Source organism: Bufo gargarizans, chromosome 6, assembly GCF_014858855.1.
Source record: "Bufo gargarizans isolate SCDJY-AF-19 chromosome 6, ASM1485885v1, whole genome shotgun sequence".
NCBI classification, from domain to species: Eukaryota; Metazoa; Chordata; class Amphibia; order Anura; family Bufonidae; genus Bufo; species Bufo gargarizans.
The window spans coordinates 132131421-132419778 of NC_058085.1; the positions used below are offsets into that span (position 1 = coordinate 132131421).

Below are 288358 nucleotides of genomic sequence, written 5' to 3' on the forward strand. Positions count from 1 at the left end.
TTTTGACGCGCATTTTTATGCGCGTTTTTGTAATAGTAAACGCGCGTTTGACGCGCGTTTGTGTGATTCACTACAGTGTCCTATGGCCACAAACGCCCCAAAAGTCGCTCATGTACTTTTTGGAGCGTCGGGCGTTTTACAGCGCGATCGTACGCGCTGTAAAACGCCCAAGTGTGAACCATTCCCATAGGGAATCATTGGTTTCTCCTTGTTGAGCGTTTTACAGCGCGTAGGAACGCGCTGTAAAACGCTCAGGTGTGAACCCAGCCTTAGAGTCCTGACTAGTGTGCCAGAAAAATAGGATGGAGCTGCCCTCCCCCGGTTTAGGGCTCATGTGCACGATGCGTTTGTGCCCCGTGCCCGTATTGACTGCAGATCGGCAATATATAGGCATCGGCCGTGTGCACTCCATATCACAGATGCGGACCATTGACTTGAATGGGTCCGAAATTCTCAAGATGCGCAGTGGTGTGGAGTAGAGGCACGGGTCGGAAGCCCACAGAAACACTACGAATCGCTTCTGTGGAATTCCGGTCCGTGCCTCCGCACCGCAAACAAATAGATCAAGTCCTATTTTAATGTGGTGCTAACCGTCTCTTGCAGATTGCGGACCCATTCAAGTCAACGGGTCTGAATTCGCTAACGGCGTGCACATGGACAGTGCCCGTGCATTGCGGACCCTTATTTGCGGTCTATAGCAGGGGGCTCACATGCTTGTGTGCATGAGTCCTTACACAGGAGCAGCTCATCCTGGCACAGATAGAGGGCAGTATAGGACATGTAGTACCACGCTGTACTGTGAAGAAGATCTACTAGACAGCGAATACAGGGGGTTTACCAGACAAATGGCTGTGTTGATTGGTTGGCTCCGAGTCTGAGACACTGTATGTTGAGTCTAGTTTCAATTTACGATGGCCCACGAAAGACCCTTGTAGGTTAAAAATATTGTATCCTAAGGTCATTGTATCCTGAGGGACCACTGAGGGACTGATCCTAGCCATTTACTGTATCTCCTATAATGCACAGTGGTAAGCTTCTAACTTTAAAGGGTTATTCCAACCATAGACATTTATGGGATCTTCATATAGCACTCCTTTAAAGGAGTTATCCCATGATTAACCCCTTCCACCTGTATGCATTTGGGGCCTTAACCACCTCCCGACCGCTGTACGCACCGATGCGTCCGGGAGGTGGTTGATTAGTTCCTCCTGGACGCATCGGCGCGTCCTCTCGCGAGACGCGAGATTACGTCACAGCCGGCCCGCGCATGCGCATCGCGGGCCGGCATTTCACTGCAGAGTATTTCGTCAGCAGCCTGCCGGCCACGATCATTGGCTGGCAGGCTGCTGATTTTCAAAAAAACCAATCAGCAGCCATATAACCCCACATATTAGTAAATATGATGGGGTTATATGGCTGCTGTGCTCCTCTGCTCCTTCTTTTGGTCGGTTGGTTCCAGCAGAGGAGCACATCATTACTGTGAGTACCCACCACACCACACTTAGCCCCCAGATCACCCCAATTAACCCTTTGATCACCCCTTTTATCCCCCCCTGTCAATCACTAGTGAAAGGAAAAAAGTGATCAGTGCAAACTGTCACTTTTTTTTTTCACTGGTATTGACCGTTAGGTTTCAGTATAGTTTAGGCCCCTTGGTTAGGTAGTTTAGGGATCGGTTAGCGCCCAGCCCACCGCACCGCAGTCCGTTATTCGCTGATTAGCGTATCGCTAATCAGCATTTGTACTTTTATAGTATCTGGAAGTGATCAAAACTGATCACGGTCAGATCTATAATTGTACTAGTGTCACTTTAGTTCGCCCTCCACCCAAAACGCAGTGTTTGCCCGATCAGGCCTGATCGGTCGCCCACACGTGCGTACACCCACGCCCGCCCCACCGCAGTGACAAAAAAAAATTATTTTTTTTGATCGCTGCACATTCACTTTACACGCACTGCGGCGATAAAAAAATCAGTTTTGATATTTTTTATCAACCGCAGCAGCCTCCGGTACTTCGCTAGCCTCCCATTTGTAAGACAGGCTTGCTTTTTTTTTCTTGGGTAGTCTCAGGGAATACCCCGAAATTTAGTTGCCCACATGTCTAACAGGGGGTATTCTTCTGAAGAGGCCTACAGGCTTCTGACCCAGTCGGATGAGGAGTGGGAACCCTCATCTGATGAATCCAGCGGGTCAGAATACGAACCTGTAGAAAGCAGTGGCTCTCTGACCCAAAGTTCGGACGAGGAGGCTGAGGTCCCTGATAGCACCAGGCGTACCCGGCCCCGTGTCGCTAGACCGCAGGTTGCGCAGGATCCGCTTCAAGAGCAGCAGAGTGGGGCTGGTGCTGTCGGATTACGTGGTGAGGCATACACCAGCAGCCCAGCCCTTCCTGGACCTAGTACCAGCACTGCCGTACAACCTGGTGAAGTAGCGAGCACCAGAAGGGCAGTTGAAGCTGGTACGGTGGCACGTGCAGTAGTGACCCCGTCGCAGCCACCGCAAAGACGTGCCCGTAGAGCCCCTAGAATCCCAGAGGTGCTGGCAAACCCTGATTGGCAGTCCCCAACTTCAGCCGCACCCGTAGTTTTCCCTTTCACCGCCCAGTCTGGAGTTCGGGTTGAGACAGCTCAGATCGATTCGGCCCTGGGATTTTTTGAGCTGTTCTTGACTGCGGAGCTTTTAGACTTAGTCGTGGCAGAGACAAACAGGTATGCCACACAATTTATCACCGCTAACCCGGAAAGCTTTTATGCCCAGCCTTTCCGGTGGAAACCAGTCCAAGTTTCCGAATTTAAAACTTTTCTGGGCCTCCTCCTCAACATGGGCCTGACAAAAAAGCATGAATTGCGGTCATATTGGTCCACGAACCCAATTCATCACATGCCCATGTTCTCTGCTGCTATGTCCAGGACACGATTTGAGGTCATCCTGCGTTTCCTGCACTTTAGCGACAACACCGCCTCCCGTCCCAGGGGCCACCCTGCTTTTGACCGGCTCCACAAAATTCGGCCCCTCATAGACCATTTCAACCAGAAATTTGCAGATTTGTATACCCCAGAGCAAAACATCTGCATAGACGAGTCCCTGATACATTTTACCGGGCGCCTTGGCTTCAAACAATACATCCCAAGCAAGCGCGCCCGGTATGGGGTCAAATTGTATAAGCTCTGTGAAAGGGCCACAGGCTATACCCACAAATTTCGGGTCTATGAGGGAAAAGATCAGACCCTGGAGCCGGTCGGTTGCCCTGACTACCTGGGGAGCAGTGGGAAGACAGTTTGGGACTTGGTGTCACCCTTATTCGGCAAGGGGTACCATCTTTATGTGGACAATTTCTACACAAGTGTGGCCCTCTTTAGGCATTTGTTTCTAGAACGGATTGGCGCCTGTGGTACCGCGCGAACTAGTCGCGCGGGCTTCCCCCAACGGCTCGTTAGCACCGTCTTGCAAGGGGGCAAAGGGCCGCACTGTGTAACGAAGAACTGCTCGCGGTGAAATGGAGAGACAAGCGTGACGTTTACATGCTCTCCTCCATTCACGCAGACACGACAATACAAATTGAGCGAGCAACCCGTGTCATTGAAAAGCCCCTCTCAGTCCACGACTATAACCTCCACATGGGAGGGGTCGACTTCAATGACCAGATGTTGGCTCCGTATTTAGTTTCCCGACGCACCAGACGCTGGTATAAGAAGGTGTCTGTATATTTAATTCAATTGGCTCTGTACAATAGTTTTGTTCTCTACAGTAAGGCTGGGAGAACTGGATCCTTCCTCAAATTTCAGGAAGAGATCATCGCGAACCTCCTGTATCCAGGAGGTTCCGTGGCCCCATCCACCAGTGTAGTTAGCCGTCTACACGAGCGACACTTCCCCAGTGTCGTTGCTGGTACCTCAAACCGACCGCCACCCCGAAAAAAATGTCGTGTCTGTAGCAGGAGTGGAATAAGGCGTGACACCCGCTATTTCTGTCCTGACTGTCCCGACCACCCTGCCCTATGCTTAGGGGAGTGTTTCCGAAAGTACCACACACAGGTACACCTAGCATAGGGATCACATCTCACCAGGATAGGCACACAGGGCTATTAGGGCCCTTTCACTCACAGCTGCTGCAAACGTCTCCTTTCACATGGGACAAAGTGCATAACGCACTTCGCCACATCTTTGGGCGATTTGCGCTTTGCACATTGACCCATGGGGAAGGAGAGGTTTGTTCTATAAAGGTAAAAAAACAAAAAAAAAAAACAGGTAAGCAAACAGGTTAATGTTTAGTTCCAAAAGTTAAAGTTACATGTTCTGTTCCAAAGTTAATAAAATTATTGCGTTGTGGCCTGGTTTTTTCTTTTTTTTTTTTTTTTTTTGTCTTTTTACCTTCCAGGTGGACCAACCGATCGACTAGCTGCAGCACCGATGTGCATTCTGACAGAAGCATTGCGCTGCTGTCAGATTACACGCAAGTCGGTGTATGCGGCGCTGCAAGACGGGATTTTCTCCTCTGCAGTGACAGATACGTTTGAGGAGGAGGCGGCGTTCCTATGCTTTGGCAAGCACTTTGTATATATATATATATATTTGTGTGAGGCACTTACGGTAGTACAGTGAAGAACCTAGGAAATCAGGGAATAAGCGTAGTCGGTTGTGGTGTGCCGAAACCGAGGATGAGGTAGGCCTGAGAAAGAAGAGGGCCCACCCAAGGAAAGAGATGTGGAAGAAATGAGTTTGTTAAATGAGTGGAGTGGTGGGAGGGTCAAAGTTCAGACCTCGGACGGTGCAGGAGTCAGGTAGAGGGGTGCCCTAAATAGGCTGGAGGCGGACCTCAGCCCCTCCCACAAATCCAGGCCAAAGCCTTCACACTTGTGTGAGGCACTTACGGTAGTACAGTGAAGAACCTAGGAAATCAGGGAATAAGCGTAGTCGGTTGTGGTGTGCCGAAACCGAGGATGAGGTAGGCCTGAGAAAGAAGAGGGCAAAAATGAGATAAACCGTTTATTGTATTCGATATACAGGAAAACTCAACCCGACATGTTTTGGAAAGCATTCCTTAACTCCCGTGTTGGATTGGGGATGTAACGTGCGAAAGCGGACGACTTCCAGCGCCCCAATCTCTTAATGACATGAGCCGGGATGTTGGCACTGGAGGCCGTGGACGCGGCCCCGATCCGAAAGGAGTGCCCAGAGTAGTTGGATGCGTTGAGGCCTAGTTGAGTGAGGGATGACCTGACATAGGTCATGAAGGTGGTGGTGGTGAGTACAGACCCACGCAGTTGAAGTAGTGGCTGACAGGGTAGGAACTTGTGATGCTGTTTGTATGCGTCCAGAACCCCGACTGGGCACCATCTGTTCTGCGTAGGGTAGTATGGAATGTTCACGGGTGAGAGCTGACTGCTTTTGGAGTGAGGTAAGGTTAGGATATAATGATCCCCGTGTTTCGTCAAGTGGGAGGCTAGCAGACAATGTGTAGTTTGGGTCGCCGAGGTCGTGGTGAATTCCCCGGGCCTCAGGAATCCGTAGAAGGCCAGGTACATCGCTGTTTTGATGATGGAGTTGGTATCAGCTTCAAAAGGACTGGAGTCTAATAAGTCGGATAGTGCTTTGAAAATGTGACTGTTAATGGGCAGTCTCTGTGTCGGCCGTGCGGGTTCTGTCTTCTGAATGCCCTTGAGTATGGTTTTGATCTGGTGTGAGGCCATGAAACTGATGTTGTTGGGGTGTATGATTAGCATGTGATGTTGGATACCGGTGAGATAGAGCTTGATGGTGTTGTATGACAGTTTGAGCTTGAGGTGGCAAAAAGAAGCAAATCCTAGCAGGGAAGTCATGACAAATGGGTGCGTGATGCTGTGTTCCAACAGGAATTTGTTAAACAGTGCGAATGCTCTGTTGTATGACCTGCGTGTGTTGTCTGATAGTGCAGAGTGGGATAATGACTGGCTATGGCGCATGATGACATCTAATCCAGAATGAGCTGGTGAAATGACGGGGTGATGGAGGCCGTGGGTGACGCTGACGGGAGAGCCTGATGAAACGCCTGAAATTGGAAACGAGACAGATTGTCAGCTGCCGTATTGCACCTTCCCGGGACGTGGAAGCAGTGTATGAAGAAATTGTTGCAAGCTGCCAACCAAGTAAGCTTGCGCAGGAACCTCATGATTGTGAGGGATTTGGACCGACCCTTGTTAATGATCTGGCAGGTCGCCTGGTTGTCTGAGTAGCATCGGACCGACCTGTTTGCCCATGAATGACCCCACGCCACGGCGGCCGCCACGATAGGGTAGATCTCGAACAGAGCCGAGGTAGTGGAGAATCCTTCCAAACCCTGGACCGCAGGAGGCCAGCTACCCCACAGCCAATCGTTCCCACAAATGGCCGCGAAGCCTGTGGTGGATGCCGCATCCGACCAGACAGATGGGGAAGAGTCCGATAGCTGAGGGAGGAACATGCTCCTGCCGTTCCAGGCGGACAGAAATCTCCTCCACATACCCAGATCTGCAGTGGCGTGGGCATCCAGGGGCAGCCTGTGAGAGTCGTGAAGAAAAAGGGGGAAAAGGTGCAGAAGCCGTGAAATGAACGAGCGACCCTGGGGAATGATGCGCATGGCAAAGTTCAGGGACCCCAATAGGGACTGTAACTCCTTGCGGTTGCAGTTGCCGAGTTGAAGGTAATTGTCTATGTGGTTGAGAATAACCTGGATCTTCCCGAGTGGCAAACTGGCTTGCATGGAGGCCGAATCCAACTGAATGCCCAAGAAGGTGATGAATGTGTCCGGCCCTTCTGTTTTCTTGGAGGAGATGGGTACCCCAAGTTCCCCGAACAGCTTGATGGTGGCCCTGAGGCTGGCGGGAGGGGAGCTGTTTTCCTCCACGAGTAGAAAGTCATCAAGGTAATGCAAGACCATCGGGCATCTTGCTACGTTCAAGAGCAACCAGCATAGTGCCTCCGCGAATGTGTCAAAAATGGCCGGGCTACTCTTGGATCCGAAGGTCAACCGGGAGAAAAAATAATAGTTTCCGGACCACTTGATGCCATGAAGGTGCCACAGTGACGGGTGGATTGGTAGCAATTTGAACGCATTGGCGATGTCGGTTTTGCTGAGCCATGCTCCGACCCCTGCTTGCTTGATGGCGGTGATGGCGTGATCTATGGTGGTGTATTGGAGTGAGAATTCTTCCGATGGAATGAGGGAGTTTAGACTGGGGTCGGCTGAACCGTGTGGTGCCGATAAATCGATGATTAGCCTCTGCTTCTGGGAAGACTTCCCGTCCCGGTGACGATGCCAATGGGATTGGTGCGCCATGTGGTGAATGGGGGTGTCTTGAATGGTCCTAGCACGAAGCCCTCTGCGACTTCCAGGGCTATGAGGGCGTCAATTGCGGTGGGGTTGCCTTGGGCGGATAGGAGATTTGGACATTCCAGGGTACCTGTCGGCATGTGCAGGATGCCCGTGTGGAAGCCTTCGGTCAGACCTGACACCAGGAAATCCGTGAGATGTCTGGATGGGTGCTGAGACATGAATGCTGTAAAAACCGGCATATTTATGGTCGATAGATACTGTTTGGAAAACATTTTATTTGGACACATTGATTTAGCATGTGCCCGGAAACAATTGGTACAAATGTGCAACAACTTACACCCGCTGTAATTGCAGGATCCCATATTGAAATTGTTGCAGATCTGGGACTTGCCCAGAAACTTGATTGGCCGCCCCAGCTTGTCCCGGGTTGATTTCTCCGTGACCCCGGAGGGGCCGGCCGTTTGAGAGGGGGCTTGTCTGTCCGCCGCATTCGGACAGAAATTGGTGGTGTGGGCCGTGGAGGAGCAGTGCACGCAAGCTGGCGTCCTCAGGCCTGCGAAGTGTCGGCAAAAAATGACGGTGTCGATTCTGGCCCAGTTGGAGCGGACTCCGTACTGGGAGAAAGCCCCCGCCACTTTTGCCGAAAAAGATCTATGGTAGTCATAGAATGCCGACCCTCCATATTTGTTGCCCAGGTCCACCAGCTTGTGCATGTAGAGGTCGAGCTCCTCCCTTCTGTTGGGGTAGACCGTGCAGATGACCTCCCTGTAGATGCCGAAAGCCAACACAAATTCTGGAATAGACAATTTCCTATTGAGGCGGGCATCCCTAGCTTTGACCACAACCGAGACATCGTCGTAGGCATACGTTTTGTTCTCGACAATGTCTTGAGAGGCAATTAGGAGGGAGGCCAGGTTCACATCCTTACCTTCCAGAATGTCCCTTTTCAAGTGCTCCGGTATCATGTGCGCCGGGCTGACTTCTTGGTCATCTGGGTTGATGGATGGCACGGCCACTGGCAACCCGGCTGGTGCCGGTGGCGCCGCCGGTGGTGGCACTGCCAAGGAGAGGGATGTGGTGACCGACTCCAGCTTCTCTAACCTGTCGTTGACCCTGGACATGGACGTCATCAAAGAGGCCAGCATGGCGTGTATGTCCCCCGTGCTGGACTGGCTGGGTCCTTCCCCTGCCTCCGCGTTACTGGCTGACGTGCGCAGTAGACGGAAAAGCTCCGCTTTCCTTGCCGTGGCGGGGAAGGGAATCTGCCGTCTCCTCAATTCTGTCGTGATACGCGGAACTGTCCAGGATCTGATGGCTGCTGGGCTGGAAAGATCGTCTCCCTGGGCTAAGGTGATGGATCTGGCCGGAGTGCCAGGAAGGGAAAAGTTCTCACTTCCTTCCAGAGACATGCTAAAACAGAATAGTTTGTTAGTGTGGGGAAACACAGGATCGTGCTGGCAAGCTAGCTATGCCGGATGGCGAAATAATTAAGCCTAAGATGGTGACAGATGAGGCCCTGCTACTTGCCGAGCGGCTTGAGAGGCACTATCTATGAGTTGGCGCGAGGGGTTGATGAGGCCACTGACGTGGTGGCAGGAGTGTGAGGCCTCTCGGTGACTTGTAAGACAGGACTAGGGAAAGGGAGTGACAGGTGAGGCCCTCTCTATGCAACAGCGAGGCGGCTTACTAACGAGTGGCGCGATGGGTGGCTGCCTCCGAGCGTGTGAGGCGGGGTGTTGGCCTCGCGGACCACTGACTGATGGCGGAGCCAAGAGGGGGATACTCTAGTGGGATTCCGATACCCCTAATGCCAGCACGCTGACCCTAACGGGATGGAGTGAAATGTAGGAAAAATAGACGATTGAGCAGGTGTACGTACCTGGTAGCCAGAAAAAAATCACAGGATACGTGCAGCGTAAATAAGAATGAGCTTGACCGCCTAAAAGAGGGGTAGACAGAAGTGTTATGACGAGAGTTTGACAGCGGTCTGGACGTTTAGCATGACCTGAGAGGATTGCGCCGTGAGTTGCCATGGTGACCCGGTATGGTGGATGTGGTGTGAAATGTAGAAAAGAAGCCGGGGGTAGTTTGACTGTGATGATTCCTTTTATTTATTTTCCATATGGCGGGTTTTTTTTTTTTTTTATGGCGGGTTTAAAAATTGTGATGATTCCTTTTATTTGTTTTCCATATTGGTTTTTTTTTTTTTTTTTTTTTTCCCTGTGGCGGGGTTTTGTTTTCCCATATGGCGTTTTTTTTTTTTTTTTTTTCAAGTGGCGGGTTTTTTTTTTTTTTTCCCATGTGGCGTTTTTTTTTTTTTTTTTTTATGTGGCGGGTTTTCTGTTTTCCATATGGGTTTTTTTTTTTTTTTTTGTTATGTGGCGGGTTTCTGTTTTCCCATATGGCGAGTTTATATATTGGTTTTGTTTTTGTTTTCCTCTATTTTCCCATGCGGGTGTTCTGGTGCTTTGTGTGAACGTTTGAGGTTTGAGGATGTGGCGCCCCCCTCCTGAAGGTGCTGGCTGATGGAGGGGAGCGGTAGCCGAATCTTGAGGTGCCTGGTGCAGGGGTGTATGTGCGGCACCCCTCGGCTCCCCCTCCCCCCCGCACAGCGCACGTGCGCGGCATCCGGCCGGCCGCCGGTCACTGCGCATGCGCCGCGGCCGCGCACGCGCCGCGCCCCCGCCGCGCATGCGCAAACCGGGCGTCGGGACGCGGCGGACGCCATTGGCAGCGCGGCAGGAGGACGGAGATGCGGGGAAGAGAGGAACCGCGGCGCTGGTGTGGTGTGTGGAGGGGGAGCATGGAGCGGTCGGGTTGCGGTGAGCCACTGGTGACTGTGGGAGGGCGGGCGTGCCGCTGAGCTGGGCGAGGGGAGCGACTTATCCAGCAAAAGTAACAGAATGGTCCCCGCAAGTGACAGCATGATACATGTACATATTTGTGTGTGAGGGGAAGGAAAGTGTGGGATGATGGTGAGGAGGGGAACGGCGTTGGAGGCTGCCATGGGAGCCCGGTACAACGTGTTTTGGCAGCGCTGGGAGTGGGGATGTGGTGTGGTGACCGTGTGCATGCATGATCGGAAAACGTAGCAAACATGAAACCGTGACTGGAGTGAAACTGTGACATGGTTTGACAATGAAAAGGTGAAATGAACGAGCTGGTACAGGGGCAGCCGTGAGGCCCTGTGCTGTACCGTATGACAAGACTCACAGTTTAACGGGCAAAACGGGACCCGCAAGGAACCAGGTGAAGTCGGACGGATGGAACCGGAAAGCTCCAAATCCTGGACCCGCAAGCAATGAACCTCAGAAGAAAAACAGCAACTCGTAAGCAACTTCTCAGTTAACTCCACAAGTAACTCTCTCTCTCTCTCTCTCAAAGTTCAGACCTCGGACGGTGCAGGAGTCAGGTAGAGGGGTGCCCTAAATAGGCTGGAGGCGGACCTCAGCCCCTCCCACAAATCCAGGCCAAAGCCTTCACACATATATATATATATATAAAAAAAAAAATCCCGGCAATGATTTATTCATCCACATCGATTGATGCGAATGGAGAAATCTGGTTTGCCAGGGCATACGAGCTAAGTGGGTATGGATGTAGGGCGGAGCTCCTATGTCCTGGCAGACGCCTTTCCCCTCCATTTTTTTTTTTTGGCAGAGATTTTTTCATCCACATTGATCGATGCGAATGAAGAAATCTGTGCCGTTCATTTTTTTCTTTCAGCCCAGAGGCTGAACGGAAAAAAAAATCTCATTACCTGTATGCTCAATATAAGGAGAATAGCAGAAACTCCTAATGCTGGCCATACATGTAATGATTGCGGAGACCCTCAAATGCCAGGGCAGTACAAACACCCCACAACTGACCCCATTTTGAAAAGAAGACACCCCAAGGTATTTGCTGAGGGGCATATTGAGTCCATGAAAGATTGAAATTTTTGTCCTAAGTTAGCGGAAAGTGAGACTTTGTGAGAAAAAACAAAAAAAAATCAATTTCCGCTAACTTATGCGAAAAAAAAAAAATTTCTATGAACTTTCCAGGCCCCTCATTGGATACCTTGGGATGTCTTCTTTCCAAAGTGGGGTCACATGTGGGGTATTTATACTGCCCTGGCTTTTTAGGGGCCCTAAAGCGTGAGAAGAAGTCTGGGATCCAAATGTCTAAAAATGCCCTCCTAAAAGGAATTTGGGCACCTTTGCGCATCTAGGCTGCAAAAAAGTGTGACACATCTGGTATCGCCGTACTCAGAAGAAGTTGGGGAATGTGTTTTGGGGTGTCATTTTACATATACCCATGCTGGGTGAGATAAATATCTTGGTCAAATGCCAACTTTGTATAAAAAAATGGGAAAAGTTGTCTTTTGCCAACATATTTCTCTCACCCAGCATGGGTATATGTAAAATGGCACCCCAAAACACATTCCCCAACTTCTCCTGAGTACGGCGATACCAGATGTGTGACACTTTTTTGATGCCAAGGTGGGCAAAGGGGCGCATATTCCAAAGTGCACCTTTCGGATTTCACCGGTCATTTTTTACAGATTTTGATTGCAAAGTACTTCTCACACATATGGGCCCCTAAATTGCCAGGGCAGTATAACTACGCCACAAGTGACCCCATTTTGGAAAGAAGACACCCCAAGGTATTCCGTGAGGGGCATGGCGAGTTCCTAGAATTTTTTATTTTTTGTCGCAAGTTAGTGGAATATGAGACTTTGTAAGGAAAAAAGAGAAAAAAAAAAATCATCATTTTCCGCTAACTTGTGACAAAAAATAAAAAATTCTAGGAACTCGCAGTGCCCCTCACGGAATACCTTGGGATGTCTTCTTTCCAAAATGGGGTCACTTGTGGCGTAGTTATACTGCCCTGGCAATTTAGGGGCCCATATGTGTGAGAAGTACTTTGCAATCAAAATCTGTAAAAAATGACCGGTGAAATCCGAAATGTGCACTTTGGAATATGCGCCCCTTTGCCCACCTTGGCATCAAAAAAGTGTCACACATGTGGTATCGCCGTACTCAGGAGAAGTTGGGGAATGTGTTTTGGGGTGTCATTTTACATATACCCATGCTGGGTGAGAAAAATATCTTGGTCAAATGCCAACTTTGTATAAAAAAATGGGAAAAGTTGTCTTTTGCCAAGATATTTCTCTCACCCAGCATGGGTATATGTAAAATGACACCCCAAAACAAATTCCCCAACTTCTCCTGAGTACGGCGATACCACATGTGTGACACTTTTTTGCTGCCAAGGTGGGCAAAGGGGCGCATATTCCAAAGTGCACCTTTCGGATTTCACCGGTCATTTCTTACACATTTTGATTGCAAAGTTCTTCTCACACATTTGGGCCCCTAAATTGCCAGGGCAGTATAACTACCCCACAAGTGACCCCATTTTGGAAAGAAGACACCCCAAGGTATTCTGTGAGGGGCATGGTGAGTTCCTAGAATTTTTTATTTTTTGTCGCAAGTTAGTGCAATATGAGACTTTGTAAGAAAAAAATAAATAAAATCATCATCATTTTCCGCTAACTTGTGACAAAAAATAAAAAGTTCTATGAACTCACTATGCCCATCAGCGAATACCTTAGGGTGTCTACTTTCCGAAATGGGGTCATTTGTGGGGTAGTTATACTGTTTGGGCATTGTAGAACCTCAGGAAACATGACAGGTGCTCAGAAAATCAGAGCCGTTTCAAAAAGCGGAAATTCAAATTTTTGTACCATAGTTTGTAAATGCTATAACTTTTACCCAAACCATTTTTTTTTTGCCCAAACATTTTTTTTTTATCAAAGACATGTAGAACTATAAATTTAGCGAAAAATTTATATATGGATGTCGTTTTTTTTGCAAAATTTCACAGCTGAAAGTGAAAAATGTCATTTTTTTGCAAAAAAATCGTTACATTTTGATTAATAACAAAAAAAGTAAAAATGTCAGCAGCAATAAAATACCACCAAATGAAAGCTCCATTAGTGAGAAGAAAAGGAGGTAAAATTCATTTGGGTGGTAAGTTGCATGACCGAGCGATAAACGGTGAAAGGAGTGTAGTGCCGAAGTGTAAAAAGTGGCCTGGTCATGAAGGGGGTTTCACCTAGCGGCGCTGAAGTGGTTAAAGGGGTTTTCCAGGAGTTTTATACTGATGACTTATCCTCTGGATAGGTCATCAGTATCTGATTGGTGGTGGTCCAACACCTGGGACCCTCGCCGATCATCTGTTCTCTTGCAGTAGTGCTACGGCCTTCTCTCAGCTTCTCCTAGGCTTATTTGGCGACACATTCATCGGTCATGTGGCCTAGATGCAGCTCAGCCCCATAGAAGTGAATCATGCTGAGTAGCAATACCAAGCACGGCCACCCTACAATGTATGGCACTGTGCTTGGTGAGCTAAGAGAAGGCCGTTACAGGAGTGTCGGTGCCTTCTCAAACAGCTGATCGGCGGGGGGTCCCGGGTGTCGGAACACCACCGATCAGATACTGATGACCTATCCGGAGGATAGGTCATCATTAGTAAAAATGTCGGAAAACCCTTTTAAACTACTTTCACACTAGCGCTAAAATAATCCAGCAGAGTTTATTGTTTTCTCTCTCTATGATGTGATCTGGCCTGTTCCTGGCATTAGCGCCAGGATTCGGTCGGAAAAAAAAAATCGCTGCTTTCAGAAACAGGCCAGGTCCCATTATATTCAGCAGGGTCTGGTGGTGCTCCGGTCCCTTCCAGCTACGCCGGATGGGAACAGCAAGCTGTTCCTCTACTGGATTATTTTGGCGCTAGTCGAAACTTCCCCTAGTGACTAAACGATTTTTTTTTATCATCTTATTCTAAGAGCTATAACCTTTATTTATTTTTATGTTGATGTGGCCATATGACGACATATGGGGTACATATAACTCATTAACTTTTATTAACTCTTTCTGGGGGATGGTAAAAAATATCAATACCGCCATTTTGTTTTTACGTTGTAAATTTTGAGATGCTCACTTTGCAGTTTGTTTTCGAGTCTCCGCATCCCAAGACCTATAACTTTTCTATTTTTCCTTCCACAGAGCTGTATTGGGGCTTGCTGCGAGATGACTTGTAGTTTTCATTGGTATCATTTTGGGGTACATAAAACTTTTTGATAGCGTTTTATTCCATTTTGTATGGTGGTGAATAAGCAAGAAGAATTCAGCGTGCAGGATAAACTACGTGATAATTGTATAGTAAAGGTCGTTACAGATGCGGCGATACCAATTATGTGCTGGGTATTTTATTTTTGCTACTTTTTTCATTGCAAAGCAAATTTTCCATAGAAAAAGGTGCATTTTTTAACCTGGAGTTTTATTTTAACGTTTATTTTACCATTTATTAGTCCCACAATGGGACTTTTACCAGCGAACTTCTGATCGCTACTATAATACACTGTACTGCTTATGCAGTACAGTGTATTATACTTTCAGTGCTATACTGACAGGCACCAGCAGGCTGTGCCAGAGAGGCACACTCTGATACAGATTTACTGCAGGCAGGCCTAGGTTCTTCATTAGGTCCCCAGCTGCCACGCCAAGACACCGGCACCCCATGATCCTATTTGTGGGAGTTTAGAACGGAGACCCCTCCTTGTAAACCACTTAGATGCTGCAGTAGCTATTGAGCTTCTGCTCTCTGCTGCAAAAACACAAAAAACAAACAGCATGTGGAGCGATATAGATACATTTTATTGAACAACCCGGTGGATGTACTTCTTTTTAAATTAAATTCAGTAGCAAAAGTTTTCAGATCCAGGTGCTGTTTTGAAGAATGTAGAATATTTCTCATGGGACAACCCCTTGAAGTAACCGTGCCTTGATTTTCCTAGGATGATCTAGTTATTTTCCCATCACTGCAAATCTGGAATGCCTTTTTTTCCCTCGAATTCGAAGTGCAGGCTCTATGGATTAGTAGGATTAGCGGTAGCATTAACCTGCCTGTATGGTTACAGTGTGTGAGGATAATCTCTTTGTGGGACAGTTATAATACGATTTATGAACAGATGTAAAGTACATAGGAAACAATTGCTGCACTTCTAGAATATCTCAGCTTCTCTCTCATACCTGAAGTTTGATGACTTCTGTCATACTACCCTTGTTAGTGGATAGTCAGCACAATTTGGCCACTATCAGCCATAATATAGTCCATGATATGCCAGGAGGTATTACAGCCATGACATTCTGTCAGACTGCATATAGACCCATAGAAGTACCGTAAATGGTACTATTCAAACCTCCTTCCAAAAGTCAGGCTTTGTGTCTCATGAGCCTGGAAATAATTGGAAAATGTTGTCTCCGTTGTGCAGGCAGTATAAAGTGATGACTTATTTCCATCACCTCCAACGATGAGCTTCATTGGAAAGCGTTGTCTCCGGCTGTCATTAAAGGGGTTGTGCAGGCAGTATAAAGCGATGACTTATCTCCATCACCTCCAACGATGAGCTTCATTGGAAAGCGTTGTCTCCGGCTGTCATTAAAGGGGTTGTGCAGGCAGTATAAAGCGATGACTTATCTCCATCACCTCCAACGATGAGCTTCATTGGAAAGCGTTGTCTCCGGCTGTCATTAAAGGGGTTGTGCAGGCAGTATAAAGCGATGACTTATCTCCATCACCTCCAACGATGAGCTTCATTGGAAAGCGTTGTCTCCGGCTGTCATTAAAGGGGTTGTGCAGGCAGTATAAAGCGATGACTTATCTCCATCACCTCCAACGATGAGCTTCATTGGAAAGCGTTGTCTCCGGCTTTCATTAAAGGGGTTGTGCAGGCAGTATAAAGGGATGTGTGGACGGATCACGGACCTATTCAAGTTGAATGGGTCTCGCTCAGTCCCGGCCGCCGCATGGATGTTGCCCGTGCAAATTGTGGTCCCTAATGCACAGAACGGCTACACAACGACCATGTGCATGAGCCCTAAGAGAGGACTTTATAATGAAATGTAGGTTTCTGTTTGGCATGCTTCTGGCACAAGTGTCCACTGGCCAACATATGGCGGATCCTTTTTTAATGTGACCCATACTGTCACTTGTGACAGGTCTTCGGTGTGTCCGAACAGAGTGTGTAGCTAATCTTCTGAGACATTGAAGACTATGACGACTTGTGCCCCTGAAGACAGGCTGCGGATATTTTGCAATAGTGAGCACATGCCAACATTCCTGATTACTGAAGCACTATATGCAGGACAGGGTTAAGCATTCCTAAAAGGGTTCAAGAGCACAAATTTCTTAAAACGCGCATCCACTTTTAAGAACGCATTTTAAATGGTTTGTTTCATGATGACAATCTCTGTCCACATGCCCTATTAGGAAATAAGAACATCACAGAGGGGATCCTGAGCTCATGATCCCCTCCATTTAGCCATGTAATTATATGTAATTAAAGGGGTTTTCCGGGGGTAGAATATTAAGATCAGATCAGTGCGGGTTCAACTTCCGTCACCGTCGCCAATCAGCTTTTTGAAGAGGCTGCGGCACCCCGGTGAATCCTAAGTCAGTGACATCACGTTCTTTGGTTACCTTGCCTATGTGCAGCTCAGTCCCATTCAATTGAATGGGCCTGTGTTTGCAATACCAAGCACAGCCACTATACAATGTATGGCGCTGTGCTTTGCATAATGCCTGCGAGGAGGCCGCGGCCCGATCAAATAGCTGATCAGTGAGGGTGCTCAGAGTTGGACCCTCACCGGTCTGATATTGATGACCTATCCTGAAGACAGGTCATCAATATTGTACTCCCAGAAAGGCCCTTTAATTTGGATCATGAAAAGGTGGCCAAGTTTATGGAAGTTACGGAAACATTGGTAGAAAGGGTTACCTACTGAAAAGTCTGCGTAAACAGATATCATGTTGTCATCCAAACCATCATGATTTTTGCATAATCCAGAAGGCAATCTTATGTACAGCCCTGTCTCCTGGCAGTGGACTCTGCAGGTTGTATGGCATTTAATAGTCTGACATCAGTTGCAATCATTTGTAAATTCTCAAGCCTGGCTAAGCCCGCTCTTCAGATGCAGTGTATGCCAGTGTGAGAGCCTGTGCCTGTGCTGTGAGTCAGGCTCTGCAATGAGTCACCACCAAAGTGCCGAGCGTCAAGACCTCTGCTCAGGACATGAGGAGAATGTGTAATGTAGGCACTGTCATTACACACGGCATCACCATGTACACACATCTCTCAAATAAGTGCTAATGATCCCTATGAGACCTGGCTAGGCAATGCATGTACTGAAGTATTGAACTAGTCCGCTATTGGGCCCATCAGTGTGCTCAGGTTCTGACATAATGATGGGGCCATGACAAAGCTGCTGGGTCCAAGCCTAGACAACCTCTAACCTGATGCAAACAAAAGTAAATGAATAGTCTTTAGGTTCTGTCACACTTGTATGGGGGTCAGATCTTTCCCAGACTTTGCCACTCAAGGACGTAACTTGGGAAAAGCATACAGAACGTATGTGGGCCAACAAGCTTGGTGGTCTTAAAGTCTCAACTGGTGGCAAGTGGCTAACTTTCTCCTCTGGCGACAAGCTGAGCTCTGGTCCTGGCATTGCACCCAATGGCAACTCTGCCCTAGTTTCTCTCTCAGTGCCAGTGATGAAGATGGCTTCATGCTGGTTTAGGCCACAGCTCCTTTCCACATGACGCACACTTTATGCAGGTGTGACAACAGGCCACAGCTCCTCTCCCCTCAGCACACCCCCATGCTTACAGTCCTCAGGTAGGACTCACAATGAATCACAGATCTGCACTTGCTAAATGCCCCCGCACAGCCCAGTATGCCGTTCTCTGAACAATCGTTTCTCTTTGCGGCCAGTCGGCTGGTCTGTTCCTCCTGGCCTATAAAAGGTCCTCTGAACATTTGCAGATGTGAGGTTTGGGAAGCATTGACCACTCACAACCCTCACCTCTGTTGCAGAAGTTGCTGCTCCAACCTTTATCTAAGTACCTAGGCCAATGTGTCAATTTGAGTCACTTACCTCAACCTGGTAACTAACTAACCACGTAGTGTGCCTGGTCCTCTTTCTACACCAGCAGCTGCAGCGGTCTCTCCACAAGGTCCTCCTGTTCACCCCTATCACATTCAGAAACGTGGTACAGAGCATGCGGCCATACTAGGTGTGACCGCCATGATGACTCCTGATTTAGCCCAGCATTGGCAATTAACCCCAGGAACATGCTATTCATATACAGTGCTGTCTACGTCAATTAAGCTAACCTCACACCTGCAGCAAAACTATCAGGCAGGCTGTTCCAGCCGAGAACAGCCTTCCAGTGTTCTATGGACCTGGCATAGCTGTATAGTGTCGTAAGCCTGCTGGACCACATTTACTATAATTGGATCTGGCCACACCCTGGCATAAATGCCGAGATTCGGCTGGACACGCAACGTTTTTTGTCCAGCCTAATACCACCATTTATGCCGGGAAGTGTCTAGATCCCGACCAGATCCTTTGATAATCAATGGGGTCGTTCAGGAATGCGCCACTATCCAGAAATGCCGAATCCAGCGAACACCGGCAGGCTTTTCTCTGCCGGATACTTTTATCGCAAGTGTGAAGTAAGCATTATAGTACAATTTCACACATACAGTATATATTTGTAGCAGCATCCATCATCATACTGTCTGTGGGTGCATGGCTCACACAGGCATTATCCCTGTAGCATTACTCAAAATATCCATCTTAAACATAAAATGAATATGCACGGTTTAGCCTACAGTAGTTCAAAGATTACTTAAAGGGGTTGTAATTTGAAAAATATTCTACAGTATTCAAACCAGCACCTGGATACGAATACTTTTGTAACTGCATGTAATTAAACATTTTGTATAGCCACTAAGTTATTCAATGAAATCTATCTGTATAGTTTTTATTTCTTTGACCTGCTCACTGAGATGGCCGCACATGCTCAGTTTCATCCCTCAACTGCCTCCTGAGCTGTGATAGGGAGAGCATGGACACGCCTCCTGAGCTGTGATAGGGAGAGCATAGACACGCCTCCTGAGCTGTGATAGGGAGAGCATGGACACACCCCCTTAGCTGCAGCAGAAAAGACACTCCCCTTGAATTTTTAGCTTGATATAAATCTGGCAGATCAATGAATAGGGAGATCTCTGGACCCATGTGAGGTACAGGGCTGGTTCTAGCTTCGTTAGGAAGAGGTTGTCATGTACTATATGATGTCTGATTTTTATTTTTTACATTAATCATGGGATAACTCCTTTAAGTATCACACTGGCATCTCATAGCAACACAAGGCATATTCAACATATGATACAAAGCATACTAAAGCGCATCACATATACATGAGGTAATGTCAAATAATAAACATAGTACTGGTGTTTTCCACAGTAAATAGGCACAGTTCACCATGGGTGGTATTACTACCACAACAGGGTCAACGGCAACTCACCGAGCATACATCCAAAAGCATATCTATCTGTAAGAGGGGGTATGAGCATTTTCAACCCTCTTGCTAACTTCTGTCATGTAAAATGTCTCCCATTGGGCAGGATGAAAACCCAATCTAATGGGAAGGGCCTAAGAATTTGAGTAACTCTGACAGTTATGAGTTATGAAGGTCTCAAAAGTAAGAACTAGTTGTGTTTGTCTCATCTTGCTAGGGTATGCTATCAATGTCCTGCCTACAAATCGCTAGTCAGACCACACATGGAGTACTGTGTACAGTTCTGGGCTCCTGTGAACAAGGCAGACATAGCAGTGCTGGAGAGGGTCCAGATGAGGGCAACTAAAGTAATAACTGGAATGGGGCAACTACAGTACCCTGAAAGATTATCAAAATTAGGGTTTTTCACTTTAGAAAAAAGACGACTGAGGGGAGATCAAATAACTATGTATAAATATATCCGGGGTCAGTACAGAGATCTATCCCATCATCTATTTATCCCCAGGACTGTGACGAGGGGACATCCTCTGCGTCTGGAGGAAAGAAGGTTTGTACACAAACATAGAAGAGAATTCTTTACGGTAAGAGCAGTGAGACTATGGAACTCTCTGCCGGAGGAGGTGGTGATGGTGAGTACAATAAAGGAATTCAAGAGGGGCCTGGATGTATTTCTGGAGTGTAATAATATTACAGGCTATAGCTACTAGAGAGGGGTCGTTGATCCAGGGAGTTATTCTGATTGCCTGATTGGAGTCGGGAAGGAATTTTTTCCCCTAAAGTGAGGAAAATTGGCTTCTACCTCACAGTATTTTTTTGCCTTCCTCTGGATCAACTTGTAGGATGACAGGCTGAACTGGTTGGACAGATGTCTTTTTTCAGTCCTACAAACTATGTTAAATAGGTGCGGGTCCCACCTCCGTTCACTGCTATGGGGGTTCCGAAAATAGCCAGCTACCATATTTTCCGTCCCATAAGATGCACTTTTTCCCCCTAAACGCTAGTGCGTCTTATGGGCTGAATACAGGGCAAAGAAATATAAAATGTGCGGAGCATGGATTATGCTCGGTACATCGCAGGCTGCGCTGCATAGGAACAGCAGCCTGCGATGTACCAAACATCCGAGTTACCTGAAGAGGGAGAGCCCGGCAGCCGCAGCGCGTGCTTGCCCTTGGGGACTGGTCGGTCGTAGCGTGCGCTGGGTGGTAGGGAAAGGTCTGCTGCGGTGGGCACTGGGTGGTAGAGACTGGCCGGCCCTGTCTGGTGCTGGTTGATAGGGACCGGCTGGCAGATTTGCAGTGAGAACGTTGGTGGGAGCGCGGGAGCAGGCAGATGAGGGGCGGAGCCGGCTTTCCTGCCACACATGCCTGCTCCGCCTCTAAGTATTCACACTGCCTGCTCCTGTGTACAAGGTATGAGGGCTGATGAGAGGATAGGGGTCTTAGAAGAGGCTGGGGGCTGATGAGAGACATGGGGGATGATGAGAGGCTAGGGGGCTGATGAGAGGCATGCTGGCTGATAGGCTAGGGGGCTGATGATGAGGCTCTTATCTGATGTCTGATTAGGGGTCGTTCACTTTGGGGTCTGAGCTGAGATCTGCTTGGGGGTCTGATCTGAAGTCTTATGATCTGCTTGGGGGTCTGATTGGGGCTGTCAGCTGAGGTCTGATTAATATTGGGGGTCTGATTGCTGGTCTGACCTTAGCTCTAATGAAAAATATTTTTTTCTTATTGCCCTCCTCTAAAACGTAGGTGCATCTTATAGGGCAAAAAATACGGTATTTCCGGCAGTTCCATAGCAGTGAATAGAGTGGTGGCTGTGCTTGCGTGGTGCACTCTCCATTCACTGATATGGGACTTCCAAAAACAGCTGCTCGCTTGGCTATTTTCAGAACTACCATGGTGATGAATGGAGAACATGCCGCAGATGTGTGGTGTGCTCTCCTTCACTTTGGAGGCCCTATTCTGGAGACATGGGGGCAAATGACACACTCTGACACTAAATAAATAAATGACACCAACAACATAGTGGAGGAAATGGCCGCTGTGCTTTATTAAGGGTCACTTAAAAATATTTTACAACCATAAATTAAATAAATTAATTAATTTAAAAATACCATCATAACCGATACCAAAAGACCAATAATAAATTAACCATATAAAGACCAAGATCCACTCAGCATGAGCTGAGCGACACTACCCCTCTAATAAAGCCCAGCGACAGGTGACACAGTGAAAAAATAAGGGGAAGGGGGAGGGTGGGACGCTGGTCAGCTCTCCAGGCACTTCTGAGCCAGCTCCGCCGAACCTGGAAATATAAAGGGGAACAGATTCCCGCTGCTAGACCAACAACAAATCAGGGAGCTGGAAATCTCCCCCAGCAACAGGCAGCAACCAATCAGCTGCACTCTTGACTCATAGAAGCTGGAATCTTCTAGGATGCTGGTAAGACGCTTTCTGAGGTGATTTTACCTGGAATAGAAAAAAGGCGGGAAAAGAGAGACAGGGAAGAGAAACAAGGACCCTAGACATCCCCTAACTTTAATACTACCTAAGGTGTCATTGCCCCCATGCTTCCCCCCAAGCTAAACGCTCTGGTGGGGTTAATTCAGGAGTGGGTCCCAGAAGTGGGACCTGCACTTTTATGACATTGATGACATATCCTAGCGAAACGCCATCAATATCCCAGATGGGCTAACCCCCTTTTAGCTGCAGACTTGAGTCTCAGCAGGTTGGTTGGCAAAGGGCATCAAGAGTAAACTGCTTTACCAGCTCTAGAGGAGCAACAGTATCCGCTGATTGCACCTATCCGTGACGGTATTGGACACCAATGGATGCAACTGTATTCACTCGGTGACACTATCTGCCAACATCACAACCCATGGCATAGGCGGCAGCTTTCTCTGATGACGCAGAAGAGAAAATAAATCTCCTATCATCCTGTACTGCGCTGCTTGCTGTGACCCGCAGCCTCACGGATTATGTTGTAGAGAAAAATATGATTTCAAGTTGGCAGCAACTCTATTAAACAAAATCTCCCCCTTGGAGGCTCAGCCCTCCGCTCTCTTCTTTTCTCACATTCCCTCCTTTTCCAGAAGGACTGGGCGTTTCATGAGAGAGAAAAATACTGTTCTGGTTGCCATGGAAACCAGCTCTCGGACTCAGCAAGTTCCCAGAACCTTCTGCGGTGGGATAGACGAGAGTGTGAAAATAGTATAAAAGGAAAGGGGAAAAAAAAAAAAATCTTTATTAAACGGAAAAAAAAAAAATCTGCAGCACAGGCTTCTGGGAGAAAAAAAACATCTGCAAAAAGCATCAGCTCTTCTGTCCAGAAGTAGGTTTTCTCTCTCTCTATATATTTGGTTCTGGTGGTATTGCTGGTGAATTGCTGACCATTTTGTAGCTTGTACTATTGCACCCTCCCGGGCGGGATGCTACCGAACAGAACATTGGGGGTCATTTACTAATGCAAAACTGGCGTAAAAAAAAGCTGCAAGACCCCGTTTAGCGACTTTTTAACACCCATGCGACAATACTTTAGTGGCAGGCAGTGATTTTATATGGGAGTGACGGGACGTGTCGGGCGCCGGGCCAGGCATATTCACTTTCATTTACGCCAGTTTTAGTCGTAAAAGATGCCGGAAATCTACTCCACTCAGGCAGTGGAGTAGATTTTCACTCCAGGTGCATGGACTGCCGTACAGGCGCCTAATTTATGACGAGTTCGCACACCTTTTTATAAATTATACGCATCCTCTGGCGGTGCAGGGGGGAATTAAGCCAGTCTATGTAAATGACCCCCATTATTTTTATGCTGGATGTAATCATGAGCAGTGAGAGAAAGGATGGGAGGGAACCGGAGCTCGGGAGGAAACGCACGCAAACACGGAGAGAAGATACAAGCCACTGATTCACCTTTTACGCTGCAAACAGCACCTTACCATTGACCTCAATGTAAAAAACTCGACCAGGCACACATTTTGTGCTCGACGTGTTACATGTGCACTTGGCAGCTGAAGGCATCTGTGTTGGTCTCATGTTCATGTGTGCCCACAATGCTGAGAACAGGGGAAGCCTGGCCATTGACCTTACAGGGACATTTCCCAGTGGGCCAAGCCTCAAGGGGGCTGCCTGAGACCTCCTCATGGATGGTGGCCAGGAACAATCTGATGCTGTCATCATTAATTAATGCTAGCAGCATCAGGTAGTTACACACCTGATTTCAACTGTATGGCCAACCTCAGGACGGTGACATAGCTGAAAACTGCAATGGGAGCAGCAGTATCTTGTGCTGCATTGTGGTATCTGGTGCTGCTGGGGCAGTATTTTGTGTTGCACTGTAATACTTGGTTCTGCTGGGGCAGTATTTTGTGCTGCATTGTGGTATCTGGTGCTGCTGGGGCAGTATTTTGTGCTGCATTGTGGTATCTGGTGCTGCTGGGGCAGTATTTTGTGCTGCATTGTAGTATGTGGTTCTGCTGGGGCAGTATTTTGTGCTGCATTGTGGTATCTGGTGCTGCTGGGGCAGTATTTTGTGCTGCATTGTAGTATGTGGTTCTGCTGGGGCAGTATTTTGTGCTGCATTGTGGTATCTGGTGCTGCTGGGGCAGTATTTTGTGCTGCATTGTAGTATGTGGTTCTGCTGGGGCAGTATTTTGTGCTGCATTGTGGTATCTGGTGCTGCTGGGGCAGTATTTTGTGCTGCATTGTGGTATCTGGTGCTGCTGGGGCAGTATTTTGTGTTGCACTGTAATACTTGGTTCTGCTGGAGCAGTATTTTGTGCTGCATTGTAGTATGTGGTTCTGCTGGGGCAGTATTTTGTGCTGCATTGTGGTATCTGGTGCTGCTGGGGCAGTATTTTGTGTTGTACTGTGGTATCTGGTGCTGCTGGGGCAGTATTTTGTGTTGCACTGTAATACTTGGTTCTGCTGGAGCAGTATTTTGTGTTGTACTGTGGTATGTGTTTTTTTTCTCAGCAATGTGGGCACATATGAACAGAGGACCAACACAGATGCCATCAGATGCTACTGTAAAGACATACATCCCATGGCCTATGTATGGAATAGCGTATATGAATATTATACAAAATTAGTATTTTCACCCCATCCTTTTGTTTAGTTGCCACTTTTCCCAAGATAAACTACTGGTCACATTAAGCCACACCCCAAAGGGAGTGTGTTTGTGGGGGCGTGGCTTAACACAGGATGTTAAAGAGGACCTGTCACCACTCCTCACAATCCTGTTTTAATAGCTTCATGCGTTCCCCATGTAATGTAATGTTGTGCCATTCCTTTATTATTTCTACTAGAAGTTATGAATGAATTGCTATTAGCCTTAAGTAAGGGTACAGAGGGGAGGTAACCAGTTGGGGGGGGGGGGGGGGGTCCCTGTACAGTCTGAAAATGGCAGCACTGATTGGATAGAGTCAGTCTGTGCAGGGACCCCCCCCCCTTCCCAACTGGTTACCTCCCCTCTGTACCCTTACTTAAGGCTAATAGCAATTCATTCATAACTTCTAGTAGAAATAATAAAGGAATGGCAGAACATTACATTACATGGGGAACGCATGAAGCTATTAAAACAGGAATGTGAGGAGTGGTGACACATTTTGCTACGCTTAGCAAAATGCTGGGTCACTTTCTTTAATTGACCCAGTCAATCTGCCAACATCTTGTATTGAAAAGCTCATAATGATGAGTCCTGAATATTCATGAGCTCCTGACTCTCCCCGCCCACCTGCTGCTGATTAACAGTTTTTTTCCATAGGAATCAGCAGCAGGTGGGCAGGGGAGTGGCTATAGCTCTGAATTAAAAAAATGCTGGACTCAATGACATCATGCTGGACTCGAATCAGCTCATTAGCATGTGGCATCTTTGTGTGTATATTATGAGGTAACCATCTGTCACACCAGTAAGTGAATACATCTAAGGCACTTTTTAGTAGTTAATGATTGTATATAATTAGATTATAATCAAATATCCACATCACAGGTTCCTTTTAAGGCTGGCTCTCAGTATTAATAATGCCCCCATTAGTGCCCCCCAGTAATATTAATGCTCCCAATCGTGCCCCCCAGGATTAATAATGCCCCAATTAGTGCCTCTCAGTAATAATAATGCCCCAATTAGTGCCTCTCAGTAATAATAATGCCCCCATTAGTGCCCCCACAATTAATAATGCCCCCATTAGTGCCCCCACAATTAATAATGCCCCCATTAGTGCCCCCACAATTAATAATGCCCCCATTAGTGCCTCACACAATTAATAATGCCCCCATTAGTGCCCCCCACAATTAATAATGCCCCCATTAGTGCCCCACACAATTAATAATGCTCCCATTAGTGCCCCTCAGAATTAATAATGCCATCATTAGTGCCCCTCAATAATAATAATGCCCTATTTGTTCCCCCCACAATTAATATTGCCCCCATTAGTGCCCCCAAGAATTAGTAATGTCCCCATTAGCGCCCCTCAGTAATATTAATGCCCCCATTAGTGCCCCCCATAATTAATAATGCCCCCATTAGTGCCCCCCAAATAATATGGCCCCCATTAGTGCCCCTCAGTAATATTAATACCCCCATTAGTGCCACCCGAATTATTAATGCCCACATTAGCGCCCCTCAGTAATATTAATGCCCCCATTAGTGCCCCCCACAATTAATAATGCTCCCATTAGTGCCCCTCAGAATTAATAATGCCCTCATTAGTGCCCCTCAGTAATATTTATGCCCCCATTAGTGCCCCCCACAATTAATAATGCCTTTATTAGTGCCCCCCACAATTTATAATAATCCCATTAGTTCCCTTCAGTAATATAATGCCCCAATTAGTGCCCCTCAGAATTAATAGTGCCCGATTAGTGCCCCCAGTAATAGTAATTCCCCAATTTAGTGCACCCCAGAATTAACAGTGCCCCCATTAGAGCAACCCAATGATATTAGTGGCCGCTGTAATAGTAATGCCCCCATTAGTGCCCCCCAGAATTACTATGCCCCCCAGAATGAATGCCCCCTTTTCTGCTTGTGCAAAGAAAAAAAAGAAAAAAAGCACTCACCTCCTCCATTTGTTCACACCGCAGTGAACACTCGCTGCTGACTAGATGTGTAGGACAGGACCTGCGAGACATCCTCACGCTGGTGCGCAGGTCCTGTCCAGTAGGGGCACTAAATTATCGGCTTGGCCAGTGAGTTACCGGCCGGGTGGCAACCCTACCCGGGAGATAAACCAAGTATCTGACATCAGCTTTCTCTTCCCTCCCCATTGAACACACATAAAAACGTGTATGAGCATGAGGGAGTCGGGAGACATACAGTTGTGTTCAAAATAATAGCAGTGTTTTTAAAAAAGTGAATAAAGCTCAAAAATCCTTCTAATAGCTTTTATTTCCATACACACAAATACATTGCGAACACTACACATTCTATTCCAAATCAAAACATGAAGAAAAATATATCAAATTTGTGTTGTTCCTCTAAAAAAATTGAAGAAAAGTGAATATTAGACTGTTCAAAAAAATAGCAGTGTTTTTATTCTTCTTTACAAACTCATTCATTATATATACAGAAAAATGTTTGAAAATTTTGCTTTCCTTTGAATCACTTAAGGGCTCATTCAGACGGCCGTATGCTGTCCGGAAAAAAACGGATTGCATTCCATTTTTTTGCTGATCCATAGACTTCAATAGTGCCATGTCCTGATTTTCACGGACAAGTATAGGACATGTTAAAATTTTTTGCTGAGCCGTGCAATGGAAGATAAGGGCTCGATAGAAGTGAATGGGACAGCATCTAATCCACAAAACAACGGATCCGCATTTTTGCAGACAGCATACGGCCGTCTGAATGAGCCCTAATATTTAGTTGTATAACCACTGTTTCTGAGAACTGCTGTACATCAGTGTTGCATGGAGTCAACCACTCTCTGGCACCTGTGAACAGGTATTCCAGCCCAGGATGATTGGACTACATTCCATAGTTCTTCTCTATTTCTTGGTTTTGCCTCAGAAACTGCATTTTTGATGTCACCCCAGAAGTTTTCTATTGGATTAAGATCCGGGGATTGGGCTGGCCACTCTATAACGTCAATCTTGTTGGTCTGGAACCAAGATGTTGCACGTTTACTGGTGTGTTTGGGGTCGGTGTCTTGTTGGAACACCCATTTCAGAGGCATTTCCTCTTCAGCATAAGGCAGCATGACCTCTTCAAGTATTCTTATGTATTCAAACTGATCCATGATCCCTGGTATGCGATAAATAGGCCCAACACCATAGTATGAGAAACATCCCATATCATGATGCTTGCGCCATCATGCTTCACTGTCTTCGCAGTGTACTGTGGTTTTAATTCACTGTTTGGGGGTCGTCTGACAAACTGTCTCCGGCCACTAGACCCAAAAAGAACAATCTTACTTTCATCAGTCCACAAAGTGTCTCTTTAGGCCAGTCAATGTGCTCTTTGGCAAATTGTAACCTCTTCAGCACATGTCCTTTTTTCAACAGTGGGACTTTGCGGGGGCTTCTTGCAGATAGCTGTTTTTCAAAGAATGAATCGCCTCACTCATTGAACTCCACACTGCTATTATTTTGAACATGCCCCTTTCAATTAGTGATTGAATTACAGAAAATCAGCAGCATGAATGTCATGACTGTTGGGTCTGTTGGATTTATATTACTCTACTACACCTGCTGGTAAATTATTTGCCATGTAGAAATATAATTTCTATCAAAAACAGTGATTGATCAGGTTAGTGATGTCTGACTGCTATTATTTTGAACACAACTGTAGTTGTCGGGTGAACAATCATTTGGCTGACAGCTGACAGATACCACAGTGCAGCACAATATACTGCCCCAGCAGAACCAGATACCACAGTGCAGCACAAAATACTGCCCCAGCAGAACCAGATACCACAGTGCAGCACAAAATACTGCCCCAGAAGAACCAGATACCACAGTGCGGCACAATATACTGCCCCAGCAGAACCAGATACCACAGTGCAGCACAAAATACTGCCCCAGAAGAACCAGATACCACAGTGCAGCACAAAATACTGCCCCAGAAGAACCAGATACCACAGTGCGGCACAATATACTGCCCCAGCAGAACCAGATACCACAGTGCAGCACAAAATACTGCCCCAGAAGAACCAGATACCACAGTGCAGCACAAAATACTGCCCCAGAAGAACCAGATACCACAGTGCGGCACAATATACTGCCCCAGCAGAACCAGATACCACAGTGCAGCACAAAATACTGCCCCAGAAGAACCAGATACCACAGTGCGGCACAATATACTGCCCCAGCAGAACCAGATACCACAGTGCAGCACAAAATACTGCCCCAGCAGAACCAGATACCACAGTGCAGCACAATATACTGCCCCAGCAGAACCAGATACCACAGTGCAGCACAAAATACTGCCCCAGCAGAAACAGATACCACAGTGCAGCACAAAATACTGCCCCAGCAGAACCAGATACCACAGTGCAGCACAAAATACTGCCCCAGAAGAACCAAATACCACAGTGCAGCACAATATACTGCCCCAGCAGAACCAGATACCACAGTGCAGCACAATATACTGCCCCAGCAGAACCAGATACCACAGTGCAGCACAAAATACTGCCCCAGCAGAACCAGATACCACAGTACAGCACAATATACTGCCCCAACAGAACCAAGTATTACAGTGCAGCACAAAATACTGCCCCAGCAGAACCAGATACCACAGTGCAGAACATAATACTGCCCCAGCAGAACCAGATACCACAGTGCAGCACAATATACTGCCCCGGCAGAACCAAGTATTACAGTGCAGCACAAAATACTGCCCCAGCAGAACCAGATACCACAGTGCAGAACATAATACTGCCAAAATTAAATGGGTTATCCAACTTTTATGCCCCCTCTAATGCCCCTCATACCGGTTGTACTTACCCCACTCCCCGGCACCCGCGTCGCTCTTGATGCCCGCAAGGCCGCCGCTGCATCTCCCGCGACTCTAGGAAGGCTCGTCCCCGTCTTCATTTATTTCTATGGTTGTTCCGGAGATAGATTGAATTGGGCGTCACTCAATATCAAGCAACCATAGACTAGTTGGATTGTATCAGATAAATTTATATATCACTCTTGAATTATTTTACAACATGTTGCATAAAATATATACATTAAAAACAATTATAATAAAAGCACAATAATAAAACCTAGACTAAAGCTCTGTGGCACTGGGATTCCTTGAAAGGGGCTCTTTAGCCAAATTTATCAGTAGGTGGCCCCAAAAACACTGCAGTCCAGAGACACTTGAACTTGTAAATTTATAAATTACACCGCTCATAAGAAAGTCATTTACATCCACAAATACTGTACTTTGTACAAGGTCCTTTACCGCTCCTATATTCGGTCCGCTTGTACACCAGATATCAAGTGCAGTGCTCTGGGACTTTCAAGGAATCCCAGTGCCACAGAGCTTTAGTCTAGGTTTTATTATTGTGCTTTTATTATAATTGTTTTTAATGTATATATTTTATGCAACATGTAAAATGATTCAAGAGTGATATATAAATTTATCTGATACAATCCAACTAGTCTATGGTTGGTTGATATTGAGTGAATCCCAATTCAATCTAACTTTTTCTTTCACTCTATCAGCAACAGGGAGTGCTGTGGGGCAGTGCACCTATTCATGAGTGGAACAGGGACTGGGCCACCAATTTCTGCAATTACAGAGATAGCGGAGTAACAGCACTATGTTCGGAACTCCCATAGAAATGAATGGAACATGTGCGACCAGCACCTCTGGTCATTTCAGGGGAGCAGCAAGGGGCCTGCAGGGGGTATGAGGTTCCCATTCTTGTGATTGGTGGGGGTCCCAGCGATAGGACCCCCACCGATTTGATAGTTATCCCCTATTCTATCCGCCCCTTGGATGCGGCCAAAGCCGCTATGTAACATTAAAGGGGTATTCTGGTTGTGACGTTATAGGATAGGAGAAAGCGATTAGATCGGTGGGGGTCCCACTCATGTAATAGTTATCCTCTATCTATCCTATGGATAGTGGACAGTTTGTGAGTACCCCTTTAACCTATGCTGCGGTTAGTCCAGTCTGCTGAGCTGAGAGCTGTGTAAAACAATTCCCATAGCTCTGCTGATTAATATCCGCGAGGGACTGCCATACTATTAATGGTTAGGGAGTTGACATTTATGCAATTTCCTCAGTGTCCTAATAAAGGCAGCAAGCACAATAAAAACACCTAATACCTCTCCTACTGCAATAATATTAATCACTGAATCGTACAGAAAGGACAGAGAAGACACAACTGAGGCCAGGATTACGACGCGGGTAGCAAGTTTTTTTTTTAGGTAGCGGCCCCTTTAAAGGGATGCAGGCTCTTTATTCGTCTGACCACGCCCCTTCATTTGCAAGTCACGCCCGTTCCCTGACAGATTCTATTTTTAGGCCCGTCGAGTCACGTGACTCCGGTGACGTCACTGAATGTTGTTGTTGGTAGAGAGACTGCAAAGAAGGGAAGGGAGAGACAGCCGGAGAGAGACGGCAAGTGAGTGAGGGGCAATGAGGATGAGGACGGACAGAGAGGCAGCCTGAGAGTGACGGGCTGATGCCGAGCTACGTGAGAGCCTGATGTAGGTGACTATGGACACTCCCTCTAAGAAGACAGCAGAGGAGACGGGAGAGACAGAGTGACTGAGGAGACAGCAAGAGCAGCCATCCAGCCTAGAGACACCCCATTCATAGAACATAGTGAATGAGAGCTACACCGAGCCCCAGACATCCCATCACCTCGGTGAGTGACACCTGTTAGGAGAGGACGCATTCCCATCATCAGGAGCTGCTGCTGTGATGAGCCATAACTTGTATCCGGGAAATGGTCAGGACCAGATGTGTACTACTGGTTTAGGGGCAGCTCCGGCCTCAGTACCTGCTTTAAAGCTGATTTTGGGGTCCTATTTCTTTGACCCTGTTATCGGGGGGTATGTAAGTGCTCTGGTTCCCTGTAAGTGCCAGTAAAAGTAGGCATTACCAATTCATATCAATGGACGCCTGTGGTCCTTACAGAGGAGAGAGCTACTAATGAGACCGCTTTCATCTCTGGCTATCAGAGGGTAGTCCTGATCAGGGACTAGGCATTGCCTCGACATCATGGGCACTTTTACAGGTGATGAGCAGATTACCCCTGGGGAATTTTGCACGTATTGATGCCAGGCTGCCTTGCCATAGGAGTGTTGTATCTACCAGTGCTGGGGGGAGGCAGCACCCCATTACCATGCTGGCTATATGGCTGCACTGACAAGGGCTGTACACCAGCACTGCTGGATTCATAGTCCCATTAGCATAACTCCGCCACAAATGGTAACTAATGGTAAACCTACATTTTTGGGGATTTATGGTGGAATCGATTCATTCACGGCTAATCAGTGGATGGCTAGATGGGTGATTGCAGAGGATGAGATGTGGCGCAGAACTGGGAAGGACAGGGTTAAGTAAAGAGGTTAGGCATGGGGTACTGTGGGCAGTGCCGATCAGTGCTCTGTTCTTTCACTAATCCTAATATAAAAGGGACTTTATAGGGTCCAGCAGCTCGCAGGCTATTTAGGAGAGAAGGGATGATGGGGATTATGCTTATAGATTGTAAGCTTTGATAGTTTTGTTTGTGTTAATGCAGATGGTTTTCATCACCTTTGATGCTGTTGGTAGATGGAAACAGCAGGCTACTGTTGATGCGTCTATTCTTATCTGTCTGTTTTTCTCTTAAAGCAGTTGTCTCACTTCAGCAAGTAACGTTTATTATGTAGAGACACAGTTAAAGGGGTTATCCCATCTTAGACAATGGGGGCATATCGCTAGGATATGCCCCCATTGTCTGATAGGTGCGGGTCCCACCTCTGGGACCTGCACCTACAACGAGAACGGAGACGGGGAGAGTTGTGGCTGGAGGACCCCGGGTTTCCCAGGGTCCGACCACCACCAGGCGCAGCTCCCCGCCTCTCCCATTGAAGTGAATGGGAGCGCACTGCACATGCGCGGCCAATGCTCCCATTCATTTCTATGGGGCCGACGGAAATAGCCGAGCCAGCGCTCGGCTATTTTCGGCGGCTCCATAGAAATGAACGGAGGGCGGCTGCGCATGCGCAGTGCGCCCTCCTCCACTTTCTCTGCTCCATTCTCCTTATAGGTGCGGGTCCCAGCGGTGGGACCCGCACCTATCAGACAATGGGGGCATATCCTTGCGATATGCCCCCATTGTCTAAGATGGGATAACCCCTTTAATACAAGGCACTTACTAATGTATTGTGATTGTCCATATTGCCTCCTTTGCAGGCTGGATTCACTTTTCCATCACATTATACACTGCTCGTTTCCATGGTTACAACCACATGGCAATGCAGCAGTGGTGGTCGTGCTTACACACTATAGGAAAAAGCGTCAGTCTCTCTGGTGGTCAGGACTGTGGGACTGCACATAGACTAGTGTTTTTTCCTATAGTAAGCAAGCACAACCACCGCTGATGGATTGCAGGGTGGTCGTAACCAGTGTTCCCTCTGAGCCTTGGCAGCTGCTGAGCGGGGTCGGCTCAGAGCTAGGCACAGTACCATCAAAGGTGGGAGATAGGAAAACCTAAGATAATTGTCACATCAAAGAGCATACAGTGTAACCCATGCACCATCCTGTACAATGCAGTATAATCTCTGCACCGTGCTGTGTAATATACAGTATAATCCCTGCACCGTGCTGTGTAATATACAGTATAATCCCTGCACCGTGCTGTGTAATATACAGTATAATCTCTGCACCGTGCTGTGTAATATACAGTATAATCCCTGCACCGTGCTGTGTAATATACAGTATAATCCCTGCACCGTGCTGTGTAATATACAGTATAATCCCTGCACCGTGCTGTGTAATATACAGTATAATCCCTGCACCGTGCTGTGTAATATACAGTATAATCCCTGCACCGTGCTGTGTAATATACAGTATAATCCCTGCACCGTGCTGTGTAATATACAGTATAATCCCTGCACCGTGCTGTGTAATATACAGTATAATCCCTGCACCGTGCTGTGTAATATACAGTATAATCCCTGCACCGTGCTGTGTAATATACAGTATAATCCCTGCACCATGCTGTGTAATATACAGTATAATCCCTGCACCATGCTGTGTGATATATATATTTTATGCACTTGTATAGCGCTACTATATTCCGCAGCGCTTTACAGACATTAGCATCCAACTGTCCCCAATAGGGCTCACAATCTAAGCATACAGTATAATCCCTGCACCATGCTGTGTGATATATACAGTATAATCCCTGCACCATGCTGTGTAATATACAGTATAATCCCTGCACCATGCTGTGTGATATATACAGTATAATCCCTGCACCATGCTGTGTAATATACAGTATAATCCCTGCACCATGCTGTGTAATATACAGTATAATCCCTGCACCATGCTGTGTAATATACAGTATAATCCCTCCACCATGCCGTACAATATACAGTATAGTTCATACACCATGCTGAACAATATACACAATAACCCCACAGTGTAGGTGTTATACTGTATATCGAACGGCATGGTGTATGAACTATACTGTATATTGTACGGCATGGTGGAGGGATTATACTGTATACTGTACAGCATGGTGCAAGGATTATAATGTATACTGTACAGCATGGTGTATGGAGGTTACACCATGCCAGGCAATATAACCCCTGTGCCATGCTGTACAATAAACAGTATAACCCCTACACAGTGTAGAGGTATACTTTATATTGTGGGGCACAGTGTAGAGGTATACTGTATATTGTGGGGCACAGTGTAGCGGCATACTTTATATTGTGTGGCACAGTGTAGAGGTATACTGTATATTGTGTGGCACAGTGTAGAGGTATACTGTATATTGTGTGGCACAGTGTAGAGGTATACTGTATATTGTGTGGCACAGTGTAGCGGTGTACTGTATATTGTGGGGCACAGTGTAGAGGTATACTGTATATTGTGTGGCACAGTGTAGAGGTATGCTGTATATTGTGCGGCACAGTGTAGAGGTATACTGTATATTGTGTGGCACAGTGTAGTGGTATACTGTATATTGTGGGGCACAGTGTAGCGGTGTACTGTACATTGTGGGGCACAGTGTAGAGGTATACTGTACATTGTGGGGCACAGTGTAGAGGTATACTGTATATTGTGTGGCACAGTGTAGCGGTATACTGTATATTGTGTGGCACAGTGTAGCGGTATACTGTACATTGTGTGGCACAGTGTAGCGGTATATTGTGTGGCACAGTGTAGCGGTATACTGTATATTGTGTGGCACAGTGTAGAGGTATACTGTACATTATGTGGCACAGTGTAGAGGTATACTGTATATTATGTGGCACAGTGTAGCGGTGTACTGTATATTGTGGGGCACAGTGTAGAGGTATACTGTATATTGTGGGGCACAGTGTAGAGGTATACTGTATATTGTGTGGCACAGTGTAGCGGTATACTGTATATTGTGTGGCACAGTGTAGCGGTATACTGTATATTGTGTGGCACAGTGTAGCGGTGTACTGTACATTGTGGGGCACAGTGTAGAGGTATACTGTATATTGTGTGGCACAGTGTAGCGGTATACTGTATATTGTGTGGCACAGTGTAGGCTATATGTGTATAACATAAACATAGTCCACATGAAAACTTACAATTACTTGGCTTGGCCCTTGGGGTTCTCGGACGCCACTTCAACACTTTGGCTGGGGGGTGCTAGGTCTAAGAAGATGCTGTCCCCTCCTCTTTTCCCCTCTTTTGCCGCGCTGCACACGTTCTCCTCTTCCAGTAGCAGCAGCGCATGAGGAAGGAGGCGGGGCCAGTTTGGAGCACCGCACAGGAACTTCCTGACACTGGATAACGTCAGGACGTTAAGGGAACTGTGGGCAGTATGGTTGGTGCCTGTTCCGAGTTCTAGGGCCACCCACTACAGCAATGAACAAAGTAAAAATTGTGTGCATTGCCAGTTTGGGCTTCCGCAGAGTATAGAACAGGCATACACCATTACATGAAGTCCGGGCTGTGGCGGTGAGCAGGCCTGCAGATGTCCTGAGCGGAGGCATAAAGGAAGCTGCAACAATCAGTGCATAATGTGATGGAATAATGAATCCAGCCAGCAAAAGAAGCAATATAGATCGTAACAATACATTAGTAAGTACCTTGTATTAACTTCTATATAATAAATGCTATTTGCTGAAGTGAGACAACCCCTTTTAGTGTGCAGTAGCGTAAATCTAAACAGGTCCAACTGTAAGGCCGAGCGTGAATTCCCATAGAGAACTCTGATCCCATGACTGGACCACAGGGCATTATAATGATTTATAATGCTGTGTGTCTCTACTTGACATCAACTCCAATGGTTTCTACTCACATAATGCCGTCAGTACAAACCTTTACAAATGATGTTGGGTAGAGACACACAGCATTATAAATCATTATAATGCCCTGCGGTCCAGTCAAAGGCCAGAGTCCACTACGGGAAATCACACTCCCATGTTTCACACAGTAAACACCCTCATCTGAAACTGGCCTAAGACTCGGACTATTTAAAACCAATGCAAACCTGATGGAAGGGAAACTATCTGTGAAAAAAGTCATAAAACAAGGAAAAAAAAAAACCTCCAGAGTGAACACAGCCTTAACACTCTGCACAAATTTCCACGACCGAAAATCAGTTCCGTTCACCCTAAGTATCCATTCACACATCCGTGTGTGTTTTGCGGATTCACGGATCCGCAGGGCCAACACAGGCCACAAGTAGACAGGAACAACAGAAGTACAGTACATAGTGCAGCACAAAATGCCACCCCAGCAAATCCAAATACCACTGTGCAGCATAAAATACTGCCCTATCACCATACTGAGGACAGTGATACAGTTGAATTCATAAGTACCTGATGCTCGTAGCATTAAATGTACCTGTGAGGAGGGCTTGGGCGTGCCCCATGGGTATCTGCCCGCCAGGAAATTTCCCTGTAGGGTATATGACCAGTCCACCCCTGATCGCGGTCTCGATGCTCCGGTCCCTGCTTGTCAACGTCCAGAGTGGTTGTGGGATCATGTATGCCTCTGCAGCTAGTGACTGGCTTCAGCCAGGGGCGGATTGGTCATAGACCCTACAGGGATATTTCCCAGTGTGCCGATGGCCCGGGGGCCGCCCAAGGCCTCCTCACGGCTTCAAGTTGGGTACATAGTTATCTGATGCTAGAATCATCAGGTACTTATGCACCTTGACAAGAGCCGCAAGTGCCCACCTGAACTCAACTGTATTACCATCCTCAGGCCGACGATACAGTTGAATACTGTGGTGAGGGCAGCTGTATTTTATACAGCACTGTGGTATTTGGTTCTGTTGAGGCAATATATTGTGCTGTGGTATTGGGTTCTCCTGGGGTGGCCCTGCTTACTTCTGTTGTCTCTGCCTACTTGTGTTGTCCCACCTTCTGTCAATTTCGACCCACCTACAACATGGGGCCACTTTTTTTCTTTTTTTTCAGGGCCACTTTAAGTTCCCAGTCCACCCATGGTTTCAGCAGTGGGTCAAGTGCTGCTTGTGCGACATGTCACTTCAGCGGCCAGTGATTGGCTGCAGCGTCACACTTAACTCCCATCCACTTCAAGTGGTTGACAAGTGGAGACCAGAGTGGCAGGGAGTAGATAAGTATGCTTCCCTACACAGGCCTGGCGAGGTGGGGGAGGGCAGCCAGAAAGGCTGCCAAAGCTGGAGTACCCCTTGAAAGGGGTTTTCCACTCCTGCACTATTGATGACCTGTCCTCAAGATCACCGAAAATACATTGAAATGAATGGGTCCGCATCCGATCCACTTTTTTTTCTGATCGGATGCAGACCCATTAATTTCAATGGATTTTCAGTAATCCGTGCGTTGTGGTCGCAGAAAATGTGCAAACATTAAGGCCTCTTTCAGACGGGCGTTGCGGGAAAAGGTGCGGGTGCGTTGCGGGAACATGCGTGATTTTTCCGCGCGAGTGCAAAACATTGTAATGCGTTTTGCACTCGCGTGAGAAAAATCGTCATGTTTGGTACCCAAACCTGAACTTCTTCACAGAAGTTCGGGCTTGGTATCGGTGTCCTGTAGATTGTATTATTTTCCCTTATAACATGGTTATAAGGGAAAATAATAGCATTCTGAATACATAATGCATAGTAAAATAGCGCTGGAGGGGTTAAAAAAACAAGAAAAAATAATTTAACTCACCTTAATCCACTTGCTCGCGCAGCCCGACTTCTCTTCTGTGCTGTGTACAGGAAAAGGACCTGTGGTTACATCACTCCGGTCATCACATGATCTTTTACCATGGTGATGGATCAGGTGATGACCGGAGTGACGTCTCCACAGGTCCTGTTCCTGCACACAGCAAAGAAGAAGACAGAAGAGATGTCGGGCTGCTTGAGCAAGTGGATTAAGGTGAGTTAAATTATTTTTTACTGTTTTTTAACCCCTCCAGCACTATTTTACTATGCATTCTGTATTCAGAATGCTATTATTTTCTCTTATAACCATGTTATAAGGGAAAATAATAATGATCGGGTCCCCATCTCGATTGTCTCCTAGCAACCGTGCACTTTCTTGCGGATGCTTGCGATTTTCACGCAACCTCATTCATTTCTATGGGGCCTGCGTTGCGTGAAAAACGCACAAAATAGAGCATGCTGCGATTTTCACGCAACGCATAAGTGATGCGTGAAAATCACAGGTCGTGTGCACAGCCCCATAGAAATGAATGGGTCGGGATTCAGTGCGGGTGCAATGCGTTCACCTCACGCATCGCATCCGCGCGGAATACTCGCCCGTGTGAAAGGGGCCTAAATGTTTTCTTTTTTTTTTAATCAAGTGAAGATCATAGTTCCTTGGATTATTATTTATTCAATCTTATTTCGCAAACTTTCTGCGAATATTTTTTATTAATAACAATTAATTATTGATTGACGAAGATAGTTTATTGCTTTTAATATATTTAATTAAAGGGGTTGCTTCCTTTGCTGGCTGGATTAATTTTTGCATCAAATCATACACTGCTCGTTTCTGCCACCGCTGCTGGTTTGCAGGGTGGTCGTAACCATGGAAACGAGCAGTGTATAATGTGATGGAAAATGAATTCAGCCAGCAAAGGAGGCAATATGGACAATTGCAACACATTAGTATTAACTTTCTCTACATGATAAATTCTATTTGCTGAAGTGAGACTGCCTCTTTAAGAAAGTTAGTGTAATAAATTAAAATAAATATTCCAGGGGGGCATAGGGGGAGATTTATCAGAACATGCGCAAACAAAAACGGACTTAGTTGTCCCTAGCAACCAATTAGAGTGATCCTTTCATTTTCCAAAGGAGCTCTGAACAATGAAAGGTGGAATCTGATCTGACCAGTTTTCCTTCACACCAGTTTTGATAAATCTACCCCAAACCAATTCATGACCAGGCCACTTACCCCACCTCCTGACCAGCTACATTTTCCTTTATTTTACTACATGCGTCTTTGAAAGCCAGAACTTTTTTTTTGTTTGTTTATGTAGATAATTTATGCACCATTTTTTTGTGATACATGAGACTTTATTTTTACATCATTTTTGATTTTAGTATTTTGTTGAAAATTTTTTAATAAAAAAATAGGGGAAAAATTGTCTTTTTCACATTTTAAATTTTTCTGTTTTACATTTTAAATTTTTCTGTTTTCTGTTATGTCCCTTAACAGTTGTTTTAAGATATGGGTTATGGTGGCTGGGTTGGGGCTAGAAGCTGCAGAGCCGCATGTGGTGGTATTTTTTTTATGTTGTCTTTATTTTTTTAATTTGGTATTCTACACTTTGTGCCCCTGTGAGGTCATACAAGACCTTTAGCGGACATTTAGCATTACAGTTTTTAAATATGTATTTATAGTAGCCACACTTACAGGGGGAATACAGCTTCCAGAGAGGTTGCACAGGGCTGTACAACCTAAGGGTTCATGTACATGAACGTGTGAGGCCCGTATTTCGGCCTGTAAACAGTGGGTCTGCAATATATGGGCACTGGTCGCGTGCGCTCCGTATCACACATGCGGACCCATTCACTTGAATGGGTCCACAATTTACAAGATGCAGAGCGGAGGCACGAAGCGGAAGCCCTACGGAGCGCTTCTGTGGGATATCGTTCTGTGCTTCTGCACCACAAAAAAATAGAACATGTTCTATTTTTTTGCAGTGCGGATTGTATCTTCAAGTGAATGCGTCTGCATCTGCAAACGGCGGGCACACGCCCACTGCCCGTGCATTGCAGATCACTATTTGCGGTCTGCAGCACGGGGCGCACACAATCAAGTGCATGAGCCCTAACTGCAGAGCTGATCTGGGACTGCTGAAACCCAGAAGCTTGTGCAGGCTCCCAACCCTAGTGGTCACATAACTACTGGGATCAGAGCAGCAAGTGGCATTGCTGCTTCCTGATCTCTATACGTATTTGTTCAGCAGTAGGGAAGGCATGGAGAGTGAAAACCGTCCCTTCCTTGTTTATGGGGGGCACCGTTCCAGCAGCTGTGGTTTAAAAACATCAGTGCAGAGATATTTGCTGTATATAGTCAATGGGCAGTTGCCTCCCCACACACTGCCCGCGTTACACAATATGCTCTACAAGGTATCCAGCAGCTCCCCCCTCCTCTTTCCACCATCAAGAATGTCTGGGACTGGATGGAGCGAGGGATCTCACATGCAAAGCAGCCAACAACCACCTTGGCTGAACTATGGGTCCAAAGTGAAAGTTACCATGCCAGAGTGGCAGCCTGTATCGCAGCAAGGGCAGATGCCACCCAGTATTAATGTGACCAGGCCTATACATATATAAAGCTGCAGAACCCAAAATAATGGATGCACCATCTTGGTTGTGAGATCATTGACCAAGCACCACTAGCAGTTTTCTCCGCTCAGTCACATCAAGTTTTTCTGGTGTTCCTTTTAGATTTCCGGGTAGTATATATTGAGAAAATCATCCAACTGATTTTTTATGGCAAAAAATATGTATAAAGAATATTCACATATGGTAAGTTGCTGATATGTGATAAAAACACTTGACGGAAGCGTCCTTTTAGGATGTAATTTAGGTCTGAAGATGTATGTTTGGTTGTCAGATATTCTGGAGCTTTATGTATGATATCAGATATATTTCGAGCTGTTTGTATAGTGTCAGATATTATGGAGCTATATGATGTTGGCAGATATTCTAGAGCTGCATTGTTTTGTCAGGTGTTCTGGAGTTGTATGTATGGTATTCTGGAGCATACTGTATTAAGTTGCCATGTATTCTAGAGTGTATGGGGTTGCCAGGTATTCTGGAGCAGCATGCATGGTGTTGTGAGGTATTCTGGAGCTGTATGGTGTTGTCAGTTATTCTTGACCTGTATGTATGAGTGATGTTGTCAGGCAATTTGGAGCATACTGTATGATGATGTAAGGTATTCCAGAGCTGTATTTATGGTGCTGACAGGTATTCTAGAGCTGCATGCATTGTGTTACCAGGTATTCTGGAGCTGCATGTATGATGACACTAAGCATTCTGGAGCTGCATGCATTGTGTTATCAGGTATCCTGAAGCTGCATGCATGGTGTTTGATATTCTGGAGCTGCATTGTTTTGTTGGGTATTCTGGAGCTGTATTGTGTTGTCAGATATTCTCAAGCTATATGGTGTTGGCAGGTATTCCAGAGCTGTGTATATGGTGTTAGATATTCTGGAGATTCATGTTTCTTTCCAGGTATTCTGGAGCTGTTTGAATGGTGTCAGGTGTGTTGGAGTTGTATGCAGGGGTCAAGTCCTGGGAAAAAAAGTGTGGGAAGAGAACTCACCCAAGATCCACTGCAAACCCCCCCAAAATAAATAAATATATATTTCGCAGAAAATTCAGTGCAACATTTATTGTAAAGTGCCAGTTTACACAAACAACTGCAAAATTAACATGAAATAAACAAATATATATAGGGACCCGCATCTATCAGACAATGGGGGCATATCCTAGCGAAAACCCCTTTAAAATACAATACATGTGAATGGGCTTTTGAAAGCTACGTGTAGCGGGAAAAAAAAAAAAGCACAGAAAATCTAGCATGCTGTAATTTGTGTCGCTGCGGACTGAGCCAAATGTACACATTGTGATCAAAACAAAACAAAAACTCCCCTTATATATAATTTACTTACAGTTCTGAAGACTCAGGGGTGCTGACCGGCTTGGCCGGGCAGAAGGAGTGTGGGACTGTGAGGCCTTTTTTCTCCAAGCTGCTCCGGATCAGCGCTCTGGGCAGCTGGGCTCCGGGCTGGAAGTGGGCACAATAAGAAACAAATATTTTTCATTACACCTCAGGTCAGACCACCAATCAGACCCCCAATGTTAATCAGACCTCAGCTAACAGCCCCAATAAGATCCCCAATGTTAATAAGACCTCAGATCACACCTCAGCTCAGACCCCAATATGAATGAGCCCCAATCAGACCTCAGATAAGAGCCCCAGTGCCTCTCACTAGCCAGTAATAACAGCCCCCCCAATCATGTGCCAGTAATACCAGGCCCCCCAATCATGTGCCAGTAATACCAGGCCCCCCAATCATGTGCCAGTAATACCAGGCCCCCCAATCATGTGCCAGTAATACCAGGCCCCCCAATCATGTGCCAGTAATACCAGACCCCCCCAATCATGTGCCAGTAATGCCAGACGCCCCCCCCCCAATCATGTGCCAGTAATACCAGACAGACCCCCCAATCTTGTGGCAGATCTGTGCCAGTAATTCTAGGGCCCCCCCAAATTCCCCAATCATGTGCCAGCCCAGTATAATACCAGGGCCCCCCCAAATGCTCCAATCATGTGCCAGTATAATATAGTTAAAAAAAAGAACACTTATACTTACCTCTTTGGAGTGATGCGATGCAGGCCTCTTCCAGCCTGTGTCCTGACTCTAGCGCTGTACGGCTCAGGCCACCGGCGCGATTACGTCATCGCGCCGCCTACGCCGGCCTCTGATAGGCTGCCGGCCTAGTAGTGCCGGCAGCCTATTAGAGGAACAGGAAAGGGACACACCTCTCTGCCCTGCTCCTCCGCAGCCTTCTGTTTGTATCGCTGTCCTGGGACAGCGATATAAACAGAAACAGATCACCATGGAGATGAGCGCTTCGCTTTCACAATGGAAGCGCTCATCTCAGTGCCTGCCCCGCCGCCGCCGCTCACACCCTGCCTGCCCCGCCGCACACAGACCATGATGAAAGGGAACGGCGTTCCTGCCATGAAAAAAGTGCAGGAACGCCGTTCCCACGCGTTCCCCCTCGACTCGACCCCTGGTTGTATGCATGAAGTTGTGTGGTATTCTGGAGCTGTATGGTGTTGTCAGGTATTCTGGCTACAAGGTTGCACTGTATAGATGATGATATTTCAAATAATCCAACATTTTCCCTCTGCACCATCACACAATGGCTGTGCATGCAGAGCTCCTGGCTGCACCATTGCCAGGCATATGTAGTAGTCCAAGAAGAAAGCTCCACTGCACCAAGCTACACAGTAAGATCCAAAGTTCACCGTATTCCATATATAGTAGATACAAATACAGTGAAAGTGACGTTTCACCTATACTATATGTGTATCAGCTATTTATGGAATAAAGTGAACTTTGGATCTTTATCTGGAGCTCGGTGCAGTGGCGCTCTCTTCTTGGACTACTACAGATAATGCTATTGGTGGATTATTATGGTGGAACAGTAGCAGTAAAATTGCCTTCAGGAGAATTTTTTCAGTCTGGGAATGTGCATTCTCATAGGCCTAGATTTACTAAGCCTATAAATGACATAAATTTAGACCGTCTGTCTAGACCTGCACCAGATTTATCACAGGGGCTCAGGCTGGATGACAAATGTGGTTCAGGGACAGACACTTTTGTCTAGCTCTATACCAGTTTTTGGTTTGCACGCTTTGGGACAGAATTTGACACCAAAATTGTTGTGCAGTTATGGTGCAAAATGGCACATCTTAGTCCATGTTCCTTTCCACAAAGCTCTGCCCCTTTCCGATAACCTCGGAGCATTTTCAAGCAAGTCGGGAAAAAAGTGTAGAAACTCTAGTTGCAGAATTGTGTCAATTTGTGCCAGTTTTTGGACAGATTTTAGGCACAGACACTTTAGTAAATATTGGCTGTAGTGGGTAAAATGTGGATGGGGTCTTTAGGATCATTTGGTGGTTAAATACTATGTTGAGTTTTTAGAATCAAATATGGTTTTAAATTTTGCTTTGGGGTCGGCAATCTGCGGCACGCTTGCCAGAGATAGGAAGCAGAGACCGCATTTTGCTGGCACACCAGCTGTCACCAAATGACGGCAAGACTTTTCAGTCTTGTTGCCATTTCTTACTTGCCCCGCCGCCGCGCTGTATCTTAAATGAAAATAAAAAACCTTCAGACACGTTTCACACGAGGCATCTGATAGGCTTGCCCCTCACACTTCCTGCCCTGGCCTACACAACGAACGATAGAAGAGTGTCGGACTACCTTGATGCTCCAACTGCGATGCTTCTCAGGACTGCCACAGAAAGGTATCTGAATGGACTGGGGATAGGGAGAGCATGGTGAGCTTGGGGACATAGAGAAACAAGCTGTTTGACTAGATTGTCGGGGGGAAGGTGAAATGGAGGAATGAGCACTGTGACTAGCCAGGGGTGGGGGAGGATGGTGAGATGAGGGAATGAGTACTGGTTATTTTGGGGTAGGAAGGATGGTTAGATGGGGAACGAGAACTGTGACTAGTTTTTGGCGGGGGGAGGATCCCTAAATTAGTTCAAACCCCAGAGCAGTTCCCATAATAAATTATAACCCCTGACACAAATCCAAATTGAATTAACGCCCTAGACAGATCCAAAAATTAGTTTGGACCCCTGACCAGACCCTGGTGACTAGTGACTAGTTCAGGGGTGGGAGAGGATGGTGAACTTGGAAAATGGGAGAACGAGCACGGTGACTAGTTTCGGGGAGGAGGAGGATGAAATGGAACGAGCACTGTGACTGGCTTGCAGGTGGGGGGGAAGGATGGTGAACTTGGGAAAATGGGGGAACGAGCACGGTGACTAGTTTCGGGGAGGAGGATGATGAAATGGAACGAGCACTGTGACTGGCTTGCAGGTGGGGGGAGGGGGGAGGATGGTGAACTTGGGAAAATGGGGGGAATGAGCACTGTGACTAGTTTCGGGGGGGAGGATGATGAAATGGAACGAGCACTGTGACTGGCTTGCAGGTGGTGGGGGGAAGGATGGTGAACTTGGGAAAATGGGGGAACGAGCACTGTGACTAGTTTCGGGGGGGGGGGGGATGATGAAATGGAATGAGCACTGTGACTGGCTTTCAGGTGGTGGGGGGAAGGATGGTGAACTTGGGAAAATGAGGGAACGAGCACTGTGACTAGTTTGGGGGTGAATGGTGAGTCTGCATGTAATTGCTGGGGGGATGATAAGGAACCAACTTTCTGACTACATTAGGGTGTGTGGGGGGATATTGAGTGCATTTGATTGCTGGGGGATGAAGGGGAGCAAGCTTTCTGACCACTTGGAAGGTGGAGGGGATAGCGTGCCTGAATGTAATTATTTTTGGGGGGGGGGGGGGGGGGGAATCTTGAGCCTGAACGTGATTGCTGGGGGGATTAGGGGCTGGTGATGATGGGAAACCAGCTTTCTGACAACATTGGGTGAGCATGAAAATGATTGCTGGGTGAATGGGGAACAAACTTTTTGACTACTTTGGGGATTGTGGTGGGGATAGTATGAATGTGATTACTGTGTGTGTGTGGGGGGGGGGGGGGATCTGGATGTGATTGGTGCGTCGGGTTGAGCTCTGATTGTTATTATTGTAGGGGTGACCAGTATATGGGGCAGCAGTGTATGGCAGACAGTGGTGTGGGATGGCAGCCCTCAGTCAGTTAAAATGAATGAGAGCTGCTCTCCCCCACTTTCAGGCAGATTCAGATGAGCAGTGACATGCTTTATTATCCATATATTTGTTGGGAGACAATTTTTCTAAAAAGCTGGAAACTTCTTTAAAGGGATATTTTTTTTATTTGCTAGTTTATTAGAGGTAGGCGTGTATGCCTGAGTTAGTCTGTCAATGATTGTCAAAAGATCTGTAATTATCTAATAATAACAGCTTTCATTAATATCCTGTCCCTTTCCACTGCTCCCTTAAAAGACTATGGCTTGTCTGTCTCCAGCTAAGACAGATAGACAGAGGGGCGGTCCTCCACACTGCATGCCTGCATTAGGCTTCAGAGTGAGGAGGCGTGTCTCTCAGTAATCCAATCTGATAGGCTTGCAGGGAGCTGCTGGCTACAGCAAGTGTGTATGGGAAGTGAGGGAAAGCAGTTTTGGCCTCAGAGAACTGGCAGAGGAGCCATCTTCAGAAGGTCTTCATATTGTAAATGTTTAAACAGCCGTAACTAAGAAAAAAAAACTCCAGGAAAACAGTGGTATGTGAAGAAACTAAAGATTGCTTTATGCATAATTCTGCTGCAGTAGTAACATGCTAAAATAGATTTTTTGATGAAAACATGACAGTCACCCTTTAAACTGTGCAAGTCAGGCAGAGTTGTTGAGAATTTTTAAATACCTGGTTTATGTCAAATGTTTGTGTAGCATGGAATACTGAGCGCTTCAGCTTAGATTCCCCCCCCGACACCCCCCCCCCCCCCCCCGACACCCAGTACAAAAAAGGGTGCCGACTCCTGGTATAGATTCTGCACCAAATCTAAATAATAAAAATGCTAAAACATTAAGGGAGGAGGAGATTAAAGAGGACCTTTCATGGGTCCAGACATTATAAAATAAGTAGCACGTTATGTAAGGCATAAAGCAGGGATCTAATAGCGATTACTATTTTTCCTGGGCGCCGCTCCATTCGCCTGCTGTGCCCATGTTAAGTTCTCCCGCCTGGTATGCTAAATAAAAGCATCGGAACAGGGAGGAGCAGATGCCAGGGTTTCTCAATGGGTGTCTCCTTCTCCCTGGCTGTTGCGCGGTCTAATCACAAAGGAGACCGTCACGGCCAGGGAAGAAAAAAAAATCCCCTTCTCCCTGGCTGTGACACTCTCCTTTGTGATTGGAGCGTCATTGGAGCGGCGCCCAGGAAAAATAGTAAGCTCTATTAGATCCTTGCTTTATGCCTTACATAACGTGCTACTTATTTTATAATGCCTGGACCCATGAGAGGTCCTTTTTAAAAAGAGAAGTAGAATCTATACTTAGATGGTTGTCCAGGATTTTGATATTGATGGCCTGTCGTTGGGACAGGCTGGTCTGTTTCAGGATAGGACAGGGCCAGGCAAGATAACTGTTGTTATATTAGCGGCGTATGCCTGCTGCTCACTTCCGCCGGTGCCACGTCACTTACTCTGCTCAGCCCATTGCTTTGCCGGCAGCTGCTGCTTTTCCCACTGCAGGTCACAGCCCGCACTTTCCCACTTTCCTCCTGCACTTCCTTTAGGATTTGCGCACCCTCCCTGCATGTTAATGGGCCAGTGAGTGCATTCTTCATTGCCCCAGCCAATGGCTGAACACCAGCTTATTTAAAGCAATACAAAGAAGAAAACACAGCCGGCACTACTGAACGCGGTACGGTGCAGATGGCTTGCTCTCAGCTTATTTAAAGCACCTTCCCCTATGGGTGGTTGCCTGAGCTTTAGGTTTTCTAGCATGCTAATACAGAGTTAAGGTGTGCTGTTCTGATTGTCTGCCCATGTACTGACCTCTGCCTGTCTACCTATTCTGACACTCTACTGCCTGAGCTGACCTTAGCTCATTTACTGTATTAACCGGTTGTCGCCTGCTCTGAGCTCAGACTAGTTTCATGGATTCACACGTACTCTGCTGCACTACCCGTCCCAGTGAGGTTCTCTCCTGGGCGAATTCACTATGGGAAAGAGGAGATCTTGTGACCAATAAACTGCAAGAGTTTCTATCTACCTTCTGCAGAGTCTTTTAAGAAGTTCTATTCAGTTCTGTATTCTGACTTCTGATTGAGTTGGCCTTAAAAAATGAGGCTTTAGTAGCAGCATCATTCTGGGATGGTCTGTCAAGTTGAATTAAGGATGAATTGGCGGGTCCTGATGCGCCAGTTACTTTAGAAGCTTTGATCTCCCTTGCCATCCATATTGATGTTCGGTCCTGAGAACGTAGTAAGGAAGCAGTCCGTGAGAGAACACCTCCTCGGTTGGCATGTGGACAGGATCAGGTTGTCTGAAGAGGAACGTCCGTGCCGGCGCTCCAACGATCTGTGTCTATATTGCAGAGCCAAATGACACTATGTCCGCACTTGTCCTCACCGAGCCTAGGGTCCGTAGGAGAGACAGCCCTAGGTGAAGACCAGCTCTGTACAACATTGACTTTACCCATATTATTTTATTACGGTGGTACGCAGTTTACCTTTCAGGCCTTATTAGTGTCAACGCCGGCCCTGGGAGAGATCTTAGAAGTTCAAATAGACGGAGGACTCAGGAGTCTCTCTTGTCTCTTGATCTCTTTTGTTTTCATTGTTGCTGACAGGTTTCCACCCCTTCGCAGCTGCTGCTCATTATCAGTCAGGGGGCTCTTTATATGTTCCGCCTCTCACTTGTTTCCCTGCAGCTGATATCTCTTCTGTGGAGTGCTCTGCTTGTGTGGTGGTTCTCCTGTTCCAGTTACATCTCAAGCTAAGTCCTTTCTCTTTTCTTGGTGTGTCTGTCATGACTAGGCCTCAGGGAGACACTAGCTCCTTCAGTTTGTAAGGAGCCGGTTGCCTCTTTCCCTTTTCCCTAAGCTGAGGGTTTGGTGCAGTGTTTCAGCTGTCTCAGGTTCCTGTGCATGTGCATTTCTACCATTGAGATTTGCACATGTTGTTAGCAGCTTAGGGAGAGTATCAATGAATGCTAGGAGGTGACCTCTTTATTCCCTAGGTTTGGAGCCTAGTCTGTTGTTGTTTAGTTGTGGTTCCCTTTGGTTGTCTTTCCTTCCCCGTACTTCTTGTGACATTATCAGCCACCAAATGCCGTTACTGTTTCCCCTGCTCTGTGCTGTCATGAATCCTGTCCCTGCACTGGTGGGTCGTATGCAGCGGTTGTCGCTGGAGGTAGCAGACCTCCGTGAATCTGTTGCAAGGTTTCAGGCGTCTGTCTCCGCCAGTGGGGTCCAGACCTGCTCTGAACCTAAGATCGCCCTCCCGGACCGATTTGCCAGAGGAAGTGACAACTTTGTTTGGTTCTGGGGGTCTTGCAAACTTTATTTTCGCTTACTCCCTCACTCCTCTGGTGACGAGAGTCAAAAGGTCGGGATCGTTATTTATTTATTGAAAGGTGACCTCAATCCTGGGCCTTTTCTTTGCCGCCTGGATCCCAATCCCCCCGGTCGGATGATTTTTTCAGAACCTTGGCGCTTATTTATGACGACCAAGACCGAGTTTCTCTGGCTGAATCTATGTTGCACGGCTTGCAACAGGGAAATCGGTCTGCTGAGTCCTATTGCTCTGAATTCAGGAGGTGAGCAAATGATTCTGAGTGGAATGACCCTGCCCTCCAGAGTCAGTTCTATCAGGGGCTTTTTGAGAGACTAAAAGATGCCCTAGCACTCCATGAAAATCCTGTTTCATTAGAAGCTGCCATGTCTCTTGCAGTGCGAATTGATAGACGTCTGAGGGAAAGGTGCAAGACTCCGTCCTCTCGGGACGTATTACCTGAAGGGAGGTCGGTCCCCTCTGACACGCTGGGTACTGAGACACCTGAGCCTATGTTCGGAGATGAACCTATGCAATTGGGACGGGTCTCTCCAGACCCTGGTGATAAGAACTTCAGGGCTAAAAAAAGACTGTTTTTTTTTGTGTGGTAAAGAGGGCCATTTTGTTAATGTTTGTCCCTATTTAAAATATCAAGGCGAGAATTTTTTAAAAAAGGAGTTACCAATAAGTTTTGTTCTCTAACTCTTGGCAGATTAGTTGGGGAATCTGAGAACATGCTCTTGTCTTTTACTGGTAGTACCCGTTTTCTCCTGCCTGCCAAGGTGGCGCTAGATTTGAAAAATATTGATGTGGAGGTATTTTTGTACAGTGGGGCAGGGGTTAACCTTGTGGATTATCAGTTTGTCCTGATGCATGGTTTTAAATCTAATGCACTGGACAAAGAGATCTCAGTGTTTGCTATTGATTCTGCCCCCCTTTCTCAAAAATCTTTCACTTACATGGTGCAGGATATCCATTTAAGGGTGGGGGATTCTCATGTTGAGGGTATTTCTTGTTTTATAATGAAGGGTCTGCTGGCTCCTCTGGTGCTAGGGTTGCCATGGTTCACCAAACATAACCCTACCATTGATTGGCAAGCGAGACAGATCAAGGGCTGGAGTGATTTACTGTATGGACAACTGTCTCATCTCTTGCTGGGATATCCACTAAGATGTTACCCCCGTTTCTTTCAGATTTTTCTGATGTGTTCACTGAGAGTGTGGATCAGGAGTTGCCCCCTCATAGAGAATATGATTGCCCTGTCAATCTGATTCCCGTAGCTAAGTTGCCAAAGTCTAGGTTGTATAACCTGTCTGAACCCGAAAGAGTTGCTATGCGAAAGTATATTACTGAGTGTTTGGCAAAGGGACACATCAGACCATCTAAGTCACCTATGGCGGCAGGGTTATTTTTTGTAAAGAAAAAAGATGGGACATTGAGACCGTGTCTAGATTTCCAAGACTTGAATCGCATCACTATCCGTGATCCTTATCCCCTTCCCCTGATCCCAGATTTGTTCAACCAGATTGTTGGAGCTAAGGTGTTTTCTAAATTAGACCTAAGAGGGGCATGTAACGGATCTCCTGGCACCCCGACCAGGTACCTCCGTCGATAGATGCTCCTAGTGCTTTCCGAGGACTCCAAGCACTCCACTTGACACCGTATGCACTGCAGACCCCACGAACCGCCGAAGCTTGGTTGAGGTCTCACTGTCTCCTACCCACCCTGGACCTACGACAAGGCTCCAGGCTCCAGTGGGTGAACCTCTCCTAAATCCAGAGAGCAGGAACAGCTCTTACAAGAGCTAGTAGTTATGCCAGGGGAGTATAGCAAATCTTCAGCGTATAGCAATCCCCCAGTGTCGATCAGTTACCCAAACACCAGCCTCAACATGGTAAAGGGTAAAACAGGAACTCTTTATTTGAACACACAAGCATTGATTTATACACATCTTCCAACAAGGTTACCACCCACAGGGTTTTGTAAAAACAGCCAATAACCACGTACAATACACTCAGACACTCCCACACAAAATCCTCCCCTCTGCCCGTGATACAATTACCTCACACTGGGTTGATGTAATCATCACAGGCAGGCGCATACACAATATCCTCTGTCCTGGCGACAACCGAGAAGCAATTGAATTATCTCTCAGGACAAAGGACATCGCCAATACACACAGAGAGACAATGGAACAGACCTCACTACTCAACGTATACAATGTCCCACCCTTTTCAATACACATAGACATTTAACATCCCAAAATGGCACGAATTAGACCAGGGGTTCAAGTTAGTCCAAGTCCTGGCTGATTAGAGGGCCCATAATCCTGGGGCAAAAGGCTGGTAGGCAGGCCCCTCCAAAACCCAGTGGCGAGGTTGGTTTCGCCACAGGGCATATAATCTGGTAAGAATCAGAGAGGGGGATGAATGGAAGACTGCGTTTAATACCCCAGAGGGTGATTTTGAGAACTTGGTCATGCCTTTTGGTTTGACCAATGCCCCGACTGTATTTCAACATTTCATCAATTACATTTTTCATCATTTGGTGGGAAGGTTTGTTGTCGTATACCTGAATAACATATTGATTTGCCAGCCCGACATGAAGAGTCATCAGGATCATTTGAGACAAGTCTTGCTGATCCTCCGGGAGAATAAGTTATATGCCAAGTTAGAAAAATGTGTGTTTTCTGTTCAAGAGATTCCTTTTCTGGGTTACCTGCTTTCCACTTCAGGCTTTCGCATGGATCCCGAAAAAGTTAGTGCGGTCTTGAAATGGGATCTGCCCAAGAATCAGAAAGCGCTTATGAGGTTTTTGGGGTTTACCAATTGCTACAGAAAATGTATCTTGAATTATTCCACTGTTGGCAAACCTCTGACTGACATGACTAAGAAAGGGGTGTATTTCTCTGTCTGGTCGGAAGAGGCGTTACATGCTTTTTTCCACTATAAAGAAATGTTTTTCTTCTGCTCCCATTTTGGTGCAGCCTGATGTGTCTCAGCCATTTATTGTCGAGGTGGACGCATCAGAAGTGGGAGTTGGTGCAGTTCTGTTGCAGGGTCCTTCTCCTGGCAAATGGCACCCTTGTGCTTTTTTTTTTTTTTTTTTTTTTTAGAAAAAGCTCTCTTTTTGAAATTATGATGTTGGCATCATTGGTTACAAGGAGCGATTCATCCCATTACTGTATTTACCGATCATAATGTTTGAACCCAAGGCAGGCCAGGTGGTCTTTTTTTTTTACCAGATTTAATTTCATTGTCACTTTTCGCCCTGGGGTCAAGAATGTCAAGGCTGATGCCTTGTCGCGTAGCTTCCCTGAGATTCTGGTGGTCGGGTTTACTTAAGAGTGTTGAGGGCTATATGGCAGCTTGTGAGACCTGTGCACGTGCCAAGGTGACTCATACTCGGCCCTCAGGATCTCTTCTTCCTTTGTTCATCCCACCTTGTCCCTGGACGCACTTGTCCATGGACTCTATCACCGATTTGCCCAGTTCTTTGGGGATGACAGTGATTTTGGTGGTGGTCGACCTCTTCAGTAAGATGGCCCACTTCATTCCATTTTCTGGTTTACCCAATGCCAGAACTCTGGCTCGGACATTTGTTGATAACATTGTGAAATTACACGGCATTCCCTCTGATGTGGTGTCTGATAGAGGGACTCAATTTGTGTCCACATTCTGGAAGGCTTTCTGTACTTGCTTGGGGATTCGTTTGTCCTTCTCTTTGGCTTTTGACCCTCAGTTAAACGGACAAACTGAATGCACTAACCAGAATCTGGAGACATATTTGAAGTGTTTTGTTGCTGAGAATCAGGAGGAGTGGTCCTCATTTTTGTCTTTGCCTAAATTTTCTTTGAATAACCGTCATCAGGATTCCACGGATAAGTCACAATTTTTTGGTGCATAGGGGTTTCACCCTCAGTTTGGTACGTTCTCTGGGAATAGTTCCTCTGGTATACCTAATGAGGAGAGATTTGCTTCTTCCTTATTATCTATCTGGCGGAAAATTCTAGTCAATTTAAAAAAGATGGACGATAGGTATAAACGTATGGCTGACAAGAAACGTGTGTCTGGTCCGGACCTGAATGTGTGTGATTTGGTGTGGTTGTCCACTAAGAACATTAAGTTGAAGGTGCCATCCTGGAAGTTAGGTCCAAGATTTATTGGTCCATACAATATCTCTGCCGGTTTCTTTTCACCTTGAACTTCTGCAAGCTTGGAAGATCCATAATGTCTTCCATAAATCTTTGTAAAAGAGTTATGTGGAACCTGCTGTACCATCTTCCTTGCCACCTCCATCTGTCTTGGTTGACAGGAATCTGGAGTTTCAAATTTCCAGAGTTGTTGACTCTCGTGTCCTTCTGGGTTCCCTTCAATACCTTGTTCATTGGAAGGGTTACGGTCCGGAGGAGAGAATGTGGGTCCCAGCGACTAATGTGAATGCCATTCGGCTTCTGAAGGCCTTTCACAGCCCACCATGATAAAGTTGGTCTTGGGTGCCCGGAGGTCACCCGTAGAAGGGGGGAGCGGTACTGTCAACGCCGGCCCTGGGAGAAATCTTAGAAGTTCAAATAGACGAAAGACTCAGGAGTCTATCTGACAGATCTCTCTTGTTTTCATTGTTGCTGACAGGTTTCCACCCCTTCGCCGATGCTGCTCATTATCAGTCAGGGGGCTCTTTATATGTTCCGTCTCTCACTTGTTACACTGTGGCTGATAGCTCTTCTGTGGACTGCTCTGCTTGTGTGGTGATTCTCCTGTTCCAGTTACATCTAAAGCTAAGTCCTTTCCCTTTTCTTGGTGTGTCTGTCCTGACTAGGCCTCAGGGAGACACTAGCTCCTTCAGTTTGGAAGGAGCCGGTTGCCTCTTTCCCTGTTCCCTAAGCTGATGGTTTGGTGCAGTGTTTCAGCTGTCTCGGGTTCCTGTGCATGTGCATTTCTACCATTGAGATTTGCACATGTTGTTAGCAGCTATGGGAGAGTATCAGGGAATGCTAGGAGGTGACCTCTTTATTCCCTAGGTTTGGAGCCTAGTCTTTCGTTGTTTAGATGTGGTTCCCTTTGGTTGTCTTTCCTTCCCCGTACTTCCCATGACAATGAGACTCTGTCTCGGAAGGAAATCAGGCCTTGGTGAACCAGTACTGACTTTCGGTGCAGCATCATGTGAAGCCCTTGTTAGTGACCTGTGCAGCCAAAGAGAGTAAAACTGTTTTTAAAACCGGCAATGGCAAGAGTATTTAGTCTTTCCCCCAAAACACAATATTTTTTTGGGGGCTTGTTAAAATCCTTATTTAATGACTATTCCCTATATAGGGCTCTTACCTTTGTGTGTGGCTTCGTTTCCTTAAAAATCGATCTTTTAAAATATGCAAATCACTTCACTACTAGCAAGTAGGGCGTCTACTTGCTGGTAGTCGCTGCAAAAAAACGCCCCCTCCTCCTGTTGATTGACAGGGCCAGCAAACGGTTTTCTCCTCTGGCTGGCCCTGTCAGCATTTCAAATCCCACGCCTGTCTTCATTCGGCGCAGGCGCTCTGAGAAGACAGGCGCGGGATTTGAAATGCTGACAGGGCCAGCCGGAGGAGGAGACCGTTCGCTGGCCCTGTCAATCAACAGGAGGAGGGGGCGTTTTTTTTGCGGTGGCTACCAGCGAGTAGACGCCCTACTTGCTGGTAGTGAAGTGATTTGCATATTTTAAAAGATCGATTTTTAAGGAAATGAAGCCACAGACAAAGGTAAGAGCCCTATATAAGGATTTTAACAAGCCCCCCCCCCCCCCCCCAAAAAAAATGTGTTTTGGGGGTGACAGAAGCCCTTTAACAATGCTCCAACAGTCTTCCAAGACTACACGATTTTTGGTGGACACATCCTCCCTGGGAGCTGGAGCTGTTCTAACTCAGAAGAGTACTGGCAAGACAGTCACATGTGGCTACTTTTCCAAAGCATTCTCTGCAGTAGAGCAGAATTACTCAGTCGGAGACAGAGAGCTAAGGCCTCTTTACACGAGTAGATAATTGATTTGATCGAGCGACGAATGAGTCGTTATCCGAGTCATTAACGTTCGAATGATAACCCTTTACATGTGCAGAGTATCATGTAAGTGCGATCTTGTAATAGATCATTTGTCAAGCAAACTCTACCTGAATGATAAACAATGATTTAGGTATCTACATCTTTGAGCGCAAGAACAGCAAACTAAACGATTATCGTTTGTTGTTCGATTGTTAAATGCTTTTACACTACTCGATAATTGATCAGTTTGGATATTATGATTTTTCAGAAAACAATGCATGCAGGACTTTTTGTCCAGCCAAACCCAACCCTTATGCTGGAAAGCGGCTGGATCACCACTGGATCCCATTATAGTCAATTGGGTCCGGAGATGCACGGCTGTGTCCAGATATGCAGGATCACATGAACTCTGTCAGGCTGATCCTCTGCCAGAACAGCCTGCTGGATCAGTTAAGCGCAGGTGTGAATGAGCCCTAAAGTTTTCATTGAGCAAACCTTCTGTCTTTATGTATTCCCTCTGCACATCATGTCCGATTGGGAAGTTCAGTCTGCTTCTTAGCTTTGGGGAGCACTCTGCAAGATTCTGGATGTCAAATTGGAATTTTCTTCTGTCTACCATTCACAGACAGTTGCATTAATCAAATTTTAACCAGCTACTTGCACCACTTTACCAATGTACATCAGGATGACTGGGCTGCTTTGCTTCCATGGGAGGAGTTTTCTAATATATATATATATATATATATATATATATATATACACACAGTACAGACCAAAAGTTTGGACACACCTTCTCATTCAAAGAGTTTTCTTTATTTTCATGACTATGAAAATTGTAGATTCACACTGAAGGCATCAAAACTATGAATTAACATGTGGAATTATATACATAACAAAAAAGTGTCAAACAACTGAAAATATGTAATATTCTAGGTTCTTCAAAGTAGCCACCTTTTGCTTTGATTACTGCTTTGCACACTCTTGGCATTCTCTTGTTGAGCTTCAAGAGGTAGTCACCTGAAATGGTTTTCACTTCACAGGTGTGCCCTGTCAGGTTTAATAAGTGGGATTTCTTGCCTTATAAATGGGGTTGGGACCATCAGTTGCGTTGTGGAGAAGTCAGGTGGATACACAGCTGATAGTCCTACTGAATAAACTGTTAGAATTTGTATTATGGCAAGAAAAAAGCAGCTAAGAAAAACGAGTGGCCATCATTACTTTAAGAAATGAAGGTCAGTCAGTCCGAAAAATTGGGAAAACTTTGAAAGTGACAATCACAAAAACCATTAATATCTACAAAGAAACTGGCTCATATGTGGACCACCCCAGGAAAGGGAGACCAAGAGTCACCTCTGCTGCGGAGGATAAGTTCATCCGAGTCACCAGCCTCAGAAATCGCAGGTTAAAGGGGTTGTCCGAGTTATGAAAAAAAAATATATAGCACTGAAAATCTGATATATAACTGAGCTAAGCATGTTTTATGCAAAAAAATATATATATTCCCTCATTTCCCTGGTTCTTTTCTGTTCTGGCACTTTGTTTACATGCAATAAAAACAATCTCTGCCCCTCCCCCTGCTCTGCTAAGGGAGTGGCTACAAGAGCTGCCCTGAGTGACATGTCTGCCAGCTGGGAGACTCTGCAGCATGTTGTATGTGTAGGACTACAAATCCCAGCTGTATAATGACACTGCTAAAGGAGTGAATACAAGTGCTGCCCTGAATGACATGTCTGACTGCTGGGAGACCCAGCAGCATGTTGTATGTGTAGGACCACATGTCCCATCTGTATAATGACACTGCTAATACACACACGATCTTCCCCCTACCTTCTTGTGCAATGCTCTCTCTAGTATGTATTGTCTCTTCACTGCCTGCAGAGCTGTGCAGCTGAAGGGGTTAAGAATCCCAGCAGAGAGTAGACGGCAGTGAAGGGGGGCGTGGCCAGCACAGTGACTGTTTACAGGCTTGTAAATGACCTTTATCAGAGCAGGTCATGTGACCCTCAGTGAAATCTGAGAAACCAGCCCCTGGAGATAAAGTGAGTGAATTGGAAAGCTGTTACATTTGCTTAGTTAGGAACATAGAAAGAACAAAAGAATAACTCGGATAACCCCTTTAACAGCAGCTCAGATTAGAGACCAGGTCAATGCCACACAGAGTTCTAGAAGCAGACACATCTCTAGAACAACTGTTAAGAGGAGACTGTGTGAATCAGGCCTTCATGGTAGAATATCTGCTAGGAAACCACTGCTAAGGACAGGCAACAAGCAGAAGAGACTTGTTTGGGCTAAAGAACACAAGGAATGGACATTAGACCAGTGGAAATCTGTGCTTTGGTCTGATGAGTCCAAATTTGAGATCTTTGGTTCCAACCAGCGTGTCTTTGTGCGACGCAGAAAAGGTGAACAGATGGACTCTACGTGCCTGGTTCCCACCGTGAAGCATGGAGGAGGAGGTGTGATGGTGTGGGGGTGCTTTGCTGGTGACACTGTTGGGGATTTATTCAAAATTGAAGGCATACTGAACCAGCATGGCTACCACAGCATCTTGCAGCGGCATGCTATTCCATCCGGTTTGCGTTTAGTTGGACCATCATTTATTTTTCAACAGGACAATGACCCCAAACACACCTCCAGGCTGTGTAAGGGCTATTTGACCATGAAGGAGAGTGATAGGGTGCTGCGCCAGATGACCTGGCCTCCACAGTCACCGGACCTGAACCCAATCGAGATGGTTTGGGGTGAGCTGGACCGCAGAGTGAAGGCAAAAGGGCCAACAAGTGCTAAGCATCTCTGGGAACTCCTTCAAGACTGTTGGAAGACCATTTCAGGTGACTACCTCTTGAAGCTCATCAAGAGAATGCCAAGAGTGTGCAAAGCAATAATCAAAGCAAAAGGTGGCTACTTAGAAGAACCTAGAATATGACATATTTTCAGTTGTTTCACACTTTTTTGTCATGTATATAATTCCACATGTGTTAATTCATAGTTTTGATGCCTTCAGTGTGAATCTACAGTTTTCATAGTCATGAACATAAAGACAACTCTTTGAATGAGAAGGTGTGTCCAAACTTTTGGTCTGTACTGTGTGTATATATATATATATATATATATATATATATCGTATGTTATAATAACCATGCTGCTGAATCTATGGGGAAGTTTCTCATTGTGTATGGTTGCCAACTTAGAGTCCCTCTTCTGTTTCTTCTGGAGTGTTGGCAGCTGATTCCAGATTTGGCAGGAGAACAAAGTTGCTCTTGTGAAGACCACTGTTCAATTCTCTCCTGGTGACAAATTCTGGCTATTCTCTAAGAACATCAGACTCAGAGTAACCTCATACAAACTGGCCCCTTGTTTCCTTGGTCCCTTTGAAGTGATTAAAAAATTGAACCCAGTCAGTTACAAATTACGTCTTTCTGCCTCTCTACAGATACCTAATTTAATTCATGTCTCTCTACTCAAACCTGTAATCTTCAATCGCTATTCTGGAGGTTCATCTTCTCTTGTCTCCCCAGTCAGTTGAAGAAATTTGTATGAAGTAAAGGACATCTTGGACAACAAAAGGATCAGAGGCAACACTTTTTTTTCCTGGTGGACTGGAAGGGCTTTGGTCCTGAGGAGAGTTCCTGGGAGCCTTTGGAGAACATTGATGCCCGAGGTTCATCTAAAGAAGTTTTAAAAAAAAAAGTCTAGTCCAAAGAAGAGAAGGCATGGTGGGGGTACTGTTATGCTAGTGACCTGTGCCTTCTTCTGCTCCCTCAGGCCAACACAGGTGCCGCGTTACTCTACCTCCTGCACTGCGCTTAGGCTCTTAAAGGGCCAGGGTGCGTGTTTCCTAGTTTGCACCATCCAAAGGCTAGACACTTTAGGGTGCCTGGGCGTTAGGTTTTCTAGCGTGGTAGTACCAAGAGTTGTTCTGTTTGTCTGTTTGTGTATTGCCCTCTGCGTCTCTACTGATTCCTACGTTCTGCTGCCTGATCTGACATTAGCCTGTTTACCGTATTGACCCTATGCTGCCTCCTTTGGCCTCATACTAGTTTCACAGATTTCCATGTACTCTGCACTCCCTAATTTTCGTCCTGTTTCCCCAGTGGGTCAGCTGCCAACCAGACCGGGACTATTCGAAGAGGTAGCAGGCTGGTGGCTTCCCTGCAGTGAAGACCAGATCCCTGTATAATGGTTAAAGGGTGAAAACCAGAGGACGACCAGGATAACGTCCTTAGGTCTATTGCAAATTCAAACAGGGTGGTTGATGCAGTGGTTCCACACCCACTGCCCAAAACAACTGTGCAGGAACCTGGCCCTGTCAATCAAGAAAGAGGTGGGGGCCCTGCTCAGCAGGAGCTTCAGTACTGGAAGAAGACAGCTTTGTCTACTTTGTAGTGTGCTGGGCTTGACATTGCAGGGCTGCTCCAATTGAAGTCAACCTCTGGAAATACGGATGTGTCATTGTGACTGAACTCTTCAAATTAGGAAAGGATCTCATGGCTTGCTCCAGAAAATCAAATGCCATCCACATGACCCTTTCATCTGACCTAGTAATTGAGGCATAGGGAGGACCTCCTACTAGCTTAGATTTATTAAATTAGTTTTATTCCTAACCAATTGCTTAAAGGGAACCTTTAAAGTCAAACTTCAGGGGAGAAGAGTCCAGTACATGAGGCACCTGAACACTGCGCTGATGAAGCCGAGAATGACGCATCTCGTTTCACTGCCCACGCGTTGCTCAGCGAGGGCATGTGCAGTGGGGCAAGGTGTACCATTGCCACTGGAAAAGAGTGTGATTTTCATTTACTATTCTTTGCAGGGACACATGGGATTGCAATGGTCGGGTTTGGGACCCCAAAACCAGCTGTGTAACAGCATGCTGGTGGTTTAGTGACCCCAAATCAGGTGACAGGTTTCCTTTAAAAGCCATATCTGCCTTTTTCGACCAATTTAGTTTATTTGCTTCAGTAAATCTCACGAAAAAAGAAGCCACTTTGATAAAAATAAATAAATCCTGGACATATTTGTCTCCATAGTTACAGACAACAAATAAACCTTGTGTAGTCTGAACCAGTCACGCTCCCTTTCCCCTGTGCCCTATTCTTTTCTAACTTACATTTGGTATGACATGTCAAAGGTTTGCTTTTATGGAGGTCAGCTGCACACCCCTCTCTCAACTTCAAAAGGACCGCCAGGGGCTCTTCTGAGTTACTGTTTAGCTATTAGCACATGTATGCATTATATTCCTTTCAGCTCTGTAGGAGTGGCATTATCAGATAGGTCTTTCGGAGACGAAGAGTTTAGTAATGGCGGATTGAAACCAAGGTCCTTGCTTCTAGCAGTCAAACGTTTTACAAACATCAGAGATACACTTTAAAAATCAAGTGCCTGCCATACCACAGATAGCCAGCAGGTGGTAGTGGAAAGCCAAACACCTTTTCCAGTGGTTTTTTCGTTATAGACACTGTGCAGACCCCATGATGTTGAAATGTTAGACCATTTTGTTTCTTCAGCTGTAATCAGGAAGAAAGATATTCTGAGACATGAATTCACAGTTGAGAAATGATGGTGATCATGACTTGTTCACGTTGTCGCACTGCCACTTAAATAATGTGCACTGCTTTAGCAGAAAGAAACTGCAGGACGGAATAATTTTTTGCATCCGCTGTACAATCCCCCATCAATGTCCCATTAGGCCTGCCATCAACGACTCCAGCTTAGCTGCAGTGTCTTAAGCAATAAGCAGCCATAGACACACTTGGCTCTGCTGTTCCTCTGCACTCCTCCATTCAGGAAGCTGAGAGTGCAGCAACAGTCAGTGGCTTATATCCTGCAGAAATAAAGGAATGGACATGTCAAAATCCAACATGCTCCATCTTTCTTTCCCATGACATCTGCAGTTGAGGGGGAGCCATGAGGCCCCCTTATGCATTAAATAGATGGCTGAACCTGCCAGGGTTCTACCACTGTGTACTAATATGTATGGCCAGCCTCACGGAGTCTGGGGTAGACCGGAATCCACTTAATTTCTTATTACAGGCTTGTCTTTGTCACGATCAGTGTGTGTGTGTGTGGGGTGGGGGGGGGGGGGGGGACTCCACACTGAACACTGAACACAGGAGTGAAGGGGAACAGTAACTGGGCCTGGAAACTAGGGAAGAAACAGATCACCTCCTAAGCAACCCTAATCAGGGCCCTGACTACCTATCAATATGAATAGACCTACAAGGTAGGAATATTCATATGCAGTATACCTAGGCCCTGATTTCCCTATAAGGCCCTGGAATAAGTATAGGACCAGAGACAACCCATTTCTCCCCAGATGGATAAATGGAAGTCTCTGTCTCAGGACCAGATACAACAACAGGGAATATAACGAATACAAACAAATGTGACACTCAACTTCTGTAGAGATGGAAGAACAGGAACGCCAGAGAGGATCTCACACCAGCTCAGCCAAACGCAAATGAAGTTATCAACTGCATAGTCAGAAGGGTAGAAGTGATGACCACCGAGCAACAGCTGAGAAAAGGGAAGTGGTCATTAACCCTATCAACACTGAATCAAGAGAAATCAAGGAGGCTGTTAGATTCCTCCACGCTCAGTAAATCTCCTTGATTTCCTGACATCAGTCACCTGAGGGACCGTGACAGTCTTTTGCTGATCTGGTTAGCCAAGTTAACTGTGGCATCGAAGTGGTTAAAAAGAAGGGTGCTAAGTCTCTGACCCCATCAGCCCCAATTCCCCTACCTCTGTGATGCAACTGCATGGTGCCAAGGGGTTGCTATGGCAGCCAGGAGCCTAACAATGGCCTGCAGGCCTGCTATGTACTGATGCCTTTGGCAGGACCTAATGGGGGATTATGTCATTTGGTGTAGCTGAGATAATACACTGAAATACAGAAGCGTAAGAGGATCGTAGGTTGAAGTCCTCCTTCAGATACCTTTTTTTTCTTAAAAAAAAAAAAAAAGCTTTGTCTGTAATAAACCATACAATAAAATGAACACATAATTTGTCCTATACAGTGAACATTGTAAAAAAAAAAATATATATTGGGGCCGCCTGCCGGTTGAGCATCCCTCCTCTACAGTATTGCAGGTCCGCCTATTTCTGTTGTCTCTGCCTACTTGTGTTGCCCCACCTTCTGTAAATTTGGATACTCCTACAGCATGGGGCCACTTTTTTTTTTTTTTTTTTTTTTTTCAGGGCCGCTTTAGGTTTCCAGTCTGCTCATGAATGAAACCTACAATATGCCATGAATGCCTCAAACAGTGTCAGGCCGTGCATTTATGGGGTGGGCTTATAAAAGCGCTGCCCATTTTCAGAGGGGGACAGGACTTCAGGACTGTTAGCAACTATGAAAATAGGCTGTGTTTAACCAATATGTAGGAAACAGGACTATATGCAGTAATATTACTGTATACTAATATAATAATATTAAAGGGCCCCTCACACAGGTTATACTTACCTCGCTCCCCGGCACCTGCATCGCTTCTGATGCTCGCACAGCTGTTGCTACATTGGGGGTGACGCTAGGGGGCTCATTCCCGTCGCGGCCTGCTATTGGCTGCCCACCGGGGGATGTGTTGATTCGCGCGACGGGGAGATGCAGCGGCATCAGAAGCGATGCAGGTTCCGGGGAGCGAGGTACGTATAACCTGTGTGAAGGGCCCAGGAATTTGGGGGGCATTGTATGGGTTGGATAATGTCTTACTTTGTTTAGCACCAACCCCTGTCAGGCAAGGCATTCTCCTCAAAACACACGGATCCTGAAATGGCTGCTGATGGAGGGTCATGTGACAGGAACTAGCGCATGTGTGAGGAGGCTGATGGATGGGTGTGATCACATGATGCTCCGTCAGCAGCCGTTTCAAAATGGGAGCTCCTGCCAGTTGAGGAGATTGCTCCCTCCTGACAAGGGAGCGGTGCTTAACAAAATAAAACACTGGCGCAAAACCTTTGCTATAACCCTTTTTAATAACCTTCATATAGTCCCATTTCCTACACACTGGTTAATGTAAACTTAAAGCAGTCAACCCCTTTAAGTGAGACTGGATTCAGATAGCGATGTGACGTGGTATCAGGAAATACATCTGCCATTTGTATTATAATCTTTTTCCATTTATCTAAAACCATGAACTTTAAAAATGCCAGGAGATCCGGCACTACAGAGCGGAGCGAGCCGCGGCTTACATCAGTTAGTATACATCTATTTATATGCACCACTGACGTGTATACAGCCTCTCTGCAGTGACTGGCGGTGATATATCATTGACTCCTTCACTCTGCGTATGTCACATTAAGGCAAATTTCTTCTTCTTGTCCACCTCTTATAATCATTACATTTCGCCATGTTTGTCTAGGTAGAGGATCTCTGGTGTTCCTTCTCTTCCCAGCATGGTCAGTTCTCCATTCTGTCTGCTTCTGATACAGGTCCATTCATGATTCTCTTTCTCTATATTCCATTCATACTTTGTTCTCCCTCCCTCCTTCTCTCTCGCTCTCTTCTCTGCGTCTCCATTCATACAGCGCACTCCCTCCCACACATTCTGCGTTTTCTGAATGTTAATGACTGTGCTGATGCTGAGGGTCACAGACGCATGGAGACGTGATCTCCAAGCAGTATGGGGGTGCAGGCAGCCTTAACCCTCTGCTGCTTGATGAATGCACAATGATTGCAGAGGGCTGGTCATTGTACGTCCTCTTATTCTAGTGTTCTGTTATAGATAGAATTACTGCAAATAATACTCCCCCAACTCATATCACTGTCTATATACCCTGAAGATCTATTCACCATCAAGCAGTTAGTCACCTTTACAGAGTATATTACATGTTTTCATTTACTCTACATAACCTCCCTATATATCCCCCCTATTACTCCATATAACCTCTCTATATCTCCTCCTATTACTCCATATAACCTCTCCCTATATCTCCTCCTGTTACTCTATATAACCTCTCCCTATATCTCCTCCTATTACTCCATATAACCTCTCCCTATATCTCCTCCTATTACTCCATACAGCCTCTCCCTAAATCTACTCCTATTACTCCATATAACCTCTCCCTATATATCCTCCTATTACTCCATATAACCTCTCCCTATATCTCCCCCTATTACTCCATATAACCTCTCCCTATATCTCCTCATATTACTCCATATAACCTCTCCCTATATCTCCTTATATTACTCCATATAACCTCTCCCTATATCTCCTCCTATTACTCCGTATAACCTCTCCCTATATCTCCTCCTATTACTCCATATAACCTCTCCCTATATCTCCTCCTGTTACTCTATATAACCTCTCCCTATATCTCCTCCTATTACTCCATATAACCTCTCCCTATATCTCCTCCTATTACTCCATACAGCCTCTCCCTAAATCTACTCCTATTACTCCATATAACCTCTCCCTATATATCCTCCTATTACTCCATATAACCTCTCCCTATATCTCCCCTATTACTCCATATAACCTCTCCCTATATCTCCTCATATTACTCCATATAACCTCTCCCTATATCTCCTCCTATTACTCCGTATAACCTCTCCCTATATCTCCTCCTATTACTCCATATAACCTCTCCCTATATCTCCTCCTATTACTCCATATAACATCTCCCCATGTCTCCTCCTATTACTGCATATAACCTTTCCATATATATACTCCTATTACTCCATATAACCTCTCCCTATATCTCCTCCTATTACTCCATATAACCTCTCCCTATATCTCCTCATATTACTCCATATAACCTCTCCCTATATCTCCTCCTATTACTCCGTATAACCTCTCCCTATATCTCCTCCTATTACTCCATATAACCTCTCCCTATATCTCTTCCTATTACTCCATATAACATCTCCCCATGTCTCCTCCTATTACTCCATATAACCTCTCCCTATATCTCCTCCTACTGATTCCTCCCCCTATTACTCCATATAACCTCTTGCTATATCTCCTCCTATTACTCCATATACCCTCTCCCTATATCTCCTCCTATTACTCCATATAACCTCTCCCTATATCTCCCCCCATTACTCCATATAACCTCTCCCTATATCTCCTCCTATACTCCATATAACCTCTCCCTATATCTCCTCATATACTCCTATAACCTCTCCCTATATCTCCTCCTATTACTCGTATAAACCTCTCCCTATATCTCCCCTATGTACTCCATACCCTCTCTATACTCCTACTATACTCATAACCTTTCCCTATATCTCTTCTATTACTCCTATAACCTCTCCCTATATCTCCCCCATTACTCCATATAACCTCTCCCTATATCTCCTTCCCTTACTCCATATAACCTCTCCCTATATCTCCTCATATTACTCCATATAACCTCTCCCTATATCTCCTTCCCTATTAACTCCATATAACCTCCCCCTATATCTCCTCCTATTACTCCATATAACCTCCCCCTAATATCTCCTCCTATTTACTCAATATAACCTCTCCCTATATCTCCTCCTATTACTCATATAACCTCTCCTATATCTCCTCCTATTACTCCATATAACCTCTCCCTATATCTCCTCCTATTACTCCATATAACCTCTCCCTATATCTCCTCCTATTACTCCATATAACCTCTCCCTATATCTTCCCCTATTACTCCATATAACCTCTCCATATATCTCCTCCTATTACTCTGTATAACCTCTCCCTATATCTCCCCCTATTACTCCATATAAGGCTACTTTCACACTAGCGTTCGTCGGTCCGCTCGTGAGCTCCGTTTGAAGGGGCTCACGAGCGGACCAGAACGCAGCCGTCCAGCCCTGATGCAGTCTGAATGGAGCGGATCCGCTCAGACTGCATCAGTCTGGCGGCGTTCAGCCTCCGCTCCGCTCGCCTCCGCACGGACAGGCGGACAGCTGAACGCTGCTTGCAGCGTTCGGGTGTCCGCCTGGCCGTGCGGAGGCGTGCGGATCCGTGCGGATCCGTCCAGACTTACAATGTAAGTCAATGGGGACGGATCCGTTTGAAGATGCCACAATATGGCTCAATCTTCAGGCGGATCCGTCCCCCATTGACTTTACATTGAAAGTCTGGACGGATCCGTACGAGGCTATTTTCACACTTAGCTGTTATATGCGAAAATAATGCAGACGGATCCGTTCTGAACGGAGCCTCCGTCTGCATTATTATGATCGGATCCGTTCAGAACGGATCCGATCGAACGCTAGTGTGAAAGTAGCCTAACCTCTCCCTATATCTCCTCCTATTACTCCATATAACCTCTCCCTATATCTTCCCCTATTACTCCATATAACCTCTCCCTATATCTCCCCCTATTACTCCATATAACCTCTCCCTATATCTCTTTTTATTACTCCATATAACCTCTCCCTATATCTCCTCTTATTACTTCATATAACCTCTCCCTATATCTCCTCCTATTACTCCATATAACCTCTCCCTATATCTCCCCCTATTACTCCATATAACCTCTTGCTATATCTCCTCCTATTTCTCCATATAACTTTTCCCTATATCTCCTTCTATTACTCCATATAACCTTTCCCTATATCCCTCCTATTACTCCATATATTCTCTCCCTATATCTCCTCCTATTACTCCATTAACCTCTCCCTATATCTCCTCCTATTACTCCGTATAACCTCTACCTATATCTCCTCCTATTACTCCATATAACCTCTCCCTATATCTCCTCCTATTATTCCTTATAACCTTTCCCTATATCTCTTCTTATTACTCCATATAACCTCTCCCTATATCTTGTCCTATTACTCCATATAACCTCTCCTATATCCCTCCTATTACTCCATATAACCTCTCCCTGTATCTCCTTCTATTATTCCTTATAACCTCTCCCAATATCTCCTCCTATTACTCCATATAACCTCTCCCTATATCGCCTCCTATTACTCCATATAACCTCTCCCTATATCTCCTCCTATTATTCCTACCTCTCCCTATATCTCCTCCTATTATTCCATATAATCTCTCTTTATATCTCCCACAATGGCATAACCATAATGACTGGGCCCTACAACAATTTTTTTAATGAGGTACCCCCCCCCCCCGCAACTTCTTTGCAACCCCCTCCTCCCATGCATCCCGCACTCCTGTGACTATGTGGCTAGTCAAGATCTTTCTCGGACCAGTCCAGGCAGCCGCTCAGTCCATTTCCTACACGTATATACTGTATCTTATGTCAATGTATATACTGTCACTGTATATAATGTCATTGTATAATACTGTTGAGGGGGCCCTGACAATAAAATCTTTTAGTCCTTCTCCTGGGTGGGCCCCTGAGTTTGAGTCCCGTAGCAACCGCATCCCTTTCTTCCACTATAGCTACGCCCATGATCTTCACCTATTACTCTATATAACCTCCCCCGATATCTCCTTATAATATAATCTTCCCCTATATGTCCCTCTATTACTCCAAATACTCTCAGCTTAGCTTGGGCAATGTTTTTAGATTTTGCCTTGTATTATCTTATCCGCCCCATAATTCATTCTAGTGATGTAGACCTTCACTACAAGTAGCATAATTACTGCTGCGAATTAGAGATGTTTTCTTTCAATTTTTCATCATGAAGAGACTGACCAAAAAATCATGGTTTGCTGTTACTACTATACTGACATTGTTGTTCTAATTACAGGGCAGCAGAAACTGAGTGATGTGCCCATTGGACTGATTCCTTGAGCGGTCTCATCTTTGTTTCCACCTGAAAGAAGTCCTGGGCATTGAAGATCCAGGGTGGGGGTCTGTCCCTCTACATGTCTGTCCAACCAGTGGACATCGGAATGAACCTTCCAACCCAGTCTGGTAAGTTTGTGGGTTAATAACTTGTTGATGATGGGAATTTCTTGGTAAAGCGTATAGGTTGGTCAGATTCTTACCATTTCCTACAACTTGCTTATGGAGTGTGTGTGTGTGTATGTGTGTGTAGTGGTGGTGGAGAATTTCTTGATTGGGTCTCTCATTATTAGGTAGACATATCTGCTGACTCTATATGGTAACTTGGGTTGCCACCTGAAAGGTAAACCACCAGCCTACCTGTCAATACCAGCAGGAAGCCTGAACCTGTATTTAATTTGTACTTGTTCCATTTTTTGCTGACAATTTCCAGTAGCCAAGGAGGTATGAGATATGTCCTTGTTACTAATGCCTGTATCTCAGGCTGTATAGCAGCTAGAGTGTTGAGCCAGGTATAACTTTTAGAAAAGGGTTGGGAGCGAAAGCTGCAGGTATTACTTGCAGATCTCACTTTTGACCCAGTTTCTAAAGGTTTTATCAGTGGCTGTATGGTGACTAGCACAGCAATCATGCCTTTGTTTAAAGCTTACATTTTTAGCTTTTAACCTGGCTCATACCTTTAGCAGCTATACAGCCTGAGATATTTCAGGTTGAAGCTGCCCATCCATGCCGGCTTTGAGAAGGAGTGGGGCCAATAGGGGACATGTTGACTGCAGGGGGAGAGGCATAGATACCCCTTTCCTTGTGTATGTGTATATAGCCCCAGGGAGGGGTAAGGAAGGATAAGGTGTTTTCGCCAAATGACAGAAACGGATCCCACCTGACAGACCCAGCTGAATATAAAGGAGTCTGGTTTCGAAGGAGTGGATGTCCCAGAAAATTCACCCCAAGGTCAGACCTTGCAATTCTAAGAGAAATTGCAAAAACCCAAGGTCACCTGGAGAAAGCCTCTTCTTTCTAAAAAGAACATGGCATCATGGCTTAAATATGGAACAAACCTCCTTGAACAATGTTCTTTGGACAGACAAGACCAAAGTAGAGCTGTATGGCCATACTGCATTGCGCCACGTTTTGCGAACACAACATATCAGCACAAACACCTCATATCAGCTGTTAAGTGGAGGGGGGATGATTTGTGATTACTTTGCAGCCACAGTGCCTGGGCACTCTGGGTCGAAAATGAACTCCTCCATATACCAAAGTGTTCTAGAGTCAAATGTGAAGCCATATATCCAACAGCTAAAGTTTGGCCAAAACTAGGTCATGCAACAGGACAATGATCCCAAGCACATCACAAAATGAAAATAATTTAGGTTTTTCAATGGCCAATTCAAAGTCCTGACCTAAACCTATTGAAATGCTGCGTTGGGACCTTAAAAGAACTGCACATAAATGACTGGCCACAAATCGTCACCAGCGACCTCCCTGTTAAGCTGGTTTGCATAGACGCATAGCTGTGGTTCACCTAATTAAAGCGCTGTTTTTCTTTTGTTAATCTGAGGCTACGTTCCCGAGTTATGATACTTTTTTCTTAATATGCAAATTAGGCCTTGGTGCAGTGGGGGCATTACCATTGCTCTTGTTGTGCCCAAGCTCCACTCCTTTCTGTGGCCTGACTCTCCTTTGCTGCTTTGACACTTCCTGGCCCTGTCAATGAAATCAAACAAGGATGGGCTAGCCACATAAAAGAGTGGAAAGTGGGTGCAACAAGAGCAATGGTGATGCCCTTGTTGCACTAAAGGCATCATTTGCATATTAATAAAAAGTATAACTCAGGAACAGAGTCTTGGATCAACAAAAGAAAAGCAGTGTCTTAATTAGGTGAGTCACAGCGATGTGTCTGTGCAAATACTTGGATAGGAAGGTCACAGATTCCCTTTAATGAAGTGAAGCAATGTTGTGAAGAAGAGTGGGCCAACATTCCTCCAGAACCATTTGAGAGACTGATAAAGTCATACAGGAAATTATTACTTCAAGTTAATGCTGCTAAAGGTGGTTCTACAAGCTATTGATAACGGGTATACTATTCACACGTGGCTTTTCCATTTTGGCTTAATTTTTTTTTATACGTTATGAAAGATGGCATCTGTTGTGTGTGGTTCTTCATCTGAGGTTGTAATTTCCCTAATTTTAAGACCTTCTATGGACCAGATGTTTTTACTTATATCGTTTGTTTTTCTCATAACTGTAGTTGCTCTATTATTGCCACATATGTGTCTTATTTTTTCCAACATAGGAGTGAGAAAATGTCATCATCCTCATCTAATCGCCCTCTGAACTTAGTTAGACCTTTTATCAACACCTTGACCCAGATGTTTTCCAGCTTCCAGGTCACAATAACAAATGTTAATAAGATTCTATTTTACACTGTCCCTTCTATCTATATGCAGCGACCAGGCTGCAGGCGCATGTGTGGGTTGCTGGATGGGTGTTGTAGAAGTTGTGGTACTCACAGTTTTGATGCTCCCTGGACCAACATGCAGTGATGGGAAGGGCACTCCTTTCTTCCCTTCAGGGCACTCTCTGGTTCTGGGGTTCTCCTGCCTGGTGATGGTTGAGGTGCCCTTGGTGGTGAAGGCTTTGAGGTGCAAGGCAGGGTCCCGGGTGTCGTGACACCAACACTGTGCAGTGTTATAGTAGTGCTGGAAACAATGAAAAGACAAAGGTGGTAAAGGTGGCAATCCTAATGGTAACAGTGAAAACCAATGGACACCCACTAATTCCAGTAGCCCCCTGAAATGCCGTCAGTTCCCGGTCCTCTGCCACTACTGTTTTGAAGCCTCCCACTCCTCTCCCGCTGGTCTTTAAATCTTGGTCCCCCTCGACACACAGGAAGTGACCCACTTCAGCAGTGATTGGCTAGGCAGTCAATTCCTGTGTGTCAAGAGGGACCAGGAATAATAAACTGTCTGAGGAACGGTAGGCATTGGAATGGGAAAGGCAAGGGATCAGTAAGGTAATTATGACTTTTGTCTTTTGAGCCTTTTTATAAAAATGTAACACATGATTTATCCCACATTTAAAAGGAAAGGAGGAGGAATTCATATTTCTAGATCATATGGTCCACATGGATTTGTCATGTGGACTGTTTTGCTTCAGTAGAGCTTCAGGGACAAAGTTATAGGGGGTGCAAGGGTAGCAGTTATACCTGGGCCTTGGTGCTAGAAGGGACCTAAATGCCAGATAAGAAGTCACCAGTGTTATAAATGACACGTGGAAGTTGGGGGATTCCTGGGGACCCAGGAGCTTCAAATTACACCTCATTTGCATATATTAAAAATTAATTTTTCTCAGCAATGCGGCAACATATTAAGCGCACATATAACAGGTCAGCCAGTTTCATAGGTACAAATCTGTTGACAGATGCCTTTTAAAAAGGTGAGGAGAACGTAAAAGATTACCAGGTGACCAGAAGACTTAGATATATAATTCCAAAATGGCTGACTACAGTTACAAAAGGAAGAGCAGCTCTTGAGGATAAACTGCTGCTTTATCAAGTTACCTGTTGTTCAAGGAAGAGGAACATTCATGAGTATAAATGGAGGCTGATCGAGGGACATATATTGACATTAGGGCTTCCATTTTTACCACTTACTGTCATGTTTATATATACACGTTCTGTCTCCATATATACTATTTATATGTGTGTATATCAGATTTCAGTACTCTATAAACAGAAGCCAGTGCGTTGCGCTGTAGTGAACTGTCCGTAGTGCTTTGTGTCTGGTCTTTATACGGTGCATTGTATACATTGGTGCACATACACTGACCTTTGTATATCATTATAGCGTGTCTGCTTTTTTAAAATCTACATCTATTATTTGAACCATTATAATACATGCCGCAGTTCTATTGATCTCCACTAGAGGCCGATGTTGAACATAGACTTGTGTGTAGACGTGAACCAATTGCCGTACGGCGCACAACTTGTGGACCGGCGTGGTGCTGTTTTGAAAGAAAGCAGCCATGTTTTAATAATCCAGTATAACACCTTTTATGTAGCCATACTGCTATGTATAAGGATACATGCACACGACCAAATCCATTTTGTGGTCCACCGTGGATCCGCAAACTTCGGATTCCTTCCGTGTGCAATCCTCATTTTCCCCTTTACCATTAATATAAATATCTATTCTTGTCCGCAACACAGACAGGAATAGGACATGCTCTATAATTTGCGGGATGGACTTACCATACTAAGCAATTTAAATTCGTGGCTTCTAAACCCCACCCTGGGACCCGGAAACACCCAATTATGGACGGTGTTCCGGTTAGCCTGCCCATTTTCAGCTGGGGATAGCCCCAATTTGTTGGGACTGTCTCTGAAAATCAGAAACAGCCCTGACAATTCGGAACAGTTGGCAACTATTACATACGGATGCTGTGTGCTGAAACTAATGGATCCGTGTGCGATCCGCAAAAAATGCCTATCGGGCGCGGATCCAAAATACGTTTGTGTGCATGTGCCTAATGGTTTGGGTTTGCCAGAGTGGGAGCTGCTGTAGCAGAGGGGTAGCAACTTGCAAGTTTATATCCCTAAATAGGGCATATGGACAGAGTTTGTATTCATGAGATAACCCCTTTAGAGCTGGAGTGGACTGGGAACCTAAAGTGGCCCCGAGAAAAAAATTCAAGTGAGCCCATTTTGTAGTTTGGTCCAAACTGACAGGAAGCAGGGCCAAATACGGCTACTTTCACACTTGCGGTAGCCTTTTTGCGGTAGCCTTAGTCCACCGTGCTGCCAGAAGTCTGCTTAGGCCAGATTCACTATAATGGGGGCCGGGCGGAGGTCCGGCTTGTTTGCCATGCTGCGTCCGGACCTCCGGCCCAGTGGTAGCACGAATCCGTCCGGAACAGCCTGCCAGAAAAGGCTACCGCAAGTGTGAAAGTAGCCTAACACAGTGCACCACAAGATACTGCCCCAGCAGCACAAAATACCTCTATAAAAACTGCCACTCTGTGGTGGCCAGCTGCCACGTTCTGTCCTCTTACTCTAGTTACCTCAAGATGGCAGTACAGTTGAATTCGGGAGTCAGGAGGAGAGCATCAGATTATTTCTTCCCGGCTGACAGCCGTAAGGAAGGCTGAGACGGCCTACCTGGGCATCAGCCTACCAGGAAGTTTACCTGTAGGGTCTATGGCCAGTCTGCCCTTGTCACTATTTGATTCTTGTAGACCATTGTTTATAGGGGTTACCCCATGTTTAATGTAAAAAATGAAAATCAGACACCATATAGTACATGACAACCTCTTCCTAACAAAGCTAGAACCAGCCCTGTACCTCACATGGATCCAGAGATCTCCCCATTTATTACTGCTAGATTTATATCAAGCTGGCAGCTCAGGGGCGGTGTCTTTCCTGCTGCAGCTAAGGGGGCGTGTCCATGCTCTCCCTATCACAGCTCAGGGGGCAGTTGAAGGATGAAACTGAGCATGTGCGGCCTTTAGCAAGGCTACGTTCACACTAGCGTTTCTATTTTCTGTTATTGAGATCCGTTATAGGGTCTCAATACCGTAAAAAAAGTTTCCGTTTTGTCCCCATTCATTGTCAATGGGGACAAAATGTAACTGGACAGAACGGAATGCTCCAAAATGCATTCAGTTCTGTTTGGTTGCGTTCTCATACAGAAGAGCAAACCGTTTTCTTTCCGTCATGGGATCCGGAGCAAGACGGATACATCATGACCCACAAAGTCAATGGGGACGGATCCGTTTAACTCTGACACAATCTGACACAATAGAAAATGGATCTGTCCCCCATTGACTTTCAATAGAGTTCATGACGGATCCGTCTTGAGTATGTTAAAGATAATACAACCGGATCCGTTCATAACAGATGCAGACGTTGTATTATCAGTAACGGTAGCGTTTTTGCTGAACCCTGCCGTATCCAGCAAAAACGCTAGTGTGAAAGTAGCCTCAGCCGGACAAAGAAATAGGAAAAAGAAAAACAGCAGGTGGCGCTATACCGATACATTTTATTGAATAAATCAGTGGCTATACAAAATTTTTCATTTCATGCAGTAATCAGTATTCAGTATGTCCCTGACCCAGCAGTTCGGTGGCCGTTACGTGGGATACAACCCACAAATCCAATAGCATATATGGAAGGGTTCTAGTGATTCCCTAACATTTCAGGGTAAAGGTCCTTTTACACAGGCGGGTAAATTGCTTGAACAAGACCAGACTGATGGTATAGAAGGTCGTGCTCGCTTACTTTCATTTCAGATCACTTTGTAGAGGATTGAACAGGTGATTGTTCTTCTGAACGTTCCTTCATACTGCGCCTCTCATTGAATTTCCATAGTGTGTTGGCATCTTGGGGAAATGTGCTGCAGATAATCCATGATTTTTATGGCCACGTAAAAGTTGCAGTCATTGACAGAAAAGCATTATTATAGCTTTATAGGCTATGGGAACTTTTTGGTAATTTTTTTGTATCATTGCCTTTCACTCATTTTGGACTAAAATGTTTTTTTGTTTTTTTTTCACTTAGTTGTTATTAAATATTTGAATATTTTCAACAGTTTTTGTTCTACAGCCTTCATTTTCAGTGTATCAGCAGACCATTTCTTTCTGCTTTACATCGAATCTGTCAGGGAGCTGCTCTGACGGCTCAATGTTTTCGCCTTTACCTTTGAACTCCGGACAGCTCATAAATACTCATTTAAGCCGTATTCCTTTCAGTTTGATGAGAATTTAGCTGTAATGACTGTTTATGAGCTGCCAGGAAAGTACAGTTATAAGGACTACACTTTGAGGCATCAGAGCGGCTCCTTGACGGATTTAGAGTAAAACCGAAAGCAATAGGCTGCAGATATACTGAAAACAAAGGCTGTAGAACAAAAAACGTTCACATTGTTTTACTAAAGACCAATTGGAAAAATTATTTGTAGCCCAAATGGAATAAAGTGCAATGATAAAAAAATCAACCCTAAAGTAGCCAAATTCGGGACAGTTGGCCACTATGGGCCTAGAGCGCTATGGCCTCTTCAGACAGTTGATCATCGGGGGGGGGGGGGGACCCCACCAATAAGATCAAATCTCAACAACCCGTTGAAAAGGTATATCTCAACGCGATCTAGTTGTTGACTTGATGGCACTTAAATGAGTTGTATGCAATGAGAGGAACATGGCTGCTGGCTTTCAGAAACTGTGCCATTCTTGTCCATGGTTTTGCTATTGCAACATTGCATTCAATATGCTATACTGGATACAACCAGTGGGCAAACGTGGCGCTGTTTATGAAAAAAAAAACCGCCAATATGAGTCTGCTAAGATAAAGCAGGTCACCAAGGACACCTCCTCTATATCTGTTATTGTTAGGGAAACCATAGGTCCTCTGATCAAAACTGTCTAGTATTAAAGTGGTTCTTGTTGCCCATAGCAACCAATTAGAGCTCAGTGTTCATTTTTCCAGAGCAGTTTAATAAATGAGAGCTGAGCTCTGATTGGTTGCTGTGGGCAATAACTGAGGCCCATAGGCTGTTCCAGCCGTTGTGAGGCATTACATGGTGTTCAGTGGGCGTTCATTCATTTCACTGCATGCCGTCCCCTCTCTAAAGCATAAAGCCATGCCCTCCCCCTCCATAACCTTAATATACCCTTCAGTGGATAGTATAAGAAAGGTTGACAGGCCTTTTATAAGCAAAGTCTGACTATATGTGTATAGCACCTCACAGATCACCCCATTGAGGTGTGTAGTACACAATATAGCGGGCCCGTATACAATGCAGCACTCTGTACTAATTTACCACATGGCTCCTTCAGTAGAGAACCCAAAATGGACTCCAAATGAAACGCCTAAAATATACAATACAAATAATAAAACCGTCACCTAGTTCACATACAGCCCCAGCTATGGCCAATAGAAAGGTGACCACGGTATTTGCATCCCTTTAAATGAGTCATTGCATCCATTACATGGCAGGGTTATATGACATTTAAAGCTGACCTCCAGCGTGCATACTTTCACTATCTGTGTATGATAATATTTCTTTATTTTTAGACTGCCCTTGGACTGTTTTGTCTGTGCAATCTTTAAAGGGAATGTGTCATCAGAAAATGATTGTTTAAATCACATTTTTATGTTAAATGTATTTTTTTTTGAGTTTTAGTGATTTTTTTTTAATTTATTTACCATGTCACAAATCTTTTTTTTTTAAATGCATATAATCCTGCAATTTTCACACTGGCCATTAGGCCTAATAATACATAATGATTTCCTGTTCTGTACAGATCACTTTTCAGTAGCCATTATTGCCACAGGCTGAATTACGATGAGAATTAACACCTCTATATAGATAACACAGCATCCACCATTCACAATAGGTGATATAACAGCTTATCTACTCCCTCCTGACCTCTGTACAGCTCACAGAGCATGCCTTGAAAACTGTCCTATAGAAGTCAATGAGCCGGCTCCTGTCCATTGTGTCTGTGGCCCGTGTAGCTGTTCTCAAAAGACAGGAAGTCTTAACATATTTTAAGTCTAGTGGCCAGTGCGAAAAGTGCTGAATTTTTATTTTTATTTATTTTAAATATGGATAGAAATTTTAAAAAAAATAAAAAAAATTCTAAGAAAAAAATAATGTTTAAAATAAAAATGTGTATCATTTTCTGATAACACATTCCCTTTAAGGATTTTCTAGATCAGGGATCAGCAACCTTCGGCACTCCAGCTGCTGTTAAACTACAATTCCCGGCATGCTCCATAAATTTCAATGGGAGTTTGGAGAACAGCAGAGTAAGTATGCATGCTGGGAGTTGTAGTTTCACAACAGCTGGAGTGCAGGAGGTTGCCTACCCCTGTTCTAGATAATGTCGTTTAAGAGTGTGCCCTGTAGTGTTTTTTATGCAGCTGCTAAACCATGACATACCGTTTGCCTGGTATTTATGTGGCGGTTTTGCCTCGTTGACTCGTTTATTCACAATAGATCATAGAACAAATATCAGATGTTGCAAGTGAGACATTTTAAGATTTCATGAGAAAAATTAAGTCATTAAGATGGCAGCAACGCATCTCAAAAAAGTTGGGACAGGACCATGACTACCATTGTGTAGCAAGTATAGAAGTGAGGAGACCAATTGCTGGAGTTCTCGGAGAAGAATGTTGTCTCATGTAATATTCTAGCTGCTCAACAGTCTTGGGTCTTCTTTGCTGGATTTTTTCATTTCATGATGTGCCAAATGGTTTCTATTGGTGAAAGGTCTCTTCTTCTGGGAAGCCATGCTGTTGGTGGATGCAGTATGTGGTTTAATTATTGTCTTGTATTGTCCTGTATTGCTGAAATAAAACCTCTATATATGGTTCAGCATTGATAGTTCCTTTCCAGATGTGTAAGATGCCCATGCCATAGCTACTAATACCAACTCTATACCATCAGAGTCGCAAGATTTTGAACTGTGTGCTGAAAACACGCTGGATGGTCCCTCTCCTTTTGAGTCCTTAGGACATGGCATCCGTGGTTTCAACAAAGAATTTCTAATTTTAATTCATCTGACTACAGAAGTTTTCACTTTTTCCTCAGTCCATTTTAAATTAGCTTTGGCCCAGAGAGGACACAGCGTTTGTGGATTGTGTTGACATATGACTTCTTCTGTGATTGATGCAGCTTAAACTTTTATTAATGGATTGCACAGAGAACTGTGTTCACAGAGACTGATTTCTAGAAGCCCATACAGTGATTTCCAGTACAGAATCATTTCTGTTTTTAATGTAGTGCCTTCCGAGGACCCGTAGATCACGAGCATCCAATATTGACCATCGGCCTTGTTCCTTGTGCATATGAATTTCTTCAGATTCTGACTTTCTTGAAAGTATTATGTACTTCAGATGGTGGGATATTCAAAAGAATATGACGTTGAAGAGCATTTTTTGGAAATTGTTTCACAATTTTTAGATTCAGTGCCTGCAGCACTCCAGGAAAAATGAGCACCACCACCAGTGTTCAGTATCAGTGAAGATCCCAGGCATCTCATACTACCTATTATGACTATATTATAGTCGCTAACTTTAAGAATAGCCTTCATTGAGATTATACATGTGGCGCAACCTCAACCTCAAATATTGGTAACACCCTCCCATAGGAAAAGCCAGAGCACCCTTACTGACAGAGCCCCCCCCCCCCCCCCCATTAACAGTGCCAGCCAGAAAGTGCATCCATTAACAGTGGCATCCAGAGAATGACCCCATTAACACTGTCAGTTAGAGAGTGCCCCTCGTAACAGTGGCAATAATAATTAACAGTGCCAACCATAGGGTGCCCCCATTAACAGTGCTAACCAGAGAATGCCCCCATTAACAGTGCCTGCCAACCAGAGAGTGTCCCTATTAAAAGTTCCAGCTAAAGAGTGCCCCTGTTACAAGTAGTAAAGGAACCATTATTGACAGTGCCAACCAGAAAGTGCCTCCTTTGACTGTGCCCGAGAGAGAATGCCCCAATTGACAGTCCCAGACAGAGAGTGCCCTCATTGGCAGTGTCCAATCATGATAAACTGTTCACTTTTACTGAGTATTGGAAACCATCTTCATTTAAGGGGCTGGACATCAATACCCCCTTCCCAACCTTTCTGTCCTGTCACGTGTGACCCCACTAAACTTCCATAGGATTGTGGGTATTGGCCAATGTCACTTGCAGGTGTCGCCACTTTCATCTGCGTAAGCTGGCATTCTTTTTACCAGAGTTTCCCTTTAACCCTCCAGTATCAGGTGACTTCACTGTATGGCTTTGGTCTGTACCAATGGGATGACACTTCTCTGTGATGTTTTGTAGTCAGTTCTGGGCACATTAGAAGACCTTTTCATCCATGATAACCCTGCTTAAGGAGTGCAGGCAGGTCAGGCTTTAGTTTAATGACATGCTTCTAGAGTGAGGTCCCAGCTATATATTTCCACCGTGTCTAATAATAACGTACATCTTGCTATTTATGTGGGGAATTCAGAGTGACATCTTAATGATACTGTGCAGATCAGTGCGCTGTGTTTTCCACCTATCTACCAGTCTGGACTTCTCCAGGCATATAAATAGGTTTTGTAATGTGTAGCTTTATTAGGTGTTTATATCGTTGTTTGGATTATTATTTTTTCTTCATTTGCTGCTTTCCTCCATTAAGGGATTTTCCAGAATTGTGATACTCAGTATAGGCCATCAATATCAGATCGGTGGGAGTCCAATACTCAACAACCCCGCAGATCATCTGTTTTGGGGTGTCTCCAGTCCTGGAAATATACATCTATTTTGATATAGTGGATAGAGCTGGTTACTGCAATGCTGCTTCCACTGAAGTGAATGGCACCGGAGTTGCATTACCAGCTCCATCCAGTACACAATGGACACCTTAAAACAGCCCGCCAATGTTATATTGATGGCTCATCCTGAGGTTAGGCATGAATATGAAAATTCTCAGTAACCCCATTCAATTGAAGTGAGATAAAGATACACTTTCTGATCAGTGAGGATCTTCAGAGGTGGTTCAGTGGTAGGAAGTGGTAGGATGCTCGCAGTTTAGGTAAAAAAAATCAATGAACTTGGGTCAATAATGGCATCTGAGAATGTAGATTTAGTGGCTGTTACGGAGACATGGTTTAATGAAAGAAATGACTGGGACATAACCATACCAGGGTACTCTTTATACAGAAGAGACAGAGAAGGCAAGAAAGGAGGAGGAGTGGCCCTGTATGTGAAAGATAGCATTAAATCTAACCTAATACAAGTTGGTGAGGCCAACATAGAGTCAGTTTGGGTTACGTTGCAGTTTGCTAATCATGCAGTAACTCGTGTAGGTGTGATATACAGACCACCTGGTCAAGTTAAAGAACTAGATGATCTACTAGTTGAAGAAATAGCTAAAATGACAATGAAAGGAGAAGTTATCATTATGGGAGATTTCAATCTTCCAGATATAAACTGGAAAACCAAAATAGCAAGTTCTACCAGGAGTACAGATATTCTAAATTCCCTACTGGGGTTATCCCTACAACAAATGGTTGAGGAGCCAACCCGGAGGGAGGCCATTTTGGATTTGGTATTCACAAATGGGGATTCGGTATATGATGTCATTGTAGGCGAAACCTTCGGATCTAGTGATCACCAGTCAGTGTGGTTTAATATAAGAACTGTGAAAGAGTCCCACCACACAAAAACAAAAGTTTTAGATTTTAGAAAAACAGACTTTTCAAAAATGAAATTAGTCATAAATGAGTCCTTATCAGACTGGAACGGATTACATGGAGTCCAGGAGAAATGGGACTACTTAAAAGGTGCATTATTGAAGGCAACAGAAAATTGCATTAGACTTGTCAGTAAAAGCAAAAAAAGGAAGAGACCACTGTGGTACTCAGCAGAAGTGGCCCAAATCATTAAAAATAAAAAGCTAGTATTTTGTAATTATAAAAAAAACCAGAGCAATGAAGATAAGGAAATCTACAAGATTAGGCAGAAAGAGGCCAAGCAAGTTATAAGAACTTCTAAAGCGCAGGCAGAAGAAAAACTAGCTCAGTCTATGAAAAAGGGGATAAGACATTCTTCAGATATATAAATGAAAAAAGGAAATTAAAACAAGGAATAACTAAATTAAAAACAAAGGACGGAAGGTATGTAGAAGAGAATAAAGGGCTAGCCGACTGCCTTAATGAATACTTCTGTTCAGTTTTTACAAAAGAAAAAGAAGGAGAAGGACCTCCACTAGAAAGGATGACTAATAAATCGTTTGATGCATGTGTCTTTACAGAGGAAGATGTTCTAAGTTTGCTGTCTAAAGTGAAGACAAATAAGTCACAGGGGCCTGATGAGATACACCCAAAATTATTAAAAGAGCTTAGTGGTGAGCTGGCAAAAACGTTAACAGATTTATTTAACCAATCATTAGTAACAGGAGTCGTCCCGGAAGATTGGAAATTGGCAAATGTCGTGCCCATTCACAAGAAAGGTAGTAGGGAGGAATCGAGCAACTATAGACCAGTGAGTCTGACATCAATAGTAGGCAAATTAATGGAAACCCTATTAAAGGATAGGATTGTGGAACATCTAAAATCCCATGGATTGCAAGATGAAAAACAACATGGGTTTACTTCAGGGAGATCATGTCAAACAAATCTTATAGATTTTTTTGACTGGGTGACTAAAATAATAGACGGTGGAGGTGCAGTAGACATCGCATATCTAGATTTTAGTAAGGCTTTTGACACTGTCCCACACATAAGACTTATCAATAAACTGCAGTCATTGAGCATGGACTCCCATATTGTTGAGTGGATTAGGCAGTGGCTGAGTGACAGACAACAGAGGGTTGTAGTCAATGGAGAACATTCAAAACAAGGTCATGTTACCAGTGGGGTTCCACAGGGATCTGTACTGGGACCAATTTTGTTTAATATCTTCATAAGTGATATTGCAAAAGGCCTCGATGGTAAGGTTTGTCTTTTTGCTGATGATACAAAGATATGTAACAGGGTTGATGTTCCTGGAGGGAAACGCCAAATGGAAAAGGATTTAGGAAAACTAGAAGAATGGTCAGAACTCTGGCAACTGAAATTTAATGTGGATAAGTGCAAGATAATGCACCTGGGGCGTAAAAACCCAAGGGCAGAATATAGAATATTTGACACAGTCCTGACCTCAGTATCTGAGGAAAGGGATTTAGGAGTAATTATTTCAGAAGACTTAAAGGTGGGAAGACAATGTAATAGAGCAGCACGAAATGCCAGCAGAATGCTTGGATGTATAGGGAGAGGTATAAGCAGTAGAAAGAGTGAAGTGCTTATGCCGCTGTACAGAACACTGGTGAGACCTCACTTGGAGTATTGTGCGCAGTACTGGAGGCCATATCTCCAGAAGGATATAGATACTCTAGAGAGAGTTCAGAGAAGAGCTACTAAACTAGTACATGGATTGCAGGATAAAACTTACCAGGAAAGGTTAAAGGACCTTAATATGTATAGCTTGGAAGAAAGAAGAGACAGAGGGGATATGATAGAAACTTTTAAATACATAAAGGGAATCAACTCGGTAAAGGAGGAGAGCATATTTAAAAGAAGAAAAACTACCACAAGAGGACACAGTTTTAGATTAGAGGGGCAAAGGTTTAAAAGTAATATATGGAAGTATTACTTTACTGAGAGAGTAGTGGATGCATGGAATAGCCTTCCTGCAGAAGTGGTAGCTGCAAATACAGTGAAGGAGTTTAAGCATGCATGGGATAGGCATAAGGCTATCCTTCATATAAAATAGGGCCAGGGACTATTCATAGGATTCAGATATATTGGGCAGACTAGATGGGCCAAATGGTTCTTATCTGCCGACACATTCTATGTTTCTATGAATTACACCCATGTTCTGCTGCTTATGGGGCCACAACACCTCTCTGCTCCAGAAGAGGACACCAGCATGGCATATAGTTGGAGGGGAACCCTGTTACAGATTTTGCAGTGGGGCTGTGGAGCTTCAAATTACCCTGCCGGGACCCGCACCAATGTCTGTAACTAAGGACCTGTGCTCTCAGTTGAGTAGAGTTGTGTTGCAGTTTTTCACCTAGCACTGGGTTGGACAATTTGGTTTGACATTGATCAGACTTTGGCATAGGTATTTAATGTGTCTATGGTGAGATTGTCACCAATCTTTCCTAGAGTCCTGAACTTCAAACTTGATAATATTCATATGTTGGAAGTGAGGATATACTTACTACCTTAGCTTAAAGCTTCTGGGCTCCAATGCTAAATCTATATCATGCCCACACCTACCATGTACTAATTATAATGCTGGTGTCTTCTTGTCAGAGATCCTTCAGACACAAGGGTTTCGATGCAACTTTGCCTTTGCACCTACATACCACAATAAGGTGGGTGGAAATACTCTCCATCTTGTTCAGATACATTGGGGATGTCAGTAGACACTTACAATCGGATATTTTATAGACACTTTATCTACATGCTTTCTTTACTATATACACCCATAGAAGTAGGTTATATATGCTTGTCATCTGCCACTAGAGCTGTCAACACATCTACTCTGTTATTATGGACTGCAGGTATATCTTTATAGACCATCATCCCCTGCTCACTGCGTTCTTCTATCTCCAATTTACCTTCCACCTACCTAACCAGCTTCTAGTCTTTCCCATAGGATTTAATGAGACTGTAATACCTTAATTCCATTAATCAGTGAGGGCCCATCTTCTCTACTGGGGTCAGCTCCAGTTGTGTAGTTAGATAACTGTTGGCTGACCGCTATCTCTTTGCCCCCCCCCCCCCAAATAGTGCTTGACCGCTTATGCATTATGCATATGTTATGAATAAGGAGAGGGGATAAAGCTGCTGCCAGGCACCTCTGGTGGCATCCTATTATTATTATTTATTATTAAAGCGCCATTCAGTCCATAGCGCTGTACATATGATAAGGGTTGCACATACATAATACAGACAATTGCACTAAGCATGAACAAGACGGGTTACAAACTGGTACAGAAAGAGAGAGGGCCCTGCCCGTGAGGGCTTACAATCTACATGGTATGGGAGAAGGACACAGTAGGTGCGGGTGAAGTTGGTCATAGCGGTATGGAGGCAGCAGGGTCACTGGTTATAGGCTTGTCTGAAGAGGTGGTTTTCAGGTTTCTTTTGAAGGATTCCACTGTAGGTGAGAGTCTGATATGTTGGGGTAGCGAGTTCCAGAGTATGGGGGATGCATGGGAGAAATCTTGGAGTCGATTGTGGGAAGAGGCGATAAGAGGAGAGGAGAGAAGGAGGTCTTGTGAGGATCGGAGAGTGCGTGTGGGGGTGTATCGGGAAAGTAGTTCAGAGTTGTAGGGAGGGGACAGGTTATGGACGGCCTTGTATGTATTTGTTAGTATTTTTAAGTGAATTCGCTGGGCAATGGGGAGCCAGTGAAGGGATTGGCAGAGGGGAGAGGCAGAGGAGTAATAGGGTGAGAGGTGGATTAGTCGGGAAGCAGAGTTGAGGATAGATTGGAGGGGTGCGAGAGTGCTAGATGGAAGGCCACAGAGGAGAGTGTTGCAGTAGTCTAGGCGGGAGATAATGAGGGCATGTACAAGCATTTTCGCTGATTCAAAGTTAAGGAAAGCACGGATACGGAAGATGTTTTAGAGTTGGACGCAGCAGGTGGTGCAAAGGGCTTGGATGTGCGGTCAGAAGGAGAGGGCAGAATCCAAGGCCACGCCAAGGCAGCAGACTTGGTTGACCGGGGAAGAGTGTGCAGCCATTGATCGTGATAGATAGGTCTGTTGGAGGGGGTTCAGCAAGATGGGGGAAAGAGGATGAATTCTGTTTTATCCATGTTAAATTTTAGAAAGCGAGAGGAGAAGAAGGATGATATAGAAGATAGACATTGTGGGATTCTGGATAGTAAGGTGGTGATATCTGGACCAGAGAGGTAGATTTGTGTGTCGTCAGCGTAGGAGTGACACTGAAAGCCATGGGACTCTATGAAGCTGTCCCAGGCCAAAAGTGTAGATAGAGAAGAGCAGGGATCCTAGGACAGGGCCTTGCGGGACACCAACAGAGGGGGAATGAGACGAGGAGGTGGTGTGAGAGTGGGAGACGCTAAACGTCCGGTCTGTGAGGTATGATGTGATCCAGGAGAGGGCCAGGTCAGTGATGCCAAGAGATGAGAGAGTTTGCAACAGAAGGGAGTGGTCAACAGTGTCGAAGGCAGAGGACAGGTCAAGGAGAAGCAGGACAGAGTATTGTTTCTTGGTTTTGGCTGTCAGTAGGTCGTTGGTGACTTTGGTTAGGGCAGTCTCAGTCGAGTGGTGGGGTCGGAAGCTTTCTGATTTTAACAAAAGGATGGGGCATGTTCCTCTTCTGCTGTCTTCCATTTCCCATCCTGTAAACTACCAGATGGATGGGGTAATGTGCTGTATGACATGTCACCAAGCAGCATGTGACCCAACAGTGACATGTGCCCAAGTGGTAAGTCATTGGCTGCAGCAGTGAACGTGACCCTGTCCATCCTGAGAAAGCAGGAACAGAGCAGCAAAGAGCAGGTGAGTATGATTTTATCAACAGGTGCAGTTGGCTAGGCTTCAAATTTAAAATGGTGCAAAAAGCTGGAAAACCCCTTTAAGTGGTCCCTTGGGTGATAGCTGTCCATACAGGAGGTAACTGTCTGCCGAATCATCCCATAAATACACATGCTTGGCTAAGCGTGCATATGTAGGGAGGGGGTGAAGCTGCTTCCAGACTCTTCTGGCAGCAGCTTATCTACCTGCTAACAAAAGGAATGGGCAAATGACCCAAAGTGCCCAGCCATTATCTCCCCTGACATCTGCCTTTGGGGTACAGTCGGGAGGCCACCACACACATTAGGTGGTTGGCCAAACCCACTGAAATTGGCACTTTCGGCTGATACACATCTAATGTGTATAGCCAGCTTTAATGTCATGCCCATCTTTTGCTTGACAAGCATGAAGCAAGTCTATCCAGATAACCGTGGGCCCCCCAGCCCATTTGCCCCTGGCATTTGTCCTTGGCTGGTGCAGACACAAGTTCTGGTCTCTATGACATATGAGGATATACCGGTATCAATCCCGAGGGTCAGGACAGAGTAGTCTTTACTCTCCCCTCCCAGATCTGATAAGTATTCCAGTATGCTTCTCTGCCTGGTGCCTACTGGGCATAACCCAAGAGATTTCTCACTGCAGAGGGACCTTTCCACGGAGAAGATGTGTAATAGTAGCTACTATGACTGATGAATATGTTGATGTTGGGTTGCCATCAATCAGGGCACATGGCTTCAGTACGGATTTTTGTTGATAGTTGGATCGTTAACTACAATCATTGTGTCTATGGCCAGTCTAAACCTGTATTACTGTGCTGGTGCCCCCCCCACCTGCCCTGCGCTCATCACTCCCTGCGCACTCTCCCTCCGCAGTGCTTGCACTCTTCTTTCCTCTCCACTTCACACATCTTCTTCCCCGTCTCATCATTATTGTCTCAGGACTCGGCTGCTCTTCTTCTTGCTGTCATTTCTTTTTTGCACTTTCTAACTTATGTTATTATGATGTGATTTTATGCACTTTTTGCTGGTGGCTGATGCCTCATATATCGCTGCATTTGTCTAGTGTAACACTTAGTCTCTGTTATTTCGGAGCAGTCCTGATGGCCCCCCCAGCTCTCTCCTTTCTCCCTCGTTCTCTCTCTCCTGTCTATTTATATCTGACTCCTCCTCTACTGTGCTATTTCAGTCGCTCTGCTGCAGAGCCTTCCACTTGCAGCCCAACAGTTCACTAGGCAGGAGGGGGAGGGCAGGGTACGGGCCTAACTATACCTCCTAGCACCACTGGCACTGCCAGCCACTGCCACCTTCTTCCTTTTGGATATGGATTATCTGACCTCTGTGGGTACACTGAGCCTCTCGTAAAGAAGACCCAAGAGTGGAGGGGTTGTTGGGAGATAGGGTGTGCTTTCTTGGGAAGAGGGGAGGGGAGTTCGGCTGGTTGTTGGTGGCTGGCAGCAGAGGGGGGTCCGGGAATGTTGCTGGTTCCCAGAGCCCTGGCGCTGCCTGACATGCTGCAGACTATTTATGAGACAGAGCCTTGTGTGTCCTCTGCAGATGGTGTTAAGGGGCGAGAGCCAGCGTTGGAGCTCCTCAGCCGGGCACAGGGGCATGCGATGCCCGCTGCAGGTGAGCAGCATTTCCTTGCTCCATTCATAGGAAATTTGTGCTTGTCATCCATCCACCCACATCACTACGCTCTTCAGTGCTGATCCAACAGCTTGTCCTGTCTAGGACCAAACTCTAACATAGTTTCTGTTCAGATGCCCATTCGTGCTATGCCATGTGGTGGCACAGTGGGCTTCCATGCAACCTTTATAGACTTCCCTGTCTTGCCCCCTGCTCTTAGTATGTACCAACGTTGCATCTCAATTACTGGTTGTGACTATACACCATCCTGCTGATCTTCTGCTGCTCCCATCTTCTCACCTTCTGTTCTCCATCTCCTCTTATGTTGTGACATCTGGCGGGGATCCTCATATTACTCAATGCTCACATATATTACCTCTGTACATGGTGGCTGGAGTCTACATCATGCTCTATTTTTACTGCTACAGCCCCATCTGCATGTATTGTGTTGCTTCCCTTGTATACAAACCATCCACCTAATACCTTTATAATCCTTCTAATACACAGATACTGTCCCCCTAATACACAGGTGTCAGGAGATCGTCCACCTTCCTGCCAGAACACGAGTATCAGCACATAACTCTTTAGCCCCCTAGTATGCAGGTATTGGGGCACATATATTATCATCCTCATACACGGGTACTGGGGCAGATTCACCTATCGTCCCACTACATAGTTCAGGGCACATACATCTGTCACCTAATACATGGGTATCAGGACACATACATCAGGATATACGCCTCTCATTACACCTCTATTTTTATGATATACTAATATTAGCCCTACTGCTAATACACAGGTATCAGGATATATATACCTATACCCTATACATATACCAGTATCATCCTCATTATACACAGGTATCAGATGATATACCAGTATCCTCCTCCTTATACACAGGTAGCACATCATATACCAGTATCCTCCTCCTTATACACAGGTAGCAGATCATATACCAGTATCCTCCTCCTTATACACAGGTATCAGATCATATACCAGTATCCTCCTCCTTATGCACAGGTATCAGATGATATACCAGTATCCTCCACCTTATACACAGGTAGCAGATCATATACCAGTATCCTCCTCCTTATACACAGGTATCAGATGATATACCAGTATCCTCCACCTTATACACAGGTAGCAGATCATATAACAGTATCCTCCTCCCTTATACATAGGTATCAGATCATATACCAGTATCCTCCTCATTATACACAGGTATGAGATCATATACCAGTATCCTCCTCATTATACACAGGTATCAGATCATATACCCGTATCCTCCTCCTTATACACAGGTAGCACATCATATACCAGTATCCTCCTCCTTATGCACAGGTATCAGATGATATACCAGTATCCTCCTCCTTATACACAGGTAGCAGATCATATACCAGTATCCTCCTCCTTATACACAGGTAGCAGATCATATACCAGTATCCTCCTCCTTATACACAGGTATCAGATCATATACCAGTATCCTCCTTATGCACAGGTATCAGATGATATACCAGTATCCTCCACCTCATACACAGGTAGCAGATCATATAACAGTATCCTCCTCCTTATACACAGGTAGCAGATCATATACCAGTATCCTCCTCATTATACACAGGTATCAGATCATATACCCGTATCCTCTTCATTATACACAGGTAGCAGATTATAGAGCATTGTTCTCCTGCTAATGCATATATATCAGAAAATATATCTATATTGGCTTCCTAATACATAGATAAGATATATGCTGATATCTTCCACCCAATACACAGGTTTCATGACAGATAACTATATCTTCCTTCTAATACACAGGTACCTTCAATCTCCTCATAATACATAGTTCAGGGCAGGTATCTCTCCTTATACATCAGGTATTAGGACTTCATCCCCTGTTCTCCAAATATTATCTCCACATTAGATTTCATGCCTTATGTCTTTCTTTCTGAGAAACTTCCTTTCCTCCATTATATTGAAGACGAGCCCTTATCCTTATAAAATTACTTGTCCTCCTCCTAATACACAGAAATCAGGAATAAAACATATAAATCTTGATATACCGCTTCATATACTGATGCCATAATATATAAGCCTCTCCCCCTCCTAGTACACAGGTTGTATTTCTCTGCTCCCCCTAATACACAGGTTGAGGCCTCCGTGCCCGTGCTGCGGACTGCATACGGCGATTCTGCTATACACAGGTCACCAGCCATGTGCATTCCGCATCACGGATGTAGACCAAGTCACTTGAATGGGTCCGCAAATCCGGAGATGCGGTATGGAACGGAAGCACGGAATGGAACCCCACGGAAGCACTACGGAGTTCTTTCGTGGGGTTCGCTTCCGTGCTTTCGTTGCGCAAAAAAATAGAACTTGTTCTATCTTTTTGCAGAATGGACGGATGGCGGACCCCATTCAAGTGAATGGGGTCGCGATCTGCATGCGGCTGCCCAGCGGTCGGTGCCCATGCCACGGCCAGCACATGGTCGTGTGCAAGAGGCCTTAGGGAGATGTATGACACATTGTCTCCTAATACACAGGTATGAAGGCATATATGCGTCGACTCCTCCTAATACACAAGTATATGACATGTACCTGTAATGTAAATCTAATGGCTACAACTCCCAGTACATATATATATACCTATGAATCATTCCTTGCACATGCCTCTCCCCTCTTCCTAATACACTGGCATTATGTGCGCAGAACATATACTCACATATATCTCACTCCTAATACTCTTCTCCCCTACAGGAAACAGAACATACAGCTCATATGCATTAATATACATTTCTCCCCATGGATGGATGGATGTTTTTGTATGTGTACTGTGTGTTTATTAATGTGCGTCTGTATGCATGGGTTTATGAATACTTTATGTATTAAATATGTGTGTATTCTGTCTGTGTACTATATATGTATGTAACAATGTATATTTTGCGTACTGTGTAATGCATGTATGTATTTGTGTTAGTATTCTGTATGTTCCTGTGTTTTTGTTCGATAATTATGCATATATGCATATATATGTGTGTTTATAGATTTATTAATGTATGGGTACCATATACATGGATTTATATATACGCAGCATTTTTATTATAAAAGTGTTTTATGTATAGGTTTTTCCATACACTGTATTTATGTACTTATCTATGTATACTGTATGTATGTGTGTGTGCACAGTGTATAAATGCCACACATGTATGCGGAATAACACACGTGTGCAGGAGATTGTGTGTGTGATGTGTGACGGTCTATATATAATTCCAGCTGTGTAATTTTAGCTCCTCTGATGTCTGCAGACAGGAGGAATGCTGCACAGAATCTGCGCCCCCACCGATCCCCCTCCCCGGGCCTGTATGTGTATATGTGTGTGCCCAGATGAAATCTGAAGCCGCCATTCTCCAAATATTTTATACGTGGATTAATACCGTATTGGTTACAAAAATATCTGTAGTGTCCTCCAGTAGTCCAGAAATATGTCCTATCTATCTATCCATCTATTATCTATCTAATATCTATCTATCTATCTAATATATATCTATCTAATATCTATCTATCATATCTATCTATTATCTATCATCTAGGAGCGAGCGAAGAGCGAGCGAGCGAGCGAGCGAAGAGAGCGAGCGAGAGCGAGAGAGCAGAGCGAGCAGGAGCGAGCCAGCGAGGAGAAGCGAGCGAGCGAGCGAAGGGCGAGCGAGGAGCGAGCAGAGCGAGCGAGCGAAGAGCGAGCGAAGAGCGAGCAGAGCGAGCGAGCGAAGAGCGAGGAGCGAGGAGCGAGCAGAGCGAGCGAAGAGCGAGCGAGCGGAGAGCGAGCGAAGAGCGAGAGAGCGAGCGAGCGAGCGAGCGAGCGAAGAGCGAGCGAGCGAAGAGCGAGGAGCGAGCGAGCGAGCGAGCGAAGAGCGAGCGAGCGAAGAGCGAGCGAGCGAAGAGCGAGCGAGCGAGCGAGAGAAGAGCGAGCGAGCGAAGAGAGCGAGCAGAGCGAGCAGAGCGAGCGAGCGAGCGAGCGAGCGAGCGAAGAGCGAGCGAAGAGCGAGCGAGCGAGCGAGCGAAGAGAGAGCGAGCGAAGAGCGAGCGAGCAGAGCGAGCGAGGAGCGAGCCAGCGAGCGCAGCGAGGAGCGAGCGAAGAGCGAGCGAGCGAGCGAGCGAGCGAAGGAGAGCGAGCGAAGAGCGAGCGAGCAGAGCGAGCGAGGAGCGAGCCAGCGAGGAGCGAGCGAGCGAGCGAAGGGTCGAGGAAGAGCGAGCGAGCGAGCAGAGCGAGCGAGCGAAGAGCGAGCGAAGAGCGAGCAGAGCGAGCGAGCGAAGAGCGAGCGAGCGAGGAGCGAGCAGAGCGAGCGAAGAGCGAGCGAGCGGAGAGCGAGCGAAGAGCGAGCAGAGCGAGCGAGCGAGCGAGCGAGCGAAGAGCGAGCGAGCGAAGAGCGAGCGAGCAGCGAGAGAGCGAGCTGAGCGAGCGAGCGAAGAGCGAGCGAGCGAAGAGCGAGCGAGCGAAGAGCGAGCGAGCGAGCGAGCGAGCGAAGAGCGAGCGAGCGAAGAGCGAGCGAGCAGAGCGAGCAGAGCGAGCGAGGCGAGCGAGAGAGCGAGCGAGCGAGCGAAGAGCGAGCGAGCGAAGAGCGAGCGAGCGAGCGAGCGAAGAGAGAGCGAGCGAAAGCGGGCAGCGAGCGAGGAGCGAGCCAGCGAGGAGCGAGCGAGCGAGCGAAGGGCCAGCGAAGAGAGCTAGGAGCGAGGCAGAGCGAGCGAAAGAGCGAGCGAGAGCGAGCAGAGCGAGCGAGCGAAGAGCGAGCGAGCGAGCGAGCAGAGCGAGCGAAGAGCGACGAGCGGAAGCGAGCGAAGAGCGAGAGAGCGAGCGAGCGAGAGCGAGCGAGCGAAGAGCGAGCGAGCGAAGAGCGAGCGAGCGAGCGAGAAGCGAGCGAGCGAGGAGATCAGAGAGCGAAGAGCGAGCGAGCGGAGAGCGAGCGAGCGATCGAGCAGAGCGAGCGAGCGAGCGAGCGAAGAGCGAGCGAGCGAAGATCGATATCGAAGCGAGCTAGGATCAGCTAGCGAGCGAGAGCGATCGATAGAAGAGCGAGTCGAGCTATCTATCATATCTAATATCTATAATACTAGCTATCATAATATCTATCATATCTATCTATCTATCTATCTATCTAATATCTATCTATCTAATATCTATCTATCTAATATCTATCTATCTATCTATCTAATATCTATCTATCTAATATCTATCTATCATATCTAAAACAGAAAACTACAGCCGCACTATCAGTACAGAGGAATGTGGGTGCAGTCCCCCCAAGACTGTTAGCTATAGTTCAATGGATAATCCAGAATAGAAAAATGAGGCAGCCCTCCAAAGTGGGTGAAAGGGTGCTGAACCTGCTGTATGCAACCCACGTGGGGCGAATAAAGCTGGTCCTCCACCCATTTTGGAGTGCTGCCTCGTTTTTATATTCTGGATTATCTCATATCTATCTGTCCGTCCATCCATCCATCCATCGATTATCTGTCTGTTTCTAGAGCTATCTATCTATCCTCACCTGTACATGTAATATATACCTGCATCCATACTCTACCTATACCAGCTAGCGTCCATGCAGTCAAAGGGCATCCTATGTTATCCTATATATAATGTCTGCATACTTGTATATAGTATATCACACACACAGGTGTTTATAGATGTACTTGCATGTTTCTCTGTCTAGCTGCTGTCCCTCTCCGTCCTCCTGACAGCAGTGCTCCCCAATTCCTGCGCACTCGCACTTTCCCCCATCTCACGCTCTCTCCATGCAGCTTATTTTTCTGTCTATATTTAACAGTTTTTCAGAGTGATCACAATGAAAGTGGTAAAAGGTGATTAGCACGCACCCTACAGGCTCTCTCGCCCTCCCTTCTTCTCTCTGACATCCCCCTCCCCACATCGCGTCTCATTCCTCCCTCCATTCCGTCTCTTCCATAAGTCCTATGTCTCCACCATCACAGGTTCCTTATTATGTCATCTTAGTCTTCTTATCTGTCTTTGCTATTGAGTCGTTGTAGATATAATTCGATTGCAACACCCAATCTTTTCTCAGGCCAACTAGGGTTTAAACCCCAGTTTTCTTATAGAATGAAACAACATATTTAACTTGTCCTGATTCTGGGATACAGTGTGTATTTTATTCCAGAGCTGTATTCACAATTCTGCAACCTTGTTGTCAGACACACTCACTAACAGCATAGCTGAGTTCCTGTAATTTAGAGGAAATGTTAAGGTAGCCAAACATCTTAGGCTACTTTCACATTAGCGTTTTCAATTGCGCTATTGAGATCCGTCATAGGATGCGGAAGAAAACGCTTCAGTTTTGTCCTCATTCATTGTCAATGGGGACAAAACTGAACTGAAAGAAACAAAATGCTCCAGAATGCATTCCGTCCCATTTTGTTGCGCTCCCATCATGGACAGAATAACGTTGCAAGCAGCGTTTTTCTGTCCGCGATGTGGGGCGGAGCAAGACTGATCCACAATGTAAGTTAACGGGGACGGATCCGTTTTCTCTCACACAATAGAAAACGGATCCGTCCTCCATCGACTTTCAATAGTGTTCATGACAGATCCGTCATGGCTATAGAAGACATATTACAACCGGATCCGTTCATGACGGATGCATGCGGTTGTATTATGGTAACGGAAGCGTTTTTGCAGATCCATGACGGATCCGCAAAAAACCTTGCTGTTAAAGTAGCCTTAGATATCTGTCGGCCAAGCATGCATGTGTTCTCCACAAAGGATTTGGCATGCATGAAATGAATGTGCTCAATCCTTCTTTCTCCCATCATCTGCTGTTGAGGGAGAATTGGAATACGGTCATACACAGTTCACCTTCATCTAATGTGCACGGCCACCGTTCTTTTTTTTACTGCCTTAGATTGGTGTAAAGAATTCACTTCCTATGGTCACTAAGCCAACAATGATTTCAGCTCTGAAGCCTGCACAATTTTTATGTAGATTATGCATTTTACCATTAATTTGTGTAGCACCCCAAAATGAATAATTACACCCATTTAATACCAAGCCATGGGTCCTTTAGAGCCAAGGGCCAAGTCATAGGCAATTTTTAGGACCCGGCATATCAGACATTTATTACATTCTGTATACTGTGGCAATGCTATAAATGTCGGTGTTGGGTTTACCCCTTTAAATGTGGGGTTTGGCTGTTGACATCACCTCTGCTCTTGAACATGGAGGTTCCCTGTCAGGTTCGCCATTAGAGATGTGGCTCCCTCCATTATTGTCTTTGGGAGACACACAGACGAGCTGTTTTCAGATTTCTATATTTCACATCTCTTTGCTAGGAATCAGAAGCCCTATTGTCAGAATGACTGGGGGTCCTACGTTTATGATCTACCCAGTCAATATTCTATAAATCTTGATTAGTGGCAACTGCATGAGGGTAATCTCACACTTGCGTTAAAGTTTTCCGGTATTCAGTTCCGTCATAGGAGCTCAATACCGGAAAAAAACACTTCAGTTTTATCCTAATGCATTTTGAATGGAGAGCAATCCGTTCAGTACGCATCAGGATGTCTTCAGTTCAGTCCCTCTTACGGTATTTGGCCGGAGAAAATACCGCAGCATGCTGCGGTATTTTCTCCAGCCAAAATTCCGGAACACATGCCGGAATGCCGGATCCGGCATTAATTTCCATTGAAATGTACTAATGCTGGATCTGGTAGCAAGTGTTTCAGAAAACTGGATCTGATGTTCCGGTTTGCGCATGCGCAGACCTTTACAAATGTGAAAAAAATTGATACCGGATCCGTTTTTCCGGATGACACCGGAGAGACGGATCCAGTGTTACAATGCATTTGTCAGCTGGATCCGCATCCGGAAATAAATGCTATCCATTTGCATACGGAACTGCCTGCCCGAATCCAACAACGCAAGTGTGAAAGTACCCTAATATTGTAAGGTATATGCAGTCCATACAGTTTTCCACTTCTGTTAAAATTATGTCAAATTTTACCTAATCGTGCACATTTTAGAAATTTGGCAAGAGTATAATCACTGTGGATACAAATACATCAAACAAAAACCCCTATTTCAGTCTTTCCATCAATTCATCACGCATGAGTTAGCAAAGCTGAAATACTCTGCGCTTCTGTTAATTTTTCAGTGGTTTGTTTGGCTTATTTAGTCATGGCCACGTCTTGACCATTGGTTCAGATTGTAACATTTTATTCTGCTCTGTTCTTGGTCAGTTTAGTTGTTGGCACATAGAATTTGCTTTGATTAGGGCTCATTCAGACGGCGGTAGTGTTCTGCGGTCCTCACACGGCCGGCACGAGGATAGAAATGCCTATTCTTCTCCGCAGACAAGAATAGGACATGCTCTATCTTTTTTGCGGGACCGCTGAACGGAACTGTTCATCTTTTGTGGCCCCATTAAAATGAATGGGTCCACACCCGATCCACAAAATTGCAGAACAGATGCGTACTTCTTCATATGGTCGTCTGAAAATTCAAGCTTGTTTTTCAGTGACTACCAGAGGCTCCATAGAGATGGAAGATGAGCTTTTTAAAGGTTAATTGTGGCTAAGCTAATCATGGACTTGTGACTTCAGTTTAGCACACCAATAACATATTAATTGTTAGGTGGCCCATCTCGGTAGCCCCCACCAGTGTCCTCTTATGACATGTCAGAAGATAAAATTTGCTGTGGAATCATATAGAAACTTATAGGAAATTTCTATTGGTCCAGTAATTTTCATCCAGTGAGTGAGTATGGCACCCCCTGCCAAATAGTATGCCAGTGTGGTTGACTTTAGGGGTAGCGTACTGTTGCACAGCAATCACTAGTATCGGACCGCACATCATGGGGGAAGTTCCTCACTGGATCTTATTATTCTTGTGCTAGGTGACCCCACCTTCACCATCACCCATCCTCCCAACCCTTACCATCTTGTGCCTGTATCTAAAAGATTAATCTACCGTATATACAATTAAAACGAGATATCCACAGACTAATATTCCTCTATTGCTCATTTTTCTCTAGGTAAGCTTAGTACCTTAGTGCTGGTCTACAACTAAAGGGGTGGTGTGATGTTAGCAAAATGTCTTTTAGAAACAGCACCACTGTTGCCTGTTGGTTGTGTCTGGTACTGCAGTTCAGCCCCATTCACGTGCGCTTCAATAACAGATGTAGCCTATGCATACTTGCCAACATTGTAGCTGGTAAATTTGGAACTTCTTAGCCCTGCCCTGGAAACAACCAAACCAGCGAGACCGCCCACTTCTGGATGGCGCGTACATAAGCCAGACCCATTTTCAATCCAGGACAGCCTGAATTTGCAGAGGCTGTCTCTCAAAATTAAGGACAGTCTCTGCAAATTTGGAACTCTTGGCCATGCCTACAGACATCATTTCAGCTCATTAGGCTTTAAATTAATCCTAGGTCACCATACTTCTCTAACCATCTACATTTAATCTCTTCCAAGCAGTGGAGGTTACCCCTCTACTTTCTGCAACAGTGCCCTCTCCAAACAGCCTCCCCCCAAGTCCCGGGGAGTTGACACAAGAGTCACGGGCAACAAGTGGTCCCGGAGTGCCCATGGACACCTTGAGTCGGGAGCAGCAGCTTCAGCAGCAACTTCTTCTCCTTAAACAACAACAGCAACTTCAGAAACAACTTCTTTTTGCCGAATTCCAAAAACAACATGAAAATCTGACAAGACAGCATGAGGTCCAGATCCAGAAACACCTCAAGGTGGGACATTGTGTTCTGTAGTCCATAACTTTCTATGATTTTACCTCACCTCTCTCATTAACGTTGGTTTTGCTGGATTGTCTGGCAGTGAATGCTACCATTGATGTCTTCCACCGGCCATAAACAATAACCTTTTTCATCCTGCATTATGTGTTGTTGCTGCTGTTCCTCAGTCCTTTTGCTTGTTACCATAGTGGTTATTCCTTTTATGCCTTCCCCATTCCTTTCTCCACAAAGACCTAATCTGTCCAAGTAGCAGTGCATGACGTCTAGTCTCATTTTGGAGTCGTCTACTGCTTATTAAATAGGGAAATTACTTCTCATTAAACCTTTATCCTCATTTCCAGTCAGAATATTTAAAGTTTAAAAGGACTACCCCATATGTATGATTCACTTGACTGAAAAGTACATGACAATATCTTCCTAACGAAGCTAGAACCAGTCCTGTACCTCACATGGATCCAGAGATCTACCCATTCATTGCTCCAATTGCTTTGCTAGATGCTTTTCAGGCTGGCAGCTCAGGGGCATGTTCTTTCTCATGGGTGTGCCCTTTCTGCTACAGCTCTTTCTCTGTAACGATCATAGATTCTTATAGTAGATATGGCTGGCGGCAGTTGAAGGATAGAACTGTGCATGTGCGACCAACTCAGTCAGTTGACAAGCACATTCCTATACAGATTAAACACCAGAGAATATCTCACAACTGGAGCATTTTTGTGACAGAAAGTAAATTAAAATGAACTATTTTTTATGCTGAATCATATTAAAAGAACATTTACACTACCCCTTTAAAGGGATTCTCCAGTTTGAACAATCCCTTCTGGCTAGAAGTGTCCCTTGATAATGAGGTGATCACATAGTGTCCCCCTCCTGGGACCCCGACTGATCAACCATAATCTGTTGGACACCTGGCAGTGAGTGTTCAGTTTCCAAACAGCCCACCTCGGGAAAAATTAAGCATTACCATATATAGCTCCCATTAAAATCGATAAATCACATAGTAAATCTGGCATAAACTGCACCTACTTTGGAGACCATGACAGTTTTTCTGGTTTTTCACTAAATTGGGAAACCAGCAATTAAAGTTGAATATTTTACCATTAAAATGTTGCTGCTTTTTAGTGGCACACTTGACAACAAAACCTGGCACAGTCTGACAGGTCTCCCGTCTTTCCATTACTGAAATGATCCTCCACTGATGACATTACATATTTCCTATCAAGACACATGTAATGTATTCATTATGTTTTTATTTTCCTTCCTAATAAGTCCATTATATCCTCACACTCTTCCCACTGGTAAAAGGTGATCATTATTCCTCTCCTGTTTTCTATATGCAGCAACAGCAGGAGATCCTGGCGGCCAAGAGACAACAAGAGTTGGAGCAACAGAGGAAAAGAGAGAGGCAGAGACAGGAGGAAGCTGAGAAGCAGAGGCTGGAACAGCAACTTCTTATACTGAGGAACAAGGAGAAGAGCAAAGAAAGTAAGGGAAACTTGAGGGGCAGAGGTGGAAGGGAGTGTGTCAGTGATCTACAAGCTATGTTTAGACTGATCACGTTGTGGTGGCCTTTAACTGGTTGTATCCTTCCAAGGTGCCATAGCCAGCACAGAAGTAAAGCTGAAGCTTCAGGAATTTCTGCTCAGCAAATCTAAGGAGGTACCAGGCAGTGCAAACCATTCCATCTTACAGCACCCCAAATGTTGGTGAGTCCATAAATATTCAATGTGAGCTGTTCTCCAAACCTTTTAGAACCCTTTAGAACCCCTCCCTATTCTTGGACATTGGGCCCAGCACTTGTTCATATGTCCTTACTATTGTTTAAGGGGGGGTCCACACAACCCATATGAAAGGGTGATGTTGTTGACTTGACCTCGTCCCTCATCTCCACAAGCCTCACAGCAGAAAATATATTAGCTTTATGTGAACTAAATATTCAGAAAATTAATCTTGAGGAACTTCACCAACATCTGCAAACTGTCACCTTCTTGGTTCTTTTTCAGGGGAACTCACCATACCTCACTGGACCACAGTTCCCCACCTCAGGCTGGGTCTCCAGCTACACCTCCTTCATACAAGATGCCTCTTCTGGGAACCTGTGATGGCCGAGATGACTTTCCCCTCCGCAAGACTGGTATATAACTATACTTTGGGACTGAAACAGAAAATAATTTTTGTTGGCCTCGTATTTTTTATGATCCTATGTTTAACAGGTTGTCCTAGCTTGTGGTAGGGCGCTTTAAAAAAATACACAATTTCATGACTATAAGATGACTGGCTGTATAAGGCAGTAGATGCTCAACTCATAAATCATATTACTATTGGCCTGACTATAAGGGGTTCAGGATTTACAGAATATTACATTTTCAACTTGCTTGTTTTCCCTACATAGCTTCGGAACCAAATTTGAAGGTTCGCTCACGGTTAAAGCAGAAGGTTGCAGAAAGGCGCAGTAGTCCTCTTCTCCGTAGGAAGGATGGAACGGTCATCAGTGCTTTCAAAAAGAGGGCTATTGAAATTCAGGGTATACATCCATTTTGTCTCTCCTATTTCCAGATATGTTCATCCTGACTTCCTCCTGTCCTACACTAATCGCTGTTTTCCATTCGTTTTCCCCAATTATGTTTCATGATACCCCTTTATTCACTCAAGACCAAGTGGCAGGCCCAAGTGCTCATTATTGATGTATATTTTTTTTCCCCTTGTAGTTTCTTCTGTATGTAATAGTGCCCCCGGATCAGGACCTAGCTCTCCAAACAGCTCGAATAGTGCCATCTGTGAGAATGGGCTGACAGGGAGTGTGCCTAATATTCCCAGTGAGGTAAGTGGCATTGGTCCAGTACCTAATAGGGATAAAAATGTCGATAAGCTGGACCTTTTAGGTTGTGGTCCTAGATCAATGTCTATCAATGTGAGCAGAACCTTAAATAGACCAAGGGAACATTTACGAAGACTGGTGTTTTACGCCGGTCTGTCTATCCCCTGCTGGTGTCAGATGCACCACTATTAATAAGAGGTGCATGTCACTTGATTGTGGCTCGTGTTTTGGTCCGTTCATCAAAACAGATATTTTTTCCTGCAGAATCACTGGTGTAGCATTCCTGTATAATCTATGCCAGCTTCCTGGCGTAGATTATAATAAATGTGCCAGGCCAGCTATGGTCACCCCCCACCAGCCACTTTCCGTCCTGCTCAGCCCACTTTTTGGAAACATGCTGGGCTCTAAACCGACAAAAACTCACAAAATTTTGCGCAAGCATGCCATGCAGCAGACTTTACGACTTTATGATGCCAGTTTTCTGGCCTACAGGGATTGATAACTGTCCCCCACAGAGTTAAATGATAAATGCTTGGTTACCATGGCCACTGGGGGACTTAGGAGCTTAGTGCATAGTTCTTATTAATTATGCTTAATAATATCACAGTATACAGCATAATATCACAGTATACAGTATACAGAATTTTATTATTCAACTTGTCAAGGGATTTGCAGTCATAAAGATATATATAGAGAAATTAAAGGGATTCTCCCTTGTGTAAAAATTTAAATCTGATATCATATAGTACGTGGCAGTCTCTTTCTAGCAACCTTAGAACCAGTCCTGTACCTCACATGGATCCAGAGATCTCTCCATTCATTGCCCCAATTTGCTCTGCTAGATTTATTTCAAACCGGTAGCTTAGGCGTGTGCACTTTCTCAGAGGGCGTGTCGTTTCTACTGAAGCTGGTGACAGTGGAAGGATGGAGCTGAGCATGTGCTTCCATCTTAGTGAGCAGGACATAGAAATTAGAAAAAGAGCAAACAGCAGATGGCACTATACAGATAGATTTCAGTGAATAACTCAGTGGCTATACTACATTTTTAATTACAGGCAATTACAAAAGTATCTAAGTGCTGGGTTGAAAAATTTAGAATATTTTTTTGTGGGACACCCCTTTATTAGTTGTAAATTTACTCTCATTTCTGATGCTGCCACCTTGATTTGTTTGTTTAAATTGTCTTAGTATATGTAAGTATAAGACCTCACTATTCAATCATTTCCCTGCAACTCCTGAAGCTCAACAGATAATCGGTGCATTAGGTACAGATTTTTAGGCCCTGTCCTTAGGATGGGATATCAGTTTCTGATCAGGGGACTGTCTCCTGGCGTTATTAGCTGTATGAAGAGGCCATCATGCACCATGTTCAGTTGTGGCTGCTCCTCTGTCCCATTCAGTGACATGGACACAGAAATGAAGGTATAACTGAAGGATCCATGTCAGATTTTTGTGAACATGCAGATATGGAGATGACTAGTTTGCTCTGGATGAAGTTAATAGATCTAGAATAAAGACAGAGAAGACATGCTGGTTAACAATTGCCTTGAGGTATGATTGATACCTGTTTTATTTAATACTCTTCTTCAGATGCTTCCTCAGCAGAGAGTTCTCACCCTCGATGGAACGGGAGGGCCACTGGGGCTATACACATCTCCCTCACTACCCAATATCTGTCTGCAGGGAAGTGCCAGCAACCTCAGTGTGAGTACCTCTTCCATAGCATGTGAAAGTAGGATGTTTATGACCTTGAGAAATTCTAAGAGATGTAAAGGGAGAGAAAAATTGTAATGGAGGATGAAATGGTTGTATTAATTTTTTAGGGCCAGTTCACCCCTCAGGAGGGAGCAGAGCGCCAAAGTCTACGACCTGGTGGACCTTTCCTCAACACCAGCTCACTCTCCACACTGGATGGAGGGGAGATAACCCTGGGGGCTCCTTCTCTCCTGCAGCATGTACTGTTATTGGAGCAAGCCAGGCAACAGAGTGCCCTTATAACAGGTTACTAGCCTAGCCTTCTCATTTTTCTTGTTGAGCTTATCTTGACTTTTTTTCCTACTTTTTTTTCACCATTTTCCTACTACTTATCTGGTTTATTAGTCTTTCTTGTGTTTCAAACTTGTGTCTGTTAAGGTTTCTTTATGCTTCTTGGTTCTGATTTAGTTCCACTCCATGGCCAGTCACCCCTGGTTGGGGGAGAACGTGTGTCCACTTCCCTTCGCACAGTTACAAAGGGCCCACGACATCGTCCCCTGAGCCGCACACAGTCCTCCCCTCTCCCACAAAGCCCCCAAGCTCTCCAACAACTGGTCCTTCAACACCAGCACTATCTTGACCAACAACAGCTCAGCAAAGTAAGTAGGGCTGTTAGAGGGTTGGCCTTCAGTTCCAATCCTGGTTAAGTGACCTATTGATGAACGTCCTGTTATCTGCTAGACCGTGGAAGGAATACGCCAGCCACCGACCCATCCTGAAGAAACAGAGGAGGAATTGACAGAACAAGATAGTCGTGAGAGGTGTCGGGCCATCTTCACCCTGGATGGAGGAACAGAGAGTGAAGAGACACAAGAAGAGGAAGAAGGAGTGGAGGATGAGGATGATGATAGTGAGGGACGGACCAATGGTTCAGAACATGCATTTAAAAAGGTAGGAATATGTTTGAAATGTTATCCGATGTGGGGCAACATGTGTTCTTCTCACATGTCTGTAAATAAGACTTAAGTGCATCTCTTGACCTGGACAAAAAATGTATATTATCTGGAGACTCCAGTGGAACACTGCCACTCGAAATCACTGTAAAATTCTTTAAGAGACACTAACATCGGCAGAGCCATTGGAGAAAGAGGTAAAAGGTTTTAGGGGTTGTCCAGCCACAAAAAATTTGATAAAAAATATTTAATGTGGCTTAAATGAAATGTCATACCTCACTGATGCCCCACGGTTTTTATTCTGATGCTTTCCTGGTCTCCCACCTGTCTATAGTTCCTGGGCACATACAGAAATGTGACTGCTCAGCCAATTAGTGAAAAGACCATTGGAGGACCTGGAAAGTGTCAGTGAATAGTAGCAGTGCTGCAGTAACCAGCCATGCTGTGTTGTTTAAATGACTGATGACTGCTCTGGAGATAGTAGTGGGTCCCAGAAATGAGACCTGCACCTATCTGACATTCCTGGCATATCCTAGAGATATGCCACAAATCTTGAGATGGGATAAACCCCTTTAAGGTGGCCATACATGTAAGATACATATCAGCTGAAACCAGAGATTTTTAATAGTCAACTATTTTATGCGCATAAGGGTATCCTAACTGTGCTCCAATGACAGATGTTCAGGTATTGAGGGAAAAGGCATCAAAGCTCACAAAAAAAAACTTTAAATGATGTTCTCTTTTAAGATAATTGTAGTAGTTGTGGACTGGGGGTCTGAGCCACACTTGTCACTGAGGCACTTTGCCACGTATAATGCAGAGCTGGCAGTTTTACGTCTTTGGCACCAGATGGTTTCATGTTATGGCCCTAGGCTAGGCTTGTATGGTTTATATATACATATGGATAGTTTAGATTGCTGTTTTCTGTTTGGTTGCTATGAGGCTCTGTGCTGTCATGGGGACACAGACACCTCTTTTACTGGGACCCATTGCTCCTCTTTATCGACCTAAGTTAATCATGTGCACTAGACACACTAAAAAGTTATTTTATTGACTGTGCCTAGTGAAATATTAGACCAAATCACGGCACTCAAAAGAAAGATTTTTTTTTAAACGAAGAAATAATTTATTCCATCCTTAGGGTGCACATATGTCAATTGCGGCCAACGTTTTGGTCCATCCCAGACCTTGTTCACGGACGATGTAGTTAGAAGAGACCATAGTGCAGGGTGGCTTTCAGAGGATGGAATAAATGATTTCTTCATTTCAAAAAAATCTTTCTTTTGAGTGCTGTGATTTGACAGATTATGACTAAAAGTGGGTTTCGCCCCCATCACTGAGCACCACATTACAATACCCAAGTGGAGTGCCAACCTATTTTTCTCTTCCTAGTGAAATATTGAAACTTTTCTGCATTTCTTACAATATTTTTTAATACATTTTATTATAAACTGCATTGATCCAGGTGGGTGTGGAGGAGAACTCAAAGATCTCAATCCTGAGTGTCAGTAGGTATTGTCCTGCAGTTTAGAGGTTAGCACTGGTGTCCTAGGTTTAAGTCTGATCAAGGACATTATCAGCATGGAGTTAGTATATTCTCCCTGTGTTTGCGTGGTGTTTCCTCTGGATACTTCAGTTTCCTTCCATACTTCACACTTGCTTTGTTGTTTTTTGGCGTTGAGATCCAGCAGAGGATTTCAAAACCGGAAAAAAATGGTTTTGTTTAGTCCTCATGCATTCTGATTGGAAAGAGATCCGTTCAGGATGCCTTCCATTCCGTCAGCATTCCGTTTTGTGACCGGACACAAAACTGCCGCAAGCTGCGGTTTTGTGTCCAGTTATTGAAACTGAACAAACCGGATCCAGTAAAAACTATGTAAATCAATGGTGACGGATCCGTTTTTTTAGGAGCCAAAAAAACTGATCCGTCACCCATTGACTTTCAATATATTTAGTACCAGATCTGGTTTGTTCCGTCTTGATTTCACGCAACTGCATCGGAACGGATGCATCCTTATGTGCAAAATTAAAACGGATCTGTTTATTTCTGCTTTTTAAATCCTCTGCCGAATGTGTGTTTTGATGTAAGAGCGCACAGTTCATTGATGAGGAGCGCGGAGTATGACTCATTCATTAATGACTCACCTACCCCCCCCCCCCCCCCCCCTTTCCTGTGACTCAGACTGTTCTAACATCCCCCTCCCCCTTGACCTGCTGTGAAAGGCAATGGGGGCTGCAGGTACCGAGAAGGAAAGGGATTTATTAGTCCGAGGATGGAGACAATGCAGGATTTTTTATGAATGAAAAATGCTGCAGAGGAGAAATGGGTATTATTCAGTCAGATGCTGATGTGCATCACTTCTGTGACTATACCATGCAGACAGACAGGCTGAGCTCTGCAACATCTCACATATCCATAAAACCCTAGCTTCCCCCAAACCTGAACGTTCAGGTGCCTGCAGGGCAGACTGGGAACTTGAAGTGGCCCTGGAAAGAAAAACCTAAAAGTGGCCCTATGCTTTAGGCAAGTCCAAATTGACAGAAGGTGGGATGACACAAGCAGGTGGGGTCAGCAATACCATAGTGCAAAATACCGTCCCAGCAGAACTCAATAACATAGTGCAGCACATTATTCTGCCCAAAAAGCTGTCCCTCTCTGGTGGCCATCATTAGCTGCCATTTTCTGTCCTACTCCTTCTTCAGTTGTTTCTGATTAAAGGGTTTCTGTCACCTGAAAAATGGGTATTCAGCTGGCTGACAGTAGCGATGTGCTAATGTCAGCTGAACATAGCTATATTAGTGCCATCTCACTGCCTGCCGCCGTTATTGAGAAAAACAAACTTTTATAATATGCTGATTAGCCTCTAGGAGCCGGGGGGCGTTGCACCTGCTCCTAGAGGCTCCGTTTGCCCACCTCTTTTCACGCCCTTCTTCTCTTGATTGACAGGGCCAAGGCAGCGCTGCTCTCCTCCCGCCCGCGGTGTCTGCAGTGTAAATCTCGCGCAGGCGCAGTGAGGAAATCAGCAGTCACTGAGCGTCCTTCCCTCACTGCGCCTGCGCCGAATACTGAACGGTGCAAGACACCGCAGGCGGGAGGAGAGCAGCGCTGCCCTGTCAATCAAGAGAAGAAGGGTGTGAAAAGAGGTGGGCAAACAGAGCCTCTAGGAGCGGGTGCAACGCCCCCCCGGCTCCTAGAGGCTAATTAGCATATTTTTAAAGTTTGCTTTTCTCAATAACGGCGGCAGACAGTGAGATGGCACTAATATAGCTATGTTCAGCTGACAGCTACTGTCAGCCAGCTTAATACCTATTTTTCAGGTGACAGGAACCCTTTAAGATATGGAGCAGAGGGCTTAGGAGGTGAGATGCAGGCCACAGCAGTTGAATTCAGAAGGGCCTGTGCGGTCGCCGGCTAGGTACTTGAGTTCCTGATTCTCACAATTATCGCTAAGAGCTCAACAGGGTCGACAGGTTGTAGTCCGCAGGATTCAGGAAGCTGGGGCTAGGTTTTGCAGGGTCCTGGCAGAGCTTTTTGCCAATAGTGATTTCATCCACCAGTGGTCAGGTACCTGAGATATGAGGAACTTTTGGGCAGGGTCCTCACATTGGAAACCTTGTGGTCCATGGGGTTTAGGAAGCTGAGATATGGGGAATTGTTTGGCAGGGTTCTCCTGCTGGGGGGGCTAGTAGTTGACACTGATTTTGTTTTCCTAAGTAGTACAAGTAGTGGCATTTTAAGATTTAGGAGTAAAACACTGATTAATGACCCTGTCATTTTCATCTGATCCTCCATTAGTTCAACATGCATGTTTGTCCTAGCCGAGCTTGCATGGCAGTTTGGGAATTGGGGTGATCACTATGAGCTGAACCACTTTGGTGTATGCATGGCCACTTTTAGTCTTCGAAAGAAAATCATTGCTGACCACAGCTCTCCAGTGTGGGGATTGTGTGAAACAACTCCCCGTATCTCAGCCTCCTTGACCCTGTAACATAAAGTGGGAAATTAGGATTACTTGCAGTCATATCTACATTTTTAGTTCATGGGTGGAGTGCAATATCATTGATAGATCCAGGCTACAATGGTCACGTTTTATACATTTTTCGAGGTGGATATGCTGTATCTACATTGGAGACTCAATGCTACCTACATCTTATGAATTTATCTTGTATGCGCCACACACTCAAATGAATATTGTACTAATTGCATTAAAATATGATACCGTTTTTAATATCTGGTTTATTAGTGGGTAAAATTATGTTTGTACTTACCTCCCCCCCAGGGGCCACCATTTTTTACGCTATTAACATAACTGCAGTTCAGAAGGACCTCTGCTGGTCAATCAGGGTATTGCTTTATGTCATACAGAGCACGCGTGCTAGAACTCGACAGCCGTGTGTTTCATCTTTTGTGAGATTCATTTTTTTCTACTGTTCCCTGGAGATTATATGCAGCTGTTGTGCACAATCTACAATGACCACTGAAAAGCTGTCCCCATCTGTGTTGCAGGCCTATTGTATGATGAATGCATCACAGTGTGACATTGTGTATTAGACTATGGCAGGGGTCAGCAAATGTTTGCACTCCAGCTGTTGTGAGACTACAACTTTCAGTATGCACACTCGCTTAAATGTTCTCAGAAATACACTAGAAGAGAATGGAGCATACTGGGAGTTGTAGTTTGTAGTTTCACAGATGCCGGAGTGCTGGAGACTAGAGTGTCCCATTGGACTAGAGAAGTTTACGTTCAACTTGAGACCATTAGTGAACCTGTTGAGACAATTCTCATCCTTGAAAGCAGGTAATCCTCAGTAGAAGATTCAGAGCAGGGAGAGTTGGGGAAGAGGAATTTGATGAAGCATTTCCAGCTAAAACTGAGTTTCCATTATTTGGTGGAGATTGACTATTCTGCATTTTCAGACAAGGTGGAGACTGATTGCTGTAGTCTTCTATCACATGGCAGGACGGGAAGTCTGCTGCATATTGGGACTTTATGTTCTACCACCATATCTGTTACTACTGTTCTGGTATTGACCTACATTATCAGCCATTTAAGTACCAGCCCTTCTTTCTTCACTAAACGTAGGTTCTGTCGTTGTCTCTCCTACAGATGTTCCCAGACACCCCTTCTCTGTATCAGGGTTCCCTTCCTCATTCAGCTTTAAGTCGCACACAATCCTCTCCTGCAGCGCCGCTCAGCTCCGAGTCACGACGCAGAGTTCTCAGCACCACAGGTATGCCAATCCATTTGAATAAGCACCATGTAATACTACATTTCTCCACTGGTGGCCACTGCCACCAACAGCTTCACTTGGTGATCACCCCTATCACGGCGATCACATTGATGATCACCTAGCCAGTTAGAAAAATGGTTGCATAGATTCAACAACCCCTTTAACAATCATTCATTTTTGCACAAAAGGGTGACCATAGGAAATATAGCCTAAGCCTTCATATCCTTTTTGTGGCTTGTATCATTGCTCACTAGAGCAGTCTAACTATTTACCAGAAACTGATGACATCATAAAGCCATGGAGAACAAAGTAGCCCATTGCTACAGTAGGACATGACTAATTTTAATGAATAGTTGAATTCCTGGCTAATTATTCAGCTTCATTGCTGTGAGCATTGATGCAATATTGCACTTGCACTATTTTGATGGATCCCCCATGTTTGTTCTCCCTGATAAGTGGTTCTCCCCAGTAAATATACATCAATGAGATATCCTGTTCTGTAAAGTTGTTAACAGATCTATTCAGCCACATGCAGCAAAGATATAAGAATAGGATCACTTCATAATTATGTTTCTCCACTGCCACTCATTGAAAAGATTTTCCACTTGTATGGCAGTGGTTGTATTGCGTGACTCTCACAAACTGCTACTCTATATACATTTCTGTGTAAGACACTTAAAGGGGTTTTCCCATGGTTAATGTAATGTAAGGGACCGCTCTCTCTCAGGGGGTCTCAATCACAGATTTTCTTGCAGACAACTGGATTGAAGTCCAAACAATGCTTTATTTTCTAGCACTTTAGCACAATACAGCAACCAAAATAACCCCTGCCCGTCTAGGCACTACCTAATACATTTAACTGACTAGCCTATAAAGGACTGTTCAGACACAGTATCAGGTCCGGCTTCCTCAGCCAATCGTCCAGCAGCCTTCAGGCTGTGACAAAATGAGCACCTGTGGGGTATTGTGGCCCAGAAGTCCTCCTGACTCTGGCCGTGCGACCCTCTCTCAGCAGGCGTTGCTGGGTCCCCCAAACTTTAGGCTTTCCAAGCCTTGTGGCCCCTCACCCCTCCTTGGCTGAGACCACACAGAGCCTTACAGGCTCCCCTCTCAATCTCAGGCCTCCTAAACCTTTCTTTCCCCCAGACTGATACACAAAGGGTTGGTTTTATGCCTCCCTGATTACAGCAGGCCTCACCTGCGCTCAGCTCAGGTAGACAGGAAAACACCCTGGATCTTACTTACCTCATCCAGTTGATGAAACTGGATGAGATACACCCTTTCCGGGACTTTCTCACGCGTTTTTTTTTTTTGCCTTCCTCTGGATCAACTTGCGGGATAACAGGCCGAACTGGATGGACAAATGTCTTTTTTCGGCCTTATGTACTATGTTACTATGTTTCACTGTTCACACCACCACAGTAAAGAATGAAAATCAGACATCATATTGTACATTACAATCACTTTCTAGCAAACTAGATGCATTGCTGTACCTCACTTGGATCCAGAGCTATCCACATTCATTGCTCCAATTGCTCTGCGAGAATTATTTAAGTCTGACAGCTCAGGGGATGTGTCTATTCATAGGTAGCATGTCCTATCTGCTGCAGCTCTCTCCCCATAACTGTCACAGCTTCTAAAAGAAGATCCTGCTGGTGGCACTTGAAGGATGGAACTGAGCATGTGCGTCCACCTCAGCATTGTTACAGATGTGGTGCAATACATACAGATTTGATTGAATAACTTAGTGGCTATACAAAATTATTGATTACATGCAATTACAAAAGTATTCAGATCCAGGGGCTATTTTGGAAAGTGTACAATATTTTTTGTGGGACAAACCCCTGGAAAATAAGCTGATCATACTTTGCCCCACTGCTTAGACCACCAGCATTCAATAATCTGTGGAGGAATCTGGCCGCAAGTGATCAGTCTTCCTGTGTTGCCTCCAGATGAGAAATGAAGTACTACACCGTGCCTGTTGTACTCAGTGGGATGTCCATGTAATATATATATATGTAAAATGTATATGTGAGTTAGAAAAAGACTTTGTAGCTGCTCTTTGGTATGTTAGATTGATAGAAGTCCCGAATGAGGGACCACTGTATAGCATATTTGAAAGTGGCTTAATTTTTCTTTTTGCCTCCACCACAGGTTTAGTCTACGACACTCTGATGCTCAAACACCAGTGTACGTGTGGGGATACCAATAACCACCCAGAACATGCTGGGAGAATACAGAGTATCTGGTCCCGTCTACAGGAGACTGGTCTACTAAGCAAATGCCAGGTGATTTATATGGCAGTTAAAGTTGTGAGCATCATAAATGAATGGCTGGGCAGGACATTATAATCACACAGTGGGGTGGGTCACAGAGAGACTGATTTATATAGCTCAGAGAGTGGATATGATGAAACATTGGTTGTTTGTCTGCACAAGAGGTGTGTAAATATGGGTGTCACTGAGCATCTGAAGGCATATCTCAGGGGCACTCATTGAGGTGAAATACACTAAGTGTGACATGATGTCCCTCTCACAGCGCGTGCGGGGCAGGAAGGCCACGCTGGACGAGATTCAAACTGTACATACAGAGCACCACACCCTCCTGTATGGGACCAGCCCGCAAAGCCGCCACAAACTGGAGAGCAAGAACCTACTGGGTGAGGGGCTGAAGATAAAGGACCTGCTGGGAAGTCAGATGGAGTAGTAAAATTTAGAACTGGGTTCAAATGTAAAATTTTGGGGAGGGCAAACAAAATGTAAAAATAAACAACCCATGGGGGTTGGGGGTGGGGGTTGTGATACATAAAAGGGGTTCATAAGTCTTTATTGTGGAAATTGGAGACTTAGATGGATAATACACCAGAGCACGAAAAGTGTCTCTGTCTTCTTAAAAATATCCATAACATTGTCATTGTCATAGTCCTGAATAGAATAGTGGGTCAAACTTATTTTTTTTTCTTCTGTTTTTAACCTCCGTCTCTCCAACTTTCTTTTCCAATAATCTAATAGGGCCACTCTCCCAGAAGATGTATGCAGTGCTCCCTTGTGGTGGCATCGGGGTAAGTTCTCACCATACGCATTTTCTCCATTTTTTAGTTAGTTGTGGACCCTACTTCAGTGTTCACCATTTAATTCATTATCTCTTAAACAGGTGGATAGTGACACAGTATGGAATGAGCTCCATTCTCCTGCTGCTGTCAGAACAGCTGTAGGATCTTTGCTTGAGATGACATTTAAAGTAGCATCTGGAGAACTAAAGGTAAGTCATATTATAGTGTGAATAGATGTGAGATTAAAACATCTATAAGACCACTGAACTTCCTTCTTTGTGATCTCATAGAATGGATTTGCAGTAATCCGTCCACCTGGACACCATGCAGAAGAGTCCGTTGCCATGTAAGTAAGTAGGGTCATGCTTAGGTCCATCTAGCAACATTGGACGACAAATACATTAGGGGTTATTTATTAAAACAGGTGTTTTAGACGCTGGTCTTAATAAGCCCCTGCGCTGACGATGGCTCCGCCAAAGTTATGTCGAGGCGCCGATAGAAAATGATGAATAAGATGGGCATGCCGGGCCTTTTTTTTAGACCTGGCGTGAGCAGGGAAAAGTCGCAGATTGCTGCACAAATAACCCCATTGTTTTAGTATTTGGCCTTAGAACAGGTGCCATGCCTAATCTTCATTTTTGATAAATTATGAGAATCCTTAATGGAAATGTGGGAAGACCAGCCACAAGATGACCATAGACACTGTTTTCTGAGGGCAAGTCCCTTAATATGGCTCACTGACCCTTCCCCCTCTTTTTGTGATTTAGGGGTTTCTGTTTTTTCAACTCTGTAGCCATTGCTGCCAAACTTCTCCGTCAAAAGATGAACATTGGTCGTATCCTTATAGTTGACTGGGTGAGATACCAAAATTATATCATTATAACCAGCCATTAAATGGCGACTCTGATTAAACTCTATTGTATCCCCTTCATAGGATATTCACCATGGCAATGGAACCCAACAAGCCTTTTACAGTGACCCCAATGTCCTGTATGTGTCTCTCCACCGTTACGATGACGGGAACTTTTTCCCTGGCAGTGGCTCTCCAGAAGAGGTGAGTTACGTTGACTTGGAGAACTTCCAGACAAATGATTCATGGCACCAAATGTGTATGTATCATGTTTCTGTGTTTCACAGGTGGGTGCCGGCAGTGGGGTTGGATTTAATGTGAACATTGCATGGACAGGAGGAGTGGAGCCACCTCTGGGGGATGCTGAGTACCTGGCTGCTTTTAGGTATTGACCTTTACAAGATTTTTTTTTTTTCCTTCTATGTCAGGTGCCTTTAAACTCTTTCGTTCTGAAGGCCACATTTAACTATTCATTGGTGGGCCAAGAGGCCACTCTTGACCATTCATAGTTACACTATCTATATCAAAGACATTCTTTGTTTTGAGTATTATTTCTGTGTGTTAGTGTTTTATTACAAACACACTTGCAATAAAACATAGTATGGGTATCTAAAATATATTAGTGGGGTCACTCCTCCAGGACCAGCAAAAATCCCATAAGGCTGTCTGTGCACAATGTGGTCTGAGAGCAGGGTCTACAGGCAAATCACTGCTAATTGCCAATCTGTGTCTGCACTTGCCAGTCCTCGCTAGTACAGGCTAATTGAAAAGAAAATAGCATGTAAAAGTGCGACCTGGGAATTAGCAGTGATGGCATTCAGATTCCGCTGCTGGACCGCGTTGTGTGTGGGCAGTCTACTAGAGAGGACCCCATGAGAGGGAATATCAATAATTGTTCTTCCATTTTTGTTTTGGCAAATTAGCCTATCACTAGTTGTCAACATGTCTCATCTGTTCCCTCAGGTTGGTGGTCATGCCTATTGCTCAGGAGTTCAATCCAGACCTTGTCCTTGTCTCTGCTGGGTTTGATGCAGTGGAGGGTCACCAAAGCCCACTTGGCGGCTACTCTGTTACAGCAAAATGTAAGCATCAATGTCAAAAATAGTAAAATCCACTATTATATTATATTTTAAGGTTGGCCTATTGAGCTGTGTTGAAGTCCCAGGATTTAAAGAGAATATGAGACAGAAATTATCCCATGAATTAAAAAAAACTTCTTGAGTAATGCAGACCATTATTTTAACTACATCAGTGCAAAAAATACTGCTCTCTGTGTCATTTTCATCCTTTTTCTCTTATTTACTGACCTCTCTGAAGCTCTTGTCTCATCCCCTTTTGTGGGTGGGCAGCTGCATGTCAGATGTGACAGTTAAGCACCTGTATCTCCCAGGAGTGCACTGCAGTAAGCTCTTATTATCACCTTCCTCCTCTGCATATAAAAAAGTCCCTTACACACAGTCCCAGTGATTCCACTAATAAATACCCCTACTGTATTCAGTGTCCCCCCCCCCCAAAAAGAATTCTTCACGATCTAGAGGGAGATATAGCTATGTAATTCTATTAATTAATTTGAAGTAGGGATAGATGAATGAAAGCTTATAGGGGTTATCCAGTACTATAAAGCAGCGGCGGTGCGGGGACCAGGAGAGGCGCATGGAGCGGGGTAAGTATATTCACTGTGCAATATCTTCTAATAGGCCCATATTGTCACATAGCTTTGTCTACATGGCTCATTGTGTGCTGTTGAAAGGTCACCATGGAGGGACATTGATGGTCTGTGAGATCTCGGAAATAGACAGGATGATATCCCAATATAAGAAACAGTCACTATGTGATGGCACTGCTGACGCACCTTTCAAATGATCAACATGCAGACCGGCACCAACTGCAATAAGGTTTCCATTCGCTGTATGTGGTGCTCTGCCTCCTCACAAAAATAAACATCACACATGTATATGGTGGTTCAGAATAGAAGGCGGCACTCACCAGCGTCTTCAAATCATTGCAGCATTTATCCATATCCAAGCGGTACAGGCGACGAGGGCGGACATCCCCTGTACCGCTTGGATATGAATAAATGCTGAAATAATTTGAAGATGCTGGTGAGTGCCGCCTTCTATTCTGAACCTTCATATACAAGACAGCATGATATGATCCAATGGTTTTTGCCGAAGAGGCATCTATGCATACGTTTGGTAATTTGAGACCCATTTGTGACCGTAGCTAAAGGCCACCAGTGTATGGCAACTATATCTACTGTAAAAATATATTGTTCCTATGTACAACAAGATAGCTCCATTGTGGGGGATTACACCAATGTGCCAGTATCATAATATGTCATCTCAACTTGGTCTTGCTTGCTTGTGGTTGTTCCACCAAGACCTGGGTTTGGTTGTAATCACTACCTCTACACCATGTATAGCTATGGCACAGGCGCTCTACCCAACCTAAGACCAATGCAAAGGCAGCTAATTATTATTGTAATGTGAGTAGAATTGTGCAGATTGTTTTGGAACTGGATTATAGTGGTGGTCTTTCACTGATGACCATTTTTCATCGACCAGGTTAATTGCAGGCCAAAAAAAATGAGATAACTGGTTCTGGTACTGTTGGCCAGTAGTAAGCAGTGTCGCTGAACTCCATATGCTCCAATGTGTCAAATCTTCCATTTTGTCTACGCCCCATATAGGTTTTGGACACCTCACTACACAGTTGATGTCTCTGGCGGGGGGTAAGGTTGTCATGGCTTTAGAAGGAGGACACAACCTAACTGCCATCTGTGATGCCTCTGAGGCTTGTGTGTCTGCACTTCTGGGCATGGAGGTGAGAACGAGATGGTGGGATGGGAACAGCTCATGAGAAGTGTTGGTGGGAGCCTTACTCATGCTAACTCTTATCTTCTTGCTCCAAAGCCTGCACCATTTGATAACAGTGTCATGCAGCAGAGACCCAACGCCAACGCAGTGACCACTCTAGAGAAAGTCATCACTATCCAGAGTGAGTGTCTGTTTTCAGGGATGAGATGGGGGTCTTCACCTTTACAATATGTCAATAGGCACCATTACTAAGTATGGGGAGAGAGGAAAAGATACAGTTCGGTATATTAATGCAAATGTCCAGAAATTTACTTTATAAGTGGGAGGCGATTCCTGCATTTTGACGTAAATATGTAGGTCAATACAATTGCGTGGGCACAGACGTGTCCATTCAATTGTCAGCCGGAAGGCAGCTATGTTTTAATGCTGCCCTGCAATACTAATGATCATTTAACTCCTTAGCAGCTGTCCCCATTGCAGTTGCTAGGGCTGACCGTGTTAAATTAACAACCCTGGGCTCCAGAATTTTAGTGCACATTTCTGAATATTCTGCCATACAGACTTGTTCCCTTGACTATATTATATCCTCAAGGAAACGGCTATTTTCGGCCCTTGAAAGGGCTGTGAAAAAATTCTGTTCAATATAAAAGACCTGTTAACTATTTTCAGCATGGCCTTACGATTATGACAGCACTAAATTAGTATAGTATTTTTTATGTTTGACTATTTTTGCATGATAAAAAAACTTTTTGAAAATTTGTTTTTGTTTTGTCTTTGCTTTTTATTAACCATTGATGCAGCTTCTTGGTTTTTGCAGGACATGTTGTAGCTTTCATTGGTACCATTTTTGGGGTACATACTGATTTGACTTTTATTACTTTTTTGTCCATTTTAATACGGCATTCACTATGCAGGATAAATAACATTCATATATAGTATGCGTTGTTACAATTGTAGTGTTACCAGTTGTGTAAGCTTCTTTTATACATAAATGGATGGCCGACAAATATGTGACCACAGCAGGGAAAATGTATGCTTAGATGCCACTTCCTTGGTGATAATAGCTAATCGCCTCACTGACTTAAAAAAAAAAAAAAGGGGGTTTTCTGGTTTCCAGATATTGAAGATAGGTCATCAGTATCAGATTGGCAGGAGTCCGACTCCCGGGAACCCTCACCAATCAGCAGTTTAAAGGGGCCACAGCACTCGTGCTACAGATCCGTTTATCTGTATACTGTCTAGATGGCATCCTCAAACTGCGGCCCTCCAGCTGTTGCAAAACTACAACTCCCAGCATGCCCGAACGGCCTACAGGTATCAGCCTACAGCAAGGCATTGTGGGAGTTGTAGTTTTACAACAGCTGGAGGGCCGCAGTTTGAGGATGCCTGGTCTAGATTATAGCGGCGGTGCAGTGGAATTTACCTGAATGGGACGAACAGATGTAATTACCCAGCACCACCACTACAATGTTGACAGCATGCAGGTAAATACTGAAGAGGACGCAGAGCTCGCATGGGAGCCATAGCCCCTTTCCACAATTGATTCATGGGGATGCCGAGAAACGGATCCCCACCGATCTGATATTTATGACCTATCCTGAGGAATGGTTATCAGTATCCTGAAACTGGACAACCCCTTTAAGGCACAATTTGACCCAGTCCTTGAGGGATTAATAGATACACCAGTAAACTAGGAATTGAACCGTGGAAGGACTCCAGAAGACAAAAATGCTTTCTTTATTTCCCACAGGCAAGCATTGGAGCTCCTTAAAAAACATTGCTCTCAGCCACTCCATCTTGGAAGCACAACGAGGTGAGGTGGAGGAGGCAGAAACTGTTATCGCCTTGGCATCATTATCCGTAGATACAGAGCAAAGCAATACAGACTGTATCTCCAGGTAACAGGGAGGGTGGTATATGGCATGTTTTTTCCCAGGCCACGTCACATATGAAAAAGGTTGTCCAGGGTTTATTAAGTGATGGCTTATCCTCAAGAAAGGGCATTACTAGCTGTTTAGTGCGGATCCATCATGGATCTGCACAGACGGATTCGCACTGATAATACAACCGCATGCATCAGTTCAGAACGGATCCGTTTGTATTATCTTTAACATTGCCAAAACGCATCCGTCTTGAACACCATTAAAACTCAATGGGGGACGGATCTGTTTTCTATTGTGCCATATTGTGCCATATCCCCATTGACTTACATTGTGTGTCAGGACGGATCCGTTTGCCTCCGCATCGTCAGGCCGACGATGCAAGCAGCGTTTTGGTGTCAGCCTCCAGAACGAAATGGAGGTGGAACGGAGGCAAACTGATGCATTCTGAGCGGATCCTTATCCATTCAGTATACATTAAGGGCAAAACTGATCTGTTTTGGGACCGCTTGTGAGCCCTGAAACGGATCTCACAAATGGAAACCAAAACGTCAGTGTGAAAGTAGCCTAGAAAACCCTGGACATCCCCTTTAAGATACAATATTGTGACTGGTTAGTTTATCCGTACAGCAATTACTAATTCCACTTCTGTGTTCTTGCAGACCATTGGAAGAGCCCATGGAGGATGAGCCGGTGGCCTAATCCCCTTCTTGGGGACTCCACACACCACAATCCTTTTTTTATTTTCCTTTCTTAGTTTTTGTTATGGTGATCGGTTTATTTTTTCTATTAAAACCAAGAAACAGACAAAAAAAAAAAAACGAAAGAAAAAAACAAACAAAAAAAAAAACGCCAGAAAACTCAATGGGTCAGATGTCATGTGTCCCAGTGGGCAAGACTAGCACACCCTCCCTCCCTATCCTCGGGACCCCTCACTTACACACCATGCTCGGTCTGGTCTCCTCACTAAATGCTACTGCCAATGTCTCATTGATCTGTGCCTCGTACATCACCAATGCACGCATAAGGTCCCTTTAATTGTGCCACAAATCTCAGAGTGTACCCATCACCTATCCAGTCAGCCATGTTGTGGTCCGAACTGACTGAGGACTAGGAGCCAAGGAAGCAGCTTGATGAATATTGTTTGCCTCACAAAATGGTTACTTCCAATGGGTTCAGGCAACATATGCACTTTATTGACACCCCCTCCCCCCGATCGGTTCTGACATTTATTCTATCAAGACAAAAAAAAAAGGGATACTATTTTTTGTAGACTCCTGAAAATCCCCATTTGCGAGAGTACCAATATTTAAAATGAGCTTCCTCAGGGTTTGGAGAGATTGCTGCTTAAACACAGGTATTCCTAACCTTAAAGGGGTTGGCCAGTTTCCTATATCGTGGACTTATCCTGAGGATAGGTCATCAATATAGGAAACTGGCCAAACCCTTTAAATGTGAAGGTACACGTGAATTAATAGAAACTGCGATAAATATGAGAGCCTATAGGCCTCATCTAAACAGCCAAAATGCTGCCTTGTTGACCATAGCAACCAATGACATTTCAGCTTTAATTTTCTAACCTGCACTGGGAAAATGTAAGCTGAAATCCCATTGGTTGCTATTGGCAACAGCTGCTCTGCACCAGTTTATATAAATGAGACCTATCTTGTAGATTGGGATTTATAATACTGGCGTATGAGGATGCGTGGAAGTCGTTCAGGACAGTCTTTACTTGCTTTTTTATGCCAAGAATAGCATACACTGCAGCACTGTTCTTGCCATGGAAATGCATTAAAAGATCTATTAGAAGTCAATTGGATCCATCAGAGTTTGTTCAGAACCATGTGGAAATGGATCCAGCAGAATTGTCATGACTCTGCTAGGTTGGATTCACACACTGGGGAAGATTTATCAAAACTGGTGTAAAGGAAAACTGACTTGGTTGCCCATAGCAACCAATCAGATTCCACCTTTCATTTTTTCACAGCCTTTTTGGAAGTTGAAAGGTGGAATATGATTGGTTGCTATGGGCAACTAGGCCAGTTTTCCGTTATACCAGTTTTGATAACTCTCCCCCACTGTGTTTTGTGGCATTTCCTTGGATTTTTATGGGTCATAAAAACGTCAGCTTTAAAGGCTATGGACACCTTTGGGGCCAATTCTTTTATCATTGCATTTTATTAATTTTGAGCTAAAATCATTATTATTTTTTTTCAGTTGGGCTTTATTGTAAAAAATCTACAGTTTTCCCACTACAGTTTTCAGTTTCAGTGCATTTAAAGACCATCGCTTTCTGCCTCACACTGAATCTGTCAAGGAGCTTCTCCAACCGATCGATCTGTAGCCTTTATCTCTGAACTCCTGACTGATTATAAACATTCATTATAGATAAATGCTTTTCAGGCCTCATGCACACGACCGCACCGTCTGCAAAACACAGATACCGGCTGTGTGCGTTTTGGACTTTGCAGAACGGAAGGTCTGGCCCTCAATAGACCAGTCCTAACCCAGTCCGTGATACAGACAAGAATAGGATATGTTCTATTTTATTTTATTTTTTGCAGGCCCGCAGAACGGAGGTACATATGCGGACAGCACATGGAAAGCTATCTGCATCTTTTGCGGCCCTATTGAACTGAATGGGTCCGCATCTGAGCTGCAAAAAAATGCGGCTCGGAGGCAGACCCATAAAACGTTTGTGTGCATGAGGCCTCAGACTGATAAGAATATGGCTTAATTGAGTGTTTATGAGCTGTTAGGAGTTCAGCGATAAGGGCTATGGATCGAGCAGTCACAGCAGCTCCTTGACGGATTATTTGTAAAGGGTGCCATAGTCTGTTAAATGCACTGAAACTGAACGTAAATTAATAAAGACCTATTAAATAAAAGGATTTTTAGCCCAAAATGTGTAAAATGCAATGATAAGAAAGTTTTTTGAAATGCTGAAAAAAGCTTGTCAGATCAGGCGCTAACAAGGCCTGAGACGTAACGACAACATTTCTGACTACTTACCTGTGTTTATGGAGAATATCCTTCAAACCTATTCCTTAAATGGTTGTCCCACAATTATTATATTAAACGCCTGACTTGTGGGGGAAGGGGGCTCCATCTTTTGGGCAGCCCAGTTATTTGGGGGAACATGCCGTTTTTGATCATAAGTGCGATTGGAAACCGCTTGCTTTTGGGCTTGGCAAGAGACTGGAAATTCTAGTCTGAGATATCTTCTTTAAAGGGCAGATTTGTACCAACGAAACTGGCTGTCCTCTGTTGCATGTGTGCTTGGCAGCTGAGGGCAGTCAGTGCAGTTGACCCTCCAGAGCAGAATGCCATATCCCCCCCCCCCCCCCAAAAAAAAATGCCCTAACAAGGAAACCCCTTTTACAGACAAGTTCAACATGAAAAAACTCCCCATTGGACGCCAATCCCTAGAGGACATGACAATAAGTGTCCCTCTACATGTATGTGTATGTGTGTATATGTGCATCTTACTCATTAACCATGTCATTGTCCCAGGGTTGGTATGTGCGTGTCTGTTAATGTGAACTATACACACAGCTCATACAGCTATTCAATTGGAGAAGTTTTATCCTGCCAAGGACCAAATTGAAAGAATTGTGGGGATTGAAGGGTTTCACTTTTGCAATCTTTGAGATATTTATTGCTTCCCCCCCCCCCCTTTAATTCATATATTATGTTAATAATGAAACTCTTTGACTGCTATGCAAGTCAGCCCTCTATAAGACAATGATGTAGCCGTCAGGTGTAGAGAATCCAGTTCCGCCACTTCCGAAGACCTAGGGGATGCCAAGCTCTGATTGGAATTTTTGGCCTTTTGGCTTCACACTACACACTTCTATGGACAACCGGGTTTATATTTAATATGTTGAGATCTATTTCTTTGACATTTCCTAGGATGGAAACACTACTGATTCAATAAATGTATAGAGCGTTAGTGCAGCCATTCTGCAGGTTGAGCCAGTGAACCAACATCAAAGCCAAACCGCAGTCCAGTAACATTATAAATCTATTATTCAATATGAATTCCTGTCTCAGTGACCACCTTCTAAGTACAAAGGTGTCGCAGGACGTTGCTGGAAGCCACATTAGACAAAAGCCTCTATATTCCGAGCACACTCTGTGGCTTCCTGCCCTGTACGACATGAAATGGCCATTACCCAAACAAGACGGCAGGATATCTTGTAAAAATGTAGTTAATTAAAGGGATTGACCAGGATAAGAAAAACATGACTACTTTCTTCCTAAAACAGCCCTACACCTGTCCACAGGTGTCTGGTATGGCAGCTGAGGTCCACTGAAGTGAAAGGAGCTGAGCTGCACACAACCTGCGGACAGGAGGGGTTCCGTTTCTGGAAGAAAGCAGCCTTATGTTTTCTAATCCTGGACAATCCCTTTAAATGGGGTTTCTGATTCTAAAAATTATAAATTTAGCGGAACACTACAAACTATCCCTCTTCTTTTGTCAAATATTTTTCTATGGACAGTTAAAGGTTTTCCCATTAACAACATTTCTCACCTATCCATAGGATTGACAGAGATAGCTGAGCCACGCCACCATTAGTCCCATAGATGTGAATGAAGCGGTAGTCACGCAGGCACAACACTGGACCATTCACACAGGGAATTCAAGATTCCTATTTTCATGACAGGTGGGGGTTCCAGCGGTCGGACCACCAACAACCATAAACTTCTCACCTATCCTGTGCATAGGTGATAAATGTTATTAATGGGAAAATAGTAAGATAAGAATTGAGCTATAATGATTGTCAGAGATAAGGAGCCATCAGCTGAGCTGCCCGACGGTACACAGTAAAAATACAGATCCTGCTACTAGAGAATCTCAAGGCTGTACAGAGAAAGGAGCGCAACATTTTTAATAAAGACCAATTGAAAAAGTGATTTTAGCTCACAATAAGTTGCCAAACATATGAGACATGTTCTTGTACGGTCCTTCTGCAGAAGTTCAGCAGGGATGGGTTCAGTAGTGCCCACCAAATTTCTTTTATTAGGGCATAGGACTTTAGGTGCCATGTGTCAGGTGAACACTTGCTCTACCTAGTACTCAATGGAGAGCTGCAGTGAGAGGTCACATGAGTGTAAGGCCCCATGCACACGGCCGTTGTTCAGGGCCGTGTGCGGGCCGTGGAACCGCGGCCTGGATCCCTTCCTGTGAGCTGGAGCGCACGGCGTCACTGGTTGCTATGACGCCGTGCGCTCCCTGCTGCCGCCGCAATACAGTGATACACTGGTATGATCTATACCAGTGTATTACTGTACTGTGCCGGCAGCAGGGGGCGCACGGCGTCATAGCAACCAGTGACGCCGTGCGCTCCAGCTCACAGGAAGGGATCCAGGCCGCGGTTCCACGGCCCGCACACGGCCCTGAACAACGGCCGTGTGCATGGGGCCTAAGGCTACATGCACAGGACCGTATGTTTTTTGCGGCCCGCAAAAAAAAACAACGGATGACATCCGCATGCCATCCCTTTTTTTTTTTTTTATCCATTGTAACAATGCCTAAAATGGACAAGACTAAGACATGTTCCATTTTTTTTGCGGGGCTACGGAACGGACATACTGATGCGGACAGCACACGGTGTGCTGTCAGCATTTTTTGCGGACCCATTGAAATGAATGGGTCCACATCCTATCCGCAAAAAAACGGGAACATAAACGGAAACAAACAACGTTCGTGTGCATGTAGCCTTAGGCTGTGTTTTTTATTTTTAGAAGAAGAGATCAGCCTGTGACATATATAGCGTCTTTTTTTTTTTTTTTTTTTACCACTAAATCATGTACTTTACCAGTTGGCTCAGTCTGGTATCTCCTCCGTGCAGATGGCCTTTCAAAGAAAAATACTGTGCCTCATGTAAAAAAAAACTAGTACACGCAAAACCTGATGGTGTTGCCCATAGCAACCATAATCCAGTGTAGGCTAAAAAGAAATGGAAAAATCGGATTGGTTTCTCTGGACAATGATTAGCGCCATACTTTATAGTTGAAGGCCCAATGTTCTCAACCAAGTGTAATATCAGATTAATACACTACTAATGGATGCTCAACATATTAAATAGGAGATTTGGTCACGGACGTTGTTTACATTATACTTGTTCCTTCCGAGGCCAAAACATTTCGGAATGGAGGGGGGGGGGGGGGGGGGGGGGGAAATGGGATCAGGTGCGGGTGGATATACCTTTGAAAATGTCTTAAGGCTCCTCTCACCATCACACGCAGTGGACTTGTGCAACTGTCTTGTAATTTGTCGTGTAAATAAATATATATATTTTTTTCTAAATTAATAAAGAAAACCTCACATGTTGTTCGGCAGTATTACGTGCAGAGTCGGGGGCCTCTGGGTGGACTCCATGAAAGGCTGGTCCACTGTAAACCCCCCTTTTTTGTGTGTCTCTATGTCTCCCTCACATGCTGTGGGTATGAATTTTCATCTGAGTATTTTGTAATATGTCCTGTTTGTCCTTGTATAAATAAAAATGTGCTCAGACTTGCAGAAAACCCAGTGGGTGTCTGATTTGGGGTGAGGGTTAAGAAAGATGACTGAGATTATTTGTTTAAGGCTATAAGCCCATGTTCACACCACATGATTAGATCAGCAAATTTAAGGGGTTGTCTCACTTCAATTGCATTTATGATGTAGAGAAAGTTAATATAAGACACTAATGTATTGTGATTGTCCATATTGCCTCCTTTTCTGGTTTGATTCATTTTTCCATCACTATACACTGCTTGTTTCCATGGTTACGGCCACCGCTGCAGTGCAGATACGAGGTGGCCAGGATCGGATCTGCTGAGCATGCGTGTCTGTACACGGTCCCGGCCGACGCCTTTTTCTATAGCGTGTAAGCACGACCACTGCTGCTGTATTGCAGGGTGGTCGTAACCATAGAAACGAGCATTATATAATGTGATGGTAAAATGAATGAAGCCAACAGAGGCAGCAATATGGACAATCACAGTACATTAGTAAGTGCCTTGTATTAACTTTCTCTACATAATAAATGCCATTGGCTGAAGTGAGACAACCCCTTTAAAGGGAACCTGTCATGTGGATATTTGATTATAATCTAACTAATTATATACAATCATTACCTACTAAAAAGTGCCTTAGATGTATTCACTTACTGGTGTGACAGATGGTTACCTCATAATATACACACAAAGATGCCGCATGCTAATGAGCTGATTTGAGTCCGGCGTGATGTCATTGAGTCCAGCGTATATTTAATTCAGAGCTATAGCCACTCCCCTGCCCACCTGCTGCTGATTCATATGGAAAATAACTGTCAATCAGCAGCAGGTGGGCGGGGAGAGTCAGGAGCTCATGAATATTCAGGACACATCATTATCAGCTGGAGCTTTTCAATACAAGATGTTGGCAGATTGACTGGGTCAATTAAAGAAAGCGACCCAGCATTTTGCTAAGCGAATCAGTCACTTATTTATGTTGCCCTTAGTTAGGACACCATAAAACTGGTGACAGGTTCCCATTAAGGTTACATAGTAAAATGATGTGCTGTTTTTTTCAAGATCTCTGCTTGTTGTCATTAGAAGAAACCTACATTGTTTACTCACATGACATACAAATCTGTCCTGGTCATGTGATGGAGGTGCACGGCTCGTTACAAGGGACAGCTCTGCTAACTGAACTGCAATGTGTCCATCACATGACAGACTGAAGGTTTCTATGGAATGACAGCAAGTGGAGATCTTGCAGGAATTGATGCAGAAAATTAGACAATTAAAGAATGTTTCATTATACAAAGTATTACCCCTTTAGGGTCCATTCACACATCTGTATGTGTTTTGCTGATCCACAAAACACGGACATCGGCAATGTGCGTTCCGCATTTTGCGGACCGCGGATCACCGGCACTATAGAAAATGCCTAATCCTGTCCACAATTGCGGACAAGAATAGGACATGTTCTATTTTTTTCGGGAACGGAATTGCGGACCCGGAAGTGCGGATCCACATTTCCGGATAGCACATAGTGTGGCCCCATAGAAATGAATGGGTCCGCAACAGAATTGCAGACGTGTGAATGGAGCCTTAAGGGGGTTGTCCAGGTTCAGAGCTGAACCTGGACATTTCCTCTTCTTCACCCAGGCAGCCCCTCTGAGTGGAGCATTTCATGCTCCGATGCTCTTCCTTCCGCCTAGCAGTGTTTCCGGTGACATCACTGGCACTAATGGGCAGGCTTTAGCGCTACCCTAGGATGTTTTACAGGCTAAAGCCTGCCCATTAGTGCAGGTGACATCACCAGGCTAACTGCTAGGAGGAAGTCTCCATCTAGCATTCCCATACAGAGACCCGATATGTGACCATATCTGCTGAAAAATCCCTTTCTCTGCGCAATTCATGCTCCAATGCTCATCCCAGAGGGGCTGCATGGGGTGAAGAAGGGGTTATGTCCAACCCCTTTGAAAGACTTGTGTTTTCTGTATCTCCATGTGCTTACAGAAGGTTTATTACTGAAATATTCTCTCCCAAAAGTATTGCTGTTAAGGGAAACATATGGTACCTCCCAGAGGCAATATAAGAAGCCACATGGCCTATGGCTCTGTACTGCGGACCTATAGGGACTCGGTATGCCACCATACTGGTCTGTGCTAAGAGCTTTCTGCATGCACCAAAGATGGAGAGAAAAATGCACCAGTTTGTGTCCGTCCACAGATGGAGAGAAAAATGCACCAGTTTGTGTCCGTCCACAGATGGAGAGAAAAATGCACCAGTTTGTGTCCGTCCTTTCAGGATCATGGAATACTATAAAGAATGATTATTCTAATTATCACCAATGTCCCATTCATCCACATCTCACTAATAGGGACCTGGAAGCTGAGATACTTGCTCGGTCAGCACACTGGAGAAAAAAATCATTATATCTTCCTCTACATACCGTACTTTGGAAAGGAAAAAAAACAGCAAAAATGTACAGCCAAGACTCCTGTATATGTGATATATAGTCAATTCAGAAAGTCACAAATTTCACATTTTGTTATGTTGCGGTTTTGTGCTAAAAAAAATAAATAAATCTAGTTTTTCCTCATCATTCTTCATTCAATACTCCATAGTGAAAAAGTGAAAACAGAATGTTCGAAATCTTTGCTAATTTACTTAAAACGAAAAAACATAGGCCCTGATTTATCATTCCTTCACTCCAGAATTCTTGCATCAAAAAAGGCGCAATGTAGGGCAATTGCGACTTTTTGCACTCGCTTGCGCAAAACTTTTGTGTATAGAGCTGAGGACATGAGTTGCTAGATGGCCGCTAAGCACATCCGCAATACCCAGTCCCCTCTGTGTGCTTTTATTGTGTCAAAAAAACGATTTGATCCATATGCAAATTAACCTGAGATGAGTTTAGTGTAAAGGAGCCCAGCACCGCCGCCCATCCTCAGAATCTCCTCCTTGCTCCCCGACGTCAGAAAGCCAGAGCGCCGTAATCTCGCGATGTGCGAGTAAAGGTTGCATGTGTGTGGGGAGTTTCTAAGAAAAAGCTGTTGGCCAAATGGCTGTTAGGGCTCATGCACTCGAACGTATCATCTTTCTGTGGCCGTTCTTTTTGCGGACCGTATACGGAACCATTCATTTCAATGGGTCCACAAAAAATGTGCATTCCGTATTTCCGTTCCGCAAAAGAATAGAACATGTCCTATTATTGTCCGCATAACGGACAAGGATAGGACTGTTCTATTAGGGGCCAGCTGTTCCATAAAATACGGAATGCACACGGACGTCATCCATATTTTTTGCGGACCGCAAAATACATAGAAAGTGTATGGCCACCTAAGGCTTATTTTCATTGTCTGAGGAAATCAAAACTTTAAAGAGGACCTGTCGCCTCTCCCAACATGTCTGTTTTAGCAACTACTTCAATTCCCCATACAATAATCATTCTGGAATATCTTATATACTGTAACTGTATGACAGTCCGTTCTTCAGTTACTGCTACTAGAAGCCTGCCCCCCTCATACCCCAGTTGCAAAGTCACTAATACATTTTTATCAGCAATAGCTGAGAAATGGACAGGTGCTCCAGAATCATCATTGTATGGGGAATACAATTATTTAGGAAAACTGACATTAGGAGTGATGCCAGACTCTCTTTGACCGATTTTTAGAACAGACAATATTATAACACAACCATATTATCTGACTGCCATTTTGTCTGTGGTTCTTATGGCTGGCAGTTTAGGGGCTGTGGACTATTACTATCTACTTCAACAACGTTTTACTAATAACTTTTATGTATCTGCCCCCCTTCGTGTTGCACTTGTACGTACAGTTTGACTGTCATGACATAGAATAGGGTGGAAAATCCCTTTACTCGTTTTAACAGAACAGAAACTGAAATATTTAACATCCAGAGTTTCTTAAAAATAGGAACAAAACAAGAAAATTCAAGTCCATCTTTCCAGTAAAATCTGAACCTCAGCAGATCATTTCCTGAGCGACAGTCCGGTTGCCTTAGTCTCTTTTCTGCATAGTCCCCGAGTCCAAGCCCCTTACAATATAAGGGGACAGAATAATGACAATTAGGGGACAGGTACAATGGCGCAGAAAGTTCAGCAGGTAGTAGAGCAGAGGGGGCGATACTGGAAGTGGGAGCGCTTGCTGGAGCTTCAGGAAAAGAACTGACAGCAGCAGACAAGTGCCCCTTTTACGCCAGCTTGGAGTGTCTGTGTGAAGTCTGATGAAGAGTGGGCAGTGCAGGGCAAGTCCCAGTCCTAGAGCGTTCCCTGCGCTCCTCGTCACTGATGAAAAGGGTCTGGTCTCTGGCCGTATCCATTCCGTCTTCATACACCATTTAGAGGCCAGATGGATGGACCTAGCACCAGTCAAGAAACAAAAAGAATTAAGGGGGTTGTACTTCTCACTCTAAGGCCTCATGCACACGACCATACCGTTTTTTATTCGGTCCGCAAATTGCGGATCCGCAAAACACGGAAGCCGCCTGTGTGCCTTCTGCAATTTGCGGAACGGAACAGGCGGCCCATTGTAGAAATGCCTATTCTTGTCCGCAAAACGGACAAGAATAGGACATGTTATATTTTTGTTGCGCGGCCACGGAACAGAGCCACGGATGAGGGCAGCACACGGAGTGCTGTCCGCATCTTTTGCAGCCCCATTTAAGTGGATGGGTCCGCACCCGAGCCGCAAAAACTGCGGCTCGGATGCGGACCAGAACAATGGTCGTGCGCATGAGGCCTAAAGCCTCATTCACACATCAGTGATTTCCAGATGCGGCTCCAAGCACAGAACAGGTGCAGATCTTTCCCTTATACCTTATGTCTGTGTAGCCACCAATCCAGGTTTTGGCTCACTATAGCTACATGCACACAAACATATTTTGTTTCCGCATCCGTTCAGTTTTTTTTGCGGATAGGATGCGGGCCCATTAATTTCAATGGGTCCGCAAAAAATGCTGACATCACACCGTGTGCTATCCGCATCCGTATGTCGGTTCTGTAGCCCCGCAAAAAGAATACAGCATGTCCTAGTCTTGTCCATTTTGCGGACAAGGATAGGCATTATTACAATGGATCCGCAAAAAAAACGGATGCCATGCGGACATCATCCTTTTTTTTTTTTTTTTGTGGACCGCAAACCACATACGTTTGTGTGCATGCAGCCTATCACTGATGGAAATCACTGACGTGTGAATGAGGCATAAAGTGTATTTTCATCAATTACTCTAGCTCCCATTCCTCCTTGGATTGTTTTTTCTTCAGATTTACCTCATTTGCAGTTTTATCTTACCCCCCATGCTTGAATCCTACTTCTTGGTTTCGAAGTGTCTGCTGTCCTATCATACGTTCAGGCCGTGAGACGTGTCCTGACAGAACACGTGACACTAACCACGCTCCTTGTTCTTACCAATGACGCTAGTGCGTCCTACATTACAACACTCCAATGCAGGACGTAACCTACAGCAACCGAATATCAATAACTGATTTGCCACAGGCAGTTTTGATAAATGGTGGGGAAAGTGGTATAACTACGATATCTGTTGGGTGGGATACATTGATATTAGTGCCACGGTCCCTTTAATGACTGCCTGACAATATTGTACACTGTCTGCTTATGGGCGCCTTACATGAAATATTGGGAATCGTGGCAGATGGTATGGTCCATCCACTTGCCATGTCACCCATTTAGGGACACAAGGAATTCTCTAATCCTGTCATGTAATAGCACTGTATCCTATGATATGTCAAGGTGATACTCACCATGAAAGATCCACTCCGCACGCACTCATTCCCCAGTACACAAGAAGAGCCCCAAAAAGCAGACCCATTGAAGACCGTACAAAAAAAGCAAAACTACGGTCGTGGGGAGCGTTACGTTGCAAGAAGTATCCTAAGAGCACACCTGGTTGAGAGAAATGTAGTCTAACATTACATCATCATCGTATCAGGTAAGACAGAAGAAGAGAAGGAGCCATAGGAAGGGCAGGGACTATGCATTTCTATGTAGACTGGATGACTCTGTGACAACCCTATAGATACATAGCAGCTTACTTCCAGGATCTGACTACAGGAAGATCAGGGATGCTTAACCTGCGGCCCTCCAGCTGTTGCAAAACTACAACTCCCACTATTCCCTGCTGTAAGCTGTTTGGGCATGCTGGGAGTTGTAGTTTTGCAACAGCTGGAGGGCTGCAGGTTGAGCATGACTGGTTAAGAGCATACCAAGAAATGAATGACATGGTGAGACTCAGCTGTCATCTCACCATGATATCACTTACCTGTAAAGATGCCAGCGACAACCTGGTGGGGGAAGTGTGCTAGGATAAGGAGTCTGGACACTGCAATCCCCACCATCAGTAAACTGTACAATATGAGTGGAAGAGTCCGGCTCATGCCCCTGAACAAGATAATTCTATGTTAACATTTGTGTACCTGGTGTGTATGGGACCAAGGTCTATCAGAAGTGTACTTGTTGCCGAAGGAATTCTGCCCACATCAGTGGCAATGTTCTCACGTAAATTAGATTTGGAGGGGATGGGGTTTATATATGATTGGAAACCCCATGTAACATTTTCAGCTTGAGTCTGGAGTTCTTCTTTAATAACATACAATAGAAATAAGCAAGGGCATTCTAGGATAGTCTAAAGAGCAGGTTCTTTGTGTCTCACCTCTGTAACCGGTCAGTGCAGAACATTATTATGGGCCACAGAGCAGCTCCGGTGATCATGCAGTGTCCTGAAGGACTTCCTGAGAACAGTATTTAGGGTTAGTGTCACATATCTAGTCCATAGCAGCTATATAACATGTGAAAAAAATGGGATACATGTCTGCACTGACCAGGGCCCGTCTCACAAGTGGAAGGAAACTGCTTTAGGTTATAGACGTCATGTAGACCACTTTCATGGACCCACCAGAATGGCCGCTCACCGAACAGAAACCTGTGGATTGAGAATATCAGGCCTTATACACATGACTGTATGTTTTTTGTGGTCCGCAAACCGCAGATCGGCAAAATACACAAAACGGCCACTTGCATCCCGCACTTTTGTCGGTTCACATAGTAGAAATGGCTATTGTTGTCCACAACACGGACAAGAATAGGACATGTTCTATCATTTGTGGGACGGACACACTAATGCAGACAGCAAACTGATGACGGGCCTTTTTTTTTTTTTGTCCCACAGAAACAAATTGATCCATGTCTGAACGGCAAAAAATGAGGATCAGACGGGGACCAAAACTATTGTTGTGTGCATGAGGCCTAAGAAGAGCTAAGTGTAATATCATAAGGTTAATAAATCGCATCGGAACTCATCTAAAAATTTTACTTGGAGTTGCTTCTTCATAGGGCTAGCATTGCAACAAGAGCAAACTAAGGCAACCCCTAGAGAAGCTGCTGACCGTACGATATATACCTTAAGATGCTTGAGGGGTCACAAATTTGTTATGTTCTAGAAATAAGGCCTAATAGTTTAGTACGTCTCTATGAAATCTCTGCAGTGGTCAGCTCCAGACACTCCTGATGAATGGTATGCAGTGTCCTCCAGAAACAAGGTCTGTATATTAATTAGGCACCCATACGCCATGGTCACCGATGCTCAGCTCTCGGCACAGTGTTACGTTGCTGGTGGTTACGGAAGCTCTGGAGATAGACTCCATCTCCTCCATGTCTGCGGCAGAATTTAACTTTCACTGTCATATGAAGTAGAATGGTCCACACCCTCTTACACGGGGCAAGTTCTCTTTTCTTCCAAAATGATTACAGTAATTCCATAAATAAAGTTTTCTAAACGCATAATATTTCTAATACACTTTTTGTCCCCAAAGTGCCCCCATTTTTAGATTCTGCCACAGGTCAAGTGACCTTTCACATTAAATTTTTCGGCCTATCTAGGGACATCCTGTTTATCTCATGACTTAGTGAAGGAGCTAAAAGTTGCAGCCCGGTATATGGGACATCTTTGGTGCCGAGCTGCAGTGAACGGTCCCAGCAGAGGTACGGACACTGTGGCTTTGTCAGGAACTCGGGTGGTGAGTGGTTGCAGTGGGAAGCAGGGCAGCAGGTTGAGAGACACACTGGCTGTGTCAGACCTTGGGTGGTGAACGGCTACGCTGCGAGGATGGGCAGAAGACCGAGAGACACACTGGCTGTGTCAGACCTTGGGTAGTGGCTGGCTATGGTTGGAGGATGGGCAGAAGACCGAGAGACACACTGGCTGTGTCAGACCTTGGGTGGTGGCTGGCTATGGTTGGAGGATGGGCAGGGGACCGAGAGACACACTGGCTGTGTCAGACCTTGGGTGGTGGCTGGCTATGGTGCGAGGATGGGCAGAAGACCGAGAGACACACTGGCTGTGTCAGACCTTGGGTGGTGGCTGGCTATGGTTGGAAGATGGGCAGGGGACCGAGAGACACACTGGCTGTGTCAGACCTTGGGTGGTGGCTGGCTATGGTGCGAGGATGGGCAGAAGACCGAGAGACACACTGGCTGTGTCAGACCTTGGGTGGTGGCTGGCTATGGTGCGAGGATGGGCAGAAGACCGAGAGACACACTGGCTGTGTCAGACCTTGGGTGGTGGCTGGCTATGGTTGGAAGATGGGCAGGGGACCGAGAGACACACTGGCTGTGTCAGACCTTGGGTGGTGGCTGGCTATGGTGCGAGGATGGGCAGAAGACCGAGAGACACACTGGCTGTGTCAGACCTTGGGTGGTGGCTGGCTATGGTTGGAGGATGGGCAGGGGACCGAGAGACACACTGGCTGTGTCAGACCTTGGGTGGTGGCTGGCTATGGTGCGAAACTGGCCAGTAGACAGTTTTAGAGCCTGCTATGATTCATGGGAAATGTAGTTTCAGCATTTAAGGAAACACCACACATTAGCAGAATGAGGACGTAAACAAATAGCATGTGACAGGATCCGTGAAATTGGATAGCTTTTTCTTTTACAAATAATTGTGAAATCTTGTCTGTTGCATTACAGGATCCACTTTTCCAGTCTCTTCCTGGTCCTGCAGGGACTGGACGCAGCCGGGATAGGAGCAGCGTTGGGACTGCAGACAGTTGAGTGGCCTTTTTTTATGTTCAGAGGGACAAACTCTTGAATTACAAAACTGCTGTATTAGGGTATTAGCCAGACATGCCAAAAATGAAGAAACTAATCCACTAGCTCATCTCTATTAGTACACCCCTGTAATATGAGAGCCATCGAGACCCCTGACTGCAGTAAGGTTTTGACTGCAGTAAGATGCGTCCGCCTACACATTTCCACTGCAGCGGCCACAACATGGTAAATGTAGTATTAAAGGGGTTGTATCATGTGGACGCAGTTAATACAAGCCACTTACTAATGTATTGTTATTGTCCATATTGCTTCCTTTGCTGGCTGGATTCATTTTGCCATCACATTACACACTTTTCATTTTCTCTCTGGTGGCCGGGACCATAGCAGCGCACAAAGGCCAGTGCTTTTTTGTATAGTGTGCAAGCACGGTCACTACTGCTGGATTGCAGGGTGGTCATAACCATGGAAATTAAAAGTTTATAAAGTGATGGAAAAACAAATCCAGCCAGCAAAGGAGGCAATATGGACAATCACAATACATTAGTAAGTGCCTTGTATTCACTTCCTCTACATTATAAATGCCATTTGCTGAAGTGGGACAACCCCTTTAAATGTGGCCATCAAAATGAGTAGTCGTCCTTGTACAAACTGGATGGACAGAGTCTGCCAGAGCGACAGCCGCTGCTAGTTAGTCGCTCTCTCCTCACAGAAGGGGAACCTGAGCAGGTGTCCCCTCTACAATGTCCAAGTGCCCTAACAGGACATAAGAATTTGTTTTTACTAGGTGCCCTGCACCCCACAAAGTCATTTTCCCAGTGTATAAACTACAGGTTTTTAACTCACCACTTAAAGACAAGATTCAGCCACTCGCAGATGACGCCCTGCCACAGGACAGTGACTCCCAGTTGATGATGGAGAGCAAACGCCAGAGGAAAGTAGAGTAGAAATATGCAGCCGGGATCCCCGAGGTAGGTCACCCACAGCCAGAAATCCTCAGTGCCATGGAGGTGTTCCTGCAGGTAACCAGCCAACGCCACGCCAGCCCTGTGCACCTCATCCATCTATAATACAGTAGACAGTCCAGGAATAGGTCATCTTTGCCATTAACACCTAGGGTGAAGAATGCCACAGCCAGGGGCGTTGCTAGGCTAAAACATTTGGGGCCTGCCAGGCAGATACAACTGTGTTGCCATCCTCAGGACGACAATACAATTGAATCTAATGCACTGCAAGATCTAAAGGACCTGTAATGACATCACAGATCGTGTGATCAGTGCAGAAGGCAGGGGTTGAGAAGGACCTGTGATGATGTCACCATCACGTGACCAGTGCAGGAGAGGACGGCAGTGAAGAGAAGAAGCTGTGGTGATGTCTGCTACATGAGGAGAGGTAAGTGAAGGGAGAGGCGGAGCAATGCTGGGAGTCAGGGGCGTTGTTAGGTCAAAACATTCGGGGCTTGAGCCCTGGATGTTTTGTCCAGTGCCCCGAATGTTATGCTGGTAGCATTTTTTTATTTGGCTATTCCAGGGCCCTTTAATATTGATTCGATCTAGGCAACCCACCACAGATCATCCCCCTACCCCCTTCTACTTGTTCCGCTGATCCGGTACTTGCAGGCTGCGCGGGCACGAGTTCAGTCACTTCAGTGCGCAATCTCGTCCTACGCAGGTGGTCACGGGTCTTGCGGGATCACGCGCTGCAGGATGGGATTGCGCACCGAAGTGACTGAACACATGCCCGCGTAGCCCGCAAGTAGCGGATCAGTTCTATGGAGTGCCGGCTGGGTGTACACAATGCACTACAAATGTGTGAATGGACCCTAACTGTCTGAACAGTGTGGTCTGACTATAGGAGCACCTACCAATTATGAGAATGGGGGTCCCGTGCCCCCACCCATATAACTGCACCAAGGGTTGAGCATGTGTGCTGTACTCATCTTTATGGCAGTACTATAGAGATGAATGGAGCATCAGGGTGCACATTTCTGCATCTCTCCATTTAAGGGATTTTTGGGGATTAGAGTAGGTGGGGGTCCGATACCTGGCACCACCAACGTTCAGCTGTTTGACGAGGCTGCGGAGCTCCCATGATCACTGCGGCTTTCTCACAGCATGCCAAGCACAGCGCCATCCATTGTATAGTGGCTGTGCTTCAGCCTCAGTCACTTGAATGGGTCCGAGCTGTGTCTAGGCCAGGGGTAGGACGACCGTAGTGTTTTGCGGTCCGCGCATGGCCGGCACTATGATAGAAATGCGATTGTGGACAAGAATAGGACGTGCTCTATCAATTTTGCGGGGCCGCAGCACGGAACAACAGATGCAGACAGTCCTCATCTTTTGTGGTCCTATTGAAATAAATGGGTCCACACCCGTTCTGCAAAATTGCGGAACAGATGCGGACCCATTCATATGGTCATCAGTCCAAAAGCAGTGAACTGAGAGGTGGCCGCGCATGCGCAGTATGCTTGTCCATTCACTCTTGGTTGGCTAGTTTCAGAACTCAGCAGTAAATGATGTGCTCTCCTTGGCTTGGGGGCCTCCATTCTACAGCTATGAGCAGTTTCCAGAGGTGGGACCCCACGTATCTGAGAACGTCCATTACAACGCGCCATGCGTTATATGTGATAGTCTCCGATACCACGTGTCAGACATGCTCCTATACATGTCTATGTGACTACCTATAAGCAATGGGGGGGTGACCACGAGGGAAGCTGAGCCCAGGCAACTGCCAGTGAATGCTGAGCCTTGTAGTCCCAGAACTGCTGCCCAGTGAGAAGTCCTGGGGGCTCCTATGCTTTACATTATCAGCACACAATATATCTACAAGCTGCGCACCTTTCCTCCCTGCGCAATTCTCTCTGCGTCTCCTAGAAACGGACCCTGAAACACGTGACCACTTCCTAGCCCCGCCCACCTACCGCTATAACTCCAGCCGCCGGGTACACAGGCAGTTATCGCAGGCAGTTTGAAGGAGTCGCCTCGCTCTCCTCCCCGGTGATTGACACGTCACTAGCCGCGCCCCTCAACCTACGTCACCCAACAGACTCAACCCAGGCCCCGCCCCTTCTACGCAAAGCCAGACACGCCCAATCTTGCGTGATTTAGTAGGTCACATGACCTGGGCGAGCTAGAGGGCGGCGCCTGCTGTCACCTTAGCTGACAGCAAATAATTACTACTACTAGTGATATTATTAACCACTTCGTGACCTCGGGTACTTTTGGGTTTTCTTATGGGCATAAGGCTAGAGCTACCATGAGGCCAATCAATGGTATATAAATGATTCAACCCACAATTAAAGGGGATCTGTAGCTTGACATCATGTCTATTGCAGTAAATAGCGGTCTCCTTAAAAGAAACAATTCTGAAACATATTTTCTAATAACGTTGTGTTGTTCCTCTGTTATCACTCCTGGAAATGTACAACTAGATTGACTACTGGGTTACCATTCCCCTTGAATGAACAGGGACCGGCTCCCAGATAGTAACAACCCAAGGTCGATGTATTCATACATTTCTAGTAGGAACAACAGAGGAATGAAACAACAAAGAGTTGGACAAAAAGGTACCACAGAACGAGAGTGATCACGACTGCATTTTAAATGGGGGTTGTGACCCCTTACGAATTTTCTATATTTCTTCATAAATTTGACCAAAAACGACATTAGATTTCCACACAAGTCCTGAAAGTAGAAAAAGATAATCAAACGAAACAATTTCTAGTGATTTATTGAGGACAATGATCCAATCTCATGTCTGCGAGTGGTAAATGTATGTGAGGCTTTCAGTATCCGGAGCGACCCCACCAACCATCTCCAGTAATTCCTTTGTACAACTTAAAGGGAGTCTTTCACCTAAAATGACCATTATACACCACAAACATCATGATATCCATTACATTCCCCATATTATAATCTTACCTTTGATATTGCTGTCCATCGCCTATTCGCTCTTAAAAACACTTTTATTCCATACGCTAATTAGCTTCTGAAGGTGCCCGGGGGGGCGGCGTTTATGTGGCCGGTGCCCATGCCCCACGGCGCTGTTCAAATCAAACCCCTCCCCTTTCACCCCTCTGGCCCGCCCTCGGTTCTTCAGATACCATCCTCCAAGTCAATGACAAATCCGGCGCCTGCGCACTCCATTACTCACTAGGGCAGAGGCAGCAGAGCGTTTAATGCGCATGCGCCGGCCCGTACATCCCGATCTAGCCGGCGGAAGTAAACTGCCAAAATATCGGGATGTACGGGCCGGCGCATGCGCATTAAACGCTCTGCTGCCTCTGCCCTAGTGAGTAATGGAGTGCGCAGGCGCAGGCGCCGGATTTGTCATTGACTTGGAGGCTGGTATCTGAAGAACCGAGGGCGGGCCAGAGGGGTGAAAGGGGAGGGGTTTCATTTGAACAGATATTTTCAACTCTTGTGTGATTTGGTTATCTTTATCTACTTTTAGGACAATGTACGTATCAATAGGATAAGCCAATAAATGTCCAGTGGGTGCAGGTCCCATCCCACCTCGTGGATTTACTCTTTTCTCCAGCACGGTGCCCACCATGAATGGAGAGGATGCTGCACATTAACAGCTTTCTTCATTCACTGCTATCGGACATCTGGAAATAATTGAGCAGGCGCGATTATTGAGATAGGAGCTGGTCCCAGAGGTGGGACCCGCACCTATCAGACTTTTATGACATATGCTTTGTGGATTTCCTCTGGATTCACAATGCAAAGTGGTGAAATTGAAAGGTGCAGTGCAAGCGACAAGAAAATGCTTTACGCCGAGCACCGCTCCCAACCTGGCGCAAAGCAGAGAACAGCAGCACAGCCCCCTGGACTTAGACTGCAGTGGGTGAACAGTGCAGAGAAAGGGGCAGGGGCGTACACATATCCCCCACACCAAAACTTACTATGGGCCCCCAATTTCCCATACGTATGCATACTGTGAAACGCAAAGCACAATGTCCCAGATTTCTAATAACATTTTCTTTTTTTATGAAGCAGAACAAATTTTAATAATAAAAAAAGCGCCCTCAGCCTCACCCCCTTTATCCAAAAAGTGCAACAGGAGTGCCAAAAATATAACGCTCCTTCCAAACACCATATTCTCAGGGTATTTACTAGGGATCGACCGATATTGATTTTTTAGGGCCGATACCGATAATTTGTGAACTTTCAGGCCGATAGCCGATAATTTATACCGATATTCTGGGAATTTTCATTTTTGAAAAAAAATAAAAATCCCACAAATCTGCTGAAAATTTATATTTATTGTTAATGTGTATGGCCTTAATGGCCATAAGGAGATGGTGTGGAGTTAAGGCGTCACTTATTTGTACCCCATTGTGGCACAACTCTAAGCTCCTTAATTTAAATGACTTAAACTGCTGCCAGTATTGGAGGAACAAAAATGTTCAGTATCTACACCAAGTGGTCAGTGAGGGACAAATATTGCCCCTCATGGAACTAAAACAAAGGGCAAATTTAGGTGAGGTGGTTTGGTTTCCATATTTCCAACTGAGGTCAGCACTATCTTGCACGTCGGATAGCCAATTTTTTATTGATACCCCTTTATTTCTACACGATTTAATTTGTAAGAAAACTGTCACGAGAATTAAAATATCACACTGCTATAAACACTTAATGAATAACTTTTTTTCGGATGTTCTCTCTCCAGGACAGAGAGCCTGGTCTTCTTTACTTTCAGAGATGGGTTCTCCAAGTTGGGAGAACATGGGGGATAGTTTAAAGTTGGTTTCACACAATTTTAATCACATTGTTGTACAATTTAATATTTTGCACAAAATTTATGTGACACCCACATGGTTATACAAAAGAGGCCTTAGGGCCTCTTCCGATTGCCCACGCTGCGGCGATCCCGGGGCAGATCATTTACACCTGTTCTGGGACTGCCCCACGGTGAGCAGATACTGGAGCCTGGTCCAAAACAATCTGGCTCACAAACTTAACATCTCTATCCCTTTGTCACCCAGGATATGGGTCCTGGGAGACTTATCGGAGCTTAATTGCCAGCCTATAAAACGCCAACTGCTGATCAAGGTTATGTTTTTGGCTAGGCTCCTGATCACTAGATTATGGTTTTCCCCTTCTGCTCCAGAGTATAACAACTGGTTGGGCCTGGTCAAGAAAGTGAAAAATTATGAAAAGATTCTGCACAAACAAAGAGGATCTTACTTGAAGTGGAAAAAACTCTGGAAAGATTGGAATAGGGTTAATTAATCAGAACCTTTTTCCCCCCTAGGCTCTCTATGAAGGATTTTTATTTTTTTTTTCTTCCTGCAAAGTGGGGTTGGGTGGGGGGTTGGTGAAGTGAAATTAATGTCACTCAATAGAACTGACGGGCTTATGAATTTTATAATATTGCAAAGTAATATGGATATAAAGTTTTGTATTACAACAATAAAGTATTTTGAAGAAAAAAAAAATATATATTGTTAATGTGTATTTTTTTTTGTAAATCTCTTTCTTTTTCATTTATACTTAATATTTTGGTGTTTTATTTTTGTAACTTTTTTATTTTATTTTTTTTACTAACTTTTAGCCCCCTTAGGGACTAGAACCCTTGTCCTATTCACCCTGATAGATCTCCATCAGGGTGAATAGGAGCTCACACTGTCCCTGCTGCTCTGTGCTTTGTGCACACAGCAGCATGGAGCTTACCATGGCAGCCAGGGCTTCAATAGCGTCCTGGCTGCCATGGTAACCGATCGGAGCCCCAGCATTACACTGCTGGGGCTCCGATCGGAGGAGCAGGGGAGAGGGGATCCTGTGGGGGGGGGGGGGGGGGGCGCACTGCGCCACCAATGTTTATAATACTGGGGTGGGGGGGCGCACTGCGCCACCAATGCTTAATACTGGGGGGGCTTGGGGGGAGGCGCACTGCGCCACCAATGCTTAATACTGGGGGGAAGGGGGGGCGCACTGCGCCACCAATGCTTAATACTGGGGTTGGAGGGGGGGGGGGCTGCACCAATGTCTAATACTGGGCTTGGGGGGGGGGGGGCGCACTGCGCCACCATTGAAGCTTGATCTCTAATTTATTCATATACAGGAGGCGGGAGCTGGCTGCAGTATCACATAGCCGGCTCCCGACCTCTATGAGCTGTAGCTGCGATCCGCGGCACCTGAGGGGTTAACTACCGCGGATCGCAGCTACAGTTCATAGAGGCCCGGAGCCGGCTATGTGATACTGCAGCTCCCGCCTCCTGTGTATGAATAAATGAGAGATTAAGCTTCATTGGTGGCGCAGTGGCCATAGCTCCTCCCCTCCTCTTGTCCCCTGTCCTTTCATTGGCGGCAGCGGCAGCAGCACAGGGGGAGGAGACACTGCTTCCTTCTCCTCTGTGCTGCTAAGGGGAACACTGAGAGCGCTGTCAGCAGCGCGATCTGTGTTCCCCATACGCTATCGGAATATCGGCAAAATAGATGCCGATAGCGTTCAAAATCCTCAATATCGGCCCATAATATCGGTAAATCCGATAATCGGTCGATCTCTAGTATTTACACCAGACAACTCCCATAAATACAGCGCTCCCTCAAGATACAATATTTTCTACCTAGAATGGTCTTTCCGAGTCCATCCTAAGTTAAAACCAAACTTAGGCTACTTTCACACACACGTTTTGGCTTTCTGTTTGTGAGATCCGTTCAGGGCTCTCACAAACGGTCCAAAGCGGATCAGTTTTGTCCTAATGCATTCTGAATGGAAAAGGATTTGCTCAGAATGCATCAGTTTGCCTCCGTTCAGTCTCCATTCCGCTCTGGAGGCGGACACAGACGCTGCTTGCAGCGTTTTGCTGTCCGTCTGATGAAACTGAGTCAAATGGTTCCGTCCTGGCACACAATGTAAGTCAATGGGGACGGATCCGTTTTCTATTACACAATCTGGCACAATAGAAAACGGATCCGTCCTCCATTGACTTTCAATGGTGTTCAAGATGGATCCGTCTTGGGTATGTTACAGATAATACAAACGGATCCGTTCTGAACAGATGCAGACGGTCTTATTATCTGAACGGATCCGTCCATGACAGATCCGCATAAAACGCGAGTGTAAAGTAGCCTCAGCATACAATGCCTCAGACTGGTAAAAGCCCTGTATCCGCTGTCTAGTAGCGCCTCTTTACAGTACAGCGCGGTCCTACATGTCCTATACTGCCCTCTATCTGTGCCAGGATGAGCTGCTCCCTTGAATGTCAGGTTATGGGGGCGTTGTGTTATTTTTCTGGTACACTGTGTACTGTACAGGACCCTGCAAGTTCCTGTCCTCATCATAGGAAGTGATTAACAGCTTCCTTAATTTGCTTTATCTTCTTAGTTATCTGCTTATTTTTATTAGAGGGTTTCTACCACCAGAATTACTGTTATGTAGCTGACTGACAGCGATGCGCTAATGTCAGCACTACATAACAGTGTGTTTTTTACCTTTCTCCCTGCAGCCGTTTTGGTATAAAAAAGCACTTTTGGAATATGCTAATGAGCCTCTAGGTGCTATGTGGGCGTAAAATAAGCACCTAGAGGCTCCGTCCACTCACCCTTTCTCCCGCCCATGTCCCCTGTTCTGCCCGCCCGCTCCTCTTGATTGATGGCACGGTCCACCGCATCGCTCCCGAAATCCCGCGCCTGCGCCGTTCACTTCTGTATTCGGCGCAGGCGCAGTGAGTGAATGATGCGCTCCTGGTGCCGGATTCCTCACTGCGCCGACTACGTCACAGTAAGGAAGCCGGCATCAGGAGAGCGGCCTTCACTCACTGCGCCTGCGCCGAATACAGAAGTGAATGGCGCATCGCTAATGTCAGTCAGCTACATAACAGTATTTCTGGTGGTAGAAACCCTTTAAAGGAGTTTTCTGGGAGTTTACTACTGATGACAGATGCTCTGGTGGGGTCTGATACCCATGACCCCCGCCGATCAGCTGTCAGCCATGCCCTTCTCTGTTCTCACCAAGCACAGCTCCATACATTGTTTAGCGGCGGTGCCTGGTATCGCGCCCAGCCCTATTCACTTCTATGGGGCTGAGTGCGATACCAAGCACAGCCGCCATACAGCACGGAGAAGGGTGCGCCGCTCGCAGGAGCGCCAGTGCTTTCTCAGACAGCTGATCGAACGGGTTTCCGGGCGCCACCAATCAGATGGTGATGACCTATCCTGAGGAATCCTGGAAAACCCCTTTAAATCATTTGCTCTTATCATGGGATGAAATTTTGGCACTTTGAAACCAATGACTAATTTTCCATCGAGTTCTCTTCTCAAGTTACAATGGTTTCACCAGCCGATGATCATGCTGGTACCAATATATAAAAAATGCTGTAACTTGAGGGACACTGTACATTAATAACTTAACGTATTACAAAGCTGTCTGCCTGCGGCTACCACTAGGGGGAGCTCAGTGCATAGGAATTTATACAGTGCAATGGAAGCTATAATAATGTCTTTGCACTGAGCTCCCCCTAGTGGCAGCTTCATGAAAATGGCATTTATTTCACCTCAGAGCATAAGATGAGCGCCCTAGGTTTAGACTGAGTGGTCTGCCTGCTTGTGTCTCTGCATAATGGAATATTTACTATTCAGTAGTTTGGGAAAGCTGGGTGTATAGGCTGATTTAGGCCACATTCACAATTTTCCTTATGGTCAGTTTTTTTGCGGATCCGTGTTTCCGTAAAAACCTTTAGTTTTTTACAAAAGTGCATCCACATCTGTTCCATGTTTCCGCAGAAATAAAAAAGGAAGGAGGAATACATGCTGCTAGGGTTATGCGGATGATAAACGGATGACATTTGGTGTCTTTCCGCATGTCATCCGCTTTTTTGCGGACCCATTGAGTACAATGGGCCGCGGACCGCAATTTGCGGCCAAAAGTAGGACATGCTTCATTTTTTTTGCGGAACCGCATAACGGAAGTGCTGATGCGCACAGGAATTACTCCCTCATTGAAATGAATGGATTCGCACCTGTTCTGCAAAATTGCGGAACAGATGCGGAAGGAAAATTGCGGACGTGTGAATGGAGCCTAAATATGGTAAATTCACTGCCATAATTGCTGTTACTATGGCAACCATCCAGCGCACATGTCTATTGGGCACGCTGTAGTGCAGTGCTTAATACATGCACGGGGACACGTCCAAGAATCCCTTCCCAGCCCGCAAAACTGTTCCAATTGTTCACTCTTAATAAAGTTTATTGAAATATTTGCCCTCTTTCAAAATGGCGATGCCAACCGCCACACCGGAAGTGAGAGTCGAATACAAAAGCCAACGTCCCGCACAAGGTAACCAGGCGCACCGGTGCCAATGTTAAGATGGCCTCTCCCTGCTCAAGCTAATGGAAATGAGTGGCTCTTCCAACATGGCGACGGAAACTTCCGGCCAGAGAGGTGTGGTGACGTCGCGTCACTAAGGTAATTTCCCGGCAGCCCCCGCGCCTGACGCTGGCTCTTAAGGTTGCGCGCTGAGGTCGGGGCGGTAAAGCACGTCACGCACAGGCCGGCTGGAGGAAGATGGCGGCTCCGGGGGAATACTTCAGCATCGGCTCCCAGGTTTCGTGCCGGACCTGCCAGGAGACGCGGTTGCAGGGCGAGGTGGTAGCGTTCGACTACCAGAGCAAGATGTTGGCGCTCAGTATCCTGAGAGTGACTGAGGGACCGGAAGAGGGGGGAGAGGAGCCAGAGGCTGGGGGAGGGGGGCAGCACACAGTGAGGTGCTGCCTACGGGAGAGCTGACAGCGTGTAGCCAGCAGGTGGAGGCACAAGGGCGGGCTGGGGGCTCGGCATCCCCTCACACATGCCATTCAGCCTGTATAGGCCAGTGCCAGGCTGGGGCACTGGACGGTTTGCTGGTGATCACGTGCTGGATTGTGCCCCTTGGCAGTCATGTGTGTGTCATTGGTACTAGTGGAGGCTCTGATGCTGGGGGTCTGACTCCAGTCACAGGTACATCCCTGAAGGGGTTATGATGTGGGGCACAGTATGATGGCAAGGGTATGCTGCGGTAGTGCCCACTGGTCTGGGCTCCACAGGACCTCCTCGCTCCCCTTCCATTGACTCGTGACTCAGTTGGTGTTAATCAGCCTCTCTTCTAAGGTTTTTGCCACCTGGACTGGCATAGTCTACTGTGCTACCCATGGGCATTTACATGGTAGGTAATCATCTTGATGGCCTTCAGCTTTTCTATGTAGATGAGGAGGGCGGCAGGCCACCACGATTCTAGTCATGTCGGCTGAACCCCTCACGTTGGTTTTTGGGTGTCATCGGTCAGGGATGGATGTGGTAGTGACGCTGCAAGGTGACAGTTGGCTGTAACTGTCAGTCTGAGTTATTAAAGGGCTTCTCTGGCCTGGGCAGTCTCTGCTTGTGAGTGAAGCTGATAAGTTCCCTCCTGGCAATCGCCTGCTCGTTGGTGAAGGAGATCACTGTATTCACATGTGGCGATCTCCTCCACACTATGGGAAAGAGAGATTACTAATGCCATTGCCTGTCCTCATTCAGAATCATTGTTTTCTGGCAGCAGAGGCGGTTTAGATGGCACTTTCTGCTGCCGGCAAACAAATTACCACCAATGATCCGATTACCAGATGAGCTAGGCGCTTCTCTCATACATTGGGCACTCGGCAGCCTCTTTAAATGGGCCGAATATAAGGCAGTGAAAGGCCCTTTACAATATGCTTATGAGGAAGTTGGCGATCTGGCAGTAAGTGACTGTTCTTGCAGCACCACTAGGCTTGAGCGAGTCGAGCTTTGGATCCGTAGATCCGTAATCGTTTCAAACACTTCCATGGAGGCAAAAAGTTGCCCGAGACCTTGGTGAATGAATTCGGTAATCATTTCTGCATCTTTATGAATGTTAAAAATTTGGAATCCGAAGTCTGGTTTGGTATCGCTCTGTACCTTGTTACCGAACCCGACTCCGGATTGCTATTTTAAAATGTTTTTAAAGATGCGGAAGTGATTACCGAATCCGTTCACCTGTCTTCGGGGCGAAATGCGTTTTGCTGTACAGAGAGGTCTCAGACGGCATTTCGTGTTTGAACGAATCAACTTAAGATCTATGAACCGAAGCTCGTTTTGCTCAATGTTGAGTCTGACCACCAGTGCAATTTCTGGGCCCCCCAGTGGTCCTTAGAATGGAGGATCCCGGAGTCTCCTCTCTGATTGGCGTGGTATTCTCACATGGTGGTCCACCTGGGATAGAGCGCTGTCTGTCAGTCCGCTAGAAGCGAATGGACCACTGAACTGACGCACGCTACAAGCGGACATGGGGACCCTCTGTTCTCTGGATGGCTGGAGGTACCAGGAGATTGTCAGTGGATAGGTGATAAATGCTTTTTAACTGTTAAGTGCCTAATAGATGTTAGAGTTTTTTGTTTTTTTTTACATCAAAGGGGTTTTCTGGTGCTTAGATATTACTTAGATCCTCAGGGTAGCTAACTGGTATCAGATTGGTGGGGGTCTGACACTCAGGCAGCCGTGGACAGAAGGTACAGCAGCTCGGCTCCTATAGTGGGAGCTTCCAGCTCCATCCACTGTGTAGATGCCTGAAACTGCCGATCAGTGGGGGTCCCAGGTGTCTGATCCTCACTAATCTGATATTGACGACCTATTGGGAGTCTAGGACATCAATAACCTGAGAGCCCCTTTAGGCTTTAAGCTCCACTAGAAGAAATACTGACTTTAGTTGCCATGCTCTCTACACTCATTGACAAAGAATACCGCACCAAAAGGTAGTTGTTGGTATTGAATGAACATTTGTGTGAGTGATTACAGTATTAGAGCTAAAGGATGTCTTTTTGGGGAAAACTGTACAATTGAAAGGAGGCTCTAGTACCCTGTTGGGCCTCCTCTAGCCTGGGTACAAGGTGAGATGGATGGGCATGGTGGCATACAGGTTCAGTAAGGCATCCAGCGGCACATAAATGCTGGGTTGATGATAAATCTGGGGACCAGGCAGCCCAAGGAAGTGTTGTAATCTAGTGAAGACATTCCCGAGAAACCCCCTGTGGTGTGGGTGAGCATTACACTGCTGCTGAAGAATGCCGTTCTGAAGCTCTGCCATGAGGGGTAACGCGTGTGGCCGCAGGGTGTCCTGCACATATCTCTGAGCTGTTGGTGTCCCTTGTATCAGTCCTGTCATTTGTGATAGCTCCCGAGATCATCACACCTGTATTTGGGATAGTGTCGCTCCTCGGCAAAGGCAGGATTGAAGCACCGACCACAAGGTCTCAATACTCAGAGCATTGCTGGATCCCAAGAAGAACCTGGATTTGTCACTAAAGACAAAACTATTTCAGGCCATTGCAGTCCAGGTTAGGCTACTTTCACGCTCGCGTTTGGTGCGGACCCGTCATGGATCTGCACAAACGCATCCATTCAGAACGGATCAGTTTGCATTATCTGTAACATACCCAAGACGGATCCCTCTTGAACACCATTGAAAGTCAATGGAGGACAGATCTGTTTTCTATTGTCAGTTAAAAACGGATCCGTCCCCGTTGACTTACATTGTGTGTCAGAACGCATGCAGGCAGCGTTTTGGTGTCCGCCTCCAGAGCGGAACGGAGGCAAACTGATACATTTTGAGCGGATCCTTATCTATTCAGAATGCATTAGGAGCAAAACTGATCCATTTTGGACCGCTTGTCAGAGCCCTGAACGTATCTCGCAAACGGAAACCAAAACCCCAGTGTGAAAGTAGCCTTAGGCCTCATGCACACGACTGTTTTGGTCCACATCCGAGCTGCAGTTTTTGCTGCTTGGATGCAGACCTATTCACTTCAATGGGGCCGCAAAAGATGCAGACGGCACTCTGTGTGCTGTCCGCATCTGTTTCTCCGTTCCGTGGTCCGCAAAAAAAGTATAACCTGTCCTATTCTTGTCTGTGAAGGTTCTTTTATCCAGGTCATGGTATATCTGTAAAGAATAAATCAAGGCATCTGGACGTACTGTAGATTTCTAAAGCCTTTATAGGGCAGCGGAGGAAGCACTTTTAGGCCTCATGCTTGGGTTGACATTACTGAGGGGCTGGACAAGATCCAGCAGTCATGGTCCATATCGGAACCAATGACAAAGTTAGAGGTAGGTGGAGCATCCTTAAAAATGATTTTAGAGAGTTAGGTCACAAGCTTAGGGAGCGCACCTCAAATGTAGTGTTTTTCGAAATACTGCCTGTACTACGAGCCACACAAGAAAGGCAACGGGAGGTTAACAAGTGGCTCAAGAACTGGTGTAGGAAGGAGGGGTTTGCGTTCCTGGAGAACTGGCTGACTTCTGTCAGCTACAGGCTCTATCGTAGGGATGGGCTGCACCTCAATGGGGAAGGGGCAGCTGTGCTGGGTAGAAAAATGGCTAGAAGGTTGGAGGAGTGTTTAAACTAGGAACTGGGGAGGGAAACTACACTATAGGAGGGGAAGATAGAGACCTGGGGCGAGGTAATGGAACTGGGGGAGGAATGGAAAGAGGGACTAGAACAGTTCAGAAGGAAAGGCATAGGGAAAAAAATACATAAACCTCTCAAATGTATGTATACTAATGCCAGAAGCCTGACTAATAAAACTGGTGAACTGGAATTAGTGATGTGTGAGGAGGACTAAGACACTGGGATTAACTGAGACATGGCTGGATGATGGCTATGACTGGGAAGTTGAAGGGGTTGTCTGGGTTCAGAGCTGAACCCAGACATACCCTTTTTTTTTTTTTTTCACCCAGACAGCCCCCCTGAAGCTAGCATCGGAGCATCTCACGCTCCGATGGGCTCCCGTGCCCTGCGCTAAATCGTGCAGGGCACAGGCGCTTTTGTTTTCAATAACACACTGCCGGGTGGTAACTCCCCCCCCCCCGGCAGTGTGTTCGCTGACGTCACCGGCTCTGAGGGGCGGGCTTTAGCTCTGCCCTAGCTGTTTTACTGGCTAGGGCAGAGCTAAATCCTGCCCATCAGTGCCGGTGATATCACCGGGGTTCCTGTCAGCCCCATGGAGAGCCCCAGTACGTCACTGGAACTCCTAAAAATGCCTTTTCCCTGCGCAATTTAGCGCAGGGCAAAGGAGAGCATCGAAGCATAAACTGCTCCGTTGCTCATTTCAGGGGGGGCTGCCTGGGTGAAAATGGAGGGATGTCCAGGTTCAGCTCTTATTTGACGTGACCTGCAGTTTTTAAAGCCATACGGCAACGTTAAGGTCATACAATGGTCACGTGGTATTACCATGCTGGGGGGCCGTAGTCTGTTCCATTTGCTGTGTATGTCAAGGTAAAATTAAGATGAGGTCCATTCATTGGGTGTGAGTAACACTGGTCTGTAAAGGGGGGGTGGGGGGCAATTTTGAGTATCGAGTTGGCTGCCCATGGAGAGCTGCTGCAAAGAGTCTGAGGGTCCTCAATGGGAAGTCCCTGTATTGACTTGGCTTCACTGGAGATTTATCAAACTGGTGTACAGTAGAACTGGTTTAGTTGCCCATAGCAACCAATTGGACTCCACCTTTCATTTTCCAAAGGAGCTGTGAAAATGAAAGGTGGAATCTGGTTGCTATGGACAACCAAGGCAGTTCTACTTCACTGTTAAACCGAATAAATTCCTAATGGGTAGTTGTATCTGAGAATGTCACTGCGGCCAACTACCTAAAATATAACTTTTAATAGTGAATACTTAAAATATACACACAGAGGTCCCTCACATGGGGACTAGTAGACATACGACAAATACAGACAGACCCGGACATCCATATGGGTCAATGTGTTATAAGGGCATTTTGAGGACATGCAGGTTAGGTACGGGGACGGAGTGCTCCCACCACTAGGGTGCATCTCTGGGCTGAGACAAGGTCAGGGACACCATAGGGACCCATATGGTTGTTGCCCCGGTGTACCACCATATATATCCTCCCTGCCTGGTCCTTCTAATTGGCTCTTATTGTCTGTCTGTATTTGTCGTATGTCTACTAGTCCCCATGTGAGGGACCTCTGTGTGTATATTTTAAGTATTCACTATTAAAAGTTATATTTTAGGTTGGCCCCAGTGACATTAGTTCTACTTCACACCTGTTTGATAAATCTCCCCCTAAGGGCCTGAGCTGCAGTACCACACACAACCTGTGAACAGGTGGGGCACCAATTCTGAAAGTAGGCAGTTATGTCTTTTTAACCCCTTTTTAAATGACCTCATAATCCACTAACCTGGTGATATGGGTCTCCAGAAGAGCCGACCACTTCTGCTACTAAGCAACAGTCCAGATATGTTTTGGTCCTAGCCAACCCAACATAATGCCCGTCCAGCAGGGAGTCTAGTTTTGGGTCCAGTTGCTTGTCTGTTGCTATGGAGATGAGCTCTATTGCTCCCATTCCTTGTGGATGACCTGTGAGTGGTGTGAAGCTGCTGCTTGCTCAGGTTGGCTGCCCCCGTTCTTGGCAAATTGGTATTATCTGTAGCGTATGCATTGTGCTTTCCTTAATCACGGCGTCTGCAGAGTGCCCATCAAGTAGTGGAAAACCCAACCATGCTGACATCCTCCTGCTCAACCTGCAGTACGTGTCTGAGGTAGAGGTGCTGAACGATCGCACACAGACACCCCCGCCTCTAGCCTCCCTCAATATTAACAAGGTAAGTTGTGCTCGACATGCGTCTGCTGCTTGTTTATGTCGGAGTTCTAGGGGTCGTTTGATTGTTGTGTTTTTTTCCAAAAGTTTTAAGAAATTGCTGCAAAATGTAGTGTTTTTGTAGAAAATAAATAAAATCTATTAAATTTGACTGCTGCGGGCAATTGCTGTCCTCGGCATGTGCATGAATGTCGCCTGACTGCTGCAGCTCGGTCATTCAATGAGGGGCAGAGCTTCCCTGTAAGTTGAGCTCACCCATATAGTATTTGCAGTGAATGTGGCTGTAGATGGTGGATTCCTGTCAGTAATTAACCTTCCTGTGGAGGAGACAGGGGGTCTACCTTCAATACCCTTCATTCCTCACTGTAGAGTTCACTGCTGCAGATACCGAGGAGAGTCATGGCTGTGGTCCATTCAAATTTCTCATGAAGTCAGGCCGCGTTCACACAGTCTTTGATCAGGGATTCTTTGAACCAGGATTTTAATATTGATCTATCCTCAGGGTAGTCCATCAGTATGTGATCTGCGACGGTCTGGCACCCTGCACCCCTTCCCGAGTGGCTCCGTTCACGGTGTAAACTTTATAAAATAGCTTTTAGTACGTTGCCTTTAGTGCGTCGCAGGTCCCAATCGTGAAGTGGGTACAGTTCACATTTAAAGGTGCGTTTTGCAGTCAGACCGCGCTGCTCTACAGAGCAGAAGATTCCTTCAGATGTTGGTGGATATAGGAAAGCACTCAGGCCACAGAAAGCCACCTTCTCCCCTTTACAAGCTTCTGTCAAAGACCAAAGGTTGCAATAGTGAAGAACTGTCACAGGTTGAAATGGAAAGGATTTATTATACTCGCATGGGTAAAACGATAATAAGCAGTATATAAGACCAAACACCCGACCTGAGTTTCGCTCCGAAAAGCTTCGTCGGGGGCATCCACCTCTGGCAAAGCTTTTTTGGAGCGAAACTCAGGTCGGGTGTTTGGTCTTTTATATTCTGCTTATTATCGTTTTACCCATGTGAGTATAATCCTTTCCATTTCAACCTGTGACAGTTCTTCACTATTGCAACCTTTGGTCTTTGATAGAAGCTTGTAAAGGGGAGGAGAAGGTGGCTTTCTGTGGCCTGAGTGCTTTCCTATATCCACCAACATCTGAAGGAATCTTCTGCTCTGTAGAGCAGCGCGGTCTGACTGCAAAACGCACCTTTAAATGTGAACTGTACCCACTTCACGATTGGGACCTGCGATGCACTAAAGGCTATTTTATAAATGTCTTTACCCCGTAAATGGAGCTACTCGGGAAGGGGTGCAGGGTGCCAGACCCTCGCCGATCAGATATTGATGATCCATCCTTAAGTGTTTGTTCCCCTCCATGCCTTTTACTTCTATGCAAGACGGATTATGAACACTCTTGTGCCAAGTTTATAAGTTATCCCCTATGGCGCAGCAGGTCGTGCATTGCCCCTGCATTTATTCTGAGTTATGACTGGCTGTTCCATAGAGAATGAATGGGGTGGCATTGTGCATGCATGAGAATGGGGGAACGGGACCCCCAGTGACCAGCTAGTTTTTCCCCTTACCTGTGAAGATGACTTATGGCACAACCCATTTAATTAAACTGATGGGTCTTAGGGCTTTAGTTAATTGCAAATGGTAAGCTTTATGCCAAGAGAATGATGGACCCGTGGTCTGTGTACGCACCGCAGAGGCCGCAATCAGAATTGACCTCTTTATGCAGTTGCTTTACACAAGTTTCAGGCCTAAAGCATAGACTGCAGTAGTAAAAGATGGTGACTGATGTGAGGTTCATTGTGGGCACTCGTATACACCCCCAGTGCTGGACTGAGAGCTGTGCCATGCTGTGGACTTTGTACCAATGTGCAGGTGAAGTAATCCATGTGAACCTGTGCCATCCTTCCTGCTTCATGAACGTGTTCATTTCTTGGTTTTGCAGCTGGCAAGCAGAGCCCGGTTGGAGAAGGAAGAGAAGATGAGCCAGGCTTATGCTATCAGTGCTGGGGTCTCTCTGGAAGGACAGCAGCTATTTCAGACCATTCATAAGACGTAAGTTGTCTGCATAACTGAACAGGAGCCCAGTCCACATATGAAGCTGGAACCCAGAGAGAAGTCCAGCTACCAACTTCATTCAGCCCAGGAAATATCATTTCATTGATTGCAGTTGGGGATCCACAGGTTGGTCTCTTCAGCACCAAACCTAAAGCCGGGCATACACATTCAATAGCTGTCAGCTGGATGATTGTTCAGCAGGCAGCTGTGTCTCCTGACTCCCTTGCACTCATTGCCCAAACATTTGTGTATTCTATGGAAAGAGACAAAGTACCGTATTTTTTGCCCTATAAGACGCACCTAGGTTTTTGAGGAGGAAAATAAGAAAATATATATTTTGAACCAATAGGTGTGGTTTTGGTGGGTTTTGAACTAATTGTGGTCTGTGGGTGACGCACTGTTATGGGGGGGGGGGGGATCTGTGGGTGACGCACTGTTATGGGGGGGGGGATCTGTGGGTGACGCACTGTTATGGGGGGGGGGGATCTGTGGGTGACGCACTGTTATGGGGGGGGGGATCTGTGGGTGACGCACTGTTGGGGGGGGGGGATCTGTGGGTGACGCACTGTTATGTGGGGGGGGGATCTGTGGGTGACGCACTGTTATGTGGGGGGGGGGGGATCTGTGGGTGACGCACTGTTATGTGGGGGGGGATCTGTGGGTGACGCACTGTTATGTGGGGGGGGATCTGTGGGTGACGCACTGTTATGTGGGGGGGGGGATCTGTGGGTGACGCACTGTTATGTGGGGGGGGGGATCTGTGGGTGACGCACTGTTATGTGGGGGGGGGGATCTGTGGGTGACGCACTGTTATGGGGGGGGATCTGTGGGTGACGCACTGTTATGGGGGGGGGGATCTGTGGGTGACGCACTGTTATGGGGTGGGGGGATCTGTGGGTGACGCATATATAGCATCTTATGCTATGTGTCATCCACAGATCCCCTCCATAAGTGTCCCTGTAGTGAATGACCCTCAATACAAGGGGTGGGGGTCGCATCTGCTTTTATAATGACAGCAGGGCCCGTGCAGTGACTGTGTATAGTATACTACACGGGCCCCGCTCACTGTATAATCGTATCTGTTTTCTGTAATGGTTAATTATGTATATACCGGTAATTGCATACGGTAATCAGCACTACTTACAACTACAAGTGCTCGGTCGGAGGCAGGCCGGGAGGACAGGCGCTGGCAGCGTGAGTCCCTACGTCATGCGCCCACGCCGCCTGCTACATTCATAAAGCGGGCGACGCAGGCAGCGTGACTTAGTGAGTGACGCGCCGACCTGCCTCCTCCCTCCTCTCTGCTACCTACTCAGCGCTTGTAGTTGTAAGTAGCACTGATTATGTGATTACTGGTATATACACAATTTAACTTACAGAATACAGATACGAATATACAGTGAGCGGGACCCGTATAGTAGAATAGTCACTGCACGGGCCCCGCTGTCATTATAAATGCAGATGCCGGCCGCCAGCCCCTCCTCCCTCACAGCTGATACACCCGCCGCGCAGCATCGCGGCGGGTGTATCATTGAAAATACGGCAAAATCAGCAGCATTCGCCCCATAAGACACACTGCTATATTTCCTCCACTTTTGGGGGGAAAAAAGTGCGTCTTATAGGGTGAAAAATACGGTATCTGCCAGACCTTTCTGGAGGCAGCGGAAAGGATTGGGCAATAAAATTCAGCCTGAGGATCGGGGGAGCCAGATGCATTGTGCGCCAGCTTCAGTGATCAAAGTGAACCTGCTGCACTTTAGTTCCTACGTAGCCCTTGCATGTGGCAGGGCTCCATAGAAATACATTGTATGTAATGCATTGGGGTGTATGAGAGGTAATTAAATGATTGTTGTAGTTTCCTATGGTAACTATAAAATAGTGTTTTAAAAAAAAAAAAATATTGTGGGACATGCCTCTTTTTGATCACTTGGTGTTGCACTTTTAGTGATGTAAGGTGACAAAAGTGGCTTTTTTACTGTTTATTTTATGGTGTTTATTGGACAGGGTGGATTGGATCAGGTGATTTATAGAGCCTGTCGTTACGGATGCGGTGATGCCTAATGTGTGTTTTTACCTTATAAAGTCAGGGGAAAGGGACTTTATTTTTATATTTTTACTTAAAACTTTATTTTTAACACTTATTTTATTTTTTAACTTATTTCTGTCCAACTCTGGGACTTTAACATTTGAGGGTCTTGTCCCCTCTGAAATGCAATACAATACATCTGTGTTGTAATGCATTGCCTGTTAGGCCTCTTTCACACAGCCATGTGCTGGCTGGGCCCGTTCTGCGGACCGCAATTTGCACAGGCACTGACTGTGTAGGGCAGCCGCGTGCGCATCACGGACCCGTTCACTTGAATGGGGTTCGCCATTCTACCAAAAGATAGAACAAGTTTTATATTTTTGCGGAACAGAAGAATAGAACACCACAGAAACAGTTCGTAGTGGTTCCGTGCTTCCATTCCGCACCGCATCTCTGAATTTGCGGACCCATTCAAGTGAATGGGTCCGCATCCATGATGTGGAATGCACACAGCTGTTGACTCGTGTATTGCGGAACCGCCATACGCGGCCCGCAATACGGCCACAAACAAATACGCTTGTGTGCAGGAGTCCTTAGTGTATTACCCTGAGTAATACACTAACAGGTTGCCTATAAGACCCAGCCTGAGGCTGGATCTCCTGGGCACCCGTAGAAAGCAGGTTCAGATGCTGTGCAAGGCATTGGGCAGCCTGTGCATGGCATTGGGCTACCTTGTCACCCATCGGGTCCCTGCCACAGCAGGGCAGGGACTCAATGGGCTTTCTCACCCACCGTATGCCCCTTTTATGCTGCGGTCAGCGCTGACCGTGGCTACAGCGATGCTGGTGGATACAGCAGGGGCCTGGCTATCAGGGACTTCCGGGCCCCTGCACGATCACCGTGACTTAACAGTAGGTCAAAATGTGTTAAGACGGGAAGAGGTTAAATGGGTTGTCCGGGTTCAGAGCTGAACTTGAGCATCGGAGCAGTTCATGCTCCGATGCTCTCCTTTGCCCTGCGCTAAATTGCGCAGGGCAAAGGCATTTTTGGGCGTTCCGGTGACATACCATGCTCTCCATGGGGCTGCCAGGTGGAGGCTTCTGCCTAGCAGTGAGCCCAGTAACATCACTGGCACTGATGGGTGGGCTTTAGCACTGCCCTAGCCTGTAAAACGGCTAGGGCAGTGCTAAAGCCTGCCCATCAGAGCCGGTGACATCACCAAACACACTACTAGGCGGAAGCCTCCGCCCGGCGGTGTTATTGTAAATAAGAGCCCTTGCCCTGTGTGATCCAGAATTTCATGCTCCAATGCTAACATCAGGGGGTCTGCCTGGGTGAAATTATGGGTGTGTCTGGATTCAGCTCTGAACCTGGACATCCCCTTTAAGGGGATATGCATCTTGGTGAGGGTCTGACTGCCGGGAGGAAGCTGGCAGCCTGCAAGCGTCTTTCCCTTTCTCCCAGAGCACAGGGCTGGCAGACAGATGCGAGCGCTGCCTGGCCCTGTCGATCAGGACATGGAGGGAGGCGACAAAGGTGGGAAAACAGAGGAGCAGGAACAACCCCCCCCCCCCCCCCCCCTGTGCTCCTAGAGGCCAATTAGCATATATTACGGGTGCATAGATAAAAGTAGGAATAGACTAATTGGGTTTAGCTGACATTAGCACATCGCTAATGTCAGCTAGCTTAATAGGGTTAAATCTGGAGACAGAAACCCTTTAACCTCTTGCGGACACAGGGGCGTATGCCCTGTGTATTTCCGATCAGCTGTGATCGGAACAGAGTGCCTGCTGAAATTATTCAGCAGGCACCTTGTGACCATGCCGAGGGGGGGGTCCTACCTAAGACAATCGCCCCAAAAATAAAAAACGATGGCTCTCAGACTAAAACATGATTTTATTTTTTGTTTCAAAAATGCTTTTTTTGTTAAACGTATTTTTATGGGTATTGCCGCATTCGTAAGAACCTGCTCTAAAAAAGAACACATGATCTAACCCCTCAGGTGAACAGTTAAAAATATGAAATAAAAAATGTCAAAGCCTTTTTTTTTTTTTTTTTTTTTTTGGGTCACCTTACATTACAATAAGTGTAATAGCAAGCGATCAAAAAGGCGTATATCCCCCAAAATGGTGCCAATCTAAGTCATCTCATCCCGCAAAAAATGAGCCCCTACCTAAGACAATCGGCCAAAAAATAAGACTATTGCTCCGACTATGGAGACACTAAAAAATGTATTTTTTGTTTCAAAAATGGTGTAGAACTTAAATAAATTAAAAAAGTAAACATTAGGTATCCCTGTGTCAGTAAGAACCTGCTCTATAAAAATAGCACATGTTTAAACATGTCAGATGAACATTGTAAATGATAAAAAAAAAACTGTGCCAAAACAGCTATTTTTTGGAAAATTTTCCATTTTTTGTTTTCTCCCAGTAACAAAGAAAGGGTTTACAGCTGAACAAAACTCAATATTTATTGCCCTTATTCTGTAGTTTACAGAAATGCCCGATATGTGGCGTAAACTGCTGTATGGCCACACGGCAGGGCGCAGAAGGAAAGCTATATGGTTTTTGGAAGGCAGTTTTTGCTGGACTAGTTTTTTGAAACAATGTCCCCCCTGATGCACCCCTAGAGTAGAAACTCCAAAAGAGTGACCCTATTTAAGAAACTACACCCCTCAAGGTATTCAAAACTGAATTTACAAACTTTAACCCTCTAGGTGTTCCACAAGAGTTAATGGCAAATGGAGATTAAGTTTCAGAATTTCTATTTTTTGTTTTTTTTGTTTTGTTACTTTGCCTCACAAAAAGTGTAATATAGAGCAACCAAAAATCATATGTACCCTAAAATAGTACCAACAACACTGCCACCTTTCCAAAATGGGGTCACTTTTTGGAGTTTGTACTCTAGGGGTGCATCAGGAGGCTTCAAATGGGACATGGTGTCATAAAACCAGTCCAGCAAAATCTGCCTTCCAAAAACCATATGGCGTTACTTTACTTCTGCGCCCTGCCGTGCCCGTACAGCAGTTTGACCACATATGGGGTGTTTCTGTAAACTACAGAATCGCGGCAATAAGTTTTGTTTGGCTGTTAACCCTTGCTTTGTTAGCAGAAAAAAAGATTAAAATGGAAAATCTGCCAAATTAGTGAAATTCTGAAATGTCATTTACATTTTTCCATTAATTCTTGTGGAACAACGTTTGTAAAATCACTTTTGAATACCTTTTTTTAGGGCTGTTTCTAAAATGGGGTCATTTTTGGGTGGTTTCGATTATGTAAGCCTCACGAAGTGACTTCAGACCTGAACTGGTCCTTGAAAAGTGGGTTTTGGAAATTTTTGGAAAAATGTTAAGATTTGCTTCTAAGCCTTCTAACGTCCCCAAAAAATAAAATGTTTACAAAATGATCCAAACGTGAAGTAGACATATAGGGAGTGTAAAGTAATAACTATTTTTGGAGGTAATTATTATCTATTATAAAAGTAGAGAAATTGAAATTTGCTAATTTTTCCAAATTTTGGTAAATTTGGTATTTTTATAATAAAAATGACAATTTTTGACTTAATTTTACCAGTGTCATGAAGTACAATATGTGACGAGTAAGGCCTCTTTCACACTTGGGTTGTCTGGATCCGGCGTGTACTCCACTTGCCGGAATTACACGCCGGATCCGGAAAAACGCAAGTATACTGAAAGCATTTGAAGACTGATCCGTCTTCAAAATGCTTTCAGTGTTACTATGGCACCCAGGACGCTATCAAAGTCCTGGTTGCCATAGTAGGAGCGGGGAGCGGTATACTTGCCATCCGTGCGGCTCCCGGGGCGCTCCAGAATGACGTCAGAGCTCCCCATGCGCGTGGACGACGTGCCATGCGCTCACGTCATCCATGCGCCTGGGGCGCCCTGACGTCACTCTGGAGCGCCCCGGGAGCCGCACGGATGGTAAGTATGCTGCTCCCCCGCTCCCCGGTACACTTTACCATGGCTGCCGGGACTTTAGTGTCCCGGCAGCCATGGTAACCACTCTAAAAAAAGCTAAACGTCGTATCCGGATCAATGCCTTTCAATGGGCATTCATTCCGGATCCGGCCTTGCGGCAAGTCTCGTTTTTTTTGGCCGGAGCAAAAAGCGCAGCATGCTGCGGTATTTTCTCCGGCCAAAAAAGTCGTCCCCCCCCCCCCCGTTAATATTAATCCCTACACTGCAAGCTCCCTGTACATATGCTAAATATTCATTTTCAGTTCAGTAGATATTGTTAAAAATCAAGTTTTATAATATGTAAATTACCTTGCTACCAGCAAGTAGGGCGGCTACTTGCTGGTAGCAGCCGCATCCTCCTCTCATCAGGACGCCCCCTCCGCCGTTTGATTGACAGGGCCAGGGAACGGATCGTTCTCTGCTGGCCCTGTTTGAATTCAAAATATCGCGCCTGCGCCGTACCTTTCTTTAATCGGTGCAGGCGCACTGAGAGGCGGCCTCTCTCCCGGCCGCTCCATCCTCAATGCGCCTGCGCCGATGACGTCACATCCACACCCGGCGCAGGCGCATTGAGGATGGAGCGGCCGGGAGAGAGGCCGCCTCTCAGTGCGCCTGCACCGATTAAAGAAAGGTACGGCGCAGGCGCGATATTTTGAATTCAAACAGGGCCAGCAGAGAACGAATCCCGTTCTCTGGCCCTGTCAATCAAACGGTGGAGGGGGCGTCAGGTAGCAAGGTAATTTACATATTATAAAACTTGATTTTTAACAATATCTACTGAACGAAAATGAATATTTAGCATATGTACAGGGAGCTTGCAGTGTAGGGATTAATATTAACGGGGGAAAAAAAAGGGTTGGTTTAGTGGGCTGACAGAAGCCCTTTAAGGTGAAAATGAGCCCGATCCTTAGGGGGTTAAAGTCACAATATAGTTGTTTGGTACTGTCACAACTGTCTGTAAACTAGATAACGTATTCATGATTAGTATGTTGTAAAAAAAAGTTAAATGGTAATATATTTGTCCTGCTAAAAACAAATTATCATACAAGTGCATCAAAACAAAATGATGGCCACCAGAAAGCAAGGATAGGGAGGAAGAAGTTGTGGTCCTTCAAGACCTAAATTGGGTAACTCCTCAAGGGGGTGCATTTCTGTGCTATAAGGCAATGTGAGATGTCCTGTATTTGTGCACACATTAATATTGTTTTCTCTTACAGGATAAAGGACTGTAAATGGCAAGAGAAAAATATAGTAGTTATGGAAGAGGTAGTTATCTCTCCACCTTACCAAGTGGAAAACTGCAAAGGAAAGGAAAGCAGCGCACTAAACCATGTTCGCAAAATAGTGAGTTTCTGCTCCCCTCTGTTCATGTAGATTTGTCATGTGCGAAAGCGATCGTGTAGGTTGAGTGTTTCAATACTTTACTTTTGGCTTTACATGAGTAGTTTCTTTAGTTTCAGCCTTTTCCTCTGGTTATAGGGGTTGCCTGGGAATAGACATTGATGACCTAGCCATAGGCCACTTTCACTTGGCCTTTGAAAATCGACAGTCTGGTTTTTCATGGCCATTTTTTTAACCATTTGCACATCCATTTTCTGTCAGTCTGTCCACTTATTTAGTTTCCTCAGTAGTTCCCCCATATATAGTGAGATAGATATAATTACACACACGCAAGAAAAAGTATGTGAACCCTTTGGAATGATATGGATTTCTGCACAAATTGGTCATAAAATGTGATCTGATCTTCACCTAAGTCACAACAATAGACAATCAGTCTGCCTAAACCAGGCATCTCAAACTCTGGCCCTCCAGCTGTTGCAAAACTACAACTCCCAGCATGCCTGGACAGCCTACAGCAGGGCATTGTGGGAGTTGTAGTTTTACAACAGCTGGAGGGCCGCAGTTTGAGATGCCTGGCCTAAACTAATAACACACAAAGAAATAAATGTTACCATGTCTTTATTGAACACACCATGTAAACATTCACAGTGCAGGTGGAAAAAGTATGTGAACCCTTGGATTTAATAACTGGTTGAACCTCCTTTGGCAGCAATAACTTCAACCAAACGTTTCCTGTAGTTGCAGATCAGACGTGCACAACGGTCAGGAGTAATTCTTGACCATTCCTCTTTACAGAACGGTTTCAGTTCAGCAATATTCTTGGGATGTCTGGTGTGAATCTCTTTCTTGAGGTCATGCCACAGCATCTCAATCTGGTTGAGGTCAGGACTCTGACTGGGCCACTCCAGAAGGCGTATTTTCTTCTGTTTAAGCCATTCTGTTGATTTACTTCTATGCTTTGGGTCGTTCGTGGACAGATGGCCTTAAGTTCTCCTGCAAAATGTCTTGATAAACTTGAATTCATTTTTTCTTCGATGATGGCAATCCGTCCAGGCCCTGACGCCCCAAACCATGATGCCCCCACCACCATACAGTTGGGATGAGGTTTTGAAGTTGGATTGCTGTGCCTTTTTTTTTTTTTCTCCACACAGTGTTGTGTTTTTTCCAAACAACCCAACTTTGGTTTCATCTGTCCACAGAATGTTTTGCCAGTACTGCAGTGGAACATCCAGGTGCTCTTGTGCAAACTGTAAACGTGCAGCAATGTTTTTTCGGACAGCAGTGGCTTCCTCTGTGGTATCCTCCCATGAAATCCATTCTTGTTTAGTGTTTTACGTATCGTAGATTCGCTAACAGGGATGTTAGCATATGCCAGAGACTTTTGTAAGTCTTTAGCTGACACTCTAGGATTCTTCTTCACCTCCTGAGCAGTCTGCGCTGTGCTCTTGCAGTCATCTTTACAGGACGGCCACTCCTAGGGAGAGTAGCAGCAGTGCGGAACTTTCTCCATTTATAGACAACGCTTCTTGTGAAAAGCAAACCCAGAACTGGTGTGTGTTTTTATAGGGCAGCTGTAACCAACACCTCAAATTTCCTCATTGATTGGACTCCAGTTGGCTGACACCTCACTCCAATTAGCTCTTGGAGATGTCATTAGTCTAGGGGTTCCCCCTGCACTGTTAATGTTTACATGGTGTGTTCAATAAAAACATGGTAACATTTAATTATTTGTGTTATTAGTTTAAGCAGACTGTGATTGTCTATTGTGACTTAGATTAAGATCAGATCATTTTATGACCAATTTTATAAACAATATTTTTATTTCTTATAGGGGTATAGCAAATAATTGCACACATAAGGCTTCTTTCACAGCTGCAATATACATTCTGTCAGAACAGCCAGCCAGAAAGTATCCAGCTATCCAGATATGGTACAATCGGCTGCTGCAGCAATTGACTGTAGTGGGGTCCGGCCTTGTTACAGCATTCAAGCTGGGTTTTGGCAGGCCAAAAATAAAGTTTTGGACAATACCCAGCATGTATGCCGGAACACGGCCAGATGGCCTTGGACCACATTATAGTCAGAGGGCATATAGCTGGTTGTATCTGACTATACCCAGTATGGTATACTCCGGCAGGCTGTTATTCTGCCGAAATGTCTATCTAAGGTATGCCATCCATTGACAGCCAAATTGCCATGTCCTCCCACTTCCCCTGTGCCATCCATTGCTATGTACCCCTTCCTCAATGCCATCCAACATGTCCCCCACCCCCAGTGCCATCATATCATCCCCTGCCTCCATGCAATGTCCCCCAGTTCCATCTGCCTCTCCATGCCATCCACAATGTCCCCCTCCCAGCACCCCCTCAGTCCTTCTCTACCATCAATGTCCTCCAGCGCATTCAGTCTATTTCAAATCACAGGTGCCCCCTTCAAACCCCCCCCACCCCCCCCCCCCCCCCGCTAACTTCTCACCTTTCCTGACACTGGCAGTGTGCTGACATGGAGTCCGCAGGAGACTGACAGTGTCTTCTCCCCAGCATGCACTGGGAGGGACCTGACATCCCACCCAGCATCGGCCAGCGCGCTGACTGTGTGCCCTGGCCAGTGCAGCGCGGTGCCGAGTCAGGAGGCCACGGAGCGGTGAGCGAGAGGCTTCACTTCACTCACTCTCCGTCATGTGATTTAAACTATTTTTTTGCCTTGATTACATTTTAATCTTTTCAGCCCTACTCGCCTCATCTACGTGAATGTGGTGACACTTACTCCTCATTGGATTCTCATTCTAATTTTGTAAATTTTCTTCTAGGTTGAAAAACATTTTAGAGATTTGGAAAGTCAGAAGGGGCTGCAGAGAAATGCAATCCAACCATCACAGAAGGAAACCAGCACGTCCTCCTGAGCCCTCAGCCACGTCGGCCTGGCTGCCCCTGAGCTGCCTGCTCTTTATTCCACTATGGTGGGATCCGTGAAAAGAGTTGGTGGAAGGGGTGGTTGACATGGGGATGGGGCAAGCAGGGCTGGATCGGGGTGGTATTGGGTAGCTTTTTATTCCCGGACTAGTCCCTCTCAACCCCTTCCTACAATGGCTTCCTCATTCCTGGGTTTTGTATTGAGGGGGTTGAGGGGATGCAGAGCTATGGAGGACCCCATGGGGACCCCCTATTCCCCTCAATTTTTTTTTTTTTTTTTTCCATTTGCCGGTCCAGCTCCAGTTCAGAATTTTCCTGAGGTTGTGTTTCTCCCGCAACAGTATTGTTTTCCTAACTTTTTTTTTTTTTTTTTTTTTTTTTTTTCTCTCTCGAAATATTTACTTTATTTGTGTTGCATTTCTCATCTGTTCTGTTGCTGGAGGAAACCCTCAACCCTTGCTCAGCTGCTGGGACAGAGCAGTGCTTGGCATATCTGCCTCTGGCTGTGAAAGGGTTATAAAATTGCCTGTAAAGGAGAAAAAAAAACTAATAAAAAACAAACAAAAAAAAACAAAACAGAAAATAAAAACGAAAAAACAAAAGTAAACCTTGTCTGCAAGATTTCTTTGATAGCAAATAGAATGGGATGTAGAGTTTGGGTGTGGGGGAGGCAGGGGATGTAGATTTTGGGTGTGGGGGGATGTTGTGTGCATTTATTTTTGATGGTGCTGTATTTGGGAATTGCAGTCAGTTTGGGTGGGCATTGGTTGATATTGCGCACATAATATAGTTGCATGTGTTTAGAGCTGAGGACAGCAATTTCCAACACCGGATGTTTTTGAAACTGCAATTCGCAGCATGCACACATGTGAACTCAGCCAAAGCAACCAATCTGATTGATCCTTTCATTTTCCAAGGGGGCTCTGAAGAACGAAAGGAGGAATCTGATTGGTTGCTATGGGAAACTAAGCCAGTTTTACTTTGCACCAGTTTTGGTGAATCCCCCGTGTGATGTTTTCTGCATATTATGGTCATGTGCAATATCTTGTGAAATACTAGCAGTTCCACGAGCCGCAGGGGATTAGGGAGTTAAACAAGTGGCTCAAGAACTGGTGCAGGAAAAGGGGATCATCAGTACTTAAAGGGGTTGACCACTTTCATGATATTGATGACCTATCCTCAGGAATTCCAAATTATTCTGCCATTTGTGTTTGAAGCAGGCCTCTCCTAAGCGTCCATGGTATCTGAATTTTCAGAAACCTCTAAATGCACATGATCAGGATTTTGTGCGGATTTGCGTGCAGAAAATCCACACCGTGTCTTGTACGTTGTATTCTATGAGAATTTGAAATTCTTGCGTACGCGATGCATATTTTTTTTCCGGTGTGAAATTTAAAATCTGGCATGTCTATTCACTTTAATATTTTTTTTCATAACTAGATTTTCTCCATTCACTTCAATGGCGAGAGGAAAGTCTGCATCAAACCCGCATGTAACTCCTCACCAATTGATGCAGATTGTCTGCACAGATTTCCCTGTCATCCCCTGCGGATTGTCCGCACATAGATCCTGGACGCGTGCATTTACGGGGGGTTTTCTAGGAGTATAGAATTGATGATCTATCGTCAGGAGAGGTCGTCAATATCAGATTGGTGGGGGTCCATCTCTCGCCACCGTCATCGATCAGCTGTTTGAAGGGGTCGCACTGTCTAGATTGTAGCTGAGGTGCAGTGTAATTAGTTTCCTTTCCTATTTAGACCTCATTCACATGTCCGCAATTTCGTTCTGCATTTTGCGGAACGGAATTGCGGACCCATTCATTTCTATGGGGCAGCACGATGTGCTGCCCGGTTACGGAATTGCGGATCCGCACTTCTGGGTCTGCAATTCCGTTCCTGAAAAAAATAGAACATGTCCTATTGTCCGCAATTGCGGACAAGAATAGGCATATTCTATTAGTGCTGGCGATGTGCAGTCTGCAAAATTCAGAACGCACATTGCCGTGTCAGTGTTTTGTGGATCCGCAAAACACGTTACGGACTTGTGAATGGGATAAACGGCTGTAATTGCACTGCATTGCCGATTGAGCTCCACAGCCCCCCACCTGAGGATAGGTCATCAATATTGTGAAACTGGAAAACCCCTTTTAAGGCTAGGTCTACACGACGACCTGTGTTGTGACCATTTTTATAATGGTCTATGGTGTCGACATGCTGCGATGCAACAGTCGCAGAAAAATCCATCTTGAATTTATTTTTTGCAACTTTCGTGTTGCAGTCGTTGCATGTCGCAGTGCAACACCATAGACTACCATTATACAAATTGTCACATGACATTGGTGCGACAAAAATGTGTGACAACTTGTATAATGATAGTCTATGGTGTCCATTTGAGATGGATTTTTCTGCGACTTTCGCATTGTAACACCATAGACTACTATTATAAAATTGTCGCGCGACAAATGTTGCAGTGTAGTTGTGTGACACATGTTGTTGTGTAGACCTAGCCTTAATGTCTCCTGTCTATCCCAGGAAGAACTGCAGTGCTGCCTAAGGCCTGGATTTTCCATCTGGATGCGATGCGTGTTGTGAACGGACAGCAGCCTGACCCATTCATTTCAGTGGGTCTGTGTACTGAGTATTGCTTGTCACTGATCATCTCTGTTCATGAACAATCGCAGCCTGTTCAAAATCGGGGATCAGCAACCTTCAGCACTCCAGCTGATGTGGAACTACAACTCCCAGCATGCAAATATATGCTTGGCTGTTCTAACTCCCACAGAAGTGAATGAAGCATTCTGGGAGTTTTAGTTTCTGAACAGCTGGAGTGTCGGGGGTTGCTGATCCCTGATCTAGATTGTGTTTTTTTGTTTTTTTTCCCCCTGCAAACCTGCCCTCACAGAAATGACTGTTTTTGGGGTTTGAGTGAAAAACTGAAGACACCTAGGCAGCAATCTGGATGTAGTTAGTTTTCACTGATGGTGGCTAGGAGATGTTTGGGGTTGTCCGTAGTATAAAGGCTGAATGCAACCTTTGGCCTCATGTGCACGACTGTGCCGTTTTTTTTGCGGTCCGCAAATCGTGGACAAGAATAGGACATGTTGTTTTTTTTTTTTTTGCGGGGCTGAGGAACAGAGCCATGGATGTGGACAGCACACGGAGTGCTGTCCGCATCTTTTGCGGCCCCATTGAAATAAATGGGTCCGCATCCGAGCTGCCCCCTAACAACGGCCGTGTGCATGAGGCCTTTCTCTGAACAGACCCTGATTCATTCCGTATCGTTTGTGTGAAATAAGCCTTAAGGGGCATCTATCAGCAGACCTGTAACCTATGACACTGGCTGAGCTGTTACATGTGCTCTTGGCAGCTGAAGACATCTGTGTTGTTCCCATGTTCATATGCCCCCACATTGCTGAGAAAAGTGAACTTTTTTTTTTCATGCACACGACTGTTTTTTTTTTTTCATTTACGTTCTGTTTTTTGCGTTCCATATACTGTCTGTATATTGAGCCATTCATTTCAACGGGTCTGCAAAAAACGGAATGTACTCTGTATGCATTCTGTTTCCGTTTTCCCATTCCGTTCAAAGATAGAACATGTCCTATTATTGTCCGCATAACTGACAAGGACAGTACTGTTCTATTAGGGACCAGATGTTCCGTTCTGCAAAAAACGAAATGTACACTGATGTCATCCGTATTTTTTGTGGACCGCAAAACACTGAAAAAGCCATACTGTTGTGTGCATTAGGCCTTATCTACGTATTTAAAAACAGTTTAAGTGTGTATGCACGAATAGGATATGTTCTATCTTTTTTTTTATTATAGGGCTATGGAACGGACATACAGATGCGGACAGCTCACAGAACCTGTGAAATAAATGGGCCTGCATCCTTTCCGCAAAAAATGCGGATCGGATGCAGACCAAAAATAGTCATGTGAACGGGGCCTTAAATAGGAATCCAAAGTGGGCTTTGGTACCGAGGTACCAGTCAGTACCAAAGCTCAATTTGGATTCCTATTTTAAACTATATTTTGATACACAGATATGAATACAGTTGTAATTCACCGAAGTCTTGGCTCCACGAAGCCAATACATTTTAATTTAACGTTCGTGTGCAGGAGGCCTAATGATCAGGTTGTCTGCACATGAGTGTGGGTGATCGCACTTAAGATCCGCACAAATCTCTAATCGGGTTTATACGCATTTCTGCAATATATCCGCAATTTCTAATTATGCGTTTTGCCACAGATCTCGCCCCTCACTGGAAAAGGGTGAAATCTGCAAACCTAATTGACATGCTACGGATTTAGAAATCCACTCTGCAAGTCAATTTCTGCACAGAAACAATCTGCAAAGTGTACATGAGATTGAATAGAAATGAATGGGATCGCCGTGCCAGTCGCAAGAAATCCAACACTGTAATCCATACCAACTTTGGGATTACTAACGAAGCCGTACCGTCAGTTTACAAGCTCCATAAAAACTCTGTCCGTCATATTTGCTTGGTCCTCAAACTGTGCGCCAGCCGCCCTGTAAGCCGTGCTTATGGTACTTGCTTTTTGGGGGTTGGAAAAATTAAGTATCATTAAGGCCCCTTTCACACGGGCGAGTATTCCGCGCGGATTGAACGCATTGCACCCGCACTGAATCCCGACCCATTCATTTTTGGGGCTGTTCACATGAGCGGTGATTTTCACGCATCACTTATGCGTTGCGTGAAAATCGCAGAATGCTCTTTTTTGTGTGCTTTTCACGTAACGCAGGCCCCATAGAAATGAATGGGGTTGCGTGAAAATCGCAAGCAAGTGCGTATGCGGTGCGATTTTCATGCACGGTTGCTAGGAGACGATCGGGAAGGAGACCCGATCATTATTATTTTCCCTTCTAACATGGTTATAAGGGAAAATAATAGCATTCTGAATACAGAATGCATAGTACAATAGCGCTGGAGGGGTTAAAAAATAAATAAAATTTAACTCCCCTTAATCCACTTGATTGCGCAGCCCGACATCTCTTCTGTCTGTCTTCTGTGCTATGTGCAGCAACAGGACCTGTGGTGACGTCACTCCGGTCATCACATGGTCCATCACCATGGTAAAAGATCATGTGACGACTGGAGTGACGTCACCACAGGTCCTGTTCCTCCACACAGCTAAGGCTACTTTCACACTTGCGTTCGGGGCTCCGCTTGTGAGTTCCGTTTGAAGGCTCTCCCAAGCAGCCCCGAACGGATCCGTACAGCCCCAATGCATTCTGAGTGGATGCGGATCCGCTCAGAATGCATCAGTGTGGCTCCGTTTGGCCTCCGTTCTGCTCAGCAGGCGGACACCCGAACGCAGCTTGCAGCGTTTTCGTGTCCGCCTGGCCGTGCGGAGCCAAACGGATCCGTCCAGACTTACAATGCAAGTCAATGGGGACGGATCCGTTTGACGTTGACAATATGGTGCAATTGCAAACGGATCTGTCCCCGATTGACTTTCAATGTAAAGTCAGGAGTCCCTATTAATATACCATCAGATCGGAGTTTTCTCCAATCCGATGGTATATTTTAACTTGAAGCGTCCCCATCACCATGGGAACATCTCTATGTTAGAATATACCATCGGATTTGAGTTAGATCGTGACAACTCGGATCCGACAGTATATTCTAACACAGGTGTTCCCATAGTGATGGGGACTCTTCAAGTTAGAATATACTGAGAACTGTGTACATGACTGCCCCCTGCTGCCTCGCAGCATCGATATCTTACAGGGGGCTGTGATCCGCACAATTGTGCGGATCTCAGCCCCCTGATCTCAGACTCCTCTCCCTCCCCAGTATTAAATTCATTGGTGGCCAGTGCGGCCCCCTCTCCCCCGCCTAATTAAAATCCCCCCCCCAATCATTGGTGGCAGCAGAGAGTTCCGAATTTTAGAAGCATTATACTTACCTGCGCTGTCTGTGGCCGGCCAGGGCGCTCCTCCTACTGGTAAGTGACAGGTCTGTGCTATAAGCAATGCGCCGCACAGCCCTTTCACTGCAGTAGCGTTCTGGCTGCCATGGTAACCGATCGGAGCCCCAGCGATTAAACTGGGACTCCAATTGGAACTCTCCGCTGCCACCAATGATGGAGGGGGGCCGCACTGGCCACCAATGAATTTAATACTGGGGAGGGAGGGGGGGGTCTGGCCGCTGCTGCCTGGCAGCACCTGATCTCTTACAGGGGGCTATTATACGCACAATTAATCCTTCAGGTGCGGCACCTGAGGGGTTAATTGTGCAGATCACAGCCCCTGTAAAAGATCAGGTGCTGCCAGGCAGCAGGGGGCAGTTATGTACACAGTTCTAAGTATATTCTAACTTGAAGCGTCCCCATCACCATGGGAACGCCTCTGCGTTAGAATATACAGTCGGATCTGAGTTTTCACGATGTGAAAACTCGGATCTGAAAAAGCTGTCTAATGCAGACGGATCCGTTCTGAACGGATGCAAGCGTTTGCATTATAGGATCCGCACCGAACGCAAGTGTGAAAGTAGCCGAAGATGAAGACAGAAGTAGATGCCGGCTTCGCGATAAAGAGGACTAAGGTGAGTTAAATTATTATAAAAAATTTTAACCCCTCCAGCGCTATTGTACTATGCATTCTGTATTCAGAATGCTATTATTTTCCCTTATAACGGAAAATAATACAATCTACAGAACACCTATCCCAAGGTACCAAACATGCACTGATTTTTCTCACGCGCGTGCAAAACGCATTACAATGTTTTGCACTCGCACAGAAAAATCGTGAGTGTTCCCGCAACGCACCCGCACATTTTCCCGCAACGCCTGTGTAAAAGAGGCCTAAAGGGTTTGTAATCAATATGAGATTGGTGGGGGTCCGACTCCTGGCACACCTGCTGATCAGCTGTTTGAGGAGAAGTGAATGGGATGTCTTAGGCCTCTTTCACACTACCCTTTTTTTTGGGCCGTTTTGTGGGCCGTTTTCTGCGTTCCGTATATGGAACCATTCATTTCAATGGTTCCGAAAAAAAGACGGAATGTACTCCGTATGCATTCCGTATTTCCGTTCCGTTGAAAGATAGAACATGTCTTATTTCCTGCAAATCACGTTCCGTGGCTCCATTCAAGTCAATGGGTCCGCAAAAAAACGGAACACATACGGAAATGCATCCGTATATGTCTTCTGTATCCGTTCTGTTTTTGCGGAACCATCTATTGAAAATGTTATGCCCAGCCCAATTTTTTTCTATGTAATTACTGTATATGTCGGAAAAACAGAACAATGGATCCGTGAAAAACGGACCGCAAAACACTGAAATAGCCATATGGTAGTGTGAAAGAGGCCTTAGTTGTAATTACACTGCTGTAGATGCGATGGCGAGCAGGTAGGAAGTGCCGGTACAAGCGCTGCCATCTGCTCAAACAGCTGATCGGTGGGATTGCCAGGAATTAGACCCCCGCCGATCTGATATTGATGACCTATCCTGAGAATAGGTCATTAACCTAAAAAAGGCGGACAACCGCTTTAATTGCAAAGTGTTTCTCTCTGAGTAAATGAGTGCTTACCTGCTGTATTGGCATCAAGTAGATCTAATTTGAAGGGGTTAGTTATTATTTTAGGACATGCTATTACTCTACAATTGTGTAACACCCCTTATTGCTAACCTACAGACATAGCGGGGGGCAAAAGAGTAGATATGAAAAATATCTGCACCTGTTTAGTCATGTGAGTGCACCTAGTGCATTTAGGTTTACAGATATTTTCTGATAAGGGGTGTGGCCTAATGTGCAACATTTTACACCCAAAATGGTGCCCCAATTCTGCTTTAAATGTGGTGCAGGTCTAGACAGACTGAGTTTTCATCATCTATAGGTTTAGCAAATCCCCCCCCCCCCCCATTGTTTATATCCACCTCATTAGGCCTCATGCACATAATCGTAAGTATTTTGCGGTCTGCAGATTGCAGATCCACAAAATACCGTCCGTTTTGCATCCGCATTTTTTGCAGACCTATATGTTCCTCCAATAGAGGCAGACCACACAGCTCATGTGGGCAAAAGGGGCCTGCAGTGAACCAAAGGCCCACCCCCTAATTACACTCATTACTATCCAGCTCCAGGATTGGTATTCTTATAATCAGTGGATGTCATCACGGGTCCTGCACATCTAATAAAGGAACTGCACTAAGAATGGTGCAGTTCCCAGGTTAGATACAAGCATCTGCCAGGACCTGTGATGACATCATCTTCAGCATTACAGGTCCTGTACATCTTGTAAAGGAACAGCAAAGAACATGGTGCAGTTCCCAGGTTAAATGGGAGCATCTGCCAGGACCTGTGGTGACATCATCATCACAGGTCCTGCACAGAGTTTCATCACAGGTCCTGCACAGAGTTTCATCACAGGTCCTTCAACCTCCAACAGCATGGAGAAGAACTGTAGGATGTGCTCTCCATTGAGACTAGAATGGTATCGGTAAGAGGAGGTCTCAATCAAATACATATAGTTAGAACCACCATCACTTCCTGTATCTCACATAATGACCATAATATATAACTAACCACATATATCTGTACTGTACCTTGTAATTTTCACATCAGTGCACTGCTCCATAATATACAGGATGGGCCATTTATATGGATACACCTTAATAAAATGGGAATGGTTGGTGATATTAACTTCCTGTTTGTGGCACATTAGTATATGTGAGGGGGGAAACTTTTCAAGATGGGTGGTGACCATGGTGGCCATTTTGAAGTTGGACATTTTGAATCCAACTTTTGTTTTTTCAATAGGAAGAGGGTCATGTGACACATCAAACTTATTGGGAAATTCACAAGAAAAACAATGGTGTGCTTGGTTTTAACGTAACTTTATTCTTTCATGAGTTATTTACAAGTTTCTGACCACTTATAAAATGTGTTCAATGTGCTGCCCATTGTGTTGGATTGTCAATGCAACCCACTTCTCCCACTCTTCACACACTGATAGCAACACCGCAGGAGAAATGCTAGCACAGGCTTCCAGTATCCGTAGTTTCAGGTGCTGCACATCTCGTATCTTCACAGCACCTGAAACTAGAGGGCAATAAGAAACATTTTTTTTTTCATTAGACCTTAGGTCAGACCAGCAATCAGACCTCAGCTCACAGCCCCAATCAGACCCCCAATTTTAATAATACCCTCAATCAGATCTCAGATCACACCCCAATGTTAATATTCAGACCTCAGATGAGACCTCCATGCCTCATATCAGCCCCCAGCCATGTTTCAACACCCACAGATCACAAAATCTCATCAAGGTCTGATTTCAGGATATGAAGTCAGAGTAGGGACTAGCGCAGATCTGGATGCCTATATGGGTTGGGGGTGATTTGGTTGGTATGTCAGAGAAGCGTCGCTGACCTGCTTCTGATGGTAATCTATGTAGCAATTATTAGTGAGGCTACAAGTGATTACCTGTATCAGGTGGCGATCTGTGGATACGCTTCCAAGTGGTTGATTCTGCTTTAGATGGCGATCCTTACAGAGATGTTCTTCCTGTTGTTGGATCCGGATAGATTCAGGCTCAACCTCGAGTGTGGGTGGCGCTCCGGCCGGTAGCTAAACCACTCACACGAGGGAACCCCAGTTGAAGTCCGGGAACTTCGGCGTGTGACGTCACCGCACAGTGTATGGAAGCCTACAGGGGACACAATTAATCCGACGCGTTTCTGAGCCAAAACGGGCTCCCTGACGAAGGAGCCCGTTTTGGCTCAGAAACGCGTCGGATTAATTGTGTCCCCTGTAGGCTTCCATACACAGTGCGGTGACGTCACACGCCGAAGTTCCCGGACTTCAACTGGGGTTCCCTCGTGTGAGTGGTTTAGCTACCGGCCGGAGCGCCACCCACACTCGAGGTTGAGCCTGAATCTATCCGGATCCAACAACAGGAAGAACATCTCTGTAAGGATCGCCATCTAAAGCAGAATCAACCACTTGGAAGCGTATCCACAGATCGCCACCTGATACAGGTAATCACTTGTAGCCTCACTAATAATTGCTACATAGATTACCATCAGAAGCAGGTCAGCGACGCTTCTCTGACATACCAACCAAATCACCCCCAACCCATATAGGCATCCAGATCTGCGCTAGTCCCTACTCTGACTTCATATCCTGAAATCAGACCTTGATGATATTTTGAACCTAACAGTCACAGCAGCAGACTGTGGCAGGGACTCTAGCTGCGATCATCTGACGGATACCGAGTCCTGGTAGTGTTTGGGAGCGAGGGTGGGCTATTATATTATATATATTCTAGATCACAAAATCCACTTACCTCACCTGCTCCGCACGCCACCTCTTCTCACCTCCAGCGCGCTCTTGCACAATGTATGGTCACAGAGCGCCCTCACGCTGTGTGCAGCCACAGCACAGCCAACAGCGAGGACCAGGAAGCAGTGAGTACACAGCCTTCACCGCTTCCCAGTCCTCCGGTACTAATGAGCACTTCCATAATGGAAGATACAGTGACGGTTTCCCCCCCCACTTTGGGTAAAAAAAAGTGCGTCTTATGGGACGAACAATACGGTAGTATATACAGCAGTGTACTGATATGTGAGGTACGAGCTGTAATTTATACCTCACATATTAGTACACTGCTGTATATACTGGCCAGGAATGGGTAGTGGAGAGGGGCTATGAATGGGGCATGGGGGCCCACTGATTTCTATGTATGCTCCTGTTGCGGACCTATTGACTTCAATGGTCCACATTTTGTGCCCAAGCATAAGACACATTCTATAATTTTGCAGAACAGACATACGTGTGCTTTCCATTTCTGTATGTGTGTACTGCTAAAATATAGAATATGTCCGCTATAAGCTGACCACAGTCCCATTAAAGTTAATTGGTCCCTCCAAAAAAATGTGGGCAGCACATGGAATGCATCCATATTTTGAAGATCTGTGGTTTACGGACCACAAAATGGACATGGTCGTGTGCATGAGGCCTAATGAACATTTTATTTTTTATTTACACTGATTTGAAAATAAACTTTCATATCCCCAGATATTCCAGGAATAATGTTTGTATAGCGCCACCTGTTGTTTTTATTCAACTTCCTTTCTGTGTCCACCTCTAAATGTAAGGAGGTGGACACACATGCTAGTATGTATGTCCTCCTGTTCCCAATGGATCCTTAGAACCCATGTCCACCATCCTAGCAACTTATTTAAGCTAACCTTCCAGGAGCCTAAACACTCTCGTCTTTACTGGGGCATAATGGCAAGATCAAGATGGCAGACAGCCAGTGACATGTCATCTGCACATACACAAGAACCTGTAGAAGATTGTGTAATGGTAGCCTGCGCTGCACTATATAGTACTGAGGTGAATGGACAAAGCAGTGGTGATGCAGCTCTTTGCCTCCCTACCTCCGGTACATAATCTTACGTCTTATGGCACAAGGGTTGTATGTGAGTTGCAGTGTTGCCTTCCTTTCGGTAACAGACTGAAATCATCTAACCATAGGAGGCAGCGAGGCGCTGCCAGAGACGTAATGAAAACCTTTGTGTCTGGCACAGCCTCCAGCCCTGACATTGGCTTTCTGCCGACATTGGTATTGGTTCAAGCATGGGTGATGCAGACAGGCAGCGGCCCCCTCTATTGGTCCAAAGCAGCCATGTCTGGTAATGAATTATACAGCATGGAAGGAAGCATTCATCTCTGTCCACGACGCCCATATGTAATGAATCTGCTGCAGCATCTTCTCCAGACAACGTCTGCTAGGCTAGCGAAATTTCACAATATGTGAGCAATGAGATTTTAGAACAAAATCTATTGGACTGAAGACACATGCAGTGTTTTTAAAGGGAACCTGTCACCAGGAAAATGCAGTATAACCTGTAGACATCATGTTGTAGAGCAGGAAGAGCTGAGCAGACTGATATATAGTTTTATGGGAAAAGATTCAATAAAACATGTATTTTATTCCTGCTGATTCTAAGCTTTTAAGTCCAGGAGGCGGTCCTATCAGTGATTGACAGCCTTCCCCCTATGACTGTGTATACAGAGAGAGCTGTCAATCACTGATAGGACCGCCTCCTCGACTTCAAAGCCCAGAAGGAGCAGAAAATTAGATGAATGAAATACAAGTTTTACCAAATCCTTTCCCATACAACTATATATCAGTCTGCTCAGATGCTTCAGAAGGCTGAGATGACTTGTAGGTACAGGGGCAGGCTAGCCAGTATCCTAGCACAGGGGTAGGCAACCTCCGGCACTCCAGCTGTTGTGAAACTACAACTCCCAGCATGCATACTTACTCTGCTCTTCTAAGAACTCACATAGAAATGAATAGAGCATGCTGGGAATTGTAGTTTCACAACAGCTGGAGTGCCGAAGGTTGCTGATCCCTGTGACCTAGCATTTTGCCTCTGTCTACCTCTATGTAAGCAGACATTTGAATGTATCTGTACAGTGAGACCCCAAAATGAATTTTACTGGTGGGCCCTAAGCACCCCAGTCTGACACTGCATACCCTCACCTTTTCTGTTTCTAGGAAAGCTGGATGACGACATGCTGATTGTCCAGTGATGTATGATATGCAATAGTAGGGGATATAAGTAAGCAGATTTGCCGTTCAGGGCTGCTAGAAAGCTGAATGAGATGTAATGGTGACCATAGTGGTTATTACCCAGTTTTTACAGTAACAGATATAACTAAGAAACGGGTGAACAGAACATCTTGATAGGGCGTATTTGCATGATTGCATTTGCGGCCATTGATGGGGAGGATTTATTAAAGAGGTTATGCAGTTTATTTAAACTGATGATCTATTCTCCGGATAGATCATCAGCATCTGATCGGTGGGGGTCTGACCCCCTGGACCCCCGACGATCAGCTGTTTGAGTAGGTAGTGGCCCTCCAGCAGCGCTGCGGCCTTCTCACTGTTTACCGCTGGCCCAGTGACGTCACGACTAGTATCACTGGCCTGGGCGGGGCTAAGCTCCATTCACTTGAATGGAGCTTAGCCCCCGCCAGTGATACTAGTCGTGACGTCACTGGGCCAGCGGTAAACAGTGAGAAGGCCGCAGCGCTGCTGGAGCGCCGCTGCCTTCTCAAACAGCTGATCGGTGGGGGTCCGGGGTGTCGGACCCCCGCCGATCAGATGCTGATGATCTATTCAGAGGATAGATTATTAGTTTAAACAAACTGAAGAGCCCCTTTAATACTGGTGTTTCCTATGCCAGTTTTAATCCATACTTTGTGTTAGAGTACAATGCGCCAAATTTACCCACTAGAAAATGACATCTGTTCTACTCCAGACTTAGATTTCTGCTGTAATTTAAGCCAACTTCTGGCCTAAGAAATAATACATCTTTCAGTCCACAGACGAACCTGCCCCGTCCTGCTAAATCATGCCCACTTTTCTAGACACTTGAAAAGTTGAAAATTTTGGCACAAATAATTTGCAGCTTTTCTACATAGTAAAAATGGCATAAAGCCTTTAATAAATGTCCCCAATTTTTGGGTTCAGCTCTGGGACCCGCTCCTATCTTAAGAAGGAGGCCCAATTGCAAGGTGCTGGTAATGGAGAGACCACCATATCGGAAAATAGCCTCAGGGTTCAGTCCTAGGTCCTCTCCTCTATCAGTAGATTCTCTATCTTGATGACACTTCTTCCCGTGATATCACCCCTGCTGTACTACAGAACTCCCATGACTGTCCACTGTCTCCAACATCACGTCCTCTCTCTACCTGAAACTAAATCTTTCAAAAACTGAACTACTTGTGTTTTCTATATTCCCCTCTCAGTGTGTGGCACTGCCATAACTTCTAGGCAGCACGCCCGCTGTGTTAGCGTCATGTTTGAAATTGGTCTTTTGTTCACCCCTATATTCAATCTCTCGCCTGCTCATGCTGCCTGCACCCCAAAAACGTCTTTAGAATTTGCCCTTTTCTTACTGTGGAAACAACAAAAACTCTCATTGTTGCCCTGATCCATTCTAATCTTGATTACTGTAACTCATTACTGATCGGTCTCCCCCTCACCAGACTCTCCACTGTCCAATCTATCCTGAACGCAGCAGCCAGGGTCAACTATCTGTCTAACCTCCACCCCGCTCCAGTCCTCGCACTGGTTGCCCATACAGTACAGGATTCAATTTAAAGTCCTCATTCTCACCCACAAAGTTCTTCACAGTGCTGCACCCCCCTACATCTCCTTCCTCATTTCTGTCTACCGCCCTACCAGTGCTCTATGCTCTACAAATGATTTATGACTGACATCCACCATAATCTGAACCTCTCACTCCTGTCTCCAAGACTTCTCCTGAGCTGCACCAGTTCTCTGGAATGCCCTAACTCAAGCAATTCGATTAATTCATAGCATCCACAGTTTTAGGCGCTCCCTAAAAACACATCTTTTTAGGTTTTCCTATCACATCCCCTAATCTAACTCTTCCTGAATCATCCTTCAACGTCTGTTCCAACACACCCCATGCACTCAGAAGCGATACAGGTATTGGCTGGTGGCTGGCCCCTGCAGCTTTCATATCTACTCCCCTATTTTGTTAAACGGGTTGTCCCACAAAAAACTATTCTTCAGTTTTCAAACCAGCACCTAGATTCAAATACTTTTATAATTGCATATAATAAAACATGTAACACGGCCACTGAGTTATTCAATAAAATGTATCTGTATAGCGCCACCTGCTGTTTGTTCTTTTTGTTAATTCTTTGTTCACCGTGTTGAGGTGGACACACATGCTCAGTTCCGTACTTAAATGGGGAGATCTCTGGATCCATGCGAGTTACAGGGCTTGCCCTAGCTTTGATAAAAAGAGATTGTTATGTTCTATTATATGATGTCTCATTTTCAGTTTTTACATTAATCCATTTAATATTGTAAATTATTTTTATAAATGCATTTGGGTGGACTATTGTGAATCAGATTTTTTTAAATACTTTTGGGTGGACTATTGTGAATCAGATTTTTTTAAATACTTTTGGGTGGACTATTGTGAATCAGATTTTTTTTAATACTTTTGGGTGGACTATTGTGAATCAGATTTTTTTTTAAATACTTTTGGGTGGACTATTGTGAATCAGATTATTTTTTTAAATGCATTTGGGTGGACTATTGTGAATCAGATTATTTTAAATACTTTTGGGTGGACTATTGTGAATCAGATTTTTTTTTAAATACTTTTGGGTGGACTATTGTGAATCAGATTATTTTTTTAAATGCATTTGGGTGGACTATTGTGAATCAGATTATTTTTTTTAATACATTTGGGTGGACTATTGTGAATCAGATTATTTTTTTTATACATTTGGGTGGACTATTGTGAATCAGATTTTTTTTTAAATACATTTGGGCGGACCATTGTACAAAACAAGCATTTTTTTACCTTCTGTCACCCGTCTCCTCATAGGTTGTAAGCTCTTGTGAGCAGGGCCCTTATCCCTCTCATTTAATTGTTGACCTGTTTGTTGCTATGTTATTTGTGACTGGTTTTACGTGCACCCCTGATTGTAAAGCATTGCAGAATATGTTGGTGCTATATAAAAAATGATTATTATTATAGCTGAGGATGCAGAGGTTCGCAGTGAAGTGGCTTGTGCTTGCCCTTGCTGCACTTAACAGCTCATTTGCATATGAGTTAAGAGCAGTTTTTTGTTTGTTTTTTTAACCGGAATGCACAAGGGTATGATTATAATACGCTGAGATAGCCCTACGTGACATTGTGCCTGGATGAAAAGGGATTTTTTTTCTGCTGACACTCACTTCAATCATATCAATATGGCAGAGTGCCTACTTTACCTTGGGTTTGGAAAGCATTTTGCAGGTGCTTGTATTTAAAGCGCACCTGTCTCATGGTGAATGCAAGATTCAGACATGTCTAGATATACTGTATTTTTAATGGATACGTTGAGCAGCATTGGCACCAGGGACACATGCCCTGGGTCTTTTACCTATTGATCAGCACATTATATTTTGTCTGTTGATCTCCACCAGTGCCTTAAGGTATCTTTATATTACTAACAGCTGCCACTCTGCTTAAACCACAGGTGCGCCCTTTGTTCTCAGAATTACCTATACAATATTTTTGTCACCATATATTTGCATGGGATTGAAAAGTGTTTCAATGGCACCATCTAGTGGCTATTAGTGGTATAGCTCACAACCAAATCCAGCAAGACTAATGATTTAGAAATAGTATATATAGAAATGGGATGCGAAAGATGTTAGAAGCCATACCTCAACAGAGAGGTACAGCGAGGCTGAAAGATAATTTATTGGAGAAGCGCTATGTATTCCTATGGTTTAACACAGGCCTGCAAAAGTAAGCAGAGAGGTCCAGGCATCTAACCACAATGAGCAAATGCTTTAGCTCTGCTGCGGCAGACATTTTAATAGCCTTATAACATATTGCTATACTTGCTTGCTTTTGAGTTTTGACACCATGTTGAGTGGGTAACTATGTGCCATGCTCATTTATATAAATTCTCACCCCAGACCAGGCCAACAAATAAATTGTTAAAGGCTATGGATACCTTTGGGGTCATTCTTTAAAATTATTTTATTATACTCCTTTTGAGCTCAAAATCATTGTTTAATTGGTCTTTATTAAAATGTTTAGCCCCTTTCCCTATACAGCGTTGTGATTCTCTATTACTAGGCTCTGTGTTTGCACTGGGTTCTGTTAGGGAACTCAGCTCATGGCTCATGTGAAGCCTTATCTCTGATTCCTGACAGCTTAAGGAGGAATACATGCTGCTAGGGTTATGCGGATGATAAACGGATGACATGCGGATGACATTTGGTGTCTTTCCGTATGTCATCCACTTTTTTGCAGACCCATTGAGTACAATGGGGCCGCGGACCGCAATTTGCGGCCAAAAGTAGGACATGCTTCATTTTTTTTGCGGAACCGCGTCACGGAAGTGCTGAAGCAGACAGGAATTTACTCCCCCATTGAAATGAATGGATCCGCAAAATTGCGGAACAGATACAGAAGGAAAATTGTGGACGTGTGAATGGAGCCTAACACTTATTGTAGCTCAATTCTTATCTTACTGATAAGAACATGGCTTATGTATGTGTTTATGAACTGTCAGGAGTTCGGACATACGGGCTATACATAACCTTAGATGCCAGCTCAAAGTTAAAGTAAGATGCTCACAGCTAGGCTCAAACTTATCAAAATATGACAATTATGCCAAAAATTGCTAAAACCTTTTTAATAAAGACCGATTAAATTTTTTTTTTTCAGTAGCCTTGATTGAGTAAAATGCAATAATAAATCATTTTCCCTTAAAGGGGTTCTCCGGGAATTAAGAAAATGAAAATAAAATATTACTTTATTTAAAATATATTCCCAAATACCTTTCATTAGTTATGAAGGCTCATTTTATATATAGGGAGCAATCATTAGGAGAAATAAAATGGTCGCAGTCCTATCAGTACACACAAAACCTGTCCTTATCAAACAGCAGGGCATGTTACTTCAGAGCACTGAGGTAAAGAGCTGCCTCATCCTCCTCTCTGCTCTGCTTATAAGGGATTATGAACCTGAATACAGCTGATAAGATTTTCTGTGGAATCTCTGTAGGAATGGAGTTCATGAGGAGACATGAAGTTCAGACAGGACAGATTGTGATAATGTGGGGCTGTGGTAATGTGGACTGCATACAAGTGATGCTGCTCATTAGTCACATCCCAACCCCCTCTCTGTACTTCATGTCTCCTCATGACCTCCACGCCTACAGAGATTCAGCTGAAGATCTTATCATCTATATTCAGGATCATAATCCCTGACAAGCAGAGAGGAAGATGAGGCAGCTCTTTACCTCAGTGTTGTGAAGTAACTTGTCCTCCTGTGTGATTAGTACAGGTTTTCTGTGTACTAATAGGACAGCGGCCATTTTATTTCTCCTAATAATTGCTCCCTATATATAAAATTAGCCATTATAACTAATAAAGGTATTTGGAAATATATTTAAAAAATAGTAATATTTAAGTATTTTAATTTTCTTTATTTCTGGAGAACCCCTTTAAAGGTGTTCATATCCTTTAAAACTGGACCCCACACCAGACCCTGATGCATGTCTGTTTTCCTGGGAGTAAAGGAGGTTATACTGTTTTTGGGAGTCTCCTGGGCAGGCTCGGACTGGCCCACAAGGGGAACAAGTGTATTCCCCAGTTGGACCCCTGAGCAAGGTAGGCCCCTTGTCTCCTACACCGTGTACAAGTGGCACATAACACAGTAGACTTACTGCACTACATATAGATAAGCAACATACAGCACTTCAACCAGCATATGTTCATTAAAAAAAACCTGGGTAGATTATTTAAGAAACTACCCAATTTGTTGACGTGATCAGAGGCCGCCAGCCAGTATCCTCTTTTCCCAAGGACCTAGCTTCTCAAAGTCTCTGCAAGGGCTTCCATAATCAATCATCTTGTAGTATCTTGCTGCTGTCTGCTACTTGGCACCCTAGTCTGACACTGCTCCTGGGTATTTAGGTAAATGTTCTCATAGCTATAAGTAAATATTAATATAATTTTTTTTATAGTTCTGGAATTATTTTTATTTTTAATTCATAGTTCTAGACATGTTACTGATATGTATAGTCCACAACAACAACAGAAGTCCACGTGATGAATTATCGCTCTGTCTTTGCGTCCAATTTTTGCTTTAACCACTTCAGCCCCGCTAGGTGAAACCCCCTTCATGACCAGGCCACTTTTTACACTTCGGCACTACACTCCTTTCACCGTTTATCGCTCGGTCATGCAACTTACCACCCAAATGAATTTTACCTCCTTTTCTTCTCACTAATAGAGCTTTCATTTGGTGGTATTTTATTGCTGCTGACATTTTTACTTTTTTTGTTATTAATCAAAATGTAACGATTTTTTTTGCAAAAAAATGACATTTTTCACTTTCAGCTGTGAAATTTTGCAAAAAAAACGACATCCATATATAAATTTTTCGCTAAATTTATAGTTCTACATGTCTTTGATAAAAAAAAAATGTTTGGGCAAAAAAAAAATGGTTTGGGTAAAAGTTATAGCATTTACAAACTATGGTACAAAAATGTGAATTTCCGCTTTTTGAAACGGCTCAGATTTTCTGAGCACCTGTCATGTTTCCTGAGGTTCTACAATGCCCAGACAGTAGAAAACCCCCACAAATGACCCCATTTCGGAAAGTAGACACCCTAAGGTATTCGCTGATGGGCATAGTGAGTTCATAGAACTTTTTATTTTTTGTCACAAGTTAGCGGAAAATGATGATGATTTTTTATTATTTTTTTTTTCTTACAAAGTCTCATATTCCACTAACTTGCGACAAAAAATAAAAAATTCTAGGAACTCACCATGCCCCTCACGGAATACCTTGGGGTGTCTTCTTTCCAAAATGGGGTCACTTGTGGGGTAGTTATACTGCCCTGGCAATTTAGGGGCCCAAATGTGTGAGAAGAACTTTGCAATCAAAATGTGTAAGAAATGACCGGTGAAATACGAAAGGTGCACTTTGGAATATGTGCCCCTTTGCCCACCTTGGCAGCAAAAAAGTGTGACACATCTGGTATCGCCGTACTCAGGAAAAGTTGGGGAATGTGTTTTGGGGTGTCATTTTACATATACCCATGCTGGGTGAGAAAAATATCTTGGTCAAATGCCAACTTTGTATAAAAAAATGGGAAAAGTTATCTTTTGCCAAGATATTTCTCTCACCCAGCATGGGTATATGTAAAATGACCCCCCAAAACACATTCCCCAACTTCTCCTGAGTACGGCGATACCACATGTGTGACACTTTTTTGCTGCCAAGGTGGGCAAAGGGGCACATATTCCAAAGTGCACCTTTCGTATTTCACCGGTCATTTCTTACACATTTTGATTGCAAAGTTCTTCTCACACATTTGGGCCCCTAAATTGCCAGGGCAGTATAACTACCCCACAAGTGACCCCATTTTGGAAAGAAGACACCCCAAGGTATTCCGTGGGGGGCACGGCGAGTTCCTAGAATTTTTTATTTTTTGTCACAAGTTAGCGGAAAATGATGATTTTTTTTTCTTTCTCTTTTTTCCTTACAAAGTCTCATATTCCACTAACTTGCGACAAAAAATAAAAAATTCTAGGAACTCGCCATGCCCCTCACGGAATACCTTGGGGTGTCTTCTTTCCAAAATGGGGTCACTTGTGGCGTAGTTATACTGCCCTGGCAATTTAGGGGCCCAAATGTGTGAGAAGAACTTTGCAATCAAAATCTGTAAAAAATGACCGGTGAAATCCGAAAGGTGCACTTTGGAATATGTGCCCCTTTGCCCACCTTGGCATCAAAAAAGCGTCACACATCTGGTATCGCCGTACTCAGGAGAAGTTGGGGAATGTGTTTTGGGCTGTCATTTTACATATACCCATGCTGGGTGAGAGAAATATCTTGGCAAAAGACAACTTTTCCAATTTTTTTATACAAAGTTGGCATTTGACCAAGATATTTTTCTCACCCAGCATGGGTATATGTAAAATGACACCCCAAAACACATTGCCCAACTTCTCCTGAGTACGGCGATACCAGATGTGTCACACTTTTTTGCTGCCAAGGTGGGCAAAGGGGCACATATTCCAAAGTGCACCTTTCGGATTTTGCAGGGCATTTTTTACACATTTTGATTGCAAAGTTCTTCTCACACATTTGGGCCCCTAAATTGCCAGGGCAGTATAACTACGCCACAAGTGACCCCATTTTGGAAAGAAGACACCCCAAGGTATTCCGTGAGGGGCATGGCGAGTTCCTAGAATTTTTTATTTTTTGTCGCAAGTTAGTGGAATATGAGACTTTGTAAGGAAAAAAGAAAAAAAAAGAAAAATCATCATTTTCCGCTAAATTGTGACAAAAAATAAAAAATTCTAGGAACTCGCCGTGCCCCCCACGGAATACCTTGGGGTGTCTTCTTTCCAAAATGGGGTCACTTGTGGCGTAGTTATACTGCCCTGGCAATTTAGGGGCCCAAATGTGTAAGAAGTACCTTGAAATCAAAATGTGTAAAAAATGGCCTGCGAAATCCGAAAGGTGCCCCTTTGCCCACCTTGGCTGCAAAAAAGTGTCACACATCTGGTATCGCCGTACTCAGGAGAAGTTGGGGCAATGTGTTTTGGGGTGTCATTTTACATATACCCATGCTGGGTGAGAGAAATATCTTGGCAAAAGACAACTTTTCCCATTTTTTTATACAAAGTTGGCATTTGACCAAGATATTTTTCTCACCCAGCATGGGTATATGTAAAATGACCCCCCAAAACACATTGCCCAACTTCTCCTGAGTACGGCGATACCACATGTGTGACACTTTTTTGCAGCCTAGATGCGCAAAGGGGCCCAAATTCCTTTTAGGAGGGCATTTTTAGACATTTGGATCCCAGACTTCTTCTCACACTTTCGGGCCCCTAAAAAGCCAGGGCAGTATATATACCCCACATGTGACCCCACTTTGGAAAGAAGACACCCCAAGGTATTCAATGAGGGGCATGGCGAGTTCCTAGAATTATTATTTTTTTTTGCATAAGTTAGCGGATATTGATTTTTTTTGTTTTTTTTCTCACAAAGTCTCACTTTCCGCTAACTTAGGACAAAAATTTCAATCTTTCATGGACTCAATATGCCCCTCACGGAATACCTTGGGGTGTCTTCTTTCCGAAATGGGGTCACATGTGGGGTATTTATACTGCCCTGGCTTTTTAGGGGCCCTAAAGCGTGAGAAGAAGTCTGGAATATAAATGTCTAAAAATGTTTACGCATTTGGATTCCGTGAGGGGTATGGCGAGTTCATGGGAGATTTTATTTTTTGACACAAGTTAGTGGAATATGAGACTTTGTAAGAAAAAACAAAAACAAAAACAAACAAAAAATGTCCGCTAACTTGTGCCCAAAAAAATGGCTGAATGGAGCCTTACCAGGGGGGGGTGATCAATGACAGGGGGGTGATCAATGACAGGGGGGTGATCACCCATATAGACTCCCTGATCACCCCCCTGTCATTGATCACCCCCCCTGTAAGGCTTCATTCAGACGTCCGCATGATTTTTACGGATCCATGGATACATGGATCGGATCCACAGAACGCATGCGGACGTCTGAATGGAGCCTTACAGGGGGGTTATCAATGACAGGGGGTGATCAGGGTAATCAGGGTGATCACCCCCCTGTCACTGATCACCCCCCCTGTAAGGCTCCATTCAGACGTCCGCATGATTTTTACGGATCCATGGATACATGGATCGGATCCACAGAACGCATGCGGACATCTGAATGGAGCCTTACAGGGGGGTTATCAATGACAGGGGGTGATCAGGGTAATCAGGGTGATCACCCCCCTGTCACTGATCACCCCCCCTGTAAGGCTCCATTCAGACATCCGCATGATTTTTTACGGATCCATGGATACATGGATCGGATCCACAAAACGCATGCGGACGTCTGAATGGAGCCTTACAGGGGGGTTATCAATGACAGGGGGTGATCAGGGTAATCAGGGTGATCACCCCCCTGTCACTGATCACCCCCCCTGTAAGGCTCCATTCAGACATCCGCATGATTTTTTACGGATCCATGGATACATGGATCGGATCCACAAAACGCATGCGGATGTCTGAATGGAGCCTTACAGGGGGGTTATCAATGACAGGGGGTGATCAGGGTAATCAGGGTGATCACCCCCCTGTCACTGATCACCCCCCCTGTAAGGCTCCATTCAGACATCCGCATGATTTTTTACGGATCCATGGATACATGGATCGGATCCACAGAACGCATGCGGACGTCTGAATGGAGCCTTACAGGGGGGTTATCAATGACAGGGGGTGATCAGGGTAATCAGGGTGATCACCCCCCTGTCACTGATCACCCCCCCTGTAAGGCTCCATTCAGACATCCGCATGATTTTTTACGGATCCATGGATACATGGATCGGATCCACAGAACGCATGCGGACGTCTGAATGGAGCCTTACAGGGGGGTTATCAATGACAGGGGGTGATCAGGGTAATCAGGGTGATCACCCCCCTGTCACTGATCACCCCCCCTGTAAGGCTCCATTCAGACATCCGCATGATTTTTTACGGATCCATGGATACATGGATCGGATCCACAGAACACATGCGGACGTCTGAATGGAGCCTTACAGGGGGGTTATCAATGACAGGGGGTGATCAGGGTAATCAGGGTGATCACCCCCCTGTCACTGATCACCCCCCCTGTAAGGCTCCATTCAGACGTCCGCATGATTTTTACGGATCCATGGATACATGGATCGGATCCGTAAAAATCATGCGGACGTCTGAATGGAGCCTGACAGGGCGGTGATCAATGACAGGGGGGTGATCAGGGAGTGTATATGGGTGATCACCCGCCTGTCATTGATCACCCCCCTGTAAGGCTCCATTCAGACGTCCGCATGATTTTTACGGATCCATGGATACATGGATCGGATCCGTAAAAATCATGCGGACGTCTGAATGGAGCCTGACAGGGCGGTGATCAATGACAGGGGGTGATCAGGGAGTGTATATGGGTGATCACCCGCCTGTCATTGATCACCCCCCTGTAAGGCTCCATTCAGACTTCCGCATGATTTTTATGGATCCATGGATCGGATCCGTAAAAATCATGCGGACGTCTGAACGGAGCCTGACAGGGGGGTGATCAATGACAGGGCGGTGATCAATGACAGGGGGGTGATCAGGGAGTTTATATGGGGTGATCAGGGGTTTATAAGGGGTTAATAAGTGACCGGGGGGGGGGGGGTGTAGTGTAGTGTAGTGTTTGGTGGGACTGTACTTACCTACCTGAGTCCTCTGGTGGTCGATCCTAACAAAAGGGACCACCAGGGGACCAGGTAGGAGGTATATTAGACGCTGTTATGAAAACAGCGTCTAATATACCTGTTAGGGGTTAAAAAATTCGGATCTCCAGCCTGCCAGCGAGCGATCGCCGCTGGCAGGCTGGAGATCCACTCGCTTACCTTCTGTTCCTGTGAGCGCGCGCGCCTGTGCGCGCGCGCTCACAGGAAATCTCGCGTCTCGCGAGAGGACGCGTATATGCGTCCAGGAGGAGTAAAACAACCACCTCCCGGACGCATATACGCGTACGGCGGTCGGGAGGTGGTTAAAGGGAACCTGTCACCGGGATTTTGTGTATAGAGCTGAGGACATGGGTTGCTAGATGGCCGCTAGCACATCCGCAATACCCAGTCCCCATAGCTCTGTGTGCCTTTATTGTGTAAAAAATAAATAAATAATGATTTCATACATATGCAAATAAACCTGAGATGAGTCCTGTCCCTGACTCATCTCACATACAGGACTCATCTCAGGTTAATTTGCATATGTATCAAATCGTGTTTTTTTTTTTTTTTTTTTACAAAATAAAAGCACACAGAGTTATATGGACTGGATATTGCGGATGTGCTAGCGGCCATCTAACAACCCATGTCCTCAGCTCTATACCCCAAATCCTGGTGACAGGTTCCCTTTAAGGGTTCTTACACACTTGCATTAAACTTTTCCGGTATTGAGTTCTGTACTAGGGGCTCAATACCGGAAAATAACTGATCAGTTTTATCCTCATGCATTCTGAATGGAGAGCAATCCATTCAGGATGTCTTCAGTTTAGTCACTGTACGGTTTTTGGACGGAAAAAATACTGCAGCATGTCCATCCAAAATTCCGGAACACTTGCCGGAATGCCGGATCCGGCATTATTTTACATTGAAATGCACCCCAAGTGTTTCGGAAAAACGGATCCGGTTTTGCGGTCTGCGCATGTGCAGACCTTTGAAAATGGGAAAAAGATAAGTACCAGATCCATTTTTACAGATGACAACCGGAGAGACGGATCCGGTATTGAAATGCATTTGTGAGATTGCATCCGGTATCCGTTTCCATGCAGATTGCCGGATCGGTACAAATGGTATCCGTTTCCATGCAGATTGCCGGATCCGGCAGGCAGTTCCGGCAACGGAACTGCCTGGGGGAATCCAGCAACGCCAGTGTGAAAGTACCCTTAATTCCCCTGTGGTCATAATATGCGTAATTTAAAAACCAGAAATATTTATAAGAAACTTCAGTAGTGTTCCTAGCATTCCTATACCACAATCAAAACTAACAGCGCCACTCCCACTTCCATGGCCTGTGTTTGGTATTGCAGCTCAGCCTGCCATTCAAGTCAATGGGACTTTCAATACCAGACGCAGCCTATGGACAAGAGTGGCAATGTTTCTGGAAGAAGGCAGCTATGTTTCTTCAACATTGTATGCTCTATAAAACACATTCTTGTGACGTTTTGTAAGCGCTCCTGTTAGGTCATACATCTCACTTGTCCTGTGTTTCAAAGGGACCATCTGGTTCATTCCAGTTTTTCTCTTGGCTTTTCTTTCGGTTCCTCTCAGCCATTACAATTGCAGCAATAACGGTAACTAAAACCGTTATTGTGATCACCAGTACAGTGGCAGTCTCTGCTACACATAGCTGGTTGTCCACTGACACCAGGGCGGCACCAGAGAGTTGTGGTGGCCCTGCACAAGTAAGATTGTCATAGTCATCTATGTGAAGATGCCTCACACTGGTTATCTTTCCAAACACTCTCTGCAAGTCACAGTCACATATCCATGGGTTGCCAGATACTTGGATGTGGGTACTTGGAGTTTGGAGATTGAGGAATGTCTTGAATTTGAGATGACTTAACTGGTTGTCAGAGAGAGCCAAGAGACTAAGGGAGTGTAGGGAGGTGAAGGACTCTACGGCAATGCTACTGATATTGTTGTCTGAAAGGTCAAGGAGTTCTAAATTCTGCAGCATGAAGAAATATCCACCTCTTACTGAATCTAGAAGGTTGGACTGGAGGTGAAGGTGACGTAGTCTGGAAAGTCCACGAAAGGCCCCCTGTTCTATTGAATTCAGATAATTTCTGCTCAGGTCCAATTTCTCCAGACTTTCCATGTGTCTTACACTTTCATAATTTAAGGCAGTCAACCTATTTGAAGGAACTCTTAGTTCTCTCAAGGAACCCAAGCCCTTGGAGAAGTCATGAGGAAGGCTGCTGAGGAAGTTATTGGAAAGGTCAAGCCGTTCAAGGAATCCAAGAGACCGGAATGATCTTGCTAGCACAACCTCAATCTGGTTGTCAGATAAAAGAAGGATCCGAAGGGACCACAAGGCTTGGAATGAAGCAGGCTCAAGGCGGCTGAGGTTGTTGCTGCGAAGATCTAGCATCCATGTGCTGTGAGGAAGGTGATGAGGAACCACGAGAAGCTCCAGTCCTCTACACTCCACTAGGTTAGAAGAGTCGTAGCAAAGGCAAGACATTGGACAGAATTGGGAGGGATTTGCATCTGTTGTACATATAAGGATTAGGAGGACCAACAATGCTGCCATGATGGAGCACATCTTCAGGACTCTCCTTGCACTTTATCTTTTCATAGCTCTGAAAACAGTAGATGGTAGTTCTGTGGTGTCCTCTTCCTTATAATCTGGAGATAGAAAATAAATTGCCATTTTTTCTGATTATTTTGTATGGTAACTCAAGAGTTCTAACTAATTATTGCAACAAAGAGATCCCTTAGCAGATATTGTGACATGTCTTGTTTTTTTTTGTCCTATGTCCCATAAAAAACTCTTTAACAGCTAAACAAATTGAGCAATGTGTGGCTCACACTGTTATAGGTGGCACTGTGTGGTCCTAATTTTTGAAGACCACAATATGAAATGAAAGCTGTGCTGTTGTTGGATGCTGTATGCAACAAAGAATTTTTTTCTTTTAGACAGTTTCACAAATCTCCAGAAAAAGCAAAGGCCTCCTGGATTCCTGAAAGAGTTTTCAAATCTCCAGCTAAGGCCTCATGCACACGACCGTATTTTGTTTCGTTTTTTGGCGGATAGGATGCGGACCCATTCATTTCAACGGGTCCGCAAAAAACGCGGACAGCACACCGTGTGCTGTCTGCATCAGTATGTCCGTTCCGTTGCTCCGCAAAAAAAATAGTGCATGTCCTATTTTTTTCTAGTTTGCGGACAAGGATAGGCATTATTACAACGGATCTGCAAAAAAAACTGATCCGCAAAAAAAAAAGGATGCCATACGGAACGTCATCAGTTTTTTTTGCGGCTCCGCAATTTACGGACCGCAAAACACATACGGTCGTGTGCATGTAGCCTTACTCTCAGAATATGGTCCTAAGGCTCCATTCACACGTCCGCAACGTGTTTTGCGGATACACGGAGCCATGGATCCGCAAAACACGGAAAGTGGCAATATGCGTTCCGCATTTTGCGGACCGCACATTGCCGGCACTAATAGAATATGCCTGTTCTTGTCCGCAATTGCGGACAAGAATAGGACATGTTCTATTTTTTGCGGAACCGAAGTGCGGACCCGCAGTTCCGTGTCCGGGCAGCACATCGCAATTCCGTTCCGCAAAATGCAGAACGAAATTGCGGACGTGTGAATGAAGCCTAACTGTGTGTGGTGCTGGGATGCTGCTTTATTAGACACAGTCCGAATGTACAGACACACAGGGAGGGTACTGCATCCCATGAGGGGACATGATCTGTCTTTAAAAGCGACATTGCTTATTAAAAGGGCAGCAGATGTAGTGCATACATTCCCCACAATTGGCAAGTAAGGGGGACTTCCATCTAAAACCTAATTGGTATGACTCCTCCTCCATAATTCATCACTCCATAGAGAGTGACACAAGGTTCAAAGACTACAAAATGCAGCTTTCTCCATTGTACAGGTGAAATTTGAAAATTCGAATATCGTGCAAAGTTAATTTATTTCAGTAATGCAACTTAAAAGGTGAAACTAACATATGAGACTCATTACATGCAAAGCGAGATATTTCAGGCCTTTATTTGTTATAATTTAGATGATTATGGCTTACAGCTTATGAAACCCCCAAAGTCACAATCTCAGGTCCCCTTTGCTCAGGGGATATGGATTAATTATCTGACTAGAGTGTGACACTTTGAGCCCAGAATATTAAACCTTTTCACAAAATTCAAATTTTAAGTTGCATTACTGAAATAAATACATTTTTGCACGATATTCAGATTTTTCAGGTTTCACCTGGTGGTTATGGGAGTGGCAGAACCCTGACCTGTCAGAAATGTATGGCATATAGTCCATATACTATCAATATGCAGTTTTTGATTCTTCTTTTTTCTGTTTTCTTTTTTTTTTCTTCCCATTTTCTCCGGCTCATGCTGTACCATTCTTTTGGGCAATATTTTTAAGGAGTGTTATTATACATTTCCTAAATGTGAACTTGATATACTATCTACCCGTACTGAGGGATATACCCATGCATGTAGTAACAGGTAGGCAGTTTTGTGATATTCAGTGTATACTCTTTGCACATAGTGACACTTGACATGTAGAAGATCTTTTTGGGAGTAGCAGCATCATAGGTCAGGTGATTCTGGCACCCTTAGGCTGGTTTCACACGGGCGTTGCGGAAAAATGTGCGGGTGCGTTGCGGAAACACCCGCGATTTTTCCGCGCGAGTGCAAAACATTGTCATGCGTTTTGCACTCGCGTGAGAAAAATCGCGCATGTTTGGTACCCAAACCCGAACTTCTTCACAGCAGTTCGGGCTTGGGATTGATGTTCTGAAGATTCTATTATTTTCCCTTATAACATGGTTATAAGGGAAAATAATAGCATTCTGAATACAGAATGCTTAGTATAATAGTGCTGGAAGGGTTAAAAAAAAATAAAAACGTTAACTCACCTTATCCCCAAGATCGTGTAGTTCCCGGTCGGTCTCTTCTCTAGCTGTGGGCTTGGGCTGAATGACCTTTGGTGATGTCAGATCACATGCTCCAATCACATGGTCCATCACCATGGTGATGGAGCATGTGATCTGACATCACCAAAGGTCCTTTAGCCAGAGCTAAAGAAGAGACCGACCGGGAACTAGGCGATCATGGGGATAAGGTGAGTTAACTTTTTTATTTTTTTTAACCCTCCCAGCACCATTATACTAAGCATTCTGTAGTCGGAATGCTATTATTTTCCCTTATAACCATGTTATAAGGGAAAATAATACAGTGAATAGACTGTCACCTAGAACCCATGCGTGAAAATCGCACCGCATCCGCACTTGCTTGCGGATGCTTGCGATTTTCACGCAACCCCATTCATTTCTATGGGGCCTGCGTTACGTGAAAAACGCAGAATATAGAACATGCTGCGATTTTCACGCAACGCATAAGTGATGCGTGAAAATCACCGCTCATGTGAACAGCCCCATAGAAATGAATGGGTCAGGATTCAGTGCGGGTGCAGTGCGTTCAACTCACGCATCGCACCCGCACGGAAATCTCGCCCGTGTGAAAGGGGCCTAATACATCTGTCGTTTTCTTTTTATCATTACTATTATTTTGTTATATATTGTGTATATGGATTTTTATGCAATAAGGTTGATATATTTTTGACTATATTAGGTATGTCTTTGTTGTTTGTGACTGAGCAACATTATAGGTATACAGTATATTCTGGTCAATATACATACCCTGATTTGTTGTTGTATTGAGGCCTGTTTAGGTTTTGTGTTAGATAGAAGAGTCTCTGGTCTGATAAAACCAAGATTAAACTTTTTGGCCTCAACTGTAAGCATCATATTTGGAGAAAATCAGGCACTGCCCAAAACCATCCTTACTGTGCATGGTGGGGGCAGCATCATACAGTGGGCGCATTTTTTAGCGGCTGGAACAGGAAGACTGGTCAGAGTTGAAGGAAAGCTGAATAGAGGAAAGTACAGAGATGTTCTTAATGAAAACATGATCCAGAGTGCTTCGAACCTCAGACTGGGCCCAAGGATCAGTGACTCTAAGGACACAGCCAAGACAACAAAGGAGTGGTGAGACAACTCTGTGAATGTCCTTGAGTGGTTCAGCCAGAGCCTGACTTGAACCCAATTGAACATCTCTGGAGAGAGCTGAAAATTGCTGTCCACTGACGGTCCCCATCCAACCTGACAGAGCTTGAAAGCATCTGAAAAGAATGGCAGAAAATCCCTAAGTTCAGGTGTGCAAACTTTGTGGAATCATACCATAGACAACTGGAGGCTGTAATCGCTGCCAAAGGTGCTTCAATTGAGTAAGGGGTCCGAATACTTAAAGGGGTTTTCCTATCTCAGATAGTGGGGGCATATCGCTAGGATAAGCCCCCATTGTCTGATAGGTAAGGGACCCACCTCTGGAACCCGCACCTACACTGAGAACAGAGCCCTGACAGTTATGAAGGGCGCATGCTGCCCTACGTTAGTTTCTATGGGGCCACCGAAAATAACTATGCGATTGGCTCGAGTATTTCCGTCAGCCCCATAGAAATGAATGGGAGCGGTGGCTGCACAAGCGCAGAGCTGTCACGCTTCTGTGTGAGAGGGAAACACCACACCGAGCATAGGAGGGAAGGGGAAAACAGGGAATCAGGCCTGAGAACTAGGGAAGGAAGATGACCACCTCCTAGTGAAAACTATAACCAAATTCCTGACTGATTATTACAAAGATAGGTGAGCTCATACACAGGAATACCTAGAGTCCTATCTAGCCCTATAGGACCCTGGTACTAATGGCAGGGACGAGACTACCTGTTCCTCCAAATGGAAGGACGAACAGGAGTCTCCTTCAGGCCTAATGGAAACAATAGGGAAATGCAACACACAGAACTCAAACAGAATACAAAAGGGAAAGGAAAGACTTAACTTCAAATAGGCTATGGAAGCACCAGGAACTCAGCCAAGATTCAACCACAAACAATCCACAGGCACAGAAGCTATAGGCACAGCATAGTGGGAGAAGCAATTATAAATAAGGAAGGTAAAATGAGCACATAAAGCAACACCCAGAGGCAAGGGGTGTGGCAATTACCAGGAACAACACAGACACCTATTGATCCACAAAGAAAACCTGTCAGATCAAACCATGTGTTGCCAGTCTCACAGATCTCCTGCCACTCACTGTCGCCGGGACGTCCGTATGTCTCAGTAAGTCCGTGACAGGAGCGCTCCCATTCACTACTACGGGGAGATCGCTTAGTGGGATCCTCCGACCACCTTCCACACTCCGTTTTCGGTGTAGGTTCGGGGCCCATAGCTGCATTCTCACTGCTCATTGTTGCCATGGATTTCCTTATCTGGTGCTTGGACTGCTAAACAATGAGTCCGATTTATTAAGGGGTATGTGCTTCTTAATAAATTTGGTTCACCTTACTGCAGAGCATTTCTAGGTATGAAATGCCAGTATTAACGCCTTCAGCCACAATGACTCATTGTGGCTGAGGCAATGTATGGAGCGGGCACTCAGCCACAATGACCGGGATTGGCTATGACATTGAGCCTAGTTGTTTAACCCCTCATATGCCACAGTCAATAATGATCATAGCCTGGGAAAGGGCTCTTTCTGCTCTGCGATTGGAGACCTCGCAGTGAAATTGTGGGGCTCTGATCAGTTACCATGACAGTCTGGGGCCTTCTGAAGGTTTCTGGCCTGTCATGGTAAACTGCCTGTAAAGCCATGCACAAGGCATAGCAGAGTGTCAGAATACCAAAGATCATAATAGTTCTCTATTATGAGACAAGAGATCAGAAAATCTCAGCTTCTAGCCCCCTAAGGGGGCTAAAAGTTATGTCAACAGGAAAAAAAAAATTCTAATCATTCCCTCTTTCTAAATTTTACATATAAAAAGAAACAATAAAAAATTTAACACAACAGGCATCCAAAAATGTCTGGACTATTAAAATAAAAAAATATTTTCCAGTGTGGTGTGCGCTATAACGATATTATATAAAAACACGCAATTTGTCATTTTTTGGTCACCTTGTCTACCCCAAAAACTTGAATAACAGTGATCAAAAAGTTGTACAAACCCAAAAATGGTACCAATGAAAAAAATTGTTTGTCCTGCAAGAAAACAACCCTCGTACAGCGCTGTAGATATAAATGTAAAACATTTCTGGCTGTCAGTTATGATGATGCAAAGCAAATTTCGATTTTTTTTTTAAATAGTAAAACAAAAAAAACAATACAAATGTATTATTGCCGTAACCATATTGACCCACAGAATAAGTGCGTCACATCAAAGCCCCAAAAAGGCTTATTTCGACCCCACAAAGATTTCATTTTCCCATTTTCCAATACAAGAGTAAATTGACATAGTAGATTAAATGGTGCCATTAAAAATACAACTTATCCTGCAAAAAAATAATTAAAAAATCTTATGGCTATTGGAATGTGGGGAGCAAAAAACAAAAATGGTCCAGGTTCATAAGGGGTTAATAAATCTCTCCACCCCATTGTGCTTTGCTCATTCTCTGTCTCATTGTCATCTCTTGGTCGAATGATTCTACCATCTCTGGACTGTAGCTTCTGTCCATCCCTATGTATTAAACATCTTATTGGGTTGTAGCTCCCACCCTCTCTACACAGTCAACATCTTTCTATACATCCCCCTTTCCTATTATATTTTTCTTTTTTGCTTCCCACCCCCATATTTCTCATTCACTGCTGAACTGATGTGATGTGTCCCTCCTCCCATACCATGGCAATGTAGATGTGTCACATACCAGCGATCACTGTTCCTGGTCCACTCTTCAATGCCTATAGATGTGGGTCAGATATTTGCCTTGTAACATAAGCTCTACACAGAAATCAAATCCCTCATCAGGATTATTAGGGACGGATTATTTCCATTCTGTCCCTTCAGCTTTATGCCAGCTGGGAGTTTGCAATTCACGTATGACATGTATGAGTGAGGTATGCAGTAGGACATCCTCTGTAACCTTCTCTATATCTTCTCATCTATCAAGTAGCCCAATATTCTAGTTGCTTTCTTTTTGTGTCCATTATTTCCCTTCCATCAATCAATCAATCATCTCAAGAACCTACATGACTTTTATGAGATTCCCAGATGCCATTAAATTTATTCATAATTTAAGAATATTCTTTGCCTCCATTGCAGCAAACAAACTACAGGTAGAAGCAGCTCACACCTACCTTAAATCCTGCCCAAATGTGGTCACCTTCTTCAAGGTCCTGCACTAATAAGCCTTCTGCGTCTTGTGGTCCTCAGGAAGGGGACACCTGTAACGTTTTCCTTGTCCCCCAGCCTCATGACACTAGCTACGCAGTAAAATATGCATGGTGACAATATATTATTGATGATGTTATTTTAGGAAGCCTTGGCTTTTTGCTTTACAGAGCAGTGTAATCATTGATACATCTAGTAAGTAATCCGACCTCTTCATTACCACTCGTCTCCTTAGCAGCAGGTTCCTTAAAATGCCTGTATGAATTCTTCATCTAACAAGAGAAAGTACTTGACCACCAATTGACTCATCATCTGGTTTTGCTGCTTTTCTACTAATGTATCTGACCAGTATTTACGGTGGCTTGGTTCCAAGAATCATACATTTTCCACCTGTTTACTTTGGATCCTGCTGGCCCTTAGGACTTAATTGCCTATGGGTTTGGTGATGCTTGAAAAGTAGTATTCACGGTAACTATGGTCCTCCCTGGCGCACCTTGGTTGGAGGTTTTCCTGCTTGGTAAAAGGTGGAGTGCCCTTGGTGTAACCAGATTGTGGAGAACCAGCTTAAGCGGCCGGCAGTGGTGTGGTGGAATGGCGCAGCCACAGAATGAAGGGTTCAGAGGTGGTGAAGTCAAACAACAGGAATAATCTTTACTTGAAGCTCAGCAGCAGTTACATACATCCAAGATGGAATGCAGTTCCTGAGGTTGAGTATATGGGTGAACAATATAGGTGAACCCTTAGTCACTCTCTGAATAAACAAAGCTATCTTCCCAATACAACCAAGGGGTGCAAAGTCTCTCTCTGGCTATACATATGCATAATGCACAGCTGTGGGGTACAGACTTTTAACAGACTTGCGATCCATCTCTTGGGTATGGCTGGGACCCAGAAGCCTCTAGCTCAGGCATGCTCAACCTGCGGCCCTCCAGCTGTTGTAAAACTACAACTCCCAATGCCCTGCTGTAGACTGATAGCTGTAGGCTGTTCGGGCATGCTGGGAGTTGTAGTTTTGCAACAGCTGGAGGGCCACAGGTTTTGCATGCCTGCTCTAGCTCAACCAATGCTGTGAAGTCCACATGCATTATCTTCACAGACTTGTGACATGCACTGTCCCTCTATATGGCTGCTTAATGATCTAGAAGAAGGCAAAGTTTCTCTCTCTCAGGGGTTAGCACCTAGATCTATCCCTGTTTGGATCCCAGCAGACTGACTGCTCTCTGCTGCTCTCTATCTGCTTCTGTTGGCTACACACTCTATTTTACCACTGACTAACTAGGGCCACATCACCTCTACAGCAGCCCCAAATAGCAATAGTTACTATACGGTGACTGTAAAATGTGTCAAGCAGACCATCAATGTAAACACTATAAAAAAAATATAAAAATACATAACCCTGCAATTTTACACCATTTTCAGTGCACCACTGGATCACTGCATTTGAATAGGCCATCAATATTAGATTAGTGGGGCTTTGACTCGGTACAACCTCTGATCAGCTATTTGAAGGCACCTCAGCGGTCTTTAGTGTTTACTAGGCTCAGCTCCATACTTTCAGTAGTGCCTGGTGCTGCAGTATTCTGGGAGATGTAGTATTTTCACCAGACAGTAATATGATATAGAAAAAACTAACCTCCCCGCTGTACAGATAGAATTGCATTATACTAAGTTTATGTTATTTAGGCGTGTGTCCCTCTCCATTGTGTGGTATTCTGAAGGTATCTACAGATCATGTCGGCAGTGTTCTCTATGCTAAACTGCTGGTACTAGGTATGGACTGAGAAGTGCAAGACAAATACACTCACCTAAAGAATTATTAGGAACACCATACTAATACGGTGTTGGACCCCCTTTTGCCTTCAGAACTGCCTTAGATCTACGTGGCATTGATTCAACAAGGTGCTGAAAGCATTCTTTAGAAATGCTGGCCCATATTGATAGGATAGCATCTTGCAGTTGATGGAGATTTAAGGGATGCACATCCAGGGCACGAAGCTCCCGTTCCACCACATCCCAAAGATGCTCTATTGGGTTGAGATCTGGTGACTGTGGGGCCATTTTAGTACAGTGAACTCATTGTCATGTTCAAGAAACCAATTTGAAATGATTCGAGCTTTGTGACATGGTGCATTATCCTGCTGGAAGTAGCCATCAGAGGATGGGTACATGGTGGTCATGAAGGGATGGACATGGTCAGAAACAATGCTCAGGTAGCCCGTGGCATTTAAACGATCGCCAATTGGCACTAAGGGGCCTAAAGTGTGCCCAGAAAACATCCCCCACACCATTACACCACCACCACCAGCCTGCACAGTGGTAGCAAGGCATGATGGATACATGTTCTCATTCTGTTGACGCCAAATTCGGACTCTACCATTTGAATGTCTCAACAGAAATCGAGACTCATCAGACCAGGCAACATTTTTCCAGTCTTCAACAGTCCAATTTTGGTGAGCTCGTGCAAATTGTAGCCTCTTTTTCCTATTTGTAGTGGAGATGAGTGGTACCCGGTGGGGTCTTCTGCTGTTGTAGCCCACCTTTCTTTCCCATTCTGACATTCAGTTTGGAGTTCAGGAGATTGTCTTGACCAGGACCACAACCCTACATGCATCGAAGCAACTGCCATGTGATTGGTTGACTAGATAATCGCATTAATGAGAAATAGAACAGGTGTTCCTAATAATTCTTTAGGTGAGTGTATACCTATAGTTGAGCTGTTATAATCAGTGTGAATTTAAAGGGAACCTATCACCGGGATTTTGTGTATAGAGCTGAGGACATGGGCTGCTAGATGGCCGCTAGCAAATCCTCAATACCCAGTCCCCATAGCTCTGTGTGCTTTTATTGTGTAAAAAAAAACAATTTGACACATATGCAAATTAGAATAAGGAAAAGGGAAATAGCTCACCCTCTCACAGACACAATGAGGTGCTCTGGTCTAAAGTGATTCACCCTTCACAAATGTAAGAAAATATATATTTGAAAAGACCGGCACTCTCAACATACAGGACCATATGGATGATAGCAAATCACAATGTTTAATTAATAATATAAAAGGATAAAAGGATAAAATATACACTAACACTGGTTTGATATGGTATCTCACAAAGTTAAGCTAATTCTATAGTGTGAACATCACATATCCAATATTCATTCTTAAAAAGAAACCGCTGTAGGAAAAAAGAAGTGGACCGCTGTGGGAAAAAAGATCGTATGTATTCACATATAAATTCCTGAAAGGAAAAAGAAAAATGAGGATCCTTTTTAGTTCTGTCCTGAATGAGAACAAGCAATGTAAGATAGTGTTTGCCAAGATAGAAACAATGTTCCGTTATAGATGGTTATCGCTTTTCCGTATAGATGTTACTTAACGGTTTGGCAAACAAATGTCCTTGGTGATTACCCACTGTGTGGGCTTACCTTCCCTTCTTGCCGGTCAGATAGATTCCTCGGGGCTCGCTGTGAGCCGGCGTCCCGGCTGTAGCGCTGTCAGCGTCCCACGTGGGTTTGGAGGAAAAGTTTGTCAATCCGGAAATGACGTATCGGCATATGGGTTGGTGTTCAATAGTTTGCTCAGACTCGGCTTTTCGTTGTAGCGGCTGAGATAAAACTTACAGTGCACTGTAGTTGAAGTTCTTACTTCTCACAGATGGGTCATATTCTGATCTCTGGTTTAGATCTCTTAGTACCAAACGCGTTTCGGGAAACACTGTTCCCTTCTTCAGTGGTGATGACCCTCCTTCATGTTTGATTGGCTTTTATACCTTCCATTGGAAATTGCCAAGAACAGACATGGAATCTGTCCATTTGTTTCTTTATCTATTTTTAATCATCTACAGCATAATTATTTCATATCTGTTGTCATTTCCATCTCTTTGTTCCATAGTTCTTTTCGTATGTTTAATATTTTTTCTTCTTTGTTTAATATTTTTTCACCTGCGGTTATGTCGCGTTTTTAATGCGTTTTATTTTTGACATATGCGTTTTTTTAGTCAAAAGTTATAATATACTTTATAGTTCAAGGTCCATAAAGGGTTTTATTGCACGAACTATAGTTAGCTTTATATATCATTTATTGTGATCTATTGTATATATATGTGCAACTGAACAGATATTTACATCTGATAATACTTTAAAAAATTTTTAAAAATATTTGCTATGTCAACAATTAGAAATATAAAATAAAATGATAATAAATAAAATTGTAATTTACTAATCTAATACATTTAGCATTTTCATATTTGTTGATAAATGTCAACATACAACATTATATATATTTTTCTATCCATACATTTAGTTCTAGAATATAAAGGACATATCTTAGTGTTATTCAATGGTTTGCAATATACTGAAGACATATCCGCAAATTAATGCGGGTATATCTATAGATTATGCTTTGCATCCGGTTCTACAGAATTTTTTCTGGGATATTTATTTCTTTCCCAAGAAGCATTCTGTTTGGATGAGAGGGGGGTACGTGCGCCTTTCCCCAAGGGAGGGTCGCAGTGCCGATAAACGGCCAAACATGCGACTCTCCATTGGAAAAAAGGCGAACGACCCATATAATCAAAGAAAGCCAAAAATCTCTAGGTCAGCATTCAATCCTCTAGGTATAAGGCTTCCAAAGTCATATATTCTTTTAGACTCTGCCCTTGACATTTTTTCAATGTGGTTACCTCCTCTCCAGTCGTGATCTATCTGTTCCAGCGCTGAGAAGGACAGGCCCTTACAGTTTTTGTTGTGGACCTCTTTAAAATGTCTTGAGAGAGCATTGTTTTCACAGCCTTTAGCTATATTGTTAAGATGTTCCGATATTCGTGTTTTAAGTTGTCGTTTTGTCCTCCCAATGTATTGTTTATTACATGGGCACTGGATCAGATAGATCACGCTGGAGGAATTACATGTTAAGAGGCCCTTAATTGTCATTGAGAACGAGTTCTGTGTTGAGGTGATTTTTATAGTTTTTTTAGGGAATTTGGTTTTTCTACACCCAATACATGATCCACATCTAAAGAAACCATCAGGTTTTAACCAGTTTTGATTTGTTGTTTTTTTGCCCTTTTTTTTAACAGTTGGTGCTATTTGAATCCCTAAGTTTGGTGCCTTAGTATATGTTATGAGGGGATTCATTGGCATTAATGGGCCTATTATTTTGTCTTGGAAGAATTGATGCCAATGGCGTTTGATAATTCCACTTATTTGTTTGGAGCAGACACTATAAGGTAGAACCATTCTAAATTCGGAATTTTGTTTTTGTTTTTGTATCTTTACTTCATCAAAGAAAGTTTTTCGATCTAATTTTCTTACTTTATCAAGTGCCTTTCCCAGTATTTTTTCCGGGTAAAGTTTTTCTCTAAATTGTGCCTGCATTATGGAGGCTTCTTTTTCGAATTGGCTATCTTCCGTGCAGTTTCTTCTGATGCGGCGAAACTGTCCGAAAGGAATATTAATGAGCCAATTCGGTAAATGGCAACTTGAAAAAAGTATGAATCCGTTTTTAGTTGTAGGTTTATGATATGTATTGCAAACGTATTTATTTCCGTTTTTAGTAATTTGGATGTCTAAGAAATCTACTGTTTTTGTCTTTGGTCCAGATGTAAAACGTAGATTATATATATTGTTATTTAGGTCTTCCAAAAATTCTAAAAGGCTAGTTTCATCTTTGCGCCAAATAAAAATAATATCGTCAATATAGCGTCGCCATAGGACCAGGTCCTCCCCCAGCCTAGGGCCGATGGTGTCCTGTTCCCACTGAGCCAAAAATAGGTTAGCATAGCTGGGGGCGAACCTGGTCCCCATGGCGGTGCCCCTTAGTTGTAAATAAAAATTTTCTTCAAACATAAAATAGTTATGGCTTAGAATGTGATCCACCCCTTCCAACACAAAATCTATCTGTTCCGATTTTAGGGAAATATTTCCATTCAATTGGTTTTTAAGGGCTTCTATTCCCTGTTTGTGGTCAATAACGGTGTATAGGGACTGGACGTCCAATGTATTTATGATCCATTCAGATTGGACGTCCAAATCTTCTAAAACACTGATAATTTGCGTTGTATCTCTAATGTAAGACCTAGTTTTTTTAACAAATGGTTGGAGTAGAGTATCCAAATACTGCGACAGGTTAGACGTCAGGGAACCTATTCCTGATATAATAGGGCGACCAGGGGGATTAATTGGATCCTTGTGTACTTTCGGTAAACAGTAAAATATTGGTAATCTCCCTGGTGTGCCCATAATGAATTTGTATTCACAGTCTTTAAGGATTCCCTGTTGTAGACCCCTGTCGCAGTATTCCAATAAGGAGGCCCTAAATGTTAATGACGGATCTTCTTTAATAAGTTTATATGTGGACTGATCTGTAAGTTGTTTCATACATTCATTATAATATTCCTCTTTCCCCCAAATAACTATAGAGCTCCCCTTGTCTGCAGGGCGAATTATTATATTATTTTCTTTTTGGAGTTCTTGTAAAGCTTTAATTTCTCCTTTGGTTAGATTATTTCTACCATACTTTTTTTCTTTTATTTTTTCTAAATCTGCCTCAACATTTTTTTGAAAAGTCATCATTTCATGACTTATTTCCGCTCTAGGGAATTTCTTTGACTTACATTTTAGCTGAGTATGTGTAAATGAATCTTCTATTTCTTTGTCAGAGGTTACTGGATTTTTTAGAAAATATTTTTTTTTTTAAACATAATTTTCTAATAAATTTTTGAATCCCTATATATACGTTAAACTTATTTAGTTTGGTGGTGGGGGCAAATTTAAGTCCTTTATTAAGTAAAGTGATCTGTTGTGAACTAAGATTAATTGTGCTAAGATTAATGATATTATTTGAGTCAGTGTTTAATGGTGTCCTCTGTAATCCAACTTTCTTCTTTCCTCTTCTTGTCTTTTTGGTTTTGGAGGGTATTGTTTGTAGTGTTGTTGCTGACTGTCTTGTGCATAATTGTTCTGTATATTGTGTTCGTGTTTCCGTAGGTGAGCTTTCGCATATGAGGGTTTCCTCTGTTCTTGAGGTGAAATTCGGTGTCTCAGATTGTATGGGGGCCTGTGAGGAGTTTGTGTTTTTGTGTTTTGTTCCGGAGAACGTGACTGTCTCCGTCGAGTTCTTGGTGGATGATGAGGGGGAGTTTGGTCTAAAAAAGAGTGCTGTGTTAAAGTTTCATAGCGGTTTTGGGTAGGGATATTATATCTATTATGTTCCAGTCTTTCTTCTTGAGCATGATCGTATCTTTCTCTTGTTGGTTCCACTCTGTTTATTTGATTCTCATATTTATTAGGTCTAGATATATTTTTATATTTTTGGCTTTCTTTAAGATTATTTCTTGTTCCATTCTATCCAAACCCTTGCAAAGCTTTTCTTGCCACATATTGTATATTTCATTTTTAGGCAATTTATCTAGCACAATTTTTATTTCAGAAACCTTTTCGGAGAGACCTGTCAGGATTTCAGATCTCCTCTTGATAATCAGTTCCACAAGTGTGCGTGACTGTTTCATGAGGAGCTCTTCCCATTCCCTGTCGAATTCCTCTCCCGAAAGGTCTTGTGCTGGTATTTTATTTAATTGCAAACCTTTTGGGATTTTATTACAGCTTAAATATTGAGTTAGAGAACGAATTTCCCAGATTTGTCTCAATTGTTTTTGCATAACCCACTCAAGTTCTTTAAATGTATCCGAGATAGATATTTCCCCCGTTGAATTATGGGGGGTTTCTTCTGTTGTATCAAACATGAAAGTTTCTGCTTTTTGTTTTTTGCTTTCCATATGGCTCCATATGTCCATGGCTGCGAGATGAGGAGCTAAATTTCCACAATGGGTGAGTATATAGAGTGCAAAACAGAATAAGGAAAAGGGAAATAGCTCACCCTCTCACAGACACAATGAGGTGCTCTGGTCTAAAGTGATTCACCCTTCACAAATGTAAGAAAATATATATTTGAAAAGACCGGCACTCTCAACATACAGGACCATATGGATGATAGCAAATCACAATGTTTAATTAATAATATAAAAGGATAAAAGGATAAAATATACACTAACACTGGTTTGATATGGTATCTCACAAAGTTAAGCTAATTCTATAGTGTGAACATCACATATCCAATATTCATTCTTAAAAAGAAACCGCTGTAGGAAAAAAGAAGTGGACCGCTGTGGGAAAAAAGATCGTATGTATTCACATATAAATTCCTGAAAGGAAAAAGAAAAATGAGGATCCTTTTTAGTTCTGTCCTGAATGAGAACAAGCAATGTAAGATAGTGTTTGCCAAGATAGAAACAATGTTCCGTTATAGATGGTTATCGCTTTTCCGTATAGATGTTACTTAACGGTTTGGCAAACAAATGTCCTTGGTGATTACCCACTGTGTGGGCTTACCTTCCCTTCTTGCCGGTCAGATAGATTCCTCGGGGCTCGCTGTGAGCCGGCGTCCCGGCTGTAGCGCTGTCAGCGTCCCACGTGGGTTTGGAGGAAAAGTTTGTCAATCCGGAAATGACGTATCGGCATATGGGTTGGTGTTCAATAGTTTGCTCAGACTCGGCTTTTCGTTGTAGCGGCTGAGATAAAACTTACAGTGCACTGTAGTTGAAGTTCTTACTTCTCACAGATGGGTCATATTCTGATCTCTGGTTTAGATCTCTTAGTACCAAACGCGTTTCGGGAAACACTGTTCCCTTCTTCAGTGGTGATGACCCTCCTTCATGTTTGATTGGCTTTTATACCTTCCATTGGAAATTGCCAAGAACAGACATGGAATCTGTCCATTTGTTTCTTTATCTATTTTTAATCATCTACAGCATAATTATTTCATATCTGTTGTCATTTCCATCTCTTTGTTCCATAGTTCTTTTCGTATGTTTAATATTTTTTCTTCTTTGTTTAATATTTTTTCACCTGCGGTTATGTCGCGTTTTTAATGCGTTTTATTTTTGACATATGCGTTTTTTTAGTCAAAAGTTATAATATACTTTATAGTTCAAGGTCCATAAAGGGTTTTATTGCACGAACTATAGTTAGCTTTATATATCATTTATTGTGATCTATTGTATATATATGTGCAACTGAACAGATATTTACATCTGATAATACTTTAAAAATTTTTTAAAAATATTTGCTATGTCAACAATTAGAAATATAAAATAAAATGATAATAAATAAAATTGTAATTTACTAATCTAATACATTTAGCATTTTCATATTTGTTGATAAATGTCAACATACAACATTATATATATTTTTCTATCCATACATTTAGTTCTAGAATATAAAGGACATATCTTAGTGTTATTCAATGGTTTGCAATATACTGAAGACATATCCGCAAATTAATGCGGGTATATCTATAGATTATGCTTTGCATCCGGTTCTACAGAATTTTTTCTGGGATATTTATTTCTTTCGTACCCCCCTCTCATCCAAACAGAATGCTTCTTGGGAAAGAAATAAATATCCCAGAAAAAATTCTGTAGAACCGGATGCAAAGCATAATCTATAGATATACCCGCATTAATTTGCGGATATGTCTTCAGTATATTGCAAACCATTGAATAACACTAAGATATGTCCTTTATATTCTAGAACTAAATGTATGGATAGAAAAATATATATAATGTTGTATGTTGACATTTATCAACAAATATGAAAATGCTAAATGTATTAGATTAGTAAATTACAATTTTATTTATTATCATTTTATTTTATATTTCTAATTGTTGACATAGCAAATATTTTTAAAAAATTTTTAAAGTATTATCAGATGTAAATATCTGTTCAGTTGCACATATATATACAATAGATCACAATAAATGATATATAAAGCTAACTATAGTTCGTGCAATAAAACCCTTTATGGACCTTGAACTATAAAGTATATTATAACTTTTGACTAAAAAAACGCATATGTCAAAAATAAAACGCATTAAAAACGCGACATAACCGCAGGTGAAAAAATATTAAACAAAGAAGAAAAAATATTAAACATACGAAAAGAACTATGGAACAAAGAGATGGAAATGACAACAGATATGAAATAATTATGCTGTAGATGATTAAAAATAGATAAAGAAACAAATGGACAGATTCCATGTCTGTTCTTGGCAATTTCCAATGGAAGGTATAAAAGCCAATCAAACATGAAGGAGGGTCATCACCACTGAAGAAGGGAACAGTGTTTCCCGAAACGCGTTTGGTACTAAGAGATCTAAACCAGAGATCAGAATATGACCCATCTGTGAGAAGTAAGAACTTCAACTACAGTGCACTGTAAGTTTTATCTCAGCCGCTACAACGAAAAGCCGAGTCTGAGCAAACTATTGAACACCAACCCATATGCCGATACGTCATTTCCGGATTGACAAACTTTTCCTCCAAACCCACGTGGGACGCTGACAGCGCTACAGCCGGGACGCCGGCTCACAGCGAGCCCCGAGGAATCTATCTGACCGGCAAGAAGGGAAGGTAAGCCCACACAGTGGGTAATCACCAAGGACATTTGTTTGCCAAACCGTTAAGTAACATCTATACGGAAAAGCGATAACCATCTATAACGGAACATTGTTTCTATCTTGGCAAACACTATCTTACATTGCTTGTTCTCATTCAGGACAGAACTAAAAAGGATCCTCATTTTTCTTTTTCCTTTCAGGAATTTATATGTGAATACATACGATCTTTTTTCCCACAGCGGTCCACTTCTTTTTTCCTACAGCGGTTTCTTTTTAAGAATGAATATTGGATATGTGATGTTCACACTATAGAATTAGCTTAACTTTGTGAGATACCATATCAAACCAGTGTTAGTGTATATTTTATCCTTTTATCCTTTTATATTATTAATTAAACATTGTGATTTGCTATCATCCATATGGTCCTGTATGTTGAGAGTGCCGGTCTTTTCAAATATATATTTTCTTACATTTGTGAAGGGTGAATCACTTTAGACCAGAGCACCTCATTGTGTCTGTGAGAGGGTGAGCTATTTCCCTTTTCCTTATTCTGTTTTGCACTCTATATACTCACCCATTGTGGAAATTTAGCTCCTCATCTCGCAGCCATGGACATATGGAGCCATATGGAAAGCAAAAAACAAAAAGCAGAAACTTTCATGTTTGATACAACAGAAGAAACCCCCCATAATTCAACGGGGGAAATATCTATCTCGGATACATTTAAAGAACTTGAGTGGGTTATGCAAAAACAATTGAGACAAATCTGGGAAATTCGTTCTCTAACTCAATATTTAAGCTGTAATAAAATCCCAAAAGGTTTGCAATTAAATAAAATACCAGCACAAGACCTTTCGGGAGAGGAATTCGACAGGGAATGGGAAGAGCTCCTCATGAAACAGTCACGCACACTTGTGGAACTGATTATCAAGAGGAGATCTGAAATCCTGACAGGTCTCTCCGAAAAGGTTTCTGAAATAAAAATTGTGCTAGATAAATTGCCTAAAAATGAAATATACAATATGTGGCAAGAAAAGCTTTGCAAGGGTTTGGATAGAATGGAACAAGAAATAATCTTAAAGAAAGCCAAAAAATATAAAAATATATCTAGACCTAATAAATATGAGAATCAAATAAACAGAGTGGAACCAACAAGAGAAAGATACGATCATGCTCAAGAAGAAAGACTGGAACATAATAGATATAATATCCCTACCCAAAACCGCTATGAAACTTTAACACAGCACTCTTTTTTAGACCAAACTCCCCCTCATCATCCACCAAGAACTCGACGGAGACAGTCACGTTCTCCGGAACAAAACACAAAAACACAAACTCCTCACAGGCCCCCATACAATCTGAGACACCGAATTTCACCTCAAGAACAGAGGAAACCCTCATATGCGAAAGCTCACCTACGGAAACACGAACACAATATACAGAACAATTATGCACAAGACAGTCAGCAACAACACTACAAACAATACCCTCCAAAACCAAAAAGACAAGAAGAGGAAAGAAGAAAGTTGGATTACAGAGGACACCATTAAACACTGACTCAAATAATATCATTAATCTTAGCACAATTAATCTTAGTTCACAACAGATCACTTTACTTAATAAAGGACTTAAATTTGCCCCCACCACCAAACTAAATAAGTTTAACGTATATATAGGGATTCAAAAATTTATTAGAAAATTATGTTTAAAAAAATATTTTCTAAAAAATCCAGTAACCTCTGACAAAGAAATAGAAGATTCATTTACACATACTCAGCTAAAATGTAAGTCAAAGAAATTCCCTAGAGCGGAAATAAGTCATGAAATGATGACTTTTCAAAAAAATGTTGAGGCAGATTTAGAAAAAATAAAAGAAAAAAAGTATGGTAGAAATAATCTAACCAAAGGAGAAATTAAAGCTTTACAAGAACTCCAAAAAGAAAATAATATAATAATTCGCCCTGCAGACAAGGGGAGCTCTATAGTTATTTGGGGGAAAGAGGAATATTATAATGAATGTATGAAACAACTTACAGATCAGTCCACATATAAACTTATTAAAGAAGATCCGTCATTAACATTTAGGGCCTCCTTATTGGAATACTGCGACAGGGGTCTACAACAGGGAATCCTTAAAGACTGTGAATACAAATTCATTATGGGCACACCAGGGAGATTACCAATATTTTACTGTTTACCGAAAGTACACAAGGATCCAATTAATCCCCCTGGTCGCCCTATTATATCAGGAATAGGTTCCCTGACGTCTAACCTGTCGCAGTATTTGGATACTCTACTCCAACCATTTGTTAAAAAAACTAGGTCTTACATTAGAGATACAACGCAAATTATCAGTGTTTTAGAAGATTTGGACGTCCAATCTGAATGGATCATAAATACATTGGACGTCCAGTCCCTATACACCGTTATTGACCACAAACAGGGAATAGAAGCCCTTAAAAACCAATTGAATGGAAATATTTCCCTAAAATCGGAACAGATAGATTTTGTGTTGGAAGGGGTGGATCACATTCTAAGCCATAACTATTTTATGTTTGAAGAAAATTTTTATTTACAACTAAGGGGCACCGCCATGGGGACCAGGTTCGCCCCCAGCTATGCTAACCTATTTTTGGCTCAGTGGGAACAGGACACCATCGGCCCTAGGCTGGGGGAGGACCTGGTCCTATGGCGACGCTATATTGACGATTTTATTTGGCGCAAAGATGAAACTAGCCTTTTAGAATTTTTGGAAGACCTAAATAACAATATATATAATCTACGTTTTACATCTGGACCAAAGACAAAAACAGTAGATTTCTTAGACATCCAAATTACTAAAAACGGAAATAAATACGTTTGCAATACATATCATAAACCTACAACTAAAAACGGATTCATACTTTTTTCAAGTTGCCATTTACCGAATTGGCTCATTAATATTCCTTTCGGACAGTTTCGCCGCATCAGAAGAAACTGCACGGAAGATAGCCAATTCGAAAAAGAAGCCTCCATAATGCAGGCACAATTTAGAGAAAAACTTTACCCGGAAAAAATACTGGGAAAGGCACTTGATAAAGTAAGAAAATTAGATCGAAAAACTTTCTTTGATGAAGTAAAGATACAAAAACAAAAACAAAATTCCGAATTTAGAATGGTTCTACCTTATAGTGTCTGCTCCAAACAAATAAGTGGAATTATCAAACGCCATTGGCATCAATTCTTCCAAGACAAAATAATAGGCCCATTAATGCCAATGAATCCCCTCATAACATATACTAAGGCACCAAACTTAGGGATTCAAATAGCACCAACTGTTAAAAAAAAGGGCAAAAAAACAACAAATCAAAACTGGTTAAAACCTGATGGTTTCTTTAGATGTGGATCATGTATTGGGTGTAGAAAAACCAAATTCCCTAAAAAAACTATAAAAATCACCTCAACACAGAACTCGTTCTCAATGACAATTAAGGGCCTCTTAACATGTAATTCCTCCAGCGTGATCTATCTGATCCAGTGCCCATGTAATAAACAATACATTGGGAGGACAAAACGACAACTTAAAACACGAATATCGGAACATCTTAACAATATAGCTAAAGGCTGTGAAAACAATGCTCTCTCAAGACATTTTAAAGAGGTCCACAACAAAAACTGTAAGGGCCTGTCCTTCTCAGCGCTGGAACAGATAGATCACGACTGGAGAGGAGGTAACCACATTGAAAAAATGTCAAGGGCAGAGTCTAAAAGAATATATGACTTTGGAAGCCTTATACCTAGAGGATTGAATGCTGACCTAGAGATTTTTGGCTTTCTTTGATTATATGGGTCGTTCGCCTTTTTTCCAATGGAGAGTCGCATGTTTGGCCGTTTATCGGCACTGCGACCCTCCCTTGGGGAAAGGCGCACGTACCCCCCTCTCATCCAAACAGAATGCTTCTTGGGAAAGAAATAAATATCCCAGAAAAAATTCTGTAGAACCGGATGCAAAGCATAATCTATAGATATACCCGCATTAATTTGCGGATATGTCTTCAGTATATTGCAAACCATTGAATAACACTAAGATATGTCCTTTATATTCTAGAACTAAATGTATGGATAGAAAAATATATATAATGTTGTATGTTGACATTTATCAACAAATATGAAAATGCTAAATGTATTAGATTAGTAAATTACAATTTTATTTATTATCATTTTATTTTATATTTCTAATTGTTGACATAGCAAATATTTTTAAAATTTTTTAAAGTATTATCAGATGTAAATATCTGTTCAGTTGCACATATATATACAATAGATCACAATAAATGATATATAAAGCTAACTATAGTTCGTGCAATAAAACCCTTTATGGACCTTGAACTATAAAGTATATTATAACTTTTGACTAAAAAAACGCATATGTCAAAAATAAAACGCATTAAAAACGCGACATAACCGCAGGTGAAAAAATATTAAACAAAGAAGAAAAAATATTAAACATACGAAAAGAACTATGGAACAAAGAGATGGAAATGACAACAGATATGAAATAATTATGCTGTAGATGATTAAAAATAGATAAAGAAACAAATGGACAGATTCCATGTCTGTTCTTGGCAATTTCCAATGGAAGGTATAAAAGCCAATCAAACATGAAGGAGGGTCATCACCACTGAAGAAGGGAACAGTGTTTCCCGAAACGCGTTTGGTACTAAGAGATCTAAACCAGAGATCAGAATATGACCCATCTGTGAGAAGTAAGAACTTCAACTACAGTGCACTGTAAGTTTTATCTCAGCCGCTACAACGAAAAGCCGAGTCTGAGCAAACTATTGAACACCAACCCATATGCCGATACGTCATTTCCGGATTGACAAACTTTTCCTCCAAACCCACGTGGGACGCTGACAGCGCTACAGCCGGGACGCCGGCTCACAGCGAGCCCCGAGGAATCTATCTGACCGGCAAGAAGGGAAGGTAAGCCCACACAGTGGGTAATCACCAAGGACATTTGTTTGCCAAACCGTTAAGTAACATCTATACGGAAAAGCGATAACCATCTATAACGGAACATTGTTTCTATCTTGGCAAACACTATCTTACATTGCTTGTTCTCATTCAGGACAGAACTAAAAAGGATCCTCATTTTTCTTTTTCCTTTCAGGAATTTATATGTGAATACATACGATCTTTTTTCCCACAGCGGTCCACTTCTTTTTTCCTACAGCGGTTTCTTTTTAAGAATGAATATTGGATATGTGATGTTCACACTATAGAATTAGCTTAACTTTGTGAGATACCATATCAAACCAGTGTTAGTGTATATTTTATCCTTTTATCCTTTTATATTATTAATTAAACATTGTGATTTGCTATCATCCATATGGTCCTGTATGTTGAGAGTGCCGGTCTTTTCAAATATATATTTTCTTACATATGCAAATTAACCTGAGATGAGTCCTGTCCCTGAGATGAGTCCTGCATGAAGGAGCCCAGCACCGCCATGCATCCTCAGAATCTCCTCCTTGCTCCCCGACGTCGCTAGCGCATGCTCAGTTCCTTCCCCGTGGTAAAGAGGCCTTAGGGCTCATGCACACGACCGTATGCCCTCCGAGACATACAGTCCATGAGCGGGCCATATGTCCCGGAGCGGCATACATTGTGCGCACGGGAGCGCACAGCATCATAGGTTACTATGATACTGTGTGCATCTGGCCGCCCGCGGGACTATTGTCCTGCACTCATAACATCATATGAACGTGGGAAAATAGTTCCGCGGGCGGCCACGATGTATGCCGCTACGGGACATATGGCCCGCTCACTGACAGTATGTCTTGGAGGGCATACAGTCGCATGCATGAGCCCTAATGCCTCGTTTACACATCAGTGTTCGGTCAGTGATTTCCATCAGTGATTTTGAGCCAGAACCTGGTGCGGCTCTAAACACAGGACAGGTGCAGATCTTTCCCTTAGACCAGCGGTGGGCAAAATTTTTTGTCAACTGAGCCACATATCGCCAAAACCACGATTGAAATTTCTTTTGAGAACCACATTTTTAAAACCAAAATATTGCGTCAACAGTACCAGTGAGGACTATTAGGGCTCATGCACACGACTGTTGCCATATTGCAGGCCGCATACGGCGGGTCCCCAGTACACGGGCACTGGCCGTGTGCAGCCCGCATCATGGACCCATTCACTTCAGCATGCGCTACTTTTTTGCGGTGCGGGCAGTCGGGCGATTCTCATGCAGATGCCCCATGGTCTGTGTCCGTGCATTGCGGACCGCTATTTGTGGTCCGCAGCACAGGCACAGCGCCCTTACATTCGTGGGCATGAGCCTAGAGTGTGTTTTTACATACTGCGGGACAGGCCGATTTTGGATGGCAATCCTTCCATACTGCGATCTGTGGATGACGCACTGTTATGGGGGATATCTGTGGAGGGCACTTATGGGGGATATCTGTGGATGGCACATATATAGCATAAGATGCTATATATGTGCCATCCACAGATATCCCCCATAAGTGCCCTCCACAGATATCCCCCTATAAGTGCCCTCCACAGATATCCCCCATAAGTGCCCTCCACAGATATCCCCTATAAGTGCGTCATCCACAGATATCCCCTATAAGTGCCCTCCACAGATATCCCCCATAAGTGCGTCATCCACAGATATCCCCCATAAGTGCCTTCTAGTAAAGTAATGTATTAGTGGGGGGAAGGGAGGAGGCAGGGACACTTGCGGCGGGGCCGGTGCAGTGCCCGGCGCTGTGCACACACCGGGGGCAGCTCCTACCTTTCTGCTGCAGGACATTTCGCTCCAAGTCTCCTGAGCGGTGGCCTCTTCACCACTCCACCACTCCTCACATGGCCGGCAGTGGGCAGCCGAACTAGAGCGCCGCTGCCCGCCATTCTGCTGCTGTGTGCAGCGTGACATCTCACACTCCGTCATGCGCCTCCTGCCCCACCTGCCTGCTTTATTCATAAAGTGGAAGGAGCAGACAGACGGGGCAGGAGGCGCATGATGGACATTTTGCAAGCAGCTTGAGCGGCGCGATATGGCTGCGCGGCCGCTCACCCGCGCCACTTAGATGGTCATAAGGGAACACTGACTGCAGGGGCCAACTGCGACCCCTGGGAGCCTGCACCAAAGAGCCGCATTGAAGGGTCTAAAGAGCCGCTTGTGGCTCGCGAGCCGCACTTTGCCGACCACTGCCTTAGACCTTATCTCTGTAGAGTCTCCACACCTGGTTTTGGCTCACAGTCACTGATGGAAATCACTGACCAAAACACTGACCTGTGAATGAGGCTTAACTACACTTTCCAAAAACCTATGATATCATAGTGCCATATCAAAGGTTTTGATTGGTGGAGGCCCAAGTGCTGAGACCCCTACCAAACGCTAAAACAGGGAGTTAGAAGCACCTGAGTGCTGCTTCTTCTCATTGCTGAAGCGCTGTGGTTCATCTTTTTACCTGCCTGCCTTCTAGTTAGTAGTGTTGGTGCAGCATGATTACACCTTTGTCCCATTTAAATACACAGGGTGGCCCTTGCACCTCCATTATTAGGCCTGGGCTACATTGCTGCAGTCCAAATGTATGCAGTTAGTTGGGTGTGATCTTGTGGACCGCAGTTGTCACCATTCATTTCTATGGGAGTGCCCAAAAAAAGCCAAGCTCTGTCTCAGCTATTTCCGTAAGTCCCATAGAAGCAAATACGCTTCCAATTCATTTCAATGGGACTTCCGAATACATCGATCACGCCACTTGGCTATATTCCGCACTCCCATAGAAATGGCTAGAGGGCGGCCATGCATGAGCTGTGCGCACTCTGGCACTTTGTGGGCTCCGTTCTAAGTTGAGGTGCGGGTCCAAAGGTGGGACCTGCATCTATCAGACATCTATCAGAATTTTGCAGAACAGATGCGGACCCATTCATTTTCAATAGGACCGGAATGTGCTGTCCACATCCGCATGTTCTATTTTTTGGCGGAACGGAAGTACGGATCCACACTTCCATTCCGCCAAAAAATAGAACATGTCCTATTCTTGTCCGCAATTGCAGACAATAAAAGGCATTTTCTATGAGAGTGCCGGTGATGTGCGGTCTGCAAAATGCGGAACGCACATTGCCGATGTCTGTGTTTTGCGGATTCGCAAAACACATACGGACGTGTGAATGGACCCTAATATTGATGACCTATCCTGAGGACAGGCCATCAATATTCCAAAGGCGGCATAAAGCACGGCATGTGCCAATAATTGGCTGAGTGGGCAGCATCTGCTGCAAGAGCAGCAGGGGACCTGGGCAGCATCACAACAGGATCTGTGAGGGATCAAAGAGGTGAATATGCTTTTTTAAAAATTTGAAAGTCATTTTTAGTTACTGGACAACCCCTTTAATAGAAAGGAATCCCTCATATAGGCTCTCCCAAATTGTGGAGGAGGTTACAGAAAGCATCTATCTCGCTGGAAGACCCAACACGTCTGCATTACTTGCACAGTCTGTTCATTTCAATGAGAACTGTGTAATGCTTCATTTCACCTGTGGGGGCACTGCAGGGGATATGAACACTTCTGCTATTTTCTTGCAGGTTAAAGATAAATGCCGTGGGCCTCAGAGGTGGAGTGCCTTACATTCAGCTGAAATGGAAAACCCCTTTAGCCCATGGTTAATATAATAAATATGAATAAGGGAAAGCTGATAGTTTTTGTATTTTGTGTATTACCAATATTAATACTAATAAAGAATTGGTGTAAAGGATTTGTATATATGGAATAAAGCTCACCACTCATTTCCTGTATTTACATGCAGTAATTATCTTTATTGTGTGGATGAATGATCAGCAGTATGATCATTAGTCCACACACTGTTTTCATTCATTGTCAGCATATCCCCTGTTTACATGGGGCGATGTGCTGCCCCCCCCAAAAAAAGATTTTTGGTGCTGCATAACAGATATGATCACCCGACAAATGACCGTTTGCTCGTTTGTCAGGTGACTGACAGCATGTTTACATGGGCCAATGGGAATAAGCCTTGTTGGTTGTTGATCATCAGCCCTTGTAAAATGACCCTTATTTGTTCAGGTTATGACCAGTTTCACCAGTTTGCCCACTTGGGATATGAATTGTTTGTATGCAATAATTCTATATGCTGGACTGGGTTGAAAGCTCCATTGGTAGGCATGGGGCAAAATATTTTTGGGTATCATGTGCTGGGGCTCATAGTTACCCACTAAAACTAAATGGTGAGGAACTGGGAGAGGGAAACAAACACCTGCCTCTGTCTTGGCAAAACCCAGCAGTATAGTGGGAGACCCATTGAATCTTTACTGTTGGGGCCCTTCTCTTCTGTGTACACTAGAGGGATAAGCTGAAGCTCCTGGGTCCCAATATGAAATCTGTTTTAGCGTCTTCCCACCTACCATGTGCCAATTATAATACTGGTATGTTTTTATATGGTAGAGGAACCTATGGACTACCCCAGGAATGAGTTCCCATGGGCTACTGCTACCTCTGTAGCCCTACCACTTCACCCCTGGTGTACACCATTAAACCCTAGGGTGACAAAAGACAGTCCTGTTTTTTTAAGACTAAAATTGGAGGGGCCATCCTAAATGGGCATCATTCCAGACGATGGTATACATCATCGTACACAATTTTTTCCAGTTGTCTTAAACTCTTCCCCATCGTTTTTTTAAATAACGACAAAATGAGAATTATTTGAGTCTGTTTAATGACAAACGTCCTTTTTAATCCATTCCATAATCCCCAAAACACTTCCATGTCCTTCTCCCCACAATGAGTTCCCCTGGTATGTACATCCTTCATTCTTTCTTTTTGTTTCCTCAGTTACAGACCAATAAATAGACAGATAGTAATTTGGCACAGTGTCACTCAACCTCCTTACTCACTCGCTCCCCCTAGTGGCGGCTCTTTATCACCCATGCATCCATTGTTCAAAATATACAAATAACCCCTTCTCTTCAAGGACCAGTCTGAACGCCAACCCAGTGCCATCAGGCTCTTCCTTCATCAACTGTAACAGGAAAGGTTAACCAGTTACAAACATGGCTGCCGGCAGCTTCCTTGCTAGAAATAGTGGCTTTTCATAACTAGCACTGCATGATGTCTGCATGTGCGGTTACAGATTCAGAGATTTCAAGACCCGGCAGAGATAGACTCACAGTTATACAAAGCTATATACAGCTGGGATGTGACAAGCTGGCACACTTGTGTATATTGATGTATACTGTATATACATCTGACTGTATACACACACAACACGCATACAACCCCTCCACGGTCGCCGCTCTGTGGAACGCACAATCCAGTCGTGCACACACCTCCTGGTATTAGGTGTCATCCAAAAATAATTTGTGAAATTTAGGATATATTATAATATGCACATATTTCAGAAGTAGGGCATATAGCAAAACAAATCTAATGTATTTATCCTGATATATAGACCTTTACCTCATTGCATACATGCACATTACAATTGAGTGCGTGCTGTAGCCGCTTGCACGGATACTCGGCTATCCAACTTATGTTTGAGTATATGTATCTGCACAACTAAAGAACCATCCATTTTTTGGTCTGAACCAAAATATATGCAAATCTTATCTACCAACCTGCTAAAAACGAACCACATTAAAAAGAATCAGACAACCTGCACCTCATGCCTCCATGATGTTAGTAGATAAGTTGAGATATTGCATCTAAAACAAAATGGTGTCTTCCAGTCTGGGTAGGAGTCACACACACACACTTGCCGTAGTCACAGTTGAGAAGAGCGATCAGGGAATCACAGGTTGTAAATAAAAGATTGGGGTGAGTAATGGTGGGTGGTTTATACTGTTCTTGAGATACCAAGGGCAGTTAATAGACAGAGACCACCAGCACAAACACAGCACGGAGACACGCAAAATCCAGGTAGAGAGACTGCAGTCACTGCTTAGGCCACTAGGGGGCCAAAGACCCCAGTCATTGCAATGTGCAGCCGTTGGGACCACTGAATAAAATATCTTGAGAAGTTGTACAACCCAAGTCCTGTTACAGAGTCCTGTTGTCCACATAAATACATGGTTGGTATGAAGACACAGGCCTGTAGCCACAATACATACAGCTGGTATCCATCGTTGTCAAGTTAGATATCAACAAAGAACGACAATCACTTGTCAGCATCCCAGTGAATAGTACTTCAATCCCCCCAAACTTAACTGTTGGGGTAGTAAATGAGCTATGGGAAGGGGGAAATTGGCTGCAGTTCCATCACTGGTGGCAGAAATTCTGCAGGAGTGAACAAGTGGTGATCACCTCCTGCCCAGCAATCCCAATTTTCCATTACATCCAAACTAAGTAGGGGTGGAACACTGAAGGGTGGCCAGCTTCTTCTCTAATTCTGAGACCTGAGTTGAAAAAAAAAAGAAAAGAGTTACATGAGACATGGGGGTAGTTGTCAGCAGTGGTGTCTCATACCCTAGCTACATGCCATAGTTCACAATAGTCAAGGATAATCAAGAGGAATCCTCTATTCAAGGCTGAGATATCAAAGAAGTCATCCACTTTTGGATGACCTTTGCACTTGTCCTCCTGCAGTGGCGTAGGGATCGCCATAGCAACCATAGCAGTGGCTATGGGGCCCTACGCCACTGGGGGCCTGTCCGGACCGTATCACTTTTTTTATTTTTATTAATACACTCACACAGGCAGCCAGCAGCCAGGCCCGACCGCCCGCCAGTGTAGTGGGTGGGGCGCGGGCGGTCCACGGCTCGGGCCTGGCTGGGGGGAAGGCGGAAGCTAAGGAAGGAGGAGAGGACAGTGAGTGGACTGTAGAATTGTAGCACCAGCACTGCCGGCTGCCGCACAACTTAAGGAGTGTCTGGAGAACATGAGGTAGGCGGACGCGGTGGAGCGGGCCGGAACGGGGGCGTAGCCAGGCTGGCACCAGCGCCGCAGACCACACTGCACTTGCCTCTGTGGAAATTGAAGAGAAGCGGCGTAATCTCGCACAGGCGCACTGGCAGAGGCATCGTAGTGCGCATGCACCGTCTTCCTGGCCTCTGCCAGTGCGCCTGTGCGAGATTATGGCGCTTCTCTTCAATTTCCACAGAGGCAAGTGCAGTTAATAAATTAGGTAGGAAGCGGCTCTTGGTGGGGGGGATATCTGTGGAAGACACTGAAGGGGGGGGGGGATCTGTGGAGGACACTGAAGGGGGGGATCTGTGGAGGACACTGAAGGGGGGGATCTGTGGAGGACACTGAAGGGGGGGATCTGTGGAGGACACTGAAGGGGGGATCTGTGGAGGACACTGAAGGGGGGGATCTGTGGAGGACACTGAAGGGGGGATCTGTGGAGGACACTGAAGGGGGGGATCTGTGGAGGACACTGAAGGGGGGGATCTGTGGAGGACACTGAAGGGGGGATCTATGGAGGACACTGAAGGGGGGGGGTGTGTACGACACTTGGGGGGGGTGGGAACTGTGGACGACACTTGAGGGGGGAGGGATCTGTGGACGACACTTGGGGGGGATCTGTGGACGAAACTTGGGGGGGGGGGATCTGTGGACGACACTTGGGGGGATGTTCGGGTGGGAGGTCCTGGAGGGGTGTTTGGATGGGAGCTCTGGAAGGGGTGGGAGGTCCGATAGGTATGTGGGGGTGGGAGATCCGGGAGGGGGGGCCCATAATTATTTTTGCTATGGGGCCCAGTCATTTCTAGCTACGCCCCTGTCCTCCTGCAACTTTTTCTGAACATGTAACTTCATCCTGATTGTTTTTTTTTCACCTCGCCCACCATGCCATCTATCAGTTTTCTCACTGACCACTGGTTTCCTAGTTAGTTCATAGACTGCTTGATACTGCAGTTAGAGGGATACATGCATTATGCCCTGAATAAAATAATAAAGTTGTAGGAGAGCTCCTGCAGGACAACATTCAACCTAAAGGAAGCAATGCCCCTGTCTTTACTGGGCAGACATGGAGAAAGATGACTGTGCAAGAATAAAAATGACTATAATAGGCACACAACTTCAACCTAAGACTGCACTAACTGCCTCTACCATTACACGATGCTGGATCCTGGGCTGCTTGCTTAGTAGACAGCAGTATACTCCATATACCCTGTATATTATTCTTTGCTGAATAAGGCATACTGTATGTTGTGTGCACTGGTATACTTCAGAAACATTACTTGGTGGCTGCCCTCTAAATGTTATTACAGTAGATACATAGATCTCTATAAGTACCTTCTCCTGTAGTTTCTTGATCTCTGCTGCATGTGCACTCTCCACTTCTTCCAGTGCTTGCTTCTGCATCTCCTCTTTTTTTAAGAGGTCAACTTCCCTGGAGAGAAAATAGGTAAAATATTGTATAGGCTAATATAAATGCCCTGGTTCCTAAATTGAGTCATGTGTCATTGAATGATAACATTTGGGGTTTATCTCAAAGAATGTAAAATTCAGTCTAAGTCTAGAAGGTGGGTGTGACAACATTGCTTACTTTTGTTGGTACTCCTTGATCAACCTTTTGGCTTTACTGTACTTGCGCTCTAGTCCCTGGTGTTGGGCTTGGGTCTCCTTCAGATGCTCATCCACGGCCTGACATAAGCTCTGAGCCTCCATCCAGTATCCCTGCAGCTTCTCTACACGATCCCTGTTCTCCTGGACACTCTGTTGTAGCTGAACTTTCTCCATCCTCCAACGAGAACGTTCTTGTTCCAGTCCAGCCAACTACAGATAAGAAGCCAAATATGTCAGAAAGTATACAAGCTTTAAAGGGACTCTGTCATCAGATTTGTGCCCTATAAGCTAAACATATGGCCATGTCGGTGCTAATCACATGAATCCTAAACTGCCCTTATTAAACCTGCTTGTGGCTCTATTAGCCCAAAAAACTGGTTTTTATAAGCTGTCACTCACCTACCTAAGGTGCCCAAGGGGTTTTGCGTTAATCTAGGATGCCCGCCTGCACCCCTCACCGTCTGGTGCCCAGCGCCGCCTTCCTCACCTCAGCGCCGCCTCCTCAATCCACCCGTCCCTCTGCCAGATCCTGCACCTGCGCTTGCGCACTAGGCTCAGCCTGATGCGCCACGGACTCCTGGCAGCGGCTTCGTTGAGCGAAGTGTGCATGCGCATCAGGCTTATAAAAAACTGTTTTTTGGGCTAATAGAGCCACAAGCAGGTTTAATAAGGGCAGTTTAGGATTCATGTGATTAGCACCGACATGGCCATATGTTTAGCTTATAGGGCAACAGTCTGATGACAGAATCCCTTTAAGTTGCAGCTTGCTAATAGCATAACCTGGCCCCAAAACAGATCCTTTGGGCACATGTTCTGTATTCTCAAATATTTGTGACTCTGCATCATGTAAAGCTACAGTATGAAGACCATAGAAGCGCCCCTGTTATGGGACCCATTGGAAGAAGATCTTCATCTAAGGTTGGCCTCTATGTGGAGAGCCTGAGGAGGGCTCTCCACATAGAGGCATCATAAAATTAGCAAAGACGCCTAAGGATCATTCGACGCTTTGTGGATTGGGGGTGTGAAAAAGTTCTGAATCCCTTTGTTTTTGGATGGTGACTTTGGTGGAGTAAAGTATACATTTTTACCTATTGGTTCACTGCTAGATACTAGTATAAGTTGTAGTGATGTTGATATTTTTTTAACAATAATGAACTCATGGGCTTTGTTGCTTAAAGGGAACCTGTCACCGGGATTTTGTGTATAGAGCCGAGGACATGGGTTGCTAGATGGCCACTAGCACATCCGCAATACCCAGTCCCCATAGCTCTGTGTGCTTTTATTGTGTAAAAAAAAACGATTTGATACATATGCAAATTAACCTGAGAAGAGTCCTGTCCCTGACTCATCTCACATACAGGACTCATCTCAGGTTAATTTGCATATGTATCAAATCGTTTTTTTTACACAATAAAAGCACACAGAGCTATAGGGACTGGGTATTGTGAATGTGCTAGCGGCCATCTAACAACCCATGTCCTCAGCTCTATACACAAAATCCCGCTGACAGGTTCCCTTTAAACCAGTAATTTCGTGGCCAATCAACTAACACTTCCATCTCACCTTCCTCTTGAGCTGTTGGATCTCAGCTTCTGTAACAGCATGCTTTATCTGCAACTAAAAAAGAAAACCAAAGATGTAAATCACTATGTGGACAAGTGCATTGGACCTAATGCAGTGGCCAATGAGTGATTTATATCATTTTACTTCTTTGAATTTGTGCACTAGTTTCTCAGGATCCATCTCCACTGGGGACAAAGCGTCTTCTCCTTCAGGTAACTCAAAAACTTCAATTGCGAGATCACCTCCTGGAAACATAGGGCTCATCTCTTCATCTTCTTCATCTGTAGCATATTCCCCTGTCTAAGCAAACAGGAAAACAAATTGGTTTAGGTGTTACCACAAATGTATTGACGATGGATTTTTACATAAAGTTAAACCTCCACTCACTTCCTCATCATCTTCATTACACTGATTATAATGTTGTTCCATGTTCTCCCTTTGCCACCTCTCTTGTTCCAGCGTCTGTTGAATCAGTTGGGCAACTTCACTCTGTTCTCCTGGTTTTTCACGACCAATTAAAAACCTGGTGAAGACCAACATCAAGAGTCACATAGGAACATTAATGAGAGCATTGGCAGTAGTATAAAACATCATGTGACAAGATGATATAAAGCCACCACAGTGCCTTGCCTCTTTCTTCCTCAGTATGAGGGGCCTGAGTATTTCATGACGAGCAGTGCCCTTACCTCATAAGATGATGATCTTGTAGGGTGATGAACTCAAGCCAATGAAGAACTGAAGCTAATGAATTACATATTGATCTAATCTTGGTTGCATGTCTACAGCTAGCACACGGCGATTATCACTACTGGTCGTTATACTTGTGAGGCATGAGGAATGAAAGGTGTTGGAAGGTGATGTCTAGGGGGTAAAGAGTAGAAGTGAAATAGGGGTATATCTCACCTCACATGTCCCTTGGTATTCCTCAAAACAGAAGCTGCAAAGGATTGAGTAACTCCAACCAAACTTGTCCCATCAACTTCCACCAAGAGGTCATTTACCTGGATCCTGATGAAAAATATATAGGCTCATACAAAGTGATTTAGATAGCTGAGAAAAACGGGTATATTTGACATTATTTTCTACCATATAGGAAAAGATTAGGGACATTTTAGAACAGCAGTATATTACAAGACAATACCTTCCATCCCGGTGCGCTGCTCCACCTTCAGTCACAGTTTTGACAAATATCCCAAGCTTTTCAAGACCCATGTCTGCTCCAGCCCCCATCCCAATAATACTGATTCCAAGACCCTCAGAGTCTGTAAAGGAAGATAACAGGAATATTATAAATGTTGCCAAACCAGTAAGACTAAGGCAATAGTAATTAAAGGGTAACTGTCATTTTTTTATTTGCTAGTTTATTAGAGCTAGGCATGTATACCTGAGTTAGTCTGTCAATGATTGTCAAAAGATCTGTAATTACCTTATAATAACAGCTTTCATTAATGTCCTCTGTCCCTTTCCACTGCTCCCTTAAAAGACCATTGCTGAGGCTTGTCTGTCTTTCTTTTAGTATAAACAGAAGACGGAGGGGCGGTCCTTCACACTGCATGCCTGCATTAGGCTTCAGAGTGAGGAGGCGTGTCTCTCAGTAATCTAATCTGATTGGCTGGCAGGGAGCTGCTGGCTACAGCAAGTGTGTATGGGAAGTGAGGGAAAGCACTTTTGGCCTCAGAGAACTGGCAGAGGAGCCATCATGAGAAGATCCTCATAATGTAAATGTTTAAACAGTCGTAACTAAGGGAAAAACTCAAGGAAAACAGTGGTATGTGAAGAAACTAAAGATTGCTTTATGCATAATGCCACAGCAGCAGCAACATGAAAACATGACAGTTACCCTTTAAGGGATCTAATCCAAAACTAAGCATTTTCATTATATCTGTAGGAATGTCCAACTGATTAGACACAAAAAGGCATGACCAGATGTTTTCAGAAGATCTGGGTGGTTTTGGTGATGCCATGGCTAGGCTAATATATATTGGATTGTACATTCACTCAAGAGTTAAGTGACAATCTTAATTATAGCATTAATAGTAGTCATATTTGTTGCCACCTACAACAATTAAAAATGACTAAATATAATAGAAATGGGATTGGTGTAGAATGAGGTAAAACACTGGGTGATTCTCTATCCCAGCTCTATATTCTGGCCCAGATTTTACTGCTTCATCACTTTAACCAGCATAAAATTAGTCCACTCTATGAAAGTGTTGTTTTACTAGTCTTAGGAGGTGTGCAATCTGCAGTCACACAGGATTCATCAATGCATCAGATACTGCTGCTGAAACAGGTGCCTATGATGACCTGGCACAGGAACCATGCATATTAATATCAATTGTATAGCATGTATTATTTAGACATTATATAGGACTATTATTAGATAACTTTATGAATAGAGCTGATGTTTGGCTGTCACCCAAATATGGCCTTCATTGCTATTTTTGGTTGACTATGCATGAGACAGTAGTAAGCTTCACTAGTAGTAAGCTGTTTTCTCTTACTTAAGTCATCTCTTAATAACTCTAGATTCATATACCATCAGGGCCGTCTTTAATGTTGATTGGACCCTGGGCAAGAATTTACTTGGGCCTCCTGGATCCCCCCTTCCCACACCCTAGCATGTAATCACGCCCTCCACCACAACACACACACAAAAAAAAAACCAAAAAAAAAACCACACACCTTGTAGAGTCCAGTGAATTACTGTAAATACTTACAGTTCTGTAGACTCCAGCAGGCTCAGGATCATTGCTATAGGCAGCTGGGCTCAGGGCTGGAAGTGGGCACCGCTCTGCAGTTCAGGAAGGAGACTAGGGCTCGGCTCACCCTAGTGTTGCAGTGCACCCCAGCACCCCACAGTATGCAGTAAAGCACCCTATAGTATACAGCACCCCACAGTATGTAGTATAGTACCCTATAGTATACAGCACCCCACAGTATACAGCACCCACAGTAAACAGTATAGCACCCTACAGTATACAGCACCCACAGTATGCAGAATAGCACCCTGTAGTATACAGCACCCCACAGAATGTAGTATAGCACCCTGTAGTATACAGCACCCCACAATATGTAGTATAGCACCCTATAGTATACAGCACCCCACAGTATACAGTATAGCACCCAATAGTATACAGCACCCCACAATATGCAGTAAAGCACCCTATAGTATACAGCATCCCACAGTATGCAGTATAGCACCCTATAGTATACAGCACCCTACAGTATGCAGTAAAGCACCCTATAGTATACAGTACCCCACAGTATGCAGTATAGCACCCTATAGTATTCAGTACTCCACAGTATGCAGTAAAGAACCCTATAGTATACAGCGCCCACAGTATGCAGTATAGCACCCTGTAGTATGCAGCACCCCACAGTATGCAGTATAGCACCCTATAGTATACAGCACCCCACAATATGCAGTAAAGCACCCTATAGTATACAGCATCTCACAGTATGCAGTATAGCACCCTATAGTATACAGCACCCTACAGTATGCAGTAAAGCACCCTATAGTATTCAGTACCCCACAGTATGCAGTATAGCACCCTATAGTATTCAGTACCCCACAGTATGCAGTAAAGCACCCTATAGTATACAGCACCCCACAGTATGCTGTAAAGCACCCTATAGTATACAGCACCCCACAGTATGCAGTATAGCACCCTATAGTATACAGCACCCACAGTATGCAGTAAAGCACCCTATAGTAAACAGTACACCACAGTATGCAGTAAAGCACCCTATAGTATACAGTACCCCACAGTATGCAGTAAAGCACCCTATAGTATACAGCACCCCACAGTATGCAGTAAAGCACCTTATAGTATACAGCACCCCACAGTATGCAGTATAGCACCCTATAGTATACAGCACCCTACAGTATGCAGTAAAGCACCCTGTAATATACAGCACCCCACAGTATGCAGTATAGCACCCTATAGTATACAGCACCCACAGTATGCAGTAAAGCACCCTATAGTATACAGCACCCCACAGTATGCAGTATAGCACCATGCAGTATATAGCACCCCCCAGTATGCAGTATAGCACCCTATAGTATACAGCACCCCACAGTATTCAGTAAAGGACCCTATAGTATACAGCACCCCACAGTATGCAGTGTAGCACCCTATAGTATACAGCACCCTACAGTATGCAGTAAAGCACCCTATAGTATACAGTACCCCACAGTATGCAGTAAAGCACCCTATAGTATACAGTACCCCACAGTATGCAGTAAAGCACCCTATAGCATACAGCACCCCACAGTATGCAGTATAGCACCCTGTAGTATACAGCACCCCACAGTATGCAGTATAGCACCCTGTAGTATACAGCACCCCACAGTAGTATGCAGTATAGCACTCTGTAGTATACAACACTCCACAGTATGCAGTAAAGCACCCTATAGTATACAACACCCCACAGTATGCAGTATAGCACCCTATAGTATACAGCACCCCACAGTATGCAGTAAAGCACCCTATAGTATGCAACACCCCACAGTATGCAGTATAGCACCCTATCGTATACAGTATAGCACCTCACAGTATACAGCAGAGCAGTATAGCACCCCACAGCATACATCACCCCACAGTAGAGCAGTATAGCACCCCACAGTATACAGCACCCCACACTATACAGTAGAGCAGTATAGCACCCCACACTATACAGTAGAGCAGTATAGCACCCCAAACTATACAGAACCCCACACTATACAGCACCCACACTATACAGTAGAGCAGTATAGCACCCCACAATATACAGCACCCCACAATATACAGTATAGCCGTATAGCACACTATATGGCACCCCACTATACAGTAGCTTACAGTATATTAGCATAACAGCCCCTGTCACCCCACAGTATGCAGTATAGCACCTTATAGTATACAGCACCCCACAGTATGCAGTATAGCCCCCTATAGTATACAGCACCCCACAGTATGCAGTATAGCACCCTATAGTATACAGCACCCCACAGTATGCAGTAAAGCACCCTATAGTATACAGCACCCTACAGTATGCAGTAAAGCACCCTGTAATATACAGCACCCCACAGTATGCAGTATAGCACCCTATAGTATACAGCACCCACAGTATGCAGTAAAGCACCCTATAGAATACAGCACCCCACAGTATGCAGTATAGCACCATGTAGTATATAGCACCCCCCAGTATGCAGTATAGCACCCTATAGTATACAGCACCCCACAGTATTCAGTAAAGCACCCTATAGTATACAGCACCCCACAGTATGCAGTAAAGCACCCTATAGTATACAGCACCCTACAGTATGCAGTAAAGCACCCTATAGTATACAGTACCCCACAGTATGCAGTAAAGCACCCTATAGTATACAGCACCCCACAATATGCAGTATAGCACCCTATAGTATACAGCACCCTACAGTATGCAAGGTAGCACCCTATAGTATACAGCACCCCACAGTATGCAGTATAGCACCCTATAGTATACAGCACTCCACAGTATGCAGTATAGCACCCTGTAGTATACAGCACCCCACAGTAGTATGCAGTATAGCACCCTGTAGTATACAGCACCCCACAGTATGCAGTAAAGCACCCTATAGTATGCAACACCCCACAGTATGCAGTATAGCACCCTATAGTATACAGCACCCCACAGTATGCAGTAAAACACCCTATAGTATGCAACACCCCACAGTATGCAGTATAGCACCCTATCGTATACAGTATAGCAGCTACCAGTATACAGCAGAGCAGTATAGCACCCCACAGCATACATCACCCCACAGTAGAGCAGTATAGCACCCTACAGTATACAGCACCCCACAGTATACAGTAGAGCAGTATAGCACCCCACACTATACAGTAGAGCAGTATAGCACCCTACACTATACAGTAGAGCAGTAGAGCACCCCAAACTATACAGAACCCCACAATCAGGGGCGGACTGGGCCGGGGGGCAGGGGGGCAATTGCCCCCCGGGCCTCCCTGGCTCGCATTCCCGGCCGGCCGGCCGGGCCGGAGTAAACATCCGCTTTATGCCAGGGAGACGGGGAGCAGGGGAGCAGTGGAGGCGTGTTGCGGCAGCCTATCAGACAGGCCGCCGGACCGGCGCAGGCGGCACGATGACGTCATCGGCGCGATGACGTCATCGCGCCACCTGCGCTGGTCCTGCGGCCTAACTGAGCCGCTGCCGTAAAGTGATTGCAGTATGCAGTGTGTGCTGGCGCCTGGCTGGAGGCGGGACCGGAGTAGTCCAGAGAAGCAGGGAGGTAAGTATGTCTGACTGACATTTTTTTTTTTTCTTTATTTCTGTCCCTATCTGGCTACTACTGGGCTGGCACTTTATGAGGGGGGTGGGGGGCAGGGGGCACAATCTGGCTAGTGGTGGCTACTCCTGGCACATTATAGGGGGGCCCCCCCTAATCTGGCTACTACTGGGCTGGCACTTTATGAGGGGGGTGGGGGGCAGGGGGGCACGGGGGCACAATCTGGCTAGTGGTGGCTACTCCTGGCACATTATAGGGGGGCCCCCCCTAATCTGGCTACTACTGGGCTGGCACTTTATGAGGGGGTGGGGGGCATGGGGGCACAATCTGGCTAGTGGTGGCTACTCCTGGCACATTATAGGGGGGCCCCCCCCAATCTGGCTACTACTGGGCTGGCACTTTATGAGGGGGGTGGGGGGCAGGGGGCACAATCTGGCTAGTGGTGGCTACTCCTGGCACATTATAGGGGGGCCCCCCCTAATCTGGCTACTACTGGGCTGGCACTTTATGAGGGGGGGCAGGGGGGCACAATCTGGCTAGTGGCTACTCCTGGCACATTATAGGGGGGCCCCCCTAATCTGGCTACTACTGGGCTGGCACTTTATGAGGGGGGTGAGGGGCAGGGGGGCACAATCTGGCTAGTGGTGGCTACTCCTGGCACATTATAGGGGCCCCCCCCTAATCTGGCTACTACTGGGCTGGCACTTTATGAGGGGGGTGGGGGGCAGGGGGGCACGGGGGCACAATCTGGCTAGTGGTGGCTACTCCTGGCACATTATAGGGGGGCCCCCCCTAATCTGGCTACTGGGCTGGCACTTTATGAGGGGGGTGGGGGGCAGGGGGGCACAATCTGGCTACTCCTGGCAAATTATAGAGGGGCCCCTATCTGGCTACTCCTGGCACATTAGTGGGGGGGCCCTATCTGGCTACTGGCACATTAGTGGGGGGCCTATGGCTACTGGCAGATTATAGGGGGGGCCTATGGCTACTGGCACATTATGGGGGACCTATGGCTACTGGCACATTATGGGGGACCTATGGCTACTGGCAGATTACAGGGGGGGCTATGGCTACTGGCAGATTATAGGGGGGGCTATGGCTACTGGCAGATTATAGGGGGGGCTATGGCTACTGGCAGATTATAGGGGGGGCTATGGCTACTGGCAGATTATAGGGGGGGCTATGGCTAATGGCAGATTATAGGGGGGCTATGGCTACTGGCAGATTATAGGGGACCTATGGCTACTGGCACATTATGGGGGACCTATGGCTACTGGCAGATTATAGGGGGGGCTATGGCTACTGGCAGATTATAGGGGGGGCTATGGCTACTGGCAGATTATAGGGGGGCTATGGCTACTGGCAGATTATAGGGGACCTATGGCTACTGGCACATTATGGGGGACCTATGGCTACTGGCAGATTACAGGGGGGGCTATGGCTACTGGCAGATTACAGGGGGGGCTATGGCTACTGGCAGATTATAGGGGGAGCTATGGCTACTGGCAGATTATAGGGGGGGCTATGGCTACTGGCAGATTATAGGGGGGGCTATGGCTACTGGCAGATTATAGGGGGGCTATGGCTACTGGCAGATTATAGGGGACCTATGGCTACTGGCACATTATGGGGGACCTATGGCTACTGGCAGATTACAGGGGGGGCTATGGCTACTGGCAGATTATAGGGGGGGCTATGGCTACTGGCAGATTATAGGGGGGGCTATGGCTACTGGCAGATTATAGGGGGGGCTATGGCTACTGGCAGATTATAGGGGGGCTATGGCTACTGGCAGATTATAGGGGGGGCTATGGCTACTGGCAGATTATAGGGGGGGCTATGGCTACTGGCAGATTATAGGGGGGGCTGTGGCTACTGGCAGATTATAGGGGGGCTATGGCTACTGGCAGATTATAGGGGACCTATGGCTACTGGCACATTATGGGGGGGCATATGGCTACAGGCACATTATAGGGGGGCCCTATGTGGCTACTGGCACATTATAGGGGGGCCCTATGTGGCTACTGGCACATTATAGGGGGGCCCTATCTGGCTACTGGCACATTATAGGGGGCACTATGGGGACATTAGCTCAACTGGGGATATTACAAGGGGGTATTTTGTGCACTGTCTATTATAAGGAGAATTATTTCTACTGGGGGGTGGGGCATTATGGCGGGCTTTATTACTCCCCCATGGTATGACCCCCTAGTAGCAGCCCCAGCCTCTCCCTGCTCTGTGACCCCTCTGCCCCTTCTCCAAATCCTTATTATGAAATCTTTCTCATTAGGATAAAACACAACATCAGCTCCGCCGAGCCCCCGGCCAAGTGTGGAAGTGGCGTCCGAGATCCCCAAGGGTCAAGTAACTGTAAGTTTTCAAATGAAATATGTTTATGTTATACACATATAGCCTACACTGTGCCACACAATATACAGTTTCTCCTGCAAAAGTCATCAAGTGTCATGGGGGGGGACACAGAGCAGCGCCCAGCGGGGAGGAGAGAATACACGGATGCAACACTGTATCAGCCAGAAAATGACACTTTCGGCATTATACCAAAAATGCAATTTTCGGCGGATGTGTTTCGGCGGCCGATATATCGGAGCATGCCTAGTTTATTTTGTTTTACTGTGTTCTAATTTACATGGCTGACGAAAGTGGGGGGGGGGGGCTCAGTGGGCCTCTGGGTGTTACTTGCCCCCTGGGCCAAAAGTTGCCAGTCAGCCCCTGCCCACAATATACAGCACCCCACAATATACAGTATAGCCGTATAGCACACTATATGGCCCCCCACTATACAGTAGCTTACAGTATATTAGCATAACAGCCCCTGTCACCTTTTCCTAATGTAATCTTCAGAAAAAAAAAGCTCCACAATTATGGCAAACTTCTCCTGCAGCAACACTTCTGATAGAGAAATGGGCCTTTGTTTACATCATAGCCATGTGACCAGTAATATCGATATGTTACTGGTCACATAGTGATGATGTCCTCTAAGGTCCTTTCTCCCAAGAGAATCACATGTTTCTATGTTTCTTTGTTTCTATGTTACTGTTACACATCAATCTATATATATAAAAAATGACTTATATATGTATGTGTGCATTTAGGTATGTTCCGCGAAAAACTCAAAAACGCAACCATCCATTTCAACGAAACTTGGTATACACATCCCTTGCTACTTGGAAAGAAATCTTGTGGGAGTCACAGCTCTCTAGGATGTACCATTCCTGAGATATTCCCCAAAAATGACATGCATTAGCCAATACAAGCCTGCAAGTCTTTCTCTTCATATCCCAACTGCCATACACACGGTCACATGTCCCTTATCAGCCAATAGAAGCTCGCAGGACCTTAGTCTCCACATACACAGCTTTACTCCAGGTTTCCAGCCATTTCTCTTCACTGCTGTAGGTCAGCTTTAGGCTAGGGCTGCACAACACATAGGGCACAACTACACTGCTACATGTGTCTCACGACATTGATGTCGCACCAATGTGGTGCGACAATTTTTATAATGATAGTCTATGACGTTGCACTCTGACATGTTGGATGGATTTTTTGCCACTGTTGTGTCGCAGGTGCAGCATGTTACATGTCGCAGTGCGACCCCATAGCCTATCATTATTAAAACTGTTGAGACAAAATGTCGTGCAACACATGTCATGTAGCCCTAGCATTAAAGGAGCAGGGCGCTGTGTATGTCACTGTTAAAGGGGCGGACACTGTGGAGGTCTGTTAAAGAGGCTTTCACTGTGGATGTTACTGTTAAGGGGGCAGGCCGCTGTGGAGGTCACTGTTAAGGGGGCAGGCCCCTGAGGAGGTCACTGTCAAGAGAGTGGGATGCTGTCAAACTCACTGTTAAAGGGGCAGGCTGCTGTGAAGGTAACAGTTAAGGGGATGGGCTGTTGTGGAGGTCCCGTTTTAAAGTGGCGGGGCACTGTGGGGGAGTCAGTGTTAAGGGGTGGGGGACTATGGAGTTCACTGTTAAAGGGGCGGGGTGCTGTAAAGATCACTATTATGGGGGATACTGTCGATATCTTTTAATGACACACACAAACAATAAATAAAATATACCCGTGCGAAGCCGCGTCCTTCTGCTAGTAGTATATATAGCTTAATGATGTATCATTTGGAGAGGTGTCCACAGTCAAATTCACACTTCCCCTATACACACCACTTACTCATACCTGGGATCAGTGTCTCACTGTCACCAATGGTATTCATTATCTCATTGCTAACAAATAATGGAGACTAATTAACTTTTAGCCGGCGGTACAGTGTATATACAAGTATCTCCTAAAAGTGAGAACACCCCTCACATTTTTGTAAATATTTTATTATATCTTTTCATGGGACAACACTGAAGATATGACACTTTGATACAATGTAAAGTAGTATACAGCTTGTATAACAGTGTATATCTGGTGTGCCCTCAAAAAGCCTCAACACACAGACAATAATGTCTAAACCACTGGCAACAAATTGTGCCCAATAAGCCATTTTCCCTCCCAGATGTCATGTGACTGGTTAGTATTACAAGGTCTCAGGTGTGAAGTCTCTGAGGATCTGAAAAAAAGAATTGTTGCTCTACATAAAGAGGCCAAGGCTATAAGAAGATTGCCAACACCCTGAAACTGAGCTGCAGCACCACTGCCTTGCTAAAGAAACTGAAAGTAAAGGTGCTAGACTGGCCAAGCATGTCTGCAGACCAGAACCCTATTGAGCATCTGTGGGGCATCCTCAAATGGAAGGTGGAGGAGTGCAAGGTCTCTAACATCCACCAGCTCCATGATGTCCTCATGGAGTAGGGGAACAGGATTCCAGTGGCAACCTGTGAAGCTCCAATGAATTCCATGCCCAAGAGAATTGAAGGGGTTGCCCTACGAAATAATTTCTTCAGTTTTCAAACCAGCATCTGGATTTGAATACCTTTGTAATTACATGTAATTATAAATGTAGCATAGCCACTGAGTTATTCAATAAAATGTATCTGTATCTCGCCACCTGCTGATTGTTCTTTTTCTTATTTCTTTGTCCTGCTCACTGAGAAGGCCACACATGCTCAATTTCATCCTTTAACTGCCTCCTGAGTTGTGATAGGTTGAGCATGGAGACGCCCCCTTAGCTTAATTTTTTACATTAATCATGGGATAACTCCTTTAAGGCAGTGCATAACATAATGGTGGCCACACAAAATATTGACACTTTGGGCACAATTTGGCCATTCTTACTTACTAGGGGTGTACTCACTTTTGTTGCCAGGGGCTTAGACATTAATAGCTGTGTGTTGAGTTATTTTGAGGGCACACCAAATGTGCATTGTTATACAAGCTGCACACTGACTACTTTACATTGTGTCACATTATCATATCGTCAGTGTTGTCCCATGAAAAGATATAATAAAATATTTTCTATTATGTGAGGGGTGTACTGGGTGTAGATGGACATGACTAAATTCTCAACCTGCATCTGTGCACTCATATCTCAGCACTAGAGATATTTGAGATGAAGTAGAGATCATGGTGGCAACAATTTTTGTGGACTGCTATTGAACAAAAACTACAGTCAGGTTCTCCCCAGTGTGAAGCAGGCTGTTCAGCTGCACAGGATGACTGTAGGTTTAAGGTGGCAAAAAATTAAGATGCATGTAGATCAAGGACACGAAGAGATCTCCTCTGGCTCCAAAGGAGATTGAATAAATGGGAGTGGAGAAGAGCAATAATATTTTATACTTCAAAGTTTATACAGGTTTGGCTTAATGAGGTGGGATAAGTGCCCTTCACACAACTCCAGCACCAATCATATCTGGGAGAAACAAGCTGAAAATAATTTTACGTTGTCCCAAAAACTGAGGGCCATTGGGGTATCCAGGCCTCCATGTACATTGGATCTTCTCAAAAAATGTGGGTAGTATGACTAAATTCTACTGCGTATGTGCAGCTTACAGTGGTTGTCCGCTTTTGACAATTACTTTTTGTAAGAAGTATTGAAGCCCCAGATAGTGGGTCACCTCTACAAGAGGTAGACTGGAAAAAAAAAAGATGACTTAAGGAGCAGACATACAGTATCATCAGCCAGTTCAGCTGCACAGGGAGCTGGAGATGGGGAAAGTGGGGGTTGTCCCTCCCCAGCTGTAGAGCAGTAGCAGAACTGCCCAGGATGCACTGCTAAGCTGAGACTAGGACATTGAGGACAGATAGGATGGACCTTGGCAGTACAAAGGGGCAGAGCTTTGAGGTGTGGTGCAGGCCCTAGGCACAGCTATACTTGGGGTCCCAGAAATGCCAAGTCTGCTATAGACTATAAGATTAGCCCTTGTCTAAGAACTGAGAGGTTCCACGTGATTTCTAATAACGCTGTATACAGTGACATCACTGCATATGAATATTATTAGGAGGTATCATACTGTATCAAAATGAATGAGCAGAAAACAAGTATTTTAGTTTTCTTCTCCAAGCAGTCCCCTTTTGACAATCCATTTTTATGAGGGGTCCTTAAACATAAGCTGATCACAAGTTGTCCTGCTGCTGGGACCCTCAGTGATCACTTCTAGAGTAACCGACAGCAAGTGTTCAGCCAGTGAAACACCACCACAATGGGAATAAAAACCATTACACAATGCCCGCTGGACACAGACACACCCTTTGTAGCCAACTTTACCTTTGTTTACCTGGACATATCCCCTTCTTCCTCCCTCAGCCCCTCTGACATGTGTTTTGGAGCATTTCATGCTTCGATGCTCTCCCTTGCCCTGCGCTATGCGGAGGCTTCCACCTAGCAGTGTTCCCAGTGACATCATCGCTAGGAAAGCGCTAAAGCCTGCCCATTAGTGCCGGTGACGTCACTGGGCTCACTGTTAGGCGGAAGCCATCGCCTAGCAAAGACCTGATACGTCACTGGATCTGCAGTAAAAGCCCTTGTCCTGCGCGATTCAGCGCAGGGCAAGGGAGAGCGTTGGTGCATGAAATGTTCCAATGCTCATGTCAGAGGGGCTGAGTTGCGGAAGAAGGTGATATATCCGGGTTCAGAGCTTTAATTAATAGAGTCTCTAAATTAGGGACTCCTCTATAGGAAAAGGGTTTTCCTTAGGTCATCGATAAGTGGTCAGTTCTTAGCTTTGAGATCCCCATTAATCAGCAGAATGATGGGGATGCAGCTTCCACTTGAGCACCATAGCCTCTTCATTGTTTATCACTTATCAATGATTGTTGGTGGACCCATGGATCAGACCCCAACCGATCGCTCATACAGTGATAGACTATCTTACTATAGGTGAATAATTGCAAGTCCAAGACATTCTCTTTAATTCTATCTATCTAACAGCTTTATGTCAGTATGATTCCATTACAGAAAGGTCATGCCGAGGCACACGGCATTATCAATCATGATAATGCCCTGTGCTTCTGTAGTCAATGGCGCACAACCCATCTCTCACACGGAGTGTGATTCCCGCAAGGGACACACTTGTGTGAATGAGCCCTAAACCTCATATCCATTCACCTGACCTCTGAACCCCCAGTTTTTCCCTCTGGAGCATTAAGAAACTCATGTTCCATTTGCAATAAGTTTTTCTATATCCATGACCTTACTTTCCTTGGTCTCAAAGAAACATGGTTGACACCCTCCGACACAGTCTCCCCACTGCACTTTACTATGAAAAACTCCAATTTACTGACAATATCTGTCAAGACAGACATGGTAGTGGTGTTGGCCTCCTACTATATGGTAACTGCTCCTTTAACCCATCTCAACTTTTCCCTCAACTTTTCCTTGCATCTACTCTCCCTCAATCTCCAAGTAGCCACCATCTACCATCTACCAGGCCCTGCTACTGCCTTTTTTGATCACTTCAATACCTGGCTTCTACACTTCTTCTCAGCCGACATCCTGACCATCATCATGGGCAATTTCAATATCTCAATGTACACAGGCAACTGAACTACTGAACTGCCTCCAAACTCCTATCTCTTACTTCCTCCTTTGGTCTCACACAATGGTCCTCCATAGCTATCACAGAGACTGACACACATTAGACTTTGTGTTCACCTGCCTCTGCTACCTATCTAATGTCTCCAACTCTTGTCTCCCCCTCTCTGACCACAATCTTCTTTCATTCTCAGCCATTCTCTCCTTAACTGCTCCTCCAGTTCATCAACTAGCACATCTTCGTATGAACCTCAAACATCTCTCCATTGACACATTCTCTGAATCTCTCTCTCAACAATTTCCACCATATCTTCCCACTAACCACTACAGTTATCCCCACAGTAACCCACCTGTTCAACCTATCACTAACCACTGGTGTCTTCCCTTCCCATTTTAAACATGCCATCATCACATCCATACTCAGGAAGCCTTTCCTGTACCCATTCTCTTTATTCAGCTACTGTCCTATCTCACTACTCCTACTACATTCGCAACAAAAATCATGCAGCAACATGTCCATCTTGAACTGTCATCACACCTCTCATCTCACTGTTTGATTCGCTAAAGTCTGGCTTACGACTCCATCACTCCACTGTAACAGTCCTAACCAAAGTCGCCAATAATTTGCTATCTGCCTAAGCTAAACTTCATTACTCTGTACTTTTCCTCCTTGACTTGTCCTTTGCCTTTGACAAATTATATCAAATTATAGCAAACCCTCTCATCCCTTGTTATCAGAGACCTGGCCTTCTCCTGGATCTCGTACCTCACCAACAGAAACATCAGCATTTCCCATTCATACACCATCTCCTCATTATGCCTTTTCTCTGTTGGTGTCCCTCAAGGCTCTGTCCTGAGTCCCATACTTTTCTTCATTGATACATTTGGCCTGCGGCAGCTAATACGGCTTCCAGTATCTCCTCTGTGCTGATGACACTCAAATCTACTTCTCTGGCCCAGATGTCACTTCCCTTCTATCCAGAATACCAGCATGTCCATCAGCTATATCTTCATTCTTCTAGTCCCACTTCTTAAAACTCAACATGGAGAAAATAGAATTTATTATCTCTCCCCCATGTCACTCAAACTCCTATCAGACCTAGCCATTACAGTTAACAGCACCATGCTTTCTCCAGTCTCACAGGTCTCGTGCATGGGGATACCATATGATTCTGCACTGTCCTTTAAGCCGCACATTACCCTTACCACCAAATTCTGCTTTCAACTGAAGAACATCTCCTGTTTTTTATCCTTCCTCAACCGAGTCAACCGAAATGCTAGTGCATGCCCTCGTCATCTCCTGCCTAGACTACTGCAACATCGTCCTCTGTGCCTCCCATCTAGTACTCTCGCACCCTTTCAGTCTACCCTCAACTCTGCTGCCAAGTTAACCCACCTCGCCCCTCATTTCATCTCTGCCACTCCCATCTGCCAATCCTTTCACTGGCTTCTCATTGCCCATTGAATTCAGTTCAAAATACTTACAACTGTATATAATGCTGTCCACAATCTGTCCCCTCCTTACATCTCTGACCCGCTTTCCTGATACATCCCCACATGTAATCTCCTGTCCTCACAAGACCTTCTTGTTTGTTATCTTGTCTGTTCATCACACAATCTACAAGATTTCTTAAGTGCATCCCCCATACACTGGAACTACCCCAGCACATCAAACTCTCCCCCAACATCCAAACCTTCAAAAGCAACCTGAAAATCCACCTCTCCAGGAAAGCCTACTACATGCAACTCCCCTCACGTACTGTGTCTTTGCCCGCTTTCTTGTAGATTGTAAGCTCTTGTAAACAGGGTCCTCTCCCCTTCTGTACCAGTCTGTTAATAAGTTCATGCCTATTGTAATTGTGTTTTTATATTATGTATGTTTCCCCCCTCTTAGATGTACAGTGCAATGGAGTTAATGGTGCTTTCAAATACATAATAATTGACCAAAGAAGATTAGATAATCAGAGCAGAGCCACATCCTATTTCTTACATTACATCTTGGACATTTTAGGATGGACTAAGATGAGGAATAATCCATATCTTTTCAGTTAAAGAGATTGAACCACGGTTCTCATTAAATATTAAAATTTCTACAAATGTGTGTACATTAGGGCTCCCATACTGTTAAGGGCTTTTAAAGGCCAAAACTGTGTAAAGAGGTTTTAATTCAGGAGTAAACAGTGGAATTGTGCAATCTGCATATACGAATAAAGAAAAATACTAATTTAAATACATTTACATATAGTTTGCATTAATTACCTTACCTCTTTATGGGTCTATAAGGTAGATACTGGTTATTGTATATGCATGGCCTAAAGCTGGCCATACATCTGAGACTAAAAGCATTGCGGCCGATCAGTTGTCCATGTGGCTATGTGTCAGAAATCATCATAGGCCTCTATCATACACTCTAGCGGTACATATTTTAGGCACCAAATGACAATGTATCCCCAAATTTAGTAGTACTGCATTGTCTCACGTTCCCATGGCTATATTTGACAACAGTGCTAATGCACCGACCCAGTAGATCACTGCTGAAAGTTAATATACTGCTAAAAGGGTTGATGTTTTTTCACTGCTGTGCTATGTGATTCCAAGAGCTGAAATGGGAAAACAGCTTAGTTATTGTGCCCTACCCAGAGGGAGGCTGGCTGGACCTGCCCCTATTGAGATGGGTGCTGTGTAGTCTGACTGTGTCAGCCAGTGAGTCTGGCCTAAGCAGCTGAATTGTGAGGAGGTGCATGGATCTGTGCAGCGTGAGGCCTACTACAAGGGGTTATCCATCTGTACATGCTGAGGACAAGTGCCAGACCCCGCAGAAAAGGAAGCAAAGAATCTATAGATGGTTTAGGTCTACAAGGGACTGATAGTTTGCGGCTTTGGACTTTGCTGCTTGTGGAAAGGGTTAATTGCCTCCAGCACCCACAACGCTTTTACAGCGGATTAGCTACCCATTGTAGGATCTACACCCCGTTGTGTGAACTGTAGTACATATTGTGGATTTCCATGCCATTTTTTAAGTTGTCTGGACTTAATAGAGATAGAATATATAACCTGCTTTCCCATATACAGTCTTGGAAAGATTGGGTGTGTATTTGAAGTGACTGATTTTATCCAGAAAACTGTTATTTGCCAAGATTATCTCAGGAAAGTTTGTTGGACTTGTTACCTTACTCTGGCCTTCTTATTGCCTTGCACCCAACACCTGCCTATTCTGCCACCATTGTATTCCCTACACCACGAGAGAGCCCTGCCTTGCACCCAGTTACCTAACATCGAGGTCACCCCACCTCACACCAGGCAGGAGCCTTCATTCCCAGAGTGTGCCCTGAGGGAAGAAAGGGTGCACCTTCTATTCACTGCACGGCCCCAGGGAGTGTGGGAGTGAGGCACCATGAACCATTAAAACTCCTGTCCTCCTTCTGGCACTTCACATTCAGGTTGCTGCATCAATCTGGGCAGCACGGTATAACATCTATTTTCTTTGGTATGTATCAGTATTGTTTGTACTAGTGTCTCCCTTCGGCCAATTTGTAATTGAGTTGTAACTAGATTTTCTTTCCCCATAGATTCAGTTTGCTGCCCTATCCGTGTATCTAAATACCCCAGCTAAAGCAGATTGTATTGTGATTGCTTCCCATGGCACCCAGCACCCTGGGCATATGCCACACCAACTTTTGCAAAATCCCTGTTGAGAAGAATGCAGGCAAGTTTCACATTGAATTTATTAGCTGTATGTGCCTGCAAGTTCAAGTCTTCTTGTTGTTTCACATTTATTTATTTCCCAGTTACAACTGTTCCTCAAAAGTGAATGTGGCTCACATGGTAAGAAAAGATGGGGACCTCTCATGTTTAGTGTACCATCGGTTGGTTAGTCATGCAATAAGGAAATGTTCTTGGTCATCATAAACTCCATTTCATTTCCTAAGGCCTCTTTCACACGGGCGTCGCGTGTGAGGGCTGGATAGGATGTGGGTACGTCGCAGGAAAATGCACAATTTTTCCGCGCGAGTGCAAAAATTAATGCGTTTTGCACGCGCGTGAGAAAAATTGGCATGTTTGGTACCCAAACCCGAACCCGGACTTCTTTACAGAAGTTCGGGTTTGGGTTAGGTGTTGTGTAGATTTTATTATTTTGCCTTATAACATAGTTATAAGGGAAAATAATAGCATTCTTAATACAGAATGCTTAGTACAATAGTGAGAAAGGGGTTAAAATAAATAAATAAATAATTTAACTCACCTCATCCACTTGTTCGCGCAGCCCGGTTTGTCTTTTGTCTTTTTCTTTGATGACCAGGAGGAAAAGGACCTGTGGTGACGTCACTGCATTCATCACATGGCCCATCACATGATTCACAAATGGATGAGGTGAGTTAAATTATTTTTTTATTATTTTTTTAACCCCCTCCATCCCTCTTTTACTAAACGTTCTGTATTAAGAATACTATTATTTTCCAGTATAACCATGTTATAAGGGAAAATAATAATGATCAGGTCCCCATCCCGATCATATCCTAGCAACCATGCGTGAAAATCGCACCGCATCCGCACTTGCTTGCGGATGCTTGCGATTTTCACGCAGCCCCATTCACTTCTATGGGGCCTCCGTGAAAAACGCACAATATAGAGCATGCTGCGATTTTCACGCAACGCACAAGTGATGCGTGAAAATCACCTCTCATGTCCACAGCCCCATAAAAATAAATGGGTCTGCGTTCACCTCACGCATTGCACCCTCGCAGAAATATCACACGTGTGAAAGAGGCCTAATACTATATTCTAGTGTCAGTAGCTGAGTTAAACAGGAGTATGATCTTGTCTCTTTAGAGGTGTTCCAAAAGTCTCCTTCAAAGAGCATTTATCTGTATGATCAACCCTATTAAACCAGGCATGTAGTTTGGTAGTCTTAAACATGCTGACTAAGACGATACTCTTTTTGTGGTTCCATTCCAGAGAAAAACACGTTTTTATTGATCTGCAAATGAGCTTATTGGAGCACCAAGGGGCCGACCAGAAGCCTTGGAGCACAAGTTTGTAACACCTCTTCAGCGACAGCTAGACTGACTGGGCTAGACACTACATCTAGCCCTGTTTTCTTGCGCCTGCGCCATGCCTCCTGATCTCAGTGCTTGCGCAGTGGATCTGCTGCTGCTATCCAATTTAGGGGTGTGTACTGCTCAGTCTGCCACTGTCAGCACTGATTGGATAGTGTCAGACTGTATAGGGACACACTCCTAACTGGAAACGCCCATCTGGACCTTCATTGCAAGCTACTAATTCATTCATAATTTCTAACAGGAATATAAAAAGGAATGGCACATCATAGAGTCATAAGAATAGATGCTCCACAATTGTAGTTGCTAAAGCAGTCGTGTCAGGAGAAGTGACGGGCCTACTTTAAGACCTGTAAGCGGTGCAAAGTTGACTGTAAAGGGAATAAAACATTATTTGTCAGAAATTCAATGGGTTTATTATATTCCATACCTTTCTCTAGTTCCACAGGAAAGAGGTCCAGCCTCTCCACCCTCTTCTCAAGCTCATATTCTGCTGAGGCAGCCATAGGATCCACATCATCATTGCGCCGGTCATATTCTTCATTAGAGTATGTGCTAAACACCTGTGGGGGTAAGAATTATTAGTTTCCTTGAAGCTAAACTTACATTGTTATGCTATACATCCTTCCATTTAATTGACAAAATACTCCTATCCATAGATTCAGTAAATTATGGCCATTTACACAATGTATGGGTTATCTCTATATTGCATTATATCACGTGTTATTCTGTGTACCTTTTAATACCACTGATATTTCCTATTGCTTTGTAGCCTTCTGTCCCCTTGTGATTATGAATGCTTAGCAACCACCTGATCATATTCCATGAACATAGCCACTTGTCTTGAATTACTCAAGTATAAAACTCTTCTTGGGAGATATATCTGAGCACACAGCATAAGAAGTAATGATTAGGTAGAACAAAAAACCTCTCCTGCACCACCAGAAGTCTACACTAAAAAAAGGGAACTTTTTGGGCACCAACGTCCTAGGACTAGGCCTAAGACAATGTTGATGAGATGAACCACCAGGGACATTTGTACAGATGAGGGGACCACACAGCAACCATTAAAATGGAATCTCTTTTCTGGTGCTGGTTAATACCACCACAACCCTAATCCTGAGTTGTGGTAAGGAAAAGTATCCCTGTACCTTAATGCCATAGTCAAGGCGTGGTGGCTTGTTTGAAAGTTACATCCCTACCATAATCACCTGGGACAGGAGAAATTGGTCATCTCCATCTACTTTCTATGATCCAATGTCATCACATGCTTGATATGTACAATGTAATGAAGGCAGTCGGCACTCCTCTCCAGGGATCCCGGTGCTCGCGTCAGGGTAGGAAAACCCACTTGAAGCTCAGTAAGAAAAGACCGGCACTCGGATGCTTGTTGAAAGCAACTTTCAACAAGCATCCGAGTGCCGGTCTTTTCTTACTATGATTGATATGTAGATGTAAGTACGGTCAAGCTGGGTTGGAGTCCTACTGTCTACTGGGCCTTTAGAAACTGCATGGGCTGAATATTTGGTACTTCTGCCCTTGCAATCTACCAGAGTTTGACTGACCATTCAATATATGAGACAAAATGCTGCTCACACAGCAGTCCTGATCATGTACAGTATTTCAACACAGCTTTGAGACATGGCTTTGATAGTAGGGGAATGGGGGGCAGTAAGAAAAAAAAATGGTGATCTGGACTCCATATCTGCAGTACTACTCATGTATTATTGTAGATGATGGTCCAAAACCGGGGTGACAAATTTCCTTTAAAGAGACAGGTGGTGAGCTTTTTATACAAAAGATGTACCAGTATGTTTCTGTGTTTTGATCAGATCATTCCAGGAACAAGTTCTGCTCCCTGGCAGTCATCATTCATATAGGTATTGTATACACTGCTGACCAATGAGGTCACCACCTTTCATATGAGGTACCCCTGTTGGACATGGGATCCCTGTTCTTTTGATCAGTGCGTTTGGGGGCTTCCAGCAATCAGACCTTTACACTTTTAATCCCATAGAGGTCAGCGGAGAAGACCATGTGTATGCCTGGTGATAGAGTGACAGGTACCAGAGGTCGGATTGGGACCTTCACCTTTTGCAAGCCTCCACCTCTCCTTCCCAACCTAGCCTGCTTTTATATTGATTACATTTGGTAACTTAAAAACAATGTGCTGTTATTATTTGGGTACCACATAGTTGTATTACTTTGTCATTGTCCTATGCCCACTTAATAGCAGCATTAAGTGCCATAATATTCAAACCCTTGGGGCTTATTATACCAGTATAGCTCTCCATTTTCCTCCCATAAACATTGACAGGGTCACTCATGTTTGCCCAGGAGTCTCTGCAGACTTTTAACTGGCTCTGTGAATGGTCCCACAATATCCCAATAGCAGAAACTCTCCCATGTATTCATTTAGCAGCTCTCTTGTGCATGGCCATATCTAATAAATGAATATACAGACAACACATTCCTACTTCCAAGGACAGTTCTCCCTAAATAATCAGAAAAAAACATTCATCTTGTTTGACAAGATATATGAGGGTGTTTTTCCATTCTTAGGATACAATACAATCTCTACAGGTCCTTCTAAAAAAATTAGCATATTGTGATAAAGTTCATTATTTTCTGTAATGTACTGATAAACATTAGACTTTCATATATTTTAGATTCATTACACACCAACTGAAGTAGTTCAAGCCTTTTATTGTTTTAATATTGATGATTTTGGCATACAGCTCATGAAAACCCAAATTTCCTATCTAAAAAAATTTGCATATTTAATCCGACCAATAAAAGAAAAGTGTTTTTAATACAAAAAAGTCAACCTTCAAATAATTATGTTCAGTTATGCACTCAATACTTGGTCGGGAATCTTTTTGCAGAAATGACTGCTTCAATGCGGCGTGGCATGGAGGCAATCCGCCTGTGGCATTGCTGAGGTGTTATGGAGGCCCAGGATGCTTCGATAGCGGCCTTAAGCTCATCCAGAGTGTTGGGTCTTGCGTCTCTCAACTTTCTCTTCCCAATATCCCACAGATTCTCTATGGGGTTCAGGTCAGGAGAGTTGGCAGGCCAATTGAGCACAGTAATACCATGGTCAGTAAACCATTTACCAGTGGTTTTGGCTCTGTGAGCAGGTGCCAGGTCGTGCTGAAAAATGAAATCTTCATCTCCATAAAGCTTTTCAGCAGATGGAAGCATGAAGTGCTCCAAAATCTCCTGATAGCTAGCTGCATTGACCCTGCCCTTGATAAAACACAGTGGACCAACACCAGCAGCTGACATGGCACCCCAGACCATCACTGACTGTGGGTACTTGACACTGGACTTCAGGCATTTTGGCATTTCCCTCTCCCCAGTCTTCCTCCAGACTCTGGCACCTTGATTTCCGAATGACATGCAAAATTTGCTTTCATCTGAAAAAAGTACTTTGGACCACTGAGCAACAGTCCAGTGCTGCTTCTCTGTAGCCCAGGTCAGGCGCTTCTGCCGCTGTTTCTGGTTCAAAAGTGGCTTATCCTGGGGAATGCGGCACCTGTAGCCCATTTCCTGCACACGCCTGTACATGGTAGCTCTGGATGTTTCTACTCCAGACTCAGTCCACTGCTTCCGCAGGTCCCCTAAGGTCTGGAATCGGTCCTTCTCCACAATCTTCCTCAGGGTCCGGTCACCTCTTCTCGTTGTGCAGCGTTTTCTGCCACACTTTTTCCTTCCCACAGACTTCCCACTGAGGTGCCTTGATACAGCACTCTGGGAACAGCCTATTCGTTCAGAAATTTCTTTCTGTGTCTTACCCTCTTGCTTGAGGGTGTCAATGATGGCCTTCTGGACAGCAGTCAGGTCGGCAGTCTTACCCATGATTGCGGTTTTGAGTAATGAACCAGGCTGGGAGTTTTTAAAAGCCTCAGGAATCTTTTGCAGGTGTTTAGAGTTAATTAGTTGATTCAGATGATTAGGTTAATAGCTCGTTTAGAGAACCTTTTCATGATATGCTAATTTTTTTTTATAGGAATTTGGGGTTTTCATGAGCTGTATGCCAAAATCATCAATATTAAAACAATAAAAGACTTAAACTACTTCAGTTGGTGTGTAATGAATCTAAAATATATGAAAGTCTAATGTTTATCAGTACATTACAGAAAATAATGAACTTTATCACAATATGCAATTTTTTTTAGAAGGACCTGTACATAGAGTATAATAGAACTGTATCATGTATATTGATGAGGACTCCAGCATAACGTAAACCGGACGGATCCGTTATGCAGGCCATAGACTTCTATTATGATGAAATGAATAACGGAATGCCTCTAAGTGGCATTCCGTTATGCATTCCGCCATGGAATTGCGTTATGGTCTGTGGTAAAGGAATCCTTAACGCAATTCAGTAAATACCGCAACACAACCTGCACACAAACTTCAAAATACGAAATTCGCTTATCCCTTATCAGAATTAGTGTTGAGCGAATCGAAGTTGACCAAGTAGAATTTCACGATAAATTAGATTTGTCACAAATCTGAATTTCCTCACTTTTCGTGGTAACCAGTCAGATTTTTTCTAAAATGGCTGCTGCACATGTTACAACGTGAAAGGAAGAAACCTCTAAAGTGCTCTCTGCCCAATGAGAGATAGTAACCCCCAAATCCTGACTTAGGTCTCGTGTTTCCGTATCTCTGTTCCGTGCAAAGATAGAACATGTCCTATATTTGGCCGCAAATCACGTTCCGTGGCTCCATTAAAGTCAATGGGTCTGAAAAAAAAAATGGAATGCATACGGAAATGCATCCGTATGTCTTCCGTATCCATTCAGTTTTTTTGCGGAACCATCTATTGAAAATGTTATGCCCAGCCCAATTTGTTCTATGTAATTACTGTATACTGTATATGCCATACGGAAAAAAGTAACAACAACAGAAACACAACGGAAACAAAAAAACGGAACAATGGATCCGTGAAAAACGGACTGCAAAACACTGAGATAGCCATACGATAGTGTGAAAGAGGCCTTATAGGATAGCTGCCTTACATCTGGTGGAATCAGAGGCAGAGCTTGTCAAGAGCTCATTTGCATCTCTTTCTTCCCAAAATGTCAGAGGAGCATCTATGGCCTATAAGTCTCCTCACTCCGACTAAGGAGCTCTGTCCCCAAGGAGAGATAGAACCCCCAAAATCCTGACTTAAGCCTCTCACCCGGTTAAGCCAGTACTCTCTGCTCTGCACTGATGAGGGGCAATCACCTCAAAACATCTGTCTGCAGATGAGATGCTGACTTATTTAATATCAGAGTCATTTCTCAATGCCTATTTAAAGGGTTAACCATTGACTTACAGGATAGCTGATTTACATCTGGTGGCAATTAAAGGCAGAGTTTGCTAAGAGCTCACTTTCATCCCTTTCTTCATGCTGACTAAGGTACTCTCTCCCCACGGAGAGATAGTACCCCCCCAAATGAGTTATCACCTATGATGCCATGCAGCCAGCCAATCATCAGCTAGCCAGCACCTGTGATGTCACAGCCCTATAAAAAGCCTCATCCTGCCCGGTTTCCTCCATTTTACTGTGAACTTAGTGCAGGGAGAGACGTGCTAGGGACAGTGATTCAGGAAGCCTTTATTTGTAAAATTTAAGTTTGGAAGGGTTCAGTGACAGCACAGGGACAGTATAGGGAGGTAATAATGAGATCATAGGGAGACTTTATCCACACTATAGAGCAGTGATAGCTAACCTTGGCACTCCAGCTGTGGTAAAACTACAACTCCCAAGATGCCCCGCTTGCTTGGCTGCTCTCAGAACTCTATATAAATAAATGGAGCATGCTGGGAGTCATAGTTTCACCACAGCTGTAGTGCCAAGGTTAGCCATCACTGCTATAGGGAGAGCATAGGGAGAGTGCAGAGTCTAACTTAACAGTGCCCTCTCCCCCTTGTTTAATAAAAGCAATTCATAAATAATTCCATTAGGCCTTCATTCTGTAATTGGGGTGAAATAGCATTCTAATGCTACTGATTTTGGGGTGTTCACATTGTTTTATACATATGTAATTCCATTAGGCCCTGATTCTATAATTGGAATGAAATAGCGGTCTAATACTACTGATTTTTGTGAAGTTCACATTGCTTTATACATAAGTAATTCGATTAGACCTTGATTCTGTAATTGGGTGAAATAGCGGTCTGATACTACAGCTTTTGGGATGTCCACATTGTTTTATATATAAATAATTCCACTAGACCTTGATTCTGTAATTGGGGATGAAGTAGCACTCTATTTTTTCACATATTTGGTTTTACACCTTGTGTTATAGATAACATAATAAGTAATTCCATTAGGTGTTGACTCTCTAATTGGAGTGAAAAAGCGGTCTAATACTACTGCTATTTTACATTTAAAGTTACTGTTACTGTACATTATGTCCAACAGACAGGGGTCAGGGCATTCCAATGGAATTGGCAGTGGCAAAATTGTTTCTGGAGTTGGCAGAAGGGGCAGCAAAAGAAGGGGGTGGTAGCAGAAGTTGCAGCAACAGGCCAAAGTTGTGACCAGCAACCCAGTTGTTCTTGAATTGTTGAGTCGGTCATCAACATACTCTTAACTGACATCAGACACCCACAGCCAGGAGTCGGTGGGGTCCTCTGACACCACGCTTAGTTTACATGGCCCAGGAACAAGCTCTGTGCCTCCAGCTGTCTTGAACCTGCCTCTTTCTTTTTCTGCTCCTTCTGCTTGGGAAGTATTATATCCTGCCAGCTCTGCTCCGCTTTTCAGCGAGGACGAGCTTATTGATGACAGTCGGCAGCTACTGCCCGGCCAAGATATGGAGGAGAGATCCTCTGCTTCCTCCTGTAGGCGGGCAAGCGTGGGAAAAGGTGTTGTGAGCGGTCATGCATGAAACTGGTGAGGGTGACATCAGTGACGTGCAGACAGTAGTGGATGATGATGTAGCCAATCACACGTGGGAGACTGGTGAAGCGGGGGCTTCATCATCATCAGGAGGTGAGGGTGCTAGCTTGCACGTGAGATAGCGGGTGAGCCAGCAGGGTGCAAGTGTGGCCATGAGTCAGCAGGGTGGCAGCAGTGTGAGATCTGGGGCTAAATGTGCATGGGATAGACATCTGCTACTCAGGAGCCTAACTGTCTGGAAACAGTTAGCAGTGCACAAGTTCATAGAGGCACCACCAGGCAAGTCAGCATGCTGTGGTGGGGGTAAAATACCATTTTAGTTGGCATAGGAATTTTTCATCAAGTCGCTGGAGGACATAAGCATGGCTGTGTAGAATCTTTGGGCAAAAGGTCTAGTGTGGCCAGGGTGCCAATGTTGGCACCAGGCCCTGCGTCAACACATGGAGCGTTACTATAAAGTGGCCTGTGGAAACCGTTGTGCTAGTGTTGTAGTACAGCTTGAGGCATTTCCTAGCGGCCCGCAACCCTTTTCCAGCAGTCAGGGCTCTATCACCTCAGCAGAATTGAGCTGTGTTTCCGTCTGATCATCTACTGGTCTGGATGCTCCTTCTCCTACTCCTTGGCACTGGTTTCACAAGCAATTGATCAGGGAGGCGATTGCAAAAAGTCAACAGTATGCATACACTTATCCAACAGTGCAGAAGCTGAACGTGCTTCTGGCCAAGTTGCTGGTACTACAGTCCCTCCATTTCCATGTGGTTGACTCTGCGCCTTTCAGAGAACTGATGGCCGAGTTGGAGAGTCCCAAGTCATCATTACGTCTCCAAAAAGGCTGTACCAGCCCTGCACTCATATGTTGAGCAGAAGGTGGGCCAGTCCTTGAACCTGTTGGTGTCTGGTACAGTACATGGCAGCACTGAAGTGTGGAGCTATAACTATGGTCAAGGACAATATCTGTCCAGTGTCATGCTGTTCTGAACCTGGAGTGAATACAGTCACACCGTGGAGGAACTGCTCTGCGTTCTTCAAGAGGAAATCGAATCCTGACTGTCTTCTTGCCAACTGAAAATCTGAACCATAGTCACTGATAATGGGACGAACATTGTGTCGGCGCTTTGTCAAGGAGGGCTGACCCATGCACCCTGCATGGCGAATGTCTTTAATCTGGTTGTAAATCGGTTCCTGAAGTCTTATACCCAACTGCAAGACATCTTGAAAATGGCCATGAAACTGTACACGCACTTCAGCCACTCTTACATTGCAAAACATGCCCTCCTTGAGCTGCAAGGGCAAAATAGCGTTCCCTAACATCGCCTCATATGCAGCGTTTCCACACGTTGGAACTTCACCCTCCACATGTTGGACCGACCATATGAGCACAGGAACAATTTCTTGATGATGCAGGCAGACAGGAATGCTCCCCTGTCTAACTACCAAGTTGGCCAGTGGCAACTCATGCATGACACCTGCCGTTTGCACAGGCCCTTTGAGGAGGCCACTTTATTTGTCAGTCGTCAGGACTACAGGATGAATGATGTCATTCCATTCCTTCACGTCCTGGAGCAGATGCTGATAAATCTGTCTGGCCAGGGTACCTACATCTCATGGCCACCTAAGCCATGTGGGGGCTGAACTGGTGGAGGAGTAGGACATTCATGTACAAGCAATGTATACAGAAATAGGCGCTTTATCGCAAAGTGACAGGAGAGGAGCAAAAGGAGCTGGAGGGCGATGAGGAAGACCAGGAAGATGACCCTGACAGACCGTGGCAGTATGCAGTGAAGAGGAAGTCCCTCCGATTCCCTTGTGCAAATGACCGCATGCATGCTGAGTTGCTTGCGTAATGACAGCCGCATTATTACAATTTGGCAGAGGGATGACGGCTAGCTCTCCACCATGTTAGACACTTGCTACCAGTCCAAAATGGAGGCCTTTTTTCCACCTGTTGAGAGGGACGATAAACTCAACCACTATTGAGACATCCTATGTTGTCAGTTGGTCGCTGCCTATGTGTACCAATGCCCATGCTCATGAAGGTCTGACCGGGAGTCCCTCTGCACTCACGCTCCACTGTCATGACTGCTGGAGGGGGGTGTGGTGCGAGGGGCAGCACCAGCTCTATCAGCAGCAACTTAAGTTTGGAGTCTCTGATGAGCACTTTTCTTTACTCGCCTACTGAAGAAACCACCCAGCATCATCGGCAGCAGGACATGAAGCAGAACCTGAACCAGCAGGTGTTGGCATACTTGGACTGCACCCTGCCACCCCAGATCTAAGATACCCTGGACTACTAGGCAGCCAAATTTGATTTGTGGCCGCAACTGGCCGAGTTTGCCCTGGACAAGCTTTCCTGCCCGGCCAGTAGTGTGACATCTAATCCGCAGGGGGCATAGTTACCCCAAAGAAAACTCGCCTTTCAACACAAAATGTTTCGACCCTCCCCACTCTGTGACAGGCCACCATGTTGACTCCTCATGCTGTTGCCACCTCCCCATTCTCTGACAGGCCACTAGGTTGACCACTCATGCTGTTGCCACCCTCACCACTCTGTGACTAGGATACTATGTTGAATCTTCATGCTGTTGCCACCCTCACCACCCTGTGACGGGGCCACTATGTTGAATGATCATGCTGTCGCCACCCTCATCTCCCTGTGACTGAGACACTATGCGGTTGCCACTCTCACCTCTCTGTGACAGGGCCACTATGTTGTCTCCTCATGCAGTTGCCACCCTCCCCACTCTATGATGGGGCCACCATGTTGACTCCTCATGCTGCTGCCACCCTTCCAACTCTGTGACGCAGCCACAATGTTGTTAACTCCTCATGCTTTTGCCAGCCTCACCGTTATGTGACAGGGCCACTATGTCTACTCCTCATGCGTTTGCCACCCTTCCTACTCTGTGACAAGGTCAATAGTGTCCCTGTTTGGCCTTGTTGACATCACAGTTTATGTTACCCTTCTGATCTGTCAGAACTGAAAACTGAAAAACTCAAAGGATCCTGTCTATGGAGCATCCATAAGGCCTCTATTACACGGTCAGTATTTAGCATCATGATTTGGAAGCCAAAAGCAGAAGAGATGCAAATATTTCCATCATGTGTTATCTCTGTTTTGGACCCACTTCTGTTATTTTTGGTCTTACCAATACTGATGAAATACTGATGCAAAAAACTGACAGTGTGAAGGTGGATGCTCAAAAAACAGGATACTTTTTTCTGGGTTGTTCTTTGACGGATCAGCAGAAGAGAAAAATAAACAGTGACGTTAACACAAACTTAGGCCTCTTTCACACTTGCGTTGTCCGGATCCGGCGTGTATTCCACTTGCCGGAATTACACGCCCGATCCGGAAAAACGCATGTGTACTGAAAGCATTTGAAGACGGATCCATCTTCAAAATGCTTTCAGTGTTACTATGGCAGCCAGGACGCTATTAAAGTCCTGGTTGCCATAGTAGTAGTGGGGAGCGGGGAAGCAGTATACTTACAGTCCGTGCGGCTCCCGGGGCGCTCCAGAGTGACGTCAGAGTGCCCCATGCGCATGGATCATGTGATCCATGCGATCACGTCATCCATGCGCCTGGGGCGCCCTGACGTCACTCTGGAGCGCCCCGGGAGCCGCACGGACTGTAAGTATACTGCTCCCCGCTCCGCACTACACTTTACCATGGCTGCCAGGACTTTAGCGTCCCGGCAGCCATGGTAACCATTGAGAAAAAGCTAAATGTCGCATCCGGCAATGCGCCGAAACGACGTTTAGCTTAAGGCCGGATCCGGATCAATGCCTTTCAATGGGCATTCATTCCGGATCCGGCCTTGCGGCAAGTGTTCCGGATTTTTGGCTGGAGCAAAAAGCGCAGCATGCTGCGCTATTTGCTGCGGCCAAAAAACGTTCCGTTCCGGAATGGAAGACATCCTGATGCATCCTGGAGGACGGACTGTCCATTCAGAATACATTAGGATAATCCTGATCAGTATTCTTCCGGCATAGAGCCCCGACGACGGAACTCTATGCCGGAAGAAAAGAACGCAGATGTGAAAGAGCCCTAAGGGTACTTTCACACTTGCGTTTTTCTTTTCCGGCATAGAGCTCCGTCACAGGGGCTCTATACCGGAAAATAACTGATCAGGCATATCCCCATGCATTCTGAATGGAGAGTAATCCGTTCAGGATGCATCAGGATGTCTTCAGTTCAGTCGTTTTGACTAATCAGGCAAAAGATAAAACTGTAGCATGCTACGGTTTTATCTCCGGCGAAAAAAACTAAAGACTTGTCTGAATGTGGGATCCGGCATTTTTTGCCATCCGTCCTTCCGGTCTGCGAATGCGCAGACTGAAAAAAAGGTGAAAAAAATAAATGCTGGATCCGTTTTGCCGGATGACACCGGAAAGACGGATCCGGCATTTCAATCCATTTTTTCGACTGATCAGGCATTGTTAAGACTGATAAGGATCCTGATCAGTCTTACTAATGCCATCAGTTGGCATACATTTTGCCTGATCCGGCAGGCAGTTCCGGCGACGGAACTGCTTGCCGGATCTCTCTGCCGCAAGTGTGAAAGTAGTCTTACTACTGACACCCTCTCCACTCTGTCATGGACCCACTACTTGTATCAACGTGTAACAGGACTGGTTCTCTAGCAATCTCTGTGGAATCAGCAGACGGTGTAAAAGGAAAACGTTATTTCACTCTGCAAGGATCTGTACACAATTCCTGGAAGCTGAAAATATCCCAGTTCTTGCATGGCCAGCATACTCACCGGACATGTCACCCATTGAGCATCGTTTGGGATGCTCTGGATCGGCGTATACGACAGCGTGTTCCAGTTCCTGCCAATATTCTGCATCTTCGCACAGCTATTGAAGAGGAGTGGACCAACATTCCACAGACAACAATCAACAACCTCATCAACTCTATGCAACGAAGATGTGTTGCACTGCGTGAGGCAAATGGTGGCCACACCAGATACTGACTGGTTTTCTGACCCCCCCAGTAAGGCAAAACTTGTGCACATTTTCATTGTGGGCAGTCTAAGGCACACCTGTGCAATATTCATGCTGTCTAATCAGCACCTTGATATGCCACACCTGTGAGGTGGGATGGATTATCTCGGCAAAGGAGAAGTGCTCACTAACACAGATTTAGACAGATTTGTGAACAATATTTGAGAGTAATCGGTCTTTTTGTGTATGTAGAAAATGTTTCAGATCTTTGAGTTCAGCTCATGCAAAATTGGAGCAAAACCGAAAGTGTTGCATTTATATTTTTGTTCAGTGTAGATAACAATCCAACAGAGGTCTGTCAATCACTTTCTGCTGAGGCCTATGACTTTCTCGGCTATATACAACATACACTACCTGAAAGTGAAATAAGAAAACCTGGAAAACGTGATGCAATTGAGATGAGACTGAAAAAGTATAAACTGCTAGTAATGCCTGGTCAATGATCACACAGCCAATGTGGTACACCCTTTATTTTAGATTCTGCAGTAGGATATATGTTGAGTCAGGGTCACAACAATAATGGGAGGCTTCTTCCCTTTCTGCAATACAGGTTGCGACTCTGGCATGGTATCGGTCATACAGATGCAAAATATCCTCCTGTGGTTTGTCATTCCATGCTCTTTTAACTTGGATCCATAGTTCAGCCTAAATGGTTGTCGACCCCTCCAGTCCCAGACATTCTAAATGGGAATGATATCTGGTGATTGAGCTGGCTGAGGAAGCTGATGGAAAAACTGAAGAGCATGTATGTGGGTGGGAATTATCTTATTGGAACATGATGTCTCCTAACTGAGTCAAAAAAGTCTGGTTCCACAATATCCGGGACATACTGAAGGCTAGTCTATGTTGCCTTCAGGGATACCAGACGGGTCAGCCATGGTAGCTAATGGCGCCCCACACCATGACATCCATTGTTGGTCCTGTCTGTCTGCACTATGCAAGATGGCAGTAGGCACTCTCCAGCCCTTCTGTGAAATCTGAGCCATCGATAACAAACAATATTGCTCAGTGAAAGAAGAAGGTTCTGCGTTGGTGCTAATAAAGGACAGCATCAGAGCCCAAGATAAATGGTGCGCCACCTTGGTTGTGTGATCATTGACCAAGCACCACTAGCAGTTTATATTTTGTCAATCCGAGCTCAATCACATAAAATTTTCCAGGTGCATTTTTTGCATTTTCCAGTACTATATCAGATTATATTGATGATGAATCCTATGCATACAATGAACTGATATGTGCTTTCTAGAGAACGGTCCATCACAGTAGTTTTCCTTTGATGGTCCAATGTTATATTACTTTACAGGTGCATGCTAGGTCATAATCTGCTAGCTTGAATCAGCTAAGCTATTGGCCAAATATGTCTTATAGTGCATGGGTGTAGCTGTTATGGAGCTTCGCATGACCACCTCCACTCTGAGATGATGAAATGGTAGAAGGGGCACTGAAGATTTGAATGCAAATGGTTATTATTCACAGAAAATGCCAAATGCCAAATGCTATTCCTCAACTATATAATCAATGGAATTATCCCTATTCTATTTTTTTCTGTGATGTCCCATGGATACCTGGTTCCTGGAGTTCATTACATGACTGGCCTTAGGTTTGTGAATGATCAGCTGCCCCTACTGAAGGACAACCGAGGCACTTGTGACCACTACAGATCTTCATAATCCTTGTATAGCACTGTTATTAGATTACTTTAGACAGGAGGCTGTTATTTGGACACTGTGTGCTGATATTATTTGAGCAATATGGTGGCACTGTACAATATGTTATTTTTGTAGTCTATGTGGTGGTAGCACTGTATTTGATTGTTCTTTAGGCAATTGTGATTTGACAGAAATGGCAATGTTATTAAGGCACCATAGTTCATAGCATGGTAAGGGTTATTTACAGGGGTGTACCTACAATGGAAGCAGGGGAAGTGGCTGATACTGGGACCAAACTCAGGAAGGGGCATGGGAATTAATTTATTTTCAGGGTACGGGGAGAGGTGAGCATGGTGTTCCTAGTCCTAGCACTGGTATTACTTAACGCTCCAGGGTCTTCCTCTCTAGGCGCCTGCACTACACTAATTCCTGGCAGCACACAACTTCAGGACGAGAGTCATGGGACTGTAATGACCTGGCCAGATCCCGGAGGGATCCACATGGTCATATTAGCATTTGTCCCATGTAAAAGTTTGTCCTCATCACTGGGCAGAGGTTGTTTTCTTCCCAGTGATTAAGATTCTATTATTAGGATAGGTTTTGGAGGGAAAATTTCCTTCTGTTAGTGGGTCGCTGGGCAGAGTGGTCATTCTGCCCAGTGATGGCCGTGATTGGCTGAGGTCTGGGCCTGTTATGTTCCAGGGTTTCGGGTAGAGATACCTGGACCCTGGTAACAGGTGCCTTATTGGTGGTGGGGGGGGGGGGGGGGGGTTCAGGAGTGGGGCTATATTTGTCTGAACCAGCCAGTGGAGCCTGGATCTGTGTGCCCCCACCTCCCCTATTGAAAGGGAATGGTTTTTGGCCTGTTTGGGTGGTTTTACATAGGTCATCCTGTCTATAGAATCGACTCTGAAGTTGTTATTATTATTACGGTTTGAGCCTGAGTATTTGACTAGGCTCTAAGATACTTTATGGTTATTTGGTTGTTTATGAGTTAATAAACAGGCCATGCCATTGGTTTACCTTGACTCTCGTGTGTTATGTTTTTTTATTTATATTAATGCATAAGTTTTTGGATGTTTGTTGTGTATGGGACATATATGCTGTATGATTGCCATGACGCTGTGTGATGTCAGGTTACAGCATAGTGTTTGCCTGGACACAGTGCTGCACGAAGAGTGGAGGCCCCGCAGGAGGAGAAGAGAGGTAAGTATTTTCTTTTCTTTTAGTTTGGTCGATGTATACATTAAAGGGGTTGTCCGGGTTTAGAGCTGAACCCGGACAACCCTTATTTTCACCCCGGCAGCCCCCCTGACATGAGCATCGGAGCATCTCATGCTCCGATGCGCTCCCTTGCCCTGAGCTAAATCGCGCAGGGCAAGCGATCTTTTATTTACAATAACACACTGCCGGACCTTTTACTGGCTAGGGCAGCGCTAAATCCCGCCCATCAGTGCCGGTGACGTCACTGGGTTTCCTGGCAGCCCCATGGAGAGCCCGGTACATCACGGATGTCCAAAAAAATGTATTTGCCCTGCGCGATTTAGTGCAGGGCAAAGGAGAGCATCGGAGCATGAACTGCTCCGATGCTCCTGTCAGGGGGGCTGCCGGGTTCAAAATGGAGGTATGTCCGTGTTCAGCTCTTAACCTGGACAACCCCTTTAAGGGCACAAATTTGCTGTAGGGCCCAAGTCAGTTTCAGTTAGGCCACTGGTTATTTGTAAAACACCATATAGGGGAGAAAAAGAACTAACAGAAGGTAACACGCAGGGCATCATCCAACATAAGGCCGACTCTGGTTGAGCATAATTATATACATGCAGAACTTCAAATATATCAGGTCATATCAAGTACATGAGCTTATGCTTGTTGGTTATTACTTCGTATTTGCAGAACATCATTAGATTATATTGTGACCTGAAGACACATAATGAGAGGGTTCCTGTAGGCCAAAAAGCAATTCCTTGCTAATCTAATAGGACAATGCTTCCAACCAGTTATGGATTAATTTACTGTGATGGTGTGTGAAGGCCCTGTGGTTACTTGATGACATCAGAATGAATGTCAACCTTACGGCAAAGGGGGAATTCTTTCCGGTCACAAATGTTACAGGAGATTCCCCTTGAGCACCACATGAAGTTCTTGGATATCCTGATGCTCACCAAACATTACAACACCTACACCTAACTAGCCCTAAAGCAAAAATTAGGCGACGTCCTCCCCTGAGGCTGAAACATTTTCTGGCTATGTGAACGAAAACTGCATTTGGATCTACAAGCCCGGAGGTAACTAATACTATGCTTTGCATGTGCTATAGAGATGTACTTGTTATTTGGCACATTTTATAGTGACATCTCGTTATCTTTTCTGTGCTTTACATTGGGCTAAATTATCACATTCAGTGCTACCATACAGTCAGTCCGCAATTCTCAGAGGAACACACTTTTTACATAATCAAATAGCCTTTTGCATGTGATCTTGTTACTGCTCCATATTGTGCCATGGAATTCACGCCGCTGGCATGTAAAAAATATGCTTCTTCATCCTATATGCAGGACTGTATAAGAGCAGGATGCTCAGACACAATAGTCTATGTATAGGTCTGTGGTTAACCTTTGGATCATGGAATGAATCATGCATGGTGGAAATAGAGGTGCCTACATGTTCTGTACTGGTTCACATGACACAGTTTGCCAACATTTGCTCCAAATGATGACAACCCATCTGGCCAGACACTTGACACCTACTATTCTATTTGACATGGTGGATGCAATATGACTAGTGTGCAATCTTAGGCTTCATCCATGCAGCTGTGATGGTGCAGCTGGGTCAGCATTCAGGAACCTCTACATTACAATATCTCCAATAACAGGAAGCGTGGGGACTCCCTCCCCCACACCCTGCCACTGTCCCGCAGCAGGAAGTGTCATACAGATACACACACTTCCTCCATTCAAACAGCTGAAAGTGTAGTACAGTGGAGACCACCCCCACCCCTAGAGAATACGACTGTGTGCTTATGTAGACAGAATTGTATATAGATTGACTGACTAAGCCAATAGCAATGCCCATGGTGCAAGATGAAGAGCAGATACAAGCTCATTTGGTATTATATCCTTGCTGGTGTCATGGAAACTCTACATGCCTTAACGTATATGATACCATTCCAGGAATCTTTTGCAAGGGATTGTGGGATTGCATGGCCTTTTTTGGGGCTAGTGGAAGATTTGCAATGTTGCCCACCATGTTATTTGCCTATATATTCAAAATACTGAGATGAGCTAAGTATGTAGGGCTTGAAACCCTGTAGGTCTTACCTTTATTGGGCCTGTGCTGAAGCGTATCTTCCGTGTGGGAGCAGGATCTTCTTCTTCAGAGAGACCCTCAATCTCTTGACAGCTGTTAACTGCTTCATAAAATCCATCTTCATCTTCATCCAAACCACTTCCCCCTGAGTCCTCCCCTAGTCCACTATAAGCACTTAGCTCTATAACCTCAACCTCGGACCAGTCTTCCCTTTTGTAGTCTTCTTCTGCCACTTCTTCCTCTAACTCTGCTTCCCGAGCTGTCACCCCCTTGGCTTCCGAGCCTCCATTTTCAGTTGCAACCTTGGCAGTGCCCTCATCCTTTGGTGCTTCTGTCTCCTTAACCACATCTGTCTCTGATTCCCCACTTTCTTCCACCTCCACCGGTTTGATTTTACATATGTCGTGGACAGAGGTTGGCTTTTGAGAAGCATCTACTACCTTTCCAACAGGTTTCTTTTCTTCTGCGGCCTTGGCTGCTTCTGCTTGGAAAATTCTTGTACGACGTCCAGTTGGACCTTTGATGGGAACTTTGTGAATGTTATTACGGAGGTCTGCGTTCTCAAAAACTGCGCTCAATTGACTGACGGTGGGTGAGACAGCATCAGTGTCCAGCTTGTCAAGTGATTCTGTGCTCCCACCAAACCTCACTACAACATCCAATTTTCTGTCCTGAAACCCACCTCTTTCCTTACGCAGAAAGATTCTGTTGGTGGTCTCTTTTTCTTGGAGGTTCCTCTCAAATACTCGCCGTGCCTCCTGCAGTTTGGAAGTCGGTCTGTCTGCATTAGTATCGAAATGGCTTACCCGCTCCGAAACACTGGTCCCCAGCTTTAGGAGGGCGCTATGGTTGACATTTTCATTCAGGCTGCCGGCCCGCGGCAAAGTCAGTCGAGATGGCTTCTCCTTGGCCTTACTAGTGTCATTCTCATTACCTGCTGGACCTGTCCCCATCTGCAGGAACATGTTCTTGATACGGTGAACATTGGAACCATATTTGCACCTTGATTTGCGCGCTTCCTCAGACTCCACTTCAGGTGCCCCATCTTTATTACCACGTAGCGTTTGCACCCCAACCTCATATGCATTCCTATGTGGAGAAGAACTCCTGGGCCCCCCACCTGGGGTCTTACCCTCCGTCTTCATCATTTTTGGGACGTAGGACGTGGGTACCCAGATCTCATAGTCCTCTTCTCTCCTCCTCCTCCAACCTCCTCCTTTTTGTGTCTGTCACATCAAGCTGAGTGAAGCATCTTCTCTTCTTCGGAACGTAGTAGTGGGATGATGGCGTTCAGCTATGAAGCGGAGCTATGAAAAACACAGTCACCCACCATATCACTGTAGCTGATGCATCCTGGCCTAAACTAGCATCACGAAAAGCAACATCCTCCTTCCTCCTTTCTCTCTGTGACCCCCCCCTTCTCTCTGTGTATCACTCCCCCTCTCTTGCGCTCTCCCTTTTTTCCTGCCTTCTGCAATCTGAAGGGGTTCCCGCAGGGTCCTATAGAGAGAAGGATTACTCAATCTGAACAAAAACAGAGAGGGAGGAAGGGATTACAGAAAAAAGAGTGATCCATCTGTCAAAATGTATTAAAGGGCTGAAGAAAGATAACGAATACTTGGAGGCATGCAAGCAAGGATGTGTGTATATATCTACACACACACATATATACTGTATACATGAATATATACACACCTATATATCATGCATATCAATAACACATAAATGTTCAAATACACGTATATATACTGACATGCACACAAACATTGCTATCTACAAACACACACACTATATATATATATATATATATATATATATACATACATATATATATTATATACATATATATATATATATAAGAAGAATAAGACCGTGGCACTTCCATATGGTGAAAAAATGTATAGTCCTCTATTCACCCATGCAACGTTTCAGTCCACTTACTGGGACCGTTCTCATTTTTTCACCGTATGGAAGTGCCGCGGTCTTTTTCTTTTTTGTTTATTCCTTGGTGTTTGGATACATCATAACTGCTGGCACTCCGTCTTTTCTGCTACTGATAGTGCTGCCCTGATCTTTGTTGTGATTATATATATATATATATATATATATACATACATACATGCACCTACTGTATATACGATATATTCACACATATATAAATAAACATGAAACATGACATTTTCACATTGCCTCAAAACTGTTATTACTAGCAGTTGTGGTTATTAGTCACATTAGATGAGAACATACACACACAAATATGACACAGATGAACAGGATTAAAGGGGTTCTCCAATCACACAGTGAGACCATGCTTAGACCCCCAGTGATCGCCTGTAATCTGTGGGTGAACCCGACTTTTCTAAAACACCTTTAATTGCTAATAGCACAGATTGCAAGCTCTGCAGGACAGGTCGGGTCTTGTGGTACGTTTCATACAGACTTAAGATGTTGTCATGGTGACAAACAAGATAAAAGTACGGAATATTCATATTATCAGGCGGATGAGGCTCAGAGGTTAGAGATTATGTTGACTTCCCAGATATTAGGATGACATTCTGGTACAGATAGGTGACCTGAAAAAGGCAATTATATATTTCACTTCAATGTCATAGACAGTGGGAGCTACGTGATCAAGAGTGGCACTCAGGGCGGATGAGTGCATATAAATATCTACTGATGTAGCAGAGCTGACTTTATCTTTTGACAGAAGTCATGTGTTATCTATGATTTTAAATAAGACTGCTGGTAAAAATGCCACATCCTAACTCATGCGCAAAACAGAATCAAATCTCTCTCTATATATACAGTATACCACACATGTATGTACAGTAACACATCTGCGACCATATTGGAGATTATTTGGAATTTGTCTGTCTTTACCCTTTCATGGAATTCCCTCTTCAGGATCTTCATATCTTGGCCAGGATGTCTCTCACTATGGAGGATCTGTACTTTCCATTATACTGATCCATTAATTTAAAAGGGATCTGTGTAATACTTAAAAGGGGTTGTCCAGGTTTTTAATAATGGTGGCCTATCCACAGCATAGGCCATCAATATCTAATCGGCAGAGGTCCAACCTCCTACACCCTAGCCGATCAGCTGTGTGGCGGATGGAGCCGGTTATTGCAGTGTTGCTTCCATTGAAGTGAATGGGAGCAGTGCTGCAGTAATCCGCTCTGTCTACCATACAGTGGACAGAACTGTGTAGTTCCAGTGCCTACATCAGACCTACTGATTGGCAGGGGATCAGGGAACCAGACCCTCACCAATGAGATATTGACGGCCTATCCTGAGGATTGTATAATTTTTACCACGAGCACAACCAAACATAAACATTAATGAAAGATCTGGTCCAATAGATAAAAAATGAGGATATGCCATCAATATAATAAAGCTGGTCAACCCCTTTAATTTTCCCTGTGGTGGCACTGCAGGGAAACTGAACACTTACTGCTAGGTTTCCCACAGATTACAGCTGATCAGCTTATTGTCAAGAACCCTTCTAGCAAATAAAGATGGTTGAAAATTGTACAGGGGCCTATGGTAGATTTTGACTTATTTCAAATAAAGGATGCTTGACTCTTGGATTAAAAGTTGCAATATATATATATGTTTCACCAAGCGGAGTCCATGCAGCCCATTTTTGGGATCCTTTGCTGGTGGAGATGTATTAAACTGGTGTAAAGTAGAACTTGCTTAGTTGCCCATAGCAACCTATCAGATTCCACCGTTTATTTTTCACAGCTCCTTTGGAAAATGAAAGGTGGAATCTGATTGGTTGCTATGGGCAACTAAGCAAGTTCTACTTTGCACCAGTTTGATAAATCTCCTCCTTTGTGTTTTTCTAGATGGTCCAGTAAGTGGACAACTCTTTTAAGGACAATTTCATCCTGAACATGCTTATATATGGATGCAAATTAAATGTTCTTTTATGCCTCATACAACTACCCATGGACGCCACAGATGGAATCTGTTAGGTTTCATTATCCTTTCATAATTAGTGCCAAGGCTCCCAGTGTCAGACTTGGGATTCCTTGGGCCCAGCAGAAGAAATTATTATTGGGGCCCAACCCATACATCATCAATAAAGTATATTTTGAATGAAAGATGCCAAGTGATTGAATCCAAACACATCCTGGACCTTTAGGGCCCAATAAAGTATCAGAGCCTGGGCCCATCAGAGGATCCTCTAGTACTCTGGTGAACCAGTCTAACTCTGGAGGCTCCTATCGCCAATAACAACAGAGCCCAATATTGGCGGAAGCCATATGCTATGGGCAGGAAGGAAATAAGAAGTTAACTAAGTGTGATAAAACATACAAACCCAATGCAGCTGTTGTTCTGGTTAAATGTGATCCTAAAGCCCTAGTGCTGCCAAGCAGGAGAATTAAGCCACCCATTGAGCCAGCCTGATGCCCACAGGCAGAACTTTGGTTTCCGTTAGTCTATATAGATAAAGGAGAAATGTGTTTTCCCAACATGCAGACAGAACTGTACTTATTGATCCAACCCCGCAGTGTGAGGAACATTGATCCACAGTGGTGAGAGCCAGCAGCAATGTCCCTGCTTATTTAACCATTGCTCTGCTGCATCTGACTTAGGTTTCCATGCTGATATCCAAGCGCTTCGGCTACTGCCAAAGACCAGTTATGACTATAACGATAATGTTTTTGTGCCTGGCTTTGCATGTGGTTGTCAGAAAACTACATCTCCCACAATGCACTGCATGCAGAGAACAGCTGGATTGGATGAGAGGAGGGTGGGGGGCTTGTGGAGGCTGGAGGGAGGTTTAGGAGAGTGGGGGTGGAAAAGACGGCTCTGGGTTGCATGGTAACAGGTTTGTAAGCAGAGCTGACAGCAGGATAATGAGGGCTGTGACATGTTTGAGAACTGCACGCGCACGGCTTTGCTATTTCCCCGGGTGCATGTGGTGTGCTCTGTTGTGTAGGTGGATGACAATTTGGCCTTCGTCAAAGGAAAAAAATAACGTTAATTTTAGATTTTGTTTTTGTTAATTAGAAAACATTCTTCTGCATGGTGATTCTCCTGTTATAAGCTGTGAATGCAAATATCAATGCATAGGCAGCCATTTTGTGTTTATCTCCTGTTATTTATAGAACAGGCACACAGTCTCCATATACAGATATAATCCCTCACACCAGCTCTGGATAGTCGCACAGGCATACATTAGACTAGGGCCAGTGTCAGGTGCTCCAGTTCCACAACGCAAGGCAATCTAAATGGCACCGTTCTATGTCTGTCAAGCCAAATGGGGTAGACAGGGAACCTCCTAGCCTACTGTGACACTGTTGCCCAAGGGCCCCCTGAAAACAGAACAATATTACACAAACATAGGGAGAACAAACCAGGCAGATGTTCTTAAAGGGAGTTGTTCACCTAAACTGACCATTTGTCGCGGCTGGAGGTGGGGGAAACCCCCAGCCGTGCGGTGCCAGGAGATGGTAGGGTTACCACTTGGCCAAACAACACAGAATTAGGGAGCAGGTCACCTCCTGTTGCGTCCCTAACTCTGACCCTGTCTCCTACCTGCATGGGCCAACCTTGATGGTAGGAGGGCCCATACTCAGGAACCTCGGATCCCTGCTGACCCTCCGCAGATCCCTGACCTAGGAGCTGGGTGAGACGACCTACTCCTCCTTGGCACGGAGGAGCAGGAGTCTCAATGGCCAAGCAACAAGGGGAAACAGAAAACACCTTATGGCAGTGACAGGCAAATGGAACCAACACATCACTCACCTGCCACAGACAACAAACCCTGGAACCCATGTGCAGGTGCTGCAGTTCTGAACACCAACGGACACCGCACACACCAGACATCACACAGGAACCCAGGACCATAAGCTGCAATAATAAGTAAACCCCACACACACCTTCATAACACCGTGAAACATAGTTTTATGACCAGAAGGGAGGCCCCCACTGGTAGATGGTAATGTACAGGAGGTTGCTCCAGCTATGCCTGGCTGAAAGCAACCTACTGAGCCAAGCCAGAGAACGAGGCTATATAGGCCTAGGTGGCCACACCCACCGGTCAGAACACACCCAGTGACATCACACACACTGGGAAGAGAATTAACCCCTCCAGCACCACAGGAAAGGGAAAACACCAACTAAAAGGGGAAGTACACACAATCCATAAAACACACCAACACACTCACCTGTTACCGCCAGCAACGGCATGCGTGGCAACCATGTTCTGGGGAACAGCCAGCAGGCCGAGACCCTGCCACCACATGCATACAACAACAGACGTTGCCGCGGACAACCGCAGGTGAAGGAAGGTGTCTACGTGCATACAACACATAACCTCGTGCACCACAAAATGACAAAGGGAGTGCACATAAAACACGTTGCCAAAGGCAACCGCTCGCATGCCTGTTGTCCGCGGCAACCGCACCTGAGGCAAACCACAAAGTGACCCCAGCTGCGGTTGACACAACACCAAACCGCGGGTAACTGCATGCGGCTCCCAAGGAGTCACGACCATGACCAAGGGTCGTGACACCATTATAGAACACCAACACCATGATCTGCATTATAGTCCCCATATTGGAATGCTACTTACCGTATAGCTGTCCGTCGCTTATTTTCGCAAAAAAACACTTTTATTCAATATGTTAATTAGGTTCTGAAGGTGCCAAGGGGCGGCATTCAAGCGGCCGGTGCTCAGGCCCCTCTTCGCTTTTCATATTAAACCCCTCCCCTTTTACCCCTCTGACCCGCCCTAGGTTCTTCAAAAAACCAGAGCCAGCGCCGTTTGCAAGATTCGCTACGCCTGCGCACTTCATTCCCCATTATGGGCAGAGGAACAAGGCTGGCTAGATGAACGGGCCAGCACATGCGCATTAAACCCTCTTGTGCCTCTGCCCATAATAGGGAATGAAGTGGGTGAACCCCACCAATCATCATCACTATCCCTGGAACCTCACCAGTCATCACCCCCACCCCTCGAACCCCACAGGTCATCATCCTCACCCCTGGAACTACAGCAGTCAGCATAACCACCTCTTAAATCCCACCATTCCTCTTCTCCACTCCTGGAACCACAGTATTCATGATCTCTACCTCTGAAACCCCACCAGTCATCTTCTCCACCCCTGGAACCCCACAGGTCATCATCCTCACCCCTTGAACTACAGCAATCATCATCACCATCTCTTAGATCCCACCAGTCATCTCCATTCCTGGAACCACTGCAGTCATCATCCCCACCTCTGAAATCCCACCAGTCATCTTCTCCACCCCTGGAACCACAGCAGTCATCATCCCCACCTCTAAAATTCTGCCAGTCATCCTTTCCACCCCTGGAACCACAGCAGTCATCATGCCCACCTCTGAAATCCCACCAGTCATCATCCTCACCCCTGGAACCACAGAAGATATCAGACAGAGGGGTCTAGGTTGAAATGCTGCCACTACAGTACTCAGTAAAGCTCCATTTTCATCATGTGGCTGCATTTGGTACTGCAGGTTCCTTACATTCTGCTGATTGGTGGTGTTGAATAATAATAGTCTACCCTGGTGAGAAGCCATTTATATCATATAACGGATAGGAGAATACATGTGGCTAGTTAATGTTTTGCAGCATGAGGGTTCTTGGCTAAAGTCCAACCAAGCACAACTTCTCCTTACCTATATTCCATAAATAGGTTAAGGCCTCTATACACATTAGTGTATTTTAGGTTGAACCCACTGAGCATGGCAGGTTCGCTCAACAGTCTAAGGGATCATTAAGACGCAATTTTGCGGAAAGGGTGCGGACCCATTCATTTCAATGGGGCCGCAAAAGAAGCGGACAGCCCACCGCGCGCTGTCCACATCCATAGTTCCATTTTGCAGCCCTGCCGGAAAGATAGAGCAAGTCCTATTATTGTCCGCAGACAAGAATAGTAATTTCTATCATAGTGCCGGCCATGTTTGGTCTGCAAAATGCGGAACGCACACGGTCGGTGTGAGTGTTTTGCAGATCCTCAATTCGTGGACTGCAAAACACTATGGCCATCTGAATGAGCCCTAATGCACCGGAGAGAAGAATCCGGAAAAATTTATATTTTCCTCCACCGGAGGTTTCTCACCTCTCTCCATTATATACACATACATATTCGGCCGTGTTAAACATGTATGTGTATGATGGAGCCAGGAGGGAGTCGAGAGAGATAGCTTTTTGATCGACGGCTATTCAATGTGTATGGCCGCTCCTGGAGTTACAATGCTGTGGTGTATGTTGGTCAAAAGACAACTGCTGCATTGTATACCAGGCGTACATAAATAATACTTGTACAGATGCTGATAAAGCTATAGTCATTATATACAAGCTGTCTCGTAGTATATATGCTAATAGGATCCCCTCTCATGTTCTGTCAGTTCTGCGCATTCAGTAGCCCCTCCCCCTCCAAACGTCCGTTCTCACTGTCTGTCAGGTCACATGCAGGTTAATGTCACTTTGCCTGGGGGCATTGTGCCTGTCAAGTGATTCTGTGCCTCCTCCGTAACAGGGGGTGAGATGATGGTGATCAGCGGAAAGGAGGAGTAAACGCAGATGAGAAAGGGAGGGGGCTTGTCTATTGTCTGGGTGAAGGCAGATGCACGGCATCAGAAAGGTTTTGGGGACCAGTGGGAGAAAAATAACATTATTTTATGGTCGGCATTACCCTATCCTATGCAATATATGAATATATATATATATATATATATATATTTAATGTATTTATATAGACCCAACATATTCTGCAGCACAGTACAGAGATTGCCATCGCTCATCCCTCCCTGTAAATGTTGCCCATGGTCAGATATAACTCAGGACCCCAGTGCTGAAAAAAGAATAGGGCAACACTATGCTGCTCCAACATCCTATACCAGAAGTCGATCCCTGGTCACCTGGGTGAAAAATGTGAATCCTAAATACTAGACCATATATATATATATATATATATATATATATAAAATAAAGTAACATTCCAGGTTAAACTGAAATAATGGGCCTGTTTAATAAAATATTAATATTACGCTGGGTTCACACCTGAGCGTTCGCGATGGAGCGCTCTGTATGCGCGATTGTACGGGCGTTTGCAATCGCGCATACAGAGACAAGCAAAACATAGAAACATAGAATGTGTCGGCAGATAAGAACCATTTGGCCCATCTAGTCTGCCCAATATATCTGAATCCTATGAATAGTCCCTGGCCCTATCTTATATGAAGGATGGCCTTATGCCTATCCCATGCATGCTTAAGCTCCTTCACTGTATTTGCAGCTACCACTTCTGCAGGAAGGCTATTCCATGCATCCACTACTCTCTCAGTAAAGAAATACTTCCTTATATTACTTTTAAACCTTTGCCCCTCTAATTTAAAACTGTGTCCTCTTGTGGTAGTTTTTCTTCTTTTAAATATGCTCTCCTCCTTTACCGAGTTGATTCCCTTTATGTATTTAAAAGTTTCTATCATATCCCCTCTGTCTCGTCTTTCTTCCAAGCTATACATGTTAAGGTCCTTTAATCTTTCCTGGTAAGTTTTATCCTGCAATCCATGGACCAGTTTAGTAGCTCTTCTCTGAACTCTCTCTAGAGTATCTATATCCTTCTGGAGATATGGCCTCCAGTACTGCGCACAATACTCCAAGTGAGGTCTCACCAGTGATCTGTACAGCGGCATAAGCACTTCACTCTTTCTACTGCTTATACCTCTCCCTATACATCCAAGCATTCTGCTGGCATTTCGTGCTGCTTTATTACATTGTCTTCCCACCTTTAAGTCTTCTGAAATAATTACTCCTAAATCCCTTTCCTCAGATACTGAGGTCAGGACTGTGTCAAATATTCTATATTCTGCCCTTGGGTTTTTACGCCCCAGGTGCATTATCTTGCACTTATCCACATTAAATTTCAGTTGCCAGAGTTCTGACCATTCTTCTAGTTTTCCTAAATCCTTTTCCATTTGGCGTTTCCCTCCAGGAACATCAACCCTGTTACATATCTTTGTGTCATCAGCAAAAAGACAAACCTTACCATCGAGGCCTTTTGCAATATCACTTATGAAGATATTAAACAAAATTGGTCCCAGTACAGATCCCTGTGGAACCCCACTGGTAACATGACCTTGTTTTGAATGTTCTCCATTGACTACAACCCTCTGTTGTCTGTCATTCAGCCACTGCCTAATCCACTCAACAATATGGGAGTCCATGCTCAATGACTGCAGTTTATTGATAAGTCTTCTATGTGGGACAGTGTCAAAAGCCTTACTAAAATCTAGATATGCGATGTCTACTGCACCTCCACCGTCTATTATTTTAGTCACCCAGTCAAAAAAATCTATAAGATTTGTTTGACATGATCTCCCTGAAGTAAACCCATGCTGTTTTTCATCTTGCAATCCATGGGATTTTAGATGTTCCACAATCCTATCCTTTAATAGGGTTTCCATTAATTTGCCTACTATTGATGTCAGACTCACTGGTCTATAGTTGCTCGATTCCTCCTTACTACCTTTCTGCAGCACAGTACAGAGATTGCCATCGCTCATTCCTCCCTGTAAATGTTGCCCATGGTCAGATATAACTCAGGACCCCAGTGCTGAAAAAAGAATAGGGCAACACTATGCTGCTCCAACATCCTATACCAGAAGTCGATCCCTGGTCACCTGGGTGAAAAATGTGAATCCTAAATGCTAGACCATATATATATATATATATATATAATAAAGTAACATTCCAGGTAAAACTGAAATAATGGGCCTGGTTAATAAAATATTAATATTACGCTGGGTTCACACCTGAGCGTTCGCTATGGAGCGCTCTGTATGCGCGATTGTACGGGCGTTTGCAATCGCGAATACAGAGACAAGCGAACACCCATTGTCGCGCGTTCCCGAAAGTCTATGTACGGGAACGCGCGACAAGACGCCCCAAAGAAGCTCATGTACTTCTTGGGGCGTCGGGCGTTTTACAGTGCGATCGTACGTGCTGTAAAAAGCCCAGGTGAGAACCATGCCGATAGGGAATCATTGGTTTCTCCTTGTTGAGCGTTTTACAGCGCGTAGGAATGTGCTGTAAAACGCTCAGGTGTGAACCCAGCCTCAAAGATTAAAGGTGAGGCTGAGAGGATAGGAGTGGTGGCTGAGTCATGGTAGGAGTGCAACACTTCTTCCCCTCGGGCACTCAATGGATTTTGGGGTCTTCTGCCTGGTGGTGGCTGGGGTGCCCTTGGTGTTAGATGAGAGGGTACGGGGTCAAAGGAATAGATTAGAATAGATTAAACCTTGCCTCACACGGAACCATATTATATTAGAACATTAAAGGGGTTGTCCGGGTTCAGAGCTGAACCCGGACATACCCTTATTTTCACCCCGGCAGCCCCCCTGAGGCTAGCATTGGAGCATCTCATAGTCAATGGGATGTTAAACTAGCTTATTACTCAGACACATACAGACAGTAACACACTTGACCTGGTCTTCCTCCAGCTCAGCTCTGTTTCTAACGTTACTGACTCTTTTGTTCTCCGACCACGATTTTCTCTCCTTCGCTATCATAAATCCTCATCCATCTCAGAATACTCCTTCTTATCACACATTCAGAAATCTACATGCCATAGACTTAAGATACTTACAGACATCCTACAGTCATCACTGTCCCCAATCTCTTCCCTCTCCTGTCGCTTTCTGGCTGCAAAACACTACTATGATACCCTCAGAAGTACCCTAGATGAAGTAGTGCCATCTACACTCAGAACCTCCTAATATGAAAAGCTCAAACACAAGAATATTTCCTCCAACTTATAGCTCTGGCTTTCACCTCGTCAAACAGACCTATTCCACAACCCCGATCTCCTCCCTCCTCAGTTCAAAAGTGCAGGCACCTATTACAGACCTCTGTTCTGAAGACCTGGGAAGCTATTTCAAAGCGAAAAATGTGTAAAATTCAGTGTGAAATTCTCTCCTAGTCTCCAAGCATCATCAATACCCTTCCCTCCACATTCCAACCCAGTCACAGAAGAAAATGTCACCAATCTTGTCTCCTCTTCTTGCCCGACCTCATGCACTACTGATCCTATTCCCCCTTACGTCCTCCAGTCTCATTTCTCGGTTGTCACTACTCACCTAACTAAAATCTTCAAACTCTCTGTCTGGTATCTTCCCACCCTCTTTCACGCATTCAGTACTACATCACTAAAGAAACCATCTCTTGACCCATCCTGCACAACTAACTATAGACTTGTCTCCAATCTCCCCTTCATTTCTAAACTCCTGGAGTGCTTGGTCTATTTTTGCCTCATCTACTACCTCTCTGTTAACTCTGTCCTTGATCCATAATGATCTGGTTTCCACCCTCTACACTGTAAAGAACTGCCCTTACTAAAGTGACAACTGACCTCCTGACAGCTAAATGCAATTGTGACTACTCTCTGCTCATTCTCTGACACTGTAGACCACCATCTCCTCCGCACCTGCTCCAATCTTTTGGCCTTAAAGACAGTGCTCTGTCCTTGTTCTCTACCTATCTCTCTGGCCACTCCTTCCTTCAGTTATTTACTTACTCTACTTGACTCAATCATTGGGCGATCTGTCACAAAGACCAGGATTGTCGAACAGTGTGTGCCTGTCGCTCGAGTTTGACATATTGTGGATAAGGTTGACAGATTACTGAGCGAAGAACCAGCGGTCATGGTCCACATTGGAACCAATGACAAAGTTAGAGGTGGAGGGTCTTTAAAAATTATTTCAAGGACTAAGGTCTCAAGCTCAGGGCAAGGACCCCATTTTCTGAAATTCTACCTGTACCACGAGCCATACTAGAAAGGCAGTGGGAGGGTAGGGAGGTAAACAAGTGGCTCAAGAACAGGTGTTGGTAGGAGGGGTTTGGGTTCCTGGAGAATGGGGCCAACTTCTCTATAAGCTACACACTCTATTGTTGGGATGAGCTGCAATGGAAAGGTGCAGCCATTTTGGGGGACAAGATGGCTAGAAGGTTGGAGTGTTTAAATGCTTAATTACCAGAGTGTTCACCCCCCTTCCTTACCAGGCCAATTTTTCTTTTGTAGTAATGCAAATGACTGATTCATTTCTGAGCCATATTATTTTTCACGGGACACCTTAGACCTTTCTTTTGTGCCATTAGATGATGGATATAATATTTTTAAAAATATTTAAGGAAAAACTGAAAATTTAGAATAAAATGTATGTTTTTGCTTTCTTATACATTTTTTTCTATTACATAAGGTTTCAAGTCAAAACATACTCTGAAAATGGATGCTATTTATGTAATGTATCTAGTGACTGGGCTCACCACAAGACTTCAAAAGTCTTGAGCGCATTTTGGATTTTGGTGGCCTATACAGTATTTCTATAGCTGGTTCTATGGCACCGTACTGCCAGAAAAATGTTGTACAGCACCAAAATGTTACAAGCCCCTTCAAAGTGACTTTTTTATGTTGTTCCCCTAAGGCTGTTATTTATTTTAGGTAAATTAACGCCTTCCTGCCAAAGTCAAAACAGGACTGGGTTAATTCATTGCCTGTAGGCTCACAGTTAATTTTACAGCCAGCAGGGGTTGCTCTTACATCAAGAAGTGCGCTCCGTGCCAGCTTTTACATTGTACACTGTGATGGATCCTTTTAGCAGGGTGCTACAAGGATCCGATGCAGTGAGACAGCTTCTGCTGGTCTTGGCAGTTCTCACTGTGAATGCAGCTGTCTAATGACAGCATGATCACAACCGGTGTGCAGTGCAACAGGGAAGAGGGTGGATCTCATAAAGTAAACAGGTTCTCGGCAATAACCAATTACCTTTTCCAACTGGATCCAACTGGAGGGACGGACATGCTAGACTTAGTTTTAACCAATAGATCTGATGGAACAACAGACTTGCAAGTTGGGGGAGACCTGGGAAATAATGGCCATAATATAATAAACTTCCATTTGTCATTCAAAAGAGTGTTTTCTGTTGGGGCACAAGTATGGCGGTGCTGCGTTTTATGATTACTACTGTTCTTTTTCTGCAAAAGCAGCAGCAGCACTCAGTCAATTTCGGTTTAGCACAAATTGAGCCAACATAGACATTGAGATTTTCTGCAGACACTTTGCAGGTCTTAAAGCCCCATCGTGCTTACTTTGTCAGTCCATTTTTCACACCGCCGAGAGTTGTCACCACTGTGTCGGAATCAAGTTTCAAGGTTTCACCAGCAGGTCCGTCGGGCACTCAGAGAGGCGCGGGCATGTTGGATAAGTTAGGTCACCCTATCAGACATTTAGGAAGATCCCAAATTTGCAACAATTGTTTTAGAGCTCATTCTAAGATAGCATGTCCATTAAAATCAGATAAAGCATGCATGAGTGTCATAAACAATGATTATTTACAGTTATATCTGCAAGGTCATCATGATAGTAGGTTTGTCAATTTCTTGGTCACAGGGTTTGTGGTAGGGTTCCATACAGGCCTGATTGCACTGCCAGAGGTCACGCACGAGTGCAAAAATTTACAGTCTGCTGAGAGAGTCCCAAGTACAGTGGACAAGTTGTTAGTGGCAGAGTTAGAGAAAGGGTTTCTCATAGGATCTTTTACGGTTTCACCATTCGACCACTGGAGGGTAAGCCCGATAGGGGTAGTCACAGGCACATCTGATGCTTTCAAACTCCTTCCCATCATGCCTGCGCTCTGGCATTGGCATGGTATAAAATGGAGGAGTTTGTACTATTTTGCCACAAAGCTGACATTTGGCTCCAAGAGTAGCCCCTGGTTATTTGACCAGTTTGCGCAGGCCCTGCATTGGATCTTGGAAGTCAAGTTCCACTGCGAACATGTCATCCACTACCTGGATGATTTTTTGTCGATTGAACATCCAGGGCATACACCTCAGGGGCTTGAAACCTTACAAGCAGTTTTCTCCTAGCTAGGTGTGCCAGTGTCACCCAAGAAGGTTGAAGGCCCATCTACTGTACTCACGTTCCTGGGCATCGTGTTAGACTAAGGGAATATGCTAGGTAGGCTACCAGAAAACAAACTGGTAAGGATCAAGGAAGTCATCCACAGGTTCACAGTAGTGAGAGTGTCAATGAAAACTGATTTACAGTCATTACTGGGATGTTAAATTTTGCTATGCGCATTATCCCACAGGGTAGGTCATTCATTTCCCGTCTGTTGGCCCTTCTTCTCTCCGCGGCACCACAGCAGGATAGTCCAGTACAGATAGATGGTCAGGCAGTGGCATATTTAGTCATGTGGGACCAGTTTCTGAGCCACTGGAACGGGATTTCTTTTTTCATCCTCGCTGCTACTAGTTCATCTCCCTTATTCTTTTCTGATGCTTCCGCTGGCACTGGTTTTGCTGCTCACTGGATGTCCGGGACAAGGCCTGGAGAAGTTAGACAGATCCCGGGTTTTCTACAGACTTCAGCCTTGTTCGAACTGTACCCCATGTGGGGTAGTTCATGGGCCAATTCCACAGTTACGATCATTTCAGACAATTCAGCACCAGTGGACATCTTAACAAGAGGTAGATCTAAATCCCAGCACGTCATGTCTTTTGCAAGAAGACTAGTTTGGCTCTCGTCACAATACAACTTTCACTACTGCTGTTCCCATATCCAAGGAACACAGAACGTGGCGGCTGATGCTTTGTCACGGGCTAACTTCTCCCTCTTTTCACAGGTCATGCTAGAAGCAGACGACATAGGGGCCTTGATTCCTCCTTACTCAGCGTTAATTCTGGACTAACAAACCATCTGGTTACTGCACACAGCCTGGTAGCCAGGCCATTGTCATTTAACATGACCAGCAGTTACAATACAGGTTGGAACACGTTTGTCAGGTTTCAGGCAAAATATCCCCAAGGGGATACTAGTTTTACGTATTGGCGTTCATAGGTTTCTGCCCCTTAGATTTGAGGCTTTCTCACGACACCGTTAGATCCTACCTGGCAGGGGTACAACGTTTTTCTACCATAAACAATCCTGAGCTGGGGTGCCTATTTTCTGCTCATGTTATCAAGGCCGCATTGAAGGGTGTAAATACCGTGCGGATGACCTGCCACGCAGACAGGCCATCACTGGCGAAATCTTTAGGGACTTGTCAAACATGCTAGATAGAGCCCCTTTAGGTGTACTCCCCAGTCTAGTGCTTAAAGCTGCTATCTACTTAGGGTTCTACGGGTTTTTGAGGCCAGGTGAGTTCACGTCCACCATTGCCATAGTGACAGTAGAGGTGAGACACTACTAACCAAAGTGTTACCATTTATTCACGTGCACTTCCGCCAATAGCAGTTTTGTCAGCCTCACCCAGTTGAGCCCGAGTTCCGACGGTTACACACTGTCCTTACTAGTCACCAAAACATCTCAAACAAGACCCCCAACACAAATCATTTTCTTTCCGACATCACATTCATGGTGCCCGGTCCGTGTCTTTCAGCAGTTACTGGCAGCCTTAACAGACCGAGACCCAGAGAGTCCTCTGTTGCTGTTTCCCACTGCACCAATCACCACCTCTCAGTTTGTGTGTCATGTCCGTATGCTGATGTCCAATTTAGGGTTGAACCCGGCAGCTATATCAGGCCATTCTTTCAGGATAGGTGCAGCATCTGCTGCCTCTAGGAACAAAGTTCCGGCCCATATTATCCGGAAATTAGGTAGATTGATACATGTTTTAATAGGTACATACCTCAACCTAATCGCAAGATGTTTCTCGCATTTGAGAAGATGGTCATGTAAGTGTTTTTTGCAATAAACTGTTATGTATGATTTAGTTGTGGTTTTGCCCTCTTTAGGCATTCCTCCTATGCAGCGGCTACGGCACAATTCAAGCCGCTTAGTTTAGTTAGTGACCACAAGTATGAAGGCTGATTTATTGACCTGTATTTGTGGGAGGGGTTTCAGCAACACTTATATACCAGGCAGGCGCCTCCCTTGGGTGTGAAGACGGTGCTGTGTACCCTCCCAACCCGCCCTTCTTTTTCATAAACATCTTGCATGGTATGCCCTCTTTAGGCATAAATGACAAAAAGAAAGCATTTAAATCACTAAAACAAGAGGGTAACAAGGAGGAACTGAAAAACTAAAAAGAAAAAAAACATTGTGTAAAAGACAGATAAAAGCAGCCAAGCTGGAGACAGAGAGCCTCATTGCTAAAAAGAGTAAAGCTAACCCTAAAGTGTTCTTCAAATATATAAATGGTGAGAAAAGTTTACACCTGAAAGTGTTAGCCCTTTATACATGTACATGGAGTGCAGAATTATTATTAGGCAAGTTGTATTTTTGAGGATTAATTTTATTATTGAACAACAACCATGTTCTCAATGAACCCAAAAAACTCATTAATATCAAAGCTGAATATTTTTGGAAGTAGTTTTTAGTTTGTTTTTAGTTTTAGCTATTTTAGGGGGATATCTGTGTGTGCAGGTGACTATTACTGTGCATAATTATTAGGCAACTTAACAAAAAACAAATATATACCCGTTTCAATTATTTATTTTTACCAGTGAAACCAATATATCATCTCAACATTCACAAATATACATTTCTGACATTCAAAAACAAAACAAAAACAAATCAGTGACCAATATAGCCACCTTTCTTTGCAAGGACACTCAAAAGCCTGCCATCCATGGATTCTGTCAGTGTTTTGATCTGTTCACCATCAACATTGTGTGCAGCAGCAACCACAGCCTCCCAGACACTGTTCAGAGAGATGTACTGTTTTCCCTCCTTGTAAATCTCACATTTGATGATGGACCACAGGTTCTCAATGGGGTTCAGATCAGGTGAACAAGGAGGCCATGTCATTAGATTTTCTTCTTTTATACCCTTTCTTGCCAGCCACGCTGTGGAGTACTTGGACGCGTGTGATGGAGCATTGTCCTGCATGAAAATCATGTTTTTCTTACCTTGCAGACTTCTTCCTGTACCACTGCTTGAAGAAGGTGTCTTCCAGAAACTGGCAGTAGGACTGGGAGTTGAGCTTGACTCCATCCTCAACCCAAAAAGGCCCCACAAGCTCATCTTTGATGATACCAGCCCAAACCAGTACTCCACCTCCACCTTGCTGGCGTCTGAGTCAGACTGGAGCTCTCTGCCCTTTACCAATCCAGCCATCTGGCCCATCAAGACTCACTCTCATTTCATCAGTCCATAAAACCTTAGAAAAATCAGTCTTGAGATATTTCTTGGCCCAGTCCAGTCTTGACGTTTCAGCTTGTGTGTCTTGTTCAGTGGTGGTCGTCTTTCAGCCTTTCTTACCTTGGCCATGTCTCTGAGTATTGCACACCTTGTGCTTTTGGGCACTCCAGTGATGTTGCAGCTCTGAAATATGGCCAAACTGGTGGCAAGTGGCATCTTGGCAGCTGCACGCTTGACTTTTCTCAGTTCATGGGCAGTTATTTTGCGCCTTGGTTTTTCCACACGCTTCTTGCGACCCTGTTGACTATTTTGAATGAAACGCTTGATTGTTCGATGATCACGCTTCAGAAGCTTTGCAATTTTAAGAGTGCTGCATCCCTCTGCAAGATATCTCACTATTTTTGACTTTTCTGAGCCTGTCAAGTCCTTCTTTTGACCCATTTTGCCAAAGGAAAGGAAGTTGCCTAATAATTATGCACACCTGATATAGGGTGTTGATGTCATTAGACCACACCCCTTCTCATTACAGAGATGCACATCACCTAATATGCTTAATTGGTAGTAGGCTTTCGAGCCTATACAGCTTGGAGTAAGACAACATGCATAAAGAGGATGATGTGGTCAAAATACTCATTTGCCTAATAATTCTGCACTCCCTGTAGAGTGATGAGGGGGGAGTTGTAGAGAGTGTTGAGGAGAAAGCAAATCTATTAAAGGGGTTTTCTCAACACGCTATTTCATACTTACCTGCTCCCGGCGCGCCGTCCACTTCCTGGTTTCGGCACTTGGCAGGGGGCGGGCTCCATCTTGATTGATGTCTTCTCCCGGCCGGGCCGCGCGCTGTACTGAACGCCAGGAAGAAGTCACCAGGGCACATGCGCGGACTCGGTGTGCGCGTTCAGTACAGCGCGCGGCTGGCCGGGGGAAGAAAAGAAGACGTCTGTGCACGCGCGGCCACCACGATTCCTGAGAAGAGCGGTAGGCGTAACCATGGGAGACGGAAGACAACAGTCAGGTAAGTATAGGTTTATTTTTTCTAAGGGGTGGGGATTTGTTAATGAAATATATTTAGAAAAATGATCACTGTTAAATTATTAACAGATTTAACAGTGATCATTAAGATGATAATACCCCTTTAAAATATATATATATTTTCTCCACTGTATTCACTGAGAAAAATGAACTGTCAAATGAAATGCAGAATGTAAAAGTAAAATCCTCTTTAAAAGTGGCCTATCTGACCCAGGAAGAAGTGCAGCAGTGTCTTACAAAGATTAAAATAGGCAAATCAATGGGTCCAGAAGGCATACACCACCATAACCTAAGACAAGTAAGTAATGTCATAGACAGACTCTTATTTTTGATATTTAAGGACTCTATAATGACAATGAGTGTTCCACAGGATTGGAACTTAGCAAATGTGGTGCCAAAATTCAAAAAGGTGTCAAAAAACTGTTTGAAGGTTTTCTAAGAGATGCTATCCTGGAGTATCTCAACGAAAATAAATGTATAACACCGTATTAGCATGGCTTTATGAGGAATCAGTCCTAATTTAATCAGTGTCTATGAGGAGATAAGTTCTAGAGTTGAGTCAATGGATGTCATCTATCTTGACTTCTCCAAAGTAGTTGATACTGTCCCACATAAAAGTTTGTTTTAATTACACTGCTGCAGTTGCGATGGTGAGCAGGTAAACAATCAAGAGAATGCAGTGTTTATACAAATGCGGTGGTCTCTTCAAACAGCTGATTAGCAGGGGTGCTGGGAGTCAGACCCTCGCTGATCTAATATTGATGGCCTATCCTTAGGATAGCAATCAAAACGGCAGCATTGAGAAAGGCTACTATGTAGCCGAAACGTTGCTGCTGGTGTGCACACATTTTTTTCAGTACAAGTAATAGAGATGGAACCGGAGATGCTGCCGTGACTGTGTTTTGATTGCTGATCTGTGAGCCGCTGAGGATCTGCGACTGTAGTTGGGCTGGTGCATTCTGGTGTGGTTGGTGAGGTCCGTCGGTGCTCCTCTTTAACTTTTATTTTATACTATCCTGAGGATAGGCCATCAATATAAAAAAGGCAATCAAGCCCTTTAATGCTGCAGGCAGGCTCATCTATCTGTCTAACCACTACTCTGATTCCTCTACCCTGTGCCAGTCCTTGCAGTGGTTGCCAATACAGTATAGGTATCAATTTGAGCTGCTCATTCTCACCACAAAGATCTCCACATTGCTGCGCCCTCCTTAATTTCTGTCTACCACCCTACCCATGCTCTCCATTTAGCCAATCATTTAATACTAACATCCACCATAATCTGAACCTGCCATTGCAGTCACCAAGACTTCTCCCAAGCTACACCAGTAGAATGCCCTACTCCAAGTGCAGTGGCCAGGTTTGGGGTGGTCTCTTTTTTTCCTCTAGGTCTTTGCCATGGCAGCGTGCACCTGCGCACTGGGAGGTGCTGACTAACCCCCTCTTTTTTTGCAGATTTACAATGCTGGAGATGTGGCACTCCAGTGAGTCATGCACTCCTGATTAGCCTGTCTGCCCCATAGGCTGATTTGAATTATTTTCAGTATAAAGCTGTAGCCTGCTCTCACTACATTCATTGGAAGCTGTCTAGCACCAGGAAGGGTATAGAGTGGGCTCAGCATGCATGTTGGTACCTGCATCCCTTGTAATGGAGGCCCATTTTTGGCACAAAAAATGGAAAAAGGCAGAGTGGATCCAACATGCATGTGGGTCCAACACTCCCTGAATTTTATGGCGGTCATTATGGCGCAAAACAGGTAGTATTTAGTGTTAGGACCCGTCTAACAGAGATCGCCTTGACGTTCGGCAGACGGGCTTAGATGGTTTTGTACAAAATGCATTGTCCAAGCATCTCGCTTTTATAAATAAGCGTAGTATTAGCACCATAATTTTTGTTAGCATTGTTGTACTTTGTCTGATTTGCAGAGTGCTGCTGCATTGTCTCTTTTTTTCCTCTAGGTCTTTGCCATGGCAGCGTGCATCTGCGCACTGGGAGGTGCTGACTAACCCCCTTTTTTTTGCAGCCCAACACTACTCTGTTGAGGTGTCACCACGTGTTGCTGCTCTCCGAAAAGGATGGTAAGCTGTGATTCACCCCAATGCAAATAAGTTCAGAGAGTCAGAGTCTGCAGTTACCCCGTGTGCTTCTTTACTGGAGGAATCCAGGTACAAAACAATACAGGCAAATCATAGGGCTTACTTCTCCATTCACCTCCCTGGCAGAGAAAGGGTTTAATGCTGAGGAAAGGCCTGAGCTAGCTTTCCCTCTATCTCTTAGAAGGGTGGTGCCCTGTGGAGGCCCACGGTCTTTAGCTCAGTAGTCTGGGTGGCTTCTGGGTCACAGGGATGGTGACCCATGTTCTGTGGCTTAGCATTCCCATCTCAGCGTCTTCTTCTGGTCACTCATAAGGACTGGCATGAGTCTCCCCTCCAAACACTGGTCCCTAACTGCAGAACACTAGGGGTTCTGACTGCTCTCCTTATATACCATCTATAGCTAGATTGGAACCTTCTAGTGGAAGGGGTGGAGTGAAGAAACTCAGCACAAACAATTGCAAAGTTACTGCTCCCGTCTGTCATAGCTTCAGTGATACTCAATGGCAAAGACATAGCAGTTTTTCCAAACAAAAACAAGTTTCCAGACATAACAACATAGCTAAAACCAGACATTCAAAAGGTCAGTCTGTTTGGTTTTGGTGGTAAACAAGTCTGGCATTTTCCCTTCCAAAACACGCTCTTCTTTAAACCTTATGGTGGCTGTGGAAAATTACCAGCTTCTCATTCAAAGTCCCCAAAGTCTCTCGGTATTCATTAGCCCTTTCCACAGAGCCTTGCAAATACAGTAAAAATAAACAGGAAATACAGGTATATCACTATATATATATAATGTAGTAACACAGTAATAAACATTATAAGTCAATGCAACCCTTTCAAGTGAAATAAAATAAGCAGCTTATAACTTTGCATAGGTCACCATTATGAGGACAGTAATACAGTTGAGTTCAGGAGGGCACCTGCAGCCATTGATTATCAGATCATTATGTACCTGGCCTGCATCCATCAAGAGGGCTTGAGAGGCACCTTAGGCATTGGCCCACCAAGAAATGTCCATGTATGGTCTATAGCCAATCCACCCCTGGTTATACTGAATCTTTTCCCACAAAACTATATCAATCTGCTTATCTTCTCCTGCTTTAAAATATTCACAGTGGCCTTCTGAGAAGTGCGTGGAGGATTGTAGTTGTGGTCGCGGCCCTGAGGATGGTTGCTCTCAGAGATCGCAGTGGCAATTTCCCCTCTGTCTCTTCCTGAGGCTGTGCAGTGTTGAAGCTCCTGCCTGGTGGTAGTCGGAGTGCCCTTGATGTTAGCTGTTGTTCTGGGTGCAAGGCATGAGAGCAGCTGTAAAGGACGGTCAATGGTGGAGTCAGTAACCAGGCAAGTTGGTGTAACTAACTAAAATGCAGAATAGGAGTAGTAGTTCATCTGTGAAAAGGCAAAGTTCAAAATAGATCACAGTGCAGTTCTTCCCCAGTAGCAATGTATAGACAGCAGCAATGACGGTTGTTGTAGTCCCAGTGACTGTTAAGAAAAAAAAAAATATTACCTGTAGTCTGTTTACCCCTGCAGCTTGTAATCTGAGTGGGGTGTCAATGCTAAAGTCCCATCTACCATGTGCCATATATAATACTGATGTCTTGTTAAGGCCTCATGCTCACGTCCGTTGCCCGGCCCGCAAACAGCGGGTCTGCAATATATGGGTACCGCTGTGTGCACACTGTATCACGGTGCAGACCCATTCACTTGAATGGGTTCGAAGTCTGGAAGGAGTGGTGCGGAACGGGGGCATGGACATGTTCTTTTTTTTGCGGTATGGATGGATCACGGAACGGGGGCATGGACATGTTCTTTTTTTTTGCGGTATGGATGGATCACACACCCATTCAATTTGAAAGGGTCTGCGTCTGGCTGCGGCAACAGCACAGATGGTGCCCGTGCACTGGGGACTGCAAATTGCGTAACAGAGTCTTAGGGTCGTCTAAGGAATGAAGACCCCAGTGCTAACTTTGCACCCCCTATACAGAGAAACAATAGGCACACGAAGCCAGCACTGGCCCCATGACCACTTTGTGACATTCTGCTGTTATTGTTGCAGCAGCCGCTGGCATGTGTCACCGCTTTATCAGCTACTCCTCCACCTTCCCTATACATGAGTAACGGCACTAGCTTGCTGTGTTGGGAAATTGTTTCTAATTCTTCTGAAAAGCTCTTTGTCTGTTAGATGGGATGCATTTACACAAAGTATTTGTCTCCTGCTTGTCAGCATTTTGAAGGAGATGTGCATTAGTATATTTTCGTTAAAGCCAAGGCTGCCATGTGATAAGAAAATTGATTTTCTTCCCCCAGAAACAGTGCCACTGTTCTTTATGGGCTGTGTATGGTACTGCAACTTAGGCCTCTTCATTCGGAGGCATCTAGATGAGCCGCTGTACCACACATAGTCATTAACCCCTTAGTGACCAGCCTGTTTTGGGCCTTACTGACCAAGTGTTTTTCTTCCTTTTTTCATTTTGCCTTCCAAGAGTTATAACTTTTTTATTTTTACGTCTATATAGCTGTATGAAGGCTTGCTTTTTGCAGGAAAAGGTGTAGTTTCTAAATAATTCATTTAGCTTTCTGATTAATTTTGATTAACTCTTTCTGGGAGGGAGATGGAAAAAACTGCAATACTGCCACTGCGATTTTTTACGTGATAAATTTCACGGCGTTAATTTTTCAGTATAAATAACATAATATATTTATTCTCTGGGTCAGTACGATTACAGTGATACCAAATACATATAGTTTGTTTTACGTTTCACAACTTTTATGCAATAAAACTCCTTTTTTTAAAAGGAAAAAAAATGTTTTTGCATTGCCGTTTCCCAAGACCCATAACTTTTTATTTTTATTTCTATGGAGTTGTATGAGGGCTTGATTTTTGCGGGACCACTTCTATTTTTCATTAATATAATTTTGGAGTAAATTACGCTTGTTGTTCGCTTGTTATTAAGTTTTTTCGGTGGCAACTAAGATTTTTTTTTTTTGCAATTTTTTTCATTGAAAAGCGTATTTTCAATGGAAAAAAGCATATTTTTTATGGAAATTTAATTTATTTAATAAATGTATTTTTGAACTTTTTTTTTAACCACTTAATAGTCCGACAAGGGGACTATAACAGACAATATTGAGATTGATTTTAAAATGCAATGCATTATCCCTATAGTGCATTGCATTTTAATGTCAGTGCCATACTGACATTGACCAGTAAAACCAATCAAAATATGAACTAGATGGGAACCTCAATGAGGGCCCAAATTCACAACTCAAAATGAAACACTGATGCTGTATTGAACCAACAACTCCTAAATGTGAAACCCAAGCACCGGTAACCAAAAATAACCATCAGGATATATCAAAACATATATATATATATATATATATATATATATATATATATATATTGGCAAAGACAAGCACATACACAAAGAGTATGCCAGATCAGAAGGGCCAATATACAAGAATAATATGAGCCTGCAGGAAGGTAGTACAGAGAATAAAACCATAAGGCTCACCCTCCTCCAAAAAAACTAACTTTATGTTTTCCTCCCCTCTTGGTAGGATTGGGTGGTCTTACTTCTGCAACGGGTCCACTGGTCGCAGCATCTGGGGTATCCCTTGCCTAACTGGTCACAGCGTCTGGGGTATCCCTTGCCGCTTGGGAGGTTTCTACTAAATATGTCCCTCTTATAGAGCAAGTAAACGTGACGCCAGCTGCGGTTAAGCAGCGGAAGCTCAAGGCTCCCTTTGTAAATGGTAATGTTGGTACCCAGGGGTGGGATTTCCAGAGTGGTGCATGGTGGCCTACAGTCTCTGAAGATGTTATGTACACATGTCACTGTGTTCCTACCTGGATATCCGTGGATCTCATACGTGATGTGGTCTGAAGCAGTGTAAAAGGGGTAGTTTAACTTGGAAGGTGGATGAGTAGAATAAATGGAATCCAGACTTTGTAGTAACGTTGAACAGTTGCTTTTACTTAGCATAAATGGGTAATCCAAACAGCTTCCAAACAGTATCTTGGTCATCAGCAGGTATTGGCATTAATATAGTAACATAGCAGGAAAATACTTCTCTGCAGCTTTCTCAGCTCTGCTATGCTTTGCGGGATAAATAGGAATTCTTACTCTTCTGCTGGAATTTTATTAACTGTAATCTGTAGTCTTACTTATAGTCCTAGGAACTATTTTTCCTGGCTTTAGAGTACCTCAAGCTTCGGCTCATCTTGGAAGTACACAACTTCCAGTGATAAGGTTGGCGTAGGCCTAACAGAACCTGTCCAGACAGGACCAGGCCTGCAGCTTTCCCCTTGCAGGGGCTAAGCTAGACTTCCTCTCACTAGATAAAACTCCTCCCTCTAGCTACAGAGGACTGGGAGGAACCAGAAGGTTTCTCTCCAGGGAAGCTAATACTGCTAATGTTACTGCCGCCATCTGCTGGTGGACCAGGTTATTACACTTAAACACAATAATTTCAAGAATAAATATGCACATTATAGGAAATACATTGGGTGATAAAGACTAGCACATGGAAATGGTAGAAAGGAGCCAAAAATAAGTGGTAATGGCACTCCGGGTCATTACACCTCCTGCCAATATGGGGAGTTTACGGTAGAGACAACAAGTAGACAGGATGCACATACCATAGCTCCTACTTCAAGGGACCATATCCAGTTATCCTTTAAGACCATTACTCTAGGTAGATTGCCAGAATCAAGAACGCTGCTTTCAAGAAGCTTCAGAGTGCCTAGACAGAAGAGTGATCATCAAAATCACAGCTTCACAAACCCTGCTGCAAGTGAGGGAAAACAGGTCAGACACCCATCACCCATTACCAACCACCAGGCCAGGCTATACTCTCTTCAAGTGTGTATCACACAGTGGACACCTATATCCACAAGTGTGTTCAAATGCCATTAAATTGCCACACTATCAGCCACCATACTGTACCTTCTTATTTTGAGTCAGAAACTGCACTTTGTACTTCGTACTGATGGCTATGCCACAAGTTATATTTTACATTAAGTAAAAAGAGACTATTGTTTTTTTTACTTCTGAAGTTCTGGCCTGATTCTTTAAACTACAGTATCTTTCCACTGCACTGATTCCCAGGGAGCTACTGCCTGGGGGAGTACACTCGACACAACACCTCATCTTGGCCACTACCACTCCCATCCTCTTCACCAGCTTTTTAGGGGCTCATTGCACAGGCAGTTGTTGCAGCAATGTAAAAAAAAAAATATAACAGAAAAAGGGCTATGCAATGTTTATAGGACTAAAGGTCTACTCACATTAGTGTCATGGCTTTCTTTTTTAGAAGAGCCATGGTAGCTATGTGGATCAATTTTTAGTGGATACCTACAATTACCTTCAGACCACAAGGACTTCAAAAGGGGTCTGTCAGTTTTTTTTATCTTGTTCCAGTATTTTGATGGCAGTAGACTTGGCCCTTTATAGTGCCCTGGGCTTTCCTAATGTCCACAGGACCACATAGATCATTCTTGATGTTGACCATAAGCACCAGAGGGCGATATACTATCAGTTATCATAGATGGACCTTCTATACATTATATAACAATTATAAACCATAACCAGTGAAGGGTGAACACAGAAAGTAGGTAGCCACATAGCAATAATCAAAATGTGTCTACATTCTAGTGCTGGTCATTGCCAGTCTGCTGATCATGTAGTAGTTTTCCTACCATATTTTAGGATCCCTGATATCAATTGTTCAAAGTCTGAATACCACATTGTATATACCATATGCACTGCTTATTGAGCACTCTGGTTACACTGCATCCTATGCATGCTTTAAATAGGGAAAGTGAATCAGCCTACAAAGCTCCATTTGTCTCAAGATGAGGTCAACAACATGGATTTGATTTTCTTTGAGAGCATGTGACGGTCCAGCATCCAGGACAACAGGTCTCATTGTTGTCCACTAATTTGGAATTTACAGGGTAAGCTTTCTTGTTGTAATGGTTGTTTAGCTGCTTGCAGTTTAAAATCTTTCTAAATGAAAATGGAGTCTCTCTATGTACCAACTTGCTATTTGGCCTGCACTAATGTGCAACAGTCAAACCCAGGGACAGACCGAAAAGCAGCCCTGGCACCCAAACTATACCAGCCCACATACATTATCACCCCCACCAACACCACTGATATCACTGAAAAATAGCTGCAAGCAACACATGCCACTACATACACAACACACAAACACTATGCTTTATTACATACCCCTTTAGGCTACTTTCACACTAGCGTTCATAGGTCCGTTCGTGAGCTCCGTTTGAAGGAGCTCACGAGCGGACCCGAACGCCTCCGTCCAGCCCTGATGCAGTCTGAATGGAGCGGATCCGCTCAGACTGCATCAGTCTGGCGGCGTTCAGCCTCCGCTCCGCTCGCCTCCGCACGGACAGGCGGACAGCTGAACGCTGCTTGCAGCGTTCAGCTGTCCGCCTGGCCGTGCGGAGGCGAGCGGATCCGTCCAGACTTACAATGTAAGTCAATGGGAACGGATCCGCTTGAAGATGACACCATATGGCTCAATCTTCAAGCGGATCCGTCCCCCATTGACTTTACATTGAAAGTCTGAACGGATCCGCTCAGGCTACTTTCACACTTAGAATTTTTTCTAAGTTATTAATGCAGACGGATCCGTACTGAACGGAGCCTCCGTCTGCATTAATATGATCGGATCCGTTCAGAACGGATCCGATCAAGCGCAAGTGTGAAAGTAGCCTTACACCACACTACATAAACAATAGATATGCACGCTATATACAACACCAGCAAGCGACCCACAGCTCCCCATGTGACATTAGTGACGTGCACCCTACATCATTAACAATAAAGATTGCTCCCCATGCTGCCATCTGTTTCACACTCACTGCACCTCTTACACACTGCTCCTCATGGTTCCCCCTTTTCTCACATACAGCTCCCCATGGTGACCCTCCATTTTTTAAAGGGAGTCTGTCACCAGCATTTCACTTTTTTAACCCTTCCTACTGCTCCCTAGCATGCTTACAGTTAATAAAAATGTTACCTCTGGCATCAATCCTGGACTTATAGAACCATCAAAAATGATCTTTATAAGATATGCAAATGAGGGCTTGCAAGTGCCCAGGGGCGGCGTTACTCTCTTAGGTGTCCTGCTTGCTCAGCCTTTTCATTGTTCCTACCCTCCGCCCGCCCATCCTTTCCCTCTGACCGCCTTTCTACTAATTTGTTATTCTGCCGATATCCCGCGCCTGCGCACTCATTCCTTTGGCCGGCGCATGCGCACTGTGATGCCCATTCCTTGTACGGCATGACAGTAACTATTGCGCAGTTCTCCCCATGGTGACCCCCTTCTTCGCTTACTCCTCCCCATGGTGACACACCCTTTCTCATGTACTGTGTCCCAAAGAGACCTCCCTTCTTACTTACACACAGTGGTTCCTATTTTGTACTTCTCCACTTTCTTCCAGGCTGCATCCTCTTGCTCTTCTGGGGTGATTCTGCAGAACCTTTGTCATGTGGCTATGATGCCTCTAAAATTCCTACAGCCACTTTAGATGCCCAAAATCAAGGCAAACCCACAGCAATTTTCCCAAATGTTTTCAGCATAACCACATTATGTTTAACACGATTCTGTGCAAATCACAGTAAAATTGTGCAATTTTTGCAATAAACCGTTTTTTTAACAGAAGCGATCCCGAATGTGCTAAGTAGGGTAAATTGTCAGTCCATTCCTGGTCAGGCTGTAAAAAAGAGCTGCAATGTAAGGCATCGGGAAAGAACAGTAACCTGAATTTCAATGAGACAGTAGATTTTTTTTTTAGACTACCTAAAACTCCAACCAATAACGTAGATAAGCTGTAGCCTAAAACTGGCCATACACATTAGACATGTCCATACCACCAAATTCAGCAGGATCTGCCAGCTATCTAATGTGTATTGATCTCATTTATCCCAATACAGTTTGTATAAAGTAGTATTAAAAGCCTGATGAGCGCTGATCAACTTATTGTTGTTTTAATGTCTCTCATTAGGTCCAGGCATCGACCCATTTAAAATAACCCTTACAGGTGCATCTGAAGAAATTAGAATGTCATTGAAAAGTTAACTTATTTCAGTAATTCAATTCAAAAATTGAATATATATATATTGTGGTGATGTGTAGAGTAAAAGTCCTGGAAGGGGTGTACAGTATATCTCACCCAGGGTCCTCAACTGGGTGAGATAAGTAAAACCCAGCAAGATGGCGCTGGCTTCAGCAAACATAGTTGCTGAAGCTATTTTGTTTGTTAAGTACAAGGGCTTGATTTTTTTTGGACTGGGAAGGTAGGTTTGGTAGTGGGACCTTCCCAATCGACCCCCATTCCAGAGCATGTCTTTCCCATAACCTGAGGTCATTGCAGGTGAGGCCTGCTGTAATCAAGGAGGCATAAAACCAACCCTCTCTGTGTAAGTCTAAGGAGGAGAAAACTTGGAAGAAGAGGCCTACAGAGGCTCTGTGTGGTCTAGGCCAGGAGGGCTCAGGGGCCACGAGCCTTGGAGCCTGAGACCCTATCTATAAGCTGTGATTAGAGGTGAGTCAGCTGGGTATTAGTTAGAGCCCAGATGGGCAGTTTTTTTTTTGCTGTTTTGTGTGTACTGGTGCCAAAATAAATGACCATTTTGGACTTTAAATCCGCTGTCTGACGAGACGTCTGCTCATACATGATGTAATGTTGGGCCGTGATTTTCCCGTTTTCTGGGAGTTGTGGGGAAATGGAGACACTTCTGCCGCAAGTGAAACTTGTTCCTAGAATTCCTAGAATTTTTTATTTTTTGTCGCAAGTTAGTGGAATATGAGACTTTGTAAGGAAAAAAGAAAAAAAAAGAAAAATCATCATTTTCCGCTAACTTGTGACAAAAAATAAAAAATTCTAGGAACTCGCCGTGCCCCTCATGGAATACCTTGGGGTGTCTTCTTTCCAAAATGGGGTCACTTGTGGCGTAGTTATACTGCCCTGGCAATTTAGGGGCCCAAATGTGTAAGAAGTACCTTGCAATCAAAATGTGTAAAAAATGGCCTGCGAAATCCGAAAGGTGCACTTTGGAATATGTGCCCCTTTGCCCACCTTGGCTGCAAAAAAGTGTCACACATCTGGTATCGCCGTACTCAGGAGAAGTTGGGGAATGTGTTTTGGGGTGTCATTTTACATATAACCATGCTGGGTGAGAGAAATATCTTGGCAAAAGATAACTTTTCCCATTTTTTTTATACAAAGTTGGCATTTGACAAAGATATTTTTCTCACCCAGCATGGGTATATGTAAAATGACACCCCAAAACACATTGCCCAACTTCTCCTGAGTACGGCGATACCAGATGTGTGACACTTTTTTGCAGCCTAGATGCGCAAAGGGGCCCAAATTCCTTTTAGGAGGGCATTTTTAGACATTTGGATCCCAGACTTCTTCTCACACTTTCGGGCCCCTAAAAAGCCAGGGCAGTATAAATACCCCACATGTGACCCCACTTTGGAAAGAAGACACCCCAAGGTATTCAATGAGGGGCCTGGCGAGTTCCTAGAAATTTTTTTTTTTTTGCATAAGTTAGCGGATATTGAATTTTTTTGTTTTTTTCTCACAAAGTCTCACTTTCCGCTAACTTAGGACAAAAATTTCAATCTTTCATGGACTCAATATGCCCCTCACGGAATACCTTGGGGTGTCTTCTTTCCGAAATGGGGTCACATGTGGGGTATTTATACTGCCCTGGCTTTTTAGGGGCCCTAAAGCGTGAGAAGAAGTCTGGAATATAAATGTCTAAAAATGTTTACGCATTTGGATTCCGTGAGGGGTATGGCGAGTTCATGTGAGATTTTATTTTTTGACACAAGTTAGTGGAATATGAGACTTAGTAAGAAAAAACAAAAACAAAAACAAACAAAAAATTTCCGCTAACTTGTGCCAAAAAAATGTCTGAATGGAGCCTTACAGGGGGGGGGGAGGGGGGTGATCAATGACAGGGGGGTGATCAATGACAGGGGGGTGATCACCCATATAGACTCCCTGATCACCCCCCTGTCATTGATCACCCCCCTGGTAAGGCTCCATTCAGACGTCCGTATAATTTTTACGGATCCATGGATCGGATCCGCAAAACACATGCGGACGTCTGAATGGAGCCTTACAGGGGGGTGATCAATGACAGGGGGGTGATCAATGACAGGGGGGTGATCACCCATATAGACTCCCTGATCACCCCCCTGTCATTGATCACCCCCCTGTAAGGCTCCATTCAGACGTCCGTATGATTTTTACGGATACATGGATCGGATCCGCAAAACACATGCGAACGTCTGAATGAAGCCTTACAGGGGGTTATCAATGACAGGGGGTGATCAGGGTGATCACCCCCCTGTCACTGATCACCCCCCCTGTAAGGCTCCATTCAGACGTCCGTATGATTTTTACGGATCCATGGATACATGGATCGGATCCGCAAAACACATGCGGACGTCTGAATGGAGCCTTACAGGGGGGTTATCAATGACAGGGGGTGATTACCCCCCTGTCACTGATCACCCCCCCTGTAGGGCTCCAATCAGACGTCCGCATGATTTTTACGGATCCATGGATACATGGATCGGATCCGCAAAACACATGCGGACGTCTGAATGGAGCCTTACAGGGGGGTGATCAATGACAGGGGGGTGATCAGGGAGTGTATATGGGTGATCACCCGCCTGTCATTGATCACCCCCCTGTAAGGCTCCAGTCAGACGTCCGCATGTGTTTTGCGGATCCGATCCATGTATCCATGGATCCGTAAAAATCATGCGGACGTCTGAATGGAGCCTTACAGGGGGGTGATCAATGACAGGGGGGTGATCAATGACAGGGGGTGATCAGGGAGTGTATATGGGTGATCACCTGCCTGTAAGGCTCCATTCAGACGTCCGCATGTGTTTTGCGGATCCGATCCATGTATCCATGGATCCGTAAAAATCATGCGGACGTCTGAATGGAGCCTTACAGGGGGGTGATCAATGACAGGGGGGTGATCAATGACAGGGGGTGATCAGGGAGTGTATATGGGTGATCACCCGCCTGTCATTGATCACCCCCCTGTAAGGCTCCATTCAGACGTCCGCATGTGTTTTGCGGATCCGATCCATGTATCCGTGGATCCGTAAAAATCATATGGACGTCTGAACGGAGCCTGACAGGGGGTGATCAATGACAGGGGGGTGATCAATGACAGGGGGGTGATCAGGGAGTTTATATGGGGTGATCAGGGGTGATCAGGGGTTCATAAAGGGTTAATAAGTGACGGGGGGGGGGGGTGTAGTGTAGTGTAGTGTTTGGTGCGACTTTACTGACCTACCTGTGTCCTCTGGTGGTCGATCCTAACAAAAGGGACCACCAGAGGACCAGGTAGGAGGTATATTAGACGCTGTTATCAAAACAGCGTCTAATATACCTGTTAGGGGTTAAAAAATTCGGATCTCCAGCCTGCCAGCGAGCGATCTCCGCTGGCAGGCTGGAGGTCCACTCGCTTACCTTCCGTTCCTGTGAGCGCGCGCGCCTGTGTCCGCGCGTTCACAGGAAATCCCGGCCCTCGCGAGATGACGCGTATATGCGTCGTCGTGCGCAGGGCTGCCGCCTCCGGACCGCACATCTGCATTAGGCGGTCCGGAGGCGGTTAATATACGATCTGATCGGAGTTTTCTCCGATCCGATGGTATATTTTAACTTGAAGCGTCCCCATCACCATGGGAACGCCTCTATGTTAGAATATACCATCGGATTTGAGCTACATCGTAAAACTCAGATCCGACAGTATATTCTAACACAGGCGTTCCCATGGTGATGGGGACGCTTCATGTTAGAATATACTGAGAACTGTGTACATGACTGCCCCCTGCTGCCTGGCAGATGCTGCCAGGCAGCAGGGGGTAGACCCCCCCTCCTCCTATAATTAACTTATTGGTGGCCAGTGCGGCCCCCCCTCCCTCCCCAGTATTAATTGTAGCTAGTGCGGCCCCCCTCCCTCTATATTCATTGGTGGCCAGTGCGGATTCCCAGTATTAACCACTTCAGCCCCGCTAGGTGAAACCCCCTTCATGACCAGAGCACTTTTTACACTTCGGCACTACACTCCTTTCACCGTTTATCGCTCGGTCATGCAACTTACCACCCAAATGAATTTTACCTCCTTTTCTTCTCACTAATAGAGCTTTCATTTGGTGGTATTTTATTGCTGCTGACATTTTTACTTTTTTTGTTATTAATCAAAATGTAACGATTTTTTTGCAAAAAAATGACATTTTTCACTTTCAGCTGTAAAATTTTGCAAAAAAAACGACATCCATATATACATTTTTCGCCAAATTTATTGTTCTACATGTCTTTGATAAAAAAAAATGTTTGGGCAAAAAAAAAAAAATGGTTTGGGTAAAAGTTATAGCATTTACAAACTATGGTACAAAAATG

At 44.8% G+C, this 288358-nt stretch overlaps 4 protein-coding genes across 16 annotated transcripts; 2 read left to right on the forward strand and 2 right to left on the reverse strand.

Moving 5' to 3' along the window:
- The first annotated feature begins 10267 nt into the window (after nucleotides 1-10267).
- On the forward strand, nucleotides 10268-117375 carry HDAC5 (histone deacetylase 5). Of its 12 annotated transcripts, none has more exons than XM_044295918.1 (27): nucleotides 10268-10618; nucleotides 67656-67822; nucleotides 86320-86391; nucleotides 95866-96134; nucleotides 97478-97622; nucleotides 97732-97843; nucleotides 98141-98271; nucleotides 98530-98661; nucleotides 98846-98958; nucleotides 100546-100659; nucleotides 100779-100956; nucleotides 101119-101309; nucleotides 101392-101601; nucleotides 106712-106835; nucleotides 108990-109123; nucleotides 109374-109494; nucleotides 109847-109896; nucleotides 109989-110096; nucleotides 110178-110233; nucleotides 110655-110742; nucleotides 110822-110941; nucleotides 111025-111122; nucleotides 111701-111819; nucleotides 113427-113560; nucleotides 113650-113734; nucleotides 115304-115451; nucleotides 116096-117375. In XM_044295918.1, the coding sequence occupies exons 2-27, from the start codon at nucleotides 67774-67776 to the stop codon at nucleotides 116133-116135; spliced, it is 3141 nt and encodes a 1046-aa protein (XP_044151853.1). In that variant the 5' UTR covers nucleotides 10268-10618; nucleotides 67656-67773; the 3' UTR covers nucleotides 116136-117375. The 12 variants fall into 12 exon arrangements, with proteins under 12 accessions (XP_044151853.1, XP_044151851.1, XP_044151854.1 ...); XM_044295916.1 differs by lacking the exon at nucleotides 10268-10618 and adding an exon at nucleotides 31201-31500; XM_044295919.1 differs by lacking the exon at nucleotides 10268-10618 and adding an exon at nucleotides 31201-31500 and having other exon boundaries at nucleotides 95869-96134.
- An 8399-nt stretch (nucleotides 117376-125774) lies between these two features.
- On the reverse strand, nucleotides 125775-134025 carry G6PC3 (glucose-6-phosphatase catalytic subunit 3). 2 transcript variants are annotated; one of them, XM_044297479.1, is made up of 7 exons: nucleotides 133917-134025; nucleotides 131843-132060; nucleotides 128776-128876; nucleotides 128607-128685; nucleotides 128217-128335; nucleotides 127699-127840; nucleotides 125775-126296 (listed from the first exon to the last, which is right to left on the reverse strand). In XM_044297479.1, exons 2-7 carry the CDS (start codon nucleotides 132058-132060, stop codon nucleotides 125936-125938), a joined length of 1020 nt encoding a protein of 339 aa, XP_044153414.1. In that variant the 5' UTR covers nucleotides 133917-134025; the 3' UTR covers nucleotides 125775-125935. The 2 variants fall into 2 exon arrangements, with proteins under 2 accessions (XP_044153414.1, XP_044153415.1); XM_044297480.1 differs by lacking the exon at nucleotides 133917-134025 and adding an exon at nucleotides 133834-133875.
- Nucleotides 134026-141404: 7379 nt separating this feature from the next.
- LSM12 (LSM12 homolog) lies at nucleotides 141405-160510 on the forward strand. The gene is made up of 5 exons (XM_044298120.1): nucleotides 141405-141629; nucleotides 147460-147593; nucleotides 149536-149645; nucleotides 156868-156994; nucleotides 159801-160510. The coding sequence occupies exons 1-5, from the start codon at nucleotides 141509-141511 to the stop codon at nucleotides 159891-159893; spliced, it is 585 nt and encodes a 194-aa protein (XP_044154055.1). The 5' UTR covers nucleotides 141405-141508; the 3' UTR covers nucleotides 159894-160510.
- Nucleotides 160511-213143: 52633 nt separating this feature from the next.
- On the reverse strand, nucleotides 213144-256031 carry PPP1R9B (protein phosphatase 1 regulatory subunit 9B). Its single transcript, XM_044297886.1, has 10 exons — nucleotides 254647-256031; nucleotides 238200-238332; nucleotides 219654-219774; nucleotides 219416-219520; nucleotides 218900-219035; nucleotides 218657-218812; nucleotides 218513-218566; nucleotides 216930-217159; nucleotides 216677-216773; nucleotides 213144-214836 (listed from the first exon to the last, which is right to left on the reverse strand). Exons 1-10 carry the CDS (start codon nucleotides 255781-255783, stop codon nucleotides 214783-214785), a joined length of 2223 nt encoding a protein of 740 aa, XP_044153821.1. The 5' UTR covers nucleotides 255784-256031; the 3' UTR covers nucleotides 213144-214782.
- Nucleotides 256032-288358: the final 32327 nt, after the last annotated feature.

Bases quoted from the DNA above. Each gene is read 5' to 3' on its own strand.
- HDAC5 (XM_044295914.1), top strand. From the start codon at position 86,238: ATGTTGCTGGTTCCCAGAGCCCTGGCGCTGCCTGACATGCTGCAGACT. The intron at 111,820-113,426 runs GTAAGCATCAAT...CGCCCCATATAG, and splicing joins CTACTCTGTTACAGCAAAAT to GTTTTGGACACCTCACTACA. The intron at 113,735-115,303 runs GTGAGTGTCTGT...TATTTCCCACAG, and splicing joins GAAAGTCATCACTATCCAGA to GCAAGCATTGGAGCTCCTTA.
- LSM12 (XM_044298120.1), top strand. From the start codon at position 141,509: ATGGCGGCTCCGGGGGAATACTTCAGCATCGGCTCCCAGGTTTCGTGC. The intron at 141,630-147,459 runs GTATCCTGAGAG...CGGCGTCTGCAG, and splicing joins GAGCAAGATGTTGGCGCTCA to AGTGCCCATCAAGTAGTGGA. The intron at 149,646-156,867 runs GTAAGTTGTCTG...TTTCTCTTACAG, and splicing joins TTTCAGACCATTCATAAGAC to GATAAAGGACTGTAAATGGC.
- PPP1R9B (XM_044297886.1), bottom strand. From the start codon at position 255,783: ATGATGAAGACGGAGGGTAAGACCCCAGGTGGGGGGCCCAGGAGTTCT. The intron at 238,333-254,646 runs GTAAGACCTACA...TTACCCCCACAG, and splicing joins TCAGCACAGGCCCAATAAAG to GTGTTTAGCACATACTCTAA. The intron at 219,036-219,415 runs GTGAGATATACC...GGTCTTCACCAG, and splicing joins AATACCAAGGGACATGTGAG to GTTTTTAATTGGTCGTGAAA.
- G6PC3 (XM_044297479.1), bottom strand. From the start codon at position 132,060: ATGGATGAGGTGCACAGGGCTGGCGTGGCGTTGGCTGGTTACCTGCAG. The intron at 128,686-128,775 runs GTCAGTGCAGAC...TACTGTTCTCAG, and splicing joins CACTTGTGAGACGGGCCCTG to GAAGTCCTTCAGGACACTGC. The intron at 127,841-128,216 runs GTAAGTGATATC...TCTCTCAACCAG, and splicing joins TGTCGCTGGCATCTTTACAG to GTGTGCTCTTAGGATACTTC.